This window comes from Carcharhinus amblyrhynchos, chromosome 18 (assembly GCF_965287045.1).
Source record: "Carcharhinus amblyrhynchos chromosome 18, sCarAmb.v2.hapA, whole genome shotgun sequence".
In the NCBI taxonomy this organism is placed as follows: Eukaryota; Metazoa; Chordata; class Chondrichthyes; order Carcharhiniformes; family Carcharhinidae; genus Carcharhinus; species Carcharhinus amblyrhynchos.
Genome location: NC_137341.1, coordinates 3434250 through 3689129, shown reverse-complemented (window position 1 = coordinate 3689129; position 254880 = coordinate 3434250). Strand labels below are relative to the sequence as shown.

Here is a 254880-nt window from a genome sequence, read left to right as displayed (position 1 = left end):
ACGCCCTTAAAGTCCACAACTGCTGCAGGCAGGGCATTCCAACCCTTACTACCTTCTGAGTAAAGAACCTACCTCTGACATCCGTCCTATAATTACCACCCCTTAATTTAAAGCTACATCCCCTCGTGTTCGCCGTCACCATCCGAGGTAAAACGCTCTCACTGTCCACCCTATCCAATCCTTTGATCGTCTTGTTTGTCTCAATCAGGTCACCTCGTACCCTTCTTCTAACAAAAATAACCTCAAGTCCCTCAGCCTTTCCTCATCAGACCTTCCCTCCATACCAGGCAACGTCCTGGTAAACCTCCGATGCACCCTTTCCGATGCCTCCGCATCTTTCTTATAATGCGGCGACCAGAAGTGTACGCGATACTCCGAGTGCGGCCGCACCAGAGTTTTGTACAGCTGTAACGTGACCTCACTGCTCCGAAATTCAATCCCTCTACCGATAAAAGCTAACACACCGTACGCCTTCTTAACAACCTTATCAACCTGGGTTCCAACTTTCACAGATCTCTGCACGTGTACCCCAAGAGTCCTTCCGTTAGCCCTACATTCTGTTCTCCTGTTATTCTTACCGAAGTTAATCACCTCACGCTTTTCCGTATTAAACTCCATCTGCCACCTCTCGGCCCAGCTCTGCAGCTTTTCTCTGTCCCTCTGCAAACTGTAACACCCGTCTTCACTGTCTGCAACTCCTGTGACTTTAGTGTCGTCAGCAAATTTACGAATCCGTCCTTCTACACCCTCATCTAGGTCATTTATAAAAATGACAAACAGCAGTGGCCCCAAAACAGATCCTTGAGGTACGCCACTTGTCACTGAACTCCAGGTCGAGTATTTCCCATCGACCACCACCCTCTGTCTTCTATCAGCTGGCCAATTCCTGATCCAAACTGCTAAATCACCCTCAATCCCATACATCTGCGTTTTCTGCAATAGCCTACCGTGGGGAACTTTATCAAACGCTTTGCTAAAATCCATGTACGCCACGTCAACTGCCTCACCCTTTTAAAAAACTCGATAGGGTTTGTGAGGCACGACCTACCCTTCACAAAACCACGTTGACTGTCCCTAATCAATTTATTTCCCGCTAGATGATTTTAAATCCGATCCCTTATAATTCTTTCCAAAACTTTGCCCGCAACAGAAGTAAGGCTCGCTGGTCTGTAATTCCCCGGACATTCTCTACTCCCCTTCTTGAACGAGGGGACGACGTTTGCTGTCCTCCGGTCTTCCGGCACTGTACCGGAAGCCAGTGACGACGTGAAGATCCAAGCCAAAGGCTCTGCAATCTCCTCCCTAGCCTCCCAGAGAATCCTAAGGTAAGTCCCATCTGGCCCAGGGGACTTAGCTATTTTCACACTCTTACGAATTGCCAACACCTCATCCTTATGTACCTCAATCCCGCCCAGTCTACTACCTGATATCGCAGTATTCTCCGAGACTGCACTGACTTTTTCCTGCGTGAATACTGACGAAAGACCACAACAAACTACAAACTGTCGTGCATGGAGCCCAATCCGTCACACAAACCAGACTCCCGTCCATTGACTTTGTCTACGCTTCCCGCTGCTTCAGAAAAGCAGCCGGCGTAATTAAGGAACTCACGCACCCCTGACGTTCTCTCTCCCACCTTCCTCTGTCAGGATAAAGATACGCAAGTCTGAGGTCACCAACCGACTCCAGAACTCCGTCTTCCCTGCTGCCGTTAGACTTTTGAACGGACTTACAAAGAACAACACGGCACGGGAAACAGGCCCTTCGGCCCGACGAGTCCACGTCTCCGTTTTAACCTTATGAGTGCCCTCTTCTATCCCTGACCTTTGTCTATGCCTATTCGGGAAGATCGAGAGACTAATTTAGGGACGATTTGTTACACCGATCGGCCTAAGAGCACGTTTTTGGGGTGTGGGAGGAAACCGGAGCGCCCGGAGAAAACCCACGTAAGCACGGGGAGAATGTGCAAACTCCCGCAGACGCCGGCCCAATCCACGTATCTGAGCAGCAAACAGTGATAGTCGCTGAGCTGTCGTGTTGCCCGTCAGATGGTCCAGTTTAAGCGCACGCTAATGACGTGAAGCACTAGGCTCTCCACCCTAGGTGTGACTGTAACACTACGTTCTGCACTCCTTTCCTTCTTTACGGATGGTAGGCTTGGTCTGTATCGCAATACGTGTGACAATAATAATTCAACTCAACTGTTTCACATTAAACTCTGCTACATTTTGTCCCATTCACTGAACCTATTCGTATTAATTTGTCAATTTCTTATTTCATTATCACAAATTACTATCTCACCTATTTTAGCGCCATTTGGCTACGGCGCTTACTGTCCCTGTGTCCAAGTCATTAAGATACATTGCAAATAGTTGGGGCTTGAGGACTGAATCCTGAATTAGTTCCGTCCTGGCTGTCTGCTTTCTGTTAGTTTGTCAATCCTCCGGCCAAACTGATACATTACCCCTAATCCCATATGAACTAATATCCTTTGGTGTGGCACCTTATCAAATGCCTTCTGGAAGTCCAGGTATACTGCATCTACAGGGTTCCCATTATCCACGTTGCTTGTCGTGTCTTCGAAGAACTTAAACAAATTTGTCAAACGTGATTTATCTTTCGTACGTCCGTACTGAGTCTGATGGATTGCGTTTTGACTTTCTAAATGGCCTGGTATTACTTCCTTTATAATCAATTCTGTCAATAGACGTTTAACTAATTGGTCTACCATTTCCTACATTTTGCCTCTCTCCGATTTTAAATAAGGACTTTTTTCCAATCAACCGTAACCATTCCTACAACCAGTTAATTTTGAAATATTGTAACCAATATCCACTATCTCCAACGCCACTTCCTTTAATACCCTAGGATGTTGGCCACCAGGCCCTAGGGACTTGCCTGCCTTCAATCCCCGTAGTTTGATCAGTTCGTCTTCCTTAGCCATGATGATTGTTCTCAGTTCCTCCCTTTCTACAACCGCTGCATTCTTCTAAACTCCAGCGAATATCATCCGAACCAGCTCAATCTCTTCTCCTGAGTCAGTCCCTCGGTCACCCTTGACTGGATGGGCAGACCTGTACGATCACATATTGCATCAGAGGAAGAGTTTTATGGTGGAAACCTGTGTAAAATATCATTGTCTGGTAACTAGCAAAGAACTAGGGTACGATCATTCGTAAGCCGTGTATGACTATATACGAACCAACTCCGGTATCAGCCTAGTAAACCTCCTCTGCACTCCCTCCAGGGCCAAAATATCCTTGCGCAGGTGCGGCGCCCAAAACTGCACACAGTACTCCAGCTGCGGCCTCACCGATGCCCTATACAGCTGCAGCAAGACCTCCCTATTCAATCCCCCTCGCTATGAAGGCCAGCATCCCATTCGCCTTCCTGACCACCTGCTGCACCTGCAGGCTGGGTTTTTGCGACTCGTGCACAAGGACCCCGAGGTCCCTCTGCACCGTCGCCTGCTGCAGTTTTTCGCCACGTAAGTAATAGTCCTTCCTACCATTCTTCCTACCAAAGTGGACCACCTCACACTTGCCAACATTAAATTCCATTTGCCATTTCCTGGCCCATTCGCCCAGCCTATCTAGATCCTTCTGCAGACTCTCCACACCCTCCGCACAATTTGCCTTTCCCCCAATCTTGGTGTCATCAGCAAATTTTGACACCCTGCACTCGGTTCCCTCCTCCAGATCATCTATATAAATGGTAAATAGCTGAGGCCCCAGCACCGACCCCTGGGGCACCCCACTAGTCACCGACCGCCAATCCGAATAGCACCCGTTGACCCCCACTCTCTGCCTCCTATTTGACAACCGATCCTCTATCCACGCTAACACCCTACCCCCAACTCCATGTCCTCTGACCTTCTGCAGTAACCTCTTGTGAGGTACCTTGTCAAACGCCTTCTGAAAATCCAGGAAGACCACATCCACCGGCTCTCCTCTATCCACCGCCCTAGACACATCCTCATAGAACTCCAGTAAATTTGTCAGACACGACTTCCCTTTAATGAAACCGTGTTGCGTCTGCCCTATCAAGCAATTCCCTTCAAAATGCCTCGCAATTTCCTCCTTAATGACGGATTCTAACATTTTACCTACCACAGACGTTAAACTAACCGGCCTATAATTCCCCGCCTTTTGCCTGGCACCCTTCTTAAACGACGGCGTAACATTAGCCGTTTTCCAATCTTCCGGCACTTCCCCGGAATCCAGCGACGTCTGGAAAATAACCACCGAGGCATCCGCTATAACCTCCGCCATTTCTTTCAGAACCCTCGGATGCATTCCATCCGGTCCTGGGGACTTGTCCACAATCAGCCCCTCCAGTCTGTCGCGCACCGCCTCTCTAGGAACAGTAATGTCATTAAGACCCTCCAGTCCTACCACCTTTCCATCGCTAACACCCGGCAAATTATTCACGTCCTCCTCCGTGAAGACAGAAACAAAAAAGTTATTCAAGACCTTAGCCATATCCCCATCCCCTACCGCTAGGTCCCCTTTCTCATCCTCTAAAGGACCAACATTCACCCTAGCCAGCCTCTTCCTTTTTATATATTTATAAAAACTCTTGCTATCCTTTTTTATATTAATGGTACCCCTACTGTAGCCAGATTCGGGGGAGAATAGTGTAGGGTCAATTTGGTACACCAATCAGCCTAAAATCACATCTTTGGGGTGTGGGAGGAAACCAGAGCACCCGGAGGAAACCCACCCAACCACAGGGAGAATGTGCAAACTCCTGCAGACTCTGGCCCAAATCCATGTATCTGCACAGCTAGCAGTGATAGTCACTGAGCTGTTGTGGTGCCCGTCTGCTGGTCCAGGTTTAAGCACACACCGCGACGTGAAGTACTAGGCCGCTCTCGAAACATCCGAGAGCAGCCCACGCACGACCCACCGTGTGCGTGCCCCTCGTTTGACGACAAGGTGGACCGACCCACCTGTGGATTAAAAGAGACAAAACATTAACACGTAGTATTACGTTTCCAGTATCGTTCCGAGGCTCTGACCCTTTTTAAAACCGTCTCCTATAGCCCTCCATCCCTGTTTCCCTCATGTGCCTAGCTAAGTAAACCTTAAACAAGTCCAGCGTGCCTGCCTCTGCCACCTTACTCGGTAGCGCATTCCATACCCCCACGACCCTGTGTGAAAAGCCTTCCTCTCGTATCCAAATTATACTTCTCTCCCCTCGCCCTTAGCTCGTGACCCCTCGTGATAGTTGTCTCCGATCTAGGGAAAAGCCTGCCACTGTTGACTCGATCTATACCCTTCATTATTTTATACACCTCTATCAGATCCCCCCCTTAATCTCCGTCTTTCTAAGGAGAAGAGCCCCAGTTTACCCAATCTTTCCTCGTAACCCAGTCCTTCCGTACCAGGCAGCATCCTGGTAAACCTCCTCTGCGCTCTCTCCAGGGTCTCCACGTCCTTCCGGTAGTAAGGTGACCAGAACTGGACGCAGTACTCCAAATGCGGTCGGACCAACGTTCTGTACAACTGAAGCATTAGACGCCAACTCTTATACTCTCTACCCCTTCCTATAAAGGCTAGCATTCCGTAAGCTTTCTTTGCAACCTTCCCCACCTGTGTCGCCACCTTCAGAGACTTGTGCACTTGCACTCCCAGGTCCCTCTGCATTTCTATACTCTTAATTGGTCGACCCTTGATCGTGTAACTCCTCCCTGCATTATTCCTTCCGAAATGCATCACCTCGCGTTTGGCAGGATTAAATTCCATCTGCCGTCTATCTGCCCAGTATACCAACCTATCTATATCCTGCTGTGTCACCTGACAATCTTCCTCGCTGTCCGCCAATTTGCCATCTTGGTGTCATCTGCAAACTTGCTGATCACACCACGTACGCCCTCTTCCAAGTCGTTGAAATATATTACAAAGAGAAGAGGTCCCAGTACTGAGCCCTGCGGCACACCACTGGTGACTGACCTCCAGCCGGAAAAGGACCCTTCCGCTACTACTCTCTGTCTCCTGTTGCCTAGCCAGTTTTCAATCCATCTGGATACCTGTCCCTGTATCCCATATGCCTTAACCTTTTCTACCAGCCTACCGCGAGGGACTTTGACTGTCAAACGCCTTACTGAAATCCATATAGATGACGTCAACGGCTCGCCCGTCGTCGACCGTTTTTGTCACCTCCTCAACAAATTCGACCAGATTCTTAAGGCGAGACCTCCCCTGAACGAAGCCGTGCTGCGTATCCCTAATCGGATCGCTACGCTCCAAATGCTAATACGTCCTATCCCTAAGAATTTTTTCCAACAATTTTCCTACCACCGATGTCAAACTCACTGGTCTATAATTACCAGGATTATCCCTACTGCCCTTTTTAAACAGCGGTACCGCATTAGCTATCCTCCGGTCCTCTGAGACCTCACCTGCGTCCGAAGAAGAGACAAAGACTTGCGTCAGAGGCCCAGCGATTTCATCTTTCGCCTCCCTAAGCAGCCTGGGATAAATACCGTCAGGCCCCGGAGCTTTATCAGTTTTTATGCTGCCTAAAAACCCTAACGCTTCCTCCCTCGTAAATGGATATTTCCTTCAACGGGTCTACAGCTCCCTCCGAGACATGACAAAACACCAATCCCCTCTCCTTCGTGAATGCCGACGCAAACTGTTCTTTCAGAATCTCCCCTGTTCCCTCAGACTCGATGCATCGCTCCCCTCCTTTGTCCCGAAGAGGACCGATGTTCCCTCTAACCACTCTCTTGTTCCTAATATAAGAGTAAAAGGCCTTTGGATTTTCCTTAATCCTATCAGCCAAAGCAATTTCATGCCCCCTTTTCGCCCTTCTAACTCCCTCCTGCTCTCTCTATATTCCTCCGTTCCCAGTTGCTTAGAACTAACATATGCCTCTTCCTTCCTGACCAAGTCCTCAATATCCCCTGTAATCCACGGCTCTCTAATCCTGCCTTTCCCGTCCTTCCTCTTTACCGGCACATGTCTTTCCTACAACCTTATCAGTTTGCCCTCGAAAGCCTCCCACTTGCCGACTGTGGACTTACCCGCTAACGACCTCTCCCGATCGGTGTCCTTCAGCTCCTTTCTAATCTGGCTGTAGCTCGCCTTCCCCCGGTTCGGCACCCTCCCCTTCGGACGGCACTCATCCTTTTCCATTTTTATCTGAAAGTAGACAGACTCGTGGTCACTGTTAGCCACGTGTTTGCCTATTGCAACCTCAACCACCTGCCCCAGCTCGTTACCCGACACTAAATCCAGTGTAGCCCCCTCACTGGTCGGGCTAGTTACGTACTGCTCCGAGGACCCTTCCGGCACACGTTTTACAAATTCCTCCCCGTCCGTACCCCCAGCTCTCGGCACCTTCGTATGATCTTACCTGATCGTTGGCCTCAACTCAATTCTTCAGCCCACTCCCCATATCCTTTGATTCCCTGAGAGACCAAGCCTTTGTCTGCCTCATATTAAGTTTATTTATTCATGTCACAAGTACATAAGAAATAGGAGCAGGAGTCGGCCATCCAGCCCTTCGAGCCTGCCCCGCCACTCAATAAGATCATGGCTGATCTGAAGTGGATCAGTTCCACTTTCCCGCTTTCTCCCCATAACCCTTAATTCCCTTGTCTGTCAAAAATCTATCTACCTGTGACGTACGTATATTTAGTGAGGTAGCCTCCACCACTTTGAGGGGCGGAGAATTCAAGAGATTCACCACCCTTTGAGTGAAGAAGTTCCTCCACAACTCCGATCTGAACAGCACCCCCACTTATTTTGAGGCTGTGCCCTCTAGTCCTGCTATCCTTTCTAAGCGGGAAGAATCTTTTTTTTTGCGTGTGTGCTGTGTGCTCTGTTCTTTTGATATAAACAAAGCAAAGACAAAGAACAACACAGCACGGGAAACAGGCCCTTCGGCCCAACGAGCCCGCGCCGCCGTCCCACTGTCTCAGTGACCTATTCACGATTTTAGTCTAAGCCTAATGTGCGAGGATCAGGGAGGTCCAATTTAGGGACAATTTAGTACCCAATCGATCAGCCTAAAAGCGCATCTTTGGAATGTGGGAGGAAACCGGAGCACCCGGAGGAAACCCACGCAACCACGGGGAGAACGTGCAAACTCCCACAGACACAGGCCCAAATCCGTGTGTCCGCACAGCAACAGAGATAGTCTCTGAGCTGTCATGTTGCCCTCGAGATGGTCCAGTTTAAGCACACCGACGACATGAAGCAATAGGCAACTCCCGAAGCAACGTCCAAGAGCAGCCCACTACAACCTGCCGCATGCATGCCCCTTGCTGGACTTAAATGCCTGTGGAGACAAAAAAATTCATTATTAAACAGGCAAAGACTGTAACATCCCTGAGGCAAAAACGTAATCCCAAGCCTACAATGTTTAGTGAGGCCTGCTATATCCCCCTATATGTAGCCCGCTCATGTGGCTGTCTAAGTGACTCTTAAACAACCCTAGCGTGCCCGCTTCCGCCACCTTACTCGGTAGTGCATTCCACACCCCCATTACCCTTTGCGTGAAAAACTGCCCTCTAATATTTGTCTTATACCTAGCCCCCCTCACCCTAAGCCCGTGACCCCTCGTTCTATCCATTTCTAATAGCGGAAAAAGCTTACCACCGTTTACTCTATCTATCCCCTTCATAATCTTATAAACCTCTATTAGATCCCCCCTCAGCCGACGTCTCTCAAGGGAAAACAGCCCAAGTTCGTTCAATCTTTCCTCGTAAGACAGCCCTTCCGTACCAGGCAGCGTCCTGGTAAATCTCCTCTGCGCTCTCTCCAGGATCTCTACATCCTTCCGGTAGTACGGCGACCAGAACTGGACGCAGTACTCCGAGTGAGGCCTAACCAACGTTCTATACAACTGCAACATCAGACTCCTACTCTTATATTCTATACCTCTTCCTATGAAGGCTAACATACCATACGCTTTCCTCATCACATTCTGCACCTGCACCGACACCTTCAGGGACTTGTGCGCTTGCACCCCCAGGTCTCTCTGCGTATCTATACTCCGGACAGTTCTACCTTTTATCGTATAACTCCCCTCCGCGTTATTCCGGCCAAAGTGCATCGCCTCGCATTTCTCCGGATTAAATTCCATTTGCCATCTATCTGCCCAATCTACCAGCCTGTCTACGTCCTGTTGCGTTGTCAGGCACTGCTCCTCAGTACCCGCCAATCCAACCATCTTAGTGTCATCAGCAAATTTGCTGATCGCACCACCTACCCCCTCTTCCAAGTCATTAATATATACCACAAATAGAAGAGGTGCTAGTACCGAGCCCTGCGGCACACCACTGGTGACAGACCTCCGATTGGAAAAGGAGCCTTCCGCTACTACTCGCTGTCTCCTCCTCCCAAGCCAGTTCTCCACCCATCTACATACCTGGCCTTGTATCCCATGAGCCTTCACCTTTTCTATCAGCCTACCATGAGGGACCTTGTCAAACGCCTTACTGAAATCCATATAGACAACATCAACGGCTTGTCCTTTGTCAACCGTTTTTGTCACCTCTTCAAAAAATTCCACTAGATTCGTAAGGCACGACCTCCCTGTGACGAAGCCATGCTGCGTATCCCTGATCAGATTGCAGCGCTCCAGATGTTCGTACATCCTGTCCTTGAGGATCCTCTCCATTAGCTTGCCTGTAACTGAAGTCAAGCTCACCGGCCTATAATTCCCTGGGTTATCCCTCTGACCCTTTTTAAACAACGGTACTACATTTGCAATCTGCCAATCCTCTGGGACCTCACCTGTGTCCAAAGAAGAGACAAAGATTTGCGTCAGAGGCCCAGCAATTTCATCCCTCACCTCCCTTAGCAGCCTGGGATAGATGCCGTCAGGCCCCGGAGATTTATCCGTCTTTATACTGTCTAAAAGTCCCAACACCTCTTCCCTCGTGATGACTATTTCCCTCAACGGATCCTCAAACTCCTCAAGCACAGCACCAGACATCAGGCCCCTCTCCTGCGTGAATACCGACGCAAAGTATTCATTCAAGATCTCCCCCGTTCCCCCACGCTCCAAGCATAGTTCCCCTCCTCTGTCCCTGAGAGGACCAATCTTCCCTCTAACCATCCTTTTATTTCTAACATAGGAGTAAAATGCCTTAGGATTTTCTTTAATCCTACCCGCCAAAGCCATTTCGTGTCCCCTTTTTGCCTTTCTGATGCCCCTTTTAAGTTCTCTCCTACATTCTCTGTATTCTTCTACCTCTCTCTACCTCTGCCCTATCCATCCCCTTCATTACCTTATACGTCTCTATAACGTCCCCCCTCAGCCTTCTAAACTCCAATGAGTACAGACCCAGTCTATTCAGTCTCTCTTCGTAGTCCAATCCCCTCATCTCCGGTATCAGCCTGGTGAACCTCCTCTGCACTCCCTCCAAGGCCAAAATATCCTTGCGCGAGTGCGGCAGCCAAAACTGCACACAGTACTCCAGCTGCGGCCTCACCAGTGCCCTGTACAGTGGCAGCAAGACCTCCCTGCTTTTATGTTCTATCCCCCTCGCTATAAAGGCCAGCATCCCATTCGCCTTCTTGATCGCCTGCTGCACCTGCAGACTGGGTTTTTGCCACTCGTGCGTAAGGACCCCAGGTCCCTCTGCACCGTAGCGTGCTGCAGCTTTTCGCCCTTTAAATAGTAATCCCTCCTACTGTTATTTCTGCCAAAGTGGGTAACCTCACACTTGCTAACATTATACTCCTGCTGCCAGGTCCTCACCCACTCGCTCAGCCTATCCAGATCCCTCTGCGGACTTTCCGCACCCTCCTCGCAATTTGCTTTACCGCTCGTCTTCGTGTCGTCAGCAAATTTCGTCAGCCTACGCTCATCCCCCCCCCTCCAGATCGTCTATATAAATGGTCAATAGTTGAGGCCCCAGCACCGATCCCTGCGGCACTCCGCTCGTCACCGATCGCCGATCAGAATAGCACTCATTGATACCAACTCTCTGCTTCCTGTTAGGGGGCCGATCCTCTATCCACACTGACATCTTACCCCCAACTCCGTGCACCCTAACCTTCTGAAGCAACCTTTTATGAGGCACCTTATCAAACGCCTTTTGATAATCTAAAAATACCACATCCACCGGTTCCCCTCTGTCTCCTGCACTAGTCACATCCTCGTAGAAATCCAATAAATTTGTCAAACGCGACTTCCCCTTTACGAATCCCTGCTGCGTCTGCTCTATCGAACCGTTCCTTTCTAGGTGCCTCGCTATTTCTTCTTTGACAACGGATTCGAGCGTTTTTCCAACTACAGACGTTAAACTGACCTGCACTTATTGCCCGTTCCTCGTTGAAAAGTAGGTTTCGTTAACGCTGCAATGAGGTTGCTGTGAAAAATCCCCGAGTCGCCACGCTCCAGTACCTGTTCGGGTACGCTGAGGGAGAACTTAGCGTGGCCCACGAACTTGACCCGTGTGTCTTTGGACTGTAGGAGGAAACCGGAGCACCTGGAGGAAACCCACGCAGACACGGGGAGAATGTGCAAACTCCGCACACACAGTGACCCGAAACGGGAATCGAACCCAGGTCCCTGGCGCTGTGAGGCAATACTGCTGACCACCGCGCCGCCCCAGATTTATGGATTTGGGTGAATTGAAAGGAAGAGGAAGGCTGCTGCCTTATTGCTGGAGGAGCGTAGGTGGCCTTGGAGCACTACGTTCGGCTACTCTGGGTCAATAAAGCCCAGCCTCTCGCTGCACTACAACAGACTGGACTGACTCAGAGGCAACAGTGAGGCGACTTACTGCTGCCTCTGAGGGAGAGCTGAAGGCCCAGTGGTATTATCGCTAGACCGTTAATCCAGAAACTCAGCTGATGTTCTGCGGACCCAGGTTTGAATCCCGCTACGGCAGGTGGTGCAATTTGAATTCAATAAAAAATATCTGGAATCGAGAATCTCCCAATGACCGTGAAACTCTTCTCTTGTCGGAAAATCCCATCTGGTTCGCTAATGCCCTTTAGGGAATGAAATCTGCCGTCCTTACCTGGTTTTGCCTGTATGTGACTCCAAAGCCACGGCGAGATGGTTGACTCTCAACTTCCCTCAGGCGACGAGGAACGGGCGATAAATGCTGGCCAGCCGGTGACGTCCGTGTCCCACGAACGAGTGAGAAAACGTGGCATTGGTGGAAGGATAAACTCTGTCGCCCCCCGAGAGAGAACAGCAGCGTTCCGTGAATAGCTGTCCCTTCTCTTGGAGAACAGATGATGGACGGCTGAGAGGCCGCAAAGTCTCTGCGCAGGACAATCCGCAGCCGTAACGACAGCGCTCTGACCTTGCGCTGCCTCGAGCGACCCGACTGAGATTTTCAGGATCTCTTCCGAAGAAGAGCATCTATCTCCGCTCGGAGACACGAGGTTTGATCGGGTGTAAGCGGCGTGGCTTCGTCTGAGGGGATTTGATGGAATTTTTGGCCGAGGTAACTGTGCGCGTCGACGAGGATAGTGCAGTCGATGTAGTTCGTGTGGATTTCAACAAAGCCTCTGACGAGGTCCCACCTGGGAGATTTGTAAAGAAGGTAAATTCACAGGGTAATTTGATAAAGTGGATTCAAAATTGCCTCGGTTGTCGGAGACAGAGGGCGGTGATAGAAAGCTTTTTGAGTGACTGGAAGCCAGGGTCCAGTGGTGTACCGCAGGGATAAAAAACGAAGAACGACTCAGCACGGGAAACAGGCCCTTCGGCCCAACGAGCCCGCGCTGCCGTTTTTAACGTTGTGAGTCCCCTCTCCGCCCCGTGACCCTTGTCTGTGCTTATGGCGTCCCACGTTCAGGGAAGACTAATTTCGGGACGATTTGTTACACCTATCAGCCAAAGAGCACGTCTTTGGGGCGTGGGAGGAAACCGGAGCACCCGGAGAAAACCCACGCGAGCGCTGGGAGAATGAGCTAACTCCCGCAGACGCCGGCCCAAATGCGTGTATCCGCGCAGCAAACAGTGATAGTCACTGAGCTGTCGTGTTGCCCGGCGTCTGGGCCGGTTTAGGCGTACGCTGACGACGTGAAGTACCGGGCTGCTCTCGAAACATCCGAGAGCGGCCCTCGTACGACCCGTCGCGTGTGTGCCGCTCGTTGGGCAACGAGGCGGACCGAAGTACCTGTGGATTAAAAGAGAAAAACGTGTGTGTCAGACTCCCTGTTATTCGTCATTTATAGAAATGAATTGATGACTGTGTGGGGGTAGGATTCGTAAGTTTGCGGATGACGCAAAGATTGGCCGAGTGGTTAACGGTAACGCTGCGAGGAAACGTAGACAGAATGGTCAAATAGCAGATAGAACTTAACCCTGAAAAGTGAGAGGTGATACCGTTTGGAAGGAGTAATTTGACGAGAATTATGAACGATAGGGCAAAGGGTATGTTTGTTCGCAGATCTCTGAAAGCAGAAGGGCATGTTAGTAGGGTGGTGAAAAAGGCTTATCGGACACTTGCCTTTATCGATCGAGGCATAGATTATAAAAGCGGGGAAGTCGTGTTGGAGTTGCATAGAATTTTGGTGAGGCCGCAGCTAGAGTACTGTGTGCAGTTCTGGTCGCCACATTATAGGAAGGATGTGATTGCACTGGAGGGGGTGCAGAGGAGATTCACCAGGATGTTGCCTGGGGTGGAACGTTTTAAGTTTAGAAGAGAGGCTGGATACGTTTGGGTTGTCTTCATTGGAGCAGAGAAGACTCGAGAAGGGACCTGATTGAGGTGTAGAAGATTATGAAGGCGGTTAAGGAGCAGCTGTTTCCCTTAGTTGAAGGGTCAGTCACGAGGGGACGTGGGTTCTAGGCGAGGGACAGGAAGTGTAAGGGGGAAAAAACGTTTTTTTTTAAACCCAGAGGGCGACGACGGTCTGGAACGCGCCGCCTGGGAGGCTGACAGAGACGGGATGCCTTCCGTCCTTTAAAAACTACCTGGATGAGTACTCGGCCCGTCGTAACATTCGGGGCTATGGGCCGAGTGCTGGCAGATGCGATTAGGTGGGAGTTCGGGTGTTTCTAATGTGTCCGTGTGGATTCGATGGGCCGAAGGGCCTCTTCTGCGCTGTGTGATTCTAAAGGAAATTGGGAAAATTGATCCAGACTGGCACGATAGAATTAAGTGCACCTGGTTGAAGCGGTCCTTTCTAAACAACAAAGTATGAACTTACTCCCACCCGACTATTAAAATGATTAATACTTGGATCAATATGGGTGACATGACATCAGAAAATACATTTGCTGCTGTTCAGAACTTGATTTTTATTTAGACTGTACCTGTAAAGCTACTTACAAACCGCTCGTCAGATTTTAAAACTTTTTTTTTAAAAATAAGTATACTTTTTCTTTACATTCTACATACAGTTATGTACAATTACATGAAAAATGTCGGAAAGAATTAAGTGTGGCCTGTGTCTGAGTGCGAGACGTTTCAAACTCCTTCGCACGCTACCGACATTGTGCCCCTCACGTGTAGTGGGACCGGCTTGTGCTTGTGTTTCACCAAAATTGTATTTCGAGGTGAGGAATTAACAAAAATTCTCAATCTGAGAAGAAGCCCTTTGACTCAGCGCAGCTGATGAATGTACACAGCTGTACCTCGCCTTATTATCATCCGCAGAATTGCCAGAAGGGTGAAGCCGTCAAAAGGTTATTTAATGAACAAATTCTTCAGTTGAAGATTGCTGTGTTTGAGGAGTCAATTGCTCAAAGGACACTTAGTGCTTTCATTAAGTGTGGAACTTGGAATCGAATCGTAAGGTTTGATCGATAACGAAGCGATTAATATTAGTGCTTGAATCGATACGAGTAATGTTCGAATGACGGGAACAGAGAACCAAATGAAGTGTTTCCGTCAAGTTCCAGATCGCCTTAGAACAGAACACGTACAGTAAATAAAGTGAGGTGTTTCTAAAAAAAAAGTTCTGAATAAGAACTCTCAACTGAGCTTGAGTAACCGTATTGTGAAATGATTAAATATTTATTTAGATATAAATATCGAGGATTTTTAACAGACTCGAGGGCTATTTACTCGACGCTGGATAAACGCGCATCAACTTTGGGAAGTACGTTTGGAAACGCTGATTTCTGTCAAAGCGTGACCGAATCTGAGAAGCCCCAAAACGGGACTGATCGCTCGCGAATTTAAGTTTGCGTGGGGGCGACTGAACGGCCACGATGTGCGATCAGGCACGGATTCTCAGTGAGATAGGCACACCGAAGGGGGGTCGGGAAAATAAATATTGTTTTGGCTGATGCCGTGAAGTCGGTCCTCGTGGTGTCGAGTAACTGGAGCCGAACTCTTATTTGGACTGAAGGTGCTGAGTGCTAATCCATTACCTCTGCGGCTGGGAAAGCGGCCAAAAGCGACAGTGTTGGGTGAGTCACCTTGTGTGGTTCCTGTCAATGTTTGCTCAACGATTTAACATCCGGAGCACGATCCAGACCGGAAGCAATCCTTCCCAGACTGAGATCTTTACCAGAATCTCCTTCTCCCGGCTGCTCCCCTCTCTGTCATGCACGTTTTTGGACGCAGAGCTAAAAAATAAAACAAAGGATTAAAGTTTAAAGGTTATTTATGACTGTCGCAAGTAGGCTTACCTTAATAGCGCAACGAAGGCGCTGTGAAAATCCCCTAGTCGCCACACTCCGAAGCCTGTTCGGGTACACCTAGGGAGAATTTAGCGTGGCCAAAGGATTAATAAGTGTAAAAAACCGAGGTAGAAAAAAAGTTTAAAATCAGCTGTTTCCTCGTCTTCTGTTCTACACCTATCCTGAAAATGGTTCTTAAATAAAAGCTCTAAAAGATGTTTACAGAAATTTACAACGCAGAAAGAAGCTGTTCGGTTTGATCGGTCTGTCGCTTACCCTTGGTTCGAGCGACCCACTCGCGTTACACTGACCCACTCTGCTCTTATATTTGTCGTCTTTTCCTTTGTCTACTGATTCAATTCTAATCTCAAACGACAATGTTGTTTCTATCTTGTTGACTAAACTTGGAAGTGGATTCCACAGTCTCTTTGTTAGAAGAGTTTATAATGCACTTTGCTCCACATCTTACAATTCATTTCGTGTTACGTTGGCCTCTTGTTCTAGGCCTCTCAACTACTGGACGCATCTCTACGCTGTACCATCGGTTTAGATTTTTTAAACTTGCATCGTTTTGGCCCTCTGAGAAAATGTTCCAATTTGTTCAAGTCTGTTGCCCTATTCTGGTGAATACTTCCTTTTGAACCTCCTTTGACGTCTCAATCTCTTCCTAATAAAATGGAGCCCCAACTACGTCAGACAGTATTATAACAGAGGATGTAACGTTTTCAAGAGGCTAACCCTTCGCTCGCCATCTCTACGCCTCTCGTACTAAAACCTCTGATCTCGTTCGATGTTTTTACGGTCTCGGAGGTGCTGAATCTGTGATCCTGTATCCCTCAAAATCCCTCCGCCCTTCCGCAACGTTGATCTTATTTCCACTCAGTTATAATTACCTTCTTTTTTATCATGAAAATGCAGAATCTTGCTGATATTGAATTGGATTTCCCACTTTTAAGTCCATTTTAACAAAATTCATTTCCAGCTTCTGATCTGCCAAATAATTAACTCCTTATAAATAACCAAATAATTAACTCCTTATATAATCTTATATTTTCGTATCATCTGCAATTTCACACCGTTTTCTCTAGGTCTATATCCTGACCGTTAATAAACAGTGAACTGATTCCGGTGAAAGGCCTTTTCTGGTTTGGAAATATTGGTGGGCCTTGTTCCTTTCACCGATTTCCAATCCAGTCCCCTGTTTTCATCCCAATTGGTGTTCCTGCTGGGTGAGATGTTCAACTCCCGTGAAATCCCATGGTGAATGTATCCGCCGTTTACCCTCTCGCCCCCAACACCACTGCAATTAAACAGGGGACAGGGAGATGTTCTCGAACTCACCCACCTTTGTCAAGTGACTTTAAAATGGAAATTCAGGGCCTCGTCCCCCCCCCGTCGCCGATCGAGGCCCGCATTGGTCAATTTGCAGCCGTTCCTTCACGGTCGCTGGGTCAAAATCCTGGAATTCCCACCCTGACGGTTTTCTGGGTCAACCCGCAAGCATATAGACTGCAACGATTCAACACGCAGCTCACCGCTATCTTCTCAAGGGCAGCTAGGCATGGGCAATAAATGCTGGCCGAGCCAGTGACACCCACGTCCCACGAATGAATATAAAAAAGGATGCTGCAAGGCAAGGGTGGAAGACTCTCCTTTACGTACTCCCTCGTCTCTTTGGTGCTCCGACCACCCCCCTGTTTAACCCTTTCCTTTAGACCCAGCGCACCCTAGTAGCCCTTGACTTAGCTGTGGTGGAACTGCCCCTAGTCCCGGTAGTGTCCGTTGCTCCTAGGTGGCATTACGGGAAGACAGACTGCTGGCTATCCGATAGGCTGGTAGCTCTTGAACGTGGGGCGAAAGTGATTAAGTGGCTGAAGGGCACTGTCAAAATCGTGGACATTTCCGCCCCCAACTCCTGGATCTGGGAGGGATGTGCACGTGCTTGGGAACGGCAGTGCTACATTAAACTAATCCCTTGTCATAGACTTTCCTAAAATCCAGTGCACACTTTGTTGAATGCATTAAACTCAGGATTCCTTCTTTTACTCCTCCTCCTTTCCCTGCAGCTGTTGCTGCTGATAGACCAGAGACTAGGTCCAGAATAAAACACAACCCGTTTCCTAGCTAGCTACGAGACTCCACCGAATTCCTAAATATTGGAACGTTGTCGTACAGAGTTGTTTTTCGAACTGGGAGGGCCTGTGACCGGCGGTGCGCCTCGGGGATCAGTGCGGGGTTCGCTGTTATTTGTAATTTAAATTAATGATTTGGGTGAGAATATAGGACGGTTAGTAAGTCGGCACACGACGCCGAGACTGGTGGCGTGCAGCACAGCGAAGGAAGTTATCTCCAATTGCGACGGGATCTTGATCAATTGGGCCGATAAGCTGACAAATGGCAGATGGAGTTTAATTCAGACAAATGTGAGGTGATGCGTTTTGGTAGATTGAACCAGTTAACGGTACGGCGTTAGAGAGAATTACAGAGCAAAGAGATCTCGGGGTACGTGTTCCTAGCTCCTTGAAAGTGGAGTCACAGGTGGACAGAGTGGTGAAGAAGGCATTCGGCATGCTTGGTTTCATCGGTCAGAACCTTGAATACAGGAGTTGGAATGTCTTATTGAAGTTGTACAAGACATTGGTAAGGCCGCACTTGGAATACTGTGCGCGATTCTGGTCACCCTATTGTAGAAAGGATATTATTAAACGACAAAGAGTGCAGAAAACATTTATTAGGATACGATGGGTTGAGTTATAAGGAGAGAGTGGATAGACTGGGACTTTTTTCTCTGGAGCGTAGGAAGTTGAGGGGTGACCTTACAGAGGTCTGTAAATTAATGAGTGTCCCAGATCAGCTAGATGGTCAATATCCTTTCCCAAAGGTAGGGGAGTCAAAAACTCGAGGGCATAGATTTAAGGTGAGAGGGGAGAGATACAAAAGTGTCCAGAGGGGCAATTTTTTCACACAGAGGGTGGTGAGTATCTGGAACGAGCTGCCAGAGACAGTAGTAGAGGCGATTACAACTTTGTCTTTTAAAAAGCATTTAGGTAGTTACACGGATACGACGGGTATAGAGGGATATGGGCCAAATGCGGGCAATTGGGATTAGCTTAGGGGTTAAACAAAAGGTGGCATGGACGAGTTGGGCCGAAGTGTCTGTTTCCATGCTGTAAACCTCTATGACTCTATGAGCCAGAAGGCATCGGGTCCCTGTTATTATAGAACATAGAACATTACAGCGCAGAACAGGCCCTTCGGCCCACGATGTTGCGCCAACCAGTTAAAAAAAAACAACAATGACCCACTAACCTAAACCAATCCCTTTTCGTCCATAAACCTGTCCACAGAACTCTTAAACGCCCCCAAACTAGGCGCATTTACAACCGCAGCAGGCAGGGCATTCCAATCCCTCACCACCCTCTGGGTAAAGAACCTACCCCTGACATCTGTCCTATAACTACCCCCCCTTAGTTTAAAGCCATGCCCCCTCGTGCTAGATTTTTCCATCAGAGGAAAAAGGCTATCACTATCCACCCTATCTAAACCTCTAATCATCTTATATGTTTCAATAAGATCCCCTCTTAGCCACCTTCTTTCCAGCGAAAACAACCCCAAATCCCTCAGCCTCTCCTCATAGGATCTCCCCTCCATACCACGCAACATCCTGGTAAACCTCCTCTGCACCCTCTCCAAAGCCTCCACATCCTTCCTGTAATGTGGGGACCAGAACTGCACACAATACTCCAAGTGCGGCCGCACCAGAGTTGTGTACAGTTGCAACATAACGCTACGACTCCTAAATTCAATCCCCCTACCAATAAACGCCAAGACACTGTATGCCTTCTTAACAACCTTATCTACTTGATTCCCAACTTTCAGGGATCTATGTACACATACACCTAGATCCCTCTGCTCATCCACACTATTCAAAGTCTTCCCGTTAGCCCTATACTCGACACATCTGTTATTCCTACCAAAGTGAATTACCTCACATTTCTCTGCATTAAACTCCATCCGCCACCTCTCGGCCCAGCTCTGCAACCTGTCTAAGTCTTCCTGCAAACTATGACACCCTTCATCACTATCTACCACACCTCCGACTTTGGTGTCATGAGCACATTTACTGATCCACCCAACTATACCCTCATCCAGATCATTAATAAAAATCACAAACAGCAGTGGCCCCAACACAGATCCCTGAGGCACACCACTTGTAACCGAACTCCATGATGAATAATTACCGTCAACCACTACCCTCTGTCTCCTATCCGCTAGCCAATTCCTAATCCAGTTCCCTAGATCACCCCCAATCCCATACATCTGCATTTTGTGCAGAAGCCTACCATGGTGAACCTTATCAAACGCCTTACTAAAATCCATATACACCACGTCCACTGCCTTACCCCCATCCACCTCTTTGGTCACTTTCTCAAAAAACTCAATAAGGTTAGTAAGGCACGACCTACCCGCCACAAAACCATGCTGACTATCTCCAATCAACTCATTACTCTCCAAATAACTATAAATCCTATCCCTAATAATTTTTTCCAAAACTTTGCCCACAACAGAAGTGAGACTCACCGGTCTATAATTCCCAGGGAAGTCTCTGTTCCCCTTCTTAAACAATGGGACAACATTCGCTAACCTCCAATCATCTGGTACTATACCAGAGGCCAACGACGACCTGAAGATCAGAGCCAGAGGCTCTGCAATCACTTCTCTTGCCTCCCAGAGAATCCTGGGGTAAATCCCATCTGGACCAGGGGACTTATCTATTTTCAGACCCTCCAGAATATCCAGCACATCCTCCTTATCAACTGTAACGCTGTCAATTCTACTCCCCTGCAACCCAGTGTCCTCCTCAGCAATATCCATGTCCCCCTGCGTGAACACCGAAGAGAAATATTGGTTCAATGCTTCACCAATCTCCTCCGGTTCCACACATAACTTCCCTCTGCCGTCTATAACTGGCCCTAACCTTGCCCTAACCAACCTTCTGTTCTTGACATACCTATAGAACGCCTTAGGATTCTCCTTAACCCTATCAGCCAAAGTCTTCTCATGTCCTCTTTTAGCCCTTCTTAGCTCGCTCTTCAACTCCCTCCTAGCCAATCTAAAGCTCTCTAGTGCACTATCCGAGTGCTCACGTCTCATCCGAACATAAGCCTCCTTTTTCTTTTTAACCAATGAATCAACTTTTTTGGTGCACCACGGTTCCCTAGCCTTACCAATTCCACCTTGCCTGACAGGGACATACCTATCACAGACTCGCAGTAGCTGCTCCTTGAAAGAACTCCACATTTCGGACGTTCCCAATCCCTGTAATCTCCTAGTCCAACCTATGTTTCCTAATTCTCTCCTAATAGCCTCATAATTACCCTTCCCCCAGCTAAAACCACTGGCCCGAGGTTCATGCCTATCCCTTTCCATCACTAAGGTGAACGTAACCGAATTGTGGTCATGATGGATGCTTTGGAACAGGAAGGCTTGAGAGCTGTGTGTGAAATTGCTTAGGGAATGCAAGAGAACAAAAATACAACACAACTTTAAGGGCGTTCAAACGGTCAGTGGATAGGCGTATGGATAACACTGGAATAGTTTAGGTTAGAGGGTCATCAGATTGGTTCCAGTGGTCGGCGCAACATCGAGGGCCGAAGGGCCTGCACTGCGCTGTAATTTCTATGTTCTGGAAGAGCAGGGATGTACTCCTGAGGCCGTATGAGACTCTGGTCAGACCTGTTTGTAGGACTGTGAGCGGTTTTGTGCCCCGTATCTCAGGATGCGCTGGCCTCGGAAAGGATCCAGAAGAGAGTCGCGAGAATGATCCCTGGAAACTGAGAGCTTGTCGTATGAGAAACGGTTGAGGACTCTGGGTCTGTGCTCGTTGGAGTTTAGAAGGATGAGGGGGATCTTATTGAAACCTACAGGATACTGTGAGGCCTGGATAGAGTGGACGTGGAGAGGGCGTTTCCACTAGTAGGAGAAACTAAAACCAGAGGGCACGACCTCAGGCTGAAGGAACGATCCTTTAAAACAGAGACGAGGAGGAATTTCTTCAGCCGGAGAATGGTGAATCTGTGGAACTCTTTGCTGCGGAAGGCTGTGGACGCCAGGTCGTTCAGTGTCTTTAAGACAGAGATAGGTAGGTTCCTGATTAATAAGGGGGTCAGGGGTTCTGGGGAAAAGGCTGGAGAACGGGGATGAGAAAAATATCATCCGTGATTGAATGGCGGTGCAGACTCGACGGGCCGAGTGGCCTAATTCTGCTCCTATGTCGTCAACCGAACCGTTTGTAATCTGCAACCTACGTTCAATTGCGCTGATTAATTTTGATTTTTTTATCTCTGAGCTGTTCAATAGGTGAGATGTGAATCAGCTTGATGTAATCCTGCCTCTATTTAAAGAGATGGCGAGCAGTGTGAATGTTTTTCCAGGTCGTGCGGTTTAATGACCTAAGCAGGTCAGGACAACTGAGGATACATTTGCTGATTGTACTACAACTGCCCCCCTCTACGCCTGTCTCGGTCAACATTCTCCGTGCTGGCACTGCTCGCGCCCACTCACATCTCCAGCAGCACCCGGTCTTCCCTTTCTGTGCACTTCATCACCGTCACGATTATCCATCTCCCGCTGACGCTGACCCTAATCCTTACGCGATGTGATGTACCTGTTTAGAATCACACTCACTGGGTGAACGTCCCACCCTCGATCACAGATCAACTTTATCGTCCTGTGCAGTACAAAGCGCGTACGCGAGGGAGATGGAAAGGACTGCCGTAAATAGTCAAGCTAACTGATACAAAGAGGATGTCCTAGAAATGAGTGACGCTTGCTTCATTCAATTCCATTGCAACTAGTCGCAAACAAATAATACTGTACCACCTCCTGCCTTCCCGACGCGACAAAAAACCCTTTATGTCAGCTTTCCTGGCATTGTCTGATATCACCCAGGATTCAATGGCTCCCACGTAGGTTTAAGCTGCTGGGGAGATGTCAAAGGTAAGTTTTTCACCCAGTGGGTGGAGGGTGAGTGGAATCGGCTGCCGTCGGTGGTGGTGGTGGTGGTGGAGACAAATTTGTTAGGGTCTTTTAAGAGACTTCTGGATGAGTAAGTGGGACTTAACAGGATTGAGGATTATTGGTAAGCCTCGTGGGGAGATAAGATTGGCGTGACTTGTGGGCTGAAGGGCCTGTTCGTGCTGTAGTTTTTCTATGATTCTATCTTCTAGCTCACTGGTTCTAAGCATTATTCCCTTCCGTTCACACAAGTGGAACTCTCTTTTTCCTAATTATTTTTCAGCTGCAGTCTGTTCTAGTCTCCTCGCTCTATGTTATACTGTTATAAATCCATTCTACTGCCTCATTTACTCTGTAGGTGCAGTGCTATCTGCCAGCTCGGGTGAAGCCCTCCACAACGACCTCAGAAATGACCCCAATGTCGACAGAATCTGAAACCCTTCCTCCTGTACTGTCAAACCGCAACTTGGATGGATCCTACCTGTCCTTACCCAAACTGCCCAGCACGAGATACAGGGTAATTCTGGGATTACGTCGAGGCCTTAATTTTCAGCCTTGACCTAAACACCTCACGTACTACCTGCACAAGACTTATATTCCCGACGTTATTGGTTCCTAAGTTGACTTTTGGCCTCGTCAATCTACAATCTCTTCAACCGGAATGCAGGGTGCTCTAAAATGAATTTCTTTATTCGAATCGTCCCTACGCAATAAGCCTCGGCCTTTTACTCGACAGAGAAAAAGATGCGCGTTGAACCTGGGTCAGCTGTTTGCTTCTTCTTGGATCGTTGAATAATTTGGTTTTCGTTCGTCATTTTCACGTCCTGATCTTCCACTTTGTTGCTGCAGGAGAAAGTAAAACATTAGTGAACTTGTTGATGGGGTTAATGGGATTTGCTACTTGTTTTTGTTCTCCTAAAGTCCTCAATTTATACAGACGCTGACGTCATACGACTGTTATATTCTCTCGTTCAAATTTGTCGACAAGATTCCGAGATCCTTGCGGAAACGCGTTTTATTTCCCTTCGAGGGCGGCACGGTGGTTAGCACTGCTGCCCCACGGTGCCAGGGACTCAGGTTTGACTCCCAGCTTGGGTCACTGTCTGTGTGACGTTTGCACGTTTTCCCAGTGTCTGTGTGGGTTTCCTCGAAACACGTGCCGGTTAGGTGCATTGGCCGTGCTGACTTCTCCGTCAGTGTACCCGAACGGACGCCGGAGTGTGGCGACTGGGGGATTTTCGCAGCGATTTCGTTGCAGTGTTAATGTAAGCCTATTTGTGACACTGATAAATAAATAAATAAAACTTCCTGATGGACTGCAAAAAGTGAAGTATAAAATCTCCCACCGACATTTAAGAATTACAAACTATGTTTAACAAAGGAGAGCGTACGTCTCCTGGGATCGCTTCCAGAGAACAAAGTAGAGGGCAGCCAAAAGAGGAGCTGACCTAGTTACTGTCGGATGATGAATATCTTTGAACTGGATAAATATGCTTCCTGACATCAGTATTGAAACTTGCCTTTTTTAGCTCGGGCCTCCGGTCATTCGCTCTACTTGAATGGTTTAATTTATCAGTAATGCTCGGGATTAAACGTCATTTTTTTATATATGTATAAACTTTAGAATATTATACATAGCTATCTGATTGCTTTTAATTCCCTGCTTTCGAGGCTAATGAATCTCATTTTACCGACGTCCTGTTTACGTGCTGTCTGCAGATATTAGTAAGCGGCCGCCTAAATAATGTAGTCACAAGAGCCGGGCAAAGGCTGGGAATCCTGCAGCGAGTAACTCGTCTCTCGACTCCCCAAAGTCTGTCCCTCGTCTACAAGGCACGAGTCAGGAATGTGACTGAACGCTCTCCGCTCGCCTGGACGAGTGCGGCACCGTCTGGGACAAAGCAGCCTCGCTTGATTGGCGTCGCGTCTACAAACGTCGTCTCCCTCCATCGGCGATGCACAGTGGCAACGGTGCAACGTGTCCTGCGGCGGCTCAGCAACATTCCTCAGACGACACAACTGAGGCGTCCGAGAGGGCATCGGATGGTTATTTTAATGGGAACGATGTGCAGGGATATGGGGAAAAGGCAGGGAATGGCACTAGGTCATGATACAAACCCACAACCATCTAGAAGGACAACAGCAGCAGATACATAGGAACATCAGCTGGAAGTCCCCCTCTGAGTCACTCACTGTCCTGACGTGGAAATATATTACACCGTTCCTTCCGTGTTCCTGGATCAAAATCCTGGAACTCCCTCCCTAACAGCACTGTGGGTGTACCTGCACTACACAGACTGCAGCTGTTCAAGAAGACAGCTCACCACCACCTTCTCAAGGGCAATTAGGGATGGTCCTAGTCAGCCAAGTCCCTGTCTCTTGAATGTAAATCTGCCTCGTAGCCCTGTATTTTACTTCCATGGCTCAGAAATTTGCTCTGTGCCTCACTGGCCACACAGGAGTCTAATCCCAATAACTAGATTACTCAAAGCTTTGGCACGCCTGTTGCAATTTTTCTGGATGCTAAGCTGCCTCCTCAGAATCGCAACTCGCTTCCCTGAATTAATATACAAACTAAAATAATGTCAAATTAAGAAATGGTTAATTCATGAGCTAACATCAGGATTCCATTTATACTCCATTACAAGGTGGCCATTTCCACAAATGAACTTGTGATGACCCTTCTCCGTGACCTCCATTCCACCCTAACCCTTCATCTCGAGATCCGTTGCTGATCCGTCACAGCTGCAGTACTGGCAGTAACCGCTGCAACTGGTGGCGCTGGCAGTGCTACAGAGGTCCAGCTGGCTGCTCCTGAAGGTGGGATTTCTACCCTACTTGGGGCTTCATCGGACAGGAAGCCTGAATCTGCCCAGTTAAGTGCCTGATTAGAACTGAATAGCGTCCTGGGTTCCCCTTCACTGGTTTTCCAAGCCCTCTCGCCTGCATCAAAATCCTGCCTTCGTATAATAAATTGACGCAGACTCAAATACGGACTCGAACGCGAAAATTTAAGCCGAGTGCGTTCTTTGTTCCAAGTCGAGACGATTTCTTTTGGGAACCGATAGCGATTTTTGAGATTGTCGTGTTGATGAAGACTAGCTCGAGTTTTATATGAATATAACATGAAGTAATCATTGCACGAGCTACATATCAGTTCAAATTACAACTACAAATTGCAAACAACAAAAGAAATGCTGAGTCAAGTACAGGGGAGATGGTGGCATCGTAGCTACGTCATTGGATTGGTAATTCAGAGGCCTGGGCTAATGCTCGAGGGTACAGGTTCAAATCTCACTGCGGCAACAGGTGGAATTTAACTCCGTTAAATTAAAAAATGATGGAAATGAAAGCCAGTCTCAGTAACGGTCACCGTGAAACTGTCATCGATTGTTGCAGAAATTCACCTAGGTCACGAATGTCCTTTAGGGAAGGAGATTTGTTATCCTTACCTGTTGGCATGTGACTCCAGACCCACAGCAATGTGGGGTGACTCTCAGCTGCCCTTGGGAATGGCTGAGAAAGCCATGTACTTCGAGGACAATTAGAGATGGGAAACAAATGCTGACCGTGCCACATCCCATCAACAAATACTTTTAAAAAAGCGTGGGATGTCCAACGTATTCGTTTTCACAAAGCGCTGATAGAAGACAAAACCGTCTTTTGCGAAGGTCGCTAGTAGCACTGAAATGCTGGCATGCCGTCATTAGCTTATTGAATATTTTGTCACTTTTTTTTGCTTTGTGGCTAAAGGTCAGAGAAGAAAAGACTAATTTATGAAGTTTGCACTGACAGCCAAGAAAGAGTTGATGAAAACCGTATGAATGGTTCTCCCCTAACAGCTGCTATAAAATTGACTCCTCAGCAAAGCTATGAGAGCTCTTGCAAGTAATTATTCACTTCTTTCTCTCGAACCAATTAGTCCTCAATGCACGACGCCTCAGCGTTTCCAAGATCCGTCCTCAGGAGTCTATTCCCAAAAAAACCGATCACAACTTCCTTCCCGTTTGCAAACGGTTCCTCGCTTATTAGCTGCCGTCCCATCGTCTTTACAAAACGTCCACCACCGCCCATTTCTCAAAACTCACCTTCGACCTTTTTGCTGTTGCAAGCTGTCACCTCCAATGCCGCACCCCTCCCTCCCGCCACCCAATCTTCCTTTCCTGTCCAAAGTTCTTGAACGTGTGGTTGCCTTCAAATTTCCAAAATGACCCTCCCTAATCAAGCGCTTGCCTCAACGTAGCAAGAAAACCAAATATAAATGGCACCCTCGATAATTATGACCACGGCGCGTTATCCCTTGCCAGCTGTTGACGTGACAACTACTCCATTTTCAACCGGCACCTCCTCCTCCGTTGTCCAGCTAAGTGGCACTATTCTCATTTGTTTTCACAACTACGAGAATGAGAAACCTAATTTAGGAATAGTGAGTGACGTATTCGATGCAACGTACCTTATAACTGTATATTTCTCTCTGTGTGTAATCTTCTCATCGTTGGTGAAAAGGATCGTATGATATGGGATAACAGGCTCGCAAGTTGGAAGGATACCTCGGGCCACTTGACTCACAATATCTAGGATTCCATTGTAGACTAATAAATCGTCAATGAGGAGCTGTGAAATAATAGAAAAGTATGAAATAACACGGACAAAAGTAAACACTGAATTAATTGTATTTCTTATACCGATAGGTAGATTGACCGCGCTAAATTGCCCCTTCGTAGCCCAAGATGTGTAGGTCAGGAGGATTAGCAGGGTAAACACGTGGGGTTACCACAGAATCCCTACAGTGCAAAAGGAGGCCATTTGGCCCATTGAGTCATAAGAACATAAGAACATAAGAAATAGGAGCAGGAGTAGGCCATCTAGCCCTTCGAGCCTGCCCCGCCATTCAATAAGATCATGGCTGATCTGTCGTGGCTCAGTTCCACATTCCCGCCCTCTCCCCATAACCCTTAATCCCCTCTCTCATCAAAAACCCATCAACCCGCGTCTTAAAAATATTTAGCGAGGCAGCCTCCACCACTTCAACGGGCAGAGAATTCCAGAGATTCACCACCCTTTGAGTGAAGAAGTTCCTCCTCAACTCCGTTCTAAACCGCCCCCCCTTTATCTTGAGGCTGTGCCCCCTAGTCCTACTATCCTTTCTGAGCGGGAAGAGTCTCTCCACCTCTATCCTATCCATCCCATTCATCATCTTATACGTCTCAATGAGATCTCCCCTCATTCTTCTGAACTCTAACGAGTACAAGCCTAATCTATTCAGCCTCTCCTCATAGCTCAACCCCCTCAACTCCGGTATCAGCCTAGTAAACTTCCTCTGCACTCCCTCCAAGGCTAAAATATCCTTGCGTAAGTACGGCGCCCAAAACTGCACACAGTACTCCAGCTGCGGCCTCACCAATGCCCTATACAGCCGCAGCAAGACCTCCCTACTTTTATATTCAATCCCCCTCGCTATGAAGGCCAGCATCCCATTCGCCTTCCTGACCACCTGCTGCACCTGCAAACTGGGTTTTTGCGACTCATGCACAAGGACCCTGAGGTCCCTCTGCACCGTCGTCTGCTGCAGCTTTTCTCCACGTAAGTAATAATCCCCTCCTTCCATTATTCCTACCAAAGTGGACCACCTCGCACTTGCCAACATTAAATTCCATTTGCCATTTCCTGGCCCGTTCGCCCAGCCTATCTAGATCCTTCTGTAGACTCTCCCCACCCTCCGCACAATTTGCCTTTCCACCAATTTTGGTGTCATCAGCAAATTTCGACACCCTACACTCGGTTCCCTCCTCCAGATCATCTATATAAATGGTAAAAAGCTGAGGCCCCAGCACCGACCCCTGGGGCACTCCACTAGTCACCATCCGCCAATCCGAATAGCACCCGTTGACCCCCACTCTCTGCCTCCTATTTGACAACCAGTCCTCTATCCACGCTAACACCCTACCCCCAACTCCATGCCCCCTGACCTTCTGCAATAACCTCGTGAGGTACCTTGTCAAACGCCTTCTCAACGACCATAATCCCACCCAGGCCCCGTCCCCGTAACGGTACGTATTTCCCCTAATAACCGAGCCAATTTAGCACGACCGATCCATCTAACCTGCACATCTTTTGACAGGAGCACCCTGAGGAAACTCATGCAGACACGGCGGGGGTGGGGGATATACAAACTCCGCACAGAGAGTGACCCGTGCTAGGAACCGAACCCGGGTCCTTGGCGCTGTGAGGCAGCAGTGCTGACCACTGTGCCTCCCTACAAGAATAGGACCTGGGTGAAATGCTCTGTCAGAAAGCCAGTGCAAACTCATTGGGTCAAATGGCCTCTTTCTGCACTGTGTAGAGATTCTATGGCTATCTGTGACTTCTACTCTCTTGTTAGATTACAGCAAGCAATTGTTTAAAAAGATCTTCTTAGCTTACTTTTATATCCTCATTTGTACATGATAATTGTGATAAGAGTGTTCTGGAGTTTGATCATTCTTTTACTTTTTTAAAATATTATGAATGAACAGCAAAGTTTTCCTACGTAACATCAATAATAAAGCACTCGGGATCTTCTCTCAGCAAACGCCGGCTGTGAAAGTGACCAGCTACAACCGGGATTCCTGAATTTTATACTCACGGTGAACCTGCATCCATTAAAAACAAGTTTGGCGTTGCCACTAAAGAGCACACAATTAACCAGCTTCGTTACTCCGAATCACTTAAACGAAAGGTAACGTACCCCAAATTCTTTCACTCCTCTTTGAGGTGTTTTTGAATAATTCCAGAGTTTAATCATTGACACAGAAATGGGTTGATCAAAAATGACGTAGACACGATTCACCTGTGACAGAAGGAACAACGCAATGTACATTTTAGATTCAATAATTCACAGAGCTTCCGCAATAACGCACGATGAGTGTGATTTATTTTTATTGCAATGATGAGAAAGGCGAGTCTTTTATAGGTTACTCTTGATCGAGCGTAACATTCTCCTTCGTCGTCTACTCTTAATTACTTGGTTCCACACAACAGCTCCTGTTTGTTTTCGCTCTCAACGTAGCTATCAGACATTCAAGTGTGTTTTGCTTCTAAATCCTGCACAAAATCTATCCTTTAGGTTAGGGGGAATTAGCAGGGTAAACACATGGGACAATAGAACCTGGGTGGGATGCTGAGTCAGAGAGCTGGTGCGGGCGCAATGGGCCAAACAATCTCCTTCTGCTCTGGTAGCAGCAGCTGGTGGAAGTTTGATTCTGCAGAGCAGAGGAACTTTGAGCTCGCGGATCGATTGGCCACGTTGTATAGCAAAGGACGAGGGTTTTCTGGCACGTACTTTCCAAAGATCTGGCCGAGGTGTTCGTGCCAGACACTGAACGCAAAAGGATACAAATTGATGGCCGTCTACAGGAGAAGCAGAGGTCCAAGGCCTCTTGATGGTAATAACAAACTGAAACAATGCTGCCACAGGCAGAAGGTGTCTGCTCTCTTTCTGCCCGTAATCAGTATATTTTCTACAGCACGTGGTATTTCTTACCCAGGAAGTGTACATTCCAATTAAATAATTCAGCACTAAGTGTATCGGTTAGGTGCGTTGGCCGTGTTAAATTCTCCCTCGGTGTATGTGAACGTCTCGTTCGCTGATGTCTTTTCGGGAAGGAAATCTGCTGTCCTTATCCGGTCTGGCTTACGTGTGACTCCAGAATCACAGTAATACCGTTGACTCTCAACTAGTGATGAGTAGTAAATGCTGGCCAGCCAGTGACGCCCGTGTCCCATGAATGAGTAAAAAACATCTGGGATAGCGTCATGTTTGCCCTTAAGTGCACTTGCACGTTTATTTCAGTATATCAGCCCCGTTGCTCTTTCGACGACAGGCCGTTACACCGAATGAACAGCGAGTTTCGCGAGGGCACGTCGTCAGATTGTATTCTCTTCGAAACGGAATGACCGTTGAAGAGAAAATGAGTTTCTTACCAAACCAGGAAGAATAGGCGCTAACCACATGTGTCTCCCATCATTTGTGTCATTTACCCCGTCGATTAGTTTGTCTGGGGTTCGAACGTCTCCTGAAACTCCATCTAAAACGTTCACGCTGTCAGGAAAAGCAGCAATGTCTGATAATGGCAAGTTAAAGACTTTGATCAGTAATGATTCAGCGAGAATTAATCCCTATAATTCTTCATATTTCGATAGATAGACGGCACAGATTATTTCGCTACATTTAATTAACAGCGAGATATCGTCACTTGTACAAGTGCTGATACCACAATGCTTGACTGATCCTGGGAGGAAGCGGTGGAGTAGTTTTGCCACTGGACCAGTAATTCAGAGACCCAGGACAATGCTTTGGGCACCTGGGTTCGAATCTCACCACGGCGGATGGCGAATTTACAACCTGGAATTCAAAATCTAATAATGACCGTGAAACGATTGTCGATTGTTGTAAAAACCCATCTGGTTCACTAATGTCCTTTAGGGAAGGAAATCTGCTGTCCTTACCCGGTCTGGCCAATATGTGACTCCAGAATCACAGTAACGTGGTTGACCCTCAACTGCCTTCCAAGGGCAACCAGGGATGGATAAAGGCTGGTCTGCCAGCGAAGCCCGTGTCCCGTGAATGGATAAAGATAAACTGCCCTTAATACCTTTGGGTAACAAATGTTCATCGATCTCAGATTTAAGATTTACAATTGATCTAGTATCAATTGATGTTTGGGGTAGATCCAAATGTCTACCAAAAGGGGTAGAGTTAAATTGGGTAAAAATGGGGAGGGCGGCATGGTGGCACAGTGATTAGCACAGCTGCCTTACAGGGCCAGGGACCCAGGTTCAATTCCAGTCTCAGGTGACTGTGCGGAGTTTGCAGGTTCTCCCTGTGTCTGTGTGGGTTTCCTTTGGGTGCTCTGGTTTCCTCCCACAGTCCAAAGATGTGCGGGCTAGGTTGACTGGCCATGCTAAATTGGCCTTTAGCGTCAGGGTGTTTAGCAGGGTGAGTCACAGATATGATTTTTGACGGATAAGGGAATTAATGGTTATGGGGAGCATGTAGGTTAGTGGAACTGAACCGCTATCAGATCAGCCATGATCTTATTGAATGGTGGGGCAGGCTCGAGGGGCTAGATGGCCTACTCCTGCTCCTATTTCTTATGTAAATATGTGGAGTTACAGGAATAGGGCCTGGGTGGGATTGTGATCGGTGCAGACTCGATGGGCCGAATGACCTCCTCTGCACTACAGCGATCCAATGATTCTGTGAAATGAAGTAGAAGAAATAGGGAAGCAGATTGTTTCAGTGAGGAAATTCAAAAGTTTGATCTAGGTGGTTTAAAGCATGGCTTCCACGTGGGAGAGAAGTATACTATGAGAAAGCGAGCAAAAAAAAATCAACCTTTTGTTTAGATCAAATAATGGTTTTAGCATTCTTAAAAATTACCTGTACTTGAGTGCTATTTTCCCATTTTAAATAAAATTCAGAGCGCTATTTAATTAATTTAATTCTACATTTTGGCAAAAGATACTATTTTCTGTCAGAAGAATTTTTTCACCATCGTTTCCGTAGAATTCCAGTCCGTTAAGGCCAATGTAGTAAGGATCTCCCCAGCTTGTCAGCAACTGTAGCTGGAAAATAACTGGCAGAAGCTAGATCAAGGAAAATAGCTTGGTGCAAAGCAAGAAACTAATTTCAGAGATTTATCTTTCGCTAGGAATTAACAGAAACATTTCATGTTAATGTTCAAATACCAATATGATCATAGATTCTTGCATTTAAAACAAAAGCAATAAAGCATATTTTATATAAACTTATGGCAAATATTTGTACAGCTTCGTAAACACGTTGGCACGTGAATGTTTAATATGTTTATTTAAAACTTTATCGGATATACTAAGACACTTTAAATAAGCTTACGCTGGTGTTACGATAGCAATCGCGGGAATGCGATGCGTAAGTATTGTTTACACATTTTAAAATTGTCAACAGAATTTCCAAGCTTGCATAATTTAACCAGGATATTTAAGAAAGGCAAAAAAATCTTGCTAGTTTACAACAATCTGCCAATTTTAGCCACGGCGAAAGGGCCCCTGATTGTAATGTAAAACTTTATGAATCTACGATTCTAAAGTTATTGTGATTCGATAGCTTTTGTTAGAACTTGGAATATTCTTGCATTGGTTGTGGTATGGGGTTTGTATCTCCCAGGGCAGATCCACTTTACTTGCATCGATCTGCACACTTTGTACAACAGCATTATATATTTTTCAAGACGAGCAGTGTATTGGCTCACTGTAATATGACGTTCGCGACGGACAAACGACTATCTTTTTAAATTACTTCCGCTTACGTGAAATGTGGTATTGGTGACTTTAAGCAATTAGGCAATTTAACCTAAACTGAAAACTCACCGATGTTCGTTTAATCACGAGTGAAAGGTCTGGTCTGTTGATCGCTTGGTGGATGCGATCGGTAAATTGCACCCAGAGCGTGCTGGGCACTGTGCCAGATTTGCTGAAGTGGACTTATGCCCACGTTTTAGCTCGAACCTTTTAGCGTTTGCCCGCAAGTTAAATTCTCCGTGAATTAGCCTGATCGAGCGGTGCTGTCGATTGTGATACTAACTGGCATGTGGTCAATGGGGCCTCCAGATGACTGCATTCGACTTAATTTAAAGTGAAATTTGTTCAAGTAATTGCTGCAGCTGCGTAATTATACCAATCTGTCGCTTCAAGTGATTGGTCACTGGCCCGATGTACCGAATGACTGAATTGGAACTCGTTAAACTGAACGCGAAGTAATTTATACTAATTGTAGATTAGTAAAAGAGAGCCAAGCGTGGATTCATTGACTTCTAGTCACTGCAAATACAGATAGGGGATAATGGATTGTGGTTATGGATGAATATATACCCAGGTAAATGGGCACAGTTTAACAAATGCCCCTAAAATGTGGGCAGCACGGTAACACAGGCTCCCAGCTTGGGTCGCTGTCTGTGCAGAATCTGCATGTTCTCCCCACGTCTGCATGGATTTCCTCTGGGTGCTCCGGTTTCCTTCCACAGCCAGAAAGACGTGCCGGTTAAGTGCACCGGCCACGCTAAATTCCCCCTCGACGTACCCGAACAGGCGCCGGAGTATGGCGACTGGGGGCTTTTCGTAGTAATTTCATTGCAGTATTAATGTAAGCCAACTTGTGACGCTGATAAATAAACTTTAAAAAGGGGGCACAAATGGTATAAACCCTCCTTTCCAACCTGATGTCACGGTGAGTTTTAGCTGTTGGGATATTCAAGCAAAAATGCGTTTATAACGTCGTAAAATATTGTGGAAACTCCAACGCAAAAGACAAAACTCACATTAAATCCAAAGAACTGAGGTAACTCCGTTAGTCGAATAAGAGTAACTCACGTTTTGCAGAAAATTTCTCAAGCTAAAGGATACAGCCACAAGGCATCAATGGGGCTTCGTAGTCCATACTGGCTTGTTCCATGTTCCGAGGAGAGTTCCTATCAAAAGTATTAGCAAGTAATTTAAAAATACTTTGGATGTTAGGCCGATTTATTTTGTCAACGATACATTTTTATTCATTACATGTGTTAATGTTGAATGATCACAGACTTCCGTATTAATTATACAAGTTATTTTAAATAAACTAAACAACCGTTGTAAAGCGACAAATAAATTATAACAACGAATAGTTCGAAAGACACCGTTATTCTTAGGTTAAAAATCTAAAAACCAGCTTTTGAAATAAAAAGACACGCTGTCAAAGCTTTTTGTCTTGCACTCATCTGGATATATTTGCAAGAATGCCAAATAACAATCATTTACACATTATAAGAAAAGGGTGTTGATCGGTTGGCAAGTGGATACAGATTGGTGGAGGTGTTGTCTCGGTGTGTGCTATTCTTTTATTCAAATTCAAATGAGGCGGGTCAACTCTGAGCGGTCAAGGCACTGCCATGAGGAATGAACTTGCGCCCCCAAGCTTTTGTTTAACTAAAAAAGTCGCAAAGTGTGGACGTGGTCCTTCTGATTGCAGAGGACAGGGCCGTGTGTGAATCTGTGTAGTTTCTGCCGTATGACCTAATAAATTAAATCATTTCACAAGGATTGAAGCTTCAAATTTAACTAAATTAACACAAACCAGTCTAACCTAAAGGCCATTATCTGTCGTCTGAGATACTGTGTGACTGCACCTAATTTCGAAAAAGGGAACACGCATCTGGAAAAATTCACATGTACAATATAGCTTAAAGCTATAGATTAGTAAAGGAAAGCCAAGTGTGGATTCATTGACTTCTAGTCACTGCAAATACAGATAATGGATAATGGATTGTGGTTATGGATGAATATACACCCAGGTAAATGGGCACAATTTAACAAATGCCCCTAAAGTGTGGGCAGCACAGTGGTTAGCATTGCTGCCTCACAGTGCCAGACACCTGGGTTCGATTCCCAGCTTGGGTCACCGTCTGTGCAGAATCTGCATGTTCTCCCCGTGTCTGCATATATGCCGATATTTTGAAGACAGAGTTCTCTTGGCCTTATTAAACTTGTTTAAAGCGTGAGCGTGTTTGAGATAGGTTAAAAAAGAGCAGAAAACTTTTTTTTTTACCTAATTTGCTGTTTTGCGGTGACTTCACTTTTCCTCCGGAGATAATCTACGAAAAGAATCTCTTGAGCAAAGTCAAAGTGGCATTGGCCCGGCCCTTTCCGAATGAGGAAGCCCTCTGGTGGTGAAATGCAGTACCCATCGAGGGTAACGTGGACAATTTTTGCCTAATCAAGATAAATGCCAATTCGTCAAACAATGATATTCCCTCTCCGTTCCCAAATCTAGATCAGACGACTAGTGAATAACAGTTAAGGAAATATAGATCTAAACGTCACATTTAACTTCAATCGCATCCTTCTTTTTTTGCAAACCTGGTCCATAAACTTAATACAGAAATTTAGTAAAAAAAAATTTCGTTTTTAGGGTATGATTATTCTATAGCTACTGATCTTAGTCCATGCAGGAATCTGTAAAGTATTGCAAGTGGAAAGCAAAAAAAAGGTAGCCACTCCTCCTCTGTGTTTAACATCCGTGCTGGTCAAGCTTCCTGAAACAATTATTCGGGATAGAATTGGTAGCCATATGGAAAATGTGGGTTGATTAGGAAGAGCATGGATTTCTGAAGGGGAAATTATATTTAGTCACCTTGCTCCAGCTTCCTGAGAAGGTAACAGAATGGGTTGATGAGATTAATACCATTGATGTGATGTACGTGGACTTTCAGAAGGCACTGATACTGCGCAACAAACTTGAGAGAAAAGTTGTAGTTTGTGGAATAAATGGGAAAGTAACAACATGGATACAAAATTGGCTGAATAATAGGAAACAGAGAGTAATGGTCAATGGACGTTTTTCAGGCAGGAGGAAGGTTTGTAGTGGATAACCCAGGGGTCGGTATTGGGACCCTTGTTTTTTATGATATATATTAAATGATCTAGATCTCGGTGTTCGGTGAACGGTTTCAAAGTTTGCAGAGGACACAAAACTTGGAAGCGTTGTAAACTGTGAAGAAGACAGTGTGGAATTTCAGAAGGGTGTAGACAAGTTGGTGGAGTGGACAGATAGGTGGCTGATGAAGTTCAATGTGGAGAAGTGTGTTGATGCATTTTGGTCAGAAGAACATAGAGAGACAATACAAAATAAGAGATAAAATTATTTAGTGGGTGAAGGATCACAGGGACCTGGGTGTATATGTGTACAGGTCATTGAAGAGAGACAGTAAGAAAGCAGTTAATAAAGCACATAATATTCTGGGACTTATTCATTGGGACACAGAGTACAAGGGCAGACAGGTTATACTGACCTTACACAAGATCCTAGTTAGACCTCAGCTGGGGCACGGTGTACAGTTCTGTGTACCACAGCGTAAGAAGGATGTGAATGTATTGGCAGAAGAAGTTTACAAAAATGGTTCCAGGGATGAGAAACTTCAGTCACGAGAATAGTTTGCAGAAGTTAGGACTGTTCTCCTTGGAGACAAGGCGGCAAACAGGAAATTTGATAGAGATGTTCAAAATCATGAGGGGGCTGGACAGAGTAGACAGGGAGAGAAACTGTTCCCGTTTATGAAAGAATCCAGAACGAGAGGATGCTGTTTCAAAGCGATTTAAAAAAGAAGAAACGTGATGAGTGAAAAAATTATTTCACACAGCGAGTGGTTGGATCTGGAATGTACTGCCTGGAACTGAGGTAGGTTTAACCGAGGCATTCGAGAGGGCGTGAGATGATTATTTGAATCGAAACAATGTGCAGGGGGAACAGGGAAAGCCAGCAGAATGTCACTAAGTTATGATGCTTGATTGGAGAGGTGGTGCAGACATGATAGGCCTAATGGCTTCCTTCTGCGCTGTAACAATTTTGTGATTCCTAATGCTTGGGAACATAGGAAATAGGAGGAGGAGGAGGAGGGGGAGGAAGCCATTTCGCCTCTTTGGATTGTGGTCATTTGTGAATATACGCCCAGGTAAATGGACATAATTTTACGAATGCCCCTAAAATGTGGATGGCAAGGTGGCACGAGTGGTTAGCACTGCCGCCTCACAGAACTAAGGACCAGGTTTGATTCCTGGTTTGGGTGACTGTGTGAACGTTTTCCCCGTGTCTGTATGGGTTTCCTCTGGGTTCGCTGGTTTCCTCCCACAGACCAAAGATGCGCAGGTTGGGTGTATGGGCCCTGCTAAATTGCCCCTTAGTGTCCTCAGATGTGTACTTTTTTTTTAGCCATCGCTCCGCCTTAATCTTCCAAGCTGTACCCCTCTTCGTAGAATCCCTACAATGCAGAGGGAGGCCATTCAGCCCATTGAGCCTGCGCCAGATTCGCAGGGTAAATGCGTGGAGTTCCAGGGATAGGGCCTGGGTGGGATTCTTGTCGGAGCGGACTCGATGGGCCGAATAACCCTTTTCCGCAGTGTAGGGATTCTGTGAAGAGGGGTGTGGTTTGGACGTTTCAGGTGGAGCAATGGCTAAAAAAGATATGTATACGTTAGTAATTCTCACATACAGGGTTGAGAGGAGCATTATTGTTGATTGTGTCTATTTATTTTGATACTCATAATAGTCACATGCTTCCATTCTTGATGACTAAGAAATTACACCACCACATTGTCAAATTTCAGCAATTTTAAACAAGTAAATTAAAGTAAAATCTTTTATGCCCCTCCAAAGGTGCCGTTCAGAAAATTCCCAAGGACTCACCCCTCTATACGTATCTTCTGGGGATTTGTTATAGTTCCAGAAGCGAAGTCCAATAATAGTTTGTTGCTTATTGAAATTGATTGTGAGGATGTGATCGTCTCCGTAGGTAAAAGGAATCAGCCACATGTGTTCATCTTCCGAGGTGACGTTAATCCCATCGATCAGCCTTTAACAAATAAGTACCAAGAAACTTTGTTAGAGTGAATTTCTGCTTTATGTCTCATCTCTACATCTCCTCGGTTTCTTATTCTGAGAAGCCTTAAATCTCCTTACCAGCCTTTATTATTGTGTCCAATAGCAAATAGAATCGGGGTCAGTCAGCTGAAGGACGGGAGGAACAGCAGTGGTGCTGAGGGGTCCCGGAGGTGGCTGGGGGCAGGAGGCTGAGGACTCCAAAATTCTCCCTGTATACAATTTTAAACAGGAGGTGCCTTTTTATTGTTTTGAGGAGACAGAGCGAGTAAGCTGGCTGGGGAAAGTCAGGAAATTAAGGGTGTATCCAGAGAAAGGGAGATCGCGTGGTGTTGGCAGTGCTGCCTCACGGTGCTAGTGACCTGGGTTCGATTCCCGGCTTGGGCGACGATCCGTGTGGAGTCTGCGGCTTCTCCCCCGTGTGCGTGTGCGTTTACTCCCAAAGTCCAAAGACGTGCTGTTAGATGGATTGACCGTGCTAAATTGGCCCTTCGTGTGCCGAGATGTTTGGTTAAGGGGATTAGTGGGGTACGTATGTAGGGTCACGGGGATTGGCCTCGGTAGGATTCTCAGTGGGAGAGTCGGTGCAGACTCGATGGGCCGGATGGCCTTCTTCTCTGATTCTATTCCGTGAGACTATGACAGTGTGGTAGAGAGAGGGGGATAAATGAGAAATGAGCGCGATTGATAAAGAGGAAGGAAGTGGAGTGGAGTAACCGTAGGTTGAAGCCAGTGAGAGAATGGGAATAGACTCACAGGATGGCATGCACGCGGAGTGAGAACAGAACAGAACATGAAGATCAGACAGAGAGAGATAGACTGCAGATGAACAGAGGAAGAAAAGGTGGATCAAAGGGAAAGTGATAGGGAACAATGATTGTAGGGGCGAAGTAAACAAGATGGCAACAACAGGACAAGGCAAGGGGGGAGCGTGAGAGTAGGGACAAGAAATTGGGGGCAGCAGAAAGGATGTGAAAAGGTGAAAGAAGTGTTTGAAAATTTGAATAGGGTTCCTAGTTGCCATATCAAATTATCTTGACGTTGAGGTCAGCTACCCTGACCTGTCTGGCAGTAAAAAGTCTCATAACACCAGGTTAGAGTCCAACCAGTTTATTCGATAGTAATCTCGATAGTGTGGGAGGTTCCTTCCACACACCCGACGAAGGAACACCGTTTCCGAGAGTTTGTAAGATTGCTATCAAATAAACTGGTTGGATTCTAACCTGGTGTTGTGAGACTTCTTACTGTGTTTACTCCAGTCCAACGCTGGCATCTCTACGTCCTGTCTGGCACGATCAGGGCTTTGATGCGGTCTGGATCAGAGAGCAGGTTGTAGAACTGAGTGTTGGTGAATAAGTGTTTCTCAATGACACTGTTGATAGATGCACCTTCCATCCTTTCTGGATGATCACAAACATGAGAATCTGTGTGGGTTATAACTGGCAGCCTTCTACACTGTCAAGTAGATAGATACTACAGCATGTTGGCTGAGATAGCTGTGGTGCACAGGTCCCTTGGCGCGACAGTTAGGATGTGACCAGAGCTTAAATATCCTATGCTATGCCTGAACAAATTGAGATGCTTTGTAAAGTCATGTGGAGTTATCCAAACTGGAAGTTTTAATGGTGAAATCATTGGGACAAAATGCAGTTGATTCATCCATTGACTGCTAGACACTCTCAAAACCTTCAGCCTTGTTTCTCACACTATTTTACTGAGCTTTATCAGGGTTGAGGACGTTGGTATTCACAAGTCTCCTGCTCCCACATCTGCCTGGTTGCCATTTTTTATTGGTTGAAGCAGGCATTTCTGGTGTTTAAAATGCTAGATTGTTATAATGCTCGAAACGCTCGTCACAATCATTTACAAAGGGTTCTTTTGTTTTCCTTCCCTCGCATACAATAAATTAATTATTGTGATATTAAAAACAATGCTTTTCTGATATTGATTAATTCCCTGTACAGTCAACATGGAAGTACTTCCATTAATGAAAATCTGCTGCATTTACAGCCTTCGGCAAAATGTGCAAGGTTTTGTTAATCTGCTTCTCTGATTGCTTAAGTGCATATTATGGATTCACGTTAACCACACTGGTTTAAAATCAATGATTCATTACTTTACATCTCAGAATACAGATCCAAACAAATCTTAGCCAACTGATAAGAAAGAAAGGCTTACATTTATACGGTTCTTTCTCTTTGCGGTCACTGGATGAGGTAATTGTGAAGTGTAGTCAGCACTGTAAGGTAGGAAACGTGGCAGCCAGTATCTGCACAGCAAACTTCCTACAAACAACAATTACCTTCAACCAGGTAATCAGTTTCTGTGATGTTGACTGAGGGATAAATACTGGCTGGGACACCAGGGAGAACTCAGCTGCTCTCCTTTGCAACAGTAACCTGCTTGGGTTCTTTTACATCCATTGAATAGGCAGTTATAAATTTGGCCTTAATAGCGAAGGGGATAGAATATAAAAGCAGGGAGGTCTTGCTGCAACTGTACAGGGCACTGGTGAGGCTACAACTGGAGTACAGTGTGCAGTTTTGGTCACCGCATTTGCGAAAGGATATATTGGCCTTGGAGGGAGTGCAGAGAAGGTTCACCAGGCTGATACCAGAGATGAGGGGGTTAGCTTATGAGGAGAGATTAAATAGACTGGGTCTGTACTCGTTAGAGTTTAGAAGGCTGAGGGGGGATCTTATAGAGACGTATAAGATAATGAAGGGGCGAGACAGGGTAGAGGTTGAGAGATTCTTTGCACTTAGAAAGGAAAACAGAACTAGAGGGCACAACCTCAAAATAAGGGGGGGAGGGGCAGTTTAGAACGGAGTTGAGGAGGAACTTCTTCACTCAAAGGGTGGTGAATCTCTGGAATTCTGTACCCGTTGAAGTGGTGGAGGCTATGTCGTTGAATATATTTCAGTCACGGGTAGATAGGTTTCTGATAGACAAGGGAATTAAGGGTTATGGGGAGAAAGCGGGAAAGTGGAACTGATCCACTTCAGATCAGCCGTGATCTTATTGAATGGCGGGGCAGGCTCGAAGGGCTAGATGGCCTATTCCTGCTCCTATTTCTTACGTTCTTCCATTCTTAGTTGGCACTTCCGGCAGTGCAGCACATGATCAGCACTGCACTTGAGTGTCAACCTTGACTTTTATGCTCAAGGCCTGGAGAGAAAATTGGATGTGAAATCTGTCTACTCGTGAGGCAATGATACAAAGAACAACCTTTTCCAAGTCCCAGACAAATAAAGTTCAAAAAAGAAGAAATCAACAAGTATGCAAGAAATGTAAGCTTAAATCTAAGTACGGGCCACTTGGAACAGATTGCTAGGGATCATCGGTGGAGCACTTTTTGGAACCAGAGTAGATCTTTTTAACTCGCGCTCAATGTAAAATTATTGTGCTTGTCTCGTCAATGAATAATAGATACTTGTCTAATGTCCTGCTGTCTTCGTTATATTCTGGCAGTTCATTGAGATCTCTTGGTGATGCTTCAACATTGTCCATCGTGATGGGTAGTGCCTGGCCACCTTTGCCCACAACTTCCAGTCCAGTCAACCCGAGGTAGTGAGAATCACCCCAGGTAACAGTGAAATTTAGCTGTACGCCTGGAATTTAAAGAGAGAAAGCTCAAGTTTATATGACAAAATAAGTTTGTTTTCAAATGCGCGCACACGAGCAAGATGAAGCAGATTCAATCTCGTGCCAGATCATAAGAACATAAGAAATAGGAGCAGGAGTAGGCCATCTAGCCCTTCGAGCCTGCCCCCCCATTCAATTAGATCATGGCTGATCTGTTGTGGCTCAGTTCCACTTTCCCACCCTCTCCCCATAACCCTTAATCCCCTCTCTTATCAAGAACCCATCAACCCGCTTCTTAAAAATATTTAGCGAGGCAGCCTCCACCACTTCAACGGGCAGAGAATTCCAGAGATTCACCACCCTTTGAGTGAAGAAGTTCCTCCTCAACTCCGTTCTAAACCGCCTCCCCTTTATCTTGAGGCTGTGCCCCCTAGTCCTACTGTCTTTTTTGAGCGGGAAGAGTCTCTCCACCTCTATCCTATCCATCCCATTCATCATCTTATACGTCTCAATGAGATCTCCCCTCATTCTTCTAAACTCTAACGAGTACAAGCCTAGTTTATTCAGCCTCTCCTCATAGCTCAATCCCCTCAACTCCGGTATCAGCCTAGTAAACCTCCTCTGCACTCCCTCCAGGGCCAAAATATCCTTGCGCAGGTGCGGCGCCCAAAACTGCACACAGTACTCCAGCTGCGGCCTCACCAATGCCCTATACAGCTGCAGCAAGACCTCCCTACTTTTATATTCAATCCCCCTCGCTATGAAGGCCAGCATCCCATTCGCCTTCCTGACCACCTGCTGCACCTGCAAGCTGGGTTTTTGCGACTCGTGCACAAGGACCCCGAGGTCCCTCTGCACCGTCGCCTGCTGCAGTTTTTCGCCACGTAAGTAATAGTCCTTCCTACCATTCTTCCTACCAAAGTGGACCACCTCACACTTGCCAACATTAAATTCCATTTGCCATTTCCTGGCCCATTCGCCCAGCCTATCTAGATCCTTCTGTAGACTCTCCACACCCTCCGCACAATTTGCCTTTCCCCCAATCTTGGTGTCATCAGCAAATTTCGACACCCTGCACTCGGTTCCCTCCTCCAGATCATCTATATAAATGGTAAATAGCTGAGGCCCCAGCACCGACCCCTGGGGCACCCCACTAGTCACCGACCGCCAATCCGAATAGCACCCGTTGACCCCCACTCTCTGCCTCCTATTTGACAACCAATCCTCTATCCACGCTAACACCCTACCCCCAACTCCATGTCCCCTGACCTTCTGCAATAACCTCTTGTGAGGTACCTTGTCAAACGCCTTCTGAAAATCCAGAAAGACCACATCCACCGGCTCTCCTCTATCCACTGCCCTAGACACATCCTCATACAACTCCAGTAAATTTGTCAGACACGACTTCCCTTTAATGAAACCGTGTTGCGTCTCAACACTCTTTCTAAAGATAGATGTACAACTGCACTAGGAGACAGAATATTGATCTCAACCAGCCACGTTGATGTTCATTCTCTACACAAGCAGTAGGTCCCAAGCTCAGGTCTCCCTTTATCATCCTTTTCTTCAGCCAGCCATCCAATCGATCTTTAAATGCTGATACGGTCTCTGTTGAATTATTACCTTGGCAACATGTACCGATATACCCTCTGTAAAAATAAATCTCATGCGCTGTCTTAAATCTCTTGCATTTCATCCTTACGTGCATGTTTCCTCATTCTAGGGGAACTACCAAAAACAGTCCGTTTATATCTACTCTATCCCATAATTTTAAACATTTCTTTCAGAACGTCCTGCAATCTGACATTTATATAGCACTTTTCACGACCGCCAGATGTCTCAAAGCACTTTACAGGCAATTAAGCCCTTTTGAAGTGTAGTCCTTGTTATAATGTAGGAAATACCAATACGTGCACAGCAGACGACAATGTGATAACGAACGAAGACGAGATGAATAAAGGTAACCTATCTTCAGCTGAGCGAGGGATAATGATTGGCGATGACACTCCTGTTCTTTTTTGGAATACTGCCAGGGGATCTTTTGATCACTTGCCTGGGAGAGCGTTCTTGGCTGAATGTCTTATCTGAATGATGGCACATCCAACAGTGCAGGATTCTCAGCACTGCACTGGAGTGCCAGCCTTACTTGTGCTGAAGTCCTGAGCTAGTTCCAAGAATCTTACGACTTAAGAGGCAAGAGTTCAACGAACTGAGTCATAGCCGACATGCCTCTGTTAAAAGCAGCCTGAAAGCTTTTGTATACTTTTTAATGTTTTCATTTTCATGAATCTAATTACTTCAATATCCTTCTTATACTCAAAACTACATACAATATTCCAGCCATGGTCTTTTAACAATTTATGTAGATCCATTACATCTCAACCATCGTGTTCTACATCTTTTGCCAGAAACCCTACATACCAATAGGTTTTTTTATGGCCTTCTCCTCTTAATGCTTTGTGAACCTGAACTCCCAAATCTCTTGGCACGACTACGTGGTGCAGCCTTCCGCTGAACCACAACGTAACAATTCACACACTTACTGAATTCCATCCGTTGTATTTTAATCCCATCCCACTTCCTTATCAATATCATCTCGTAGCTGGTTCCCAGGACTATTTCAGTATTGCCTGTAATTACCATGTCACCTAATCCTAGGTCCAAATCTTAGATTTGGATCAAGTAACAGTTAATAGCACCAAAATCAACTTGCAAACATTCTAAAATCTGCCTTTAGCACCAACTCAATTTCCTCTCTTTGAATCAGGTTTTAAAGTAACATTCTATCCTCTCTCTAATTCCACGCGTTAATTTTCTCCAATATTTTAATACCATCTTCTCTAGAGCTTTCTAAATGTCCGTGATAGTACGGCCACTGCATTTCCTCCGTCTATCTTATTTCATAGAACGTAGAACACTACAGCGTAAACAGGCCCTTCGGCCCACAAGTTGCGCCGATCCTATCCCAACCTACCAGGTCTATCGATAACGCTCAATCCCATTAAATCCCATGTACTCGTCCAGAAGTTTCTTAAAAGACCCCGACGGGTTCGCCTCTACCACCATCGACGGCAGCCGATTCCACTCGCTCGCCACCCTCTGAGTGAAAAACTTACCCCTGACATCTCCTCTGTACCTACTCCCCAGCACCTTAAACCTGTGTCCTCTCGTCGCGACCATTTCAGCCCTGGGAAACAGCCTCTGAGAATCCACCCTATCTATTCCTCTTGACATCTTATAAACCTCTATCAGGTCCCCTCTCAACCTTTATCTCTCCAGGGAGAAAAGACCTAGCTGCCTCAACCTATCCTCATAAGGCATGCCTCCCAATCCAGGCAACATCCTTGTAAATCTCCTCTGCACCCTCTCAATAGCTTCCACGTCCTTCCTGTAGTGAGGCGACCAGAACTGAGCACAGTACTCCGAGTGGGGTCTGACAAGGGTCTTATAAAGTTGCAGCATTATCTCCCGACTCCGAAACTCAATCCCTCGATTAACGAAGGCTGGTACACCGTACGCCTTCTTGACCACATCCTCCACCTGCGAGGCCGATTTAAGATCCTCTAAATTTCGTGCCTGTTTTCAAGAACAATTGTCCCTTCTGAAATTCCTGTTGGCTGCTCTCTCCCTTTTCAGATATTGGTTTGGTTAAAGAGTGATGTTAAACCAACTGACCTACAATTAATCGAATTAACTCTGTAACTCTTTGAAAAATAGGTTTGCACCGGTCAGACTCGAGTCCTTCGTCGCACATCCAGATGCGACAGAGCTCTGAAGTATAGGGGGCGATTCTCCCCAGCAGCACAAAGGAACGGGAGACAGACATAGATAAAACATGACAGTGCAGTACAGGCCTTTCGGCCCTCGATGTTGCGCCGACCTGTGAAACCAATCTAAAGCCGATCTAACCTCCACTATTCCAATATCCGTCAGCGGAGGCCGTACAGCGGCTTCTGTGGGGCCAAGATTGCTGGGGTCATCAGCTCTGCACTGGAAATCGGCGCAGAGTTGATTTAAATATTATAATCACCACCTAAATGTCATTAGTGGGCCTGGGACAGAGATTTCCGGGCCCGCTGGCCTCTCTCCCCAACCTCCACTAGGAGTGATTCACTCTAGCAGGGCTTACAATAGCTCCCCACTAACAGAAAGTGAGCGGCCTGACCCTGCCATAGTGAAGAGACCACGGAAGCTCCCCAAAAAGGCAATAAGGGGGAGGGGCTTGCCCCAGGCATTTCCAACCTGGATCCCTGGCACTGCCCACTGGGCATCACGCAGTGCCGGGGTGGGGCCAATTGGGGGGAACAGTGGTAGGGTTTGGAAGACCCGCTGCCACTCTGCAGTTGGGATCACAGAGGGAAGGAGGGAGGAGGCTGATCGGGACTGACGGGGGGAGCACGTCGGGACTGGCCCGGAGACGTCCAGGGGGCCAGCGATCTGCGGGGGAGGGGGGAGGCGAGAAATCGGAGGGCCAGCAACGTGGGCTTGCCGTGCTGCCGGCGATCACCGCTCTGACAGATCAGCGCACGCACAATGGCACACTCGGCATTGTGCCGCCGACTTCTCCAGCTGGAATAGGTCACGCCCCCTGATTTGCAGTGTGAATCTCTGTGCAGTGGTCAGAGTGTGGGGGATTCATTTAGAAAATCCCACAAAGACCAGCAAGACTTATTCCTATTTTTACACAAATTCGGCAATGAGAATTTTTTGGGAGAAACCCGGCCATAATTCTTAGGGTCTTTGCTATTGTTCCCTCTGTTTTCTTCAGGATTTTAGATTATACACAGCACTTAAAGATTCCCAGAATTAATGATCTTTTCAGTTACTTCCCTTCAACTTATTATATATTTCAGCTTGCTTTTAACCAATTGTGGATTTAATAACTCCCAACTATCCTTCTCTTTTGATATTGAAGTACTTCTCAACTGTCCCTGGCCAATTTCCTTTTACCTTCTATTAACTCACTATTCTCTCCTCTCAGGGGATGCATCTCACATTTCACAATTCTTCTGGCATATTTTCTCACTTTCTTTGAGATTCTCTTTTTTTTCATTCATTCCTGGGACACAGGCGTCGCTGGCTGGCCAGCATTCGTTGCCCATCCCTAGTTTGGCCTGGGAGGGCAGTTGAGAGTCAACCACATTGCTGTGGCTTTGCAGTCATGTCGGCCAGACCAGGTAAGGATGACAGATTTCCTTCCCTAAAGGACAGTAGTGAACCAGATGGGTTTTCCGATAACGGTTTCATCAGTAGATTCTTAATTCCAGCTATTCTTTATTGAATTCAAATTCCATCATCTGCTGTGGTGGGATTCCAACCCAGGTCCCCAGAACATTAGCTGTGTTTCTGGATTAATAGTCTCGTAATAATACCACTGACCCATTGCCTCCCCTATTCTCATGCTTCCTTCCTTATCATTACTTTTATGATGCCACGTTTTTATTTGTTTCAAAGCTCCATTTATCCATCCTGAAACATGAAGTAGTCTTTTTAATTCTCTATATTTATTCTGAACCTTTGCGATCAGCTTTAAAAAAAATCCCACTGGTGGCCTATAGTTGTGTGTGTCCATTTCTCTTCCCAAGTCCAATAGCTTAGTCCTTATCTAAAATTTACCTGATGTCCTTGTTTTCGCGTGAATGTTTTCTCTTGCTAATTGAACTACCTTCCCCAGAACTGGCACCAATAAATTGTAAAATGAAAACTCTCTGACATCCCTTCCTGCATGTTCTACCTATCTTTCCCAATTCCAGTACGTGACTGAGGAGTCACCCAAAGGTTGTCAACACTGAAATCGTTCTCCTCGACAAAGATATTGAATTTCAAATATTAAATTCCTTTTTGGGCTTTTCTATACGATATCCCTGGCTGTCACTTGGATGCAATGGCTCTCACCGTCTTCAATAATCTTGCCCGGTCTTTCAAAATTATTCTTACTCTAGCTTCTGAGCGATATCAAAACCAACTGAGGCACTCGGTCGAAATTGAGAATGATAATATCTAGCCCATCTATTACTATTGTGTTCTAGAACGGAGTTGAGGAGGAACTTCTTCACTCAAAGGGTGGTGAATCTCTGGAATTCTCTGCCCGTTGAAGTGGTGGAGGCTGCCTCGCTAAATATATTTCAGACGCGGGTTGATGGCTTTTTGATAAGCGAGGGGATTAAGGGTTATGGGGAGAGGGCGGGAATGTGGAACGGAGCCACGACAGATCAGCCATGATCTTATTGAATGGCGGGGCAGGTTCGAAGGGCCAGATGGCCTACTCCTGCTCCTATTTCTTATGTTCTTAACTAAATTGCTTATAGCCCTCCACACGGTTTGATTTTTTAGTGCCGCTGCACCTCGTTTGAAGGTCCCAGAATCATCATCCTCCCAAATCAGAGCTGTACTTTCAGCTTGTTGGAGAGAATCATTCATTTTGGCTGCGCTGCTTTTGCCTGTCCCTCCTCGCTTCCCCTGACCTGTGGATCATTATCACTCCTCGTGTGTGATTAGTGTGTGAGGAGTGATTAGTCTCAACGGTCCACAACCCTCAAACTGTTTGCTCCAGGAATCCACCTGCTTCTGTGTCCACCAGAAGCCTGATAGTAAATTCCCAATCCAAAAAAATGTGCCAGAAAATTTGCTTCCACTCCTACTGGAGACAGACTTCTTTAACAATTACATCCACACCTATTAGATGAGAATAGCAGCAGGTCGGGACAGCACGTTCGTAGAATCCCTACAGTGCCAAAGGAGGCCATTCGGCCCATCAAGCCTGCACTGACAACAATACTCCCCGGACCGTACCCCGTAACGGCACGTATTTACCTTGCTGATCTCCCTGACGCTAAGGGGCCATTTCGCATGGCCAATCCACCTAACCAGCATATCTTTCAGGAAACCCGTACAGACACAGGGAGAACGTGCAAACTCCACACAGACAGTGACCTGAGGCCAGAATTGAACGCAGGTCCCTGGCGCTGAGAGGCAGCAGTGCTAACCGCTGAGCCACCTTGTTGCAGGGCCCCATTTCTCATCCTTTTCACCAAGGGGCAGCACAGTGGTTAGCGCTGCTGCCTCACAGCGCCAGGGACCCAGACTTGATTCCCAGCTTGGGTCACTGTCTGTGTGGAGTCTGCACAATCTCCCCTTGTCTGTGTGGGTTTCCTCTGGGTGCTCTGGTTTCCTCCCACGTTCTGAAAGACGTGCTGGTAAGGTGCGTTGACCCGAACGGGCGCCAGGCTGTGGTGACTAATGGAATTTCACAGTAACTTCATTGTAGTGAAGTTACTGTGAAGCCTTACTTGTGACTAATAAATAAACTTTACGTAGTTGCCCACAGCGCATCTACACCACAGAAAATCGGATCTGCTTGTGGTTCCTTTAGAGTTGAAGGCTAAAATCGGACTCAGAGCAAACTGCAGGTAAGTCTTTAAATATTTTCAGACAAAAAAAAAAGCTTTAAAGACTATTTTTGAAGCTATCATCGTTTTAAAGTTATAACTTGGTTGTCAAAAACAGACGGGCCCCCTTTCAGGCCATCATGTTATACTGGTCCACGTTCTCACTGAGCTGGCAAGCTACAGGTCCCCAGTAGCGATGCTGCGCAATATAACTCATGCAAATTCTGTGGGCTCACACCGCATGGAAACATTCCAACAACAGCATTACTTCAAGTGTTGTGAACTTTAAGGTGAATGAATGTTCTATTAGGTTAGAGGGTCATTAGATTGGTCCCACTGGTCGGCGCAACATCGAGGGCCGAAGGGCCTGTACTGCGCTGTAATGTTCTCTGTTCCATGACATAATTACAGTAAGGCTTCACTTTAAGATCCCTCCAACATCCCTTTCTCAGGAAACTCACTGGCGACACGGAGTTAAAGATCTGGCCTCTGTTACACCCTTAGGTAAGCTGGAGCTGGGAGTGACAATGGAAAGTGATGAGCAAGTGGTGCAAAGGTTAATATTTCAGGTGCTGCCTGCCGTCATTCCTCCATTTTTAGTAGGCGTTCCTTAATGAAGGCTGAAACAAACACTGGTGACAAAGACATGCAGCTTTTCACTTCTTTGCTACGTATTCAGCTGTTAACGTAACATTTGTAAGGACGAGAAAAGGGTTCGGAGCGGTATCGTGACATCACCTTCACGTGGATCGCAGATGATGAAAGCAGTAAATGGCTGGGGTTCAGGCTCACTGACAGTGCGCTGTCACAGGAATGACTGCTTTCTATTACTTTGGCTGCACTGAAGGGTTCACTAAAGTTCTCCCACCATTGTGTAGCTTTGTGGTGTTTTGCTAGGTGTGGTATATTTACTGCTACGTTAACTCCTCCGACAGTCACGTATCAAGCTGTGGATGGGCCTCCCTCCCCGGGGCAAAAGGAGTCGGTGCTTCCGATGTCAATTTGCAGCCGGTAACATTTCAACTTTAGGTTTGTGTGCTTGGCAACCCCAGATAGAGAGAATCCCAGATTCCACAGGTTAGGTGCATCGACCCGAACAGGCGTGCAGTGTGGTGACCAGGGGATTTTCACAGTAACTTCATTGCAGTGTTAATGTAAGCCTTACTTGTGACTAATAAATAAACTTTACTTTTACATGTCAACAATGCAGCAAAAACTGATTTTATCTGCTCCTGCAGGCAGTGACTGGAGGGTGTAAATTGTGCCATGAATTTGAAATTAGGGTGCACCGGCAAGAACTGACTGATTCTCAGCAGAATTCCGGTGAGGCAGAAAAATGCTGCTTATTCACTGCAGAGGAAAATCTAACCAGAATTCTTTCTGCAATATCGCACCATTCGATCAGACAAATCTGATAGGAAGGAAAAGTGCAATGAAATTTTTTTCAGACGCATATGGATCTAGAAAGACACAAATCAACTTCAAAGATATCCTCGTACCGTTCGAACTCGGCTCCGTGTATAAATACTTACACTTCCCAGTATACTCCCCTCGCATCTGACTAGCTGCTCCACCCAACAGGAATGATGCTTGCTCCTGCTCCTACAAATGCAATGTGTCAGTAGTTAAGAGATTGCATTCAGTTACTTTGGAAGGTGATATTCAGACTATTTACTGACCCCTCTCCACATCACAATTTTTGCCTTTACTGGTTTAATTGCAGCACGAATATTTTGACAACAGATGGCACTAACACACAAACTATGATCGTGTTTTATAGAAGCATCAAGTGATTGCTTTAAAAAAAACAAGACTTTTGTGTGAAATATTGAAATAAAATGATTTACTTCATTATCTGTGTCATGCCGTAACCATTAAATCGGCAGACTACATCACGATCATCGTTTGGTCAATTTCCAGCCATGTTAAAGTAGTTTGTATTGCTCGGCGAATGATTATCTTCAAATTCAAACACGCTTGGGCAGCACGGTGGTTAGCACCGCTGTCTCGCGGTGCCAGGGACCTGGGTTCGATTCCCAGTTTGGGTCACCGTCCGTGTGGAGTTTGCACATTTTCCCTGTGTCTGCGTGGGTTTCTTCCGGGTGCTCCGTTTTCCACCCACAGTCCAAAGACGTGCGGGTTAGGTGGATTGGCCGTGCTAAATTGACCCTTCGTGTCAGAGGAATTAGCTGGGCAGATAAGTGGCAGGGCCTGGGTGACATTGTTGTCAGTGCAGACTCGATGGGCTGAATGGCCTCCTTCCATACTGTAGCGATTTGATGTGAAAGAAGGCCATTTTTAAAAACATAAGCTTTCTTCCCAAATGACACTCCAACAAACCTGTCCAAAAACAATCCACTGAAAAACAAAAGATAATGGAAATGTTCCAGTAACGGTACTGTTTTAAACGTAGTGGTCTTTAAGGTGAATGAATCACAGTTAGTCCTTGTTTTAAGACGCACCACTCAAGATTGTTTTGTTTGAAGTAATTTATTCTTTAGGACCTGTTCGATTCACGTCACCATTTTCCTTTTTATCACCTACTGCGCAATTGGTGAAGTCATCGTTGATTTCACAGAGCACTCGACCAGTGCCACCAGGAGATTCACCTCCAACCTCAGGGGTTTGTGTGGGAAATTCCCATCCCAGCCCATGCCTCTGCCCGCTTCGCTCCTGCCCAGCTCGCCTGCGTCACTGCTCTCTCCCTGCGTACACGCCCCGCCACCTCCCAGCTCACCCCTCCCCCTAGATCTTCCGCCCTGCATTCCCCCTGCCACCTCCCAGCTCACCCGTCCGTCCTCCCTCATGCCTGTCCCCATCCTCCAACTCCTGTCAAGTGAGTTCCCACCCACTCAGCTCATCACCTCGCCCCAGCCGTCCTGCGTACTGTCCATGCTCACTTCCTCTCAGTGCCTTTGTCCCTGCCTTGCTCCCCTCCCTGCACCAGCTGCTCCCGGCCTCACTGCCTTGCCCCCGCCCAGCTTGCCCTCTTCTCCTCTTACGAATCCTCACCCAGACTGCACCCATGTTCCCATCCTGCTCACCCTTAAGAACATAAGAAATAGGAGCAGGAGTCGGCCATCTAGCCGTTCGAGCCTGCCCCACCACTCAACAAGATCATGGCTGATCTGAAGTGGATCAGTTCCACTTTCCCGCTTTCTCCCCATAACCCTTAATTCCCTTGTCCCCATTGTCTGCGCTCCAGCTCATCCCCACCCTTCCATTCTCTCCAGCCTGGACTCCCCCTCTCTGCTCCTCTTGTCCTCTCCCATTGTCGCGCTCACCTCTGCCCCCAGCTCGTCCCCATTGTCCCGCTCAAACCCACCTTTCTCGTCCCTGCCTTGCTCCTGCCCCCATCCCCAGCATGTCCCAATCTGCTTGCCTTTGCCCAGCTTGCCCCTTTGCCCTCACCCCACCCATCTCGACATCTCGTGGCCTCCCACCACCCCGATCCTACTCAGCTTGCCACCTCAGCCCACTCCTGCCAGCCTCGCCCTCACCCGCCTCATTCCCACTCTTCTGCCCATCTCTCACTCCAAATGGTCAAAATAACTATCAAGTTACTATTTCCACATCCACCAAATGGAGTTAGGGGTAAGAACGACCCATCAGGGAATGGATGGGAGGGTTGGGGGGGGTGATTTGGAGGTGGAATAAGGAGCAGAAACCCGATTGAAAAAACTCAGGGAAGAGATTCACCATGGAATGCTAAGAAATGAATGAAGATCAGGAGGAGGATTGCAGGGGATCCTTACCCCAATTTATACATCAATTTATCATGGGGAAATCTGATTCACTTGATGTTATTTTGTTTGAAGTCATACTTTTAAAGAGCAGAATTTAAATGTTAAGTGAGGACTTACTGTATCACATACCAATCGGATTACAATAGCAGAGAAATCCCCAGCATAATGCCATTTGCAGCAAGGTAACACAGAGAGAGACCTGGATCTTCACACCTGCTAAGAAACCCCTTTCACCCCTTTTACTCTGGTCCTGGGCATGACGAACCATCTGTCCCTGGCCTACCTGTATTTTATCTAACCCTCTATCTTAGATCTGGTGTTATGTAATGAGGCAGATAGAATTAGGGACCTTGTTGTGAGGGATCCTCTTGGGACGAGTGATCATTGTATGGCTGAGTTTTTGATACAGATGGAGGATGAGAAAGTAGGGTCCCGGGCCTGTGTCCTCCGTTTGAACAGAGGGGAGTACGACAGGATGAGAGAGGAGTAGCAAATGTAGATTGGGGGCGCAGATTGGTCGGTAGGACTGCTGACGAACAGTGGGGGATCTTTAAGGAGATCTTTTTCAGTATTCAGCAGAAATATATTCCGATGGTAAAGAAGGATCGTAGGAGAAGGGATAATCAGCCGTGGTTATCGAAGGAAGTAAAGGAGAGTATTAAATTAAAAGCTGATGCGTTTAGAGTGGCTAAAAGTAGTGGGCGAGTAGAAGATTGGGAGAGGTTTAAAAATCAACAAAGAATGACTAAGAAGATGACAAAGAAAGGAAGGAGAGACTATGAAGCGAAACTAGCACTCAATATAAAAAAGATAGTAAGAGTTTTCATAAATATATAAAGAGGAGGAGGCTGGCTAGAGGGAATGTTGGACCCTTAGAGGATGAGAGGGGGGAGTTAGTGGTGGGGGATGAGGCAATGGCTGAGGCCTTGAATAAGTTTTTTGCCTCGGTCTTCACGGAGGAGGACACGAATAGTTTGCCGGGTAATAAAGATAGAAGGATGGTAGGAGTCGAGGGCCTGAATGCGATTATTGTCACTCGAGAGGTAGTGCTTTATCGAGTAGCGGGACTGATGGTGGACAAGTCCCCAGGACCGGATGGAATGCATCCCAGGTTCTGAAGGAAATGGCAGAGGTGATAGTGGATGCCTCAGTGATTATTTACCAAACTTTGTTGGATTCCGGGAAAGTGCCAGAAGATTGGAAAACGGCTAATGTTACGCCGCTGTTTAAAAAAGGTAGCAGGCGAAAGGCAGGTAATTATAGGCCGGTTAGTTTAACGTCTGTTGTGGGAAAAATGCTTGAATCCGTCATCAAAGAAGAAATAGCGAGGCACCTTGAGAAGAATTGTTTGATAGAGCAGACGCAGCACGGATTCGTTAGGGGGAAGTCGTGTTTGACGAATTTATTGGAATTCTATGAGGATGTGACTAGTGCGGTAGACAGAGGGGAACCGGTGGATGTGGTGTTTCTCGATTTTCAAAAGGCCTTTGATAAGGTGCCGCACAAAAGGTTGCTTCAGAAGGTTAGGGGGCATAGAGTTGGGGGTAAGGTGTTAATGTGGATAGGGGATTGGTTGTCTAATCGGAGGCAGAGAGTTGGTATCAACAGGTGCTATTCTGATTGGCGGTTGGTGACGAGTGGAGTGCCGCAGGGATCGGTGCTGGGGCCTCAACTATTTACCATTTATATAGATGATCTGGAGGAGGGGGCTGAGTGTAGGGTGTCGAAATTTGCTGATGATACAAAGATGAGTGGAAGAGCAAATTGTGCGGAGGGTGTGGAAAGTCTGCAGAGAGATCTAGATCGGCTGAACAAGTGGGCGAGGACCTGGCAGATGGAGTATAATGTTAGCAAGTGTGAGTTTATCCACTTTGGCAAGAATAATAGTAGGAGGGATTACTATTTAGAGGGCGAAAAGATGCAGCACGCTACGGTGCAGAGGGACCTGGGGGGTCCTTGTGCATGAGTCACAAAAACCCACTCTGCAGGTGCAGCAGGTGATCAGGAAGGCGAATGGGATGCTGGCCTTTATAGCGAGGGGGATTGAATATAAAAGCAGGGAGGTCTTGCTGCAACTGCACAGCTTTGTTGTGCTCTGATGAAGGGTCATCTGGATTCAAAATGTTGGCTCAATTCTCTCTCTCCACAGATGTCAGACTTGCTGAGATTCTCCAGCGTTTTCTGTTTTTGTTTCAGATTGCAGCACCCGCAGGATTTTGCTTTGATAATAAATCAGTTCAATTCAATGCTTTAGCAACTAGATTTTCTTACACCAGCTCGTGCTAACAGTTTCCTGAAACATTAGTATTCGTGGCTCTGGATTCATCACAACTTCTGGAATAAGGTGAAATGCATTGTAACCACTAGCCCCCAGTTTCACCTCTCCCAAAGTCTCCCAGCCAACACCCCACCTTTTAACTTTGGTTCCTAGAAATTAGATGCCAATGAGAAAGCGGACATCAGAGGACACGATTACCCAAGTCTGCTCCCATGAGTTCTTGCAAGAAAAAAGATAAAAGGATAGAGTGGAAAAAGTACAGAAACGAAAAACATCACACCAAAACAGATCAAAGGCTTGGTGAGAGTGCAGGAAGCACATTGTGCACACAGCGAGCCCCCACAAACAGCACTGACCGGATGACCTGTTTTAGTGATGTTGAGCGAGGAATCAGTATTGGCCAAGTCTAAGGAGAAGGCTGCAGTTTATTTTGTCTCTTGATCCAATTTAAGTCTTTCAACCCCGGTACCAATCTAGTAAATCTCCTTTCCACCTTCTCTTGACATCCTTCTGAAAGTGAGGTACCCAGAACTGGCTACAATAACGGCAAACTCGTGCTTTAGAAAGGTTTCGCAGAAATTCCTTGCCTTTGTACTCTGTGGACAGGATTTTCCTTGCCACCCCACAGTAATTTAAAACTCCAAGGAGGGCTAAGTGGTACAAGGTGCACTTCCATTCCTCACCCAAATGGAAGTCCCACCTTCGTGCTGCCAGGCAATCTAAAGTCCCAGCAGGCTGGGACGGATCTTATAGAGACATATAAGATAATGAAGGGGATAGATAGGGTAGAGGTGGAGAAATTCTTCCCGCTTAGAAAGGTTAGCAGGACTAGAGGGCACAGCCTCATAATAAGGGAGGGGGGGGGGTGGTGGGGGAGCAGCTTAGATCGGAGTTGAGGAGGAACTTCTTCACTCAAAGGGTGGTAAATCTCTGGAATTCTCTGCCCACTGAAGCGGTGGAGGCTACCTCGCTGAATATATTTAAGTCACGGGTAGATAGATTTCTGATAGACAAGGGAATTATGGGTTATGGGGAGAAAGCGGGAAAGCGGAACTGATTCACTTCAGATCAGCCATGATCTTATTGAATGGTGGGGCAGGCTCAAAGGGCTAGATGGCCTACTCCTGCTCCTATTTCTTATGTTCTTGTGTTCTCTGTATGTTCCTGATTCAAAACAAATCATCTCAGTTCTCTGAATTAAATTGTATCTGCCGCACTTCTTGCCCATTTTGCCAGTTTGTCCATGTCCCCCAGAGATCTTGTTACCACACTCTCATTGTTCACTGCATTCCAAGTTTCGAAATGATGCCTCGTCCCCCCGCAACTCCACATCATGAATAAATACCAGAGAGGGGTTACCCAGGCACTGACTCCTGGGAGACATAGCTGCACGCTCCCCTTCAGCCTGACAAACGACCATTCTGCTACGTCCTATGCCATAGACAATTTCCATGCAATCACTGCCACTTTAATCCCTTGGGTTGCTGTTTTTCTAACAGGTCTATCGTATGGTATCTAAAGCCATTATGTATTTTCAAAAGCAACAATGTTTGGTGTGAAGGGAGAACCTATAGGCTTTCCTTACCTGTTCGTCCTCTGCTCTGAAGCCAGCCTGTGTGAACGGCCTCTCATCTCCTTCACCATCTGCAGTACTAGGTCTGTTCAGCTCTTCCTCCAACGTGAGTGGCTGAGAATAATCAACGTTACTTGTGAAGGTTTCATCGTACTGGGACACTGCATCTAAAATCTCATCATCTGTAGTGAAAAGTATAGTGTCCCCAAACTGCTCCAAAGCTAAAAATAGAGAATGCAAACAAGTTAAGAAATATTTCCTGAGTCTAAGCAAATTGGAACAGTTGGCAAAGCTACCAAAAAGAACAATGTCAGTGGGTTGCAAGGGTTCGCGTTACAAATGTTGGAATTACTGTTTTTAATATTTTATTCCTTCTGACAATCATAATTCAGCAATTGAAAGTTACAGTTTATCATAAAGACTAAATCAACTTCAGGATTACAGGAGTGGGTGTAGTAATAAGTATCTGGAATCTCGGGGGTGTACCGACTGAACATATCTACATACTGTCAAAGGCACTATTTTGGTTTTTTTGGTTTGTATCCAATTTAGTCCAATTCAAAGTCTCAACAAGCGAGACATTCCAGATCCAAGCTGAGAAGACAGGCAAACCTCTTCCTGAGTTAGGCTTGATCTACATGATCCAAGCTGATCGGAGCAGGCATTGCACCCCCTCCAGGGCTTGATCTCATTTGCGTCTTAGCCAAAAGGCCGAGATGCCGCTTTTAAAAATTGCTTCAAATGAAGCCTCAGTGTAATCTCATTGACTTCTATCAAGTGCAGGACAGTAAATCTACACTTGATCTTGGTCAAAAAGCTGAGAAGCGATATAAGGCAATATATAAAATTATATACTTTTTATTTTTATATATATGTAAAATGCAAGTTTTTTTAATGCTTTATTCCAATTCAATCCAATCAAATCAAATCCAATTCAGAGTCCCAACAAGTTGGGACATTCCAAACATGCAATATATGTTATAGTCACTTCATCTGATGTGTTTTTGACAACTTTTCATTTACACCTTTCGTAAGCTCGGGATACTTCACGGCACTTTAATGTACTTTAAAAGAGCAAGTCAGTGTTTCAATGCAGAGAGCGCGGGAGCCAGTTGCTGCACGAGCAACAATGAAATAAATAAATGGTCAGTTTGAAGTGTTGACTGAGGGATGGACCAGGAGACTTCCGCTGCTCTTTGAACGTTAACGTGGGATCTTTCACACCCTGCTTAGAGGGCAGACAAGGCTTTGACTGAACGCCTCATCTGAATAACAGTGCAGAATTTTCGTTGAACTGTGACAAAGAGCCAACACGTGGAGATGCCGGTGTTGGACTGGGCTAGGCACAGTAAGAAATCCCACAACACCACGTTAAAGTCCAACAGGTTTATTTGGCAGCACAAGCCACCGCTTTCAGAGTCTCGAGCTCCTTCTTCAGGTGATTGAGGACTTGTTTTCACAAACAGGGCATACAAAGACACAAACTCAATTCACAAGATAATGGTTGGAATGCGAGTCTTTACAGGTAATCAAGTCTTAAAGGTACAGACAATGTGAGTGGAGTGAAGATTTAGCACAGGTTAAAGAGATGTGTATTGTCTCCAGCCAGGACAGTGAGTGAGATTTTTCAAGCCCAGGCAAGTCATGGGGGTTGCACACAATGTGACGTGATCCCAAGATCCAGGTCTGCGAAACTGGGCTATCAGTTTCTGCTCAGCAATTCTGCATTGTCATGTGTCGTGTAGGCCACCTGGGAGAACGCTTACCCGAAGATCAGAGGCTGAATGCCCGTGACTGCTGAAGTGTTCGCCGACAGGAAGGGAACACCCCTACTGAGTGATGTTGAGCGGTGCTCATTTATTCATTGTCGTAGTGTCTGCACGGTCTCCCCAATGTCCCATGCCGCGGGACATCCTTTCCTGCGGCACATCAGGCAGACAACATTGGCCGAGTCGCAAGAGTATGTACCGTGTATCTGGTGGAAGGCGTTCTCACGTGAGATGATAGCCCCCGTGCCGACGCTCCGGCATGTCCTGCAGAGGTTGCTGTGGCAGGGTTGTGTGGTGTTGTGGTCATTGTTCTCCTGAAGGCTGTGCAGATTGCTGCAAACAACCGTCTGTTTGAGGTTGTGCGGTTGTTTGAAGGCAAGAAGTGGGGGTGTGGGGATGGTCTTGACGAGATGTTCGTCTTCATCAATGACACGTTGAAGGCTCCGAAGAAGACGTCAGAGCCTCTCCGCTCTGGGGAAGTATTGGATGAGGAAGGGTACTCTGTCCGCTGTATCCCGTGTTTGTCTTCTGAGGAGGTCGGTGCGGTTTCTTGCGTTGGCACGTCGGAATTGTCGATCGATGAGTCGAAAGACACGTCCTGTTCTTACGAGGGTGTCTTTGAGCATCTGTAGGTGTCTGTTGCGATCCTCCTTACCTGAGCAGATCCTGTGTATACAGAGGGCTTGTCTGTAGGGATGGCTTCTTTAATGTGTTTAGGGTGGAAGTTGGAGAAGTGGAGCATTATGAGGTTGTCCATGGGCTTGTGGTAAAGTGAAATGCTGAGGTGACCGTCCTTGATGGAGATGCACTTGTCCAAAAATGCAACCGATTTTGGAGAGTAGTCCATGGTAAGTCTGATGGTGGCCTGGAACTCGGTGATGTCATCATAGTTGTTTCAATGATTGCTCGTCATGAGTCCAAAGGAAGAAAATGTTATTGATGTATCTAGCGTATAGCATCAGTTGAAGGTCCTGTGCGGTGAAGAGGTCTTGTTCGAACCTGTGCGTAAAAATGTTGGAGTATTGAGGTGCGAATTTGGTCCCCATGGCTGTTCTGTGTGTCTGGATGAAGAACTGGTTGTTCAAGGTGAAGACGTTGTGGTCCAGGATGAAGCGGATGAGTTGCAGAATTGCATCTGGAGATTGACAGTTGTCGGCATTGAGTCCTGAGGCAGTTGCAGCAATGCTGTTGTCTTGGGGGTGTACTGTGCCAAGACATCCATTATGACGAGCAGTGCTACACAAGAATCCCCCACGACGACAGCATTGCTGTCAGTACTCAACACCGACAAGAGCCAATCTCCAGATGCAATTCTGCAACTCATCTGCTTCATCCTGGACCGCGTCCTCTTCATCTTCAGAACCAGTTCTTCATCCAGACACACGGAACAGCCGTGGGGACCAAATTCGCACCTCAATATGCCAACATCTTTATACGAACAAGATCTCTCCACCGCACAGGACCTTCAACTGATGCTATACACCAGATACATCGATGACACTTTCTTCCTTTGGACTCATGGCGAACAATCATTGCAACAACTACATGATGACATCATTTGGTTCCGTGCCACCATCAGATTCACCACGGAGGTCTCTCCAGAATTTGTTGCATTCTTGGGCACGCGCATCTCCGTCAAGGACGGTCACCTCGGCACTTCACCTTACCGCAAGCCCACAGATAACCTCACGATGCTCCACTTCTCCAGAATCCACCCTAAACACATTGAAGAAGCCAACCCCTACAGACAAGTCCTCTGTATGCACATGATCTGCTCAGATGAGGAGGACTGCAACAGACACCGACAGGCGCCCTCATAAGATGGCCTCATAAGACCAGGATATGGCGTTCGACTCATCGATCGACAGTTCCGACGTGCCACAGCGAAAAACCGCACCGACCTCCTCAGAAAACAAACAACGGACACAGTGGACAAAGTACCCTCCGTTGTCCAATACTTCCCTGCAGCGGAGAAGCTACGACATCTTCTACGGAGCCTTCGACGTACCGGCGACGAAGACGAACATCTTGCTAAGGCCACCCCCGTGGCCCCACTTCTTGCCTTCAAACAACCGCACGTCCTCAAACAGACCATTGTCCGCAACAAACTACCCAGCCTTCAGGAGAACAGTGACCATGACATCAAACAACCCTGCCGCAGCAATCTCTGCAAGATGTGCTGGATCATTGACACGGATGCCATCATCTCGCGTGAGAACACAATCCACCAGTTAAATGGTGCATACTCTTGCGACTTGGCCAACATTGTTAACCTGATACGCTACAGGAAAGAATATCCTGAGCCATGTTACACTGGGGAGACCATACAGATGCTATGACAATGAATAAATGAACACCGCTCAACAATCACTCAGCACGAGTGTTCCCTTCTAGTCGAGGAACACTTCAGCAGTCACGGGCATTCAGCCTCTGATCTTCGGGTAAGCGTTCTCCAGGGCGGCCTTCATGTCACACAACGCAGAATTGCTGAGCGAGACTGATAGCCAAGTTCCACATGCATGAGGACGGCCTCAACTGGGATCTTGGGTTCACGTCATACTACCTGTAACCCCCACGACTTGCCTGGGCTTGCAAAATCTCACTTACCGTCCTGTATGGGGACAACTCATATCTCTTTAACCGGTGCTTAACCCTCTCTCCGCTCACATTGCCTGTACCTTTAAGACTTGATTACCTGTAAAGACTTGCATTCCAACCATTATCTTGTAAATTGAGTTTGTGTCTTTCTATCAACTGAAGAAGGAGCTTGAGGCTCTGAAAGCTAGTGCTGCCAAATAAACCTGTTGGACTTTAACCTGGTGTTGTGAGACGTCTTACTATACAAAGGGCCAACCCAGACAATTGTCTCCAGCCTCCAGGGAGGACTTCAATGCACAAGTTTCAGACTCAGCCATGTTGACAGGAATGCAGTAGAACACTTGAAAGGCAACTATTTTCCTATAGCATTCACTTTTAGAAAATTTTTCTAAGAAAAAGATCATTTAAGGAATAGTGGCACGATAGTTAATGCTGCTGCTTCACAGCTCCAGGGACCCAATTTCAATTCCAGCCTTGGGTGACTGTGTGGAGTTTGCACATGTTCCCCACGTCTGCGTGGGTTTCCTCCAGGTGCCTCAGTTTCCTCCCACAGTCCAAAAGGTGTGCACTGGCCATGGTACAGTGTGTGGCATTACAGGGATAGGACAGAATCTGTGCAGATTCTATGGGCCGAATGGCCTCTTCTGCACCGGAGGGATTCGATGATTCTACGATGAATTTGATGAAAAAGTCTGATAGAGTAGACAAAGAAAATGTTTTCGCTTCTGATGAAGGCCATAAATAAATGGCAGTCATCATCAAATCCAACAGGGAATTCAGGAGGAACCTCTTTTACCCAGAATGGTTAGAATGTGGAACTCTCCACCACAAAGAAAGTGAATAGATCTGTTTAAAGAAAAGTGAAGTAAATGCACAAGTAATAAATAAATTGAAAGTTATGCTGACAGCGTTACACGAGTAAGAGTGACTCACCCGATGAAGGAACAGTTGTCCGAAAGCTCCTGATTCCAGATAAACCTGTTGGACCTTAACCTGGTGTTGTGAGACTTCTTACTTTGCCCACTCCAGCCAGTCCAACGCTGGCATCTCCACAATCAGAGTTAGGTGAGTGAGGGTGAAAATAAACGTTGATATTTTAATGTTATGTGAGTGATGTAATTCATACTGACTCTATGGTGGCCAAATGCAAAGCTGCAACTTGATTGCATGACCTTTCGCTCAATACTGGATGGGATAAGGAAAGATTATTCAACGAGAAAGAGTGCAGAAAAGATTTACTACCATGCTTGATGATTTGAGTTAAAAGGAGAGGCTGGATAGACTGGGACTTTTTCCCCCGGAACAAAGGAGACTTAAGGGTGATCGTATATAGACCTATAAAATAATGAGGGACAAAGACAAGGTAGACAGTCAACATCTTTTCCCAAAGTCAAAAACTAGAGCACGTAAGTTTAAGTTAAAGGGGGGAGATACAAAAGGTCGAGAAGGGCAATTTTTTCACACAGAGGGGATCTGGAACAAGCTGCCAGAGGTAGTACTAGAGATGGGTACAATTTTGTCTTTTAAAAAGCATTTAAACAGTTATATGGGTCAGATGGGTACAGAGGGATATGGGCCAAATGAGGGCAATTGGGACTAGTTTAGTCGTTACCAAAAAAAGGGCCGCGTGGACAAGTTGGGCCGAAGGACCTGTTTCCGTGCTGTAACCCTCTACGACTGCTTATACCAGCTTCGTTCAAATACACTGCGGAGCATAATATAGAGCAACGAATCAAACGTTCTTTACCTCCGTTTAAGATTCCGGACGCCTTGGCGATTTCTCCTTTGAAGATCAACTTCCCGTTTAATGACATTTCAACATCTTTAATACCGCGGAAAGAATGTATTCTGGATTTGTTGTAATTCCAAATTCGAATCATGGCTAAGTGACAAGGATTTACAAAATCAATATAGATCAGATGGGACCTTCCTGGAGTGAAAGGTGCTAACCAGAGATGCATGTCGTCCTGTGTCCTGTTTACGCCGTCGATCAAATTCGAGACGACTCGGGGATCTTTACCGTAAGCAGGTAAAATGTTAATGTCTGCCGGATCTGCTCTTATCTGTGCTATTTGCACCGGTTCTCCACTTGAACTGAATATTTCAATCCCGTTAAGTCCGACGTAATGGCGATCGCCCCAGGTCGACGTGATGTTAATAACTAAATGACAGCCGCACGGCAAAACTGGGATTTCAAAATCGCTTCCGTCGTCGTCTCTTTCGAGGTCCGTTCTTGGTTCTTCCTTCTCCTCCTTGGTTTCGCGCATCGATTCGTCGTGCAAGCATTTCAATCCTGCCTCTCTCCCGATTCTTTGCTCCTGCAAAAACTCATCAAAAACGTCTCCCTCAAAATCCATGTTGGCAATACGACCTCGCTGTGACCTGTTGAACTTCAATAAAGAGTCCCAGGACTCCATCAGAGAGTCATCCTGCTCATTTTGCCACTTGGCTCTCATGGATCCTGTAGTCTTTGCAGGTTTCTGATCATCTGAAAAAAGCCCGTTTTAAAAGTTGAATCTCGACAAATTGTATACCGTGGATTTCAGTTACCGTCCGTTCTGCAACTCAAACAATGACCGTGACCAGTACAGAAGCAAAATACTGCAAATGTTGGAAATCTGAAACGCAACCAAAATATCGCTGGAAAACTCAGCAAATCTTGGCAGCATCTGTGGACAGAAAAAACAGAGCTAACGTTTCAGATTGATGTTAGAACCAGGAGTACTTGGGTATCAACAGTTTTTAAGTGAAGCAGGGAAAGTTGGTGTGATGATGAGGTGGAGGAGCAAGAAGAAAAGGGAAGGTATGTAACAGAGTGGAAGGCGGGAGAGATTTTGGAACAGTCAGATAATGTGGCACGTGGAGTTCAACATGGATAATTGAAGTACATCACATTTTGGCAAAAAGAATAAGGAGGTCACACGTTACTCTGAAAGTCTAAACGAGGCAGAAGAACAGAGAGTCCTCAGAGTGCAAATACATCAAATCGCAAACATTAAAAAAAAAAGCCAAACGAGGCTTTATTGCCAAGGGGATCGAAAAGAGGGGGAGCTCTGCTAAACCTGAATCAAACCTTGGGTTAGTTCACAGAGCGTATAGCTCTGGATTGTAACTTCCTTGGAATGGTAATCAGTGTTAGATTGATATTCGTTCCCATAGCTGTAGCAAATTTCTGCCACGTCTGTCTCACCCAGCCTTCTGATACCACGTGCAGACATTTGTGGGTGGGGATGCTGCGGTGGTAGACGGGTTGAACTGGTTGGGGGGCGGGGGGGGGGGGGGGGGGGGGGGAGGCGGGGGGCGGGGGCGGGGGGGGGGGTGGTATCCAGCCCTCTTGTTGGGAGGGGGTTACTCAGCTCAGGTCAGACGTGCAGGGTGGGAATGACAGTCAAGCCCGTGGAGTGGAGTTTAAGGAGTCCTGCCATGTAGAGAGAGTCACATGGAGGAGACCGAGATCCATGTTTTGTGTGTTTTTCTCATTACAGCTTCCTTTTGTCTTGTACCAATGCCGCTTTGTCATTTCATTACACAGGATTATATAGGATATACAGAGGAGAAACAGGCCATTCAGCCCAGCCAGTCTAAGCTCGCGGTTATGGCCCACTTGGGCCTCCTTCCAATTTTCCTCTTCTAAATTAATCACCCTAACTATCTGTTCCCTTCTCCCTCATATTTGTCACGTTTCCTCTTAAATGCGTCTAATTATTTGCTTCAACCACTCCCTATGGGAGCGAGTTCCCACTCTCTCAGTAAAGAAGTTTCTCCTGAATTCCTATTGGATTTCTGGATGACGATTGCTGGCCTCCAGTTCTCCAGAAGAGAAATCATTCTCTCTGTGTTCCCTCCAGCAAAACTTTCATTATTTTAAATCCCTCATTAGGTCATTCCTCAGCTGCCTTTTTCCAAGAGAAATGAGACGCAGCCAGTCAATGTTTTCCAGACATTTCTGGTAAGATCCTTGCAAATCTTCCCTACACCCTCTCCAGTGCCCCTTTATCCATTTTGTATGGGGCCATAGCTCCCAGCGTGGATTGTGTGTGTGTGTGTGTGTGTGTGTGTGTGTGTGTGCACGCGCGCGCGCATGTATGTGTGTGCAGGGGGATGGGGTGTGATGTGGTGTGGTGTATGTGGGAGGGTGTGTATGTTTGTGGGCGTGGGGGTGCGTGTATATGGATGTGTGTGGGGGTGTGCGTGTGTGTGTGGTGGGGGGGGGGGGGGGGGGGGGGGGGAGGCGCAGGGGGTGCAGTGTGGAGGGGGAGGAAAATATCCCAAAGATGCTGTGGGATGTTCCTTATGGAGCTTCACAGGAAGCATGTGCAGGGCAATCGCCCAGAAGCACAAACTTCCTCCAAGCCATTGCTCTGCATTGTGAACCATCAAAAATTGTGATTTGAATTGCAAACTTTGGATGGTTCTGCCAGGGTTACATTAAAAGCTAAAATACTAAGAATTCACACCTTGTCTAATTTCAAAAAACATGTTCTCCAGGAGGTGTAAGTGGGAACATTGCCAGAGTTGCCAGCCACTCTCAATCTCTTCAATCCTGCATACATGAGACTTGGCCTGTCCTCAAAACAGTTGAAAATTTGTTCTTTCATACAGACAAGGAGGAATACGCTGTTTGGCCCTGAGCCTACTCTGCCATTCAACAATATCATAGTTGGTCTGCAACCCACCTACTCCCGATAACCTATCACCCCTTGCTTAGCAAAAATCTATCCACCTCTGCCTTAATGATATTGAAAGACTTTGCTTCCACTGCCCTTTCAGAGAGTTCTCAAATCTCATGCCCCTCAGACAGAACAGAAGAACTAGGAGCAGGAGTAGGTCATCTGGCCCCTCCAGCCTGCTCTGCCATTCAATAACATTACGGTTGATCTTTTTGTGGACTCAGTCCCACTTACTCACCCACTCACCGTAACCCTTAATTCCTTCACTGTTCATAAAAATCTATCTATTCTTGCCTTAAAAATATTCAATGAGGTGGCCTCAACTGCTTCGCTGGGCACGGAATTCCACAGATCCACAACCCTTTGGGTGAAGGAGTTCCTCTTCAACTCAATCCTCTGTCTGCTCCCCCTTATTTTGAGGACATACTCCCTCGTTCTAATTTCACCTGACAGTGGAAACAACTACCCTGCTTCTATCTTATCTATTTCCTTCATAATCTTATATGTTCCTATAAGATCTCATTGTTCTGAATTCCAAAGAGTACAGCCCCAGTCTGCTCGGTCTCTCCTCATAAGCCGACCTTGGGTAGTGCAGTAGAAAGCTTTAGATTGGCTAGGAGGGAGTTGAAGAGGGAGTTAAGAAGGGCTAGAAGAGGACATGAGATGACTTTGGCTGATAGGATTAAGGAGAATCCTAAGGCGTTCTATAGGTATGTCAAGAATAGAAGGTTGGTCAGGGCAAGATTAGGGCCAGTTACAGACAGTAGGGGGAAGTTGTGTGTGGAACCGGAAGAGATTGGAGAGGCATTGAACCATTATTTCTCTTCGGTGTTCACGCAGGACGATATGAATGTAGCTGAGGAGGTCACTGGGGTGAAGGGGTGTAAAATAGAAAGTATTGTAGTTGATACAGAGGATGTGTTGGATATTCTAGAAGGGTTGAAAATAGATAAATCCCCTGGTCCAGACGGGATTTACCCTAGGATTCTATGGGAGGCAAGAGAGGTGATTGCAGAGCCACTGGCTCTGATCTTCAGGTCGTCGTTGGTCTCTGGTATAGTACCGGAAGATTGGAGGACAGCGAATGTTGTCCCATTGTTTAAGAAGGGGAGCAGAGACTTCCCTGGGAATTATAGACCAGTGAGTCTTACTTCTGTAGTGGGCAAGGTTTTAGAAAGAATTATTAGGGATAGGATTTATAGTTATTTGGAGAGTAATGAATTGATTAGAGATAGTCAGCATGGTTTTGTAGTGGGAAGGTCGTGCCTTACTAACCTTATTGAGTTCTTTGAGAAGGTGACCAAAGAGGTGGATAGGGGTAAGGCAGTAGATGGGGTATATATGGATTTTAGTAAGGCGTTTGATAAGGTTCACCATGGTATGCTTCTGCAGAAAATGCAGATGTATGGGATTGGTGGTAATTTAGGTACTTGGATCAGGAATTGGTTAGCAGATAGGAGACAGAGGGTGGTGGTTGATGGTAATTATTCATCATGGAGTTCGGTTACGAGTGGTGTGCCTCAGGGATCTGTTTTGGGGCCACTGCTGTTCGTAATCTTTATTAATGATCTGGATGAGGGTATAGTTGGGTGGATTAGTAAGTTTGCTGATGACACCAAAGTCGGAGGTGTGGTAGATTGTGAGGAAGGGTGTCGAAGTTTGCAGGGTGACTTGGACAGGTTGCAGAGCTGGGCCGCGAGGTGGCGGATGGAGTTTAATGCGGAGAAGTGTGAGGTAATCCATTTCGGTAGGAATAACAGATGTGTTGAGTATAGGGCTAACGGGAGGACTTTGAATAGAGTGGAGGAGCAGAGGGATCTAGGTGTATGTGTACATAGATCCCTGAAAGTTGGGAATCAAGTAGATAAGGTTGTTAAGAAGGCGTACGGTGTCTTGGCGTTTATTGGTAGGGGGATTGAATTTAGGAGTCGCAGCGTCATGTTGCAACTGTACACAACTCTGGTGCGGCCGCACTTGGAGTACTGTGTGCAGTTCTGGTCCCCACATTACAGGAAGGATGTGGAGGCTTTGGAGAGGGTGCAGAGGAGGTTTACCAGGATGTTGCCTGGTATGCAGGGGAGGTCCTATGAGGACAGACTGAGGGATTTGGGGTTGTTTTCACTGGAAAGAAGGCGGCTAAGAGGGGATCTTATAGAAACATATAAGATGATTAGAGGTTTAGATAGGGTGGATGGTGATAGCCTGTTTCCTCGGATGGAGAAATCTAGCACGAGGGGGCATGGCTTTAAATTAAGGGGGGGTAGTTATAGGACGGATGTCAGGGGCAGGTTCTTTACCCAGAGGGTGGTGAGGGACTGGAATGCCCTGCCTGCTGCAGTTGTAAATGCGCCTAGTTTGGGGGCGTTTAAGAGATCGGTGGATAGGTTTATGGACGAAAAGGGAGTGGTTTAGATTAGTGGGTCAATGTTTTTTTTTAAAAATAAGACTGGTCGGCGCAACATTGTGGGCCGAAGGGCCTGTTCCGCGCTGTAATGTTCTATGTTCTATGTTCAATGTTCTCAATTCCGGAATCAACCCAGTGAATCTCCTCTGCACCCCCTCCAGTGCCAGTATATCTTTTCTCATGTCAGGAGACCAAAACTGAATACAATACTCCAGGTGTGGCCTCACCAGCACCTTGTACAGCTGCAACATAACCTCGCCGTTTTTAAACTCTATCCCTCTCGCGATGAAGGACAAAATTCCATTTGCCTTAATTACCTGCTGCTCCTGCAAACCAACTTTTTGAGATTCCTGCACAAGGACACCCAGGTCCCTCTGCACAGCAGCATGCTGCAATTTTTTTACCATTTAAGTAAGAGTCCATTTTGCTGTTATCCCTACAAAATGGATGACCTCACATTTACCAACACTGTGCTCCATCTGCCAGACCCTTGCCCACTCACTTAAACTATCTATATCCCTTTGCATTTTACCTCATCTCCATTTTAAATAGGTAGTTTTGGAAACAATGACCCCTCGTTCTAGATTCTTCAACAAGTGGAAACACACTCTCCACATCTACCATGTCAGGGCCCTCAGGGTTTTATATATTTCAATCAAGACGTTTCTTATTCTTCTAAACTCCAGCAGATACAAACCCGCTCTTCTAGTCTTTCCTTGAGACGAGACAACCCACCCGTTCCAGGTATTAGTCCGGTAAACTTTCTCTCAACTTCCAACACGTTTCCGTCCTTCCGTAAATACTGTGATCGATACACAGTACTCCAGATGTGTCTCACTCGTGCTCTGTCTAACTGAAGCATAACCTCCCCACTTTTGTATTCCGTTCCTTTTGCAATAAATAATATCAACCTATTAGCTTTCCTATATAATTGCTTGCTGCATCTGCATTCTAGCCTTTTGTGATTCATGCGCTAAGATATCCAGGTCCCTCTGCATCTCAGAGCTCATGAGATGTGGGTGTCACTAACACGGACAACATTTGTTGCCCATCCCCAATTGCTCTGAAACAGAATGGTTTGCTAGGCCATTTCAGAGGGCATTTAAGAGTCAACTACATTGCTGTGGACCTAGAATCACATATAGGCCAAACCAGTAATGATGGGAGATTTGCTTCCCTAGAGGACGTCAGTGAACCAGATGGATTTTTATAACAATTGACAATGATTTCATGGTCACTATTGAGGTTAGCCTTCAATTCCAGATTTTGTCAATTGAATTTAGATTCCACCAGCTGTCGTAGTGGGATTTGAACCACGTCATCCAGATCGTTAGCCTGGGCCTCTGGATTAGTAATCCAGTGGTATTACAGCACCATCTTTCCGAAAACAAAACTCATATTGACGTGCAACCTCGTCGGCCAAATCTGCCACCTGCCACGTCTGCTGAAGGAGACGCTCTGGAATTTGATGAGTATACCTTGGCAACCACCTCTCTCAAAAAGTCACCATTAATGAGCAAATCCAACACTGTGCAAGCTGTTGCAGCTCTATAAACAGCAGCGATGAGCGTTTGACAACAAAGACCTCCGCAGTTCAACAACATCCTAGTGGACTGAGTAGCTCTTGTCACCACACTGCTGTATTACAGTGAGACCCTGGACTGTGTATCAGGAACACACAACAGTGCTCGAGAAACTCCACCCACAATGTCTCCACCACATCTTCCAGATTCAACTGGAGGGCAGTCAAATGAAGGCTAGTGTCCTTCATGAAAACAGCTCCACGAGTGACCAGACAAAGCTCCTGCAGAATCAACTTCGATTAACTGGCAGTGTGTCCAGGTGGCCAAACAGTATTTCCCCCACTAGGTTGTTTCCTCAGTGGGTCAATTTTCCAGCAGAGACAAAAGAAAACTTCAATGACACTCCAAAGTTCTACTCGAAGTGAAAAAAGACATAGAAAATAGGAACGGGAGAATGCCAAAGTTCCGCCATTCATTATGATCATGGCTGATCTTCTGATTCAGGCTGATCCTACCTTCCCCCAATAACCTTTATTCTTTTTGCCTCAAGTGCTAATTGCTTCTTGAAAACAGGATGTTTTGGCCTCAATTACTTTCTGTGGTAGCGGATTTCACACGCTGACCACTTTGATTGAAGAAATTGCTCCTCATCTCTATCCTAAATGATCCACCCGGTACCGTCAGACTGCGACCCCTGGCTCTGGACACCCCCTTCCAACGGAAACATCCTTCCTGCATCGATCATGTCTAGCCCTGTTAGAATTTGGTAGGTTTCTATGAGACCTGTACTGATATCTGGATCAAGAACTGCAGCATTAACATTAATGAATCGGAGAAACTTGCTACTTATCCTTCAGAACGGCAACAACTTGTTCATCAAGGCAGAGTGGTGGCAGGAAAGGAAAGAAACAAATGCAAACCCTGCACACTGGCTGCCACTACCTAATAGGAAGTCCTGCCCCACGTGTACAAAGATCTGTGGGTCGAGAATCAACCTGTTCGGTCACAGGAAGACCCAAAAGGGAAATCCCCACCTCGAGCAGGTATCATTCCATCGAGGGACATCCGATGGCGATAAAGAGATAGTTCAACCAGTTCTTGTCTGGTCATGTTTTGCTAAGAAAAAACTTCCGATCCTTCTCTTCATTCGACTGTAATAATTTGAAATTGGGGATCTATTGATATGGATTCCCAAAGCATAGCATATTGTTTTCCTCCATTCACTACATTCATTTGAAATCTCTATTTTACTCCCCTTAGCCTACCGTGTCTCAATGTCTTGTCGTAACTATTGCTTCCCATTTCCTTTTGGTGTACAGTTTCTATGCCCTTCCCATAACGGGGCACTGAAAACTACACACCATAACCCAAGGCTTTGCACCAATTGATACTTGTTTCTTTACATTGCTATTTATCAATCCCAAAATGTTATTGCCCAATTTAGTGAATTTGTCTACCGACAAATACTTTGAGAATTCTGCATCTGACCGTCGAGATTTCTCTGGAAGGCTACGCCGTTCAATGTCTTTCCTTGTATACTTTCACTGCTTATTTATTTGCCAATTAGTTATCTTCATACTTGTCTACATCAAACTGCACTGGACCTTACTCCGCTCACTCTGTTAACATCTACTGTTGTCATTTGCAAAATTCAAGCTTGCATTTCTAATTGTCTAAATCACCCATATATGCAGAGAACCCACTGCACGACAGCACTCCCAAACCTCTGGCTATCAATCAACTTTCTGTACGTGCTGTTACATTTCCTCAATACACCTGAATTTTTCAAAAAATTAACGTAGAGACAAAGGAGCAGGAGGCCATTCGGCCCTACGAGCCTGCTCCGCCATCGATCCCACTTCCCCTTGCATTTGCCCACTTTCACTTTAACTTGTCCAAATCATACTGAAGCATCTCAGCATTCAGGGGACATCTTGTGGAATGTCATCAGAAACTTAAGTGGACTGCATTCTATCTATTTATCAAATTGGCCATTCAAAAAAAATTCAAAAACATGCCAAACTTAACACATTCATATAGAATTCTACCATCAATCTGAAGGCTGAATTTGAACATTTATGAGAATTCATGAGAATGAGGTAAATGGTGAAGAGCTGAGGAACTGAAACAGAATCGAGGTAGGAGGAGAGAATAATTTAGACACTGCAAACTCACAATGTGTTATTCAACACAAAATAAAAGGATTATAACATTAACCACGCTACTTTGAGCTAAAGGTATACAGCACAATCTAGCAACTGTAAAAAATGCATTGTTAGCAGAATTAATGTTTTACCCAGTGTATATAAAAAAGCTATCAACATCATGTCCTATTACTTGAGTTTCTAATGGTTTAAGTGATGCACCAGGCTACACAGTCATGTAAATTCAAAAGATATTGTCGTGAGACTTAAATACACAGCTTGGTATGGGCTCCTGCTCTGCCCAAGACTGCAAGAAACTACAAAGGGTCTTGAATGTAGCCCTATCCATCACGCAAACCAGCCTCCCATCCAATGACTCTGTCTACACTTCCCGCTGCCGTGGAAAAGCAGCCAGCGGAACTAAGGACCTCGCGCATCTCGAACATACTCTCTTCCACCTTCTTCTGTTGGGCAAAGATACAGAAGTCTGAGATTACGTACCAACCGACTCAAGATCAGCTTCTTCCCTGCTGCCGTTAGACTTTTAAATGGACCTACCTTGCACTAAGTTGATCTTTCTCTACACCGTAACTACGACTGTAACACTACGTTCTGCGCTCTCTCCTTTCCTTCTCTATGAATGGTACGCTTTGTATAGCGCACAAGGAACAATACTTGTCACTGTATACTAACACATGTGACAATAATAAAACAAACCCAGGTATTTGGCAACATAAAATACAAAGAACCTTGTTCCATTCTGTTGAGTAACTGAAAATAAAACAGCCTACATCCACTTTATACTCTAACTCATTAAACTGCAATATAGTAATGGCTGTTAAATGATTTTTAAGTAAAATTTTAAAACATTGGAATGACGCATGATAAATTCACTGTACCTATTTTAAGCTGTCCTTCAGTGTCATTAATATTAAACAGTTCTTTACTTCTTGGGCTCTTCATAGAGCTTCTCCTTCCACTGACAGGATAGTCAGTTCTTGGACTCTCTGCTTCCAGTGATGAGGGCACAAAATAGTTACTTTCTTTGAAATTGTCCAGAAGGTCGAAATACATTTTGTCAGCAAGTGTTTTGCCCTTTTCGTGAGGGCTGGCAAACTTCTCCCTGTTGCAGTTTAAGATCTTGTCACTTGAATCGACGTGACTTCTGGTAGGATCGGAGCCGTCAGGCCAATTACAATTCGCCTCATTCGTGAGAGCTGAATTGTCAAGTTTTAAATCTACGAATGTCTCATCACTGAGCCACGGAGGCTTCTTCCATTTAGTTTGCCTGGATTTTTCTTTCTCCGGTGATTTTAACCACAAAGGTAATTTTGAAGCTGACGACGTCTCGGTTATTTTCTTTCCGGTTAATTTTTCCAATTGGTCTTTCAAGACTAGTTCTTCATCAGAATCAATCTCTTCACCTCCCTGACTGGTTTCTGACACATTTATCCGCAAGAGTGACTCCTCAAGTGAGACTGGGACTGTTGACGTTATGTCTTCCTCCAAGGCAGAAATTCTATTCTTTGCTGAGTCAATTGAGCGCATTGATGTATTTTTCTTATCCTCTAAATTTGAATTTAAAAAGAACGAAAGATTTGCTTGCTGTGACGGCTCAATGCCAGGGTTTTTTTCCGTGCTCTCAATTTCATTAGCTTGTTCTTCCATCTCACTCCCACTGGAAATATCAAATATGTGTCTCTTGTTATCCAATTTGGAATTTAGAAAGAATGAGGAAGTTGCTTGTTCTGGAGGCTCGATGCTGGGACCTCTTTCTGAGCTTTTAATTTCTTCAGTTTGCTCTTCCATGTCACTCCCACTCGAAGTGTCTAACGCACCTCCTCTTTTGCCGAGTCTCAGGTCAACGGTTGTACTGTAATCGAACACTTGGTTCCCGCAGCCCTTTTCAAGCTCTTCTTCATATACAAGATCACTATCCACATAAATCTTTACATCCTTTGCCCCAACATCGAGCTCCTAAAGAAAGAATTGATAGACGAAAAGCAATTTTTGCCATAACGATAGAAACATAGAATCCCTACAGTGTAGAAGGAGGCCGTTTGGCCCATCGAGTCTGCACCGAGCACAAACCTACCCAGGCTCTATCCCTAGAATCCCTATTTACACTTACTAGTCCTCGTGGTAGTAAGGGGCAAGGTAGCATGGCCAATCAACTTAACCTGCACATCTTCGGACTGCAGGAGGAAATCTAGGCAGACAGCATTCTGTGGCTGGAATCGAACTCAGGTCCCTGGCACCGTGAGGCAGCAGTACTAACCACTTTGCTGCCCCTCTATCGTAAGTGCATTAAAATATATCACGTACCTCGAGTTCTACTTCCACTTGTTGCTTCCAGAGACGAATAGAAAATTCAACTAGAAAAATGGCCATTTGACTCCGTTTCTTTTCGTGTTTATCCTCCACTCAAGCGAATAGTTCTTATCACATTCGCCCAACTTATTGCATATCTCCTTGCCCTCTACACACTTGTCCAAACTAACACTAGCAGATGATAGATTCTATCAGAACCACTAACCTTGGAAACTGATCCCATGTCGTAAGGATTGTGTGTAAAAAATGTTCTCGCACTGCTCTGAATCTTACATTTAACCGAGGTCCCTCAATCTTGACTGGAAACTGCTTCAATCCAGTTGCTGCTTCCCTTCATAAATTTAAACACCGTCATATTGTCCTACGTTAATTTTATGGCACATCATATTCATCACACTGGTGGCTATACGAGCATTTTATGAAGTTTCTCTATTCAAGTTTTCTAAAATTCACTGCAAATTTACAAGGAAGTGAATTTTTAGCTGTAGGAATCACTTCATTATGGCTGAGAATTTGATTTTATTTAAGTTTAGAAAGAACAAGTCGGTTGACCTGCGCTTTGTCCTCCGGCTATGAATGCCTGACTCCCATTAGGACACATGAGGACGGCCTCAACCGGGATCTTGTGTTCACGTCACACTATCTGGAACCCTCATGACTTGCCTGACCTTGCGACATCTCACTTACTGTCCTGTCTGGAGACAATACACATCTCTTTAACCTGTTCTTAATGCTATCTCCACTCACACTGTCTGCACCTTTCAGGCTTGAATAGCAGATTAGCTGCAAAGACTCGCATTCTAATCGGTATTCTGTAAACTGTGTGCGCCTTTATCTGCCCTTCTCTGATCAGAACCTTCCACTCAGCTGACAAAGGAACAGCGTTTTGAAAGCTTGTGGGTTTACTAACAAATAAACCTGTTGGACTTTAACCTGGTGTTGTGAGACTTATTATTCCCATTAGGATCACAAACTCACTCCACTGAAGTCATGTAGTATTTTCAGTTTTGTAAGCATTTACATAAATGCTGAGAAGAGCAACCCAGATTATTACAAACAAAAACACAAAATGCTGCAAAATCTCAGCATGTCTGACATTATCTGTGGTGAGAGAATAGAGCCAACGTTTCAAGTCTGGATGACTCTTCATCAGAAGTTTGGAAACCTCAAATTTGATCGTGGTTTTTAAAATTTCAAATCGTAATTCACACTGATTGCATAAGTAGCAACAATATATGAACTAAAACAATTTAATTCGAGCATTTAATATTCCTTCAATTACTTCCACAAGCTGTACTTTTAAACTATAAAGTTATAATTTATGGCTAAATTTATTTATTATTTTAAATAAAACTCTTAAACCACGAACTATTTAAAACTGCAGAAAATAATTAGGTCAGAAAGCATTAATAAAGAATGCAAAATTAATTTAATGATTAATGTTAATAACATAAATGTGTCAATATCTATCAGAAGAGTGACAGCCTTAAAACACCCTGTTGGATTTAAACAATACAAAATGTTGATTTTACAGTACATACCGTATTTTGTTTAATTTAATTGAAGATCTGTTTGGAATACATTTGTAGACTTTTAACATGTGTCTTAATATAGCACAAAAAGATACCAGCAATCTTTCCATCTAATGATGAACATATTAGGAGCACAAATAAGGCTAAGCGACAATGCAGGCTATTGCTATTATTGGTTGTGCCTAAGTAAAATGAGGATAAGGCTTAATAATGCACTACATTAATCTCCTGCTGTTCTACATTCTACTTGTTTATATACCCAGGATGGACTTCGATGCATTGTGAGATACGCTTTTATTTATTCCATTGTAAGGAAATCCAGCACCAAAATTCTCATTACTCTTTGGCACAGTTGCATGTTTTTAAACATGACGAGATTTGTGGCCTCCCTCCCTCCATCTGATGTTTAAAAATGTCATATTTTTCTTAACTGCTAAATCTTATACGAAATGAAGATCTATCTTCCGAAATACATCTTATCACAATCTGCATAAAAATATGGAAGAAGCATGTAAGCAACTTACGTTGAGGCTTCTGTTATAATTCCAAATCTTGATCTTAGAAATGCCAAAGTCACATGACTTGTCTGGGCTACGCACAACAAAATACAATTGGACTGGTGGGTGAAAAGGGCACGTCCACATGTGACGTTCTTTTGTGGTCTGCGGAAAGAGGAAAAATTAGATCTTAGTAACATGCCCACAGTTAAACGTTCCTCAATGGTCGTAGGAAGGAAAACAAAATTTATAAAAATCAACATAATTAAACCAGAAACACAGATATTAAGAAATGTAAACTAATGTAGGATGCCAACAGTCAACTGTTTCAAAGGTAAACGACTGTAAGAAGAATATTTGAATAACGAACATCTTGCTGCAATGATTTAATTATTCGCTTATCAGATCAGGAGTTATACGTTAAAAAAAAATGACATTCTCCAGCTCTCTTAACACCCTTATTTAAACCTAATTCTTGGGCCAAGTATTTAATTCCTCTTTTAATATCTCCTTACTTGGCTAGCGCAGGATTCAGCAAACAATTGTGACAAATTAAATGTAGACTTTCAAGAGTCTTGCCATAGCAAAGAATTTTTTTGCTTGCTGTGGATCTTATAAAACAATGAATTCGACACAATATGATATTTCACTGTGAATTAATGGCAGACGAGGGCAGCTGCCTCATGCGCCTGCTCTTGCGAGTTCCCCCAGGCCTGGATGAGGTCTCCACGCTCAGGGTCATGAGTCATAGCCAATAGCGGCAGCACATAATATTTGGTTGAGACGGTGGAGGAGTTTGGGATAATGGCTACTCACAAGAGGTGGATCCGTCAGGAAGGAGTATAAGTGAGGAAGACAGTAGGAAACCACCTCGTGCATTCTTCGCCCTAGTCATATTGCCCAATGAAGTTGAATATGGGAGGGTGTGAGCAATTGAATAGGAGAGCGCAGGACCACGTGAAATGAGCAGAGAATCTGCCCTTGGACAGACCATTGCCGCACAGATAACCGATATCTGTGAAGCATGATTTGAAAACATACTATTTAATGGTCTGAAATAGAATATTCTAATTTATATACGATATAGTCGTGTATGTAAAGGCCATCTGCTGTCAGTTCCCTTGAATCTTCTACAGGCACAGGAATGCTGTTTTTAAGAACATAAGAAATAGGAGCAGGAGTAGGCCATCTAGCCCTTCGAGCCTGCCCCGCCATTCAATAAGGTCATGGCTGATCTGAAGTGGCTCAGTTCCACTTTCCCGCCTTCTCCCCATAACCCTTAATCCCCTTGCCTACTAAAAACCTATCTACCTGCGTCTGAAATATATTTAGCGAGGTAGCCTCCACCACTTCAATGGGCAGAGAATTCCAGAGATTCACCACCCTTTGAGTGAAGAAGTTCCTCCTCAACTCTGTTCGAAACTGCGCCCCTCTTATCTTGAGGCTGTGCCCTCTCGTCATGCTGTCCTTTCTGAGCGGGAAGAACCTCTCCACCTCTACCCGATCCATCCCTTCCATCATCTTATACGTCTCAATGAGATCCCTCCTCATCCTTCTAAACTCTAACGAGTACAAGCCCAGTCTATTCAGCCTCTCCTCATAGCTCAACCCCCTCAACTCCGGTATCAGCCTAGTGAACCTCCTTTGCACTCCCTCCAAGGCCAAAATATCCTTGCGCAAGTGCGGCGACCAAAACTGCACACAGTACTCCAGCTGCGGCCTCACCAGTGCCCTGCACAGCTGCAGCAAGACCTCCCTACTTTTATATTCAATCCCCCTCGCTATGAAGGCCAGCATCCCGTTTGCCTTCCTGACCACCTGCTACACCTGTAGGCTGGGTTTTTGCAACTCATGCACAAGGACCCCCAGGTCCCTCTGCACCGTAGCGTGCTGCAGCTTTTCGCCCTGCAAGTAGTAGTCCTTCCTACTATTATTCCTACCGAAGTGGATAACCTCACACTTGCCAACATTGTATTCCACCTGCCAGGTCCTTGCCCACTCACTCAGCCTATCTAGATCCCTCTGCAGACTTTCAACACCCTCCGCACAATTTGCTGTTCCACTTATCTTTTTGTCGTTGGCAAATTTCGACACCTTACACTCAGCTCCCTCCTCCAGGTCATCTATATAAATGGTAAATAGTTGAGGCCCCAGCACCGATCCCTGCGGCACTCCGCTAGTCAGCGACCGCCAATCCGAATAGCACCCACTGACACCCACTCTCTGCCTTCTATTTGACAGCCAATCCCCTATCCACGCTAACACCTTACCCCCAACTACATGCCCCCTAACCTTCTGTAACAACCTTTTGTGCGGCACCTTATCAAAGGCCTTCTGAAAATCGAGAAACACCACATCCACCGGTTCCCCCTATCCACCGCACTGGACACATCCTCATAGAATTCCAATAAATTCGTCAGACACGACTTCCCCTTAACGAAACCGTGCTGCGTCTGCTCTATCAAACAATTCTCCTCAAGATGCCTCGCTATTTTCTCTTTGATTACGGATTCAAGCATTTTTCCTGCAACAGACGTTAAACTAACCGGCCTATAATTCCCCGCCTTTTGCCTGCTACCCTTTTTAAACAGCGGCGTAACATTAGCCGTTTTCCAATATTCCGGCACTTCCCCGGAATCCAGCGAGGTTTGGAAAATAATCACCAAGGCATCCACTATCACCTCTGCCATTTCCTTCAGAACCCTTGGATGCATTCCAAATCGGTCCTGGGGACTTGTCCACCATCAGTCCCTCTAGTCTGTCGGGCACTGCCTCTCTCGTAACAATGATCTCATTCAGGCCCTCCACTCCTACCATCTTTCCATCGTTAACACCCGGCAAACTATTCGCGTCCTCCTCCGTGAAGACCGAAGCAAATAAGTTATTCAAGGCCTCAGCCGTTTCCCCATCCCCTACCACTAAGTCCTCCCTCTCATCCTCTAAGGGTCCAACATTCACCCGAGCCACTATCCTTTTTTATATTTCGCGCTAGCCTAGATTCCTAGTCTATCCTTCCTTTCTTTCTCAACTTCTTCGTCATTCTTTGTTGATATTTAAACCTCTCCCAATCCTCTTCTCGCCCACTACTTTTAGCCACTCTAAACGCATCAGCTTTTGATTTCATGCTCTCCTTTATCTCCTTCGTTATCCACGGCTGATTATCTCTTCTCCTACGATCCTTCTTTACCATCGGAATAAATTTCTGCTGAGCACCAAGAAAGATCTCCTTCAAGATCCTCCACTGTTCCTCAGCAGACCTACCTCCCAATCTGCGCCCCCGATCTACATTCGCCGATTCCTCTCTCATCCTATCGTACTCCCCTCTGTTCAAACAAAGGGCACAGGTCCAGGATCCTACTTTCTCCTCCTCCATCTGCATCAGAAACTCCACCATACAATGATCACTCTTCCCAAGAGGATCCTTCACAACAAGGTCTCTAATTCTACCTGCCTCGTTACGTAACACCAGATCTAAGATAGCTCGCTCCCTCGTCGGCTCCAACACACACTGTTCAAGGAAACTGTCCCGGCAGCATTCCAAGAACTCTTCCTCAAGCCCACCTCGTCCGACATGGGTCGACCAATCAATACGTAGATTGAAATCCCCCATATTTATCGCCGTTCCATTCCTGCACGCAGCAATTATTTGCGCGTTAACAGCCCGCCCCACCTCCAGGTCATTATTTGGGGGCCTATAGATGACACCCACCAGTGTCTTCCTCCCCTTGCTGCTCCTAATCTCCACCCACAACGATTCCACGTTCTGCTCTTTGGCGCTTATATCTTCCCTTACTACCACCCTGATACTATCCTTAATCAGCAGAGCTACCCCACCCCAACATTTTTGCTCCCGTCTATCCTTCCTAAACACTTGATACCCCTGTACATTCAGCTCCCAGTCCCTGTCACCTTGCAACCATGTCTCTGTAATGGCCACCAGACCATATCCATTTGTGCTGATCTGCGCCACCAGCTCATTGACTTTGTTCCGAATGCTTCGTGCATTCAGACAAAGTGTCTTCGTCCCAATTCACGTTTTGTTTTGCTTTGTTATTGAGAGACCAAAACCATTAAAAGCATCAAAGAGAGGAGGACTGAAACTATTTCTTGTTGAGGTTGGCATTCTATTGATGTGAATAAGCTGGTAGAGACAGTGCACGGTGGCACGTGGTTAGCACTGTGACCTCACCGCGCCATGGAACAGGGTTTGATTCCCAACTGTCTGTGTGGAGGCTGCACGTTCTCCCTATGTCAACATGGATTTCCTCCAGGTGCTTTGGTTTCCTTCCACAGTCCAAAAAGATGAGCTGGTTAGGTGCATTAGCTATGATAAATTTTCCCTCAGTGTGCCCAAACAGGAGCCAGAGTGTGGCAACTAGGGGAATTTCACAGTAACTTAATCGCAGTGTTAATGTAAGCCTACGTGTGACACGAGCAAATAAACTTTTTAGAAAAAGCAGCCGCTTTCATCTCCCCTTTAATGTTACTTGTATTTTGTTAATAAGTAATTCCATTCGGTGAAGGGAAAACAATTTCAATGTTTCGTTTCAACTTGAAAAGTACTGTTTGGCATCCAGAGATTTATCATTAATTTAGCAATATGGGTCAAAAAGCCTATTTATACCGACAGAAACAAGACTTGTACAGTATCGTTACAAAGCAATTTGGTCACAGTCGATCTTCCTTTTTCGAGATCGACTTTGCTTACCTTTGTCTTTCCGTTCACTAAAGAATTCAAGTTTCCAGGACAGTGAGCATTTCGGATATCAACGTCGTGAGGCGAAACAAAAATCTTCTGATGTTTTAGGTCAAAAAACTGCACTTCCGTTAGGCCCACTTTTTCACTGTTGCCCCAGTTCGACAGGATTTCCATTGAAACGTAAACTGTGTCTTTAACTCTCCTGCTGCCTGAAGTGACAACACTCTGCGGAGTCTATCAAAAATAAAAGTTGCAGATTGTTCACCAGTAAAAATTGCAAGTAACATTATTGCATCATACTTTGTGTCCTTAGAATTTTCCTCCGCACGTTAAAAAAACGAATATTGCAAATCTGGAATCGAGCGCAACAGCAGCTAACGTCCTTCTTCTCTTTTATCGTAATATTTAGTTCTTGGTTTCTAGACTGACACTTCAGTACAGTGCCGAGTGAATGCTGCATTATTGGAAGCACTGCCGTTTAGGTGACTGGGCAGACGATGCCTAGATTTACCTATTCGGATGGACGTAGAAGGTTCCCTGGCATTATTCAAAGAGAAGCAAGGCTGTTTGTCCAATATCCCGGTACAACATTTACTTCTCAACCAGCACCAGCACAAACAGGTTAATTGGTCAATCGTCTCATTACAGTTTCCAGAAGCTTGCTGTATGCCTATGGTGCCCCCAAAACAATTATGAATGCATTTGAAAAAGTAATTCATCCGCTGAGAAGTGCCAAAGGACATGAAAGGTGATAGGTGATATCTAAATGAATACCCACTTCTCTTGTACACATATTTTTCTTCACAAAATACACCAAGCCTTTGTTGATTCCACCACAGTACACGGTGCAAGTTAATGGTTTGCTTGATTGTGGCCTTAGTGGTAGAATGGCTCTGGTTGTACCTTGAGGGAGCTGACTTTATGTCTCTGGGCCCTGTGCAAAAGATATGGCCTCCTTGGAAGTGCTCTTGCTTAGTTTAAAATACTAACCAAGGCCTTTGCATTGGTGACCATCTCCACTGGAAGAGTGACCAATTTCATGAAGTCAGACATTACAGGCCGAGTGCATACCAGCCCTGACCAATGGCCAGTATGCTTTGCAAATTGCTTGCACAGCATCGATCCAAGCATTACCTTGGTGGTTGAATGCTATACTCACATGCAGCCAAGTGTCTTCCCATTCTCAGTGACAAGGGAAACACCAGGAGAAAAGAAAAAGGAGTGACTGTTGGCCTTGGGGTATTTTCTTAAGATACCCAAGATACTTCATGGCCCTTGCCCAGCCTCCAACAGACGCTGTGTGCTGCCTCATTTCAGAGTGCGCACCCCCCCACCCCCCACTCCCCCCCAACCCCACACATACACTACATGATGCACGTTAATGGTTTGCTGGATTGTGGCCTTACCAGTAAAATGGCTCTGGTTGTACCTTGAGGAAGCTGACCTTTTATCTATGGATCCTATGCAAAAGAATTGGCCTCCTTGGAAGTGCAACCCCATGCCTACCCCTGTGTTCTGTCCAGGTGGCTGCAGAGAAGGTAGCTGCTGCTGCTGAGCTGGTCGATGCTGTGCCTCCTCGGAGTTCCAATCAATTTTTCAAATGAATTTATGGGATTTGGGCATAACTGGCTAGGCCAGCATTTACTGCCCATCCCTAACTACTTTTGAGGAGGTGGTGGTGAGCCATCTTGTTGAACTGCTGCAATCCATATGGTGCGGGTACACGCGCAGTGCCGTTCAGAGTGCCAGGATTTTGACCCGGCGACAGTGAAGGAACAGTGATATATTTCCAAATCAGGAAGGTGAGCGACTTCCAGGTGATTGTATTCCCATCTATCTGCTGTCCTAGGTGGGAGAGATTGCAGGTTTGGAAGGTGCTATCAAAGGAGGAACTCCTGCAGCGATATCCTGGAACTGATATGTGGACAGTGTTGTTGGAAAAGAGGCATTTTAGGCTTAATTTCCTTTTAAACCATGTCAATTCCCCTCCCTCCAATCCCACAGAGTTCTGTGCTCGACCCACAAGCTGCAGTGGGGAGAGATAGAAAAGGGTGGGATCACGTCGGTATGCTCGCTCCACACAGATTGCTACTTTGGTCCCTAACGGTTACCCTCTTGCCCTTAATATATTTATAAAACACCATGGGATTTTCCTTTATTTTGCCTGCCAGTGTTTATTCGTGCCCCTCTTAACTCTCCTAATTTTTTTAAAGTATGTCCTGCACTTTCTATACTCCTCTCGGGTTTCCACTGTTTTGAGGCTCCCTTTAATTCCTTAACCAATCCCCTATGTCCCTTGACATCCAGGGTTGTCTGGGCTTGTTGGTCCCACCCTTTACCTTTTTTGGCACTGTACTCTATTTCCTTTTGGAATGACACCCACTGTTCTGATGTCAGTTGTTAATGACTAATCTAGCCCTTTCTAGCTCTCGGTCTGTACTCTGACAGCAATTCACGTACAAGTTCAAGTGCCTCTACCACCCTTTCACACAGTGACCTCTCGACCCCATGAACCATTTGGTGAGAACATTTCTCAACTTTCATCTAATTCTTCTACTGATGCTTTAAAGCGATGCGCTCTGGTTACCGACACCTCTGCTAACAGAAACAGTTATCTGATCCTCTCTTCCCAGCCCCTGTAATTTTATTGTTCAAATGAAGACTACCCTATCCTATCCAATCTTTCCACACGGATAAAATTCTCCTCTGCTGGCAACATCTTTGTAAATCTCCGCTGCACCCTCTCCAGTGCCCAGACGGCATGCAGAACTCTAGCTGTAGCCGCACGAGTATTTTATACAGTACTAGCATAACTGTTCTATGCCTCATCTAACAAAGGAAAATATCCCACGTGTTTTCATTAGCAGTAATGCCATCTTCAGGGATCTGCAGCCACAGACTCTAAGGTCCTTCTGTCTCTTTATACTTAACGAGTCCTATTGTTAATTGTATATTCCTTTGTCCTTGCTGTAATGTCCTAACTATGTTAGGGGTTATGAAGAGAAAAAGACGTGTTTGCACACGTAGATTCAAAGTAACGGGCAACAGGGTTACTGAAAGACATATTCTCTGCACAGAACAGATAATGAAACTAAGATAGAAGCCTGTGAAACAGTCCAATAACATCGCCATCAAATTACGTGGCCGACTTTTAAAACAATCACGCAACCGCTTCAATCTGAACACTTCCCAAAGCATTACTTCACATTTCTCTGACTGAATTCAACTTGCCATTTTCCTGCTCACCTAGCTTGTCTATTGACGCCACTATACAGTTTTCTTCTGCACTTTTAACCACATGGCTAATTGTTATGTCATCTGCAATCATACCTGTCACATTCAAGACCCAATCATTGATATTTACCACATGAAAGGAAAGAAGGTACTAAGCCCTGTAGAATCTCAATGGATACTGTCTACTGGTCATAAAAACTACCTATTGTCCATTGTCCCCCTTTCTTTCTGCAACTGAGACAATTTTGGACCCAACTTGAAACCCACAAACTCATGAATTAACATTCATGCTAATTACAAAAAACAAATTATTGCAGGGCTAATTATAGGATCCCGTGGTGCATTAGAATACAAAAATCCTCTGCTGAGTAAGTCAATGCTTTGCAGTTACAGAAGCTTTGTGTGGATTTCAAATTTTTACTTTTAAGAAACCTTAGTGGTTGTGACTGCACAGTAATAAGCCATGTATTTTAACAGGGAAGGTTTAAAGGGCATTCACCTTCATTGTTAGTGAGCTTCTTGTCTTTGAGGCACTGCTGTGTGATCTATCATTGGATGGCACTTCAATTGTTTCCAGTACTCTCAGTAGCTTCTTCTGCTGACTGCAAAACACATAGGTGGCAAAAACACAATTTTAAGTCCATATAAAGTAATACACTCCATCATCATTGAATTTTTTACGCTTCTAGCATATTTTTACAGCTTATTTACAAAGGGTCAAAGTTAGATGGTCAACCTACTTCAAAGGATGAGTGTGACGATTGATGCTATTTTTAAAAATATCTTTGAGATTATGGTGGTATTCTGAAAATATGCATGTGTGTGTGCGCATGTGCGTGCGCGTACGTTCATGATTAATTAAAACTGGAGGAAGTTAATAGAGACAGCTTGTCTGAGAGGCCTCAGAGTTAAAGGGTAAATATGTTAAGTCTATGCATCTGTGATCAGGTATGGTATGTGAATTACAAGTAAATAATAGGTAGGATCTAAAAATTGCACTTGATTTTTTTTTATTCATTCAAGTAATATTGGTGTCGCTGGCTGGCCAGCGATTATTGCCATATCTAATTGCCCTTGAGAAGATGGTGGTGAGCCGCCTTCTTGAACTGCTGTCGTCCACGTGGTTTCGGTACACCCAAAGTGCTGTTGCAGAGGGAATGCGAGGATTTTGGCCCTGCAACAGTTAAGGAACGGCGATAAATTTCCAAGTCAGGACGGCGAGTGGCTTGGAAGGGAACTTCCAGGCAGTGGTGTTCTGTATCTGCTGACCTTATCCTTCAAGATAGTAGTTGTTGTGGGTTAGGAAGGTGCTAAGTAGCCATGGTGAGTTGCTGCAGTGCATCTTGTAGATGGCATACACTGCTACTGTGCATCAAGCGAGGAAGTGAACGTTTGTGGTTGGGTGGCAATCAAGCAGAACACTGTGACCTGGAAGGCATCAAGCTTCGAATGTTTTTGGAGAGCTTCACTTATCCAGGCAAGTGGAAAGCATTCAGTCACTCTCCCGACTTGTGCCTTGTAGATGGTGAATGAGCAGGATTCCTCACCTTCAACCAGTTCTTGTAGTCACAGTATTTGTATGACTCGTCTGGTTAAGTTTTGGTTAATGGCAACTTACAGGATGTTGATACTGAGGGATTTGGTGATTTTTTTTGTTTATTAGTATCACAAGTAGGCTTACATTAACACTGCAATGAAGTTACTGTAAAAATCCCGAAGTCTCCACACTCTGGAACCTGCTTGGGTACACTGAGGGAGAATTTAGGATGGCCAATGTATCTAACGAGTACATTTTTCAGACTGTGGGAAGAAACCGGAGCACCTGGAGGAAACCCATGCAGACACAGAGAGAATGTGCAAACTCCACACAGACGGTGATCCAAGCTGGGAATCGAACCGGAGTCCCTGGCACCGTGAGGCAGCCAACCATTATGCCACCGTGCTACAGTAGGATGGATGCCATTGAATTTCAAGAGGCCATGGTTAGATCCTCTCTTGTTGGAGGAAGTCACTGCCTGGCATTTACGTGGCACGAATGCTACTTGCCATTCGTCAGTCCAAGTCCGAATATTTTCTTGCTAAAATTGGTCACGGACTGCTTCAGTACCACAGAAAGATGCAATCACCAACTAACATTCCTTTTATGACCCTATGATGGAAGGAAGGTTATTGACGAAGCAGTTCAAGATGGTTGGGCCGAAGACACGACGCTGAGGAACTTCTGCAGTATACTGGAACTGCAATGACTGACCTCCAAAGGCCACAACCATCTTCTTTTGTGCTAGGTATGACTCAAACCAGTGGAGGGTTTTTCCTGATTTCCACTGACTCCAGTTTTACCAGGGCTCCTTGATGCCATTCTTGGTCAAATGTTACCTTGATATCAAAGGCAGTCACTCTCACCTGACATTGAAGCGGGGACTTGGCTTTTCCAGTTGTTCAATTTCAAAGAGAAGTTCTGGTGTGACAAGGTGCTTGCACAAGGTGGTTTCATAGGTAAAGGCAAAATAGAAAAATACAAAAGATTTGTATATTTGGAAAAGTTGAGATCAAAGAGGTGATCGAGTACAATAGAACTTCAGATGAATGAGGGAAAGAGCACCCTACCTCGGCCCAATCCTCTGTCCTAACCTTGCAACCCCGTGCACTGATTGCGTCAATCCACCGAACCGTACGTATCTTTGGATTATGGGAGGAAATGAGAGCACCCAGAGAAAACCCACACAGACATGGGGAGAATCCACACAGGTAGTCAGTCAAGGCTGGAATCAAACCCGAGTCCCTGGCACTATGAGGCGGTGGTGCTAGCCACCGTATGACCGTGCTGCCCTAAGGTAGCAGGACTTAAGATGCAAATGAAGCAGCTTGATGTAGAAAGAGACAGAGAAATGCTGAAGTTTGAAATTGAAAAATAAATGGAACTGAAGGTAGACAGGATTTTTGAAATTGAGAAAATGGAAGAATTTAGAAATAGTATTCCAGGAACTGTCAAAAGATACTTAAACGAAAGACAAAGCAAGAAGATTAGGAAAGATCGTATTTTAGTCGAAACTGATGATATTTCACGCAGCTGAATGTAGAAAAAGAATGATATGAGAGTTAGCAAGGAAATTGGAGATGTATAAATTGTAATGATGGTAAAAGTGCGGGTAACAAGGGGAAGCTAAAGGATGCCAGTCTATTAAAGATGAAATTGTAGATGGCAGAAGGGGAGAGAGAAAGGTGGCCTGTTACTTCTGTAACAAGGCTGGACATACAAGATTAAATTGCTCGAAGTAAACAACAAACCAGTAGCTTTTGTATACAGAAAATAATGGAAGTGTAAGTATTAGCCACAAGAGGTAGGATATATTTGCAATCTACCCAAGAAAATTCTGAAGAGCACGTTACAGAGGTGTTGAGGTGTTTAAAGATTTTACATGTGAAGGGAGTGTATATCTTTGTTCAGGAAAACCAGAAAAAAATCCTCAGAATTTTAAGAAATACAGGTGCCAGTCAATCTTTAATGTTACGGGATAGTGCTACAAAAGTGTGAGGAAGAATGATATTCTTAATCAAGCATCAAATGAAGCTATGTGGAATGAGCTCTAAAGTAAAAAAAGAGGGCAGTCACACTGCTAGGCCCTCAAAGAGAGTTAGAAGAGCAAATATGAAGACAGGTTTCCAAGTATAAAAACAAAAGGGCAGCTATCACTGGGGACTTCAAGCACTTTAACATCAATTGGAATATAAACAATGCAAAGGACATAGAGGGTGCAAAATTCATGATGTTGCATTGAGAACTTCTTTAGCCAGCACGTATCGAGCCACAATTCTAGATTCAGTCTTAGGATATTAGGCTGGGCAACTGGATGAAGTAGTAGCAGGGGGCATTTTGGAGACAGTGAACTTAATATGGTTAAATTTAGCATCATTATGGAAAAGAACAAAGATAGAACCAGAGTAAAAGTTCTAAACTGGAGGAGAGCAAATTTTACAAAGCTGTGAGTTGAGCTGGCAAGTGTGGACAGGATACAACTATTAGAAAAAAATCCCATCAAATCAATGACAGGCATTCAAAGGCAAAATGGTACACGCACAGTATAGACATGTTCCCACAAAGGAAAAGGCTGGTACAGCCAAATCCAGAGCCCCCTGGTTATCCACAAGTATACGGACTAAAATAAAGCAGAAAAAGAATGCTTATGACTGTCACAAAAAAAACATAATATTGTGGAAAAGTGAGAGGAGTACAGCAAGAACGGGGTGAAGTAAAAATGAAAAACATGAAAGCAAAGAGAGGGAACAAAAAAAACAAATATATAAATTAAATTCTTAAAGGAGTTTGCAAATAGGAGGTAATTGTGGAAAAGAAATTGCCCTTTACAGGAGTTCAATTCATTCCATGAAATGACATAGCTGGATCTCAGAAAGACTCACTGTACAGTGGCAGAGGAACCTGTTGAGATACATCAGCAGAAGTTTTACACAAAGAACATTCTGGTTTGTTTCCAGGCTGTGCGGTACCAAGGTCACAGGCACACAAATGTAAACAGGAAGGATAAATTGTAAAAGACAGGGGTAAGACACCGAACTCCAGTTGGTTGGATCTATCGTCAAAGTTACTCAGGGGAAAGCTAGACAGAATGCGGCTGATGTGTTAGTGGAGTTATGGCAAAAGTATCTAACATTAAAATAATTATATAAGATAGCTCATTCTGAGGCAGAACAATTCCAGTGTGCTATCACCTCGAATCCAATGTGTTAATGAGGAAATGGAGACCACCTCATGTCCCAGCAGATGAAAAGTGGGTAGTAGTGCATGATGTGTTGACTACCCCAGATAGGAGCTGCATATAAACATGCTCTAAAGGTACTTTGACAGAGAGGATAAACTGAAGGGAGGTGCTGGTAGTTGTAGGTCAGAGAGGAGAAACAGAATTTTAAGATTCTGAAATTGACCCCCCTCTGGTTAAATTGGAAAATGGGGAAGTACTTAACAATCTAAATGTGATATTAAGTTATCTTCCAGAAAACTGTCAGTGTGATGTGCAAGAGCTGTTGTTGTTCTACAAGGCAATTTGTGGAATTAGGCCAAAGGAGACAAATTTGGCTTCGCATGATGCTGATGTGGAGGTGGGGAGGGGTTCAGTTTCAATAAGGAAACACACATATTGATTCAATCCAGTATAACTGGCTCTAGTGCAGAAGAAATTGAATTTATGTTTCAAAATGACACTGTGGAGCCCAGTCACAGTAATTGGAGTTCGCTCGTTGTAATAGTGCCAAAACTGGATGGATCACAAAGACTGCGTATTGATTGCTGCAAGGTAAACACTGTAACAAAGGCAGATTCATATCCTATTCCATAGCTGAAAGATTGATTGTATCAAGAGAGTTTGACAGTTGGTATTCATCACAAAAATTGACTTACTGCAAGGATATTGGCAATTACCCTTATCGGAAAGGGCAAGAGTGATATCAGCTTTTGTGACTCCAGATGGAATATATCAATGCAAAGCAATGCCCTTTGGTATGAAACATACACCAGAGACCACAAGCGATGGAAGGACGAAGCAATTGTGCTTAGCATATTGATGACTTTGTGGTATTCAGTCAAACATGGGAGGAATATCTACAATATTTAACTGACTACAGGGATACAAGTCGGTTAGTAAACTCAGCTAAAAGTAAACTGGCAAAAGTAAAGGCGGCACATTTAGGTCACACTGTTGAACATGATCAAGTGGCCCCATGAGATGCAAAACCAAATGCTGTTGTAGAGTTTCTACAACAAATTGAGAAGTTGTGCCATTTTGAGGCAAGTGGATTTTTATCAGAAATTCATGCCAATTGTCAGCGTGCTCATTGCTCCCTGACTGGATTCTTAAAAAAACAGAAGATTTAAATGAACACAGTGGTGTCAGACAGAGTTGAACAGCTTAAAAGCTGTATGGACTACTATCCCCGTTACAGCAGCATCTGATGTTGTAAAACAGCTTAAAATGCCTATTGATGACAGTGATGAGGTGTTGCTGTTGTGTTGCTACAGGGAGATATATTAGGTATTTCTCATGGAAACTGAACGTACAACAGAAAAAATGAGAAACTTCCAAGTTTGGTTCTGGCTCTGTAGCATTTTAAAGTGCACGTTGCAAATAACTCTTCAGAGACAGTCGTGTCTGCTGTTATAAAGCGGAGGTTGATCCCCCTTTGAGAACTAACACCAAAACACCCAAACAGGAGTACCTCGCCTTATAATCTGAAAAAATTACGTGTGAAGTAGTGTGACCTGCACTTCAGTAACTTCCAGTGGTTAAATAAAAATAAATCCCTGACACGCTCTCTAACACATAACAATTTATTTACCTAATTAAGAGTGAACAACTTAACTAAACTATTAGCAAACTAAATAAGACAAGGAATAAGATGGGAGAAAGTTCTTCACTCAAAAGGGGGTGCATCTTTGAATTGTCTGGGGTGGTAAATGTTCCGTTGTTGGGTATATTCAGGTTGAAATCGATAGAAGTTATGTCCCTTGGGGAATCAAGGGATACAGAGAGCGAGCGGGAACGCAGAGCCGTACAGAAGATCAGCCGTGATAATACTGAGTGGCGGAGCAGGCTGAAGGGGCCGACGAGTTTACTCCTGCTTCTATTTCATATGTTCTTATTGAGCAGTAGCATTAAAAAATGGATGGCCATTGAAGCTATGAAGATCATCTTGCTAAGTATTACTATACATTACTAACTATTACGACACATATTCATTACACAGCATGAGTAAAACAGATTTCACTTTGCAACTTTTACATTAATATAAATCAGAACTAATAAAAACTGTACACAAATTAACTTCAAGTAAAACAGTAAATTTCACATTAAACAGTCACATTAAATATAACAAAGATACTTCAAGGCGACCGCAAGCATCTTCATTATTCCCTGCTGACATGTTGCACTACGTAACCACCAAGTTCCACAATATGTTGATCATTGTTCATTTAAGGCAGATCAGGAGTCTTACATGACAACAGCTTTCACCTTCGAGTTTCACCGATAGAATCGTTATCAGCAAGGCAGGCAAACTTCAATACATCCTCTTCTCTTCCTCAGGTCATTACAGTCCCAATAACTTTCCAGAATTACATTTCAACTAACCGACCACGATCACCCTGGTTACTGTTTGGCCACTTTTGGGAAAACACCCAGCTTTTTAGGTTCTCTGAGCTTTTAACCAGCTCTTGGACCTTTTTAACCAGCTCACACAATGCCGACAAAAGTTCTTGTCTCTGTTTCTGCCAAACAGAAAAGCTGACCTCCTCCCAAGTGATTTGCTTTCTCTCTTCAAGAATTCTCTGTTCCTCTTACAATTTGGGTCTACTTTTTCTGCATCTGTGCACTGATCACCTTCACCCTTTAGCTTCTCTTCTTCAAGTTCTGCTTTGTCAGTCAGCCACACAGACTCTTTCTCAACTTCCTTCCATGTTCAAGGTAGCATAATCACATGGGCCAGTATTTCATCTTCAAGAAAATTACAATTGATCCCTTAACAACTTATGCAACATTTAAAAGTCATTTTCAACTGTCTTAAAAAAAAGACCCTTTAAAGAAATTACAATTTTTCCTCACGGTATTGTTTCTCGGTCAATGGTCATCACAAGGACTAATAACTGCTCAAAGCAAATGTAGCCACTTACTGAATGTATTTCTTTCATTCAAATCTGATTCTCAATAGTTAATAGGGTAAATTTTTTTAATCAACTGCACATGTTTTGGGAACTGGAAAGTTCTTCCAGCCAGCTGCACTGAATGTACAGTGATAGTTCCTGCTGCAGCATAGAACATAGAACACGACAGCACAAACAGGCCCTTCGGCCCACAAGTTGCACCAATCACTTCTATACCTACTAAGCCATAGACCTATCTATAACCCCCAATCCCATATACTCATCCAGAAGTCTTTTAAAAGACCCCAGCGAGTTCGCCTCCGCCACCACCGACGGCAGCCGATTCCGTTCACTCACCACCCTCTGAGTGAAAAACTTAACCATAACGTCTCCTCTGTACTTGCTTCCCTGCATCTTAAATCTGTGTCCTCTCGTAGCGACCATTTCAGCCGGGGAAATAGCCTCTGAGAATCCACCCTATCTATTCCTCTCAACATCTTATAAACCTCTATCAGGTCGCCTCCCAACCTTTGTCTCTCCAGGGAGAAGAGTCCCAGCTCCCTCAACCTATCTTCATAAGGCATGCCTCCCAATCCAGGCAACGTCCTTGTAAATCTCCTCTGCACCCTCTCAATAGCTTCCACATCCTTCCTGTAGTGAGGCGACCAGAACTGCGCACAGTCCTCCAAGTGGGGTCTGAAAAGGGTCTTATAAAGTTGCAGCATTACCTCCCGACTCCTAAACTCAATCCCTCGATTAATGAAGGCCAGTACACAGTACGCCTTCTTGACCACGTCCTCCACCTGTGAGGCTGATTTAAGAGTCCTATGGACCCGGACCCCAAAATCCTTCTGCTCTTCAACACAGCTAAGACTCCTACCCTTGATATTGTATTCCTTCATCCCATTGGTCCTGCCAAAATGGACCACTACGCATTTATCTGCGTTGAAGTCCATCTGCCACTTCTCCGCCCAGTCTTGCATCCTATCTATGTCCCGCTGCAACTTCTGACATCCATTAATACCACAGAACATAAGCAATACCAAGTGCAATTTCATGAATGATGGGAGTTTTTCCAACTATCATCAGTCAGAGTGTCAAGCGGATGATCCATTTCTGCTTCCTCCTGAGGTCCCTCCTGATGTTCACAGATGTCAGGGTGACTCCTCCGTCCTCACCTGCAGCCTGGATTCTCCTGTCTCGCTGCCATTAACGGCTGGAGAGTTCCGGCTGTCAGTCGTCAGCCAATTTGATTCACTCTACGTAATATCAAGAAATGACTGAAATACTGTAGTTACCATAGCAGGTCAAATCCTGCAAGTTACTCAGCTCCTGAAATATATTCAATATTTCTGTCCGCTGCTTTTTAAGAAAGAGACTTCCACAGACTCTCAACCCTCAGAAAAAATTCTCCTCGTCTGTCTTAAACAAATGACTTCTTATTTTTAAAAATGATCCTTAGTTTGAGATTTTCCCACAAGAGGGAACGTTCACTCCACAACCAGTCCATCAAGACCCCCCAGGATTTACGTGGTTCAATGATGTCGTCTCTTACTCTTCCAAACTCTCGCGGATACAAGCCGAGCTTGTCCAACCTTTCGTTGTCAGCAACGCAGTGCATTCCTGATATCAGTCTGGAAAATTTTCCTTGAACTGTTCCTAATGCATTTACTGGGCAAGACGAGAATGGCGTTACAGTCACAGTCAAATCAACAATGCTCTTATTTAATGGTGGAGCCTGCTCGATGGGCTGAATGGCCTACTCAAGCTTCTTTTTCTTATGATCCTACAAATCCTTGTATTGTGAAATGTCAGGCTTAACTTGCTAAAGTTATGGCGCAACGCAAGCAATTCCTTGAAACTCTGGGACAGTGACGTCCCATTATTCGAGCACCATCCAGCAATTTGTGGCAATTCACAACTCGAAGCATATCTTATTGTAAAGTTACTACAAGATCGTATGCAGCCAACTTGTACTGTAGGGTGGCAGTACCAGCGACACGCAAGGTCTTTTCCTCCCTTATCCATTTTTCCAAACCATCTCCAAACGTGCGTGAGGCACAGCTGTCCTTCAGGGAAGGTGCAAAAATGTGTAACAGGTAATCCTCTTCATATCCTTTTTTAAAAATTCATTTTTGAGATATGGGTGTCACTGGCTGGCCAGAATTTATTGTCCACCCTAGTTGCCTTTCAGAGGTGGTGGTGAGCTGCCATCTTGAACCGCTGCAGTGCCTGAGGTGTAGGTACACCCGCACTGCTGTTTAGGAGGGAATTCCAGAATTTTGACTCAGTGACAGTGAAGGTACGGTGCCGTATTTCCAAGTCAGGATAGTGAGTGATTTGGAGGGGAATCTCCAGGTGGTGGCGTTTCCATGTATCTGCTGCCCTTGTACTTCTAGATGGTCGCAGGCATGGGTTTGCAAAGTGCTGTCTAAGGAATCTTGGGGAGTTCTTGCAGGGCAGCTTGGAACAGCTGCCACTGTTTGGTAGTGGAGAGACTGAACATTTGTGGAAAACGTAGCAATCAATTGGGCTGCTTTGTCCTGGATAGTGCTCAGCAGTCAGGAGGCTGTTTCCTCACCGCAGGATTCCTGGCCTTTGACCTGCTCTGGTAGCCAGAGTGTCTTCTTGTTGCCCCCTTACTTGTAGTACTGAACATTTATCCATTTCAAATGCTGTGTTTTTTCCAGGTCTCTTTGCTAAGCTTTTAAAGCAAGTGTCTGCAATGTTCTGTATTTGTCCCTGCAAGCCCCTTCTCCCGACAGGAAACTGTGCCTTTTAATTTGTCTTCAAGTAATTTTGAAAAGAACACTTTAACTGATGGAATTGAAGAATAATCTCAGCACAGCTGACCAACTAGCCCTGATGCACCATGGAAAACGGTCATCTTCAGGGCCAATCTTAAGGCTTTTAATGAAAGCACACTTAAGCTAATGTTTTGAACATCAGGCACTTTACCGAGGAAAAAGTTGATGAAATAAAAATTTCAGGAAAGGATTGAGAAGTTTGTGTGAAGCCAGTGGCCAGAGGTACAGAATAACGTGTTCATATACAAATGTGCACACAGGAATTCCTCATGGAAAACTTGATTACAAAAATGACAATGGTACGGCTGGAAAAGCAGCAGCACAAATGGGAATGTACACAGATCTAGGTTTCCAACATCTCAAAAAATATCAACAATAATAGCATTACATAGACATTATGAACTTTAGATTACCTTGGCTCCAAATAACTGATTCGTTCAATAGCTTTATCGATCATATTATGCTTGACTGATGCAGAGGAACATTGCAGCGTGCCATTTACTGGCGGCTCAGAAGGTGAAAGCTAAATAATGAAATTGCCAAGACGTTAGTTTCTAACTGAGAACAAATACTTGATCAAACATTGTTGTTTAAATTATACAAAATTATACAAAGTTGTTTTCAATAACTTTTGAAGAACAGAATTCTTTTCCAGGAAACTAAATTGATCACCTTCAAGACTGATTGCAACATACATCTGCCTAAAAAATGCTTATCCCAAGCCGCAAAATAGGCACATGTGCTGCACTCACACAGAATAACATTTATCTTTTAGCTTATTGGACATTCACACTCAAATACTTTAACATGGTATGGGATACACGAACAAGGTCTATAATCGCACCTGGACAGATAATTAATAGGAAACCTGGAAACCACACATTCAATTGCCCCGAGTTAGGATTACTTCCTTCCGCTCAAGGGTGGCTGATCAGGTTCAGAACTTCACTCCCCATTCTGATGAACGTCTTCACATTAACTTCAAATTCCAACATCCATGACCTTTGTAGCTCTTGTGAGCTGACAGGATTTAAATAACTATTTTTTGTGTTATTTTTAGGGGCGGCACATTGGCAAGCACTACTGCCTTACAGCGCCAGGGACCCGGGTTCGATTCCTGACTCGGGTCACTGTCGCGAGTTTGCACATTCTCCCAGTGTCTGCGTGGGTTTCCTCCGGGTACTCTGGTTGGATGGACTGGCCATGCTAAATTGCTCCTTAGTGTCTGGGTGGCTAGCTAGGCCCTGGGTGGGATTGTGGTCAGTGCAGACTCGATGGGCCAAATGGCCCCCTTCTGCACTGTAGGATCCTATGTCTATGTCTAATTTGTGCAAGGTTCTGTCAAGAAACAATCAACCCTTTCTGTAATCCACACACGATTCAAAACCCCTCACAATTCAGTTTTCTCTTGTTGCAGCATACCGTTTGCCAACAGAGAGGCGTTTTTATCATCCTCTGCTTTTCTACGCTGTTCAGCACATCTTCATTTTCTTTCTGCATGGCTTGAAAGACACTAGAAGCAGATCCCTCTGGATCCTTCACCTGGCACATATTCCTTCTTGCAGCAGAAAGTACCCTCTCTTTACGACATTCTTGGACTAAATAAACAAACAGAATTTGTTCATATTGCTGGTTATGCAAATTAAGGCGATACACCCAAAGGCAATAAAAATGCAGTTAGACTTTACAACGAGAAAATTTACATTAAGGAAAATAATCAATGCAAGATCTGGAGTCCAATTCTAATTTAATATATTACAATATAACGTAATGGCAATTCTAAAGAGAAAACAAATCTTCACCATCAGAATAAAACCTTACTTGAAATCAGGTCTGTCCTATCTTGGTTAGGAGGTGGCACGAATCGATCAAAAGATTTACTTTTCACCAAAGTGGGCTTCAGAGGAATGAAGGACTCTGCATCATCTTTCCTTGTTGCTGCTAGAATTCGTTCTTTTCTTTTGCCTGCAAATTATGCATTAAATGATCTGTTTTAAATCCAAATCTACACCGTCTTGTTAACATACATACTGACGGAAGGGCACAAGCATGCTAAAATAAAACCATCCAGCACAAAAGGAGACAAATACATGTCTGTGCTGGCTCTTTTGAATAGCGACCCAATTAAGCTCACTCCATCAGTCATTCCCGACTGTGCTACCATGCAAGTTTTATTATGCATCAGTTATGTTATGTACTTAATCATAAACAGCAGTCCTCTCAACAAATCCCAAATAACTGTCCATTATCTATCAACTGGACAGGAGCACTAATAGATGTTCTCAGGCCAGAAAATTAAGCAAAAGCCTTTCTGATCAACGTAGAAACATAAAAAATCAGAGCAGGAGTCAGTGCTCCAACATTCATTATCATGGCTGATCATCCAACTCAACAGCCTGATCCTGTCTTCTCCCCATATCCTTTGATCCCTTTCACCCCAAAAGCAGTATCTACCGACTTGAAAATACACAATACTTTGGCCTCAACTACTTTCTGAGGTAGCGAATTCAACAGGCTTACCACTCTCTGGGTGAAGAGATTTTTCCTCACCTCAGTCCTAAAAAGGTTCACTCTGTATCCTTAGGCTAAGAACTCTGGTTCTGGACACCCCCACCAACGAGAACAGCCTTCCTGCATCTAAACTGTTCAGTCTTGTTAGAATTTTCGAGGTTTCTGAGATCCCCTCTCAAGTCTTCTAAACTCCAGCGAACATAACCCGAACTGACTCAATTTACTGTCATAAGTCAGTCCTGCCATCCCAAGAATCAGTCTGGTAAACCTTCGCTGCACTCTCCTGAAAGCAAGAAAATCCTTTCTCAGTTAAGGAAACCAAAACTCTCACAATATTGCAGGTGTGGTCTCACCAAGACCCTGCATAATTGCAGCAAGACTTCCCTATTCCTGTCCTCAAATCCTCTCACTATGAAGCTTAACATGCTATTTGCCTTCTTTACTGCCTATTGCACCTACACGTTTACCTCCGATGACCACGAAGAGGATACCTAAATCTCACTGCTCATTCCTCTGTCTCAATTTGTAACCAGACAACAACAACTTTTGCTACCAAAGTGGATAACCTCACCTTTATCTACATTATACTGCATCTGCCATGCATTTTCCCACTCACTCAACTTGTCCAAATCATACTGACTCATCTCTACATCCTCCTCACAGCTCACCCTCCCATCCAGCTTTGTGAAACCAGCAAATTTGGAGATACTAAATTTAGTTCCCTCATCTAAATCGTTGACACATATTGCGTACAGCCGGGTCCTAGCACCAATCCCTGTGGTACACCACCAGTCACTGCCTGCCATTTGGAAAATGACCTGTTTATTCCTGCTGTTTCCTGTCTGCCAACCAGTTTTCTATCTATCTCAATACACTACCCCCGATCCCATAAGCTTTAATATTGTACTCTAATCTCTTATGCAGGACTTTGTCAAAATCTTTCTGAAAGTCCAAATAAACCACAGCCACTGGCTCCCCCTCATCAAGTTTACTCGTTACGTTCTCAAAGAATTCCAGTAGATTTGTCAAGAATGATTTCACTTTTGTAAACCCATACTGACTCGATCCAATTCTACCACTGTTAATTAAGTTCTCTGCTATTGGCAAATTGTGCGGAGGGTGTGGAGAGTCTACAGAAGGATCTAGATAGGCTGGGCGAATGGGCCAGGAAATGGCAAATGGAATTTAATGTTGGCAAGTGCGAGGTGGTCCACTTTGGTAGGAATAATGGTAGGAAGGATTATTACTTACGTGGCGAAAAACTGCAGCAGGCGACGGTGCAGAGGGACCTCGGGGTCCTTGTGCATGAGTCGCAAAAACCCAGCTTGCAGGTGCAGCAGGTGGTCAGGAAGGCGAATGGGATGCTGGCCTTCATAGCGAGGGGCACTGAATATAAAAGTAGGGAGGTCTTGCTGCGGCTGTATAGGGCATTGGTGAGGCCGCAGCTGGAGTACTGTGTGCAGTTTTGGGCGCCGTACTTACGCAAGGATATTTTGGCCTTGGAGGGAGTGCAGAGGAGGTTTACTAGGCTGATGCCGGAGTTGAGGGGGTTGAGCTATGAGGAGAGGCTGAATAAACTAGGCTTGTACTCGTTAGAGTTTAGAAGAATGAGGGGAGATCTCATTGAGACGTACAAGATGATGAATGGGATGGATAGGATAGAGGTGGAGAGACTCTTCCCGCTCAGAAAGGATAGTAGGACTAGGGGGCACAGCCTCAAGATAAAGGGGGGGCGGTTTAGAACGGAGTTGAGGAGGAACTTCTTCACTCAAAGGGTGGTGAATCTCTGGAATTCTCTGCCCATTGAAGTGGTGGAGGCTACCTCGCTAAATATTTTTAAGACGCGGGTTGATGGGTTTTTGATAAGAGAGGGGATTATGGGTTATGGGGAGAGGGCGGGAATGTGGAACTGAGCCACGACAGATCAGCCATGATCTTATTGAATGGCGGGGCAGGCTCGAAGGGCTAGATGGCCTACTCCTGCTCCTATTTCTTATGTTCTTATGTTCTTATAATGGATTATAGAATTTTCCCCACTATCTATCAGGCTGACTGGTCTATAACTCTTTTTTCTCCCCACCTCACTTTCTGAATAGTGGAGTTACAGTTGCCCTCCCCTCCGTAGGAACTGTTCCAGAGTCTATAGAATCTTGAGAAGACGATCACCAATGCATCCACTATTTCTAGGGTCACCTCCTTAACTACTTTGGAATGGGATGGGGATTCAGTTTCTCCAATAACATTTCTGTACGAATACTGATCTCCTTCAGTTCCTCTCTCTCACTAAACCCTGCGTTCCCCAACATTACTGGTACATTATTTGGGTCCTCCTTTGTGAAGGCAGTACCAAAGTTTGCATTCAGTTGGTCAGCCAATTTTTGTTCCCTATTATAAATTCCTTTGTTTCTGACTGAAAGGGACCGACATTTGTTTTCACCAATCTTTTTCTCTTCACATACCCATAGAAACACTTACCATCTGTTTTTATGTTCCCCACAAGCTTACTCTCGTACTCTATTTCCCCCTTCTTTCTCAATCCCTTGGTCCTCCTTTGCTGAATTCTAAACTTCTCCCAACCTAAATGACTTTGTGTCCCACACTGTGGTGAAGTTATTCATTGATTAGCAAGAAATATGATTATATTTTAAACTGGCAACTTAATATACCTACTTGTATAAAATATTTAACCTTGGAAATCACCGGTATTGATTGAATGCATCACAATGTATGAAAAGCTCTTGAAATAATATACTGCAAGTGCACAAAACTATTCAGCTTTTAGTTAGTGCTTTTCACCCAATTCTAATAGACTTATTATGAATTTAAGATAAAGTAATAAGGTTAAAATTTAGAGTGATCGATCAACTAATTATAACACTGGAAAGAGTTGAGTTAGAGTCAGTTTTTCAGGAAGTGGGGAGTGGTGTCCCACAGAACGCAAGCCCTTTATTCATTGTGCATCCAAGGACATGGATAAAGGCGACGGGATAGCCTTTAGATAGATGTCACCAAAATAGGAGACATGGTAAATAATGCACAGGACCAAAGGAAACAAATCAGGTGGTCGAACAGGCAGAAAAGATGAATTGAAGATTAAAGATGAGATGGTGCATTTGAGTTGAAGAAATAAAAATTTCTACTTTGACAGGGAAGACTTTGTGATAGGGAAGGTTGGAGGGATTTGGGGTTCAAGCAGCACAATAAGACTGTTAAAACAAAAGCTGACAGGTGAAGGGGGCACTGAGTAGAGTGTATACCTCCACTGCTATTACAATTACGCTGATCTTTGTTTTGCCTTTTCTTTGCCTGGTTGATGTTCTGTAACAACGAAGCTTAAAAAATAATCTTTTTACCAAGAGCTTCTATCCAGCTGAGGAGACTTCAGGCCACCCATATCAAACAACCTGCTCTGAAAACCGTGCTCAAATTTTGACAACTGCTACAAATTCCACCACAATAGCCGAAACGACCCACAATGTTCCAAAACAATCAACAACGCTAGAATAACATGGCATTCTCAAAGAAAACGTCAATTTGCCGTGTCTCCCGATGTTAATGGGTAATTAAAAAATACAGGATCGTGTACCGCATCTTCATAAACAGCTAATCAGCTCTTCCTTGGGCCACATCAAGTAGCACGTTTAGTTGAGATCCATTGATTTGGTTTGACATACGTGGTTTACAGACAAAAACTGGGGTCGAAACTGAACCTCTGTCAACTTTCAGTAAATGAACAAGAGTGGGAGGGGGCTTGTGCGAATCTTAAACACTGGCATAGCTTGGCTTGGCTTGGCTGAATGGCTGTTACTATGTCATAAATTCTCGCTAAAAATATAAATACAAACCCCATTCACTTTTACAAATGACCATGGGACCTACGTCCAATCCTCTTTCAGTCAGTGCATTCTAGATCATAATAATTCACCGTTTAAAAAAAAACCTCTCATCTCCTCCTTGCTTTTTCGTCAATTATTTTCAAACGGCATTCTTCGGTCGTCAACCATCCTGCTGGAAACAAGTTTCTTCCAATCTTCTGAAACTGTTCAGAATTTTGAACACCACGACATGTCTTTCCAAAACCTTCTCCGCTCAACAAGTAAAAACTCCAGTTTCTTTCATATCTCCACCCATCTGAAGTCTCATCGCTGGTATTAATCCAATAAACCGTCTCAGTGCTCAAGGTATTCACATCCTTCCTACAGTGTGGTGCCCAGAATTGGACACTACAACAACTGAGACCCAAGCAATGATTTATGAAGGTTCAGCATAACTCCCTTCGGTACATGATGCCGTTATTTATAAAGGGGATACAGTAACTTCATTGCAGTAAGCCTACTTGTGACACTCATAAACAAAAAAAAGGCCAAGATCTCATGCTTTTCTTTAATTAAAAATTCCTCATCAACTTGTCCAACCAAAGATTTGTATGGGAATCCTCAGGGATCTCTGTTTTCCATTTAAAATGTTATCATTTAATTTACATTACCTCTCGTGATTCTTCCTTCTGAATTGGAACTTTTGACATTTCTACCATCATTCATTACGTATCTGCTCATTTTATTACTCTGCCCCCATGAAGTCTGCTATATCCTCAATTACAATTTGCACACAATTACAAGTTGCATCCTCACAATTTACAATTACAAGTTGCAATTTTGCTTGTTATACCTAAATCCAGGTCATGAATGTGCATCAGAAATAGTGCTCCTAATATTGACCTACTGTTTACTTCCCTCTAGTCTGAAAAACAATCGCTCACCGATGCTGTCTTTTAGCTAATTTTGGATTCATGTTACCTCAGCCCCCAGCAATCAGATGCTGTTAACACATCCATTACGCAGTATTTTATCAACTGCGTTTTGAAAATTCACGTGCACAGCAACGCAATCCTTATCAACTCATTATTTCATCGAAAAACTCAAATCAGGTTTGTCGTAATTTGCTGGCAGTGCTTTCACTTATTAACCCAGATTCTTCCCAGTGACAATCAACGTTCTCTCAGGTTATGGTTTCCACAAGTGTACCCTACCATTCCTCCACCTCTCCCCGCCCTTCCACCTTAGTTAACAAGCCTACAGTGTTTTGCCACTTTTTCTTTGGCTCACATCCGACCCTTGTTGCCCTTGTGATGCCTTGCCCCTTATATTGCGGCTTATCAATCAGCCTTCCGATAAAAATTCTTTTACTATTTGTTTTTACTACTGTTTTTGTCCACTGGAGCTTTTCCATTTTTAGTCATGTTAGTTTTGATTGTGCAGAGTGGTGGATGGGGGAATATTTGTGTCATAGGGGAGATAAAAAAAAGAAAGGGGCGAGATTCTATTGTACATAGGGCATGTGGGATGGGGAGGGGAGGAAGGAGAAACTTGAGGAGTAAAGAGGAGTCTGAAGGAGGGGGGGCTTGTTAACTGCATTGGGTAGAATCCCAAAATATTCTGCAAATGCCTAGAGCAGTTGTGGTTAACAAGGGAGAAATTCTGGCCCTTTGGGGACCGGGGAGAGGGAGGAAGCGAGAGAGAGAGCGCACCAGGTATTGTGAGGGTGGTGAATGAATACTTCTGTTTCCCTCAGGGATATGACTGAGGTGTACAGGACTGTGGGGGACCCGGATAGGCTGAGCAGGGACCTATTAAGAAGCCTGTCTTCTTCAGAGGCTTGGTTAACAAGCTTATAGTGGTTAGGTTTATCTCCCGGGTTTTTTTGAACGGGGGTATAACACTTGCAATGCTTCAGTTCTCTGGCACCATTTGCATATTGAAGGAGGATCACAAGATTGTGCTTCCAGCCTCCACTTATGTCCACCCACGCTAACTTCAGCAACCTAGAACGTGTCCCATCCAGACAAGGAAACCTTTGTAGTTTGAGTACTGCTAACGTTTTAAGTATCTTCTCTATTTTTAATTGGATCCAACTGCCCTTAATGGCATTGGTAGCATCGTCTTGTTTCGTGAAGTCAGATGCAAAATGCTTGTTTATTACCTCAGCAATGCTGCCTTGACATGATGATTTCCTTTTCCATGTCCCATCAGCCTTCTGGTGAATGTTCTTTTACTATTTGTTATTACTATTGTTCTTAGCTAATCTTTTCATACTTTCTTAGCTTCTCTTATTTCCCATATCTGTTGGACTTAAACCTGGTGTTGTCAGGCTTCTTACTGTGTTTACCCAGTCAAATGCCGGCATCTCCACATTCAGTTTTATTCTCCACTGTATGTTGAATTTGACACTTATATTAAGCTTCCTGTTTCTGTTTCATTTTATTGACAACTTTTATTTCATTCAGTAAGCCTTGGCTTTGGAATGGCCTTGGTTTCCCCCCATAGGAGTGTGTTTAATCTGTGTTCTCATGACACTTCCTCATTGTTCATTTACTGATGGATCTGCTGATCTTTGTTTCCAGTCCAGCTGAGCCAGGTTCTTATTTTTTAACGTTATGTTGTTTTATTTAACATGCCAGGTCCTTTTTTAACTCACTGAAATTAGCTCCTTCATCTATATTGTGATCACTGTTTCCCAAATGCTCCCCACCAAAACATCCTCCACATCACTCCTTAGAAATAGATACAGCACTGCCGCTTTCTTCATGAGTCTGAAAGCATAATAACCAAGAAAGCACTCTAATCTCAAAGCATTCCTTCCTGTCCTTGACTTTACATTCAGATGGCATAGTGGTAATGACACTGGATAGTGAATTCAGAGACCACACTCAAAGCTCTAGGAACAAGGTCTAAATCCCACCATGGTAGCTGGTAGAATTTGAATTCAGTTAATAAATCTGGAATTGAAAGCTAACCTCAGCTATCGTTGATTGCAAAAAAAACCCCATCAGTTCACTAATGTCCTTTAGGGAATCTAACACGTCTCCAACCCACAGAAATGTGGTTGATCCTTAACTACCCTCCGAAATGGCTGAGTAAGCGACTCTGTTCCAGGGCAAAGAAGAATGGACAACAAGTGTCTTGATGGTGACGCCCACATCCCATAAAAGAATTTAAAAAAAGGAAATCTCCTGTTATCGCCACTCTTTTGGAAATCGATTTATAAATGTGTTCTTTCACGTCGATACCCAGCAACATATACATCTTTCTCTGCCTCTAGATTCTGGCTTTGAATCGTTAATGTCATCATCCTGTTCTAGGGCTTCAACAAAATCTTTGATCAATATTTTGAGCGACCAGCACTATTTTTACTTTTCATTTTTCTCCTGAACATATTGTAGCCAGGTCCCACTTCTACCCTTAATTGAGCCCTTTATCGGCACTACATTATATCCCACGTGCGTAGCTCAGCAACCTTATTTTTGTTACCCTCCGTGCATTTACCACACGCACTCCAACCCTGCGTTGTCCGCTATTTATTTCACGCCTGGACATCTCTCCTCTTCCTGGATTACCCCTTTATTCTAATGCTATTTACCTCTCCATGTTTACCTCGTTCTCCAGACACCTAGTTTCTCCTCTGCGCTATTTCATTCCTTCATCCATTTAAATTACATAAGTGTCGCTCACCGTTTATACATTAATTCCAATGAGATGTTATTAGATTATATTTGCAAATACAAAATGTTTGTTACTTGTACAATAAACAGCGTATTTCGCCCACAGAAAATGCCCTATTTGTTTTAATTCTGAAGTTTGAAATGACAACTCAAACACAGGAGCAAATAAAATCCAACAGCATAGATTGGAGGTATAATTATATATTTTTGCATGGTTTTGGTTCTTCCTTCAAATATTCCACTCTGGTTTTAGTAGAATTACATTTCAGTTGCCACAGTAACTTTAACGACAGTGAAAAAACAGAAATAGATTCATGTCGGGTACAAAAGCCATCTCAACAAATCCTATTCCGTGTTTACTCTATGGCTTCTGACACATGTGCTTGATATTAAAGATTATGTAATTCCCCCAGATTGCATGACATAACTGTGGTATAACCTGCCTATTTTTCTCATCTCTCTTACCCTCCAGCCTCTCGTAAATCTTCAGCATAAACATTTTCAGGATGTTTACCAGTTGCAGGACTTGACATGGATTGGCAACAATTTCTCTACATGCCTACATCTGATTCTTTCTCTCTTCTGCTAATTTGAGAGTGTTCTGGGATAGAAGCTTGTCGATTTTTCATGAATTTTCCATGTCTTGCTAAATACTCTGATCCACAATTCAATTTTCAGCTTATGAAGATCACCGAACACTCAGTACACGTGCATAGAATAACATTCATAAATACTATTCATTTAAATTCTAGGCATTAAAAAATGCGAAACTGTATAGCAACTACTATTATCAAGGTTTAACAGAACAAATGACAGTTAATTGGTCCATGTGTCAGTATCTGCTCTTTGAGTTCCAGCCTTATGCTAAGCAATACAAAACCAATCCCGCTCTCCTTTTCACTGAATGGTCCAGAAACAGTTACACTTCAAGCAGCCTTGCTATTTAAAAAAACTCCTTGCACTACAAAGAAACTTGAGAAATTATTTGTTCATGTATGACCAGGTTGCCATTGCTTTAAAAGGGGAAAAAACACAGTAAACAAAAGTTCAAATAAAGTTATGGAATGAAACTTTAAATATTAGACAAAATTCTATTAATGCATAACATTTCTGAAATCTTAAATACTTACTTTTTGTACTGGGCCCAAAATCGAGTACAATCAGATCTCCAGGATGTAGACTGCATTGTTTAGCCTCTGAACTCCTCTGGAAAAACTGCTTACTCAGCTGCAGATCCTCCTGACTCCCTGCTGGTTCTTGAATTTCAATCTGCTCTCCAATTTTTTCATCCTCTAGAGAATCTGAGTCTTCACTGTCAGTGCTCTTCTCGCTGTTCAGCTGGAGTCCAGCAGTCTGCTGCAGGCTTCTTCTCAACATCTGATAAACAGGGGAGATTTTAAACAGTGGGTTTGTGAATATTATGATCAATAAACTATCAAGATGTTGACCCGAATACACCTGCACTGTTAGATATAGCTCAGTTGATAGCACTCTTGCCTTCGAGTCACATGTCCCACTCCAGGGCTTAAGTGCTAAAATCAAAGCTAATACTGCAGTGCAGTATTGAGGAAATGCCGCACTCGCTGTATTATTTACGACTGATTTTACCATTAAATATTAATTGACAAATGCCATTTATACACGGGGATTAATTTGAACTGCCAACACACACCTTAACATCTTGCATGTTCAGGAGTATTTTGTCATTGCCGTCACAACAGCTTTTATCTGATATCCTTTCAGGTTTTTTGAAGGAAGGCTTTGACAAGAAACAAGAGTTTCCTTTGTTCCTGGAAGAATCATCAGCAAAAATCTGCAAGAAATTGAGGGAAAGGAATTAAGTGTAACTGACAATCTGGAGCAAAAGGCAGCACTTGTCATGAGAGCACTGGCAGCCATGCAGTCAGTCAGTTAGGGAGGCTCAATGCTCCAGGCCTCCCTTTACTGCAGCTTCACCCCTTCCCTAAACCAGTCTCTCCCCATTCATCCTCTGGTAAAACACACATCTTTAAGCAACATTTCGATTATAGTTCCCAGCAATCTTCTTCAGATTTATGCTTCCGTTTCCGTGAAACGACTTGGAACATTTTCTTTTATTTTGAAGGCGCTATTTAAATTCAAGTTGCTGTTACTGCAATAAATACCCTAACCTCAAGCAGCCAGTTTACATTCTCTTAAATGATAAGATGGTCTTTCCCCCCTTGAGAAAAAGGATTTTCCATTGCAGCCCACGTATGAATCATCACTGAAGAATTGGGAACCAGGAAAGCAATTATAGAGTTTTAACAAGAGGCCGTGAAAAGAATAGCCCAATCCGATGAAGTAAACTGAATCAAGATAGATCACAGAAGCATGGAAAATCCAAGGAGGCATGGGATTTTAATAACTAAATAACTGAACCATAATTCAGGTCTTCTGAGATTGCAGGTGAGAATCTCATGAATGGATGATGTGGTGGCTCTGGAGAAGATACAGAAAAGATTTACCAGGATGTTGCCTGGTACAGAGGGCATTAGCCATGAGGAGAGGTTGGAGAAACTTGGTTTGCTCTCACTGGAATGACAGAGATTGAGGGGCGACCTGATAGAAGTCTACAAGATTATGAGAGGCATGGACAGAGTGGAGGGTCAGAGCTTTTTTCCCCCACATTGGAACAGTCAATTACTAGGGGGCAGAGGTTTAAGGTACGAAGGGCAAGGTTTAAAGGAGATATATATGAGGCAGGTTTTTTTTAAACAGAGAGTAGTGGGTGCCTGGAACTCGTTGCTGGGGGAGGCAGTGGAAGCAGATACGGTCGTGACTTTTAAATACAGGAATAGGATGGGAATAGAGGGATATGGTCCCCGGAAGGGTAGAGGGTTTTAGTTAAGTTGGGCAGCATGGTTGGTGCAGGGTTGGAGGACAGAAGGGTCTGTTCCTGTGCTGTAATTTTTCTTTGTTCTTTATAGGATTGATGAAGGAGAGAAGGCTTGAGGGATAACTGAACAGAGTGATAAACGGGTAGGATGGGAAGAGCTAATTAAAGAAGGAGGACATTCATGTGGGACATAAACACCATTTAGACCAGCTGGGTTGAACAGCCTGTTTCTGAACTGTGGATTCTATCATGTCTAATGGGCCTGGATAAGTCACCCTGTCAGAGAGTCGGCGCAGAATCAGAGGGCTGAATGATCTCTTCTGCACTGCAGGGATTCTATGATTCTGTGCTGTAAATCCTCCCCACATTGGGCCTGATCCTGACGTTGGAAAGATTCAGTCGGGTCGACTGGGAGAAGCTTTTTCCTCGGTGAGGGGGAGGGGTGGCTGAGGGGCAACCTTAAAATTGGAGGCAAGGCATTCTGTGGCGATATTGGGAAACAGTGCTCGCAGAGGGAAAAGGAAATCTGCAACTCCCTCCCCACAATAAACGGAAGAGGGTGTGGGCAGCGGGGGGTGTTCAGTGGGAGCTTTCAGCAGGACAGTGACCACTCCGGAAGACAATCTAGTAGAGTTAAAAAAAAAACACTGGTTGAGTGAAGTTGTATAAAAATATTGTGGCAGACATTGCATTAGCATGCGTTTTGTTTAAAGTTACCTGGGAGCAGTTACAAGGTATATCCTCAGTCTCCATATTCACACTTTCGTAAGCTTCAAAATCATCCGAATAATCTACTACAGGTGGACCAAGGTGTAACTGTGCTCCTTTCTCGGTTTTAATATGGACTGAACTCTGTCATGAAATGCAAGTTTATATTTGTCAGAACTTAATATGCCTTACCACGTACAGAATCTGATGATAAAACGATAGAGCCCTCACTTTATACTTCTGATTGCAGGTTCCAGTCTCAGTGGCACTGAGTACACCAACCTGCAATCCATGTCTGTCAGGATTCAGCAGTTCTGACCTTACTGAAATCTATACTATGGATTTGTGGAAGAAATACAATTATTTTTGTCTGATAAGAGACATCACCAATGGTGTTGTGTTAAAATTGCACCTTTCTGAATCCTGAAGACTCAAAACAGAGACATGGGGCAGAAAAATTCACCGTTTAAACATTTACTGACAACATCTGTGTACCTGAAACATATGCTAATCAAACACATTTGGGCCAATAATGCAAAGTCTGATGACACTGGGCAACAGGGTCGCACATCAAAAGGTGCTGAAAATTATTCATGTCCAATTTTCTCTGCATGAAGCTAAATGAAAGATAAATTCCAAGTACTTTAGGCCCATGTACCATTATATGGACAAGGTTAAGTGGGGCAAAAGGGTGGCACACTGCTGCCTCACAGCGCCTGAGACCCTGGTTCAATTCTTGACTTGGGTAACTATCTGTGTGGAGTCTGCACCTTCTCCCTGAGTCAGCGTGGGTTTCCTCCAGGTACTCCAGTTTCCTCCCACAGTCCAAAAGACGTGCTGGTTAGGTGGATTGACGGTGCTAAATTCTCCCTCAGTGTACCCAAATAAACACCAGAGTGTAGTGACTACGGGATTTTCACAGCAACCCATCATTGTGTTAATGTAAGCCTACTTGTGACGCTAAATAAATGAACTAAAGTAAGCAACTGGTCAGACAAATTTATTTGACTGGACACTTTAAAAGAGGGTCACAAATTGAGTTAAAGCTTTCCTCTTTTTCCTTCTGGGTGGCATTTCTTAATACGATCACCTTTCATGTACACTGCCAAAACAAAATCTGTCAAAGTCGTCATTTCTGCCCCTCAAAAAAGATGTTGGCACTTTAAAGACAACGTTCCAGTGCTCCGAGTATTCTGCCTCGTAACTGCCATTCATGATCCGACTGAGTGACCTTGTACTGTCTATTTTGTTCACCCATTGAAGTGGTGGAGGCTACCTCGCTGAATATATTTAAGTCACGGGTAGATAGGTTTCTGATGGACAGGGGAATGAAGGGTTATGGGGAGAAAGCCGGAAAGTGGAACTGATCCACATCAGATCAGCCATGTAGAGAAGGTTGTGAAGAAAGCTTATGGAATGCTAGCCTTTATAGGAAGGGGTATAGAGTATAAGAGCTGCCGTCTAATGCTTCAGTTGCACAGAACGTTGGTTAGACAGCATTTGGAGTACTGCGTCCAGTTCTGGTCACCTTACCACCGGAAGGACGTGGAGACCCTGGAGAGGATGCAGAGGAGGTTTACCAGGATGTTGCCTGGCATGGAAGGACTGAGTTACGAGGAAAGGTTGGAGAAACTGGGGCTCTTCTCCTTAGAAAGATGGAGATTAAGGGGGGATCTGATAGAGGTGTATAAAATACTGAAGGGAATAGATAGAGTCAACAGTGGTAGGCTTTTCCCTAGATTGGGGACAATTACGAGAGGTCACGATCTAAGGGTGAGGGGGGAGAAGTATAATTTGGATATGACAGGAAGGTTTTTCACGCAGAGGGTCGTGGGGGTATGGAACGTGCTACAGAGTAGGGTGCTGGAGGCAGGCACGTTGGACTTGTTTAAGGTTTACTTAGATAGGCACATGAGCGAAACAAGGATGGAGGGTTATAGTAGAGGGTATTAAGTTGGGTCAGAGCCTCGGGACGACACCGGAAATGTAGTATTACATGTTAACGTTTTGACTTTTTATTCCACAGGTCTCGGTCCACCTTGTTGTCAAACGAGGAGCATGCACACGGTGGGTCGTGCGTGGGCTGCTCTTGGAGGTTCCGGGAGTGGTCTAGTACTTCGTGTCGTTGTGTGTGCTTAATCCTGGACCAGCAGACGGGCGCCACAACAGCTCAGTGACTATCACTGCTAGCTGTGCAGATACACGGATTTGGGCCAGTATCTGTGGGACTTGGCGCATTCTCCCTGTGGTTGCGTGGGTTTCCTCCGGGCGCTCCGGTTTCCTCCCACACCCCAAAGACGTGCTCTTAGGCTGACTGGTGTAACAAATTGACACTATTCTCCCCTGAATCTGGCTACATTAGGGGTTCCACTCACATACACACAGGGCAGGGTAGGTGTAGGAAGATGCAGCGGCGCGGGCTCGTTGGGCCGAAGGGCCTGTTTCCCATGCTGGGTTGTTCTTTGATCTTATTGAATGGCGGGGCAGGCTCGAAGGGCTAGATGGCCGACTCCGGCTCCTGTTTCTTATGTTCTTATCTTAAAAAACGCAACTAAAATGAGATTTGATTTACTGCTCCTTTGCATTACAAAAAAAAACTATTTCTCTCACAATATCTCAACTAAATTTTCATTAAACAGCATGCTCCTTCAAGTACATCTCAAAACACAATCTGGTTTGATAAAAACCCACGACTGAAATCTTATCACAGCTGATTCCAGATAAGAACTGCTTTACAATAATTCCTGGAAATGCTGCAAATCAATAAGGAAAAAAACCCACCAAAAAATGGAATTTTAAGCTGATTTTAAAGTAACTTGTAAGTTTAGCAAAAGCTAATGCTGCAGTTACACTCCAAAGCATCAGTGAAGGTATCAAACATCCCTGTCAACCCACTGGAGTTCCTGGCTGGTCACCAACCAAAATGGAGATGGTTCATTCGGGAACGCATCAAACACATTGAGACACTTCCACAGGGGCACAGAGGCAAAATCGAGGCATCCGAGAAAGCGCACAAACCTCCAAACTCCTCATCCGTCAGACTCTTCAAGCAGCACCTGCCCCACACGTGGCAGAGTCTGCTGTTTCTTTATTGGACTTATCGGCCGTCTCAGAACCCATCAAACTGAGCAGAAACGAATCATCCTCAATCCCAAGGCACTGCCGAAAAGAGGATAACCTCTGGACTCAGGGGCATTCGCAAATGGCAACAACTTATTGACATTGCCTGCCAGTAAACTGTACTGATGTTCAGAGATAGCACTCTCCATCTCAAAATGTAATTAAGTTCTGCTTAAGTCTGAAGTACCCAAGAGACCCAAAGACCTTGAAAGCACTTTTTATATTTAGAATGACAGCATTATCCATCTAATCAAAGCAGTTTGGGGTAGTGTCTCGAGGTGACAGGGAGACAGAAGGAATGTCACACTGTTCTTTTGCCACAGTCAGACCAGGACAACTTTGTGAGCTTCACACCATCACAAAATGAAACTTGGGCAATGCAGATGAGAGCGGTAGACTCTGGCCTTAAAGTTTCACACGGATGGCAAAAGTTTTGCACTGTTCCTACTGTGGGTTTAATTACAATTTGTCTTTACCTGCACCCAACCCTTACGATGAACTTTGCCTGGTGCAGTTTGGGTTCTTCGTTTTGCTACATCAAATTCTGGTAACTCTTCAGGATACAAAGCTGATCTTGCAGCAGAATCTGAAATTAATTTTGCAAACGTAATTTTAATGCACGATGGGCTCGACATTAACAAAGCTTGATGGTTTCATTCATAAAATATAAAACCAGCAATTTAGCAGGATAAGTAATAAGGTACAACAGTATTCAGATGCTGACCTTTCAAAACAGGAATTAAATGGCGTTCTCCCACTGCTCAGTCAAGAAGCTTCCAAAGAAGAAGGGTTTGCAATGGAATTTTTAAATTATCCTTTCAAAATTCTCTATAAAAAACTCCAACCAGTTTCTTAAAGATTCAGCTGCCGATCGGTGGGGTTAACAGTAGGGCACCGGGGAGAGTGACAGAACAAAGAAGTCTCGGGGTACAGGTGGAGTCACAGGTGGACAGGGTGGTGAAGAAGGCATTGGGGATGCCTAGTTTCAATGCAATCTCAATGAATGAAAAGATATAGTTTATTCCCTTGGGTAAAACAGCTTGTTCCTCTGTTATAGCCATTACCAGCTGAAGGATTAGACAGGGTAGATTCAGAAAGAATGTTCCAATGCTGAGGGAGTACAGACTAAGGGTCATGGTTTGAGGATAAGGGTTAAACCTTTAAGAACTGAGGTGAGGAGAAATTTCTTCACCCAGAGGGCGATCAATGTGTGGAATTCACTGCCACTGAATGTTGTTGAGGCCAAAATGTGTGATTTCATAAAGGAATTAGACATAGTTCCTGGGGCTAAAGGAATCAAGGGATATTGGAGAGAGAGAGAGCAGGCTTGAAGGGCTGAATGGCCAACTCCTGCTTCTATTTGCTCTGTATGTATCCAAGCAGTTTACTCACCCGCTGTACGTACTGATCTTGAAGTAGCATCCACTTTTAATTGCCTCTTTAATTCAGAGTTGGCACCATTTACATAGATAGAAAATCCTTGCTCTAAACGCTCCAGCTGAATCTTTTTAGGATCTTTTGCCTTTAATTTTTTCAATATTCTAAAGATAAAACAGCACCTTGGTTAATAATACATTCAACTAATTAGCTGTTCTTGCAAATCATAAATATGTTATACATTATACATAGATCAGCACCAGAAATAATTATAGTTTGAAAACTTTTCACAGAACTGAACTTTACAATGAGTTTGCCAGTAATGACCCACTAAAATATTCACAAGATGAGCAAACCATGGGTTAAAAGTCAATACCCAAGTTATCTAATCTTTATAACTTTTCCTATTGCCATCATTAAATCTGCATTTGTATTCAGAGAAGGTCCAATTCCAACATAAATAAGCAATGCTCTACTGATTATTTTGACAATGGGTTATATTAAAATCCACCTGTAACTTATTTTTCTTGGAGCAGAGGAGATTGAGGGGTGACGTGATTGAGATGTACAAAATTACGAGGGGCATAGATATGAAGCGATTGTTCCCCTTGGAGGAGGGAACAATGACCGCAGGGTATAGACTTAAAGTAAGGGGCAAGAAAAGTAGGTGTTAGTGGGCTTTCTTAACGATACATGTGGAGGAACCAAGACAGGTCGTTGGGGATCTGGACACCTAGAAACTTGAAACTCTCGACCATTTCCATTTCACCACCAATGATGTGAATAGGGCATGCCCTCCAGTAGTCCATTCCACACTCCTGTACTATGACCATCACCCGAGCGATTTTCCCCTTCATTTGTGGGTAAAAAATGGCAAAGAGACACAATGTACAAACCTCAGTTAAAAAGTAGGAAAAAATACGTGTATTGCCAACATCGCCGTAATTCTGTTGGCCACCTTTGTGTGTGGCTGCAATAAGCTGTGCATGAATACCTGATATGCAAATACCAAGTGCTGAAATTCTACCTGTCCCCATTGTTGCAAAGGATGGGTATGTCACAGAACATTCTAAGAAGTTGGACGACGCTGTATACCTGCCCCTTGTGGAAAAAGTTCTGCAGAGAAAACCTTTGACCACAAGTCTATTGGGCAGTGGTATGCATGTAACATCCAAGAGGCTATACGGGAAAAGGAGATGGTGTTTCCTGTCAGATAATTCCTCAAGCAGAGAGTCAAGGTAATTTGACAGAACGCGTTGCCACCAGAACTTTCAAATAAGCACCAAATCCTAGCTTGGCTGTTTGTGAGATAGGCCCTCGGCCATCCTGGAATCTTACTCTATTTGTCCGTTACCCTCAAGGTAACAGTGGCGGGGTAGAGACTGTTGCTCAGCTCCTTGTGGAATGTGCCTTTGTAAAAAACGTCTAGAGAGAGTTGAGGTGGTTTTTTGTCAAGGTTCATCCTGAGCAGCTCCGTGACGCAGAACTCTATGGGCTGTTTGGCGATAATTACGGGGGATTTCAATCCACATATTGATTGGTTGACCCATGTCGGACGCGGTGGGCTTGAGGAAGAGTTCTTCAAATGCTGCCGGGATAGTTTCTTTGAACAGTGTGTGACGGAACTAACTCGTGTCCAACGAGGGGCATACACGCGATGGGTCGTACTGGGGCTGCTCTCGGTTGTTCGAGATTGGCCTAGTGCTTCATGTCGTTAGTGTGTGCCTAAACTGGACCAGATACTGGGCAAGACGACAGCTCAGTGACTGTCGCTGATTGCTGTGCAGATACATGGATTTGGGCCGCTGTCTGTGGGAGTTTGCGCATTCTCCCCGTGCTTGCGTGGGTTTTCTCCGGGTGCTCCGGTTTCCTCCCACACCCCAAAGATGTGCCGTTTCGGCTGATTGGCAGGAATAAATTGTCCCTAAATCAGTTTCCCTCAATCTGGATGGCCATAAAACATTAGATAAGGGTCATGAGTAGAGAGGTGGACTGGTGGTGTTGAGATGGCGGCGCGGGCTCGTTGGGCCGAAGGGCCTGTTTCCCGGGCTGATTTTGCTCTTTTGTTCTTTAGAACCAATGAGGGAGCGAGCTATCTTAGATCTGGTGTTATGTAATGGGGCAGGTAGAATGAGGGACCTTGTTGTGAGGCATCCTCTTGGGACGAGTGATCATTGTATGGTTGAGTTTTTGATACAGATGGAGGATGAGAAAGTAGGGTCCCAGACCTGTGTCCTCTGTTTGAACAGAGGGGAGTACGATAGGATGAGAGAGGAATTGGCAAATGTAGATTGGGGGCGCAGATTGGTCAGTAGGACTGCTGAAGAACAGTGGAGGATCTTTAAGGAGATCTTTTTCGGTGCTCAGCAGAAATATATTCCGATGGTAAAGAAGGAACAAAGAAGAAGGGATAATCAGCCGTGGTTATCAAAGGAAAGAAAGGAGAGTATTAAATTAAAAGCTGATGCGTTTGGAGTGGCTAAAAGTAGTGGGTGAGTAGAAGATTGGGAGAGGTTTAAAAATCAACAAAGATTGACTCAGAAGTTGATAAAGGAAGGAAGGATAGAGTATGAAGCTAAACTAGCGCTAAACATAAAAAAGGACAGTAAGAGTTTTTACAAATATATAAAGAGGAGGAGGCTGGCTAGAGTGAATGTTGGACCGTCAGAGGATGAGAGGGGGGATTTTGCAGTGGGGGATGAGGAAATGGCTGAGGCCTTAAATAAGTTTTTTGCCTCGGTCTTCACGGAGGAGGACGTGAATAGTTTGCCAGGTATTAAAGATAGAAGGATGGTAGGAGTTGAGGGCCTGAATGCGATTATTGTCACGAGAGATATAGTGCTTGATTGATGAGCGGGACTGATGGTGGACAAGTCCCCAGGACCGGATGGAATGCATCCCAGGGTTCTGAAGGAAATGGCAGAGGTGATAGTGGATGCCTCAGTGATTATTTACCAAACTTCGCTGGATTCCGGGGAAGTGCCGGAAGATTGGAAAATGGCTAATGTTACGCCGCTGTTTAAAAAAGATCGCAGGCAAAAGGCAGGGAATTATAGGCCGGTTAGTTTAACGTCTGTTGTTGGAAAAATGCTTGGATCCATCATCAAAGAAGAAATAGCGAGGCACCTTGAGAAGAATTGTTTGATAGAGCAGACGCAGCACGGATTCGTTAAGGGGAAGTCGTGTCTGACAAATTTATTGGAACTCTATGAGGATGTGACTAGTGCGGTAGACACAGGAGAACCGGGGGTTGTGGTGTTTCTCGATTTTCAGAAGGCGTTTGATAAGGTGCCGCACAAAAGGTTGCTTCAGAAGGTTAGGGGGCATGGAGTTGGGGGTAAGGTGTTATCGTGGATAGAGGATTGGTTGTCTAATAGGAGGCAGAGAGTTGGTATCAATGGGTGCTATTCTGATTGGCGGTTGGTGACGAGTGGAGTGCAGCAGGGATCGGTGCTGGGGCCTCAACTATTGACCATTTATATAGATGATCTAAAGGAGGATGATCTAGAGGAGGGGCCTGAGTGTAGGGTGTCGAAATTTGCTGATGACACGAAGATAAGTGGAAAAGCAAATTGTGTGGAGGGTGTGGAAAGTCTGCAAGGGATCTAGATAGGCTGAGCAAGTGGGTGAGGACCTGACAGATGGAGTATAATGTTAGCAAGTGTGAGGTTATCCACTTTGGCAGGAATAATAGTAGGAGGGATTACTATTTCAAAGGCGAAAGGCTGCAGCACGCTCCGGTGCAGAGGGACCTGGGGGTCCTTGTGCACGAGAAGCAAAAACCCAGTCTGCAGGTGCAGCAGATGATCAAGAAGGCGAATGGGATGCTGGCCTTTATAGCGAGGGGGATAGAATATAAAAGCAGTGAGGTCTTGCTGCGACTGTACAGGGCACTGGTTAGGCCGCAGCTGGAGTACTGTGCGCAGTTTTGGTCGCCGCACTTGTGCAAGGATATTTTGGCCTTGGAGGGAGTGCAGAGGAGGTTCACACTAGGCTGATACCGGAGATGAGGGGGTTGAACTATGAAGAGAGGCTGAATAGACTGGGTCCGTACTCGTTGGAGTTTAGAAGGACGAGGGGGATCTTATAGAGACGTATAAGATAATGAAGGGGATGGATAGGGTAGAGGTAGAGAGATTCTTCCCGCTCAGAAAGGACAGCACGACTAGAGGGCACAGCCTCAAGATAAGGGGTGGGGGGGTGCAGTTCAGAGCGGAGTTGAGGAGGAACTTCTTCACTCAAAGGGTGGTGAATCCCTTGAATTCTCTGCCCGTTGAATTGGTGGAGGCTACGTCGCTAAATATATTTAAGTCACAGGTAGATAGGTTTTTGGTAGGCAAGGGAATTAAGGGTTATGGGGAGAAAGCAGGAAAGCGGAACTGAGCCACTACAGATCAGCCATGATCTTATTGAATGGCGGGGCAGGCTCGAAGGTCTAGATGGCCTACTCCTGCTCCTATTTCTTGTGTTATGTTCTTATGTTCCTAGGGTTGAACACATCAACAGCTACTGGAGGGTCATCAACTCGGTGAAAGATGTCCTTTTGCTCTACCCGAAACTTGTTGGTCTTCTCGTGCAAAGAGTCATTCCTGACTGAGTGTTGTAGACTAGATCATCCCAAAGTCCAGGACTACACGCTGAGAGACGCACTAAAGCTTGGGGTAGTCGCCGAAGAGACTCCATGGGAAGGGCGCTCTCCAAGACCTTTCAACCACAGTGAACAGAGGGGAGGGGAATTGCATAGAACCCCCTTGGGCTGTATAACTCACATTGAATATATAAAGTGGATACAGCAGCTATCACAATTGCATTGAAGCATTTAAGGAAACAACTAGATATCTATAAACAACATAAATTACTATTTGTAATGTCCATTTTGAAATGTCTGTAAAGTTTCTTTGGCTATATTGAAGCATTGAGTGCAACATGATCTATTTAGTAAACCTAAATATTATTGCTGCGTGATGTCCATTTTGAAACGTTTGTGATCGTCTCACAGATACTTGCAAATAAAGTATATTTTGCAAAAAAAAGTAAGAATTCTTCGGTCCCGGACAATATGCTGAGAGACGCACTGAAGCTTGGGTGCCACAGAGATACAATAAGGTTGCCCAAGACCTAAGTGGCTGGTAAACTGGTAGAACCCTTGGGGCTGTCTGCCTGACACTGAACATACTTTGTTACTACGAATAATCTTGAAATTGCACAGAGGCGCCTCAGAGACAAAGATTCTGTATGAAACAAAGTTGAATTCTATTGCACTTTATGTAACTTTTCAATTGGAAATGTTTGTCCCGAAGCTATACGCCTGTCACAAAATGTATATGGTAAATAATTAAGATAATTACAATTCTGCAGAGGTAGCCAAGAGTGGAACACATTGTACTGAGGCAAATTAAATTTTATTCTACTCGTAATTTTCAATTTGAAACATTTTGGAACACACTTATACAAATTCTATGAATAAAATATATTTCTGGAGGTTGGAAAGCTGACAGCATTCATATCGAGAACTTAAAAGCACATTTCTGCTAATGAGGAGATGCATTATAGGCAGCAGCACAGACGAGTTGTGACAAATGCTGGACTTCTCCATGCTGTTTCTTCCCTGTTATTCTCCGAATCCTGTCTGACAGGACACAATATGGAGATTCATAAAATCCCTTCGGTGCAGATGGGCCGTTTGACCCACTGAGTCTGCACCCACTCTCCGACAGAGCATCTTACCCAGGCCCTCTCCCCTATCCTATCCCGCAACCCTACACATTTACCACGTCTGATCCATCTAACCTACACATCTGGGAACACTAAGGGTTAATTTAGCACGGCCAATCCACTTAACCAGCACATCTTTGGACTGCGGGAGGAAATTGGAACATCCGGAGGAAATCCACACAGACACAGTCACCAAACTGGAATTGACCCTGGCTCCCTTGCGCTGTGAGGCAGCAGTGCAAACCACCGTGTCACCCTTTGGAGGAAGCAAACGAAGGCACGTTGCTAAGATTGGGTGAGCAGGAAAAGGATGAACTTCATGCAACTCCTCAGCAGCACAGGCCCAAAACAGAAAACCATCCTCAATTTAAGACATTCTGACAAAGAGGAACCCAAATGGATAGCCTGTGAAGAAATGAAAAATGTCGAGGAAACTCCAGGTTTTATTTTAAAATCAACCCAAAATTGCTACAGACACTCGGTGGTAAAGAAATGAACTTCCAATCACAAAGATCAGTTTGGGAATAAGAGGGGAAAGTAACGTGGTGAACCGTCACAGGTCAGAGTCACAGGTCACGGCTTGGTCAAACAGGAAGGAAGGAAGGAAAATGTAATTATAAAAACCAGTATGGATCAGTTAGTTTATGCAACATTGCCACGATTGAAACACTGGAAATTACTCAGCAGGTCAGGAAGCATCCGGAGAGAGGGAGGAACAGAGTTCACGTTTCAGGTTGAAAAATATCAATTTATGATCACTCTTGTTTTTCCAAAGATGCTTAGTGACTTCCAGCATTTTCTGTTTTTATTCCAGATCCCCGTATCAGTGTATGTTGTTTACTTTTGAAAATATCAACCCTCAAATGAGTAGGCAGAGTGAAACAAACTGGGTTACTAGTAGGTAGATAATATAATCAAACATGATAAACTGATTTTGGGGCTGTCTCCTGCCTTAAAAAGACAAAAGCAATAATGCCATAAGGGTAAAATTGTTTTTAATGAAATGGGTGGGGCCAAGTTTATTCCGTTAAAAAAAACGATTTTCCTTCAAGCTGGTATTGTGCAGTTCACCCTTAGAATTATAGCAAGACACACAAAGATCTTAATAACACTAAAGGCCATGGAAAGTAGGTATGCTGATTTAATACGGAGGTCTGTGTGTGTTCAAGTGATTTCAGGTGTATGAGGGGAGAAGCCAGTGCCATAGATTACAGAACTGTCAGTTTACATCTGTCAGTGGGTGGCACGGTAGCACAGTGGTTAGCACTGCTGCTTCACAGCTCCAAGGTCCTGGGTTCGATTCCCGGCTCGGGTCACTGTCTGTGTGGAGTTTGCACATTCTCCTTGTGTCTGTGTGGGTTTCCTCCGGGTACTACGGTTTCCTCCCACAGTCCAAAGATGTGCGGGTTAGGTTGATTGGCCGTGCTAAGAAATTGCCCCTTATTGTCCACGGATGCGTAGGTTAGAGGGATTAGTGGGTATAATATGTAGGGATATGGGGCTAGGGCCTGGGTGGGATTGTGTCGGTGCAGACTCGATGGGCCGAAGGGCCTCTTTCTGCACTGCAGGGTTCTATAATCTCTGCACCCTAGCAATGACTGTAACACTATATTCTGCACCCTTTCCTTTCCTTCTCCCCAATGAAGGCTGTGCTTTGTTTGTGTAGTGCAGAAGAAATAACACTTTTCATGGTACCCCAATACATGTGACAATAATAAATCAAATCAATCACTTTCATTCATTCGAACCGGCGTCTCCTGTAAAATGGTACCACTCAAAAACTGGTTTTACCTGTATTTACGATCAATATAGCCACGTATTGTGAAGAAGACATGTTGCAAGAAAATGCAACAAGCATCATAGAATCCCTACAGTGCAGAAGGAGGCCATTCGACCCATCGTGTCTGCACCGACCACAATCTCATCCCGGCCCGAACCCCATAACCCTACTTATTAACCTGACTAACCCCCTGACACTAAGGAACCATTTAACATGGCCAATCAATCTCACCTGCACATCTTTGGCCTGTGGGAGAAAACCAGAGCATCCAGAGGAAACCGACGCAGGCACGGGGAGAATCTCCACACCAACACTGACCCGAGGCTGGAACTGAATCTGGGTCCCTTACGTTGTGTGTGAGGCACTAGTGCTAACCACCGTGCCGCCTCATAACATTCGCTGATTCTCTGCATTAATAGTCTGGCGATAATACTACCAGGCCCTCGCCTCCACATAAGTATGATCAAGTAGTATTTATAGTGAACTGTGAAATTAGTGATCACGATGTTTATAGTAATAGTGGTGTCATAACAATATCAAGTTTCCCCGTTTAAAAATGTCATGATCTGAGCAAATGTCGTTTTCAGTACTCAACGTTTCAGCTGTCAAATGCACTCAAATATCCAAACACATACAAGGACAAAGGCGTCAGGAAGCATAAAAAGCAACATTACCTGTTCCTGTATTGAAGCAGTAACAGATATTGATCATGTTTTTCATCAAAATCCATTAAAACACTTTGGTCAGCTTTGTTCACACCAACTACCTACAAAATAAGAGTTATTTCAGCAACAGGTTTGGTGATACGTTTACTTCTGCTGTCAAAAATGTCAGACGCTATTGCGCATTTCGATCAAATGCTGCTTATTTGAGGAGCACTTTGATACAATAAGCTTTATGATATGATGGCATTTGCAAAGAGATTTTAACTATATAAAGAATGGAAGAAATCTTCATAGTGGCTTTTGTTGATGATGGGTCCCTAGTCTGCAGATAGGTAATGATTGGATTTTGTTCTTCTCTCAGGCAGCTATTTTTCAGAGCAGACTGTTTTGAGTGAGCCTCAGCATCGTAATCCAAGTATGCTCAATGTTGACATATTTCCAAAGAAAAACTGTTCAGATTGAGAGGTGTTCAAACGGAGCTTCAGTTATATATTTATTGAGGTACAACCAGTCGGAAGACACATCTTTCTTTAACGAGCAAGAACTGTGCCGGCCTGTGTACTTGAGATGTTCACACTCCAGCCACTGGACTCAGCAAGCACGAATCTAGAATTTTAAGCTTCTACTGGGACTGAATGTGGAGCATTGGCCAGAATAAATATACCTTTAATAGTCGGGCAGCACGTGGCACAGTGGTTAGCACTGCTGCTTTAAAGTGCCAGGGTCCTGGGTTCGATTTCTGGCTTGGGTGACTGTGAAATTTGCACGTTCTCACCATGTCTGTGTGGGTTTCCTCCAGACGCTCCAGTTTCCTCCCACATTCCAAAGATGTGTAGGTTGGGTGGATTGGCCAATCTAAAATTTTTAGAATCAGGGGATTAGCAGGTTAGTGGGGTTACGGGAAATAAGGCCTGGGTGGGATAGTTGTCGGTGTGGGTTCGATGGGCCAAATGGCCTCCTTCCGCATTCTAGGGATTCTCGGAATTTAAACCAAATAGTTAACTTTAAAGGACTTGTCATATCGTCTTTGATGGATGCCACTCTAAGCGGTTCTTCAACAGTCTTGGGATCATGCTCAACTTTTCAGGAATTTGTATTCACGTAGCCATAAGAGAGGACAAAACAGAACAATGTACCAGAGTTACAGGCTTGAAGAATATAATTTGAGATCGCTGCAGTACAATGGACAACTGACTGCAGAGATCCAAACCGTCAGGAAAACGGGTTAAGCAATTGCAAGACAGTCAAGATTTTGGACAGCAAGGACAAATTAGACATAGCAGGTGGGGATGAAGAGAGGGGTGGCAGAGCTAGCTTTCTTTGAAGACAGGAAGTGATGATTTCATTTGTGAAAAAGGAGACGGTGGTGAGGAGAGTGAACAATTTATAATGCCAGTTGGCATTGGCATCTGACAAAGTTGTCAGCAGCTCAGAGGAAGCAGGGGAATCAAGATGGCTTCAAGTTGGTTTCGTGGAGGAAATGAACTCAGTATCCGTGAAAAAGAGGGAAAAAAAACAGAGCAATTTAAGCTGAGAGCAAGTTAAGATGGAAAGTTAGATTTAATGATCCTCTGGAAAGGATATAAAAGGCAGGTGAATAGATAGTCTCGATCTTTACAGAGAAGGTCACAAGCTCCAAGAACTTGCTCCTAACGACCACCAGCGCTTGCTGCCTATCAGAAGGGAAACAAGAATGGTTGGACAGGTCCCTGGCCTGCACTGTGGCTGGCAGCACACGTGCAAATTATCCCGACACTTTTTAGTTGATGGCAAAGTGTCAATGATGCAGGCTGGCTGCAAATTGCTGATGTACAAACTAGAAATAGTGATCACACGTCTGCTGAAGCAAGTTGGAAAGGCCTTCTGCAGGCAGTTCCCAACTGGTTCAATTGGCACTTAATGGTGCGCTTAAACTCAGAGTCATGGTTTTCACTCCCATGATGGGTGATTTTATTTAATGTTGTCTCTTCATTGGTCAAACACTCTGGCATTGTGGAGAATAAAAACACTTGTCAATACGTAAGAATTACCAAGAATGGTACAAGGTCTTCCCAGGAGAGTTCAGCTGCCAAAAAATATATTCATTTGTAGAAAACAGAAAAAGGTAATGAATAATGCAAGATGGAATAAACCCTTACAGTCTGATGCTTCTCAACATCATTTCCACAATATTTGCAATGAAAAAAGCAATCCCCTGATATATTTGTAATGAGATTTCTAATAACAATAACTGACAAATGAACAGAACATTTTTGGAGAGCATCAATCATAACAAGACTCTGTTTAATTTACTCCCCAGCACCTGATTTCAGTTTGCAACTCAGAACTTAATTTAGGATGTCTGTCCAAAAATTTGTTCTAAAGCACCAGCTGCACTTGAGACATTTTTCACTTTTAAACAGTGGTAGACTGTACGAATAATTTGTATCAGCCCACTCGCAAAAAGTGAAATCCCTGGTGTGAATCACAAACACAGCCTGGAAATGGTTCATAAGGGAGGAAATATGTCAGTCACCTCTCAAAGAGTGAGGGCCGTTTGGGCTTGACGTAGCCCTACGAATTATGCAGATGGAGGTTAAACCTCCATCATGTGCCAAACACCTTTTGCACTAATTAAACCAAGAAGCATGTGTAAAGCACTTGAATATTGCTTTTAAAGTTTACTTATTCATCACAAATAGGCTTACGTTAACACTGCAATGGTGTTACTGTGAAAATCCCTGAGTTGCCACACTCTGGCACCTGTTCGGGTACACTGAGGGAGAATTCAGCATGGCCAATGCACCTAACCAGCACATCTTTTGGATTGTGGGAGAAAACTGGAGCACCCAGAGGAAACCCACGCAGACACAGTGAGAATGTGCAGACTCCACACAGACAGTAGACCAAGCCAGGTATCAAACCCAGGTCCCTGGCACTGTGAGACAGCAGTGCTAACCACTGGGCCACGACACCGCCCCTCATTCTTAGATTGAATAGGAAGTGTAATAGAAAATAAAACTGAATATATATCTTTAAAATTACTAAAATGGACAATCAAAAGAGCAGTCAACAAGATTCAGATGAAACCCATGTTGTAAATAGAAGTATTACAGTATTGAATGTCAAGTTAATTATACAGAAAAATGCATAACTCAAAATAGTACAGAAGTTTAAACAAGTCTGTAAAGATGATCTCCAATTCTGCTAAAACCTTCATAATCTAGGTTTAGCATGCCAATGTCTTTGAAATTTTTACAGGTTTGAGGAGATGTAAACATGATGGAAAAGCACCAATTGTGATAGAAAGCTTCATACATCTTCAAATTTCTGGATCCTGCACTATGTAACATAACCTGAAGGAGTCCAGAAACTCCTCAAAGGAAAAAAAAAGAAACTTCTTCCCATTTAGAAGATGGGAAGCCAAAATACCGAGAAGGCAATTCAAATCATTTAAAAATGTATGTTAATGTTTAAATGTTCAAAATAATACTGCCATTGGATCATGAACCAGTGTACCATAAACACTGAACACAGTTCCAGGCAAAAAGCTACTTGCGTGCACACTTGATGTTAACTCACAGATTTATGCCTCAGAATCTATTAGGAATCTACTAGGAAGAAAAAAAATCAATGTGTAAAATAACCCAAGACTGGAATTTTACAGAGATGCTTACATCAAAGTGTACTTAACTGTCTTTTCTTATCTTTATTACATTGCTGCTAAATATCACAGAACAGGCAGGGATCATAACACAGAATGAAAACTGAAATGAAAAGATAAGTATTTAATTCACAAAGTGCAGCAAAGTACACAGGGAAAAGCTACTCTGGACCGATGATCATAAGAGGGACAGCGCTTTTGTAAACTGACTTTCCATCAAAAAGTTCATTGACCGTCACAGCTAACTTGATTATACTTCCTCCTGCCCCACTTTCCATAAAAATTTGTACCATTCTCCCATCTCAGTCACATCTGTTTTGGCACTCCACCTTACTGCTTTGGGAGGTCTTCCTTTCTCCTGAACTCTCCATTTGATTAATCAGATGCTTGACTGTGTCCATCCCGCTTGTCCCACATTTAACTCTCATTCCACGCCACCTCACCCCCAAGAATCGCCACACAGTTTCCCTCCTACTCATCTGAGACTCCATCGGCCTCAATATTCATTGCCCTTTCTCAGCACCTTTCAAATGCACGTTCAGGAGATGATCCTTTCATCTGACGAGTAAAATCCTTTCGCTTGTCCACGGCCCCAAACACTCCTAGGCATAACAGCGATTTACATACTTATTTTGATTTGGTTTACAGCTATTTGCTGCTCACAATCTCATTGACACGACCTGACCAACCACAGACTGGGTGGCCGCTTTGCTTTTTAATTGCTGCTCAACATGCAAACATGATTCCAGCCACTTGAATTCTTCATCACATTCTGGTCTCTCTGTCCTCAGCATTCCACACTGTTACAACAAAGCTCAATACAAGCTTGAGAAACAGCATCCCGTTCACTGCGGCAATTTACAGTTTATTATCCTTAACGTGGGTGTTCAATTTCAGATCATAACCACAAACGACACACTTTCTCAAATCACACCTGTGGTGCTATTGCAACTTATTTTATTACTGTCCTATTACCACCCCCTACTTTTTCTTATTAATATCTCCTATCCTCCACACTATCACAGACCTTTCCTTCTGTTCTTCTCTCCCTTCCCCACCTGTGTTTGCTTATAAACTGTCACAGCTCTAACTTCTACCAGTTCTAATGAAAGATCATTAACCTAAAACATTAGCTTAGTATCTCTCTCATAAGTGCTGCCTGACCTGTTGAGTGCATCCAGCACTTTCTTTTTATTATAGAAGATTGAAATGTACTGGTACCCCCTTATACATGATGGCTTTGGTAATTACAGCATCTGCAAGAGACAGAAAGAAATGCAAGAGTGAACCACGCGTACTAGAGAAACAGGAAACATAACACAATCAATCAGAGATGGACCACAAACACGTACCAGCATTCACACTTCCAGTTCATCTTTGAGGAAAGCTAAGTGTCTTCAAACGTGCTAGTTTTAGCTGTCAACATTCGAATTAACAGCAAATGGAAAGATTGTCACTCAGTCTGAAAATACAAGTCGTCATCCAGCTTTGATTTTAATTTAGATGAGCTGTCTTTCTGCTGAGACAATTTATTTGACCCAATCTTAAAGCTACAATAATATGCTGAAGGGGACAGATGTAAGGAGATTGAAAGATCAGTACAGTAAATTCAACCAAACCCAGACAAATCTTCTCAGTTAATGACAAACAACTTCCTCTGGAATATTTTAATCTTACCTCACCCCGTTCCTTTAAGTTGTCCTTTTCTGCTTTCACTTGAGCAGAGCGCTCCCTGAAGCAATGCCCTTTGGAGAAGAAAACGTAATCTGCATTATTAAAGATATATTTGACTGTAGGGAGAAAATAATGATTTTATATTTAATTAAATACACATTACTAGCAAAAATCAGATTCCAAGATAAATTTATTTTCTCTTTTATTCAAATTCTGATCAGAAAATAATTAGCTAATGTACAGGCAGAGGAAAAACAGTAACATCGGGCATGATGTATTCCATTATACTAGAGTCCATGCTTATCCAATTCTAGACCTCTGTCTTATTCTGAGGTTTGCAACAGCACAAGGGAACAGATGCAAGTCTTTCCTCCTTCCTCAACATCCATAAAATGGTGCCATTAAAAGTTGAGACTTCAGGCAATGAGTAGCTGTCAGGTTTGAGGTTTTCAGCTTGCTGGATGACAGCGTGGTCTGCAGGATGGATGAACAAACTGACTGTGGTACAGGCAGCAATTCCAGAGAGGGTAAGGAAATAGGAATGTTGCAGTAGTCAGGGTCAGTTTAGTCAGGATAGACATAGTTCCCTGCAGCCAAGAGTGAGAGCTCAGATGGCTGTGTTGCCTGCACTTGCAGTGAAGGAGGGAGGAATCAGTTGTCATGGTCCACCTAGATATCACTGACTTGGATAGGGCTAGGACAGGGAGCATGAGCAACTGGAAGCCAAATTAAAAACACAGAACCTCCAAGGACTCTGGATTGTTATCTAAGCGTGTGCAAATTGTTGTTGTGCAAGTAAGATTAGGGAGTTGAATGCACGGTTCAAAGACTGCTGTGGGGAAAAATGGGTGATTCATGGGGCACCGGGGAAAGTGAAAGCTATACCATTGGGATTGTCTTCACCAGAACGATGCCAGGGCCAGTGCTCTGGTGAGTCGCCTAACTAGGGAGGAGAGGGCTTTAAACTGAATAGTGGGGACAAGGGATCAAGTGAGGGACGATGTGGTCTGAAAGAGAAAAGGACAGCTTCCAGCATTTTCTGTTTTTATTTCATATTTCCAGCATCTGCAGGTTGTATCTGTGGAAGAATGGGCATGGTTTTTGGGGAAGATAAAACATTCGAAGATTTAAGGAAGATTTAAGGATATGACCACAGATAGGCCAAGTATTTTATTTTTTGAGGAGGTTCATGACAACTATTCTGAAATGAGGGGAACAGCACTTCAATGGCGAACCAGTGAAACATCTTAAGTTGAATAATACTGAGAATTGACAAAAAATATACCCCAAATCAGCAAGATAAAATTAAACCAAAACAGCAGTGAAATGAAGAGGAAACATTTGCTTTGCAAATACAAGATGAGTTCATTGGGATAAATACTAAGACACATGGAAGGAAGGTAAAATTATGCCAAAAACAAACTAGAAAACATTCACTGCTTCCACCCCCCCCCACTTCCAAGAACAGCATTCAGACATGGACTATCTTAAAATAACTGAGTAGATTCTTGCAGTCCAGCAGTATTGTGGACGCGAGATGTAGGCATGTTTTGCAGATTTTAAACAATTAAAGGATAACAAATATTTCCAACTACAGAGCACCTACCAAGAATTCAGGGTGCTTTACAACCCAATGTGGTAGTTTTGAAATTTATTTCGAATATCAAATGAGTAGGAATATTGAACAATGTCTGGACATTAGTCAGACAGCTAATACCAAGGTGTTTTGATCTTTGTGTGTTAAAAAGCTTCTCTTCCTTAAGAATCACTGAAGTTCGCCAAGAAAGCAGCAGAAATGCTGCAGGAAGGAAAAAAATAGCTGCCAAGTGGCAAGGGTAAATAATCTATGTACTCTTCGTATCGCTAATGTCCCAGCAAATCTATTTTACTGAGATTCCTTCCAAATCAGCTCATGTACCGTATGAACATAAAACCCGGAGTAGGCCGTTCAGCCCATCAGGCTTGCTCCATCATTCAAAACAATCATGGCTGATCATCCACTTCATTGCCTTTTCCCCACACTATCCCCTCATCTCTTTACATCATTGGTATTTAGTAATCTGTCAATCTCTGCTTTTAACATATTCAATGACTGAGCTTCCACATCCCCCTCGGTGCAGAGTTCCAAAGATTCACAAACTCCTGAGTAAAAACATTTCTCATCTGAGTCTGAAATTGCTTCCTCTTATTTTGAAATGATGTCTACTGGTTCTGGGCTCCATTATCAGGTGGAACATTCTAACCTATCTACCACTATCGCAGCTTTCAATCAGATCGCCTCTCATTCTTCAAAACTCCACAGAGTACAGACAGTTTCTCCAATCTCTCTTCGTAAGGCAATCCCACATCCCCAGAAGAGATCTGGTGCATCTTTGTTGCATTCCCCCTATGGCAATAATATCCTTGCTAAGGGGACTAAAACTGCACACAGTACTTCAGGTACGGTCTAACCAAAGTTCTATACGTTTGAAGCAGGACTTCACTACACCCGGAGTCAAATCCTCTAGAGATCTCATATGGGCGGCATGGTAGCACAGTGGTTACCACTGCTGCTTCACAGCTCCAAGGGACCTGGGTTCGATTCCCCGCTCGGGTCACTGTGTGTGTGGAGTTTGCACATCCTCCTCGTGTCTGTGTGGGTTTCCACCAAGCGCTCTGGTTTCCTCCCACAGTCCGAAAGATGTGCGGGTTAGATTGATTGGCCATGCTAAAATTGCCGCTTAGTCTCCTGAGATGCGTAGGTTAGAGGGATTAGCGGCTAAAATATGTAGGAACATGGAGGTAGGGCCTGGGCGCGATTGTGGTTGGTGCAGACTCCATGAGCCAAAGGGTCTCTTTCTGCACTGTCGGGTTCTATGATTCTATGAAACATCCCTAATAGTTTGCTGTGTCTGCAAGTTAGCTTTCAGTGATTTACGAACAGGTCCCTTTATACATCTGCACTTTCTCTCACCATTTAAAAAAAACTCTCAAACTTCTTCCTCTTACTAATTTTGATAACCTCATGCTTTCTATATTTTAACCCATTTATCCCTACAAAATTTCTGCCCCCCCCCCACCGCTGTAGTTGCCCCGCGCTTCTAAAAATCAATTCCCACTGCTTAAAAATTACGAACAATAAGCTTCTAAATTTATTTACAGCTCTAGCGATCCTCCACCATCCAAAGGAAGGCTCCAACCTGACAGTAACCCGGAGGACCGTAACACGTGGACCAGGCCATTGGCTCAACTACGACCGTGACCCACACCGGCCTTTAACCCAAACGTGCCAGAATGTGGGTCGGTCATCCTCTAACCTCCAAAGCCAAATCGCAGCCTGACAGCGCAGAACCAACTGCAGACTTAGGAACCGTGACGATGGCAACAAATCCCGCACCCATACACCGATCAAAGCGAAGAATCTCAATGGGTACACCTATATCCTTAACACTACATACTACTCTCACTGTCTCCCAGGCAAAAAAAAGAGCAGTGAGCTTGGGAAACATGCAGGCGAGAGTGAAACAATGCAGCCCCAGACACCCTCCTCCCCAGCTTTCTCCTAGCAAATGTCCAGTCTCTATGAACGGTATGCTTTGTCTGTATAGCGCAAGAAACAATATTTTTCACTGTACACTAATATACATGACAATAATAAATCAAATAAAACTTAAAACAAATACTCCTTATACCGTGTGGCCAAATTCCCCTCTAACTCAATTCTCAAGTTTGCTGATGACACCACCACAGTGGGTTGAATCGCAAACAATGATAAGACGGAGTACAGGAAAGAGATAGAGAAACTTGTGAATTGGTGCGGCGACAATAATCTCTCTTACATTTGGTGTCTACATCTAAATCACCGATATATGTTGTGAACAGCTGGGACCCAGGAATTGATCCTTGCGATACCCCACTACCAACGCAAGAAATGCCATTTATTCCTACTCTTTGTTTTCTGCCTGTTAACCAATCCCTAATCCACGTCAGTGGATTACCTCCTGTCACATGTGTTTGAATTTTGCTGTGGGGATTTTATCAAAAGCTTTCTGAAAATTCCTGCATTGGCTCCCCTTTATCAATTGTTAACAAAATCTTCAAAATGCTCCAACACAGGAGTCATATGACGTAAGCGTGCCACGGCCTGCTTTTTTGTCAGCTCCGGCAACTCATTTTCTAATCCTTTTTATCCTGATGCACATGGCGGCATCAGGATAAAATGCTTGGGTGGTACTTTTGGCATCAAGATGAAGACTGCTTTAATGGATCAAAATATGTTGGATGTACCCTACTCGCCCACATAGGTTATGAGTGCTTACCGTGATCAACTGTGAGACATCCTGTGGGAAACTAATAGGTGTGGAGATGATGATAATCCTTTCATAGAAACTAGGAGTAGGCCATTCGGCCCTAAGAATCTGCCCCCCAGTCATTTTGATCACGGCTGATCATTGAATTCAATGCCCTGATCCCTCTTCCTCCCCATTTCCCTTGATCCCTTTAGACCCAAGAGTTATATCTAATTTCTTCTTGGAATTACACACCATTTTGCCCTCAAATATTTTCTTGATAGTGAATTCCACACGTTCACCACCCTCTGGGTGAAGAAATTTCTCCTCACCTCAGTTCTAAAAAGTTTGCCCCTTACCCTCAAACTATGACCCATTTTATCCACTTTCAGTCGAGTGGGAGGTTTCCTCAGTGAAGGTTCACGTTCAGTCTTTGGAAATCCTGCCACACGCTACGTCAAACATTCTATTTACATGGAGAGGATATGGCTGGGTGAGGATTGCTTGGGAGCTGGTCCCCTTAGGAAGAGGTGCTGCGGTGAGATTCCCAGCTGATTTTCAGGGCTGGTTGCCATGCTTTCACGATCCCAATTTGAGGGCTGGGCACCTTGAGCCCTGGATGTTCCTCGGTGATCAGGTTGTGGCTTCAGCCTCTTCTGGCTCTGTGGATGGCCTGTAGTCCTGCAGTTCATTGTTGGTTCTAGACTTTTTTCCTTGTGATATTGTTCCTGATTGTATGATGTTGTCCCTTGTGACCTTGCTGATGGTTCTTCTGCTGTGACAATGGGAGAGATGATCTTGGTTCTCTGTCTTGGGCACTCTACTTCGTTTTTTTCAATCGGGGAATATTCCCAACGGGCTGCGTGTGTTGGGGATTGAGCGATATATGTTTGGTTGCTTTTTTTGTGTGCACGCTGTAATCCTTGCATTTGAAGAGCATTACATTCTTTTGCAGCACCCTTCGCTTTTGTTATAGAAAAGTTGAGTAATGCCACAGCAGAGTTGTGGATGGACAAGTAGGCTGGTATGGGCATAAGCCCTCATATTAAGTGAGGGAAACCCCCCACCAGAACGGCTGGTGCTGTGTTTTTCCTTTGGTTTATGTTAGTTAGTCTGGGTCTAAGAAATTCTGTGCTTATTCTATATGGTACAGGCAGCCTGAATATCCTGGAGTGGACTGGACTTCTTTTCCTTGCCATTGATGGAAGTGTGGGGGAGGTGTGTGGTGGTGCACGCTCGATAGGTCCTTGAATTTCGGGTTTCCGTGATGCTGCTTCATGACAGGGTGTGCACCATCATGCCATGTTTTTGTGACCTTGTCCTGATTCCCACATTCTTTTTCTGTTATCCTTTCAATATCCACACAGGAGACCGTAAGAGTGGGGATTGTAATGTCTGATTCTTTGAATTATTTCCCTTGATCTTAGCTGGTCTTCTCCGTGTAGACATGTGAAATGGTGATCGTTCTGTACTGGGACGAATCCTGGGAATTCGTTGCGTACCACACTGAATATAAACTTGAAAATTCTCAACAAAAACATTAAAAACTAGAACAGATTCATCAAACATGATTTCCCATTCATAAATCCATGTCAACTATCCCAATCAAATTCTTCTTATCCAAGTGTCCATTTATCACATCCTTTAGAATACATTCTAGCTTTTTCTCTGCGACTGATTTAAGGCTCCTCCCTCCTTAAGTAATGGGGTGACATTCACCACCTTTCTATCCGCAGGAACCATTTCAGAATCTACAGAATTTTGGGAGATGACCAGCAATGCATCCACTATCTCCATGGTAGAATATCAGGTCCCGAGGATTTACATTCTTCAATCGCATCAATTTCTCCGATACAGCCACCTTACTAATATTAATTACCTTCCATTCTCCCCAGTCCTTCAAATCTCTAATTCTGGTAGATTTTCTGCATCTTCCTCAGTGACAAAGACTTCTCTGCCATTTCTGAATTCCCCATGATAAATTCTCCTGACTCTCTCCACAATGGACAAGCAAGCTTGTATTTTTGTAATTGTCACAAACAGTTCTTTTTTTCTTCACTGGATGTGGGTGTCACTGGCAAGCCGGCATGTGGTGCTCACCCCAATTGCCCTCAAACTGAGTGACTTTCAGAGAACAATTAGGAGTCAGCTACGTTGCTGTGGGTCTGGAGTTAGACCGGGCAATGATAGCTGATTTCCTTCCCTAAACGACACTGCCAAGCCAGATGGGAATTTTATATCAATCAATGATAGTTTTATGGTCACCATGAGAGCTTAATATTCCAGATTTAAGTGAATTGAAATTCCACCAGCTGCCATGATGACATCTGAACCAATGTCACTAAAGCAACATCCTCGGTTGCTGATGTACTCGGCCAGCGACATTACCACCACACCTTTCCCTTATTCTAAGTGTTATGAATGAGTCGTTGGATAGCAGGCCTTTTATGCTGAAAACAGATTAATCTGGTCCGTATTCAAAGAAATAACAAAATAAACATAGTTTAAACACTGAATCCATTGGGATCACTTCTACGCTGTCTAAAATAATGGAATCAAATATCAGAATACTTTCTTATCTGTAAACAGCATAACTCCAGAAGCAGAAAATCCTGAACTACTTTGGGAAAGTTACAATCCAAATGGACTGTGAAAAACCCAGCCAACTGGTAACCGAGATTTCCAAAATACATCTGACAAATTCTACACAAAACACTATTAGTTACACCAACGGCAGTAGGAACATACAGTAAATCTAATTTACATCAATAACCCTGAATCAGGGAATCATTGAACGAGTTACATTAGTAAATTATACCAAACAAAATTTAGCAGCTGAACTGAAACAGAAAATAAAGTGTTTGAGCAAAGTATGTCTGGGGATAAAATAATAGCAAATTATAATTAATTCAAGCGATTGTACAGTACTACACATAAGGTGGTAAAACATAGGAACAAACTACAAAGTGGCATGAAACAGCAAAACATAAATAAAAAGGGACACACTATGGAGCATTAGCCACCTAAGACTCCATAGTGGCACAGTGGTTCGCACTGCTGCCTCTCAGCACCAGGGATCAGGGTTCAATTCTGGCCTCGGGTCACTGATTGTGTGGAGTTTACACGTTCTCCCCATGTCTGCACAGGTTTTCTCTGGGTGCTCCGGTTTCCTCCCACAGTCCAAAGATGTGCGGGTTAGTTTGATTAGCCGTGCTAAATTGACCCTAGTATCTGGGGATTCGCGTGGTAAATATGTGGAGTTACGGGAATAGGGCCTGGATGAGTCGGTGCAGACTCGATGGGGCGAACGGCCGCCTTCTGCACTGTAAGGATTTTATGATTCAGTGTAAAGCTCAAAACGTAAAACAGCATTCAAAATCAAAAGAATAAACATGGGTGCAAAAGACAAGGTCACAAATAATCTTCAGTCAGAAACAGAGTGAATTATACAAATTGGCCTTCTCCTGAGATCCCCACCATCACAAAAATCAGTGTTCAGTCAATTAGATTCACTCTTCATATCATCAAGCAGTCTAGCAGACTGGATGCGGCAAAGGCATCCAGGAAAGATCAACAACGCCCCTACATCGTGGTGAGGACATGTGTTTCTGGATGAGCCCCTAGGCAAGCTATTCCAATACAGCTACAACGTATAGAAAATTGTCCAGCTATGTTCCGCCTGGAAGAAGCAGGACAAATCCGATCCAGCAAATTGCTGTCTCAGTCCATTCTCAATCAGCAAATTGAGGAAAGGTTTCATTCACAACGCCATCACGAACACTTACACAACAATAACCAATGATTCATTTGGGTTCCACAAGGTCTGACCTCATAACAGCCTTGGTTGAAACATGGACAAAAGAGCTGAATTCCAGAGGTGAGGCAACAGTGACTGCCCTTGACATCAAAGGAGCATCAGTGTGGCAACAGCTCGGGGGTGGGGGGAGTAATGGCTCAGCGGTATTATTTTATCATTAGACTATTCATCCAGAAATTCAGCCAATGTTCTGGGGACATGGGTTCGAAACCCACCACGGCAGATGGTAGAATTTTAATTCAATAAAGAAATCTGGAATTAGGAATCTACTGATGACCTGAAACCATTGTTGATTGTCGGAAAAAACCCATCTGGTTCACTGATGTCCTTTGGAGAAGGAAATCTACCATCCTTACCTGGTCTGACCTACCTGTGACTCCACAGCCACAGCAATGTGGTTGATTCTCAACTGCCCTCTGAATAAGGGCAGCTAACTCGTGATGGGCAATAAATGCCAGCGACGCCCACGTCCCACAAATGAATGAAAACAAAATTCCTGAAAACCTGGCATTAATTTTTAGATTATGTACAATACTCCAGTCCTTATCATTCAGAATACATTTTGATCCTCCCCATCAGCTCTCCTTAACATTTCGATTTTGTTTTTCCAAATCACGACTCAACCCTTTTAAATTCCCGGGTATAACATCAGTTTGTGTAATCTCCTCTCATAATTTAACACTCAGAGTCCAAAAGTCATTCTGGTGAAATCCTGTGTTTCCTCCAACATATCTTCCTCCCTAAGGTGTTACAGAATCAGAGAATCTCTACAGTGCAGAAAGATGCCATTTGACCCATCAAGCCTGCACCGAAACAATTCGACCCAGGCCCTATTCCCGCAACTCCATATATTTACCCTGCTAATCCGCTGACACTAGGACCAATTTAGCATAGCCAATCAACCTAACTTGCACATCTTTAGACTGTGGGAGGAAACCCACACAGACACAGGGAAAATGTGCAAACTCCACACTGATGTTGACCTGAGGCCGGAATTGAACCTGGGTCCCTGGCACTGTGAGGCAGCAGTGCTAACTACTGTGCCACTGTGCCTCTCGTTATGCTTAGAACTACTTACTACTGCGGATGTAAACTAAAAAGGCTTCTCTAGGCTGTGGCCAAGTTGGAGTTCCAAAATGGCAGTGCTGCACACTGTCACCATCATGAACCTGCTCTGCATATTACTCCGTAGATATTAGGTGGACATGCTAATTCCTTTACAAATACAGCATCCAGCACACTTCCCGTTGGCAAGTTATTCTGAATACTTAAGAGGACTTGTAACATTCAGAAAACGTCACTGATCGAATCTAATTTCCCTTGTCTATTATTTTCTGTAACAAGTAAAAGTAACCTCCATCGCCCCAGCCGTTCATTGTGCATTAATAAAAACATTGCCAGAAAGCTGGATTTTCATTCTCCAAGGCGTTGAGATTCTGTTTGTTTGCACTGGTAATATCAGTGCACTCTGGGCGGAATCTACTCAAACATTTGAGGAATTTCAAACTCAAGTGAACTCTACCCAAAATCATTTACACTTGTATTTTCCATTTTACATTGGTTCAGATTCAGTTCACCAGAAATGGACTCACCCTCAAATCAAAACTGAGAGATTTGGAAAGGCTCTGTAAATTGCAATCATTTTCTGAGGCACACCAATACCACACCCATTTGTAAAAGCTTTCTCTCACTCAAAATAATTTATTATTCAACTAACTTGCATAGACCACAAAACCATTAACTGCCGCAGAACAGTTTGCATTATTTCCAATGATTTTTAATGAGGTTACTCACACAGAAGACCGGACACTTGAGGATAAACTCATTTTCCACTACCTTAGTAAAACTGAACCGGATTAACACCCTCACACACATCAAGGAATACTTTTTAAATGGAAAGGAGAAAGAAAGGAAGCTCAAATACTCAGCATAGGTTCATATCAGATGTTATGCCATAGAACAAACAAATTTTCGCAGAAACTTGAAGCCTAAGCTTACCAGCAAAATTACAATTCAAACACAATTTTCCAATTGCACTCAAAGCAGAAGCATTCCCAGAATTCTTTTAAGGTACGATATGGTTCAGTAGTTATGTCATTAGATTGGAATTTTGCTGGTGCTCTTCTATTATTTAAGAAGGGTGGGAGAGAGAATAACTACTAGCCTGTAGGGGAAAAGCTGGGAGAATCTGTCATTAGGGAGGGAGCAACTGAGAATTTGAAAAAAATATGAGCTGATCAGAGAGACAGAGAGCGCTAAGACAGTTTTGGTAAGAGTACGTCAAGTTTTACTAATCTTATTGGATTTTGTTATTGAGAAGCTCAGTAATAAGGTAACATTCTATGGATGTTATCCATTTGGATTTGATAAGATTCCACACAAAAAATTATTGGCACAAATGTGCAAAGATTTGATGATAGGCTTTTGACAGTTGGCTGGAAGGCAGAAGACAGAGTTGGTCTCAAGGGCTGATGGGTTTCCTGTGATGTTCCACAGGGAAATGTTCTGGACCCTCAATGCTTCACCATATTTAAAGTCCACTGACTTAATTGAAAGAATAGAGGATTGCACGTCCATGGCTGCTGATGTCAATAACAGTATAGGAAGTTGCAAAGGGGCATATGACAGTTCAATGTGGGCAAGCGTAAGAATATTGGCTTTGGACCCAAGATAGATAAATCAGCATCTTCGTAACGGCAGAGAAATTAGCAATGGCAGAAGAATGAAGAACTTTGGGAATCTATGTTGACAAATTACTACATCAACCTATTAATAATACCTATATCTAATAAATCTATTAATTAATGATCGGAAACTTGGCATTTCGCCAACTTTTACAGATGCACCACAGAAAGCATTCTTTCTGGTTGTGTCACAGCTAGGTATGGGCTCCTGCTCTGACCAAGTCCGCGAGAAACTACAAAAGGTCGTGAATGTAGCCCAATCCGTCACACAAACCAGCCTCCCATCCATTGACACTGTCCACACTTCCTGTTGCCTCGGAAAAGCAGCCGGCATAATTGAAAACCCCACAAACCCGGAATGCTCTCTTTCACCTTCTTGTGACGGGAAAAAGGTACAAAAATTTGAGGTCACCTATCAACCGACTCAAGAACAACTTCTTCCCTGCTGCCATCAGACTTTTGAATGGACCTACCTCACACTAACTCGATCTTTCGCTACCCGATCTATGACCGTAACACGACATTCTGCACTCTCCCATTTCCTTCACTATGAACGGTATGCTTTGTCTGTATAGTGCGGAAGAAACAATACTTTTCACTCTATACTAATACATGTGACAATAATGAATCAAATCAAATTTTAAGGTGGCTAAAAGCAAAATACTGCAGATAAGTACTGGAAAATTTCAATAGGTCTTGCAGCGTCTCTGAAAAGAGAAACACAATTAACCTTTCAACACAAGTCTGACTGTTCTCTGAATCTGAAAGAAGGTAGAAGAATGATGAGTTCTATGCAGCAAAAACAATGGGGGGTGGTGGGGACTGGATGGAATATGAGGCAGGTAGACCAAAATGAAGGTCTAGTAGAAGGCAGGAGAAATTAAGAAAGAAAGATGATGGGGACAAAGAAACAAAGCATTCGTCCGAAGTACATGTTAATGGCAGAATAATTAACATCTCTGAAAGAAAAAGCATGAAAACATGATGCAGACTGACACTGGGCAAAAAAAACCCCAAAACAAAACGGAGGACAGATTTATGGTTTGAATTATTTGAATTGCAGAAAATTGTAAAGTGCCGAATCGGAAAAGGAGATGCTACCCCTCAAACTTGTGTTGAGCTTCCCTGGAACACTGCAACAGGCTCAGGGTAGAAATGATGAACACGTGATTAAGATGGTAAATTAAAATGGTAAGTGAATGGAAGGTCGAGGTCATATCTGTGAAGTGTGCAAAGACATTCCACGAAGCAGTCGCCCAATCTATCCTAATGCAGATGAGTCGACATCATGAGCAACGAACACAGGACTAAATTTGAAGTAATTCAAGTAAATTCATTGCTTCACTTGGCAGGAGGGTTTGGGACCTTGGACAGTTCAGAGGGAGAAAGATGGATGTTACACTTCCTGCGGTTCCAAACGAAGGGACTGTGCAATGGAAACAAGGTGTTGGAGATGACCAAGGAGTGGTTGTCGCAGAGAGAAGGGTTCCTTTGGAATGCTGAAAGGGGAGGGATGGGAAAACGTGTTTGGTGATGGAATCATGCTGGAGATGGTGGAGGATGATCCTTTGAATGTCAAGGTTGGTAGGACAGAAAGTGAGAACATGAGGAACTCTATCACAATTATCCTGCACCCGTCCCTCCCTTCAACAGTATAAAACCCATCAGGATTTTTGTTTCCCTTCAGTTCTGAAGAGTCGCGTTCAACCCTTAGTTTTCCCTTCACAGACCTGCTGAATTTTTCCAGCACTTTCTGTTTTGATATCAAAGTGACGAATATTAGCCTTTTTCTCAAATCTGAATACCATGGGGATGAAATTTATGCTTTAGTTCTACAGATCTTGCTGTACTTGGGAGTACTGTGTTCAGTTTGGGGCACCACAGTAAGGATATATTGGCTTTGGGGATGGAGCAGATTAACCAGAATGATACCAAGGACGAAAGTATGAAATTACAAAGATAGGTTGCCATAACTTGGTTTCTATTCCCTGAATTATAGAAAATTGACAGGTGATCTAATCGAAGAGTTAAGATATTACTTGACAAATATATACCCATATTGGATTCTATCGGAATGGATATAGCATTCACTAATAAATAAGTAACGATGAATTTATACAAAACGTTGATTAGGAACATCATGGATTTTTCAATCCTTAATTATGGAAAGGAGTATTGAAGCCAAAGATTCAGCAGAACGATATTATGAATGAGAATTCATAGCTCAAGGGACTAGACAGAGGAATTAGTTCCACTAAAGCAGAGAAGACAAAAAAAGGAAAAGGACTGTTAATTGAGATTATAAAAATGATTAAGTTTCAATGGACTGAACATGGAAATATGATTTCCTCTCGTTGGAGAGTCAGTGATAAGGGGTCATCAACTTAAAATGATCACTAATAGTGTGAGAAGAGGAGTAAGAAATAATTTATTCACACTGACGTGAGTTGGAGCATGAAATTATATACTAATGGGAGCAGTTTAGGGATCATTGCACCTTTTAAGACAAAACAGCTAAATATCTGAAGCAGTAGATGAGACTATTGAGAAAGTAGGAGGCATTGACACGAATTCTCGACTAGTCTCGAAAAGAGCCAACAGGTCTCAATTTGTGCTTTACGCTTCCAGAGCCCTGACCGAACATTATCTCGAAACAACTTTGTGACGTTTATCTTTAATATATATCAGTGTAACTCCTGCCTGTGAGGCTGCTGCATCCTTCGACACAAATTAACCTCAGCTCTCTGTGAACAGGCTGTCTGTTCCTGTCTGCTTTGAACCCTTCATAAAGTTGAGCAAATCCAAAACACTTTTGGTGTGTCCTAACTCACACCTACTCGTGGTCAATTGCACAACATTCCGGAACTTGTTGATTTGTGTTAGTTCCTGGTCTGACAAGATTTCAATAGTAAATTATCACCCTTTGTTTTCAGTTCCCTTCACCTCTTACCCTTTTACTCTCTGTAACATTCCTTCAGTCAAAAGCTGTGCTCCTCTACCTCTGATTTTCATTACTTCACTCCTGACAGTCATGTTGTCAGCTGGCTTGTCCCAAAGCTCTGGAATCTCACACTAAACCTCTTTCTTTAAGCTTTCTGCGGGTCTGCAGTCCCAGTGTCTCCTAAGGTGATCCTGTGTAACATTTTGTTTAATAATGCTTCCGTAAAAGCAGCTTGGAATATTTTACAACATCATTGGTGTGATATAAATGCAAGTCTGCTGCCAATTTTTAAAGAGCAGTCGTTTCCTTCAGGATACCAAAAGTTAGTTACCCAAGTACACATCAAACTGGAATCAGCTGAAAGAACCCTTGAGAGTGAGACAGAGAGCGGAAAGATCAGACCTTCAGCCTGATGAACACAGAGTGGGGTTTGTCAGGGACACAGTTACTGAGATTAGAGGATGTTGGGGTGATTTGGGGACTGTCAGGGTCACAGTTAGCTGAGATTAGAGGATGTTGGGGTGATTTGGGGATTCTCAGGGACACAACTGAGATTAGAGGATGTTGGGGTGATTTGGGATTCTCAGGGCCACAGTTAGCTGAGATTAGAGGATGTTGGGGTGATTTGGGGATTGTCAGGGACACAGTTAGCTGAGATTAGAGGATGTTGGGGTGATTTGGGGATTCTCAGGGACACAACTGAGATTAGAGGATGTTGGGGTGATTTGGGATTCTCAGGGCCACAGTTAGCTGAGATTAGAGGATGTTGGGGTGATTTGGGGATTTTCAGGGACACAGTTAGCTGAGATTAGAGGATGTTGGGGTGATTTGGGGATTCTCAGGGACACAATTAGCTGAGATTAGAGGATATTGGGGTGATTTGGGGATTGTCAGGGTGACAGTTACTGAGAGTGGAGGATGTTGGGGTGATTTGGGGATTGTCAGGGACACAGTTAGCTGAGATTAGAGGATGTTGGGGTGATTTGGGGATTCTCAGGGACACAGTTAGCTGAGATTAGAGGATGTTGGGGTGATTTGGGGGTGGTGAGGGTTAGTTTAGTGAGTTTATTGGTGGTGGTGGTGGTGGGGTCGGGGGGGTGGTGGTTTGGAGTTGACAATCTCTGTCACTCTCACAGACTGACTCACACGCACTGTGGGCATGGCAACGGCGGCAGCGAAACACAGAGGCCGGGCCCGCGGGCAGGGGCGGCCCGGCTGGGGTTGGGGGGATTGAGGGTTCGTGCCACTGGGAGGGGAGGGTTGGGGGCTCGGTCCCCGGACGGGGGGGGGGGTGGGGCCGCGATGTCCGACCCCTCCCCCCACCGGGTGTGTGTGTGTGTGTGTGTGTCTCACCCTCCATCCCGCTGCAGGCCTGTCTCCCCCGCGGTGTCAGTGTGTCTCTGGGTGTGTATAGATATATATTAATATATTTTATTCGTTCCTCACTCACCCTCCATCCCCTCCTCGCTCCCGCTTGCTGTCGGTAACGGCGGCAACAGCCAATCACATGGTACATCCGCTGGCAGCCCGCCAATCGCCGCTCACTTCCGCTGCCCAGGGCAACAGCGGCACCGCGCGAGACGCCACCAAAAAACCCCGCCCCCCCTCCCTCACCGCCAGACCCCGCCCCAAGCCCCGCCCCCCTGGCCCCACCCCCAAACTCCGCCCCCCACCCCGCCGCCACACCCCCCAACTCCAAACCCCTCACCGCCAGACCCCGCCCCCTCACCGCCAGACCCCGCCCCCTGACCCCACCCCAAACCCGCCCCCACCCTCCCCCCATCGCCACACCCCCCCCCACTCCAAACCCCTCACCCCAAACCCCAGCCCCTCACCACTGCATCCCGCCCCCACCCCATACCCCACCCCCCTCACCCCCATACCCCGCCCCCACCCCGCCCTGTAGCCCACTGGACTCACACCAAACCCCACCCCCACCCCAGAGTCCACCCCCCTCACCACCATACCCCGTCCCAAACCCCACCCCCTCACCACCAAACCCCATCCCAATCCCCACCCCCTCACCACCATACCCCGCCCCCACCCCGCCCTGTAGCCCACTGGACTCACACCAAACCCCACCCCCCTCACCACCATACCCCGCCCCCACCCCGCCCTGTAGCCCACTGGACTCACACCAAACCCCACCCCCCTCACCACCATACCCCACCCCCCAGCCCACCCCCTCACCACCATACCCCATCCCAGACCCCACCCCCCCTCACCACCATACCCCACCCCCCACCCCCCACCCCAAACCCCCTCACCACCATACCCCGTCCCAAACCCCACCCCCCTCACCACCATACCCCATCCCAGACCCCACCCCCCTCACCACCATACCCCATCCCAGACCCCACCCCCCTCACCACCATACCCCACCCCCCACCCCAAACCCCCTCACCACCATACCCCATCCCAGACCCCACCCCCTCACCACCATACCCCATCCCCACCCCAACCCTAATCACCCCCACCCCCAACTCTAATCCCCCCTCACCATCATACCCCATTCCCAACCCCAGCCCAAATTTCATCCCCCCACCCCACCCCCAACTACCCCCAACGATCCAATCCCCCCTCACCCCACCCCCCCTAAGACAGTATGCAGTTAAAGATGTTCTTTATTTGACCAATATGTATTGGGAGAGAGATAGTTAGAGGATTCCAACTTCTCTTTGACATTACATCACATGAGCTTTTAGATATATATTTCTGAAGATTTGATCTCCCCGCCCAGTCTGTCATATAAGCTCACAGTCCAATTACATTAACACACTTTATTTACTTTGACCAATAGCATTCTACGTTCCAGCACAATTCGGAATTCATTGGTCAACCAAACCCAGAGGTTCTTTCTCCTGTCGCTCCCTACGTGTGCAATCCTGGGGACAAGAAGGGAGTCATCCTGCTTGTCTGTTTTCTGTCACGTTCCAATCATTATGCATGTAAATTGAGCTTGCGTCTTTGCGTCCTTTTCACGATCTGAACTCCCAGCCACCTGACGAAGGGACAGGCTGTCCCGAAAGCTTGGGGCTTTTGCTACAAATAAACCTGTTTGGACTTTAAACTGGTGTTGTGGGATTTCTTTCTGTTTTACCCCAGTCCAACGCCAGCATCTCCACATTCTGTCCCCTTATCACTGGAATACTTCTATTCATTTGCAGTTAGAGGCTGAAATTTTCTACTCATTTCAAAAATCTTGGTAACTTGCAGTTGCCTGGCCTGCCCTAATAAAAGAGTGTATGCTTTATGCTTCATTGTTCCAAAAGAATGTGGTCTGTCTAATTAAACTTATCTCCCTTTATGCTGAGGGGTAAATTGTTTGTTGGCCAAAGCTCAAGAAAATATAAAAATACAGTTTAAATCTATAGTACTTGTTCAAAAATGATTATTTATTTGCTTATACAGACAATATCTTCACATAATATATAAGTAGGTCACATTGTGATACCTTTGACATAAGGCTCGCTGAGCTCCCTATTTTAAATTAATCTACTTCATTTTAATCGTCTTCAAAAAGCAAGGGTTTCTGTATTCCCTGCTGCACCCAATTACCGTGAGCTCTTGTCTTGTGCAGTAAGATTCTATGTGGCTCCTTAATGAATGCCTTTTGGAAATCCAAATGCATTAAATCTACTGGTTCCCTTTTATCTACCCTGTTTGTTACATCCTCAAAAAACACTACTAAATTTGTCAACCATGATTTCTCTTTTACTAAGCCTTATGGACTCAACCAAATTGTACCATGATTTTCTATCAGTCTTGTCACTGCCTCTTTAATAATGGACTGCAACGTTCACCCAAATGATAGATGTCAGACCATCTTCTCTGTAGTTTCCTGTTTTCTGACCCCTCCTGATCATAACTATCTCTGTTTGAACCAAGGCTGTTGTTACGACGTTAATCCCCTTTCCCTCGCTTCGTAATCTGTTAAAGTGTTTGGGAAGGTGTTAACTGTTCTGCCTTAACATTTATAGGTCATTAACAGAAAGACCTGACACTTGTCTTAAGTGAATAATTAACAAGTCATTTTATTTAACCGGCCGAACCTAAACAATTCACATTTTAAATAAAAGGACTTTTTTGATTGAAATGCTGTTCAAATAAACACAAGGAATGTTCATTACCAAAACAGTGATAACACAATGTTAGTCACTCTCAAAGAAATTATACAACCAGGTCTGATAGCGCTTAGAAGCTTTGGAGTTCTTTGGTAGGTGTCTGTCGTTGTAAGCACTGTCTGATTTGGTATTTTTTGCTGGATAGAGGGTGAATTATCTTAAGACCAATCTGAAGCTGGCAGTGTTAAGAATTAACTGCTTCTGTTGATCTAACTGCCCTTAACTGCTTCAGTGGCCCTGGCCTGGCTCTAGAGATGTTCTTGACTGAACTCACGAACTGACCTGGAGTCATTGAAGATAGGCAGTTGAATTCCTATATTTATATTCCTGATGACCTATGCATTTCCTACATCCAGATTGGTTTGATGCTGGCGGCAACGGCAATTCAAATTTGATAGGTTCCTTTTAGCCGAGTGTTTTCTTTAAACACAGAGGCTAACAAAATGCAAAAACCCGCAGAGTCTGTGACCAAGGCAGCCCTGTTGTCTGGCTTTTGGCACAATAATGTGGCATTCTTTGTAGCCTGTGTGTCTTGTATTTAAACATTCAAGCATTGAACACAACCAGCCTTTAAAGGCACTGAAAAAAACCGCTTGTAAAGGGACCATGCACTGTTGTTTCCCATTTTACATTCTTCACAGGCATTCTTTACATCTTTATAAACTCAACTTCACAACACCGTAATGAGGTCAGGAGCTGAGTGGCCCTGACACTAAGTGCCAATTTGCAGTGATTTAAATGGGTAAAAAAAATCCAGAGTTTCCTATTACTTTTCATGCAGTGATTATGCTTATTTTAATTCACTCCTTTCCATTTGTCCCTTGATTTTCTACTGTTCTAGGGACTTTTTTTAAATCTCCTACTCTGAAGACATACAAAAGACTCATTAAATTCTCTGCCATTTTCTTGTATCCCATTATTAATTGCCCTGTCTCACTTTCTCATGCTCTCTTTTCCTTTGTGTATACTACAGTTCTGATTTTTGCCCAATCATCTGGGCTACGTCTAAATTTTGAACATTGCACACCTTTTCTTTCAATTTTATACCATCCATAATTTCCTTAGTTAGCTACAGATGTTATATTAGTCTTGTCGTATCTTTCTGGATCCCAGTTTCTAGATCCAGTTTCTCAAAGGAACCTCGGGCCAGTGGTTTTAGCTGGGGGAAAGGTAATTATGAGGCTATTAGGAGAGAATTAGGAAGCATAGGTTGGACTAGGAGATTACAGGGACTGGGAACGTCCGAAATGTGGAGTTTTTTCAAGGAGCAGCTACTGCGAGTCCGTGATAGGTATGTCCCTGTCAGGCAAGGAGGAATTGGTAGGGCTAGGGAACCGTGGTGCACCAAAAAAGTAGTTTCGTTGGTTAAAAGGAAAAAGGAGGCTTATGTTCGGATGAGACGTGTGGGCTCGGGTAGTGCACTAGAAAACTTTAGATTGGCTAGGAGGGAGTTGAAGAGTGAGCTAAGAAGGGCTAAAAGAGGACATGAGAAGACTTTGGCTGATAGGGTTAAGGAGAATCCTAAAGCGTTCTATAGGTATGTCAAGAACAGAAGGTTGGTTAGGGCAAGATTAGAGCCAGTTATAGACAGCAGAGGGAAGTTATGTGTGGAACCGGAGGAGATTGGAGAGGCATTGAACCAATATTTCTCTTCGGTGTTCACGCAGGGGGACACGGATATAGCTGAGGAGGACACTGGGTTGCAGGGGAGTAGAATTGACAGTGTTACAGTTGATAAGGAGGATGTGCTGGATATTCTGGAGGGTCTGAAAATAGATAAGTCCCCTGGTCCGGATGGGATTTATCCCAGGATTCTCTGGGAGGCAAGAGAAGTGATTGCAAAGCCTCTGGCTCTGATCTTTAGGTCGTCGTTGGCCTCTGGTATAGTACCGGAAGATTGGAGGTTAGCGAATGTTGTCCCATTGTTTAAGAAGGGGAACAGAGACTTCCCCGGGAATTATAGACCGGTCAGTCTCGCTTCTGTTGTGGGCAAGGTTTTAGAAAAAATTATTAGGGATAGGATTTATAGTTATTTGGAGAGTAATGAATTGATTGGAGATAGTCAGCATGGTTTTGTGGCGGGGAGGTCGTGCCTTACTAACCTTATTGAGTTTTTTGAGAAAGTGACCAAAGAGGTGGATGGGGGTAAGGCAGTGGACGTGGTGTATATGGATTTTAGTAAGGCGTTTGATAAGGTTCACCATGGTAGGCTTCTGCAGAAAATGCAGATGTATGGGATTGGGGGTGATCTAGGGAATTGGATCAGGAATTGGCTAGCGGATAGGAGACAGAGGGTGGTGGTTGATGGTAAATATTCATCATGGAGTTCAGTTACAAGTGGTGTGCCTCAGGGATCTGTTTTGGGGCCACTGCTGTTTGTAATTTTTATTAATGATCTGGATGAGGGTATAGTTGGGTGGATGAGTAAATTTGCTGATGACACCAAAGTCGGAGGTGTGGTAGATAGTGAGGAAGGGTGTCATAGTTTGCAGGAAGACTTAGACAGGTTGCAGAGCTGGGCCGAGAGGTGGCGGATGGAGTTTAATGCGGAGAAGTGTGAGGTAATTCACTTTGGTAGGAATAACAGATGTGTCGAGTATAGGGCTAACGGGAGGACTTTGAATAGTGTGGATGAGCAGAGGGATCTAGGTGTATGTGTACATAGATCCCTGAAAGTTGGGAATCAAGTAGATAAGGTTGTTAAGAAGGCATACGGTGTCTTGGCGTTTATTGGTAGGGGGATTGAATTTAGGAGTCGCAGCGTTATGTTGCAACTGTACACAACTCTGGTGCGGCCGCACTTGGAGTACTGTGTGCAGTTCTGGTCCCCACATTACAGGAAGGATGTGGAGGCTTTGGAGAGGGTGCAGAGGAGGTTTACCAGGATGTTGCCTGGTATGGAGGGGAGGTCCTATGAGGAGAGGCTGAGGGATTTGGGGTTGTTTTCGCTGGAAAGAAGGTGGCTAAGAGGGGATCTTATTGAAACATATAAGATGATTAGAGGTTTAGATAGGGTGGATAGTGATAGCCTTTTTCCTCTGATGGAGAAATCTAGCACGAGGGGGCATGGCTTTAAATTAAGGGGGGGTAGTTATAGGACAGATGTCAGGGGTAGGTTCTTTACCCAGAGGGTGGTGAGGGATTGGAATGCCCTGCCTGCTGCAGTTGTAAATGCGCCTAGTTTGGGGGCGTTTAAGAGATCCGTGGATAGGTTTATGGACGAAAAGGGATTGGTTTAGGTTAGTGGGTCATTGTTTTGTAACTGGTCGGCGCAACATCGTGGGCCGAAGGGCCTGTTCTGCGCTGTAATGTTCTATGTTCTATATCTTTGTTTCGGAGTTATGAAATATCTTCTTAAATATTTGCCACTGCCTCTCTGTCATTTTATCTCTTACCCTATTTTCTCAGTCAATGTTGGCCAACTTTGTCTTTATACCCTTGCAATTCCTTGTATTTATGTTTTAGAAACTGTTTTCAGACCCAATTTTCTCACCCTCAAACTGAATATGAAATTCGATCATGTTATGATCACTGTTACCTAAAGGGTCCTTTACTATGAGGTTGGTAATCAATCCTTGTCTGATGATGAGCTACTGGATTTGGAGAAAATAACAAAATAATCATTAAACGCCAGAAAATGAAAGATTTTTCCATTACAAAGGGCAGCAACAGATAGCGTGAAAAGTGAAGCTGGGAAAATATTGTTTGCGAGGGATGCAGTCACAAAAGAATGGACAGAATGTATAACTAAATTGTATAATGATCCAAATATGGTGAGTCCTCAAGATATAGAGCCAAATGATGGATCAAACATTACAGGTAAAGGGTTCTTTGAAATTAATGAGTATAGGAAAAGCTTCAGGCATAGATAAACACAGAACATCTGAAAGCCCTTGGAGAAACAGAACTAGAAGTGATAATAGGAATTATCTGATCAAATACATACCAAATGATACATGCCAGGTGACTTGAGGCATTCATTATTCATGAAGGTAATTTTAGAAGTATAAGTTTAACAAATTACTGGAGTTTGTTACCCCAGTGTGTGGTGGATGCTGGGACAGGAGTAAATTTGAGGAGTTAATCAGATTTTTAATTGGTGATGGGTTGAATGGTTATGAGGAGAAGGCAGAAAAATGGGGATGAGATTCGGTATACTGGGGTTGTTCTCCCTGGAAAGACGAAGAATGAGGGGAGGCCAATAGAGGTGGACAAAATTTTGAAGGGTATGGATAGGGTGAACAGTGGGAAGCTTTTTCCCAGGTCGGAGGTGACGATCACGAGGGGTCAGAGCCTCAAGGTGAGAGGGGCGAGGTATAACTCCGATTTCTGAGGTAGGTTTTTTTACACAGAGGGTGGCGGGAGCCTGGAATGCGCTGCCAAGTAGGGTGGTAGAGGCAGACACGCTGGGATGGTTTAAGAATTATCTGGATAGTCACACGAGCAGACTGGGAATGGAGGGATACAAACGAATGGTCGAGTTGGACCAATGAGCGGCACAGGCTTGGAGGGCCGAAGGGCCTGTTTCCTGCTGTTCTTTGTATATCAGCCATGATCGAATGACATAGCAGACTCGATGGGCTGAACGGCCGAATTCTGCTCCGATATCTTATGAACTACAAATGATCTCATGAAGCTGATCTTGAAACCTCAGCAGCAGATGGTGTTAGTGGAACAGGGAACCAAGCAGGGGAACTGGTCAGCCCCGGGGGGGGGGAAAGCTCTTTGTTACGTGTAGTGTCTTTGGCAGCTGAAAGGGCAGAAGCAGATTCCCGGAGAAGAGGGGGAAAGCAGCTAAGAGCAGAAAGACAGGACTTGTGAGTTGGAGCTTGCTAAAAGCCGAGGCCATTAATAGCCAGCTCTCAACTTCTGACCTTGTCTAGAGCACCAGGAAGTGGAAGCAGGGTGAGCATGTAGCTGCTGGAGACCTATCTGAACAACGTGGACAGCACCCCTGAAGCTCAGAAGCTCCAAGGAGAGGGGGGTTCCCCTTGTACCTGGGAGACAGTATACATAGTCATGGGTAATTAGCAATAAAAGATCCACTTGGGTGGACTCTGCTCCCGGGCTAATCATTTTTTAATTCATTCGTGGGACATAGCTGGCCAGCATTTATTGTGCATTCCAACTTGTCCAAGGGCAGTGGAGAATCAACCACATTGCTGTGGGTTTGGAGTCACATGTAGGCCAGACCAGGTAAGGATGGCAGATTTCCTTCTTTAAAAGAATCAGATGGGATTTTCCGACAATGGTTTCGTGGTTCTCAGTAGGTTTCAGATATTTTTAAACTGAATTCAAATTCCACCATGGCTGGATTTGAACCCAGGTCCCTAGAATGTTAGCTCAATTTCTGGATTAATAGTCCAATGATAATACTACTAGCCCATCGCTTCCCCAGAGGTCAGAGGGAAGGAGTTAAGTTTTTGAGTTTAAGTTCTTAAGATCCTGGTGGATCTGGAGTATTTGTCACGAATATCCACTCCAAGTAGTTCATTTCTCTAAATGAAGCTTTCCCATTAATGTTGATCAAGATTTAATGTCAGTGAATAAAGGATCTTTGTTTGTGTATTTGATCTCTTCATGCTTAGTGTTAGGTCTGAGTTTGCACAACACAGGCTTCAGATAGTAGATATGTGTCAGACACCGCAAGAAACTACAAAACATTGTGAACGTAGCCCAGTCCATCACGCAAACCAGCCTCCTATACATTGACTCTATCTACACTTCCTGCTGGCTTGGGAAAACAGCCAGCGTAATTCAGGACCCAATAAGTCCAAAGATGTGCGGGTTAGGTTGATTGGCTATGCTAAGAAATTGCCCCTTAGTGTCCTGGGATGTGTCGGGTTTAGTGGGTATAATATGTAGGGATATGGGGATAGGGCCTGGGTGGGATTGTGTTCGGTGCAGACTCGATGGGCCAAAGGGCCTCTTTCTGCACTGTAGCGTTCTATGATTCTATGCACCCCGGACATTCTTTCTTCCACCTTCTTCCATCGGGAAAAAGAGACAGAAGTCCAAGGTCTTCTTGACAGAAGACTCAAGAACAGCTCCTTCCCTGCTGCCATCAGACTTTTGAATGGACCTATCTCACACTAAGTTGGTCTTTCTTTACACCCTAGCTCTGACTGTAACACTAAATCTGTACTCTCTCCTTTTCTTCTCCATGAATGGTATGCTTTGTTTGTACAGCATGCGAGAAACAATAATTTTCACTGTATGTTAATATATGTGACAATAATAAATCAAAACAAAATCAAATCGGGGTGGACAAAATAGAAAAGCTCCTGGCTAAGATGGAGCAGATGGTGCAAGAACAGATACTTTCCCTGTCAGTGAGGAAGGCTGAAGTAGCTGCAACTGTAGTCGAGGGTCGAACAGTGACCAGGAAGCAGTTTTCACTTTGTCCTACCTTAACGGAGTGGGGAAGCATAGATTTCCGCATCATGGATAATCTATCTGCTAACAGGTTAGGATAGGTTTTCGGGGAGAGGTAGAGGTAGAGGTGTCTGGGGATGGGATTGAGGCATCTAGAGACCTCAATGAGAGGGAGCATTCAGGATGGAACATCTGTGAAGGAAAGCTGGTCAAGAAACATTGGGGAGAGGTTGAGATGTCTGCGCTGGATTTCTGACATCCTGGCAATGGGTGTCCAGATGAGAAAGGGGATTCTATGTTGATAGACAGAGTCTCAGACAGATTACTAGGTTTAGTAATAGATGGGTACAAAGAACAAAGAACGAAGAACAGTACAGCACAGGAAACAGGCCCTTCGGCCCTCCAAGCCTGCACTGCTCATTGGTCCAACTAGACCATTCGTTTGTATCCCTCCATTCCCAGTCTGCTCATGTGGCTACCCAGTTAAGTCTTAAACGATCCCAGCGTGTCCGCCTCCACCACCCTACTTGGCAGTGCATTCCAGGCCCCCACCACCCTCTGTGTAAAAAACGTCCCTCTGATATCGGAGTTATACCTCGCCCCCTCACCTTGAGCCCGTGACCCCTCGTGATCGTCACCTCCAACCTGGGAAAAAGCTTCCCACTGTTCACCCTATCTATACACTTGATAATTTTGTACACCTCTATTAGGTCTCCCCTCATTCTCTGTCTTTCCAGGGAGAACAACCCCAGTTTACCCAATCTCTCCTCATAGCTAAGACCCTCCATACCAGGCAACATCCTGGTAAATCTCCTCTGCAATCTCTCCAAAGCCTCCATGTCCTTCTGGTAGTGTGGCGACCAGAACTGGACTCAGTACTCCAAATGTGGCCAAACCAACGTTCTGCAACATTAGACTCCAGCTTTTATATTCTAAGGAAGGAAAAAGTTAAAGTGATTCATGCCTTACAAGATCTGTTGACAGCTTACTCATAGATGTATGCATTAATAAACGTAATATGAATACAATATAATTTTAAATATTAATTATCTTTAGACTGAAATACTAAAAGATGTAATCTGATATATTAGAAGTATTTTTAACGTGTTTGCTCACCTCAGTCAAAAATGCAAACGTTGCAGAAATGGTGATAGAAGTTGAGCAGTTTATAGATGTGTTAGCAGAAAATACAATAGTTTCAAATTTTCAGGACAGAGGATAAAACAATGAGGCTTCTATTGTCCAGGCGTGGAAGAGTGTTAGCCTTTGGGGCCAAGGCTGGTGCCATTTATGCCTTGGCAACATGCCACTGGGAAAGTTGTTGGATGATGGCATCCTTAGAGACATAGCAACAAGGAAGTGGATTATGCTAGAGGGTGGAGGTCCGGGATTGGAAACGGACAAATAGAATATTATTATATCAGGTAGCGTATTGCAATTGGCTGAGGTCATCTGTCATGGTTTGGATTGACATGTTAATAGAAGAACATAAGAAATAGGAGCAGGAGTAGGCCATCTAGCCCTTCGAGCCTGCCCCGCCATTCAATAAGATCATGGCTGATCTGAAGTGGATCAGTTCCACTTTCCCGCCCTCTCCCCATAACCCTTAATCCCCTCGCTTATCAAAAACCCATCAACCCGCGTCTTAAATATATTTAACGAGGCAGCCTCCACCACTTCAACGGGCAGAGAATTCCAGAGATTCACCACCCTTTGAGTGAAGAAGTTCCTCCTCAACTCTGTTCTAAACTGTCCCCCCCCCCCCTTATCTTGAGGCTGTGCCCTCTAGTCCTGCTATCCTTTCTAAGCGGGAAGAATCTCTCTACCTCTACCCTATCCATCCCCTTCATTATCTTATACGTCTCTATAAGATCCCCCCTCAGCCTTCTAAACTCCGAGTACAGACCCAGTCTACTTAGTCTCTCTTCATAGTCCAACCCCCTCATCTCCGGTATCAGCCTGGTGAACCTCCTCTGCACTCCCTCCAAGGCCAACATATCCTTCCGCAAGTGCGGTGACCAAAACTGCACACAGTACTCCAGCTGCAGAAATATGAAATGAAATTGAACTGTGCTAATTAGTAGGAGTATCTGAGATCAGCAGAGAATATAATTGTAATGTATTTTGGCTCAGGGCCTCAGATCTTCAGAGATATTTTTAGCACTCAGAGCTGCTTGACCATCCAAAGGCCTCCCATGGCCAAAGTTAATGTCTTGTTTGTCTTGTATGTCTTTTAAATAAAATTTGAGTGTGCCTTTTAAAATCAAAAGTATTGTCTTCTTCAAATTAATTCTAGTTTTCTTAAGTTTTTAAGAGAATCTGGCCACCGTTAAAGGAATTGCCTGCATCACAGGGACATCTGGAGCCTGTCACAGCTTCAGCTACGGATTAAGAGTAACAAGTAAACAGAAAGAGAGAAGCTGGTCTCCATATCCCTGGAAGATGTTCAATTGCGTTTTCCGCCTGGATCCCTCCCTCAGCTGGAAAATTGCCGAGATGAAGTGGAGAGGCTGGAAACATCTGGACAGAGTTGAAGAAGTCAAACCCCAATTAACATCTGGAGGAGTGAACTCCTAAGATCAGGGAAGAGGCCACCATTGGGGAGCTGAATGTCACACTGATGGCAATGTAGGCCTCAGGCTGTAGAGGCAGGCAAAACAGATGGGCACAGAGCAACACAAAGACAATCCTAGCTATCCTATCTCTACAGGAAGCCTCGAGGTCAAAGATGGGCTGGAACTGTAACAAGGTTGGGCGCTTAAGACAAGACTGCCCTCAACAACCACATACACCACAGATGCCAGGGATGGCAACCTCTTCCAGCATAAATCCTTTCCTCTTCCCACAACGTAGAAGGTACAAACCCAGCAAAGGGAATGTTGAGCCCCTCAGCAGAAAAAAAACATGGAAGGGGACCGTAGTTGAGAGTCCATCACCCCCGAGCAAACAGCAGCATTCATGTCCCAGCTCCCGTGGGATCTGGGAAAGGGAGTCATCAAAGTATCACCGAGAGGGAGATCCAAACCCAATCCAGAGGGATAGAGTCACACATGACTTCACCTTTCAACATACATCTCAAAGAGGAACTCAGGCAGCTTCAACTGGTCAGTGAAGGCATTGGGAGGTTGCATTTACCCTGACTGGAGGCTGCTTAATGAAGGAGTCTAAACGGGAATGTTAGAGGAGGATCTGGGAGGAAGTTGGTGTTCTCTATTGGCTGTTCCATGACAACAGGAGAGAGAAGCATAGAATCCTTACAGTGCAGAAGGAGGCCATTTGGCCCATCAAGCCTGCACTGACAACTATCCCACCAGGTCCTAGCTCCATAATCCCACATATTTACCCTCCTGGCGCTAAGGGTCAATTTAGCATGGCCACCCTACCTAACCTGTTCATCTTTAGAGTGTGGGAGAGAACTGGAGCACTCAGAGGAAACCACACCCACCCACCCCCAATCCCCCAGAGATGGGGACAATGTACAAACTCCACACAGGCAGTGACCCATGGCGAGAATTGAACACAGGTCCTTGGTGCTGTGCCAACCACTGTGGGATGTCCAGCTGAAGCAACGTACCTTTCCTGGAACATAAGAACATAAGAACATAAGAAATAGGAGCAGGAGTAGGCCATCTGGCCCTTCGAGCCTGCCCCGCCATTCAATAAGATCATGGCTGATCTGTCGTGGCTCAGTTCCACTTTCCCGCCCTCTCCCCATAACCCTTAATCCCCTCTCTTATCAAAAACCCATCAACCCGCTTCTTAAAAATATTTAGCGAGGCAGCCTCCACCACTTCAACGGGCAGAGAATTCCAGAGATTCACCACCCTTTGAGTGAAGAAGTTCCTCCTCAACTCCGTTCTAGTTCTGACAGAGAGGCTGCACTGGGTCCGGGCCCCGACGCTGCTGGCCAATGACAAAGCCTGGGTCCTATTAAGAGGAGGGGCTGAGGAATTTATCCTGACCAATAGCAGTGATGAACAAAGGGAAGATACTACCAATGAGGACTGGAATATTCCAGCTGCCATCACTCAATCCAATCTGCGAATCACGGGATTGTTCAGTCAACAGTCACCGTGTGATCTGACTTGCTTCAAGATGGCAACCCGTCCGCTCGGGAAGTGTCAACAGGGCCTCCAGCAGCAGGCTGCGATGAAGAGGTGAGTACTGAACTGGTGAACCAGTCAGCCTCTGTGGGCCCCCCCACGCAGGGAGCAGTGTTGGGGAATGGGGCAGAAGCAGACGCCATGAAATGAGGGAGAGCGCAGAAATCCAGGACTTGGTGAGGGCCAAGGCCACAAGTAGCGTCTTTGACGTGGCTGGGGAAACAAAAAGTGGAAGTGGAGCCAGCATTAGCTGCTGGAGGTCTCGCCAGACTTAGGAGGCAGCAGCCCAGAGTCTGAGAAGCCCCAAGAAGGGGCCGATTCCCCTTGTGGCTGGGAGACAAGTTACCCTGGCCCACATGATCATGGGAAATTAGCAATAGGAGCTCCACTCGCTGAACTCCTCCCTGTGGCCCATTAGAGTTCTGGAGTTAACCTCGCAATGGTCTCCTGTTAGACCTGATGTGTTGGTTGCGAGTATCAATTATAAATAGTTTGTTCCTCCAAGTTGTCCTTTTCCATTATTATTTATCAAGATTTGATACCAATGAGACAAAGGATCCCTGGTTTATAATGCTTAAATTTCACATTGCATAAAAGAAATAACATATCTGAAGCAGAGCGACATGGTGGCACTGTGTTTAGCACTGCTGCCTCACAGTGCCAGGGACTTAGATTCAATTCCTGACTTAGGTCACCAACTGTGCAGAATCTACACGTTATCCCGTTGTCTGTGTGGGTTTCTTCTGGGTGCTCCGGTTTCCTCCCACAGTCCAAAAATGTGCGGGTTGGGTGGATTGGCCATGCTCAATTACCCCTTAGTGTCAGGGGGACTAGCTCAATTAAATACATAGGGTTATGGGGATTGTGTTTGGTGCAGATTTGATGGGCCAAAACGCCTTCTTCTGCGCTTTGGGATTCTATTGTATGTATGTCTCATAGACGATGAAAAAGCAGTTGATTGTACAAAGAACAAAGAACAGCACAGCACAGGAAACAGGCCCGACAAGCCCACGCCGCCCATTTTAACACTCAGTGAGTGCCTCATTCCAATCCTTCTTCCACCTCCGACTTTTGTCTACGCCTTTTGGACTCCACAATAGACGGGTGCAAATTTAGAGAATTATATGTGCGCCAGATTGAGGGAGGTCTAATTTAGGGACAATTTGTTGACACCAATCAGCCTAAGAGCACGTATTTGGGGTGTGGGAGGAAACCGGAGCACCCGGAGAAAACCCACGCAGGCACGGGGAGAATGTGCAAACTCCCACATCTAGCGATCGCCAAAAGTTCACAGACAAGTTATGGAAATGTGACAATGACAGTAAAGATGTGAGATTTATCCAGAGCAAGCACTGGGACCAGATGGCGAGCAGCGGGCTAGAAGATAGACAATCAGACACATTTTAATTGAAGAGGAGAATACCACAAGGCTGTGTACTGTCGCCAGAATTATTTAGAACGAACAGTGGTGTAGTTCCAGGGGAAAAATTGGAGGCAAGAATTTTCATACATTGATGATACAGCGCTGTTCACAGAATCTGAAGAGCCCTTGGAAAGTATCAAAGATCAAGTAACATTTAGAAATTTAGAATATGGATTAGATATGAACACTAAAAAGACAAAAACAATGGCAGTAAGAAAAACAACATTCGAAGAAACTAGAGTGATGATTGAAGGGGATGGTGTCATGGTGGAACATGTAGAAAAGTTTCTCTACTTCAGACAGATTATAACAGAAGATAGAACATAGAACACTACAGCACAAACAGGCCCTTCGGCCCACAAGTTGCGCCGATCATATCCATACCTACCAGGCCTGTCTATAACCCTCAATCCCATTAAATCCCATGTACTCATCCAGAAGTCTTTTAAAAGACCCCAGCGAGTTCGCCTCTACCACCACCAACGGCAGTTGATTCCACTCACTGAATGGTCTGAATGGCTCCCAAAAATTCTCCTGGGCCTCAAATGCATGGATTAGCCAACTGGCTTGGAGGGGTTTTAGAACTTAGAACATAGAACACTACAGCACAAACAGGCCCTTTGGCCCACAAGTTGCGCCGATCACATCTCTACCGACTAAGCCATAGACCTATCTATAACCCCCAATCCCATTAGATCCCATATACTCATCCAGAAGTCTCTTAAAAGACCCCAGCGAGTTTGCCTCCACCACCACCGACGGCAGCCGATTCCACTCACTCACCACCCTCTGAGTGAAAAACTTACCCCTGACATCTCCTCTGTACCTGCTCCCCAGCACCTTAAAGATGTGATGCTGAAGTTAGAAGAAGAATAGAGATAACCAGAAATAAATTCGCAAAGATAAAGGGTGTGATTGGCCTGAACGGTGGCACAGTGGTTAGCACTGCTGCTTCACAGCTCCAGGGACCCGGGTTCAATTCCAGCCTCGGGTGACTGTGTGGAGTTTGCACATTCTCCCTGTGTCTGCGTGGGTTTCCTCCGGGTGCTCCAGTTTCCTCTCACAGTCCAAAGATGTGCGGGGTTAGGTGGATTGGCCTTGCTAAATTAACCCTAACATTGGGGGACTAGTAGGGTAAATATTTATGGGTATAGGGACTGGGTGGGATTGTGATCGGTGCAGACTTGATGGGCCGAATGGCCTCCTTCTGCACTGTAGGGATTCTATGAAAACTCGAGCTTATAACAAGGAAAAAATTCATAAGATACTCCATTCTCTTGTCTGCCTCAGAAACCTGGACAATAGATAAAGATCTCTGGAAGAAAATCAAGGCCTTTCAAATGTGGATGCTCGGACATTTGCTAAAAAAAAATCCATACACACACCATAGCTCAACGGTAAGGTGATTGAGATCACAAGAACAAAAGGAACTCGGGAAAGTGACATCCAAAAAAGAAAATTCTGGCCGTTTGGTCAGAGCTGAAAACTTTTTGCCCAGAGGGTAAAATAGAGGGTATCAGAAAGAGAGGTTGTCCTTGGCGCAGTTGGATGATGGACAGCGCAGAGCGGACAAGCCGCAGATGTGTGAGAATGTGTGACAGATGAGTGTGACATACCACGATAGCAGATCTGGTCGGAGTAACTGTGCCCTGCGGCAGTACACATTAACAGGTTTAAAATAGCCTGTTTCCTGGTTGGTTCCATAATGTATTGTTCTAAGAAACAGTCCAGAATCCACTGTGTTAACCCATGCTTCAGGCTACCTCTGTCAATTTGATTCATCCAACCCAGATAGGATAGAGTCCCTGCAGAGAGAGGCTATTCAGGCCATCGAGTCCGCATTGACCACAATCCCACACAGTCCCTACCCCCATATCCTTAGATATTTACCCACTAACCCCTCGAACCTACGCATCTCAGGGCACTAAGGGACAATTTTTAAGCATTGTCAATCAACTTAACCCACACATCTTTGGACTGAGTGGGGGGAAACCAGAGGACCCAGAGGAAACCCACGCAAGCACAAGGAGAATGAGTAAACTCCACACAGACAGCGACCCGAGCCGGGAATCGAACCCAGGTCCCCGGAGCTGTGAAGCAGCAGTGCTAACCACTGCACTACCGTGCCACCCAATAAATAAACAACAAGCCCTATCCCATGTTTATCCTGCTAGACCCCTGACACTAAGGGACAATTTAGCATGGCCAATCCACCTAACCTGCACATCTTTGGACAGTGAGGGACAATTTAGCATGGCCAATCCACCTAACCTACACATCTTTGGACACTAAGGGACAATTTAGCATGGCCAATCCACCTAACCTGCACATCTTTGGACATTGAGGGACAATTTAGCATGGCCAATCCACCTAACCTACACATCTTTGGACACTAAGGGACAATTTAGCATGGCCAATCTACCTAACCTGCACATCTTTGGACATTGAGGGACAATTTAGCATGGCCAATCCACCTAACCTACACATCTTTGGACACTAAGGGACAATTTAGCATGGCCAATCCACCTAACCTGCACATCTTTGGACATTGAGGGACAATTTAGCATGGCCAATCCACCTAACCTGCACATCTTTGGACATTGAGGGACAATTTAGCATGGCCAATCCACCTAACCTACACATCTTTGGACAGTGAGGGACAATTTAGCATGGCCAATCCACCTAACTGCACACTGTGGGAGGAAACTGGAGCACCCAGAGGAAACCCACGCAGACACGGGAGAGAATGTGCAAACTCCCGACAGTCACCCGACTACACAGTCACCCGAGGTTGGAACTGAGCCTGGGTCCCTGGCACTGTGAGGCAGCGGTGCTAACCACTGTGCCACCTGTGCCACCCCCAATGAAGACTAAAATTTCCCATGATAATAACAGTACTGTTTTCACAAGCCCCAGTTATTTCCCTGGACTTGTTTGCCATCTCTTTGGGAATATACCCAGACTGTACCCAAACTATTTCTTCTTCATTGTTCAGTTACAGTTTCATGGAAGACCTTTGATTTCAATTTATCTCAGTCTGATCCATTCTTACCCCATTGGCTATCCCCCATGAATTTGCAGACTGAATGGTTAACTCTTGTTCCGATGCTCCATATAGATTAGGTTACTCTCGAGCAGCAGGGGAGCACAGTGGGTTAGCACCGCTGCTTCACAGCTCCAGGGACCTGGGTTCGATTCCCGGCTCGGGTCACTGTCTGTGTGGTGTTTGTACATTCTCCTCGTGTCTGCGTGGGTTTCCTCCGAGTGCTCCAGTTTCCTCCCACAGTCCAAAGATGTGCGGGTTAGGTTGATTGGCTATGCTAAATTGACCGAAGATCCGTAGGTTAGAGAGGTGGGTAAAATATGTATGGATTGGGGGTAGGGCCCGGGTGGGATTGTGTTCGGAATGGACTCGATGGGCCGAGGGGCCTCTTTCTGCACTGTAGGGTTTCGATGATTTCTTAATGTACCTTTACAGCAGTTCACAACCTGAGGTGGGGCAAGTCTCCCATCCATTGCCACTGTCGACACTTCCCGTTGCCTCAGAAAGCAGCCAGCATAGTCACGCACCCCAGACATACTCTCTTCCATCTTCACCCATTGGGAAAAAGGTACAAAAGTCTGAAGTCACGTACCAACCGACTCAAGAAAAGCTTCTTCCCTGCTGCCACCAGACTCTTGAATGGGCCTACCACATATTGAGCCGATCTTTCTCTTCACCCCATCATAACTATGATACTGTGTTCTGTAGCCTCTTCTTTCCTTCTCTCCTATATAATTTCGGTTTTGTCTGTATAGCTCGCAATAGACAATACTGTAATAAGTCTTCAGTGGCAGAAGTCCCTTCACCAAAATCCCTTTATTTACAATTCCAGGACACAGAGTGCTCGCAGTCAGCAGTCTACTTTCGGGGGTGCCAGAAGAACCGACACTCCCCTTTAAACACAGTGAGAAGTCTGACAACACCAGGTTAAAGTCCAACAAGTTTATTTGATCGTAAACCCACTCACTTTCGGGCTTTGCCCCTTCCTCAGGTGAGTGGAGAGGAGCCCTATCCCTGAACAGAACTCTCCACTCACCTGACAAATGGGCAAACCCCGAAAGCTAGTGGGTTTACTATCAAATAAACTTGTTGGACTTGAACCTGGTGTTGTGAGACTTCTTACTGTGTTTACCCCAGTCCAATGCCGGCATCTCCACATCACTCCCAGTTAAATACAAAGAAAAGACTCCCTGATTGGCTCATCAATTGATTCCTTCGTCAGGGAGTTCATATTCCAATAGGCCGACCTCAATGGCCTGATTGAAGTCAGTACAAATACTTTTCACTGTACACCAATACATGTGACAATGAGAAATCAGTCCAATTCAATTCAGGAGGTGGGCAGTTGGCCTGGCAGGTTTCACTGCATGGTGGAGGTGAATAGGATGGGTGGTTCCCTGTGCCCATCAGGACACACCCCACCCCCAACCCCATCCTTTGTGCTTCACCCTGGCCTCTAAAGCCCAACTCCCTGCCCCTGTTTTGGGATCCCTCATTGGGATCTCTGCCCCCTCCCCAACCAAAATGCCCAGATACACCTGAAAGTTTGGTGTAGTCGCTGGCCCCTTTAAGGGACGTACATTGGGATGGTCATGTGATCCAATTGCCCAATGGGGAATGAGTGTGGGGATCTTGATGCAGAGTGTTTGGATCAGGAATTGGCTCACTGATAGAAGACAGAGGGTGGTGGTTGATGGGAAATGTTCGACCTGGAGTTCAGTTACAAGTGGTGTACCTCAGGGATCTGTTTTGGGGCCACTGTTGTTTGTCATTTTTATAAATGACCTAGATGAGGGTGTAGAAGGATGGGTTAGTAAATTTGCTGATGACACCAAAGTCAGAGGAGTTGTAGACAGTGAGGACGGATGTTACAGTTTGCAGAGGGACATAGATAAGCTGCAGAGCTGGGCCGAGAGGTGGCAGATGGAGTTTAATGCAGAGAAGTGTGAGGTGATTCACTTTGGTAAGAGTAACAGGAGTACAGGATATAGGGCTCATGGGAGGACTCTTGGTCATGTTGCCGAGCAGAGAGATCTCGGGGTACATGCGCATAGCTCCCTGAAAGTTGGCACCCAGGTTGATAAGGTTGTTAAGAAGGCGTACGGTGTGTTAGCTTTTATTGGCAAAGGAATTGAATTTCGGAGCCGTGAGGTCATGTTGCAACTGTATAAAACTCTGGTGCGGCCGCACTTGCAAGTATTGCGTACAGTTCTGGTCACCGCATTATAAGAAAGATGTGGAGGCATTGGAAAGGGTACAGAGGAGGTTTACCAGGATGTTGCCTGGTATGGTGGGAAGGTCTTATGAGGAAAGGCTGAGGGACTTGAGGTTATTTTCATTGGAGAGAAGAAGGTTAAGAGGTGACCTAATTGAGACACACAAGATGATCAGAGGGTTAGATAGGGTGGACAGTGAGAGCCTTTTACCTCAGATGGTGATGGCTAACACGAGGGGACATAGCTTTAAATTAAGGGGTGGTAATTATAGGACGGATGTCAGAGGTAGGATCTTTACTCAGAGGGTAGTAAGGGCGTGGAATGCCCTGCCTGCAGCAGTTGTGGACTCGCCAACTTTAAGGGCGTTCAAATGGTCAGTGGATAGGCATATGGATAACATTGGAATAGTTTAGGTTAGAGGGTCATTAGATTGGTTCCACTGGTCGGCGCAACATTGAGGGCCAAAGGGCCTGTACGGAGCTGTAATGTTCTACGTTTAATGTGGGCTTTTGCAGTCAGAGTTTGGGTGGCACAGTGGGTTAGCACTGCTGCTTCACAGCTCCAGGGTCCTGGGTTCGATTCCCGGCTCAGGTCACTGTCTGCGTGGAGTTTGCACATTCTCCTCGTGTCTGCGTGGGTTTCCTCCGGGTGCTCCGGTTTCCTCCCACAGTCCAAAGATGTGCGGGTTAGGTTGATTGGCCGTGCTAAGAAATTACAAAGAACAAAAACAGCCCGGGAAACAGGCCCTTGGGCCCAACGAGCCCGCGCCACCCCTTGAACATCACCAGTCCCCCCTCTCCACCCTTATCTATTGTTTTATGGCAATCCACATTGCGGGAAACTAATGTAGGGACAATTTATTACTTCCAATCAGCCTAATAGCACATCTTTGGGGTGTGGGAGGAAACCGGCGCACCCGGAGAAAACCCTCGCAAGCACGGGGAGAACGCGCAAGTTGCCCCTGAGTGTCGAGGGATGCGTAGGTTCGAGGGATTAGTGGGTAAATGTGAAGGGATATGGGGATAGGGCCTGGGTGGGATTGTGTTCGGTGCAGACTCGATGGGCTGAAGGGCCTCTTTCTGCACTGGAGGGTTCGATGATTGTATGGTCTTGTTCTATAATAAACTCACTGTGGTGAACTCTCCTGCTGCCTGGTTCCAGAAGATGGCACTCTTGTCCTCTCGAGTCAAATAAAAGTGATGGAAATCCTCCTTTGAGTCAGTCGAAAGGAGATCAGCCTCCCAAAGACTGTTATACTTTCGAAAGACTGGACTGTGAGTGAAGCCTAGGGGATTGGACTTAATCTCCCAAAAGAAATTTTCATAATTTCCTTTGCCAGTTTATATGTGCATCAATTTTTCATGTCTGTGAACTTAGTTTAGCCTGGAAAGCAGCATCAGTAATGCGATCATACCAAAGCTTCACTTGTTTGTAACAGGATTGAATTCTTGTAAGTAAGTATTTCAACTGAACTCTTAACCCGTCTGCTTCAGAGACATGAATTACTCCTCGAAAGCAGATTTGAAATGCAGTACAGGCACGTCATAAGGACATAAGAAATAGGAGCAGGAGTGGGCCATCTCGCCCTTCGAGCCTGCCCCGCCATTCAATAAGATCATGGCTGATCTGAAGTGGATCAGTTCCACTTTCCCGCTTTCTCCCCATAACCCTTAATTCCCGTGTCTATCAGAAACCTATCTACCCGTGACTTAAATATATTCAGCGAGGTAGCCTCCACCACTTCAACGGGCAGAGAATTCTAGAGATTCATGACCCTTAATTCAAGTGTTCGTGAGCAGCACGGTGGCACAGTGGTTAGCAGTGCTGCCTCACAGCGCCAGGGACCTGAATTCGATTCCCGACCAGATGTACGAGGCAAGTTCGTTTTTTTACACAGAGGGTGATGGACGCCTGGAACTCATTGTCAGGGGAGGTAGTGGGAAGGAGATGTGACTTTTAATGGGCGTCTCGACAAAGACATGAATAGGATGGGAATCGAACCCTTGGAAGGATAGAGGGTTTTATTTCGGTCAGACAGCTTGGTCAGTGCAAAATTGGAGGGCCAAAGGGCCTGTTCCTGTGCAGTAATTTTCTTTGTTCTTTGAATTGGGCCACAGTCTGTGCAGAGTCTGCACGTTCTCCCTGTGTCTGCGTGGGTTTCCTTGAGTGCTCTGGTTTCTTCCCATTCTCCAAAGGGGTGGGGTGGGGGTGATTGGTGTGTGTGTGTGTGTGTGTGTGTGTGATTGGCCATGCTAAATTGCCCCTTGGTAACAGGCAGACTAGGTCGGGTAAATGCATGGGATCATGGGGATAGGGGATCGTGGTCGGTGCAGACTCAATGGGCCAAATGGCCTCCTTCTGCACTGTAGGGATTCTATTGCAGAGAGTTGCTTTGAGTTTAAACGTGATGAAGTCGCAAGCGGAAAGTTTATTGCTGTTAATTTTTCCGAACCTGTTGTAGGTCACCGTGGTTATAAAGGACAAAATAAGTTGCTGGTTCAGAGTGACCTTAAAGGTTTGTGACCCATTTGAGGACAGAGTTTAATGTTTGCTCCTCTGAGATAGCGTGGTGATGTCATGGCCCAGATTCCCTGCTAAGAATAACACCGCGTCTATCAGCATTTACTGCTAGTAAGTACACAGAGCAAAACAGGTCCGGCTCAATGCAGAGATCAGGAAGTTACTGGCTGATTTCAATTACTCCTCCAGAGTCTCTCTCTGTCTCTCTGAGAAGTTTGACATTCACAAGCATGGACCCAGCATGAAACGAAACAGAGAAATACCCAGCAGACCAGGCAGCGTCGGTGAAGAGAGAAACAGAGCTGACGTTTCGGGTCGTGACCCTTCATCAGAACTGGGAAATGCCAGAAACAGAATAGGTACGGAGCAAACGGAGGGGGTGGGAGAACACAAAAGGAAGGCCTCTGAAAGGTTGGAGGGCAGGTGGGATTAACTGATGGATTCCTTCTGTCTGTTCCTTCTGTCAGCTTGTCAATGTTCCTCTGGCGTCATCCTCAGTGTTGGCTAGACCGTCAAGTTTGGCGCTATTGGCCGATGGCTTGACTGTTTTACAGGTTTTCAATGGACACCAAAGCATCCAGTATGATGTGCGTATTGACATTTTTCCAGAAGGATTGCCAACGGAAGCGAGATTCCTTGACACTCTGTCGGGGTGGTTAAACATCACAGGGTCTGATGTTCAGGACTCATGGATCCTTTCTCTATGTCATATCCTTTGACATAGATAAGCTGCAGAGCTGGGCCGAGAGGTGGCAAATGGAGTTTAATGCAGAAAAGTGTGAGGTGATTCACTTTGGTAAGAGTAACAGGAGTACAGAATATAGGGCGAATGAAAGGACTCTTGGTAGTGTCGACGAGCAGAGAGATCTCGGTGTACGTGTGCACAGATCCATGAAAGTTGGCACCCAGGTTGATAAGGTTGTTAAGAAGGCGTACGGTGTGTTAGCTTTTATTGGTAGAGGGATTGAATTTCGGAGCCGTGAGGTCACGTTACAACTGTACAAAACTCTGGTGCGGCCGCACTTGGAATATTGCGTACAGTTCTGGTCGCCGCATTATAAGAAAGATGTGGAGGCATTGGAAAGGGTGCAGAGGAGGTTTACCAGGATGTTGCCTGGTATGGTGGGAAGGTCTTATGAGGAAAGGCTGAGGGACTTGAGGTTATTTTCATTGGCGAGAAGAAGGTTACGAGGTGACCTGATTGAGACACACAAGATGATCAGAGGGTTCGATAGGGTGGACAGTGAGAGCCTTTTACCTCGGATGGTGATGGCTAACACGAGGGGACATAGCTTTAAATTGAGGGGTGGTAATGAGAGGAAGGATGTCAGAGGTAGGTTCTTTACTCAGAGGGTAGTAAGGATGTGGAATGCCCTGCCTGCAGCAGTTGTGGACTCGCCAACTTTAAGGGCGTTCAAATGGTCAGTGGATAGGCATATGGATAACATTGGAATAGTTCAGGTTAGAGGGTCATTAGATCGGTTCCACTGGTCAGCGCAACACTGGGGGCCGAGGGGCCTGTACTGCGCTGTAGCGTTCGATGTTCTTTCTCAAATCTTTCTATTAGCTTTGGTGAGAGTGCTTACAAGAGGAAGTTACTTTGAATTGTTGGCACAGATCCACGAGTAGTGGCTGCTTTCCATCGGACTGGGGAAGGGGAGCACAGCAAGGTGAGGGTGCACTGCGGAGAGAGCTGCCAGTAGCCAACACTCGAGGGGTTCAAGGTCACGCCCGCCCAGAGTCCGAGGACAGAAGATCCCTGACCCATTGGGAGGAGCAGTGATTCTAAGAACGTAAGAAATAGGAGCAGGAGTTGGCCATCTAGCCCTTTGAGCCTGCCCCGCCATTCAATAAGATCATGGCTGATCTGAAGTGGATCAGTTCCACTTTCCCGCTTTCTCCCTTAATTCCCCTGTCTATCAGAAACAGGGTTTGTATTCTGGGTGTTCTGATAGTTGAGACTATCACGTCCAGTGATCACGGCCACATTGCAATCCATTTTGTCCAGCCAACCACACTAAGCAGTGGCTGTGAAAGTTTCCCTCCGCTCTCCGTTTCTCAAGTCTGGCTGCTTCCAGGTTGCTAATGGAGATGTAAGGAGGGTGTCATAGCTGGCTGCACACAAACGGAGAAGACAGATGAAGGACAGATTGTTTGCCAGGGCTGGGAGGTATATGGACTTCATCTGCGCGAGCGGGTGCCAGAATAAAGATAGACTTGGATTCAGGCCTCTGGCCAGCTTCCAAAAATCCAGGCCAACCTGACAGCTGGGAGCAGTTACCAACTGCAAGAGATTGATTCCATCCACAGAAAATAGTGAGAGGAATGTAGGTTCCTTCGCAGGACACAATGGCAGCCCAGATTCCCTGACCTGTTCCAACCTGTCTGGAGTCTCACGACACCAGGTTAAAGTCCAACAGGTTTATTTGAATCACGAACCCTGCCCCTTCATCAGGAGAGCTGCACTCCAAGAGCTCACGATTCGAAGCAAGCCTGTTGGACTTTAACCCGGTGTTGTGAGATTCCTTACCGTGCCCACCCCAAGTCCAATGCCGGCACCGCTCCATCACGTTCTAACCTGCACGCGCGTTATTTGTGTGCAAGTGATGGATGTAGTGGATTCCACAAGGGGTGATAATCAGGCAGAGACATCACACGTGCCACTGGTGTGGCGAATGGGATGTTGGCCTTCATAGCGAGGGGGATAGAATATAAAAGCAGGGAGGTCTTGCTGCAACTGTACAGGGCACTGGTGAGGCCGCAGCTGGAGTACTGTGTGCAGTTTTGGTCGCCGCACTTGCGCAAGGATATTTTGGCCTTGGAGGAAGTGCAGAGGAGGTTCACTAGGCTGATACTGGAGATGAAGGGGTTGGACGATGAAGAGAGACTAAATAGACTGGGTCTGTACTCGTTGGAGTTCAGAAGGATGAGGGGGGATCTTATAGAGATGTATAAGATAATGAAGGGGATGGGTAGGGTCGAGGTAGAGAAATTCTTCCCGCTCAGAAAGGATAGCAGGACCAGGGGGCACAACCTCAAGATAAGGGGGGTGCAGTTTAGATCGGAGTTGAGGAGGAACTTCTTCACTCAAAGGATGGTGAATCTCTGGAATTCTCTGCCCGTTGAAGTGGTGGAGGCTGCCTCGCTAAATATATTTAAGTCACGGGTAGATAGGTTTCTGATAGACAGGGGAATTAAGGGAGAAAGCGGGAAAGTGGAACTGATCCACTTCAGATCAGCCATGATCTTATTGAATGGCGGGGCAGGCTCGAGGGGCTAGATGGCCGACTCCTGCTCCTATTTCTTATGTTCTGATGTGTGCTTCGGGGGAATATATCGATGGAGTGTTCTGAAGATTAAGCTAACGCTGAGTGAGGTGGAATCAGATTCTGTGAACCCGGGGGAGATTGGAGTGACGGATGATGGAAGCTAGTTGATGATATGAGGGGGGAGTGTAGATGACAGGACAGGCACGTCAATGACACAACGGGGTGTTGCTGAAAGTGAAGTGGGAGTGAGGAGTTCTGTGGGCAGCACTGTGGCACAGAAGTGAGCACTGCTGCCTCACAGCGCCAGAGACCCGGGTTCAATTCCGGCCTTGGGTGTCTGCACGTTCTCCCCATGTCTGCGTGGGTTTCCACCCCCCCTCCCCTCCCCTCCCCACCCCAACACACACCATGTGCAAGTTATGTTGATTGGCCATGCTAAATTGTCCTTTACTGTTGAAGGATTATCAATGGGATTACGGGGATATTACCTGGATGCATGAGTTGTCGGTGCAGACTCAATGGGCCCAATGTTCTCCTTCTGCACTGTGTAGATTCTATACATGGAATATATTTGATAAGAGAGCATGAGCAGGGAGGTGCGTTACAGGATGTGGGGACACCTCGGAAACTTTTCTCATCTTTCCTGACCTGGAAATATTTTGCATCAACAATCAACATGTTGGGGGTTACCATTGACCAGAAACCAGCCATATACATACTGTGGTGACAACAGCAGGTCAGAGGCTGGGAATTCTGTGGAGAGTAACTCACACCCTGACTCCCCAAAGCCTGTCCACCGTCTACGGTGCAGAGGGACCTGGGGGTCCTTGTGCACGAGTCGCAAAAACCCAGTCTGCAGGTGCAGCAGGTGATCAAGAAGGCGAATGGGATGCTGGCCTTTGTAGCGAGGGGGATAGAATATAAAAGCAGGGAGGTCTTGTTGCAACTGTACAGGGCACTGGTGAGGCCGCAGCTGGAGTACTGTGTGCAGTTTTGGTCGCCGCACTTGCGCAAGGATATTTTGGCCTTGGAGGAAGTGCAGAGGAGGTTCACTGGGCTGATACCGGAGATGAGGGGGTTGGACGATGAAGAGAGACTAAATAGACTGGGTCTGTACTCGTTGGAGTTTTGAAGGATGAGGGGGGGATCTTGTAGAGACGTATAAGATAATGAAGGGGATGGGTAGGGTAGAGGTAGAGAGATTCTTCCCGCTCAGAAAGGACAGCAGGACTAGAGGGCACAGCCTCAAGATAAGGGGGGGCGGGGGGCAGTTTAGAACGGAGTTGAGGAGGAACTTCTTCACTCAAAGGGTGGTGAGTCTCTGGAATTCTCTGCCCGTTGAAGCGGTGGAGGCTGCCTCGCTAAATATATTTAAGACACGGGTGGATAGGTTTTTGGTAGGCAAGGGAATTAAGGGTTATGGGGAGAAAGCGGGAAAGTGGAACTGATCCACTTCAGATCAGCCATGATCTTATTGAATGGCGGGGCAGGCTCGAAGGGCTAGATGGCCTACTCCTGCTCCTATTTCTTATGTTCTTATGAGCGTGATGGAATACTCTCCACGTACCTGGAAGAGTGCGGGTCCAACAATAGTCAAGAAGTTTGACACCATCCAGGACAAAGCAACCCCACCCATCATCTTCAGAATTCTCTCTCTCCACCACTAACGAACAGAGGCAGCCGTGTGTACCACAAGCAACTCAGCGAGGCTCCTTCAACAGCACCTTCCAAACCAACGACTGCTGTCACCTGGAAGGATAAGAGCATCAGATACCCTGGAGAACACTGCCACCTGAAGGTTCCCCTCCAAATCACTCACCATCCTGACTTGGGAATATATCGGCTGTTCCTTAACTGTCGCTGGATCAAAATTCCGGGACTCCCTCCCTAACAGCGCTGTGGTTGTACCTACACAACATGGACTGCAGAAGGTAGCTCACCGTCACATTCTGAAGGGCAATTAAGGATGGGCAGTAAATGCCAACCTTGCCAGCGAAGGCCCAACATTCCATGGACACATTTTTAAAAATTTGACACCCCAGCCAGGTCCTCACGATCGCACTCCCGCTGCTCACTTCCTTCTTAATATTGGGCATTTTTCCCATCAGTATATCATTAACCCTCCTCCTTACTGTACTCAGCAGAACTGAACGTGAATGCAGCTTTTGCACTTTAACAGATGTGTCCTTTACTTTTCTCCTTCAATCTCCAGACGTCATCCTCTTGTCTCTCCAAACTGGACCTTTAACTAGTTGAAGTGAAATTGAATGTTACATACCGGTAGATTGGAAACTTTCACTCAATATTTGAAAATTTTGCACAGTATTAAAATGACATAAGAACATAAGAAATAGGAGCAGGAGTAGGCCATCTAGCCCTTCGAGCCTGCCCCGCCATTCAATAAGATCATGGCTGATCTGTTGTGGCTCAGTTCCACTTTCCCGCCCTCTCCCCATAACCCTTAATCTCCTCTCTTATCAAGAACCCATCAACCCGCGTCTTAAAAATATGTAGCGAGGTAGCCTCCACCACTTCAACGGGCAGAGAATTCCAGAGATTCACCACCCTTTGAGTGAAGAAGTTCCTCCTCAACTCCGTTCTAAACCGCCTCCCCTTTATCTTGAGGCTGTGCCCCCTAGTCCTATTGTCTTTTTTGAGCGGGAAGAGTCTCTCCACCTCTATCCTATCCATCCCATTCATCATCTTATACGTCTCAATGAGATCTCCCCTCATTCTTCTAAACTCTAACGAGTACAAGCCTAGTTTATTCAGCCTCTCCTCATAGCTCAATCCCCTCAACTCCGGTATCAGCCTAGTAAACCTCCTCTGCACTCCCTCCAGGGCCAAAATATCCTTGCGCAGGTGCGGCGCCCAAAACTGCACACAGTACTCCAGCAGACCACTGCATATCATTCATCTCTGTCATTTCAAGCTCCTGTCAGCCCTGAGTATCAAGGAAATTCCCAATTACATATGGTCATAAACAGCCATTCAGGCAATCCACACTTCCCTTGAATCATGTTGTTCGGAACAAGGTTATTTAATGATAAGAGAAACTTGATACAAGGGTTTTGCAGCTCTCAGAGCTGCCTTGGAGGAGCAGCTCCAGTCCTCACATACCTACAACATGGCTGCTCGAGGATTCTGCCTGAGGGAGGACTCCACCCTCTGATGCGATCACTCACTTTCACTTTCCATTGGTCCCTCAGCTCAGGTGACTCACATCCGCTGGACTGTCTTAAAGAGACAGACAGACTGTCTTAAAGTGCCACAACGGTGGTTAGAACTGCCGCCTCACAGTGCCAGGGAGCCGGGTTCAATTTCGGCCTTGGGTCACTTTCCACATGGAGTTTGCATATTCTCCCCGTGTCTGCGTGGGTTTCCTCTGAGTACTCCAGTTTCCTACCATAGTGCAAAGATGTTCGGGTTCGGTGGATTGGCCATGCTAAATTGACCCGAGTGTCTGGGGTTTAACAGGGTAAATTTGTGGGGTTCTGGGAATAGAACCTGGGAGGGACTGTGCTTAGTGTAAACCTGACAGTCTGAATGGCCTCCTCCTGCACTGTAAGGATTGTGTGAACATCTCCCCCTTTTAACTTTCTTCGACAAAGAACGAAGAACAAAAACAGCCTGAGAAACAGGCCCTTCAGACCAACAAGCCCGCACCGCCATCTTAACATTGCCAGTCCCCCTCTCCACCCATGACCCTTATCTATTGTTTTATGGCCATCCACATTGAGGGAAACTAATTTAGGGACAATTTATTTCCTCCAATCAGCCTAACAGCACATCTTTGGGGTGTGGGAGGAAACCGGAGCACCTGGAGAAAACCCACGCAAGCACGGGGAGAATGCGCAAACTCCCACAGACACCGGCCCAAATCCATGTGTCTGCACAGCAATCAGCGATAGTCACTGAGCTGTCGTCTTGCCCAGTATCTGGTCCAGTTTAGGCACACACTAACGACGTGAAGCACTAGGCCAATCTCGAACAACCAACAGCAGCCCCAGTACGACCCATCGCGTGTATGCCCCTCGTTGGGCACAAGACTTAAAACCTGTGAATGAAAAGAGATAAAACATTATTATCATACCATATCCGTTTACATTACCAGGGACGCCCCAATGCTAATGAACCTTATTTAAAATAATCTCCTATATCCTTCCATCTCCAACCCACTCATGTGCCTGTCTAAGTTACTCTTAAACAACTCCAGCGTGCCTGCCTCCACCACCTTACTTGGCAGAGCATTCCATACCCCCACTACCCTCTGTGTGAAAAACCTCCCTCTAATATCTGTGTTATACCTCTCCCGCCTCACCTTAAGTCCATGGCCCCTTGAACTATGTGTCTCTATCATAGGAAATAGCTTACCTCTGTTTACTCTATCTGTACCCTTCATAATCTTATATACCTCTATTAGATCCCCCCTCAGTCGGTGTCTTTCAAGGGAAAGCAGCCCCAATTTGCTCAATCTTTCCTCGTACCCCAGTCCTTCCATACCAGGCAGCATCCTGGTAAACCTCCTCTGCACTCTCCCCAGAGTCTCCACGTCCTTCCGGTAGTAAGGCGACCAGAACTGAATGCAGTACTCTAAATGCAGCCTAACCAACGTTCTGTACAACTGCAACATTAGACTCCAGCTCTTATGTTCTATACCCCTTCCTATGCAATCTTCAAAATCAATTTACATAATGTACAATCTAAATAAACATTATACCTATCAGTTAGACATTTGTAAATCGATGCAGTGATTGTTCAGTGGAGGTATCTTGAGGCTTTCATTTAACACAGCACTTTTTCTCAAAAGTTTCAACCATCACAATCCCAAATGTAGTCTTGCATCGGATTCTTCCAGCCAGGCTTGCTGCTTTCCCAGTTCTATCCTAGATTGTGCACTGACAATAGATGACATACTTCACTCTATGGACGGTATCACTCTCCAATCCTCCATTGATCCTTTCTCTGTCAGGTACGACAAAGCATGCAGGTAATGTAGTCTCACCTCTTGACAGTGTCAACAAACAAGAGCAAACGAAAGTACAGTACAGGAACGGGCCCTTCGAACCTCCAAGCCTGTGCCGATCATGATATCCTAGCTAAACTAGAACAAGTCTTCTGCCCTTACTTGGTCTGTGTCTCTCGATTTCCTCTCTCGTCATGTACCTATCCAGATGCCTCTTAAATGTTGCTCATGTATCAGCTTCCAGCACCTCCTCTGGCGGCTTGTTCCATGCATCTGCCACCCTCTGCACGACAAACTTCCCTGTACACATCTCCCTTAAACTTTCCTCCTCTCACCCAGTAAACATCCCAGTGAACCTTCTTTGCACTCTCTCCAAAGCTTTCACATCCTTCAGGTAGTGTAATGACCAGAACTGCACACAGTACTCCAAACGTGGCCTCGCCAAGGCTTTATATCGGTGCAACATCATTTCCCAACTCTTGTACTCAATGCCCCGACCAATGATGGCAAGCATGCTATATGCTTTCTTCATCACCTTGGCCAGTTGGGTTGCCACTTGTAGGGAACTGTGGACCTAAGATCTTGCATGATCTGGATTTGTCATTTGTGAAGGAGTATTCTCTTTCTTGTACTTGTGCCAAAGTTTCTTCTCTCCCCAGCTATTTCATTTGGCACCTTGGCCATCGATTGTTTGTCATTGTAGTTGTTGTGTATTTCTATTAGTGTAACCAGTTCAGCAATCTTGTTCTGGTGTGTAACCTCAGTCTCCTTCTCTGCCTGAATTGTTGCTTTGTCCAGTTATCCACTGGGACATCTCCTTCAGCTGTGTAACTTCATTTAACAGTCTCTTCCTTTCGACCTCCGTATCAACCAATCTTCGGTTTAGACTCGAGCTGTTCTTTATTTCATGCATCTGCTTCCGCAATCGAGTCATTTTATCCACTTCTGAGTTTCTTCTCGGTGAATCCATCAGTGCCTTCGAACAACAGTCGGTAGCAATTTCTTTCTACTTTGCTCAGCATGTCTTCACCGAACTGATACATTTCTTTCATCAAACTCTGCTCCTACATTCAATATTTCTTCCTCCTTACTAAATTTATGAGCCAATTCTCCTGATTTGCTATCTTGTTCCAACAATGTGTTCTCACTATGGATTTGCCCATTGCTGGGTCCCCCTCAGCTCTCTCGGACACCGGTCAGTCTCTGCCTGGCTGCAAAATGCCAATTTATCCATCTTATTTGTGCTTTCCACATGACTGGGAGCTTGGTCATTCAATTCCTCATCATTCAATTCTTCCTGGATGGTAGGAAGGACTATTACTTACGGGGCGAAAAACTGCAGCAGGCGACGGTGCAGAGGGACCTCGGGGTCCTTGTGCATGAGTCGCAAAAACCCAGCCTGCAGGTGCAGCAGGTGGTCAGGAAGGCGAATGGGATGTTGGCCTTCATAGCGAGGGGGGATAGAATATAAAAGTAGGGAGGTCTTGCTGCAGCTGTATAGGGCATTGGTGAGGCCGCGGCTGGAGTACTGTGTGCAGTTTTGGTCACCGCACTTACGCAAGGATATTTTGGCCCTGGAGGGAGTGCAGAGGAGGTTTACTAGGCTGATACCGGAGTTGAGGGGGTTGAGCTATGAGGAGAGGCTGAATAAACTAGGCTTGTACTCGTTAGAGTTTAGAAGAATGAGGGGAGATCTCATTGAGACGTATAAGATGATGAATGGGATGGATAGGATAGAGGTGGAGAGACTCTTCCCGCTCAAAAAAGACAGTAGGACTAGGGGGCACAGCCTCAAGATAAAGGGGAGGCGGTTTAGAACGGAGTTGAGGAGGAACTTCTTCACTCAAAGGGTGGTGAATCTCTGGAATTCTCTGCCCGTTGAAGTGGTGGAGGCTGCCTCGCTAAATATTTTTAAGAAGCGGGTTGATGGGTTCTTGATAAGAGAGGGGATTAAGGGTTATGGGGAGAGGGCGGGAAAGTGGAACTGAGCCACGACAGATCAGCCATGATCTTATTGAATGGCGGGGCAGGCTCGAAGGGCTAGATGGCCTACTCCTGCTCCTATTTCTTATTACAGCTTGGTATGGCTGAGCAAGACTGCAAGACGCTCCAAAAGGTTGTGCATGTAGCCCAGTCTGTCACACAAACCCATCTACTGACTCTGTCTACACTTGGACAAGCAGCCAGGATAATCAAGGACCCCACGTACCCCGGACATTCTCTCTTCCACCTTCTTCCATTGGAAAAAAGATACCAAAGTCTGAGGTCACGTACCAAGCGACTCAAGAACAGTTTCTTCCCTGCTACCAGAAGACTTTGATCATATATTAACCTGACCTTTATCGTCACCCTATTTGTAACTGCAACACTATATTTGACAACCTATCCTTTTCCCCTTTCTGCTCTGTGCATGTTATGCTTTGTCTGTATAGCACACAAGAAACAATACTTTTCGCTGTGTCTCAATACATGTGACAATAATAAATCAAATCAATTTGATCTCTGGAGGATTCCCAAGATGGTTCTGGTGAGTGATGGCTCATTTTATTCGCACGATGACCCTTGCAGTAAACAGTGGTTAGCACTGCTGTATCAGGGACCCGGGTTCGATTTCCGACTTGGGTCTGTGTGGAGCTTGCACATTCTCCCCATGTCTGCGTGGGTTTCCTCCGGTTGCCTCCCACCCTCCAAAGATGTGCAGGTTAGGTCGATTGGCCATGCTAAAATTGACCCTGGTGTCAAGAGGACTCAGTAGGGTAAATGCCTGGGGTTACGTGAATGGGTGGGATTGTGGTCAGTACAGACTCAATGGGCCGAATGGCCTTCTTCTGTATTGTAGGGATTCCTGTGATATTGTACATGAGTGGTCTGGATTAAGTATTTCATAGATTTCACTCAGACACTAGCAGTTCTCTCACCTATCTATTATTTCCTTGACTCTCTGAGTTCCACGTTATAATCACTATTGCTGAGTTCGACCTGTGTGTTATTATCTCTCAATCCCAGTATCCACAACTTCATGCTTTAATTCCAGTTCCTTCCTTGTTAATGTTGCATTGTTTCTTCCTGGCCATGATAGAGTTCCTCACTACTTCTACCTATCTCACAGTGCTTGTTTCTCTTCTTCCCTTTTAACTTGGATATAGCTGGGCCGCTTCTCATTTCGATTACAGTCACAAACTTTTACTTTGTTGTTTTTTTTAATTTGCTGGAGTTCTTGATGAAGCCTATCCAATTTTTTTGTTCGCTCTTACTCCTTCTTTAACAGCCCCACTTTCTGGCCCATTACAGCTTTACTGTTTACTTGTAATTTATTGCTACAATGTCAGAGAACTTCTCATTACAATACAAAAGGATGATGTGCAATTTAGTTTTGCTTCCAGCTCTTCATTTCGTCATGTCGGGTCTTTCAGTCCTCTTTCTGGGATCTTGCCGTGCCTTCCTTCAGGGGCTTTTTATTGCCCTCCTTCCGGTCTCCCCCTGTCTGGGGTTTCTCAGTACCATCTCCACCCACCCTCGGGGTCCCAGACTCAGAATAGGCAAGAAACACTTGGCAGCGGGCAACATAGGGGTTGTCTAACCCGACTGCCTGCCCTTCTATATTCGCGGCCAACTGTCCCTAAAGAGGGAGCATGCTTTGTCTGAGGGCACAGTTGATGCCTCCTGTGCCCACTGGGCACCACAAGGACTGGGGTGCATTATTGACCTCATTAATCATATCTTACAAAGAACAACACAGCACAGGAAACAGGCCCTTAGGCCCGACAAGCCCGCGCCGCTCACTTTAACACTCAGTGAGTGCCCCATTCTGATCCTCCTTCTGCCTCCGCCTTTTGTCTACGCCTCTTGGACTCCACAATAAAGGGAAGGTGTGCAGGGAAAGTTTTTCCACAGACGGAAGGTGGTGGGTGCTGGAACACACTGCCAGTGGAGTACAAGCGTATTAGCAACATTCAAGGTGTATCTTGATAGACACATGAATGGGAGGGATAGAAACTATCTGTTGGCACAGGTTACATAAGAACTTAAGAAATAGGAGCAGGAGTTGGCCATCCAGCCCTTCGAGCCTGCCCTGCCATTCAATAAGATCATGGCTGATCTGAAGTGGATCAGTTCCACTTTCCCGCTTTCTCCTCTTAATTCCCCTGTCTATCAGAAACCTATCAACCCGCGTCTTAAATATATTCAGCGAGGTAGCCTCCACCACTTCAACGGGCAGAGAATTCCAGAGATTCACCACCCTTTGAGTGAAGAAGTTCCTCCTCAACTCTGTTCTAAACTGACCCCCCTTATCTTGAGGCTGTGCCCTCTAGTCCTACTGTCCTTTCTAAGCGGGAAGAATCTCTCCACCTCTACCCTATCCATCCCCTTCATTATCTTGGAAGTCTCTAAGGTTTGGTGGGCTGAAGGGCCTATTCCTGCGCTGTATTTTTTTTCTTTGATGCACATAATTAGAAGCTGAATTCATTCAATCCCTACTGCTTGGTGGAAACTTGGTACGTTTGAAGCTGAGATGTATTGTCTGAAATTGTAGCATTATTTCCACAGCAGTGATATCTTCCATTGATGAATGGCCAGAGATTGTTTTCATAGGTGTTTTAGTTGATGGGGTCAGGTTTACAGGGAGAAGAGAAGGGTCCCTCCTTTTGGGGTTGTATGCGTGACACTCTCAAACAGCTCGGTTACTCACAGCAGACAGCTGGCTCTTTCTGGATGCCTTTCTCCCCCTCCCCTATTGAGAGGCAGTTTCATCTCAAGGTGTTTTGCTCACGTCACTCCAAGATTTGTCCTTCATCAATACAGCCTGGACGCAGTGATCGCTGCTGTCATGCTGAGTCACTGATCCGTGTCAGACGAGTAGTAAACCCATTTAACACTCGGAAATTTTATCACCTGCATTGTTCCAAGGTGCCAAGAGTTTGTGTACCTTTCAGTCCTTATTGGTTAGTGTCATTGTCTTGGAAGGAAGGACACCAAGGCAGTGAGTTTCCAGTTACTCTTTTGGAAGATAGAATAGAATCCCTACAGTGCAGAAGGAGACTATTCACAATCCCACCTAGATCTCTCTTCATAATCCCATGCATTTACCCTAGCTCGTCCTCCTGACACCAAGAGTCAACTTAGCATGGCCAATCCACCTAACCCGCATATCTTTGGGCTGTGGGAGGAAACTGGAGCACCCGGAGGAAACCCACGCAGATATGGGGAGAATGTGCAAACTCCACACAGACAGTGACCCGAGCCAGGAATCGAACCTGGTTCTTTGGCGCTGTGAGGTAGCAGTGCTAACCACCGTGCCGCCTCATTGAATTTTAACTGCACTTTCATGCGTCCTTCTCCCTTGAGAAGAAAGAGGAAGAAAAGCCACAAGAGATGTCATGTGACCTCCTCAGAGTCCATTTTCAGTGTCAACGTCAATGGGGTTAACATTGACCAGAAACTCAACTGCACTCGCCACATAATTGCAGTGGGGGGAGGGGGTTTCCATTGTACCACTCTGCCGCTTTGTATTTGCGAGCAGTGGGGAAGAGGGAGTGCACAGGACTGGGCTGGGGTTACATGGATTGGTCTTTCCAGATGATGGGGAGGGCTCGTGATAGGCTGTGGGCCTCCGCAGTAGCTTGGGGGTTGGGGGGGAGTGGGTGTAGTAGGCCAGCTTTAGGCCATGAAGGCAAACTGAAAGCTGTGTGACAGGTCTCTCTGGTCAGGAGAGAGAGAGAGAGACCTGCACATGCACAATTGCGCCCTCTGTTGCTTTCAGCCAGCTTTCGGGCGATTTAAGCCCCATTTCTCCCTCATGGCAGGAAACAATTTGAGGTTTTTTTTCTGTTCTAAGTGCATAAATAGTAGATTTGGACTAGCCAAAAAAAAAACAGATCCGAAACTCTCCCATTTTCACGCTCACTCTGGACTTAGATTCTTGTTCATAAGATCGTTGCCAGTGGATAAAAGAGTAGGTAAGAGGCTAAGAATACTCACCTCCTGACTCCCTGAAGCCTGTCCACCATCTGGAAGGCGCAAGTCATGGAGTACTCACCACTTGCCTGGAATGGGTTCAGGTTTAGCTGAAAGAAATAAGAAATAAATGAGAAAATAAATAAGAAATAAATCAAGCTGCAGAAATAATGCTACTATTTCAATAAAAAAAATAGGGATTTAGCTGTGCCAAGGACTTGTGAGATGCAGATCGGTTGAGACAGATACATTGTTAAGTGGAGACTAGCAGTCTGGGGGGCCCAGCTCATATCCACACCCAGTTGCAAAGCAGAACTCTCTCAGAATATCAAGCTGTTGTGAAGAAAGGCAGAGGAAGTTTATCTCTGTCAGACTAACTGGAAGAAAGGTCCCCAGAAGAAACCTACAGGCCTTTGTGGTCATTATTTGAATCATTGTGTTAAACCTATGGGATGTTGTTTTGGGGAAGGAGGTTGGGGAAGCGGGTAGATTTCGATTTGAGTTGTTTTAGCATAGTGCCTCGGTAACCATGATTGTAAATGTTGTTCTGTACTTTTGCCTTTCGTGTACGTTTTAAAGTCTAATAAAGATTTTGTCATTTACAACAAGATTGAGTCCTTTCCTCACCAGGTTCCATCACTTTTCTCACTTTTTTTTTCAAACGGTAAAAATACATAGCTAAGAACAGTTTCCCTCCTGTGACTGGGGTCGTCCTTGCATTGTACATGAGAGAGGTTCGTAACATGAGTTATCTTACTTAATTGTTCGGTAAAAATGAAAATATTACAGCTAAAATTGCAGGCGATGCTAATTTGTTGAGCAGTTTAATTAATTCTGTGTTACTGTACAAGCTACGTTATAAATAATAACTGTGAAATGGCTTGTTCTGCTTGTCAGATAATAGATCCTGTCACAATAGTCAGTATGGTCTTTCTAAAATGATATCCATGAGACTACATTACTACGCTGTGCCTCTAGAGCTTTCCCTCTGTCACTGACAATTATATTTCGACTCCAGTTCCGGGCATACATCTGCAATATTTTTCTATCTGACTCCTGCAATTGTGGAGCTGTCGAGTTTGATGCTAAGTTTTTTCTTTAAGTTCACGGCAGTAATTTTCTAAGTCCTCAGGGAAAGATTTTCCAGCAGGAGAAGTTCTAATGTACATCTGTTATCGCTAATTGATCAAAAAAAAAACATGTTCATCCTGTAAATATCAGAAATGTTGTCAAAAGCAGAGATATCTTACTCTTCTTAATTTCATTCTGGGATTTGGGCATTACTGAAAAAGCCAGCAGTTGCTGACCACCCTCAGTTGGCCTTGAACTGTGTGGCTTGCTGGTCAATCCTGGGGGGGATTCTGGGATGTATGAGCTCTAAGAGCGTTGCGATCTGATTAAGGATACGCAGCATGGCTTTGTAAAGGGGAAGTCTTGCCTTCTGAATCTGGTAGAATTTTTTGAGGAGGTGACAAAAACGGTCGACGAAGGATGAGCCGTTGATGTCGTCTATATGGATTTCAGTAAGGCGTTTGACAAAGTCCCTCATTGTAGGTTGGTAGAGAAGATTAAAGCTCATGGGATATGTGGTCAGGTATCTAGATGGGTGGACAACTGGCTTGCAAAGAGGAGACAGAGAGTAGTAGTGGAGGGGTCCTTTTCTAGCTGGAGGTCTGTCACTAGTGGTGTGCCGCAGGGCTCAGTTCTGGGACCTCTTCTCTTTGTAGTGTATATAAATGATTTGGAAGACAGAGTAGGTGGTGTGATCAGCAAATTTGCTGATGACACCAAGATGGCTGGATTGTCGGGCAGTGAGGAGCAGTGTCTGGCAATACAGCGGGATATTGATAGGCTGGTATATTGGGCAGATACATGGCAAATGGAGTTTAATCCGGATCAATGTGAGGTGATGCATTTTGGCCTGAATAATGTAGGGGGGAGTTATATGATAAAGGGTAAGCCCATAAAGGAGTATAGAATCACAGCGAGACCTGGGGGTGCAAGTGCACAAGTCTTTGAAGGTGGCAGTGCAAGTGGAGAGTGTGGTGAAGAAAGCCTATGGTATGTTAGCCTTTATAGGAAGGGGTATAGAATATAAGAGCTGGAGTCTAATGTTGCAGTTGTACAGAACGTTGGTTAGGCCGCATTTGGAGTACTGCGTCCAGTTCTGGTCACCTTACTACCGGAAGGACGTGGAGACTCTGGAGAGAGTGCAGAGGAGGTTCACCAGGATGTTGCCTGGTATGGAAGGACTGGGTTAGGAAAGATTGAAGAAATTGGGGCTGTTTTCCCTTGAAAGACGGTGACTGAGGGAGGATCTAATAGAGGTATATAAGATTATGAAGGGTATAGATAGAGTAAACAGAGGTAAGCTGTTTCCTATGATAGAGACATACAGGACAAGGGGCCATGGGCTGAAGGTGAGGCGGGAGAGGTACAACACAGATATTAGAGGGAGGTTTTTCACACAGAGGGTAGTGGGGGTATGGAATGCTCTGCCAAGTAAGGTGGTGGAGGCAGGCACGCTAGAGTTGTTTAAGAGTAACTTAGACAGGCACATGAGTGGGTTGGAGATGGGTGGAGAAAGGAGATTGTTTTAAATAAGGTTCATTAGCACTGGGACGTCCCTGGTAAGGTAAATGGATATGGTACAATAATGATGTTTTTTCTCTTTTCATTCACAGGTTTTAAGTCGGTCCGCCTCGTGTCCAACGAGGGACGTACACGCGATGGGTCGTACTGGGGCTGCTCTTGGTTGTTCGAGATTGGCCTAGTGCTTCATGTCGTTAGTGTGTGCCTAAACTGGACCAGATACTGGGCAAGACAACAGCTCAGTGACTATCACTGTTTGCTGTGCAGACACATGGATTTGGGCCGGTGTCTGTGGGAGTTTGCGCATTCTCCCCGTGCTTGCGTGGGTTTTCTCCGGGTGCTCCGGTTTCCTCCCACACCCCAAATGCGTGCTGTTAGGCTGATTGGAGGAAATAAATTGTCCCTAAATTAGTTTCCCTCAATCTGGATGGCCATAAAACATTAGATAAGGGTCATGGGTGGAGGGGGGGGACTGGTAATGTTAAAATGGCGGCGCGGGCTCGTTGGGCCGAAGGGCCTGTTTCCTGGGCTGATTTTGTTCTTTGTTCTTTATTAAACCACATTGCTGTGGCTCTGGAGTTACATGTAGGCCAGACCAGGTAAAGATGGCAGATTTCCTTCCCCAAAGTGAACCAGGTAGGCTTGAACAACGATGGATGATGGTTTCATGGTCACCGTTACTGAGACTAACACTCAATCCCAGGTTTATTGATTAACTTGAAATTTTACCAGCCGCTGAGGTGGGATTTGAATCTACGGGGTGGGATTTTTCAATCCTGCCTGAGGGCAACGGGCCTTTAAAATGGTCCGTCAAATTGTCTGCCCCGCTCGTGGGATTGCAAAATGGATCCTAGGTCCCCAGAGCCATCGACTTCGGCCCCTGGGTTAGTGGCATCACTGTGCGGAGTTCGCACATTCTCCCCATGTCTGTGTGGGTTTCCGTCAGGTGCTCCAGTTTCCTCCAAAGATGTGCGGGTTAGGTTAAATGGCCATGCTAAATTGTCCCTATTGTCAGTGGGGGGATTAGCACGGTAAATATGTGGGGTTATGGGAATCGGGCTTGGGTGGGATTGTGGTCAGCGCAGACCCGATGGGCTGAATGGTCTCCTTCTGCACTGTAGGGATTCTATGATCACCAAAATGCCACAATTCTCCATTCTTCCAGCATTCAAACCCACTAGAATTGGTAATCCACAGGGTCTAGCTTTTCCCTTATTCAATTATATATATCATTACACGATGACCAGATTACTTAGCTGATCTGTCGCTGAAGTAAAAAAGCAATGGATTAAATTCACAGTATCCAATGGGAATCAATGTATAAACCTATATTTTAGAATGAGGAACCTAACTGAATGCTTATATTTACCCTGCAGACGGTACACATTGATACACCAGTCAGATTTCAGTGCGGGAGATCTGCTGCATGCTTTCAATTGTACAAGGATCAAATGATCATATTCAGAGACATTAATCCATGGGATAAGAGCATATGAACGTTAATATAGTCAGCTGGAACCATTACCACTTTAGCAGAGACAAGAATTGATTAAAATAAATAGGTGAACACACCTAGTAAAATGTTCAGGGACCATTTCAAAATGAGTAGTTTTCACATTCTGCTCTGCTACTGGACCATTTCAAGACTAAAATAAAATTAGTTAAGCATGTGTTGTAATTTTGATTTTCATACTGTAATCATTGAAGGCTAGAAAAATATCGTATGCCTCTCTTTTCTTCGTATCATTTACTCACCATCTATTGCAATGCACTCCCTTCGCAACGCAACTGGTCTATTTTCATTTCTTTTCTTTAGATAGCATTTCACCTCAAACTCCAACCTGCTCTTCCATCAGGGGATAAAAAAATTAAAAAGTGAGCATTTTAAGCTGTCTGTTTTACTTTCCTGCTGATGGCTAATTGATCGTAGAAGAATGAGGGGAGATTTGATAGAGGTGTATAAGGTTTTGATGGGTTATAGATAGAGTGAATGCAAGCAGGCTTTTTCCACTGAGGCTAGGGGAGAAAAAAAACCAGAGGACATGGGTTAAGGAGAAAAGTTTAAAGGGAATATTAGGGGGGGATTCTTCACGCAGAGAGTGGTGGGAGTGTGGAATGAGCTGCCGGATAAATGCGGGGTCACTTTTAGCATTTAAGAAAAACTTGGACGGGTTCATGGATGAGAGGGGTGTGGAGGGATATGGTCCAAGTGCAGGTCAGTGGGACTAGGCAAAAAATGGTTTGGTACAGACAGGAAGGGCCAAAAGGCCTGTTTCTGAGCTGTAATTTTCTATGGTTCTATGATATTTTGTGCCTGTTCTACTGTTGATGATGTAATTTAGGTATACAAAATTATGAGGGGCTTAGATAGAGTGGATAGGAGAGACCTGTCTTCCTCAGTAAGGTACATTCAAGTGGTGACCGAATAGTTTTAATGCCTCAACTTGTATATCCTTCCAACATGTCAATGGTTGTTGCTCAGAGTGGGAGAGACTTCTGGTCAGCCAAGTTTGATGTGGAGCGGCACCCCTCAACTATAAATCCCTGGTGACAGATTAGTGACCTGCTCCAGAAGTCATTCGCCATGGAAACAGACAAAGGTTTGCCGAGGTGTGGGAAGAGAATAGAGGAAGAAAATCATCCTCAGCAGAGAGGTCATTATCCATGGGGTATCAATCTAAAGAATTTGGAGAGGCGATGGCCTCATGACATTACCGCTTGACGATTAATCCAGAAAATCGACTAACGTTCTGGGGACATGTGTTTGAATCCCGTCACAGCAGATGATGGAATTTGAATTCAATTTTTAAAAAAATCTGGAATTAAGACCATTAATAATTGTCGGAAAAACCCATCTGGTTCACCAATGCCCTTTAGGGAAGGAAATCTGCCGTCCTTACCTGGTCTGGCCGATATGTGACTCCAGAGTCACAGCAATGTGGTTGACTTTAAACCTTCAGGCAACTAGGGGTGGGCAATAAATGCTGGCCAGCCAGCGATGCCCATGTCCCTGAATGAATAAAAAAAAAAATCGATGGAAGGATTAATGGACATTGAGGATAATGTTTTTCACCCAGAGGATGGACAGTGTCTGGAATGCGCCTCCTGAAAGCGGTGGTAGCGACCAAAAAAACCTCGTCGCATTTGAAAAACAATCACTATGACGTGTACTCGAGGTGCGATAACCTTTAAGGGTAATTAGGAGCTGGAAAATAGAACAAGCCTTTGTGTGTGCCATCAGTTTCTGTGCTGCGATTGTTCAAATATTTGGGTCTTACTTTCCATGTAAGACCTTGACAAGGCTCTTTGAAAGATCTTGGATGCTGACGATTCTGAAAATGGAATCATAGAACCCTACAGTGCAGAAAGAGGCCCTTCGGCCCATCGAGTCTGCACCGAACACAATCCCACCCAAGCCCTACCCCCATATCCCTACATATTATACCCACTAATCCCTCTAACCTACACATCCCTGGACACTAAGGGGCAATTTCTTAGCACGGCCAATCAACCTAGCCTGCACATCTTTGGACTGTGGGAGGAAACCCACGCAGACACAGGGAGAATGTGCAAACTCCCCACAGACAGTGACCCGAGCCGGGAATCGAACCCAGGACCCTGGAGCTGTGAAGCAGCAGTGCTAACCACTGTGCTACAGTGCCACCCTTGCACACTGTGCCATTGGAATCTTCTGAATGGTGTTCTGAACATCATGAGGGGCTTGGACTCCTTTGCTGATGGTATTTCTCAGAATCCACTGTGAACATTCAATTTGGAGAATACTAAATTAAACTCTTAACTACTCCCACGGCGCAAAGATGTGTGGGTTAGGTGGATTGGCCGTGCTAAATTGACCCTTAGTGTCAGGGGGATTAGCTTGGGTAAAATGTGGGATTATGAGGAGAGGGCCAGAGTGGGATTGTGGTTGGTCCAGACTCAATGGGCCAAATGGCCTCCTTCTGCACTGCAGGGATTCCATGATATCCAATCTTACCTCTTGTCAGAATGAAATTAAAGATGGTCAGTATTGCAATGTGTGAGTCTTCGAACATAGAAAAACTCCAGCACAAACAGGCCCTTCGGCCCACAAGTTGCGCCGATCATATCCCTACCTACTAGGCTTACCTATAACCCTCAATCCTATTAAGTCCCATATACTCATCCAGAAGTCTCTTAAAAGACCCCAGCGAGTTCGCCTCCACCACCACCGACGGCAGCCCATTCCACTCACTCACCACCCTCTGAGTGAAAAACTTACCCCTGACATCTCCTCTGTACCTGCTCCCCAGCACCTTAAACCTGTGTCCTCTCGTAGCGACCATTTCAGCCCAGGGAAATAGCCTCCGAAAATCCAATCTTGATGTGAGCAAACACGGAACTTGCTAATGAGCAACGTGATGGAATGATCAGCTGATAATATCTCTGCGGCACAGTCTAGTGCAGGACGGAATGATCCAGCGCAGAGCAAATACTCCAATCAAAACAAGTTGCATACGATGCCATTCGGTATATTTCAGAGCCTTGTTCAGTTTCATGAATGAAAATGAATGTCCTTACATGCTCTCACAAAATCAAAGAAGTTATTGCTGTAAATTCACCTGAGTCGAGAGTCCAGTGAGATCCAGTCCAATATCAGCGGCTCTGTCTTGGCAGGGTTCCATTCATCGTCTCAGAGACTTTGTGCAGGAGAGCGGTGATGGTTGGAGCTACCAGCGTACGGCCAGTTGCAGCCATTAAACCAGATCAGCAATGGGCCCATTTTGATAAACATAAGAAATAGGAGCAGGAGTAGGCCATCTAGCCCTTCGAGCCTGCCCCGCCATTCAATAAGATCATGGCTGATCTGAAGTGGATCAGTTCCACTTTCCCGCTTTCTCCCCATAACCCTTAATTCCCCTGTCTATCAGAAACCTATCTACCCGTGACTTAAATATATTCAGCGAGGTAGCCTCCACCACTTCAACGGGCAGAGAATTCCAGAGATTCACCACCCTTTGAGTGAAGAAGTTCCTCCTCAACTCTGTTCTAAACTGTGGCCCCTTATCTTGAGGCTGTGCCCTCTAGTCCTGCTATCCTTTCTAAGCGGGAAGAATCTCTCTACCTCTACCCTATCCATCCGTTTCATTATCTTATACATCTCTATAAGATCCCCCCTCATCCTTCTAAACTCCAACGAGTACAGACCCAGTCTATTTAGTCTCTCTTCATAGTCCAGCCCCCTCATCTCCGGTATCAGCCTGGTGAACCTCCTCTGCACTCCCTCCAAGGCCAATATACCCTTGCGCAAGTGCGGCGACCAAAACTGCACACAGTACTCCAGCTGCAGCCTCACCAATGCCCTGTACAGTTGCAGCAAGACCTCCCTGCTTTTATATTCAATCCCCCTCGCTATAAAGGCCAACATCCCATTCGCCTTCCTGACCACCTGCTGCACCTGCAGACTGGGTTTTTTTTGCGACAGAACATTAAACAGAACTTAAGCAAGAGAATATGGAAGAGGAGCAGATTTTTTTTAAGGTTTTCTTGCTTCATCCAGGGTTGGCATGGCAACTTTAGTAGCTTTTCTTCTATACTTTCCTTCCCAAAAATCATCAATTTGTAGGTAAAATCTTTTAAAGATGGATTTTCAATATTGCTGAACTTGTCAAATGTTCTCGACTCATTGTACTTCACAAATACAGAAGATGAACACTCAGTGGAAGCATTTATGACAGATATTGTTGAAAATACTTTTAGAAGTTTCCACATTGGGAAAGGTTGCCTGCAAACCATCACTTATAAGTCCGTAAAAAAATCAGCCGGTGATCTCAAAGAACAGAATTCATCATTATCAATGAATTCTTTCACTTCATCTTTAAATAGATTTCTGTCCTCCCTGCAGAATTCACTTTGCAGCAGGAGCTTTCACATCCAATGGCTTCCTCTGTGACTTAACCCTCTCCAGCGCAGAACTAACAACCGTCCACTGTCTTTCCAGCTCTTCAGAACTGCTCCTGAGTCCTGACTGCCTGGGGACTGCAAACGACAGCACCTCTGCAGCCTGGAGTCTCTTCTGCCTGTTGAAACTCAGTTCTGGGGCCGCACACTGGTTAGCACTGCGGCCTCATAGCGCCAGGGACAGGGGTTCAATCCGGCCTCGGGTCGTTGTGGAGTTTGCACATTCTACCCGTATCTGCGTGGGTATCCTGCGGGGGCTCCGGTTTCCTCCCACAGTCCAAAGATGTGTGGGTTAGGTTGATTGACCCGCTGTGTCAAGGGTCATGGGAATAGGGCCTGGGTGGGATTGTAGACTCGATGGGCTGAATGGCCTTCTGCACTGTAGGGACTCAATGATTCTACGTGGACTTTGTTGATTCTCAAATCCAGGCTGCGCTGAGGTCTGAATGGCTCCCAAAAATTCTCCTGGGCCTCAAATGCATGGATTAGCCAACTGGCTTGGAGGGGTTTTAGAACTTAGAACATAGAACACTACAGCACAAACAGGCCCTTTGGCCCACAAGTTGCGCCGATCACATCTCTACCGACTAAGCCATAGACCTATCTATAACCCCCAATCCCATTAGATCCCATATACTCATCCAGAAGTCTCTTAAAAGACCCCAGCGAGTTCGCCTCCACCACCACCGACGGCAGCCGATTCCATTCACTCACCGCCCTCTGAGTGAAAAACTTACCCCTGACATCTCCTCTGTACCTGCTCCCCAGCACCTTAAACCTGTGTCCTCTCATAGCGACCACTTCAGCCCAGGGAAATAGCTTCTGAGAATCCACCCTATCTATTCCTCTCAACATTTTATAAACCTCTATCAGGTCGCCTGTCAACCTTCGTCTCTCCAGGGAGAAGAGTCCCAGCTCCCTCAACCTATCCTCATAAGGCATGCGTCCCAATCCAGGCAACATCCTTGTAAATCTCCTCTGCACCCTCTCAATAGCTTCCACATCCTTCCTGTAGTGAGACGACCAGAACTGCGCACAGTACTCCAAGTGGGGTCTGACAAGGGTCTTATAAAGTTGCAGCATTTTGTTGAGGACTCAACCCAACTCCTCCAAATTTCATCTGAATGAACGTTTGCCCCTGCTCCCTGACTCTCTCTCTCTGAATAAAACTGACGAACCATTCAACTGTTCCTCAATGCCTTGCAAAATGATTTGAGTTATTGTTGTCACATGTATTAGTGTACAGTGAAAATTATTCTTTCTTGCACACTGTACATCGAGAAAGAAAGGAGAGAATGCAGAACGTAGTGTTACAGTCATAGCTCGGGAGTAGAGAAAGATCAACTTAGGATCAACTTGCAGGTTTAAGGTGCTGGGGAGCAGGTACAGAGGAGATGTCAGGGGTAAGGTTTTCACTCAGAGGGTGGTGAGTGAGTGGAATCGGCTGCTGTCGGTGGTGGTGGAGGTGAACTCACTGGGGTCTTTTAAAAGACTTCTGGATGAGTACATGGGATTTCATGGGGTTGGGAGTTACAGATAGTTCTATGTCCTGGTAGGTAGAGATATGATCGGCGCAACTTGTGGGCCGAAGGGCCTGTTTGTGCTGTAGTGTTCTATGTTCTACGTTACTGTGAGGTAGGTCCATTCAAAAGTCTGATGGCAGCAGGGAAGAAGCTGTTCTTCAGCTGGTATGTAACCTCAGACTTTTTTATCCTTTTCCCGATGGAAGAAGATCTGGGGCGCGTGGGGTTTTTAATTATGCTGGCTGCTTTTCCAAGGCAGCGGGAACTGTAGTCAGTATCAATGAATGGGAGGCTGGTTTATGTGATGGATTGGGTTACGTTCACGACACTTTGTAGTTCCTCGCAGTCTTGGGCAGAGCAGGAGCCCACACCAAGCTGTGATACACCCAGAAAGAATGCTTTCTATGATGCATCTGTAAAAATTGTGCGAGTTGTATCTGACATGCCAAATGTCCTTAGCCTCCTGAGAAAGTAGAGGCGCTGGTGAGCTTTCTTAACTAAAGCATCGGTGTGGAGTCACTGGGACAGGTGACACCTGGAATCCTGAAGCTCTCGACAATTTCCAGTTCATCCCCGTTGATTTCGACAGGGGCTTGTCCTCCACTCTGCTTCTTGTAGTCGGTAACTATCTCCTTTAGTTTACTGACATTGAGGGAGAGATGATTGATATGAGGGCGAAGTGCTGAGTTAAAACAGCAGCAGCAGGAAGTGAAACATTGCTCAACCTGAAAGGGGTGTTTGGGGCTTTAGAAAGTGAGGAGAGAGGCCGGGTGTGGCGGTAAAGGGGCAGATGTTGCATCTTTATAAATGTATGGGAAGATTGGTTTGTGGAGCAGTGGGCCAGGGTGTCACGGAGGGAGTGCTGCCCTGGGGAAATCTGATAAGTGAGTGAGGGAAAGATGTGTGGCATTGTGCTGGAGTGGGTGGAAATGGTGGAGCTTGTCACTTTGAACGCAAAGGCTGGGGTGGTGAAAAGTGAGGACAGGAGGAACCCTATCCCGGTTCTGGGAGGGAGGGGAAGGGATGAGGCCAGAGGGGGTGGGAGATGGATTGGAGGCAGTTGAATGCCTTGTTAATGACAGCAGAGGGGTGGTGGGAGAGGGTGGGGGGGGTTGTGTGCGAAGGGGGGACAATAACGAGACAGCAGAAGGAGCTCTTCAGCTATAGGCAAGAAAATGAAACACAACTTACAAATCAAAGAGAAAGGTTTCACAAAGAAACTTCATTACTCCAAGACTGGAGGCCTCACCCTGGGCCATACCAACCATCCCACAATCCCACTATTGGTGTTAACAAATTGTCCCGAAATTAGTCTTCCCTCAATCTTCCCCAATAGGCGTAGACAAAGGTCATAGGTAGAGGAGAGCACTCACAATGTTAAAATGGCGGCACAGGCTCATTGGGCCGAAGGGCCTGTTTCCCCGCACTGTGTTGTTCTTTATAATTCCTGACAGCTCCTTATTTATACTGAGTCAGCTGGTCAGCTGACCGCCACATCATTTTGTCATTGGTTACATCGTTTACTGGGTCAGCTGATCTTTACAGCAAGTTACCATTGGTCACACTATAACAGATCCAATGTTATCATTGGTTACATTCCAACAGGAAGCATTCTGCATCCTGAATGCAATACTCTCCACGTGTGCTAGCTTGTAAAGAACACAAATCACTGTTAACATGACACGTGGAAGTAAAGTAAAGGGTACTTTTGCATGAACTAATTGATGGAATTGAGTTACAACTTATAACTCTTTTGATGATACAATTCTGGCAGATATATAGCACGACAGGAAGGAGTCCCAAGTTATTTCCAGCTCTCCAGCAGGCCTGTGCCTCCCTTTCCCTTACCAGGCCACAACTTCCAGTGGTCCTCTGAAACTCATTCACTCTGCCTATGTCTTCCAGACCTGATTTCCAGCAACAAGGCTCACCTCGGTGACTCTGTGCTCCTTCAATCTCCAACTGTGGCTGTTCCCCACCCTTTCAAACAGGGAAGCAACTCTCACCAGCATCCTGTCTGGTTGCTCACACAAAAAGCAGTCCTTTCCCTACTCTTCACAGCAGCTGCATTGTCTCTGTTCTAATGGTTACTGTTCGTAATGTAGGAAAGTGCAGCAGACACTTCTGTACACAGCAAGATTTCAAAAGTAGCAATGAGATAAATGGCCAATGACAATCTGCTCCAGTTGTTGAGTTGTTGGTTGAGTGATAAAACATGCCATTAAATCAGAGTCAAAGCTAATAGGGAATTAATAAATAATACTCAGCATTTTCTTTATTGAAGATTTTGGTATCGCCCTGTATAGGGCATTGGTGAGGCCGCAGCTGGAGTACTGTGTGCAGTTTTGGTCGCCGCACTTACGCAAGGATATTTTGGCCTTGGAGGGAGTGCAGAGGAGGTTTACTATGCTGATACCGGAGTTGAGGGGGTTGAACTATGAGGAGAGGCTGAATAAACTAGGCTTGTACTCATTAGAGTTTAGAAGAATGAGGGGAGATTTCATTGAGACGTATAAGATGTTGAATGGGATGGATAGGATAGAGGTGGAGAGACTCTTCCCGCTCAGAAAGGACAGTAGGACTAGAGGGCACAGCCTCAGGATAAAGGGGGGGCAGCTTAGAACGGAGTTGAGGAAGAACTTCTTCACTCAAAGGGTGGTGAATCTCTGGAATTCTCTGCCCGTTGAAGTGGTGGAGGCTGCCTCGCTCAATATTTTTAAGAAGCGGGTTGATGGGTTTTTGATAAGAGAGGGGATTAAGGGTTATGGGGAGAGGGCGGGAATGTGGAACGGAGCCACGGCAGATCAGCCATGATCTTATTGAATGGCGGGGCAGGCTCGAGGGGCTAGATGGCCTACTCCTGCTCCTATTTCTTGTGTTCTTATGTATCACTGATTTTTGAGAAAAATTACAGATACGGTTAAGTAAACAGATACCTTTTGTAAAAATGTAAGGTATGCAGTTGCACAGATGAAATGAAACGTTTGTGATGAGTTACATCATTTCATCTGATCTGTTCCAGCTTGTGTTTAATTGAGTATTTCAGATTATCTGGCTTGCTATGTTGTAGCGTTTTGGATGCATTTATGGAGATTGGAGTATTCTTTTCTAAATAGCGTAAAATTGATCCTGTAGTTTTTAAAATTTTCACAGTAGGTACGTACACCCTGAGGGGCAATAAACGATCGCATGGAGTAAGTTCTTCATTATCTGCTGATTATTCCAGGCAAGAAAGAGAAGTGGGTTTAATGACAGCCCCAGTTAATTCTTTGTCAGGGATTAAGGGAAAATTCTCTTGTGGTCATTGATGGAGTTTAGAGTCTTTGAGACGTCCTTAGGAAATTATCAGCAAGGCATTGCTTCATGGAGAGCTGGAAGTTCCAGACAATTGCCTAACTGATTTTGAAAAGATTGCCGAAGCTGTGTTTGACAGAGATCTCGACACTGCACTCACTAAATTGCAAATTCAATGATTATGGAGCCATCAGTTCCACTGATGTGATTAAGGAATGTTATATCTTGATCTCAGCAACATGCTGGAGGAGACAGAGTCAATGAACTTTTTTTTGTTCAGCGCCAAGTTTTTGTTTAGAAAAAGCATTGGGCGCCATCTCGCCACCCGTTCACGCTGCGCTCCTGCTGCAGCGAAGATGGAAAATTTGGCGGAATGGGAAAATCCTGCTGGATTTAAAGGTTGGGAAAATTCCAGCCACTAAACTTTGTGTGTTTTATTTTCCGCACATTGGTCCTATGAATGATATGCAACATTCACCTTCTAATGAGACCCACAAGTTACCAGCAATCAGACTGTATAACCTAGGGTTGTATTCCTTTGAGTAGGGATGATTTATCGATGATTTAATCGTGGTCTTAAAAGTGATAAAGGGCACGAGAGCACAGCAGTAATGCAACATATTCCAAAATGCCTATACTCCAGTGAAGAGATTTCACATCAGACCCTGGCTGCAGGGGCGTAGAGGTTTAATTAAATAAATCCAGAACGGAATGCTAGTGGCTCGGACACTATTGGATTGCCATAAAAAAGCACTTGGTTCAGAATGTCCTTTGGGGAAGGGAAGCCTTTGTCCTTACCCAGTCTGGCCCATGTGTGCGTCCAGAGCCATAGTTATGTGTCGACTCTTAACTATCCTCTGAAATGGCCCAGCAAACGTCTCACGTATTAAACTGGAGCATAATCCTTCACTCTATGGACTTTAGCGCTGTCACCTTCTCAAAGGCAATGAAGGATTGTCAATAAATGCTAGCTTTGCCAGCGTTATCCACATTCCATACGTGAGCCCGAATGATAAGTGGGGATGGATAGGAGCTATCTCTCCTGCTTGCACACTCCAGAGAACGATGGGGTACGAGATTACATTTGGAACTGAGCTACTCAGGAGCAGAACGAACGCGCACAGTCATCACAAAATGGGCAAAATCTGGAACACTCACCTAAAAGACTATGAGGTGGGATTTTCTGGCTGTGTTTGACCAGAGACTGGAAAATCCAGCCCGTAGTCAAAGGAAATTTCCATTGTCCGCTCCTCGCCCGCTCCGATTCTGTGGCGGGCGAGGCATCAGAATTCTAGCATATACCTGACATCGTGTTACATAGATGCCAATCATTCAGTCCAACTGATCCGTAAGAGCATTTATCCTCCACATCACCCTCTTTCCAACTCTCTTTGGCTAACTAGAAGAGATTACCCTTCTATCCTTTTCTCCCTTGTGTGCTTATCTCATTCCCAATAACTGGTTGTACACTGTTCACTTCTACTGCCCCTTATTCTATCAGATTTTTGATTTGATTTGATTTATTACTGTCACATGTATTAGTATACAGTGAAAAGTACTGTTTCTTGTGTGCCAAGCAGAAAAAGCATACCGTTTATAGAGAAGGAAAGGAGAGAGTGCAGAATGTAGTGTTACACTCACAGCTACGGTGCAGAGAAAGATCAACTGAGAGTGAGGTTGGCCCATTCAAAAATCTGATATCAACGGGGAAGGAACTGTTCTTGAGTATGTTGGTACGTGAAGTCAGACTATCGCCACTTTTTTTGAGTAAAGATGTTTCTCTTGAATTCCCCATTGAGTTGATTTTACAAGCCCAGGCAAGTCATGGGGCTTACAGATAGTGTGACATGAACCCAAGATCCCGGTTGAGGCTGTCCCTATGTGTGCGGAACTTGGCTATCAGTCTCTGCTCAGAAACTCAAAATTGCAAAATCTCACTAACTGTCCTCTCTGGAGACAATACACATCTCTTTAGATCGGAGTTGAGGAGGAACTTCTTCACTCAAAGGGTGGTGAATCTCTGGAATCCTCTGCCCGTTGAAGTGGTGGAGGCTACCTCGCTGAATATACTTAAGTCACGGGTAGATAGGTTTCTGATAGACAAGGGAATTAAGGGTTATGGGGAGAAAGTGGGAAAGTGGAGCTGATCCACTTCAGATCAGCCATGATCTTATTGAATGGCAGGGCAGGCTCGAAGGGCTAGATGGCCTACTCCTGCTCCTATTTCTTATGTTCTTAACCTCTGCTTAAAGATCTCCCCACTCACATTGTCTGTACCTTTGAGAATTGATTAGATCACATTCCAATCCTTATGCATGTAAATTGAGTTTGCGTCTTTGTGTCCTTTTTACGGATCAGAACTCCCAGCCACCTGACCAAGGGACAGGCAGTCCCGAAAGCTTGCGGCTTTTGCTACAAATAAGCCTGTTTGGACTTTAAACTGGTGTTGTGGCGCTCCACACATTCAGTGGTAGCCGAGAGCCCGCATGTATTGCAGGCTAAACATTGCATCTCATCAGTGCGTGGATCCTAAACTTGCAGGGGTGTGTGTGTCTGTGTGTGTGTGGTTACTGCCTTAAGCATGGGCAAATCCTGACCATCAGCAATTAGCCCGGAGACAGTGAGCAAATTCCAGACTCTGGGACTACTTATTTTCCATGAAGGTAGCCTCACAGAGTACAGCCAGCTCTGTGCTGGTCCAGAAGGAAATCCCATCGTGTTAATGTGTGTTCATTATCACAGAACGAATAGCCTGAGCAATTAAAAAGTAACATTTTGGCAAGTTTAAATGAGAAAACGAAGGATATAACTGCCTTCGATGGAGGAGGTTCTTCGACTGCAATGAAGATAAGTGGTGACAGAGTACTTGAGGAATCAGATGAGCCGTATGATGTAGAAAAATGATGGGTGGCACAGAGGTTAGCACTGCTGCCTCACGGTGCCAGGGACCCGGGTTCAATTCCGGCCTCGGGTCCCTGTCTGTGTGGAGTTTGCACATTCTCCCCGTGTCTGCGTGGGTTTCCTCCGGTTTCTACCCACAGTCCAAAGATGTGCGGGTTAGGTGGATCGGGCCATGCTAAATTGGCCCTGGCGTCAGGGGAATGAGCAGGGTAAATATGTAGGGTCATACCCCCTAAATATGTGGGGATATATCGATGTAAATTCAGTCGGAGTTTAAATGGAGTTTGCACATTCTCCCCGTGTCTGTGTGGGTTTCCCTCCGGTGCTCCGGTTTCCTCCCATAAATAAATATGTGTAACCCATACATATGTGGGGGTCAGAAATGTGTGCGGAAAGGGCCCGGATGGGATTGTGGTCGGTGCTGACTCAACGGGCTGAATGGCCTCCTTTTGCACTGTGGATTCGCACCATCACAGATCGCATGAAAGTGGCCCAAGGATGGATTCTGAGCCATCGCAGCTCAACGAAATGCATTGCAAAATTATACAGGTAGCTTTTAATCTATCAACTGTTACTGCGCCTCAAGGCACTGTCACCCAAAGTGTGATCCAGGAAATTATACATAATTCTATTCAAAGAAATAATGTGAATGATTTAGATGGATCTTGACTTTGAAATGGAAGAGATTTGGGAGAGTGTGCTGGTACAGGAGCTATAACAGGCACAGCAGCGTCAGTGGAAATTGTGAGAGTGCATTGAGAGGAATGCAGAAATACCTCAAAGAACTGCTGCTATAGATGATCACTTCACATTCGGGTGACCTTGTCAGCGAGGAACTGAAATCAGAAGCAGAAATAGTTCATGATATGCAGAAGGTGAATAGGATATTAAATTCAGTGATAAGGCTGACTTATGCAGAGCAGTTGAGTGGGAAGGATGAGGGACAATCGTGGTCTTAATGAAGACCAGGATATTAAAAGTGAAAGGAAAGGCGAACAATATTGTGATTAATGTTGGAAATTTGTGCGGTGGTAAGTAACTGGCAGGGGAGTTTCTTCCAGAGTGACCACAGAAGGGAGTTGAAATAACTCCACAGAGGCGAAAGTCCCAACACCAATTGCTTTTTTATTTCCCAACTGTAATACAAACAGAGCTCTGGCTCTTGGCTATTGCAGCAGAGAGACTGACACACACACTTTAAATAGGGAGCGTGAGGCTCCATCATTTAACCATCAATATGGAGTTCAGACTCCAGCAAGCCAAGCTCATTAGCCTGGCTGCAGTCATCACAGAAGCAGAGGACCTCCTTGCCCTCAGCCTCTTGCGCGCCTTCCCGGGAGGCTACCCAATTATCTCCTGACCCTCAGCCTTCCTTCCTGAGGGTCTGGTGGTCTCTCCACGCCCGCCGCCTCCTGAGCCGTCTCCTCCTTCTCCGCCCCCTGGTGCCACCAACGTGGTCAGCTCCCGGTCGAGCGAACCCAGATCCACCTGCACAGTGCGGTTTGGGAAGGAGCAGAGAATGACAGACCCAGCACCAGACCAATCCCTCACCTTGGGCCTGAACCTCCACTTGCGGGAGCAGGCGGCCCTGCACAACCCATGGTGCCACGCGGGACCCGATTAGCGTTCCCAGAGATTCCCATCAGAACAAATGCTGGTACAGATTAGGCAGGTCCATGTGCAGACATGGGCAATGCACGCCCTTGGAGCCATTGCTATGGGGGCAGCATCTGTTACAGGCAGGCGTCGCTGCCCCCTGTCACAGGGCGGGCACAGACTGCAAAGCAGCACCAGATGTGAGCCCAGGGACAGCAGATTCCACGCAGTCCGTGTCTGAACCTCTGCACCCCAGCTCGGAGCAGGATTCCTTCGTCTGGTTAGGCCTCAGTCTGCACATGGCGCACCCCTCCCCAACCCCGGAAACACCAGCACACACTCGAGTCCCTGACCTCACCCCATTGCAAAGTGCCCTAGGAAGGGAAGGGTGAGCAGGACTCCTTCACGGAACCTCACCCAGAGAGCTCTGAGAAGATCACAGAACCCTACAGTGCAGAAAGAGGTCCTTCGGCCCATCGAGTCTGCACTGAACACAGTCCCACCCAGGAACTACCCCCATCTCCCTATATATTACACCCACTAATCCCTCGCACCTACGCATCCCTGGACACTAAGGGGCAATTGTTTAGCACGGCCAATCAACCTAACCCGCACATCTTTGGATTGTGGGAGGAAACCGGAGCACCCGGAGGAAACCCACGCAGACACGAGGAGAATGTGCAAACTCCACACAGACAGTGACCCGAGCCGGGAATCGAACCCAGGTCCCCGGAGCTGTGAAGCAGCAGTGCTCACCACTGTGCTACCATGCCACCCCTGGTACCCATTCTCCTCGTGGGTTTCCTCCGGGTGCTCCAGTTTTTCTCCCACTGTCTAAAGATGTGCAGGTTAGGTTGGTTGGCCATGTTAAAATTGCCCAGAGCGTCCTCTGATGTGTAGAATATAAGAGCCTCATCCCCATCCCAGATATCACTGCTCCATGGGCCCCGCACCTGAAGACAGCAAGACGAAAGCCACCAGGCTTGTCCAGGGGCCTGCCTACAACAACCCCTGTACTGCGCTGGCAACACTTACCCCCCCACACCAGTTCAAGGCCAGGTTGAGACTTTTATAAACCTACTCTGATTCGCGCCAAAGAGACAACAGACCAAAGAGGTGGGAGACACAAACGTGGGTGGAGATTGCCGTGGCGATCTCGGTAACGGCACGCTAAGATTTGGTAAACAATGCAAATCAGCCGCGCTGCAGTTTTCAGTGTGGTCCCGGTGGTGCCATTTTTCTCCGGTTGGGAGATGTGTCAACGCTCGCGGGAAACAAGGGTTTATTAGACCCTTGTCAGACCCCACTTGGAGTACTGTGCGCAGTTCTGGTCGCCTCACTACAGGAAGGATGTGGAAGCTATTGAGAGGGTGCAGAGGAGATTTACAAGGATGTTGCCTGGATTGGGAGGCATGCCTTATGAAGATAGGTTGAGGGAGCTCGGTCTCTTCTCCATGGAGAGACGAAGGTTGAGAGGTGACCTGATAGAGGTTTATAAAATGTTGAGAGGTATAGATCGGGTGGATTTTCGGAGACTATTTCCCAGGGCTGAAATGGTGGCTACGAGAGGACACAGGTTTAAGGTGCTGGGGAGCAGGTACAGAGGAGATGTCAGGGGTAAGTTTTTCACTCAGAGGGTGGTGAGTGAGTGGAATTGGTGGCCATCAGTGGTGGTGAAGGCGAACTCGCTGGGGTCTTTTAAAAGACTTCTGGATGAGTACGTGGGATTTAATGGGATTGGGAGTTACAGATAGTTCGATGGCCTGGTAGGTATGGATATTGTGGGCCGAAGGGCCTGTTTGTGCCGTAGTGTTACAAAGAACAACCCAGCACGGGAAACAGGCCCTTCGGCCCAACGAGCCCGTGCCGCCCCCTCCAACAAAGCATTTTCCTACACCTACCTCGATGTTCTATCCCGGCAAAATGGCCGACACGCCCATCTCCCGACCTGACCCACCAGAAAATTCGTGGGTGGCGATGGGAGACTCGCCCCCCCACCCCCCCCACCGCCCCGGCCAATGTTTTTGTGTAAATGAATTTTAAAATTCAAATTGCAGAGACCAGTTTCACGTTTAATGAAAGCCTGAACGTTCGCAGGTCAGCCAGTGAATTGAAACGAGGAGGGCGGGATACTCACTTTGCACTTGGAGTTTGTGGCTGTCCCACTGTAACTGGATTCAATCTCAGGAGGCATTAACACGGCCATCGCTCAGAGATCGAATCGAGTAGATTGTCATTCAGCGCGCCGGGACGCAGACACCTTCTCAGACTGGGGGGATTAACTCAACAGCAGCAGGCTACTTTTCATCTTTAAACCATAATTGGAGAACCGGAGGCAGAGGACAAGATTGCCAATGTGTAAATAAGACGGGGAGAAATTTGAGGATAACTCCGGGCTGAATTGTATTCGATCTAGTGAATGAAATGAGATTGCAGAGTGAGATTTCTCCATTCAGAAATACACGCTCACAATGTTTCTGTTTTAACACCTCACCCCACTGTGTGCCTACATTTTAAATGTACTTTAAAATGAAGGAGACTTGTATAGTATCATTGATCTCGTACGTTAAACTATTATAGATAAAACAATTGCATATTATTTTTTGTCTGAGACACTGATAGGGTGTCAAAGTGAATTCCAAATTAGCTAGTGAGATTCAAAGAAAGATGTAACCTTTTTACTGACAGGATAGCTTGCAGGGGTTAAATCATTCTTTATGACAAGTTAATATGGACAGTTTGCTCATATATGACAAAGAACAAAGAACAATACAGCACAGGAAACAGGCCCTTCGGCCCTCCGAGCCTGGGCCGCTCATTGGGCCAACGGGACCATTTGTTTGTACCCCTCCATTCCCAGTCTGCTCATGTGACTATCCAGGTAAGTCTTAAACGATCCCAGCGTGTCCACCTCCACCACCCTGCTTGGCAGCGCATTCCAGGCCCCCACCGCCCTCTGTGTAAAATACTGACATGTGTATTAAACCTTGTCCCCCTCACCTTGAACCTGTGACCCCTCGGGTTCGTCACCTCCGGCCTGGGAAAAAGTTCCCCACTGTACACCTCTATCAGGTGGCCCCTCATTCTCTGTCTTTCCAGGGAGAACAACCCCAGTTTACCCAATCTCTCCTTATAGCTAAGACCCTCCATACCAGGCTGGTAAAGCTCCTCTGCAGTCTCTCCAAAGCCTCCACGTCTTTCTGGTTGTGAGGCGACCAGAACTGGACACAGTACTCCAAATGTGGCCTAACCAACGTACTATACAGCTGTAACACCATACGCCAACTTTTATACTCTGTGCCCCATCCTATAAAGGCAAGCATACCATATTAGGAAGGCGAATGGGATGCTGGCCTTCATAGCGAGGGGGATTGAATATAAAAGCAGGGAGGTCTTGCTGCGGCTGTATAGGGCATTGGTGAGGCTGCAGCTGGAGTACTGTGTGCAGTTTTGGGCGCCGTACTTACGCAAGGATATTTTGGCCTTGGAGGGAGTGCAGAGGAGGTTTACTTGGCTGATGCTGGAGTTGAGGGGGTTGAGCTATGAGGAGAGGCTGAACAAACTAGGCTTGTACTCGTTAGAGTTTAGAAGAATGAGGGGGGATCTCATTGAGACGTATAAGATGATGAATGGGATGGATAGGATAGAGGTGGAGAGACTCTTCCTGCTCAGAAAGGACAGTAGGACTAGGGGGCACAGCCTCAAGATAAAGGGGGGGCGGCTTAGAACGGAGTTGAGGAGGAACTTCTTCACTCAAAGGGTGGTGAATCTCTGGAATTCTCTGCCCGTTGAAGTGGTGGAGGCTACCTCGCTAAATATTTTTAAGACACGGGTTGATGGGTTTTTGATAAGAGACGGGATTAAGGGTTATGGGGAGAGGGTGGGAATGTGGAACTGAGCCACGACAGATCAGCCATGATCTTATTGAATGGCGGGGCAGGCTCGAAGGGCTAGATGGCCTACTCCTGCTCCTATTTCTTATGTTCTTATTATATGCCTTCTTCACCACCTTCTCCACCTGTGCTGCCACCTTCAAGGATCTGTGAACCTGCACACCCAGGTCCCTCCTGGGTGCTAATTACATTATGAATGTAGTAACAGCATTAAAACAAATAAATATGATTTTAAAGTGTATAGATCAAAGTACTGAGTGTATTTTAACATATAAAATATATTGTTTGTCTTAGTCATAAAGAGCCAATGTTGAAAAGTGTAAAGTTGGAAGGCGAGAGCTGGGAATCCATTAGTCAGTAAGGATTCAAAGTTTCAACTTTTTGGGGCGATGTTATAATATTATAATGGCATATACTGTCCAGATATTGGATAGTGCATTTCTAAGACTCATAAATCACGTATCTCTCTGTCTTGGCAATGTGCCAGTGGGAAAGGTTCATCTATGGAAACCTCCCCGAGTTACATAGCAACCAGGAAGTCAAAATGGGAAGATGTCCGGGACTAAATGGACTCATGAGATATCATTGTACTGAGTGGGATATTGCAATTGACTGGGATACTTTGTCAAAAACTGGACTGACACGTGAACACTAAATGAAATTGATTTTAAGCTAATGAAGAGGTGTATCTTAGATAAGAAAAGGTATAATCATTTTATACTTTGGCTGAGTGCCTCAGATCTCTGGAGAGGTTTCACAGCACTGAACCTGAGCTGTCTAACTCTTTGGAGCCCTCGGAACGGCTATATCGCAGAATCATAGAAACCCTACAGTACAGAAAGAGGCCATTCAGCCCATCAAGTCTGCACTGGGTTCTCTTTTAACATTTCAGAAAAACTTGGATGGGTTCATGGATGAGAGGGGTGTGGAGGGATATGTTTCAAGTGCAGGTCAGTGGGACTAGGCAAAAAATGGTTGGGCACAGACAAGAAGGGCCAAAAGGCCTGTTTCTGAGCTGTAATTTTCTATGGTTCTATGGGCCCCCATCCCACCCAGGCCCTACCCCCATATACCTCCATATTTACCTGCTAATCCCTCTAACCTACGCATCCCTGGACACTAAGGGGCAATTTTAGCGTGGCCAACTAACCTAACCCACACATCTTTGGACTGTGGGAGGAAACCGGAGCACCCGGAGGAAACCCACGCAGACACGAGGAGAATGTGCAAACTCCACACAGACAGTGACCCCGAGCCGGGAATCGAACCCAAGTCCCTGGAGCTGTGAAGCAGCAGTGCCAACCACTGCGCCACCCAAAATAACAACACCCACCATTGGCTCTGCTCGATTGACCCTCGCGTCAGGGGAATTAGCAGGGTAAATATGTGGGGTGAGAGGAATAGGGTCTGGGAGGGATTGCAGTCAGTGCAGACTCAATGGACCAAATGGCCTCTTCCTGGACTGTGGGGATTCTCGAAGTGAACTGAGAGTGGAAGAATAATTGAGAATTGGGACCACCACATCGATTCAAGATAAAAACTAAAAGAAGATACAGAGCAGCCACAGATAAGGGAACTTGACTGGTGAAATGTCATGCTTGGTGAGAAGATATTTAAAAAAAGTCATGTACAGATTTATATAGACTGCTATGGATGTTGGAGATCTGAAACAAAAGCAACCTGCTGGAAACACTCAGCAGGTCTGGCAGCACGTGTGGAGGGAGAAGCAGAGTTAACAGGGGAGATTTTCAGCATCCCCTCCAGCCAAGGGGTGGTTTGTGGCCATGGAGGTGGCCCTCCAAATCATCTAGACCTGAAACGTTGGCTCTATTCTCGCCCCGCAGGCCTGCTGAGATTTTCCAGCATTTTCTGTTTCTCTTTCCCTCTAAATTCAGGATAACAAAGAACAAAGAACAACACAGCCCAGGAAACAGGCCCTTCGGCCCAACGAGCCCGCGCCGCCATTTTAACATTATGAGTCCCCCCCTCCATCCATGACCTTTGTCTATGCTTATGGCACTCCACAATTGAGGGGAGACTAATTTAGGGACAATTTGTTACACCAATCAGCCTAAGAGCACATCTTTGGGGTGTGGGAGGAAACCGGAGCACCTGGAAAAAACCCACGCAAGCACGGGGAGAATGCGCAAACTCCCACAGACACCGGCCCAAATCCATGTGTCTGCTCAGCAATCAGTGATAGTCACTGAGCTGTCGTGTTGCCCAGTATCTGGTCCAGTTTAAGCGGACACTAACGACATGAAGCACTAGGCTACTCGCGAAACAACCAAGAGCAGCCCTCGTACGACCCATCGCGTGTATGCCCCTCGTTGGACAACAAGGCGGACCGAATTGCTTGTGGATTAAAAGAGAAAAACATCAGTGTCATCCACATCCTTATACATTCAGGATTAGGACAGATTAGGATCTACTAATCTGTCAACAGGGTTTCCTGTTCTCTGGGCCCCGACGTTGCATCCAGGAAACTTGCGACAGGCCTCGCTATCGATTTGACTGGACGATCCCGCCAGCGAGAAGCAAAGAATCCCTACAGTGCAGAAAGAGGCCACTCGGCCCATTGAGTCGGCACTGAATTCTTACCCAGATCCTCTCTGTCGCCCTATCCCTAAAATCCCACACGTTTCCCGTGGCTAATCCATCTATCCTACACATCTTGGAACGACAGGGACTGATTTAACTTGGCCAATGCATCGAACCCACACATCTTTGGACTGTGGGAGGAAACAGGAGCACCTTGAGGAAACCCACGCAGACACGGGGAGAATGTGCAAACTCCACACAGGCAGTGACCCGAGCTGGGAATTGAACCTGTGTCCTTGGCGCTCTGAAGCAGCAATGCCAACCACTGTGCCATCGTGCTGCCAATGTTTTGAGCCCAACATGACTCTTCATCAGAACTGGCATGTAAGTAATATATACACATACACACATATATGCAAATAATGCTGCTATACTTTTTGGTCCAAAGTTGCTGTTCAAAAAATCAGACACACCTTGAATTTAAGGTTGGTGAAGTTGTCCTTGTATCAAAAATATCCACGATTAGTGAGCAATGTCATTCATTTTATGAAAAATTAGATTGGGATAAAACTTACATTTTATCTTTTGCAGAATCCCTACAGTGCAGAAAGAGACCATCCTGCCCATCTAGTTTGCACTGACCACAATCCCACCCAGGTCTATCCCCCTAACCTCATGCATTTACCCTAGCTAGCCCCTCTGACACTCGGGTCCATTTAGCATGGCCAATCCACCTCATGTACATCTTTGGGCGATGGGAGAAACTGGAGCAAACCCATGCAGACACGGGGGAAATGGGCAAACTCCAAACAGAGAGTGATCGGAACCGGGTCCCGTGAGGCAGCGCTGCTAACCACTGTGTCATCATGTCTTCCCTTTGCGTGAGTCGCTGACAGAGAAAGTCAAGGGGAAAAGTAGCATCAAGGAGAATGAACTAGCACAATTTTGACGAGATGAATAAATAGATCTTTCAGCCGTCCCCTGAGCAGAATCGGTTTGAAATAACTTGTATCTTCCAGGACTCTAAGACGAGCTATTTATCAGAGTGCATAATGAGTTGATTGAAGGGATTTCTCAGGGAACTGGAATTGTATTTCATGCACTTGAACGACTTGTTTCACTCCTCAGACCCATTGTAGATCAAGAAAAGCAATTTGAAACTTTCATTTAAACTCAGTTGACGAGGCTGAAGTTATCAAAGGAGACAAGTAGTAAGGATTAGAGATTTAGCGCACAATAATAAAAAAAGTACTGATGGAGCGGTCGTCGAGTTATTCAATCATTCTTGAAACACACATTCCTGTGTGGGAACAATGCAAAGTTCAACTCCCAAACAACACTGGTGAAATTTGAATTCAATGAGGTCACTTTCAGCTATAGTTCTGGTAGAATTGCACTTTAACATCACAGTATTACTGCAGCATCTTATTCAATCTGAAAGGCTCCTATTGATCGAACTGCTTCTTCAGTGTACCTTATCATCAGAGTTACATCAACACACACTGTACAATCCATCACGCTGTGCAGATAATGTTCCTTTTTGTGTTTCATGCTTCAGAAATGAAAATACTCACGCGGCAAAGAAACAATTGGAGGAGTTTGTTCCGGATACCAAGGAAACTTGTGCTCAGTTCTGGTCGCCTCACTACAGGAAGGATGTGGAAGCTATTGAGAGGGTGCAGAGGAGATTTATAAGGGTGTTGCCTGGATTGGGTGGCATGCCTTATGAGGAGAGGCTGAAGGAGCTCGGTCTGTTCTCCCTGGAGAGACGAAGGATGAGAGAACAAAGAACTAAGAACAACACAGCACAGGAAACAGGCCCTTCGGCCCAACGAGCCCGCACCGCCATTTTAACATTATGAGTCCCCTCTCCACCCATGACCCTTGTCTATACTTATGCCATTCCATCATTGAGGCAACCTGATATAAGATGTTGAGAGGTATAGATCGAGTGGATTCTCAGAGGCTGTTTCCCAGGGTCGCTGCGAGAGGACACAGGTTTAAGGTGCTGGGGAGCAGGTACAGAGGAGATGTCAGGGGTAAGCTTTTCACTCAGAGGGTGGTGAGTGAGTGGAATCGGCTGCCGTCGGTGGTGGTGGAGGCGAGCTCGCTGGGGTCTTTGAAGAGACTTCTGGATGAGCACATGGGATTTACTGGCATTGAGGGTTATAGATAGGCCTAGGAGGTAGGGATATGATTGGCACAGCTTGTGGGCCGAAGGGCCTGTTTGTGCTGTCGTGTTCCGTGTTCAATGTTCAAATGGAATCTGAGAATCTTTGAGTGATCTGGCACAGAACACAAGAAATAGAAGCAGGAGATGGACACCAGGCCCAAAAATCGTGCCCCAACATTCAGTACCATCATAGCTGATCTACGCCAGCTCCTTTTCTGTGCCATTTCCCCATGGCCCTCTGTTCCTCGATCCATCAAATATTCATCCATCTCTGCTTAAATACGAATGATCCAGCCTCCACCAGCCTGCGGCAGAGAATTCCACGGATTCACCACCCCCTGCGAGAATAGATTTCTACGCACCTCACTTTGAAATGACCGGCCTTTTATCTTGTCGCTCTGTCCCCTCATTCGAGACTCTCCCACTCATGAAAACATCTCACTATCTACTCCGTCAAGGCTTGGCAGAATCTTTAAGTAAGGTCACTACTCACCCTTCTAAACTCCAAGGGATACAGACCCAGGCTGTCTTGGTAAGGCAACACTCTCATTCCAAGAATTAGCCCGGTGAACCTCCTTTGGACTGCCTCCAATGTTACTTTACTCGATGATCATTTGTAAGGTTCAAAACTGTGTGCAGTATTCCAGGTGAGGCCTCACTCACACTCTGTACAACTGCAAAAATACCTCCCCGTTTTTAAACTCCAATCTTGGGCGGCACGGTAGCACAGTGGGTTAGCACTGCTGCTTCACGGCTCCAGGGACCTGGGTTCGATTCCCGGCTCGGGTCGCCGCCTGTGTGGAGTTTGCACATTCTCCTCGTGTCTGCGTGGGTTTTCTCCAAGTGCTCCGGTTTCCTCCCACAGTCCAAAAACGTGCTTTTCAGGCTGATTGGCGTCAATAAATTGTCCGGGAATTGGATCTCCCTTAATCTGGTGTACATATAATTCCCTAAATTTCCATCCCCTTTATTGTGGAGTTCCAGTAGAGGTAGACAAAAGCGTCGACGAGCGACAAAAGACTTGAATAAGGCACTCACTGAGTGTTAAAATGGGCAGCATGGGCTTGTAGGGTCAAAGGGCCTGTTTCCCGTGCTGTGCTGTTCTCTGTTCTTAGTCGAGCACTCTGAGGGTGCTCAGAGACTGGGGGTGATGATGAGTGCTGGGGGATTGGGGTTTCTCGAGTACTTCAGGGCAGACAAATAAAGGATGCACAATGACTAGAGGGTTAAAGAAAAGAAGCAAAGAGGAAATGGAATCGATGGGTTTGATTCCTGAGTGACAGTTAAAACCTCCACTGAATCATAGAAACCCTCCAGTACAGAAAGAAGCCATTCGGCCCATCGAGTCTGCACCAACCACTCAGGCCCTAACCCCTTATCCCAACATATTTTACCCACTAATCCCTCTAACCTACACATCTCAGGACACTAAGGGGCAATTTCTTAGCATAGCCAGTCAACCTAACCCGCACATCTTTGGACTGTGGGAGGAGCACCCAGAGGAAGCCCACGCAGACATGAGGAGAATGCGCAAACTCCACACAGACAGTGACCCGAGCTGGGAATCGAACCCAGGACCCCGGAGCTGTGAAGAAGCATTGCTAACCTCACTGTGCTACCATTCCACCCACAAACGGACACAGGGAAACTATGTCCATGGTTACCTACAAGATCAAGGTAGATAGAGTAAGAAATGATGTCTAACCAAAATGCAGATAATCTGTATTTTGTGAATAGGATTAGCTTTTATAGGATATCTCTAACCAATCCATGTCAGTCTTCACGCTTCATTCAAACCTTCTCCTATTTTTCGTCATCTAAATCAATCATTGGATCCCTTATTTTCCCTTCTCCCTCATACTTCTGTCTAGCTTCCCCTTAAATGCTCCTAATTATTTGCTTCAATAACTCCCTGTGGCAATAAGTTGCACAATCTCCCCACTCCCTGCGTAAACAATGTCAACAAATTGAAGGAGACAGTCATCGACTTCAGGAGGTGTAAAGGAGAACATGCCCCTGTCTACATCAATAGGGATGAAGTGGAAAGGGTCGAGAGCTTCAAGTTTTTAGGCGTCCAGATCACCTGTCCTGGTCCCCCCCCCATGCTGACACTATAGTTAAGAAAGCCCACCAACGCCTCTACTTTCTCAGGAGACTAAGGAAATTTGACATGTCTGCTACGACTCTCACCAACTTTTACACATGCACCAGAGAAAGCATTCTTTTTGGTTGTATCACAGCTTGGTATGACTCCGACTCTGCCCAAGACCGCAAGAAATACAATGAGTTGTGAATGTAGCCCAATCCATCACTCAAACCAGCCTCCCATCCACTGATTCTGTCTACACTTCCTGCTGCCTTGGGAAAAACAGCCAGCATAATCAAGGCCCCCACAAACCCCGCAGAATTCTCTCTTCCACCTTCTTCCGCCGGGAAAAAGATACAAAAGTCTGAGGTCACATACCAACCGACTCAAGAACAGCTTCTTCCCTGCTGCCATCAGACTTTTGAATGGACCTACCTTGTATTAAGTTGATCTCTCTCTGCACCCTCGCTCTGACTGTAACATCACATTCTGCACTCTCTCCTTTCCTTCTCTACGAACGGTATGCTTTGTCCATATAGTGCGCAAGAAACAATACTTTTCACTGTATACTAATACATGTGACAATAAGAAATCAAATCAAAGAGGTGAATTTGGAATTCCCATGGGATTTCTTATCTTGATGTTATTTTCTTCCCCACACAGGACCTTTAACTGATACTATACATTTGATACACCAATAACATTTCCTTCCTTTGGACTCATGTTGAATAATCATTGAAACAACTATACGATGACATCAACAAGTTCCATCCCACCGTCAGACTCACCATGGACTACTCTCCAGAATTGGTTGCATTCTTGGACACGCGCATCTCCATCAAGGACGGTCACCTCAGCACTTCACCTGACCGCAAGCCCACGGATAACCTCGCGATGCTCCACTTCTCCAACTTCCACTCGAAACACATTAAAGAAGCCATCCACTACGGACAAGCCCTCCGTGTACACAGGATCTGCTGAGATGAGGAGGATCGCAACAGACATCTACAGACGCCAAAAAATGCCCTCGTAAGAACAAGATATAGCGTTCGACTCATCGATCAACAGTTCCGACACGCCACAGTGAAAAAACTGCACTGACCTCCTCAGAAGATAAACACGGGACACGGTGGACAGAGTACCCTTTGTCATCCAGTACTTCCCCGGAGCGCAGAAGCTACAACATCTTCTCCAGAGCCTTCAACATGTTATCGATGAAGATGAACATCTTGTCAAGACCATCCCCACACCCCCACTTCTTGCCTTCAAACAAACGCACAACCTCAAACAGACCATTGTCCGCAGCAAACGACCCAGCCACAGCAACCTCTGTAAGACGTGCTAGATCACCGACAAGGATGCCATCATCTTATGTGAGAACACCACCCACCAGGTACACGGTACATACACTTGCAACTCGCCCAATGTTGTCTCCCTGATACGCTGCAGGAAAGGATGTCCCGAAGCATGGTACATTGGGGAGACAGTGCAGACACTACGACAACGGATGAATGAACACCGCTGGACTATCACCAGGCAGGACTGTTCCCTTCCTGTTGGCGAACACTTCAGTGGTCACGGGCATTCAGCCTCTGATCTTCGGGTAAGCGTTCTCCAAAGCGGTCTTCACAACACACGACAGCGCAGAGTCACTGAGCAGAGACTGATAGCCAAGTTCCACACACAGGAGGACGGCCTCAACCGGGAACTTGGGTTCCTGTCGCACTCTCTGTAACCCCCGTGATTTGCCTGGGTTTGCAAAACCTCACTAACTGTCCTGACTGGAGACTGGAGTATTGTGTGCAGTTCTGGTCCCCACATTACAGGAAGGATGTAGAGGCTTTGGAGAGGGTGCAGAGGAGGTTTACCAGGATGTTGCCTGGTATGGAGGGGAGATCCTATGAGGAGAGACTGAGAAATTTGGGGTTGTTTTCGCTGGAAAGAAGGCGGCTAAGAGGGGACCTTATTGAAACATATAAGATGATTAGAGGTTTAGACAGGGTGGATAGTGATAGCCTTTTTCCTAGGATGGAGAAAGCTAGCACGAGGGGGCATGGCTTTAAATTAAGGGGGGGTAGTTATAGGACTGATGTCAGGGGTAGGTTCTTTACCCAGAGGGTGGTGAGGGATTGGAATGCCCTGCCAGCTGCAGTTGTAAACGCACCTAGTTTGGGGGCGTTTAAGAGATCTGTGGATAGGTTTATGGATGAAATGGGATTGGTTTAGATTAGTGGGTTAGTGTTGTTTTTTTTTTAAAAAGCTGGTCGGCGCAACATCGTGGGCCGAAGGGCCTGTTCTGCACTGTAATGTTCTATGTTCTATGTTCTAATACACATCTCTTTAACCTGTGCCTAACCCTCTCCCCACTCACATTGTCTGTACCTTTAAGACTTGATTCCCTGGAAAGACTCACATTTCAACCACTATTTTGTAAATTGAGTTTGTGTCTTTATATACCCTGTTTGTGAATACAACTCCCACTCACCTGAAGAAGGAGCCTGAGACTCCGAAAGCTCGTACTGCCAAATAAATCTGTTGGACTTTAACCTGGTGTGGTGAGATTCCTTACTCAGCTCTTCCCCACCAGAGGAGACATTGACAAACAGTTCATCATGTTAAATCCCTCACTTTCGTTCACACCTCCATCTGCTTCTTTCAAGAGGGAAAGGACATGGGGCAGGATTCTCCAGTCTCATACACCACACCCCTGCTGCCAGCGAGAATGGAGGATTTGGCACCCAGCAGCAGTACTGGAGAATCCCAGCTGCGGACGAGGTCAGAGAATCCTGCCTCTAGCCTGTCAATTCTTAAAAACTGCAGCAGGCGACGGTGCAGAGGGACCTCGGGGTCCTTGTGCATGAGTCGCAAAAACCCAGCTTGCAGGTGCAGCAGGTGGTCAGGAAGGCGAATGGGATGCTGGCCTTCATAGCGAGGGGGATTGAATATAAAAGTAGGGAGGTCTTGCTGCAGCTGTATAGGGCATTGGTGAGGCCGCAGCTGGAGTATTGTGTGCAGTTTTGGGCGCCGCACCTGCGCAAGGATATTTTGGCCCAGGAGGGAGTGCAGAGGAGGTTTACTAGGCTGATACCGGAGTTGAGGGGATTGAGCTATGAGGAGAGGCTGAATAAACTAGGCTTGTACTCGTTAGAGTTTAGAAGAATGAGGGGAGATCTCATTGAGACGTATAAGATGATGAATGGGATGGATAGGATAGAGGTGGAGAGACTCTTCCCGCTCAAAAAAGACAGTAGGACTAGGGGGCACAGCCTCAAGATAAAGGGGAGGCGGTTTAGAACGGAGTTGAGGAGGAACTTCTTCACTCAAAGGGTGGTGAATCTCTGGAATTCTCTGCCCGTTGAAGTGGTGGAGGCTGCCTCGCTAAATATTTTTAAGAAGCGGGTTGATGGGTTCTTGATAAGAGAGGGGATTAAGGGTTATGGGGAGAAAGCGGGAAAGTGGAACTGAGCCACAACAGATCAGCCATGATCTTATTGAATGGTGGGGCAGGCTCGAAGGGCTAGATGGCCTACTCCTGCTCCTATTTCTTATGTTCTTATATTTCCACATTTTCGGGATCATCCTTGTAAATCTTCTCTGCATCCAGTCCAGTAACTCTATACTCCTTTTGTAAATTGGTGACCAGAATTGCGCACAGTGTCTAAATGTGGTCTACATAAGGTTTGATACTGGTTTATTCATATTTTACAAAGCTATCCCCACAGCACTAAAGCACAGAATCCCTATGGTGCAGAAGAAGGCCATTCGGCCCATTGAGTCAGAACTGACAACAATCTCACCCAGGCCCTCTCCCTTTAGCCCCTGCTAATCCCCCTAACACCAAGCGACAATTTACCATAGCCAATCAACCTAACCCGGCTTTGGACTGTGGGAGGGAACCGGAGCACCCCGACAAAACCCACGCAGACAACGTACAAACTCCACACAGACAGTGACCCGAGCCGGGAATTGAACCTGGGTCCCGGGCGCTGTGAGGCAGTCGTGCTAGCCACTGTGTCACCGTGCCACTCCAAATCCAAGTGCTCAGGTTGCTAACGGATGGTACAACTCTTATTACTAAACAGAAAAGGCTGGTTAAACTCACCAAGTCTGGCAACTTGTGGAGAGAGAAACAGAGTTAAAGCTTTGAGCCCAATGTGATTTTTCTTCAGAAAGTTTCCCCTTCCCAGTTTTCTGTCTCTTTGATGAAGCGAGTTTGTCACTCTACATTCCACTCTGTCACCTCTCCTCTGTTCGTGCAACTCTGACTTAATCCTCCTTCTCATAATTCTGAAAAATACGGTTAAAATTAGAGGTTTAGTCAAGTGGAAGCAGGTTTTGATTTGATTTATTATTGTCACATGTATTTGTATGCAGAGAAAAATGTTCTTTCTTGCACACGATACAGACCAAGCATACTGTTCACAAAGTAGGAAACAGCCCTAGAGCCACAGTGCAGAAAGAGGCCCTTCGGCCCATCAAGTCTGCACCGACCACAATCCCACTCAGGCCCTACCCCCATATCCCGACATATTTTTACCCGCTAATCCCTCTAACCTAAACATCTTAGGACACTAAGGGGCAATTTTAGCATGGCCAGCCAACCTTACCCACACATCTTTGGACTGTGGGAGCACCCGGAGGAAACCCACGCAGACACGAGGAGAATGTGCATACTCCACACGGACAGTGACCCGAGCCGGGAATCGAAGTTGGGGAAGGAGAGAGTGCAGAATGTAGTGTTACAGTCATAGCTAAGGTGCGGAGAAAGATCAACTTAATGCGAGGTGGGTCCATTCAAAAGTCTGACGGCAGCAGGGAAGAAGCTGTTCTTGACTTGGTTGGTATGTGACCTCAGACTTTTGTATCTTTTTCCTGAAGGAAGAAGGTGGAAGAGAGAATGTCTGGTGGGGTCCTTAATTATGCTGGCTGCTTTTCCAAGGCAGCGGGAAGTGTAGACAGAGTCAATGGATGGGAGGCTGGTTTGCGTGATGGATTAACATAGAACATAGAACATAGAACATTACAGCGCGGAACAGGCCCTTCGGCCCACAATGTTGCGCCGACCAGTCTTACTTTTAAAAAAAAACATTGACCCACTAATCTAAACCAATCCCTTTTCGTCCATAAACCTATCCACCAATCTCTTAAATGCCCCCAAACTAGGCGCATTTACAACTGCAGCAGGCAGGGCATTCCAATTGGGCTACATTCACAATATTTTGTAGTTCCTTGCAGTCTTGGGCAGAGCAGGAGCCCATACCAAGCTGTGATACAACCAGAAAGAATGCTTTCTATGGGGCGTCTGTAAAGTCATAGTGAACGTGCCGGATTTCCTTAGGCTCCTGAGAAAGTAGGGGGCAGTGACCTGCTGATGCTGAGACAGGTGAGTGAGGCCAGTGGGTGTTCAATCAGAAAAACATGGGGCTCCATACAATATTGAAGCAGCTATTACTGTTTGCTGTTGCAGTGTGAAAGCTGGTGTGTATCTCCCCAGCCGCACAGCTGAGTTTTCTCTCCAGGTTTTCTGGTGCTCAGTGTGCAGAGGATCTGGGGGCGTGGGTTTTGCTGTCACCCTGTCGGGATGGGATCTGATAGAGCAACGCCAATCCCACACAGATTGGGATGCCACCTTTAAAGTGCACCTCGACCTGCGCTCAAAAATACTCCCCTTTCTCACCCCACTGGATTTGGGGAACTCCTGCACAAGCAACGGGGCAATTTCCGCTCCCCCCCCCACAAGCATTGCGACAACCCCCCACCCCCGCAACAAGAATTGGTGCGATTTCACCCCCTCCCTCATCCACAAACATCAGGAGACCTCTCCCCCTCCCCGCCCCCCACTAGCACAAGGTGACCCCCCCCCCTCTCATATATAAAGGAGAATGCTCCCTATTGGGGTCCCCAAAGGACCTGTCCCTAGCCCAATCTCCAGCAGTGCCAAGTTGATACTGCTGGGGTGTTGGCAGAGAGGAGGGTATTAGGGCAGTCAGGAGGCCATTTGACCCAACCAGCCTGCATCAACCACAACCCCAACCAGGCCTCATCCCCATGCATTTATCCGAGCCAGTCCCCCTGTAACTAAGGGGCAATTTTGCACGGCCAATCCACCCAACCCACATACCTTTGCGGTAGGAAATCGGAGCACCCGGGAGGAAACCCACGCAGACATGGGGAGAATGCGCAGACTCTGCGTAGACAGTGACCCAAGCCGGGAATCGAACATGGATCCCTGGCGCTGTGAGGCAGCCGTGCTAACCACCGTGCTGCCTGTTCTAAGTGTTGGCGAGTTATGAAGGTTCAGGGGGATGGGATATATGGTGGGGAATTATACTTAATGATAATTATATCTAAATTTATGAAAGCAAGGTTCCAGTGTGTCAGCAGTGAGGGGCGTGCAAAATGGTGCCACCGATTCTCCCAGGAGTCACCGCTGATCGCTCTTGGAGAAAGCAAAATAAAACATGACTGAATCCGTCATTTTTCCAACTGGCAAATTGCAAATGAATGGTTTCACTGAAAGCGCTTTGATCATTCCTATTAGCTTTAAAGGTCAGGAAATTCGATGATTAAAGACTAATTTCCCCGCTGTCCCGGTTCATTAACCAAAAGCAGCTGCGACAAATCTGGAATTCCGACCAACGGGTCCCCCGGAATAATTCATTGCAAGAAAAGCGCTTGAAAATATTCTATCGACTGAAACGTTCTGGGTGGAATTCTCAGGATGCGCTTGTCTAAAAGCCAGAAATCCCCGCCCAACTGTCACTGGGGTTTCACATTCTCCGCAAGACGTCCGCTAAAATTCCAGCGGCGGGGAGGAAGGGAGAATTCCAACCTCTATTTTTAAAGGCGCGTACAATTTGCAATGATTAAAATCATGGAATGCCTACAGTGCAGAAGGAGACCATTTGGCCCATCTAGTCTGCACCGACCACAATCCCACACAAGCCCTAACCTCGTGCATTTATCATCGCTAGTCCCCCGATACTAAAGATCCATTTAGCATGGCCAATCCAGCCAACCCACACGTTTTATTTGGGCTGTCGGAAGAACAAAGAACAAAAACAACCCGGGAAACAGGCCCTTCGGCCCAACAAGCCCACCTTGCCATTTTAACATGACCAGCTCCCCCCCTCCCCCCCCCCCCCAACTCATATCTATGATTATGGCATTCCACATTGAGGGAAACTAATTTAGGGATAATTTATTACCTCCAATCAGCCTAACAGCACATCTTTGGGAGGAAACCGGAGCACCCGGAGAAAACCCACGCAAGCACGGGGAGAATGCGCAAACTCCCACAGACACCGGCCCAAATCCATGCACCTGCACAGCAAACAGTGATAGTCACTGAGCTGTCGTCTTGCCCAGTATCTGGTCCGGTTTAAGCGCACACCAACGACGTGAAGCACTAGGCCACCCTCGAACCAGAGCAACCGGACGGAACTCTACAAAGGCAGTGACCCAAGCTGGGAATCGAACTTGGGTTCCTGGTGCTGTGAGGCAGCCACGCTAACCACTGTGCTACCGTGCCGCGTGAGGTTTAGAAAAAGGTTTTGCAGGTTCAGAGAAAAATCATCTGTCCAGGACATATTGTATAAAATTGTGCTACAAAATTGGAGGATGGGATTTTTTGGCCTCGTTCATCCTGAAATTGTAAAATTCCGCCTGACGGCGATGGATCTTTCCATGGTCCGACCCTCGCCTGCTCCGATTCCCATGGTGTGTGAGGTAGTAAAACTTGGCCGGAATGTTAATGTTGAAGAATGACCATCCTCCACATCCTGTGGGATTTGGAGATGTTTGACTGTGGGGATTTGGTCTTTGCGAGGATTGTAATGATTGGTGACCACCAGGTTAACAACAAAAAAACAACAATTTATTAACTAACATAAAACATACACAGAGCACTTCAATATGCATCTTCTCCATTCAACTCGAGAATCGATTTTGATGGTTAAAACCCACCTCTCAGCCCTGGGATTCACACACTTATGGAAGTTAGAATGTTCAGATTGAAGTTTCACAGTGTGGAAGTTAAATTGTTCAGATTAAAGTTTCGTGCTTTCTCTGTAGAGTATTGGAAAATATTTATCAGCTTCCGACCTTTGAATGGGGTCAGTGTCTGTTGTGAACAGACGAATCTTCATCTGTGTCAGCCCCATAACATTCTGTTTCTCGGCTTCATCAGAGGATGAGCGAGTTCTCCACAACAAATACCAAAGGCAAGATATGGGGATATGCTACGCAAATGAAGGATTAACAGAAGACAGTTTTTCATTGAATAAGAAAGGGCAAAGTGTTGGGATATAATTGGTGAATATTTATGCAAATGAATGATTAGAAAAATGACTTGTTTCTGATTTGGTCTCATTAACTATAATTGCCAAGTTGTTTCTTTGTAACATCAGAAACTCTTACAAGGCTGTGAGCTTGTTTCTCCATGTGTACAAGAAATGAAAGGCCTAATATTAATTGTACGTAGTGTCTCGTGCAGTTTGTACCTAAGGGTGCCCAAGTTTGCTGGTACCCAGGATCTCGGACACACTCCTGCCCCGTTGGGGTGACCAAGGCTTTTGTCTCTTAAAGGGGCTCGCTATTAGAATGATGCAGTGGGCTTGTTTGCTGAGGTTTCACTTCTGGAGGCTCAGTTTGTACCCAGCTCAGGTACTCGGTGTGAAAATCTTGCTGATAACATCATTCCACCCAAATCCAGAAACAGCTACTTGCTCCCTCAGTGGCATTTACAAAACTGTTCGATATTCAGTGAGCAGCATCAGAGACAATCCAATTTAATTTCAATATTGCAAAGTGAAAATAATACTCTGTACATTTGAATTTTGACTGTATGGGACCTTCCCTTGATACCTAAGAATACCTTTTGGAAAAGAAGGTATGTTATTTCCTGTGTGTCAGTGATGCTAATGCTCACCATTTATATTCACCTCAGCTATATGGAAATTCATTGAATTTGGTGCATTGATATTAACCTGACCTTCAATTAAACTTTACTGGAGGAATCTGCAAACACAATGTCGTATTTATTTGGATTCAACAAAGATGTGAATTATTAATACAGATACAATTTTGCAATGGGTTTCAGGCACAATATTTAGATGGAGGAAGGTAACTAGTTTACAGTACCTTATATTTAAAATTGTAAACAAAATACAAATCTTACAAAAACATAGACTGAGAAATGGTTAAGTATATAATGGTGCCAATATCAAGTCTGCAAACATCTTAAGGCTTTGTTCCGATTGAAGGAAGTGGGTGGCACAGTGGTGAGCATTGCTGCCTCACAGCTTCAGGGACCTGGGTTCGATCCCCGGTTTGGGTCACTGTCTGTGTGGAGTTTGCACGTTCTCCCCACGTCTGCGTGGATTTCCTTCAGTTTCCACCCACATTTCAACAATGTGTGGGTTAGGTTGATTGACCATGCTAAATTAACACTTAGTGTCCTGGGATGCGTAGATTAGAGGGATTAATGGGGTAAATATGTGGAGTTAAGGGGATAGGGCCTGGGTGGGATTGTTGACAGTGCAGGCTTGATGGGCCAAATGGCCTCCTTCTGCACTGTAGGGATTCTAGGTTCCAAGTGAGTGAAAAATCCATTTTAGAACTGGAGTCATAAATGCTGTATTATGGACGATAGATTGAACCGAAACTTATGTAGCTGTTCAGAGTGGGTAGTTTGAATGTTCTGATACAGCTGTTCCACCAAATCCATAAAATAGATTAACTCATGCCAATGTTACTTGTGGAGATTCTTGTAAGATGATGTATGCTGCTTTATTTACTCCCATAACAGTTAATACGCTTCAGAAAAACTCACTCCCACAAAACATTTTGAAATATTTCAACATTTGAGGCTTTGGAGAGGGTACTGAAAAAGTTTACCAAGATGTTGCCTGGTTTGGAGGCTATTAACTATGAGGAGAGATTGGATAAACTTGATTTGTTTATTCTTGAATGTCAGAGGCTAAGGAGCAACCTGAGTATAGGGCTAACGGGAGGACTTTGAATAGTGTGGATGAGCAGAGGGATCTAGGTGTATGTGTACATAGATCCCTGAAAGTTGGGAATCAAGTAGATAAGGTTGTTAAGAAGGCATACGGTGTCTTGGCGTTTATTGGTAGGGGGATTGAATTTAGGAGTCGCAGCGTTATGTTACAACTGTACACAACTCTGGTGCGGCCGCACTTGGAGTACTGTGTGCAGTTCTGGTCCCCACATTACAGGAAGGATGTGGAGGCTTTGGAGAGGGTGCAGAGGAGGTTTACCAGGATGTTGCCTGGTATGGAGGGGAGGTCCTATGAGGAGAGGCTGAGGGATTTGGGGTTGTTTTCGCTGGAAAGAAGGCGGCTAAGAGGGGATCTTATTGAAACATATAAGATGATTAGAGGTTTAGATAGGGTGGACAGTGATAGCCTTTTTCCTCTGATGGAGAAATCTAGCACGAGGGGGGCATGGCTTTAAATTAAGGGGTGGTAGTTATAGGACGGATGTCAGGGGTAGGTTCTTTACCCTGAGGGTGGTGAGGGATTGGAATGCCCTGCCTGCTGCAGTTGTAAATGCGCCTAGTTTGGGGGCGTTTAAGAGATCCGTGGATAGGTTTATGGACGAAAAGGGATTGGTTTAGGTTAGTGGGTCATTGTTTTGTAACTGGTCGGTGCAACATCGTGGGCCGAAGGGCCTGTTCTGCGCTGTAATGTTCTATGTTCTATGATAGAAGCTTACAAAATGATCTGAGGCCTGGTGAGAATGGACAGTAAGAAGTCTCACAACACCAGGTTAAAGTCCAACAGGTTTATTTGGTAACAAACGCCAGTAACTTACGGAGCGCTGCTCCTTCGTCAGGTGAATGGGGAGTTCTGATCACAAACAGAGCATACAAAGACACACACTCCGTTTACAGAATATTGATTCAAATGCAAGTCTTTACAGCTAATCAAATCTTAAAGGTGCAGAAAATGTGAGTGGAGAGAGCATTAAGCACAGGTTAAAGAAATGTGTATTGTGTCCAGACAGGACAGTTAGTGAGATGTTGCAAACCCAGGCAAGTCATGGGGGGTTACAGATAGTGTGACATGAACCCAAGATCCCTGTTGAGACCGTCCTCATGTGTGCGGAACTTGGCTATCAGTCTCTGCTCAGTGACTCTGCGCTGTCGTGTGTCATGAAGGCTGCCTTGGAGGACGTTTACCCGAAAATCAGAGACCGAATGCCCATGACCACTGAAGTGTTCGCCAACAGGAAGGGAACTGTCTTACCTGGTGATTGTCGAGCGATGTTCATTCATCCGTTGTCGTAGCGTCTGCATGGTCTCCCCAATGTACCATACTTTGGGACATCCTTTCCTGCAGTGTATCAGTTAGACAACATTGGCTGAGTTGCCAGAGTATGTGCCGTGTACCTGGTGGAAGGTGTTCTCACGTGAGATGATGGCATCCGTGTCGATGATCCGGCATGTCTTGCAGAGGTTGCTGTGGCAGGGTTGTGTGGTGTCGTGGTCACTGTTCTCCTGAAGGCTGGGTAGTTTGCTGAGAACAATGGTCTGTTTGAGGTTGTGTGGTTGTTTGAAGTCAAGAAGTGGGGATGTGAGGATGGTCTTGGCGAGATGTTCGTCTTCATCAATGACATGTTGAAGGCTCCGGAGAAGATGTCGTAGTTTCTCCACTCCGGGGAATGGATAGTCAAAGTTCTTGTCCTGGGGTAGAAATGAAAGTTAATAGAGGACATATGTTTTAAGTGTATTTATTCATGTCACAGGTCGGCTTACATTAACACTGCAATGAACTTACTGTGAAAATCCCCTGGTCACCACACTCTGGCGCCTGTTCGGGTACACTGAGGGAGAACTTAGCGTGGCCAATGCACCTAACCAGCACATCTTTCGGACTGTGGGAAGAAACCTACACAGACATGGGGAGAATGTGCAAACTCCACACAGAAGGTGACCCAAACCAGGAATTGAACCCAGGTCCCTGGCACAGTGCTAACCACTGTTCCACCCAGGTTTATGGGGAAAGGGGAAAAGTTTAAAAGGGATGTGAGGGGCAAGGTTTTTTTTTCACACGGAGGGAGGTGAGTGCCTGGAAAGCACTGTCTGAAGAGATGGCAGAAGCAGATACAATAGCAACGTTTAAGAGGCATCTTGACAGGTACATAAATAGGCAGGGAATAGGGGGATATGGACCACAGAGAGGGGAAAGACCTTTAGTTTAAGAAAGGCATAAATTTGTCAGTGCATTCTTGATGGGCTGAATGGTCTTTTTTTTCAGTCGAACCCTCCAGTGCAGAAAGAGGCCCTTCGGCCCATCGAGTCTTCACCGAACACAATCCACCCAAGCCCTACCCCCATATCCCGACATATTACACCCACTAACCTACACTAACCTGGACTCTAAGCGGCAATATCTTAGCACGGCCAGTCAACCTAACCTGTATACCTTTGGACTGTGGGAGGAAACCAGAGCACCCGGAGGAAACCCACGCAGACACGAGGAGAATGTGCAAACTCCACACAGACAGTCACCCAAGCTGGGAATCGAACCCAGGACGCTGGAGCTGTGAAGCAGGAGTGCTAACCCACTGAGCTACCGTGCCGCCCTATCGTACTGTGCTGTGCTTTGCCACAGGTAGACCTGGTGGTGGCGCTCTTTGACCAGACTGGGGAGTCGGTGTTCATGCAGTTGTCATGGGAATGTAGGGAAGGGGGCAGTTCAGGCAGGGTGGGGAGGGGATTAGGCCCAGTGTTGGGGTATGTACTTAGTTGGGATGGTGTGATGGGATGGGTTGTGTTTTTGTGTGGGACGTCCCGAGTGAGGTTCTCTCTGGATGTTTAGATAATTGCTCTGAGGTGAGACGCTTTATTTCCTTCCAACTCTTTCGGAATAACTGTGAAGGCGAGTCTGGCAGAACCATCCAAAGTTAGCTGTTTGGACCACTTCTGTCAGACGGTTCCCAGCCCAACGCAATTGTCCAAGAGAAGTGAGCACTCCTGGGCAATTGCCAGGTCAACCCTTCCACAGGGATTTCTGAGGGAGGTTCTCCAGCTGGGATACCCCCTCCAAATTTGTCAGTGGGAAAGCAGGAAGTTATGCCCCCATGATTCTTAAACATTCCGGTAACATTCCCCATTGAATTTTGCACTGGGGCGCAATGCTTAGAATACTGTCATCCAGATTGGTGATGACACAGCCTTTGTCCATGATCCTTGGGACTGTAGTTAGTGGACGGTGAACTGTGGGGCAGTGGTAGATAGTAGACTGAGAAATCTATGACACATGCCCACCAAGGTGCCAGGATTTACTGCACCAATCGAGATACAAACAGCCTGTGGGGAGGTTGCTTCAAAAGGACTTCTTGCTCCTGAACACTGCGCATCCGGGATGAGCAGCACACGTTTTTCTCAGCACTAACTGTCCCCCTGATGCTCGGAAAATGTGTGCACACGTCTGGCAGGAGGGGTGCCAGATGTCACCCTGGTAAAGGGGCATGAGCTGCCAGCCTGCGGGATAGACAGATCCGAGTGCCAGTTGGTGTGTCATGTTGGTTTGACGAAACAATAGGCCAGAAATTAAGTCCCCCATGGGTGGGTTTTGTACCCTGGAGGGGGAGAGAAGTGGGGGGGAGGAGGAGAAGTGGGGGGGGGGGAAGAAGTGGGAGGGGGGGAGAAGTCGGGGGGAGAGAAGTGGTGGGGGGGGGGGGGAGTGAGGGGGAGGGCCCATCAGAAATCCCCATGCACCGACATGTGACTTGCTTAGGGAGTTACAAATTCCACTGGGTAATGACGCTGCATTGGAAACCTCTAAAATACTGATCTAATATCGGGAACTCTGGGTGGCTGCAACTCATTTTGTGCCTCATTGCCCCAGGGACCTGAGTTTGATTGTGCGGAGTCCGCACATTCTCCCCATGTCTGCGTGGGTTTCTTCCGAGTGTTCCAGTTTCCTCCCACAGTCTGAAAGACGTGCTGGTGAGGTGCATTGGCCGTGCTAAATTCTCCCACAGTGTACCCAAACAGGTGAGGGAACATGGCAACAAGGGGATTTTCACAGTAACTTCATTGCAGTGTTAATATAAGTACATTTTAAAAAATTAATAAAAAATATTGGCCCTCTCTCTTCCAATAGCACCATTTCTTGCAACCACAATGTACTGACCCTTTAAGCGGGTCTATCTAATGATAGGTGTGGGTAGCACTGGCTACAGACAGCAATCATATAACCCAACATACTGCCTGCATTGCGTTGAACAGGAACAAGTCAGTCCCGTTGTATCCCTTTTCAGGAGGTGTGTGCTTTAAACTCCATTACATCATATTGAAATATCTTTAAAAAACGAGGTGACAAACTTTAATAGACGCGACTCGAAACGGTTCTGAATTCACCATTCATCATTCTAGCTGAGTGAGAGGACAAACTACATCTTTCTTAAAATTAAAGGTGCGTAAAAACATTCTCAAGATTCATTAGAGTTTGATTTCCCCTAGAACAATCCCATTTTTTTTTCCGAAGGAAAATACATTTCTGCCGTTCAGTTTCAATTTCTTATTTCTGCTTCGTGTAGCTTTGTAGGAGCAGAAACTCATTCTGGATGAAGAGATCGGCTTGCTAAAGATCTGCATACAAATGTCATCAGGAAGATTTCAGGAGATGTGAAGCTGGTGTAAGGAAGGAGCATTTGGCTCTGCCTTATTTCTAGGTGACTGAACGACTACAGAAATAATGTAGCGTTGCTGGTGTTGGACTGGGGACTGGTGTCTCACAACACCAGCTTAAAATCCAACTGGTTTAATTTGGTAGCACGAGCTTTTGGAGTGTTGCCCCTTCATCAGGTGAGTCTGGTGAAGGAGCAGCACTCTGAAAGTTCGAGCTACGCAATAAATCTTTTGCACTTACACAGAAATATATAGACATTACAAAACTACTTAGCGAACCAATCAATATTTATTTTCCAGAGAACAAACATTATAACTCTTTACAGTTTACCCACCCATAATGATGTTAATTTGTTTCCCAACCTGGAATGAATATTTACACAGGGTCGGGTCTCAAAGATTGATGAGACAGAGAACAGGAATGAGATAGAGAATCTGGTGAACTGATGTGGCAACAATAATCTCTCCCTCAATGTCAACAAAACAAAGGAGATTGTCATCGACTTCAGGGAGTGTAAAGGAGAACATGCCCCTTTCTACATCAACGGGGATGAAATAGAAAGGGTCGAGAGCTTCAAGTTTTTAGATTACCAGATCACCAACAACCTGTCCTTGTCCCCCCATGCAGTTAAGAAAGCTCACCAACGCTTCTACTTTCTCAGAAGACTCAGAAAATTTGGCATGTCAGCTACAACTCTCAGCAACTTTTACAGATGCACCATAGAAAGCATTCTTTCTGGTTGTATCTCAGCTCGGTATGGGCTCCTGCTCTGCCCAAGACCAAAAGGAACTACAAAAGGTCGTGAATGTAGCCCCAATCCATCACAGAAACCAGCCTCCCATCCATTGACTCTGTCTACACTTCCCACTGTCTCAGCAAAGTAGCCAGCATAATTAAGGACCCCACGCACCCCGGACATTCTCTCTTCCACCTTCTTCCTTCGGGAAAAAGATACAAAAGTCTGAGGTCACGTACCAACCAACTCAACAACAACTTCTTCGCTGCCGCTGTCAGACTTTTGAATGGACCTACCTTGCATTAAGTTGATCTTTCTCTACACCTTAGCTATGACTGTAACACTACATTCTACACTCTGTTTCCTTCTCTATGAATGGTATGTTATGTCTCTATCGTGCGCAAGAAACAATACTTTTCACTGTACGTTAATACATGTGACAATTTTAAATCAAATCAAATAGATTATATGAGATTCCTTCAGGTTTTGACCTCCTGAACAGATGCCAGAGTGTGGCGACGAAGGGATTTTCACAGTGACTTCATTGCAGTGTTAATGTAAGCCTACTTGTGACGAATAAATGAACCTTAGAAACACACGTTTAAACATTACAGACTTGCTGCAATACAAAATTATTCAGCAAGTGTCTCAGAAACAGGACTAGGCCATTTTACCCTTTGAATAAGCTCCACTGTTCAATAACAATCCTGCCATCCCAGGAATCAATCTGGTGCACTTTCACCGTACTCCCTCAGTGGCAATTATATTGTTAGATCAAGAGTCCAAAATTGTGCACAATACTCCAGGTACGGTCTCACCAAGGCCCTGTACAGCTGCAGTAAACATTGAATCTCTACAGCAGACCATTTAGTCCATTGAGTCTGCACCAAACACAATCCCACCCAGACTCTGCAACCCCACATAGTTGGAGATCCAACCCAGGTACATGTAACTGCACAGAACATAAGAACATAAGAACATAAGAAATAGGAGCAGGAGTAGGCCAACTAGCCCTTCGAGCCTGCCCCGCCATTCAATAAGATCATGGCTGATCTGTCGTGGCTCAGTTCCACATTCCCGCCCTCTCCCCATAACCCTTAATCCCCTCTCATATCAAAAACCCATCAACCCGCGTCTTAAAAATATTTAGCGAGGTAGCCTCCACCACTTCAACGGGCAGAGAATTCCAGAGATTCACCACCCTTTGAGTGAAGAAGTTCCTCCTCAACTCTGTTCTAAACCGCCCCCCCCTTATCTTGAGGCTGTGCCCTCTAGTCCGACTATCCTTTCTGAGCGGGAAGAGTCTCTCCACCTCTATCTTATCCATCCCATTCATCATCTTATACGACTCAATGAGATCTCCCCTCATTTTTCTAAACTCTAACGAGTACAAGCCTAATTTATTCAGCCTCTCCTCATAGCTTAACCCCCTCAACTCCGGCATCATCCTAGTAAACCTCCTCAGTGATAGTCACTGAGCTGTCGTGTTGCCTGTCAGTTGGTCCAGTTTAAGCGTACGCTAACGACGTGAAACACGAGGCAAATAGCAAAGGTACCAGTCCTGAGCCCTGCGGCACACCACTAGTGACAGACCTCCAGCTAGAAAAGGATCCTTTCACTACTACCCTCTGTCTCCTGTTACCAAGCCAGTTCTCAATCCATCTAGCCACCTGTCCTTGTATCCCACGAACCTTAATCTTTTCAACCAACCGACCATGAGGGACTTTGACAAACGCCTTACTGAAATCCATATAGACGACATCCACGGCTCGTCCTTCGTCAACCGTTTTTGTCACCTCCTCAAAAAATTCTACCAGATTCGTAAGGCACAACCTCCCCTTTACAAATCCATGTCGCCTGTCACTAATCAGATTGCCACATTCTAAATGTGTATACATCCTATCTCTAAGAATCCTCCCCAACAACTTCCCAACCACTGAGGTCAAACTCACCGGCCTATAATTACCCTGGTTATCCCTACTACCCTTTTTAAACAACGGTACCATGTTCGCAATCCTCTAGGACCTCACCTGTGTCCAAAGAAGAGACAAAGATTTGCGTCAGAGGCCCAGCAATTTCATCTCTCGTCTCCCTAAGCAGCCTAGGATAAATGCCATCAGGCCCTGGAGATTTATTAGTTTTAATGCTACCTAAAAACCCTAACACTTCGTCCCTCATAGTGGATATTTTCTCCAACAGGTCCACAATTCGCTCCAAGACACTTCCAGGCACCAAGCCCCTCTCCTTTGTGAATACTGATGCAAAGTATTCATTCAGGGTCTCCCCCATTCCCTCGGCCTCTAAGCATAGTTCCCCTCCTTTGTCCCTAAAAGGACCGATTTTTTCTCTAACCACCCTTTTGCTCCTAACATGGGAGTAAAATGCCTTAGGATTTTCCTTAATCTTGTCTGCCAAGACCATTTCATGCCCCCTTTTTGCCCTTTTAAATCCTCGTTTGCGTTCTCTCCTACTCTCCCTGTATTCCTCCAATACTCTCTCCATTCCCAGTTGCTTAGGCCAAACATACGCCTCTCTTTTCTTCCTGATCAAGTCCTCAATATCCCGAGTTATCCACGGCTCTCTAATCCTACCTTTCCCCTCCTTCCTCTTAACAGGCACATGTCTGTCCTGCAACCTTATTAGTTGTCCCTTAAAAGACCCCCACATGCCAGACGTGGACTTAACCTCAAACAACCTCTCCCAGTCAGTGGCTAACACTTTCTGCCTAATCCGGCTGTATCTAGCCTTCTCCCAGTTTAGCACCCTCCCCTTCGGACAACACTCATCCTTTTCCATTAGCATCCTGAAGTAGACAGAATTGTGGTCACTATTTGCCACATGTTCCCCTACTGAAACCTCGACCACCTGACCAGGCTCATTTCCCAGGACTAGATCCAGTTTTGCCCCCTCTCTTGTCGGCTAACCTCCAAACCAGGCAGCATCCTGGTAAATCTGCTCTGCACTCTCTCCAACACTTCCACATCCTTCTTATAGTGAAGTGACCAGAACCTGTTTAATTTCTCTGCCATTTCCTTGTTCTCTATTATTAATTCTTCCATTCTGGACAATCGGGGGCCGATATTTGTCTTCACAATCTTTTAGAAGCTTTTATGGTCTGATTTTATGTTCCCCTTTGCCGAATTCTAAAAAACTGTTCCCAAACCTCAGGCTTGCCATTTTCTCCAGCAGTTCCAAAGATGTGCAGGTTAGGTTGATTACACTAACGACACACTAGGTTAGGTTGACACACGAACGACATGAAGCACTAGGCTACACTCGAGACATCCAAGGGCAGCCTGAGTATGACCCATCGCGTGTACGCCCCTCGTCATTCTTCCCCCAATGCAGCTGAGCCACTCAGGCCAACACGGACATGGTGCTCACTCCATTCCCCCGAGAAACCACCTCTCTTTACAGTCCTTACCCTAAACTGGAAGTAAAAACACTCATTCAACATGTGCATTGAAGTATTAGATACGCCAGTGTAACCAATGCAAATTTCAACAGAATCACTGATGAATAAAATTGCTATTAATTATTTTGTTCTATTTTGCTGCTGAGATGGTCTGAGGAGTTAATGTTTGTTAGCCTTGCGATTAAATAGCATCCCGTTCGTACTATTTCATTGAAAGTTAAATGTCTTTCTAATAACCGGTTTATCACATTTGAACAGCTATGGTTCAATGTACTCCCTCTCTGGGTGCTCCAGTTTCCTCCCATACTCCAGAAGATGTGTGGGTTAGGTTGATTGGCCAGACCTTAGTGTCATGGGGATCCGGAGGGTAAATATACGGGGTTCAGGGGGATTGGGCCTGGGTGGGACTGCTGTTGGCTCAATGGGCCAAATGGCCCCCTCTTGCTCTGCAGGGATTCGAAGTAAGGTCAGCTTTTCTCCATTCTGAATGAGAAACCCTCGCACTTATTATACTGAAAAGGATGTGGTTCAGTTTCAAATTGATTTCTTTTGTCAATTGATTTTTTTGAAATCAAAAACATAAAGAAAGCAGATTATTGATGTCTCATTTGCCTTGGGAGAAATATTGGCCAATGCATCAAGTTCTGCTCATGATGAGTCTTCGCTATCCCCTGTAACACAATCTTGACCATGTCTTGTTTAAGGACATTAAACTTCATTCATCTGTCACAAGTAGGCTTTCATTAACACTGCAATGAAGTTACCTTGAAAATCCTCTAGTCACTCCACTTTGGGTAAACTGAAGGGAAGTTTAGCACGACCAATGCACCTAACCAGCATGTCTTTCGGACGGTGAGGGGAAGTTGGAGCAGCCGGAGGAAACCCAAGCAGACATGGGGAGAACATGCACACTCCGCACAGACAGTGACCCGAGGCTGGGAATCGATCCCTGGCACTGTAAGGCATTAGAACCCGGGCGGCACGGTAGCATAGCGGTTCGCACTGCTGCTTCACAGCTCCAGGGTCCTGGGTTCGATACCCGGCTCGGGTCACTGTCTGTGTGGAGTTTGCACATTCTCCTCGTGTCTGCGTGGGTTTCCTCCGGGTGCTCCGGTTTCCTCCCACAGTCCAAAGATGTGCGGGTTAGGTTGATTGGCCATGCTAAGAAATTGCCCCTTAGTGTCCAGGGATGTGTAGGTTAGAGGGATTAGTGGGTATAATGTGTAGGGATATGGGGGATGGGATTGTGTTCGGTGCAGACTCGATGGGCCGAATGGCCTCCTTCTGCACTGCAGGGTTCTATGATTCTAACTAACCATTGTGCAGTATTATATATGGATCCCAATCACCCGGTGCTTGAATGAAGAGGCAGTAGAGACACTGTCTAAACCAACAGAAACACATTGGGCTTGCCAAAGGGTGTCTTGTTGGATTTTACACTCAGATAAAAAAGATTACCAGCATGGGTTCTTTTCATACTTTCACGAGATAGCCAAAACAGGATTCTTTCCCTATCAAGCGTTGCAGGCCAATGGCATCGAAGACAACTCAGTCCACTGGAGAACTAAATATGTGCCACACCAGCCAGCACACAACATCCATCCATATTTTCCAAACATGCACAATTTACAAGGATACAGTGCTCCTGATGGTGAGACAAGTTATAATGGTGATTATGACCTGGTACAACAAATTTTCCCCCTTTTCCAACTTCTTTCCTTGCCTGAGGACAAGGTTTCATTATTCAGGAAAGATGTCCCGTTCCTGCAGTAAGCAAAGTCTGTGCGAAACCATTGGCAGCCTCAGAATCCACACAATCCCTATAATGCTCCAGCCCATTGAATCTGCACCCAACTCCACAAAACAGCATCTGACCCAGGCCCAACGCCACCTCCTCCCCCTCCGCCCACCTGTAAACTCTCCACCTAACTTACATAACTCTGACTGTGGGAGGGAACGCAGGGAGAACGTGACAACTCTACATCAGAGGGTTGGGCCCCTGACACTCTGAAGCCGCAGTGCTAACCACTGTGCCACCCTTCCAACGCGTCTGTACAAGATTGCACAGTGAATACAAGACACATTGGATCAGAAAAAGGCTGGAAAATCTCAGCGGGTCTGACAGCGTCTGTGGAGCGAGAATACGGTCAGAGTCTCACAACACCAGGTTAAAGTCCAACAGGTCTATTTGGTAGCAAAAGCCAGTAGCTTTTGAAAAAGGCACCATGCACCTCCCCCCGCCCCCGATCCTATCTCTCTCCTTCGCCCACCCGAACCCTTTCCCTGTAAACTCTCCACCTAAGAACATAAGAACATAAGAAATAGGAGCAGGAGTAGGCCATCTGGCCCTTCGAGCCTGCCCCACCATTCAATAAGATCATGGCTGATCTGTCGTGTCTCAGTTCCACATTCCCGCCCTCTCCCCATAACCCTTAATCCCCTCTCTCATCAAAAACCCATCAACCCGCGTCTTAAAAATATTTAGCAAGGCAGCCTCCACCACTTCAACGGGCAGAGAATTCCAGAGATTCACCACCCTTTGAGTGAAGAAGTTCCTCCTCAACTCTGTTCTAAACCGCCCCCCTTTTATCTTGAGGCTGTGCCCCCTAGTCCTACTGTCCTTTCTGAGCGGGAAGAGTCTCTCCACCTCTATCCTATCCATCCCATTCATCATCTTATACGTCTCAATGAGATCTCCCCTCATTCTTCTAAACTCTAACGAGTGCAAGCCTAGTTTATTCAGCCTCTCCTCATAGCTCAACCCCCTCAACTCCGGTATCAGCCTAGTAAACCTCCTCTGCACTCCCTCCAAGGCCAAAATATCCTTGCGCAGGTGCGGCGCCCAAAACTGCACACAGTACTCCAGCTGCGGCCTCACCAATGCCCTATACAGCCGCAGCAAGACCTCCCTACTTTTATATTCAATCCCCCTCGCTATGAAGGCCAGCATCCCATTCGCGCTTGCCTCCCTTAACTTACATAACTTTTACTGTGGGAGAAAACACAGGGAGAATGTGCAAACTCCACATCAAAGGTTGGGTCCTGGCACTGTGATGATGTGGAGGTGCCGGCGTTGGACTGGGGTAATCACAGTAAGAAGTCTCACTACGCCAGGCTAAAGTCCAACAGGTTTATTTGATAGTAAACTCACAAGGTTTGCCCCTTCGTCAGGTGAACGGAGAGTTCTAAGATCATAAGAACACAAGAAATAGGAGCAGGAGTCAGCCATCTAGCCCTTCGAGCCTGCCCCGCCATTCAATAAGATCATGGCTGATCTGATAGTGGATCAGTTCCACTTTCCCGCTTTCTCCCCATAACCCTTAATTCCCTTGTCTATCGGAAATATTCAGTTCAATATTTCTGGTTGCTGTGAATTTAACTTGCTTGTGGAATTAAGTATGAAAATCTTCTCCCTTCTTCGTAAATCTTGGTTTGTTTTCTGTACTTTTTTTAAGCATTGACTTGTGAATTGGTCATCAACCATAAATTCTCGGTCGATTGATGGAATGGGGAAGGGAACCATAGCCGAGACATTGATATAGATATCAGCTCAACTGTAGTCAGCTGTACACAGAAAGCTTGACACCAAATTTAAACGAATTTTAGTCAATAATTGTGCATTTTAATGTCGGCACAGACATTCTGGCCTCAGACAGAGCATATAACAGCCCAGACAGCTTACAGATGACCGATTAGAATGCGAGTCTTTATAACTAACCTGCTATTCAAGTCTTAAAGATGCAGAACAATGTGACGGTCCTGGCACTGTGAAGCAGAGAAAAAGTTAGTGGTTTTTGCTACCAAATAAACCCTGTTGGACTTTAACCTGGTGTTGGGAGACTTCCTACTGTGCCCACCCCAATATCTCCACATCGAGAGAGAATAGAGCCAGCGTTGAGAGTCTGGGTGACCCTTCGCCAGAGCTCTGACGAAGGGTCAAGTCAACCTGAAACTCTCCCTCCAGACGTGCCGTCAGACCTGCTGAGGTTTTCCAGCAGTGTTTAAGTTTTTGTGTCAGGTTCCAGCACCCGCAGCATTGATATGAGACGGAGTTTGGGATGCAGGTCAAGTCACCTCTGCAGTTTCACTTGTGGGATTTTAGGGAATCGAAGAATATGAGTTGCCTGTTCCCCAATAAGGTTGGAAGATGACTTGGCAGCAATGAGAAGGGATTAAGTTCTGCTGCATGCATATTACTCACAGATTTGTAGTTTGGGTTCACTGGTATAATTTATTGCCCATTTCAATTTGCTTCAGTTGGAACAAGTTGTAAGCTCTTGTAGTGAATTGATTAAACTGCAGGGAGATGGATAAGAGAGTACACTGAGACTTGCACAAACTACATCACGGAGTAACTGAACTATCACTAAAGATGCAAAATTAATGTCCACTTTGGTGATTTGTATTGCTTTCTTAGCTTTATAAATTGTAGCTTCTTCCTCTCAAACCCTAGACTTCAAAACAATCAATTAGGAGGGATAACTCATAATCGGAGATCAGCGTAAATCCATATGGATTTATCAGGACAAATCCAGAAGCGATTCGTTCTGCATTGAACGCGTTTCAAAGATGTGGTAAGAGGAGGACATTGACATTATTAGCTTAATTGGAAAATGTTTCAAAAGTGAATGAGAAAAGTAACAAAAGAAAGAAAGAGAAAGAAATGGGGAAGTCTGCCTTGATCAAAGATAAATGAAGAGCCTGACTGATAACTCCAATTTCTGCTCCTACAAGTGATAAAATAATTTGTTGCTAATGGGGACTATTAGGTTTTTATTTGACTTCGCTCAGCATCCTCTCACATTTCACCAGGACTATCCTCAGAATCGCAATCTTTTGATGTTCAAAATTTATGTGTTGAGGCAAAACTCAAATGTTTTGATACATAAATCTTATTATAAACTGATACTCAATGAGGCGGTGGTGCTTAAGCAGCCGTTTTCTTCCAAACAGCTCTCTATTGCACAGTCTGACTTGTCGCTTTTAGCTGTGGCAGTGGCTTATAGAAGCATAGAATCCCTACCTAGGCCATTCAGCCCATCGAGTCTGCACCGATAACAATCCCAACCAGACCCTGTCCCCGTACCTTTAACTATTTACCCCATGAATCCCTCAAACCCAGGACACTAAGAGGCAATTTATCACAGCCAATCCACCTAACCCGCACAGCTTTGTGGGAGCAAACCGGAGCACCCGGAGGAAACCCACGCAGACATGGGGAGAATGTGCGAACTTTACTCAGACAGTGACCCGAGCTGGGAATCGAACCCAGGTCCCTGGAGCTGTGCGGCAGCAGTTCTAACCACTGTGCCAACCATATTAGATTTTGTCGATTGACCCATGGAATGAATTAGCACAGGGATGGGGCTGGAAAATGCACCGAGTCTGGAAAATCTCACCGGCAGCAGGGTTGTAAAACATTGTCCTCCATCTGCCTGTAAATTTAATTCCTACGAGAAATTTCTGATTTAAACAGAGTCATTTTGTATATTGGACTGAATGAGTGCACAATCTGCATCAGATAACCAAAATGATTTCACTGAATTTAAATGAAGGCGCTTAATGAATTAAATCGCATATTAAACTCTAGAAAATAGATTGAACCCTTCATTTGACTGGTTAATCTTTCTGACCCTTTTTGCCCATGGCCTCTTGAGGAGAGTTTGAGTCCTACGGGGCAGAGAGGCCCTTCAGCCCATCCAGTCAGACAGTGGGGTGGTACAATGGCACAGTGGTTAGCACTGTACCCTCACAGCTCCAGGACCTGGGTTCGATTCCAGGCTTGGGTCACTGTCTGTGTGGAGTTTTCACGTTCTCCCCTTGTCCGTGTGGGTTTTCTTCGTGTGTTTCCTCCCACAGCCTGAAAGACGTGCTGGTTCGGTGAATTAGAACATAGAACATAGACCCCGACAGTGCAGAAAGAGGCCCTTCAGCCCATCGAGTCTGCACCAAATACAATCCCACCCCCATATCCCTACATATTATACCCACTAATCCCTCTAACCTCCACATCCCTGGACACTAAGGGGCAATTTCTTAGCCTGGCCAATCAACCTAATCCGCACATCTTTGGACTGTGGGAGGAAACCAGAGCACCCGGAGAAAACCCACACAGACACGAGGAGAATGTGCAAACTCCACACAGACAGTGACCCGAGCCGGGAATCGAACCCAGGACCCTGGAGCCGTGAAGCAGCAGTGCTAACCCACTGAGCCACCGTGCTGCCATGTTAAATCGCCGCTTAGTGTCAGGGGCACTAGTTGGGTTAAATGCACAAAGTTATAGAACACTACAGCACAAACAGGCCCTTCGGCCCACAAGTTGTGCCGATCACATCTATACCGACCAGGCCATAGAACTATCTGTAACTCCCAATCCCATATACTCATCAGAAGTCTTTTAAAAGTCCCCAGCGAGTGATGTGGATCGAGCCTGGGTGGGATTGTGGTCAGTGCAGATGCGATGGGCTGAATGGTCTCCTCCTGCATTGCTGGATTCCATGATTCTAGGCCCTTCAGCCCCTCGAGTTAGACAGTACAGAATCGGCACTTCAGACCATCAAGTCGATACCAACAAAGGGAGAAGGAAATACTCTCAGCTGGAGCAGGGGAGCTTGGGATACTTTGCGAAAGGAAGCAGTGTCTTTCAATTGTTAAGGTAACACAGATGTTCAATGGTGTGTACTCTTACTTGTTCTCTTGTTTCCGCAGAAGGGATTTCAGCTGGTTGACAGGAAAAGCACAGCGATGCCCGAAGCAGAGAGAGAGTTGTGATGGCAGTTCCAAATAATCTCAAACCAGTTTGGGAGTGATTATCCACAATCCTAAACTCGAGCCTGCCCAAGGGGACAGAATGTGAGATTTCCCCATTTTTGGAGCAAGTGCCGTCAAGCTGTCCGAGGTTAAAGCACCAAGGGGGTTGACTGAATGAGCTGCTCAAAATGGACTTTGTTGGACTAAAACAAAATGGCCGCTACAGGTCACATGACTTGCAAGTTGGCGGCAGTTCTGGAAACTTCCCACAGGGCAAAGCTCAACCCTCATCCTTTTGGACCCGCGACAATCATTGTGGGCGGCACGGTAGCACAGTGGGTTAGCACTGCTGCTTCACAGCTCCAGGGTCCTGGGTTCGATTCCCGGCTCGGGTCACTGTCTGTGTGGAGTTTGCACATTCTCCTCGTGTCTGCGTGGGTTTCCTCCGGGTGCTCCGGTTTCCTCCCACAGTCCAAAGATGTGTGGGTTAGGTTGATTGGCTGTGCTAAGAAATTGCCCCTTAGTGTCCAGGGATGGATAGCTTAGATGGATTAGTGGGTCTAATATGTTGGGATATGGGAGTGGGATTGTGTTCGGTGCAGACTCGATGGGCTGAAGGGCCTCTTTCTGCACTGTAGGGTTTCTACGAATCAATCGAGGGGGTATCAGACAGCATTTCTCCAGCCTTGGTGTCTACAAAGAGCCATTATACCTGCAGAGGCGTTAACCATCTATCTCTGAAGGTGAAGATTGGATTTTTACCAGAAGCATAGAAACTGATAGATAGACTAAAACGGACTCAGTTGGAAACTCCTATGACCTGAACTATATGGGAAGTTTTAATGTCACATTAAGTCAGTTTCCTGTAAAACATTCAACACCAAAGCAGGATTCCAGGCTGACAATAAAGATTGTCTCAAGTCTGAACCCCGACAACGCCTATGATTCCTACCATAGACCGGTTACAATGCAGAAGAAGGCCATTTGACCCATCTTGTCCATGGCATCACCTGTAGCACTCTTCTAGAGACATATAAGACAACAGAGGGGATGGATAGGGTAGAGGTAGAGAGATTCTTCCCGCTCAGAAAGGACAGCAGGACTAGAGGGCACAGCCTCAAGATAAGTGGGGGCAGTTTAGAACGGAGTTGAGGAGGAACTTCTTCACTCAAAGGGTGGTGAATCTCTGGAATTCTCTGCCCGTTGAAGTGGTGGAGGCTGCCTCGCTAAATATATTTAAGTCACGGGTAGATAGGTTTTTGACAGACAGGGGAATTAAGGGTTATGGGGAGAAAGCGGGAAAGTGGAACTGATCCACTTCAGATCAGCCATGATCTTATTGAATGGCGGGGCAGGCTCGAAGGGCTAGATGGCCTACTCCTGCTCCTATTTCTTATGTTCTTAAGAAAGATAAAGAAAAGGGACGTTTAACGGAGTTGAGTTGCTGTGTTGGTGGGGTGGGGGGTGGGGGGTGGTGGGGTGCGGGGGAGCCTCCTCTGTGTTGGAAGTGGAAAATGTTTTGAATCGGAGGTCAGGAGCCAGTGTGAATCTTGGACAGCGTTTGTTTTTGGAAGCTTCTTTTGGAAGATGCAAGCACTGAGGTTTATTATAGTGATCACAATTCCTTGCATTTCTTCTCGTTTTGTGGTTAAAACTCTAAAAGACATTGTTCCCAAAAAAGGCAGTTCAATTGATCTGATTTATTTTTGTCACATGTATGAGTATACAGTGAAAAATATTAGAACATAGAACACTACAGCACAAACAGGCCCTTCGGCCCACAAGTTGCGCCAATCAAATCCCTACCTACCAGGCCATCGAACCATCTGTAACTCCCAATCCCACTAAATCCCATGTACTCATCCAGAAGTCTCTTAAAAGACCCCAGCGAGTTCGCCTCTACCACCACCGACGGCAGCCGATTCCACTCATCACCACCCTCTGAGTGAAAAACTTACCCCTGACATCTCCTCTGTACCTGCTCCCCAGCACCTTAAACCTGTGTCCTCTCGTAGCGACCATTTCAGCCCTGGGAAATAGCCTCTGAGAATCCACCCTATCTATTCCTCTCAACATTTTATAAACCTCTATCAGGTTGCCTCCCGACCTTCGTCTCTCCAGGGAGAAGAGACCCAGCTCCCTCAACCTATCTTCATAAGGCATGCCTCCCAATCCAGGCAACATCCTTGTAAATCTCCTCTGCACCCTTTCAATAGCTTCCACATCCTTCCTGTAGTGAGGCGACCAGAACTGCGCAATCGGGGGTGATTCTCCCACTGTGACCCGCAAGTTTTCTGGCAGGTTTGGTTGGGAAATGGGTGTGTTCGTGGGTTCTCCACGAGTGTCTCCTCCCGCGTGCATCTCCCAGCTGGAAAAAAAACGGGACCACGCAGAAAACTGGCCACTGATTTGCATCACTTACCATACCATAGCATGCCGGGATCGGGATCGACACGGCAATCCACGCCCACATTTATGTCTCCCATCTCTTTGGCGTAACGTCATTTTGGCACGAATTAGGGTATGTAACCTGACGTGGCAGCCTTGAACTGGCATGCTCCAGTTTCCTCCCACAGACTGAAAGACATGAAGGAGTTAGGTGCATTGGCCATGCTAAATTCTCCCTCAAACAGGCGCCGGAGTGTGGCAACTCGGGGAATTTCACACTAACTTCATTGTAGTGTCAATGTAAGCCTACTTCTGACAATAATGAAGAATAAATAAACTTTGTGTGTTAACTAAGTGGTTAATAGAACATGTGAGATCGTGGGCTTTATAAATAAAGGAGATGTCGGCTTAACATACAACATAGAACATACAACATAGAACATACAACATAGAACATACAACATAGAACATAACAGCGCAGTACAGGCCCTTCGGCCCTCGATGTTGCGCCAACCAGTGGAACCAATCTAATGACCCCCTAACCTAAACTATTCCAATGTTATCCATATGCCGATCCACTGACCATTTGAACGCCCTTAAAGTTGGCGAGTCCACAACTGCTGCAGGCAGGGCATTCCACACCCTTACTACCCTCTGAGTAAAGAACCTACCTCTGACATCCGTCCTATAATTACCACCGCTCAATTTAAAGCCATGTCCCCTCGTGTTAGCCATCACCATCCGAGGAAAAAGGCCCTCACTGTCCACCCTATCCAATCCTCTGATCATCTTGTATGCCTCAATTAGGTCACCTCGTAACCTTCTTCTCTGCAACGAAAATAACCTCAAGCCCCTCAGCCTTTCCTCATAAGACCTTTGGACTGGGGTAAACACAGTAAGAAGCCTCACAACACCAGATTAGCTTTCCACTCACCTGATGAAGGAACAGCACCCCGAAAGCTTGAGGCGTGAACTATCAAATAAACCCGTTGGACTTTAACCTGGCATCGTGAGGCTTTTTACTTTATATATAAAGGCAGAGAACAAAGCCAAAAAATGGTACTAAACAAGTAGACAACACTGGTTAGGCTTCAGATGTAATATTGTGCCAAAATCTAGGCTTTGGAGGGATATGAAGCCATTGGGAAGAGTAGAGAAGGGATTTACTAGAGTTGTTTCATTGTAGAAAGAACAGTGGGGACAAAAGTGATTTAATGGAGGTGTTTAAAATCATGATGGGTTTAGATAGAAATCGTAAAGTTTCGTTGTTTCCGATGGTTGGAATACTCAGATAGCCAGCGAGCACGGATTGAAGGTAATTTATATCATCATTCATTCTAATCTAATCTCGCCGTCCCCAATTAAAGAATGACACAGCACATTTTACATTGCTGCCAACACTTTGCATAGGCTGTTATTATCATCGTTCCATAGCTGTCACAGTATCAATCAGATTTAACAATTTAACTGTTCACATCAGTGTCTGTAAATCGATTATTACACATGAATGAATGGCTTTCATACTTACAGAGCACATAAATTGTAATTTGGATCACTACAAGTATTTTAATAACACTTTCATTAGGCAGATGTGATCACTCCAGGGATTTTGTAATGTGCACAGTGTTCATGAATGCCCCGAGAAAATGTGTGTGAAATTAAGGTGCTTAAGTTTACAAATGACTCTAAGTTATATGGAAAAGCAGGATGCTGTGAAATAATGATACTCTTCTAAAATATGGTGTAGGGAAGATCTTTGGGCAATAATGCTCAGAGAGATGGGAGCAAGTCAACAACTTATCATACATGATGCACGGTAGCACAGTGGTTAGCACTGCTGCTTCACAGCTCGAGGGACCTGGGTTCGATTCCCGGCTCGGGTTACTGTCTGTGCAGAGCTTGCACATTCTCCTCGTGTCTGCGTGGGTTTCCTCCAGGTACCCTGGTTTCCTCCCACAGTCTAAAGATGTGCGGGTTAGGTTGATTGGCCACGCTAAGAAACTGCCCCTTACTATCCAGAGGAGCGGAGGTTAGAGGGATTGGTGGGTATGATATGGGGGTAGGGCCTGGGTGGGATTGTGTTCAGTGCAGACTCGATGGGCCGAAGGGCCTCTTTCTGCACTGTAGGCTTCTACGTTCTACACTTCACCATCGCTATGTTCTTGTTCTACATCTTCACAGTTATCATTCCCGTTCAATCGGGTCGATGTGAAATGGGTTCCCAACTCATACTCGTTTGTTTCACATTGTCACACAAAGTTAAACCTCGCTCCTCTCTATCTTACTCCCACTCAGGTGTTCAATTCTCCACTTTGCTCTGAAGAACAATACAGCACAGGTACAGGCCCTACGGCTCACCAAGCCTGTGGCGATTGCTGATCCTGATTCAGACCCACTGCTTATTGCCGATACATGGTTTCTATCACTCCGTTTGCCTCCTATTCACCTGTCTGTCAAAATACGCCTTGAATATGCCTCCTTTCACCACCTCCACTGGCACACACGCCTTTCCTCGGGGAAAAACTTTCCCCGTACATCTTTTCCCCCTCTCACCTTGAACCTGTGCCCTCTTATTCTTCCAACCTGGGAAAAAGCCTCTGACTATCCACCCTTATGAAGGTAGGTTGAGGGAGCTCGGTCTTTTCTCCCTGGAGAGACGAAGGTTGAGAGGCGCCCTGATAGAGGTTTATAAAACGTTGAGAGGTATAGATCGGGTGGATTCTCGGAGGCTATTTCCCAGGGCTGAAATGGTGGCTACGAGAGGACACAGGTTTCAGGTGCTGGGGAGTAGGTACAGAGGAGATGCCAGGGGTAAGTTTTTCACTCAGGGGGTGGTGAGTGAGTGGAATCGGCTGCCGTCGGTGGTGGTGGAGGCGAACTCGCTGGGATCTCTGGATGAGTACATGGGATTGAGAGTTATAGATAGGTAGGGATATGATCGGCGCAACTTATGGGCCGAAGGGCCTGTTTGTGCTGTAGCGTTCTGTGTTCTCGGACTAAGGGAAAGCTTGGACTGGGACTGCTCAAGGCAGGAGAGGTGTTCAAATTATGCGAGCTTTAATCGAGTAAACAATTTTCATTCCTGGATGGATCGCGGAGGACACTGATCTGTCACTGGGAAACTAACCAGAGGGAAAGGAAGAGATTAGTTTAATACGGCGAGTCCCTGTCATCTGGAATGCACCACCTAGAAGCTGGATAGTTTTGCCATTTGATGACAAACAAGAATTCTCTGGGTGGGACCACTCTCTCGCCTCTGGAAACAAGTTGAGATTAGCATCGGTGAATGCTGCCTCCTGAGAAACCCATTCATCTGGACCCCGATGCCTGATAATAGGGTTATATTTATGCTTCAGCCAAAACACTTCTTAACCGCCGCTGCTATTGGAGTGCCAGAATAACAGAAATATAAACCACCCTGCTCAAAACAACGCTAATTAAATGCAAAGCACCCGAGGAAGCAATGCATAGATGATTGAACTAAGTAACTTCTCTCAAAAAGTGTAGGATTCAAATGCTAAATGGAAGGCCAGCAAATACTGATGAGAATTCATTTTGAATTAACATGAGTTTATCTTTCGCTGTACAGCTGGGACATTGTGGATAATTTGAATAAATTTATCATGCTTGCTTACATCTTCTGAAACACATTCTTTGGCGGGGGTTAATGACAATCCAATAATCATTTCCCAGTTCAAAGGATTTTAGTCCGATTAATTTGGGGCTTTAAATATTAGAATGGACGCATGTCCTCAATTATTTGTGGCAATCAGGATTCAATGGCAGAAAGTGCCTCAGAGAGAATGGAATATAGACTTACGGATGCCTTTATATATCCACACACTTAGAAAATGCGTTGTTGAATGTTTTAAATCAAAGGATCTGGGTAAAAAAAATTGGAGAAGATTGAAATAAACGGGCACACCATGATGTGTGCCCTCATGCAGGGCCAACCCAGAAGGTGAAGGCACATGGGATCTGCAGTGAGCTGGTAAAATGAATACAGAACCAGCTTGAGCAATAAGGAATCTCACAACACCAGCCTAAAGTCCAATAGGTTTATTTGGAATTACGGGATTTCAGAGCACTGCTCCTTCAGTGGGTGAAGGATATGAACCATGTAGAGGCAAAAGGTCTTGAGTTGAGAAAGTTATTGTGTTGGTGCAGGCTTGGTGGGTCAAAGGGCTTGTTCCTCTGTTGTACTCATAGGATCAAACAGTGCAGAAAGAGGCCATTCAGCCCATTGAGTCAGCACTGACCACAATCCCACCCACTCCCTACCACCATATATTTTACCCACTACTCCCTCTAACCTACGCACCTCAGGACACCAAGGGCCAATTTCTTAGCATGGCCAATCAACCTGACACACACATCTTTGGATTGTGGGAGGAAACTGGAGCACCCGGAGGAAACGCACGCAGACACAAGGAGAGAACGTGCAACACAGACAGTGACCCGAGCCGGGAATCGAACCCAGGTTCCTGGAGCTGTGAAGCAGCAGTGCTAACCACTGTGCTACCGTGCCACCCTGTTCTTTGTTCTTTAGTGACCTGCTTACAAGCTGGTGCTGGACCTCCGGTCCCCATTGCAGGGGAAATGTACGATCTGCCCTTCCTCTACAGTATTGAAAGTCTCCCAGTGGGTGTCACCCAACTTTGGGGCACTTGCGTTCTTTGCTCTGGGGGCCATTCTCTTGCTTGCCACGATCAGTCCTGGGTTGCAGAGAGCGCAGGTGTGATTTCAGTGTGGCACCTGGAACAGTGAGTCAATGGAGACATTGATGGCTGGATGGACAAATTCCATCCCATTCTGCCGCAAGAAACACCGTGTTTCAGATTCATGCCAGCAATTGAAAAGTGGACAATCTGCTGTGGAAATCTGCTGGACTCGCCAATGGGTTGTGAGCTGCCTTTCCCGTCCGCCATCGGATGGTCACCAGAGTGGAAAATTCTCCCCAGTGGGTGAACCCTTTGAATTGTTGAGGCATCCTTTCAGCTATACTCATCCGGAATGATGCTCGAAGGGCCGAGTGGCCTTCACCTGCTCCTGTTTTCTGTGAACCAGTGCACTGTGTCTTTAACGCCCTCCGTGATTCTATCCCACCCCAAACTATCCCTACAATCACAGGGTCCAGAATTTCCCCTTACGGCCTTGCGCATCCCTGTTCCCAGTTTTGATAAATCCTTGGCGTTTCATCTCCGCTGCTTTGAGACCCTGCTTGAAATTCACCTCTTCGATCTCGATTTTGGTCAATTTTATCTCAGTGCTCACTTTTCCTTCAGCCATTTAAGTTTGTCGAAAGAATGTTGCAAATTTCATAAGAACATAAGAAATAGGAGCAGGAGTCGGCCATCGAGCCCTTCGAGCCTGCCCCGCCATTCAATAAGATCATGGCTGATCTGAAGTGGATCAGTTCCACTTTCCCGCTTTCTCCCCATAACCCTTAATTCCCCTGTCTATCAGAAACCTATCTACCCGTGACTTAAATATATTCAGCGAGGTAGCCTCCACCACTTCAACGGGCAGAGAATTCCAGAGATTCACCACCCTCTGAGTAAAGAAGTTCCTCCTCAACTCCGTTCTAAACTGCCCCCTCCCCTTATCTTGAGGCTGTGCCCTCTAGTCCTGCTATCCTTTCTGAGCAGGAAGAATCTCTCTACCTCTACCCTATCCATCCCCTTCATTATCTTGTAAGTCTCTATAAGATCCCCCCTCAGCCTTCTAAACTCTGACGAGTACAGACCCAGTCTATTCAATTTCTCCTCATAAGCTAACCCCCTCATCTCCGGTATCAGCCTGGTGAACCTCCTCTGTACTCCCTCCAAGGCCAATCTATCCTTTCGCAAATAAGGGGACCAAAACTGCACACAGTACTCCAGCTGCGGCCTCACCAGTGTCCTGTACAGTTGCAGCAAGGCCTCCCTGCTTTTATATTCTATCCCCCTCGCTATAAAGACCAACATCCCATTCACCTTCGAGATGCACCTGCAGACTGGGTTTTTGCGATAAGAAAGCAGTCTCACAACACCGGGAAAAAGTCCAACAAGTTTATTTGGTGGCCCGAGCTTTCGGAGCCCTCCAAAAGTGTGCCACCCAATAACCTGTTGGACTTGAACCTGGCGTTGTGAGACTTCTTACTGTGCTTACACCAGTCCAATGCCAGCATCTCCACATCAAATTTCCTAAGAGTGTATTAGCTCCTGAGTCTATGTTGAATTAAAGATCTAATGGTTTGTGACCAAGAAGGGATGCTGCCTGCCTTGATACGGTTGCTGGCAAAGGGATTTGGAATTAGCATTCAAACTCAGCATCATAGCTCTGCTCAAAACAAGCAACTGTCTTCCAAGTCCACAGCTCTCACTCATAACAAGGAGTATGGAGCGTGTGAGTACACGTCAGGCAGCGAGTAAAATTGGCAATATGCATTTCACACTTGACTTAATTCTGCACCTTCAGTCCTGAAGCTAGCGTATAATAGGAGGTATATATTTTCATTAATAGAATGGGCTTGTAAAGGGGTCTGGCATTGCTCTTTATTTCATTAAATACCCAGTTCAAATTTTTTCATGTTGAACTGCAGCAAATACGATCAGTAGATAATCATTAGTTTGCATTAAAAAACTACTGAGTTTATAATTGTGGGCGAGCAGTGGGGGAAGGGAGGGGGTGGGCGAGCAGAGGGAAGGGGAAGGGAGGGGGTGGGCGAGCAGGGGGAAGGGGAAGGGAGGGGGTGGGCGAGCAGTGGGGGAAGGGAGGGGGTGGGCGAGCAGAGGGGGGAAGGGAGGGGGTGGGCGAGCAGTGGGGGGGAAGGGAGGGGGTGGGCGAGCAGAGGGGGGAAGGGAGGGGGTGGGCGAGCAGAGGGGGGAAGGGAGGGGGTGGGCGAGCAGTGGGGGGGAAGGGAGGGGGTGGGCGAGCAGGGGGGAGGGGAAGGGAGGGGGTGGGCGAGCAGGGGGAGGGGAAGGGAGGGGGTGGGCGAGCGGGGGGGAAGGGAGGGGGGTGGGCGAGCAGGGGGGAGGGGAAGGGAGGGGGTGGGCGAGCAGGGGGAAGGGGAAGGGAGGGGGTGGGCGAGCAGTGGGGGAAGGGAGGGGGTGGGCGAGCAGAGGGGGGAAGGGAGGGGGTGGGCGAGCAGTGGGGGGGAAGGGAGGGGGTGGGCGAGCAGGGGGGAGGGGAAGGGAGGGGGTGGGCGAGCAGGGGGAAGGGGAAGGGAGGGGGTGGGCGAGCAGTGGGGGAAGGGAGGGGGTGGGCGAGCAGAGGGGGGAAGGGAGGGGGTGGGCGAGCAGAGGGGGGAAGGGAGGGGGTGGGCGAGCAGTGGGGGGGAAGGGAGGGGGTGGGCGAGCAGGGGGGAGGGGAAGGGAGGGGGTGGGCGAGCAGGGGGAGGGGAAGGGAGGGGGTGGGCGAGCAGGGGGGGGAAGGGAGGGGGGTGGGCGAGCAGGGGGGAGGGGAAGGGAGGGGGTGGGCGAGCAGGGGGAGGGGAAGGGAGGGGGTGGGCGAGCAGGGGGGGAAGGGAGGGGGGTGGGCGAGCAGGGGGAGGAAGGGAGGGGGTGGGCGAGCAGGGGGAGGAAGGGAGGGGGTGGGCGAGCAGTGGGGGGGGGAAGGGAGGGGGTGGACGAGCAGGGGGAGGGGAAGGGAGGGGGTGAGCGAGCAGAGGGGGGAAGGGAGGGGGTGGGCGAGCCGGGGGAGGGGGAAGGGAGGGGGTGGGCGAGCAGTGGGGGGGAAGGGAGGGGGTGGGCGAGCGTGGGGGGGGAAGGGAGGGGGTGGGCGAGCAGTGGGGGGGAAGGGAGGGGGTGGGCGAGCGGGGGGAGGGGAGGGGGTGGGCGAGCAGGGGGAGGGGGAAGGGAGGGGGTGGGCGAGCAGGGGGAGGGGGAAGGGAGGGGGTGGGCGAGCAGGGGGAGGGGAGGGGGTGGGCGAGCAGGGGGGGAAGGGGAAGGGAGGGGGTGGGTGAGCGGGGGGGAAGGGAGGGGGTGGGCGAGCAGGGGGAGGGGGAAGGGAGGGGGTGGGCGAGCAGGGGGAGGGGGGAGGGGGTGGGCGAGCGGGGGGGGAAGGGAGGGGGTGGGCGAGCAGGGGGAAGGGAGGGGGTGGACGAGCAGGGGGAGGGGAAGGGAGGGGGTGGGTGAGCCGGGGGAGGGGGAAGGGAGGGGGTGGGTGAGCCGGGGGAGGGGAAGGGAGGGACTGTAATTGCATTGAGACAATAAATGTACGGTACATTTGAAAGAATGTTGAAGGCTACAAAGTGGCCCCATCGGACGCTGAGATGCTGCTTTTCTCCAGTTTGCACTGGGTTGGAACAGTGCAGTGGACCAGGGCGAGACACGTGCCCAGGACAGCGAGACACTGAGCTCAAACGTCAAACGACCGGAAGGTTGGGGGTCACGTTTACAGACTGTTCCGCAAAGCAGTCACCCAGTCTGTGTTTAATCTCTCCAGTGTCGAGGAGATCTCACTGGGAGCAGCGAATACAACCCATCAGATCGGAGGAGACGCAGCTGAAATGCTGCTGAACCTGGAACGGTGAGGGGGGGGGGGGAGGTAAAGAAGCTCTTGCGGCACCTTCTGTGAATGTCGGGGAGTTGCTGCGGGGGGAGGGGATGGGGTGTGACGGAGGAGTGGACCAGCGGGGGAGTGGTCCCTGTGGAACGCTGACAGAGGGACTGAGGAGAAGAAGTGTTTGGTGGAAATGGCAAAAAGATGATCCTTTAAATGCGGAGGGTGGTGGGGTGAAAAGTGAGGACAAGGGGGGGGGGTCCTCTCCTGGTTCGGGGAGGGAGGGAAGAGGGTGAGAGCTGAAGTGTGGGTCAGACACAGTGTAGCGCCCTGTCCATCACAAGTGGAAGGGAACCTCAGTTGGGGGGAAAAAAAAAAGCAGACATGTCAAAAGACATGTGAAAGGAGGGAGAGGGACTACAATCATTCGGGAGCTGACACTGAGCAAACTGATGGAGCTGGGGGGCTGCCAGGTTTCGGGGTCCCGGGGCCGAGAGAGGTGGCTGATCCGGTTGGAGATGCATCGGCGCTGATTTTCCAAAATTCACTCGACTCTGGAAAAATTCCGTCAACTGGAAATTAGTAAATATAACTCCTGTATCCCAGGGGGAGAAAACAGGAAACTACAGGTCAGTTAGCGTGGCCCCTGTTGTGGGGGAACTGTTGGAGTCAATTATTAAAGGGCGAATAAGTGCGTACTTGGAAAACTTCAAGGCAATCGGGAAGAATTGGCAATGTTCTATTAAAGGGAGATCATGTTTAGCTGGTTTATTGGGGTTCTTTGATGGATTTTAACTGATTTATTAGAGTTCTTTGTGCTGCAGACAGAGGTGAATCTGTAGATGGACTGAACATAAGAACATAACATAGGAGCAGGAGTCAGCCATCTAGCCCTTCGAGCCTGCCCCGCCATTCAATAAGATCATGGCTGATCTGAAGTGGATCAGTTCCACTTTCCCACTTTCTCCCCATAAGCCTTAATTCCCCTGTCTATCAGAAACCTATCTACCCATGACTTAAATATATTTAGCGAGGCAGCCTCCACCACTTCAACGGGCAGAGAATTCCAGAGATTCACCACCCTTTGAGTAAAGAAGTTCCTCCTCAATTCTGATCTAAACTGCGCCCCCCCCCCCCTTATCTTGAGGCTGTGCCCTCTAGTCCTGCTGTCCTTTCTAAGCAGGAAGAATCTCGCAACCTCTACCCTCCCCATCCCTTTCATTATCTTATACATCTCTTTCAAATCCCCCCTCAGCCTTCTAAACTGCAACGAGTACAGACCCAGTCTACTTAGTCTCCCTTCACAGTCCAACCCCCTCATCTCTGGTATCAGCCTAGTGAACCTCCTCTGCATTCTCTCCAAGGCCAAAATATCCTTGCGCAAGTGCAGCAACCAAAACTGCACACAGTACTCCAGCTGCAGCCTCACCAGTGCCCTGTACAGTTGCAGCAAGACCTCCCTGCTTTTATATTCAATCCCCCTCGCTATAAAGGCCAGCATCCCATTCGCCTTCTTGATCACCTGCTGCACCTGCAGACTGGGTTTTGCGACTCATGCACAAGGACCCCCAGGTCCCTCTGCACCGTAGCATGCTGCAGCTTTTTGCCCTTTAAATAGTAATCCCTCCTACTATTATTCCTGCCAAAGTGGATAACCTCACACTTGCTAACATTCTACTCCATCTGCCAGGTCCTCGCCCACTCGCTCAGCCTATCCAGATCCCTCTGCAGACTTTCCACACCCTCCACGCAATTTGCTTTTCCACTCATCTTTGTGTCATCAGCAAATTTCGTCACCCTACACTCAGCCCCCTCCTCCAGATCGTCTATGTAAATGGTAAATAGTTGAGGCCCCAGCACCGATCCCTGGGGCACTCCACTAGTCACCAACCGCCAATCAGAATAGCACCCATTGATGCCAACTCTGCTTCCTATTAGACAACCAATCCTCTATCCACGCTGACACCTTACCCCCAACTCTGTGCACCCGAACCTTCTGAAGCAACCTTTTATGAGACACCTTATCAAACGCCTTTTGCAAATCTAAAAACACCACATCCACCGGTTCCCCTCTGTCTCCTGCACTAGTCACATCCTCGTAGAAATCCAATAAATTTGTCAAACGCGACTTCCCCTTTACGAATCCCTGCTGCGTCTGCTCTATCGAACCGTTCCTTTCCAGGTGCCTCGCTATTTCTTCTTTGATGACGGATTCAAACATTTTTCCAACAACAGACGTTAAACTAACCGGCCTATAATTCCCTGCGTTTTGTCTGCTACCTTTTTTAAACAGCGGCGTAACATTAGCCGTTTTCCAATCTTCCGGCACTTCCCCGGAATCCAGCGAAGTTTGGTAAATAATCACTCAGGCATCCACTATCACCTCTGCCATTTCCTTCAGAACCCTGGGATGCATTCCATCCGGTCCTGGGGACTTGTCCACCATCAGTCCTGCTCGTCAATCAAGCACTACCTCTCTAGTGACAGTAACCGCATTCAGGCCCTCAACTCCTACCATCCTTCCGTCTTTAATGGCCGGCAAACTATTCGCGTCCTCCTCCGTGAAGACCGAGGCAAAAATCTTTTTTAAGGCCTCAGCCATTTCCTCATCTCCCACTGCTAAATCCCCCCTCTCATCCTCTGACGGTCCAACATTCACTCTAGCCAGCCTCCTCCTCTTTATATATTTGTAAAAACTCTTAGTGTCCTTTTTTTATATTTAGTGCTAGTTTAGCTTCATAGTCTATCCTTCCTTTCTTTATCAACTTCTTAGTCATTCTTTGTTGTTTTTTAAATCTTTCCCAATCTTCTACTCGCCCACTACTTTTAGCCACTCTGAGCACATCAGCTTTTAATTTAATACTCTCCTTTATTTCCTTCGATAACCACGGCTGATTATCCCTTCTCCTACATTCCTTTTTTACAATCGGAATATATTTCTGCTGAGTCCTGAAAAAGATCTCCTTAAAGATCCTCCACTGTTCCTCAGCAGTCCTACCGACCAATCTGCGCCCCCAATCTACATTTGCCAATTCCTCTCTCATCCTATCGTACTCCCCTCTGTTCAAACAGAGGACACAGGTCTGGGACCCTACTTTCTCATCCTCCATCTGCATCAAAAACTCAACCATACAATGATCACTCGTCCCAAGAGGATCCCTCACAACAAGGTCCCTAATTCTACCTGCCTCGTTACATAACACCAGATCTAAGATAGCTCGCTCCCTCATTGGTTCCGTCACACACTGTTCAAGGAAACTATCCCGGCAGCATTTGAAGAACTCTTCCTCAAGCCCACCGCGTCCGACATGGGTCAACCAATCAATATGCAGATTGAAATCCCCCATAATTATCGCTGTTCCATTTCTGCACGCAGCATTTATTTGCGTGTTTATAGCCCGCCCCACCTCCAACTTATTATCTGGGGGCCTATAGACCACACCTACCAGTGTCTTCCTCCCCTTACTGTTCCTTATCTCCACCCACAACGATTCCACATTCTGCTCTTTGGAGCCTATATCATCCCTTACTACCACCCTGATATTATCCTTAATCAGCAGAGCTACCCCTCCCCCTTTTTCCTCCCGTCTATCCTTCCTAAACACTTGATACCCCTGGACACTCAGCTCCCAGTCCCTGTCACCCTGCAACCACGTTTCCGTAATGGCCACCAGATCATATCCATTTGTGTCGATCTGCGCCACCAGCTCATCCACTTTGCTCCAAATGCTTCGTGCATTCAGATAAAGTGCCTTCATCCCAGCCTTCACCTGGACCCTATTTGAAGGAACGCTACCAACCTTTCTCATACCCCCTCCTCCCTTTATTATCGGGACATCCTCAACATTTTCCCACACCCGTAACCTCTCTTTTACTTTAGACATTGTAATTTCTCCCACCCCTGCACCCTAACCCCCCCCAGTTTAAAGCCCTATCTACAGTCCTAGTTATACGATTCACCAGGACTCTGGTCCCAGCACGGTTCAGACCAACACCATCCCACCTGAACAGGTCCCATCTGCCCCAATCCTGGTGCCAATGCCCCATAAATTCAAACCCATTCCTCCCACACCAATCCCTGAGCCACCCATTCACCTCTTTAATAATCCTATTTACCCTATGTCCATCTGCACACGGTTCAGGCAGTAGTCCAGAGATAACCACCTTGTCGGTTCTGCTTTTTAATTCCATTCCCAGCTTTTCATACTCCCTCTGCAGATCCTTAGTTCCCATTTTGCCTATGTCGTTGGCACCCACATGAACCACAACGACCGGATTCTCACCCTCCCACTCCAGGTTCCTCTGCAGCCCAGATGAGACATCCTGGACCCGCGCACCAGGCAGATAACACACCCTTCTGTATTCTTTATCATTGTGACAAAAGACAGTGTCTATACCCCTAACCACACTATCCCCAGTTAACACTACATTCCTCTTTACTTCCTCTTTGTCCTGTGTCTGCACCACTGTACCGCGGGCAGTTTGCTCGTCAACCTCACGGTCCTCATTCTTGTCCACACTGGGAGCAAGAACCTCAAACCTGTTGTGCAGATTGAGAGGCTGAGGCCTTTGGGTCCCACCTACCCCCGTCCACACCTACCCCCTCCCCACTTTCCCCTCCTTCCACTCACCATTCCTCCCCCTTCCTTCCTCTCACCATTCCTCCCCTCAGCAGCACCCTCTTGTTCCTGACCCTCAGATTTAGCCAGTCTAGGGGGCGTGACTCTCTCTTGTACCCCACTATCCGGGTTACACTCCCTCTCCCTGAGGGGCCTCGGTGTCAGTTTGTCTACTTTGAGCTGGAGCTCCTCCAGCAACCAGCACTTACTGCAGACATGGTCACTGGGAAGGACCTTGGGGTCCACCAGCTCCCACATCATACAGAAACAGCACATCACACGCCCCTCCATCACAGTCTCCTAGCCATTTCTAAACACAGTTAAGAATTTACACTTACCTGGCCCTTTTCTCCCAAGCCCTGTGATCCAAAGCCCTTACACAGCTCACTCTGCTTCCCTCTCACTCCGCTGCCTGCTGTCTACAGCAATCCTCCTTTTAAACTTTGTGCGGTTAAAAAAAAACCCTTCCCACAAAGCCCTGCGGCCCACTTCCTGTCTAACTTTTGAAGCAGAAATAGCATTAAAAAGCCCACGAAAAAAATCTTTACAAAGGTAATCGCTTACCTTTACTCTGTGTCACCTTCTCTCCACTTGCTCCAACAAACAATGAGAGGGTTTACCTGTTGAGTACTTTTTCTATCAAAAATTCCCTTCCCACAAAGCCCTGCGGCCCACTTCCTGTCTAACTTTTAAAGCAGAAATACCGTTAAAAAGCCCATGAAAATCTTTACAAAGGGAATCGCTTACCTTTACTCCGTGTAACCTTCTCTCCGCTCGCTCCAACGCACAATGGACTCCCCAACTCCCCTTCCAGCCCTATGTCCCCTCCCCTGGCAACACTGGCAAACTTCCAGAAGCCAGTTAGGGTGGCACAGTGGTTGGCACTGCTGCCTCACAGCATCAGAGTCCCAGCTTTGATTCTGGCCTCGGGGTCACTGTCTGAGTGGAGCATGCACATTCTCCCCGTGTCTGCGTGGGTTTCCTCCGGGTGCTCCGGTTTCTTCTCACACTCCAAAGAAGTGCGGGCGAGGTGGGATTGGCCGTGCTAAAATCGCCCCCTGAGTGACCCGGGATGCACAGGTTAGAGGGATTAACGGGGCAAATGTGAGAATCCCAGCCACAAGACCCGGCTGGGATTGTGGTCGGTGCAGGGTCAATGGGCTGAATGGCCTCTTTCTGCTTTGTAGGGGTTCGATGATTGTAAGGTGCCACACTAAAAGTTAGTACGGGAAACCTAAAAGTAACATCAGCGTTGAACTTTTACTTCTGTCGCTTAACTTGCAGGTTCAGTCGTGATGTGAAAACCCACATGACCTCCAGCACTTAAGGACCAACCTAAGGACACAAGGCCAGAGATCTTGCCCGCAGCCGGGCTTCTCAAGCCCACTGCAGCAAGCGGAGATCAAATGGCAGAGATTGGAATTGGAAACAACAGGGGAAGAAATCTCAGTATAGAATCCAAGGCTGCCCCCAGTTTAACCTACAGCTGCGGGGGATGTGTGTGGAGGTGGAGTTGGTCAAAGAACAAGGAACAACACAGAACTTCCTTAGTCTCCTTCCCCACTCCCCAGTTTTGGGAGAAAGTTCCATGCTGGGGAAGTTGTGGGTATGGAGAGCTGAGGGAATGGGCTGCAGTGTTTAGGTGGGGCTCAGATACTGATCACTGTCAGGGGAGGGGGCAAATGGCCGGAAGCGGAGTACAGGGGGCAACATTTGCAATCGTCTGCAGGTGCAGCAGGCGATCAAGAAGGCGAATGGGATGCTGCCCTTGATAGCGAGGGGGATAGAATATAAAAGCAGGGAGGTCTTGCTGCAACTGTACAGGGCACTGGTGAGGCCGCAGCTGGAGTACTGTGGGCAGTTTTGGTCACCGCACTTACGCAAGGATATTTTGGCCTTGGAGGGAGTGCAGAGGAGGTTCACTCGGCTGATATCGGAGATGAGGGGGTTGGACTATGAAGAGAGACTAAATAGATTGGGTCTGTACTCGTTGGAGTTTAGAAGGATGAGGGGGGATCTTATAGAGACGTATAAGATAATGAAGGGGATGGATAGGGTAGAGGTAGAGAGATTCTTCCCGCTTAGAAAGGATAGCAGGACTAGAGGGCACAGCCTCAAGATAAGTGGGGGGGGAGCAGTTTAGATCGGAGTTGAAGAGGAACTTCTTCACTCAAAGGGTGGTGAATCTCTGGAATTCTCTGCCCGTTGAAGTGGTGGAGGCTGCCTCGCTGAATATATTTAAGTCACGGGTAGATAGGTTTCTGATAGACAGGGGAATTAAGGGTTATGGGGAGAAAGCGGGAAAGTGGAACTGATCCACTTCAGATCAGCCACGATCTTATTGAATGGCGGGGCAGGCTCGAAGGGCTAGATGGCTGACTCCTGCTCCTATTTCTGATTTTCTTATTTACTTTCATGATCCAAAAGGAAATAATGAAATCTTTTTCAAAAAATCCCTTGCCCAGGCCAATTCCAGGAATGAGGGTGTTGCCCTAACGAGAGAGACTACATAGTGTGGGTCTGTATTCCTTGGAGTTTAGAAGGGGGAGAGGTGACTTTTGTCAAACATATAAGATCCTGAGGGGGCTCAACAGGATAGATGGTGAGATGTTTTCACTCATGGGACAGTCTCGAACAGCGACAAGACAAAGGGTCACTCATTTAAAACTGAGGTGCGGAGAAATCTCTTCTCGGAGAGGGTGGGGAGTCTCTGGAATTCTGTGCCCGGCATGCTGATGGGAGGCTGGGATCATGAGAAGTAACTATGATTTCTAAATTCTCATCGAAATCACAAATATAAATGACAAGTAACAGTGGGCCTTGCACTGATCCCTGAGGCACACCGTTGGTCACAGGCCTCCAGTTTGAAAAACAACCCTCTACAACCACCCTCTGGCTTCTGTCATCAAGCCAATTTTGTATCCATTTAGTTACCTCACCCTGGATCCCGTGAGATTTAACCTTATGCGACAGCCTACCATGCGTTACCTTGTCAAAGGCCTTGCTAAAGTCCATGTAGACAACATCAACTGCACTGCCCTCATCTACCGTCTTGGTTACCCCTTCAAAAAAACTCAATCAAATTTGTGAGACATGATTTTCCACTCACAAAGCCGTGCTGACTGTCTCTAATCAGTCCTCACGTCTCTAAATGCCTGGAGATCCTGTCTCTCAAAATACCTTCCAACCATTTACCCACCACAGATGTGAGGCTCACTGGCCTGTAGTTCCCAGGCTTTTCCCTGCAGCCCTTTTTAAACAAAAGGCACGGCATTTGCCACTCTCCAATCTTCAGGCACCTCACCCGTGACTGCTGAGACTCCAGGATGGTGTGTTGCCTCCCTGGAGGCAGGGTCAGGACATCTTTGAGTGGTTTCTGCAGGGGGAGAGTGAGCAGCTCCCCCTCCTTTCTTACCTGCTGTTCTATCTTTTCCACAGCATGTATATTGATCTGCTGGACCTATCCTTTCCCTTAGCCATGTTTCAATAATTGCGATAATATCCCAGTCCCACGTGCCCATCCATGCCCTGAGTTCATCTGTCTTGCCCATCAGGCCTCTTGCATTGCAATAAATGCAGTTTAATCTGGACTTCCCTTGCTCTCTGTCCTGAATTTGCCTGATCTGTCAGGTACAAGAATTAATGCCTTTCTGAACTAATGTGCTCTCTTAAACTTCCATTCTGTCCTCAATCTTCTCTTCTGTCTCCCTACTGCTTTGGGTCCCACACCCCCAACAACCTAGTTTAAACCCTCCCCAGTGGCTTTAGGGAATCTCCCCACCAGGATATTGGTCCCCCTCCAGTTCAGGTGTAACCCATCCCTCTTGAACAGGTCACCCCTTCCCTCGAAGAGATCCCAATGATCCAAAAATCCAAACCCCTGCCCCCTGCACCAGCTCTCAAGCCACACATTCATCTGCCTAATCCTCCTATTCCTACTCTCACTCGCACTTGGTACCATTCGGAGTCCAGGAATTTGAGATCCTGCACTTTAACATCCTGCCTAACTCTCTATATTCACACTTCAGGATCTCATTCCTTTTCCTATCTATGTCGTTGGTACCAATGTGTACAATGACCTCTGGCTGCCTGGCAACTGCTCAGAGACATCCTTGACCCTGGCACCAGGGAGGCAACACACCACCCTGGAATCTCGATCAGCCACAGAAACGCCTGTTTGTGCTTCTGACTAGCAAGTCCCCTATTATTGCTGCTCGCTTGCTGTTTACCTGCCCCTGCACTATAGCAGAACCAGGTGTGTTGCCACAGGCCTGGCTGCTGCTGGTATTCTCCCCTTGACAGGCTCTACCCCTCAACAGTATCCAAAACGGTGTACCTGTCTGAAAGGGGAAAAGCCACAGGAGACTCCTGCACTAGCCGCCTGCCTCTCCTGGTGGTCACCCATCCACCGAACTGAACCTGTGGTGGTGTGACAGCCTCCCTGTGATGAGTATCTATCACACTCTGCCTCCTGTATGCTCCGCAGTGCATCTAACTGGGCGTAGCACAGTGGTTGGCACTGCTACTTCACAGCTCCAGGGACCTGGGTTCGATTCCCGGCTCGGGGTCACTGTCTGTGTGGAGTTTGCACATTCTCCCCGTGTCTGCGTGGGTTTCCTCCCACAGTCCAAAGATGTGCGGGTTAGGTTGATTGGCCGTGCTAAAAATTGCCCCTTCGTGTCCTCGGATGCTTGGATTAGTGGGTAAAATATGTCGGGATATGGGGGTAGGGCCTGGGTGGGATTGTGGTCGGTACAGACTCGATGGGCTGAAGGGCCTCTTTCTGCGCTGTAGGGTTCTCTGAACTGCTGCTCCGACTGAACTATGAGGAGTTGCAGCTGCACACACACACTTCCTGCAGACAAAGTTGTCCAGGAGACGAGATTCCCACCTGATGAAGGAGTAGCATTTCGAAAGCTGGTGATTCCCAATAAACATGTTGGTCTTCAACCTGGAGTAGTGAGACTTCTTACTGTGCTCCTGGGAGGGGAAACTGGTTGGTTGTGACGGTGCAGAGAGTGAAGGGAGCAGCGAGGTCCCGCTTAGAAAGGACAGCAGGACTAGAGGGCACAGCCTCAAGATAAGGTGGGGGGCAGCTTAGATCGGAGTTGGAACTTCTTCACTCAAAGGGTGGTGAATCTCTGGAATTCTCTGCCCGTTGAAGTGGTGGAGGCTGCCTCGCTGAATATATTTGAGACACGGGTAGATAGGTTTCTGATAGACAGGGGAATTAAGGGTTATGGGGAGAAAGCGGGAAAATGGAACTGATCCACTTCAGATCAGCCATGATCTTATTGAATGGCGGGGCAGGCTCGAAGGGCTAGATGGCCAACTCCTGCTCCTATTTCTTATGAGTCTGCCGGTTACACTTGCGTCTGTCTTTCTGTGTGAAAGTGTCAATTTAATGCTTCCAACTTGTCCAGGAAATTATATCCTGTGGACCTGTATCTGTGAAAGGATCGGTGGAAACTGACTAAAACCAATTCATACACAGCAAGCAGGATTTCATTAGTGCATTGTGACTTGTAACATTTACCTTTCAAATTCTGCTCGGGAACTAATTTATTTCCCATTTACAAGGGTGAGGAAATGTGATGCTTCAGCAGTTGCAGTTTTATTGAACATATAATCCGAAAACAACGCCGAAATGTCACTGTGCCTGCAGCAAATGTTAACATATATTTTCGGAAATATTTAGTGCAGTTTGACCTCCAGAACTTATTTCCAAGTTAACTATGAATGGAGAATAGTCACAAAATGTGTAATCCTTCACAAATTCAATTTGGGATTAGTCATGGAAATGATGGCTGGGGTTTTGTGTTGGCTGGGCAGAGCGTGTCCAACTGAGCTTGACAGTGGGAGATATGGACAGTGGTGAAACAGGGTGTCTCGATGTTGGAAGGGTGTCCTGATGTCATCGCGCCACCTCACAATATTTCGGGCAGCGTAGAGGTTGGAAACGTTACAGCGCAGTACAGGCCCTTCGGCCCTCGATGTTGTGCCGACCAGTGGAACCAATCTAATGACCCTCTAACCTAAACTATTCCAATATTATCCATATGCCTATCCACTGACCATTTGAACGCCCTTAAAGTTGGCGAGTCCACAACTGCTGCAGGCAGGGCATTCCACGCCCTTACTACCCTCTGAGTAAAGAACCTACCTCTGACATCCGTCCTATAATTACCACCGCTTAATTTAAAGCTATGTCCCTTCGTGTTAGCCATCACTATCCGAGGTAAAAGGCTCTCACTGTCCACCCTATCCAATCCTCTGATCATCTTGTATGCCTCAATCAGGTCACCTCTTAACCTTCTTCTCTCGAATGAAAACAACCTCAGGTCCCTCAGCCTTTCCTCATAAGACCTTCCCACCATACCAGGCAACATCCTGGTAAACCTCCTCTCCACCCTTTCCAATGCCTCCACATCTTTCTTATAATGCGGCGACCAGAACTGTACGCAATACTCCAAGTGCGGTCACACTAGAGTTTTGTACAGTTGCAACATGACCTCACGGCTCCAAAATTCAATCCCTCTACCAATAAAAGCTAACACACCGTACGCCTTCTTAACAACCTTATCAACCTGGGTGCCAACTTTCAGGGAGCTGTGCACATGTACCCCGAGATCTCTCTGCTCGTCAACACTACCAAGAGTCCTCCCATGAGCCCTATATTCTGTACTCCTGTTACTCCTACCAAAGTGAATCACCTCACACTTTTCTGCATTAAACTCCATCTGCCGCCTCTCGGCCCAGCTCTGCCGCTTATTAGAATCCAAGGATCGAGAAAATCAGATGGTGCGGAATAGGCCCTTTGGCCCATTGATATGCAGGAACCACCTGAACTCCCACCTAATGCCATCTGCCAGCACTTTGCCCCTCACCCTGAATGTTATGATGTGCCAAGTACTTTTTTAAAGGACGTGAGGGTCTGCTGCCCTCCCAGCAAGCTCATTCCAGACCGTCACTGCCCTCTGGGTCCAAAAGTTTTCCCTCACATCCTCCCCTCACCTTGAACCTCTGCTCCCTGACCATTCAACGAAAGGGAATGGCTCCTTGCCCACTCTGTCCACGCCCCTCATTATCTTGTACACCTCGATCAGGTTGCCCCCTCAGTCTTCTGTGCTCCATTGAATACAACCCATTCCTGGTGAGTCTCCTCTGCACCCCCTCCTTTGCAATCACATCCTTCCGATAATGTGGCGACCAGAACTGCACACAGTCCTCCAGCTGCGGCCTCACCAAAGTTCTTTACAACTCCAGCATGACTTTTTGTCATCTGTGCCTCCATTGATAAAGGCAAGTGTCCCTTCCGCACTTTTCACCAGCCTACTAACATGTCCTTCTGCTGGTCACACACCATTCAAAGAGCAACTGACACAATTCTGATTAGCCTGTGTTTTTATACCCAGATCCAATTGTCAGTCTTCACATTTTTCATTCATTCAACACCCAGGATAGGACCAAGGAACATTGGGAAGGTGAGGAGGTCGGCGTTTTATTGTGTGGAGTTTGTGGTGATAGTTTCTGGCACATTTTCGTTATCTTGGAGAACCCTCTGATCTTTAAACATTTGCTGGGATTTTCTGGGAAACCTGTGCACCCA

At 45.9% G+C, this 254880-nt stretch overlaps 1 protein-coding gene across 4 annotated transcripts; it reads right to left on the bottom strand.

Moving 5' to 3' along the window:
• Positions 1 to 14179: 14179 nt before the first annotated feature.
• katnip (katanin interacting protein) lies at positions 14180 to 141177 on the bottom strand. Of its 4 annotated transcripts, none has more exons than XM_080206271.1 (28): positions 141134 to 141177; positions 125977 to 126044; positions 120666 to 120757; positions 112512 to 112660; positions 111596 to 111705; positions 108009 to 108143; positions 106107 to 106247; positions 105565 to 105811; positions 96247 to 96390; positions 95848 to 96023; positions 94839 to 94948; positions 84470 to 84572; positions 80746 to 80970; positions 76065 to 76202; positions 72577 to 73654; positions 62684 to 63424; positions 56582 to 56790; positions 50505 to 50574; positions 41433 to 41610; positions 37808 to 37973; positions 35174 to 35337; positions 33997 to 34061; positions 32082 to 32192; positions 30538 to 30677; positions 29303 to 29404; positions 27029 to 27189; positions 23333 to 23418; positions 14180 to 15504 (listed from the first exon to the last, which is right to left on the bottom strand). In XM_080206271.1, the coding sequence occupies exons 1-28, from the start codon at positions 141138 to 141140 to the stop codon at positions 15443 to 15445; spliced, it is 5178 nt and encodes a 1725-aa protein (XP_080062397.1). In that variant the 5' UTR covers positions 141141 to 141177; the 3' UTR covers positions 14180 to 15442. The 4 variants fall into 4 exon arrangements, with proteins under 4 accessions (XP_080062397.1, XP_080062399.1, XP_080062398.1 ...); XM_080206273.1 differs by having other exon boundaries at positions 14181 to 15504; positions 125982 to 126044; positions 141134 to 141152; XM_080206272.1 differs by lacking the exon at positions 141134 to 141177 and adding an exon at positions 125464 to 125555 and having other exon boundaries at positions 14181 to 15504; positions 125977 to 126034.
• Between the last annotated feature and the right edge of the window lie 113703 nt (positions 141178 to 254880).

What these genes read in the sequence shown, in the direction of transcription:
- katnip (XM_080206271.1), bottom strand. An exon ending in ACTTAAAGGAACGGGGTGAG is followed by an intron (nt 120,758 to 125,976) that starts GTAAGATTAAAA and finishes CTTATTTTGTAG; the next exon opens with GTAGTTGGTGTGAACAAAGC. An exon ending in ACCGCAAAACAGCAAATTAG is followed by an intron (nt 34,062 to 35,173) that starts GTAAAAAAAAAA and finishes TACTTTTGATAG; the next exon opens with GAACTCTCCTCGGAACATGG.